Below are 261,823 nucleotides of genomic sequence, written 5' to 3'. Positions count from 1 at the left end.
AGCGTTGACCGACCCACTGTGTGACAGGAGCCTTGTAACTCTCCCTGATGCTCTTTGCTGGGTCCAATACACTCAAGAACAACCTTTTCCCTGGCTCGGCATTTCTTCTGGTTGACAAGTCATCCTTGGCCTGCTTGGCTGCAGCTCACAGAAGAGCAAACCCTGCCCAGCACGGCCCCGCTGCCAGCACAGCCACCCCAGGCACCTCCTGGCGCTGCCAGGTCATTGTCACCAAGCTCCTTGCCTCGCTGCACAACCCACCTGCGGTTCAACCCACCAGCGTCGGCCCCGCTCTCGCTGTTTCTGTGCGGGATCCTCTCCGTGGTTGGCTCGCCAGCATCTCATCCTTTCTCAGAAGAGATAGAGCTCTCCTCCGCACCCGTTCCATTAATTTCTGCTGTATCAATGCCACGTCTATTGATGTCAGGAGTTTTTTTACAACATCACCAGTGCTGCTGCTCAAGACTGACAGCCGCATCAGGTTGCATTTGAGGCTTTGGGAGGAAGGGATGTACTATATCCTCACTTTCCTGGGCTCACTTGGGAACTGAGAGGTTGGGACCACATAGATGGAAGGCAAGAGGAACAGAGTATGTTCCAAAGCTCAGGACTATTTGCTGTACTCAGTAGTGGCCAAGACTCGCTTCCAGACTGAGAGGAGCGGGTTCCTGTGTTGGCAGCAGCAGGGGCGATGGCCGCGGTCACCCTTCGGCAGAGCACATAAAGAGCGAGCTGGCGCAGCACTTCCACAGCCCCATTCATTCCCTTGGAACTAACAGCAGTCAGTGGGCTGGAAATGCAGGACCTGAGCCTTCCCCAGCCTGGAAGAGCAGCTAACGCAACAGCAGCCCTTCTTTATTTACTCAGACCACGGGAAAATGGAAATTCATGATCAGATTCTCATAGTTCCCAGGTATGTGGCGGTCTGGGCATCCAGCCAGGGCAGCCATGTGCGTACGGAGGGGAAGGAGCTGTAACTCATCTTGCCCAGCTAACTCCTTTGAAAACCTGTCCTTAAATATCAGCTGGACTGAGCTGGCCAACTGATACACAACACTGAAAGACTTTGGTACATGATTAAAAGAGGGAAGAAGACGAGTAAAACCAGCAAGAACCCATCCTTTTGTAATTTTAAAACGAAAACCACTGACAGCTATAATCTGCAGGACTGCATAATCTGCGATTCTAGAGACATCAGGACTAAAACCAATTAATAAGTCCAAAGACAGACCAGGAACCTCTGACCTGGTGCACCAAAGGAAAAACCGAAGCTGTCTTTTCTTAACGGATCAGGATGTGGGTCAGAAGGCAGAACTTTGATGTTTCTCTCCCACCAGCAGTTGCTGTGCTCTCGGGGAAGCCACGAGCACGCAGCGCTGCAGCGGTACACAGCAGATCTGGACCCACAGAGGAGCTGGCATTTGCTTCAGAAGACAACTCTCCCACCGCTTTCTTAATCCCCACGCATGAGCTTTTGTGCTAGTGATGAAAGCCAAGGCAACAGCCCTTTTGTACCCGCACAGCTGTGCCAGGCTGCCGTCCAGCCTCTGCTCGGAGCTAAACATCACCCCACAGACCAGCCCACCAGCCGAGGCCTCCCCGGGCATTCCCTCCACGGGCCGCTGGGATCCGCCCGCGGTGCCCTCGAGGCAGAGCCCCACAGCAGCTCAGTTCTGCCCCACGGTACGTGCTGCTCCGAGCCTTGGTGCAAACAACACGGACGTCACAGACTGTTGTGGCTAATAAAGCCTGGTCTCTACAGGGAAAGTACTAGAAAAACCGGCACTATAAAACCCAATTACTGTGATTTTGTCTCAAACTCATTGATCTGCTTAGAGCCATTATTACAGACCAAAATCTCTTTTATTCCAGGCTAGTTTTCTTACGAGGGGATTGTTCTGAACAAGCCAGAATAGCAGAGTAGCAACTCCAAAATAACTACCCTTATAAACATCCCCAAGGAGACGAGCCTGGAAGCAGAGTGGAGGGGCCAGCCTTGAACTCTGTCCTGCCCAAAGCCAACACCAAAGGAAAGCACAAATTCCTTCACGCTGCCAGTGAATTCAAAGCCTTTTCCTGATCACAGCCAGGATTCCCTGGGATCAATGGAAACACTCGCAGTCCAGCCACACCAGGGACCCAGTTACCACAAGGCCAAAGACATCCCTGCTGTAAGGCATATTAAAAATTCTGCTCCATTTTGTAGTATGGATAAGACTTTTATCAGTCTTGAGGATGCAAGAGGAACTGTGATAATTTGTGATTTGCCCGAACCAAATCCTTTGCATTAGTAGCTGGTTTGTGCCTGCAGAGAGAACTCCCCACCAAAATTCTGCACTAAGCAGTGTCAGCCGCTACTCTGACTTCTGTTATCTTGACAGGACTTGTGTCATATCCCCAAAGATTTAGTGTAACAGAGACCCTGCATTTTAAAACTACATCAACTCTGCATTAAGATTACATGGTGAAACTTCCTCCTGCTAGAGGAACGCAGAAGTTACACTCCTTGTACTAGCTACAACTTGCTCAAATTGCTTAAACACTGTAGATTTAGGTTGCATTTAATAACCCAGAATGTAACTGAAAATTATATATTCACAACCTGAAAAGTTAATCTTATTACAAGCTACTACTTTGATATTACCTGACATTGTGCTAACACAGACTTTACATTTCAAGCAGCAGCTAAAACATAACTTATTGAATATGTTGATAACCAACCGGTGTATTTGTTCACTTAAGCTCTACAAAGGTTGGCTAAGGAAAACTGACACAGAGAAGACTGCAAAGAGGATTAATACGGGCATTCTGTCCGTGCTTCTATGCCTCACTCTTCACACGAAGGAGAAAAATCTAAGCTCCCAGATCGATACCTATCATTTTGCAATTTTAGAGGAATAAGAGGGAAACTTTTCTGCAATCTCTTGGAGGTGAACAAGCCATTTTTACACATACAAATGTCAGACTCATCGCAGAGTGCTGGCCGCGCTCAGAGCGGTACAGAACATTCCCCCTTCTCAGGAGCCCTGAGGGATGTTCACCCGCATGGCCCAGGCACCTGCCACCCAACCACTGGTGGATTTTCTGCAGGTCCTCTCAAAACACACAACAGATGCGTCTGTGAGTCCAGCTTGAAGCATCTAGGACTAGATCCTGGGATAATATACAGCTCACACGCTTTCCAAGGGACTAATAATGTGACGAATTACAAAGCCCATCAGGGAGAAGATATCTCTGCGCAGGAGGTGCTGGAAACACAGGAGCCTCCACTAACACTCCTGGCGTGCTTGGAGATGGAAGCACACAGAGCGAATGAACCTCCCCACACCACGTACCAGATATCCCGAGAGGGACAAACCGCAGCAGCTGATTGCAAGTGACAGGAAAGGGGAAAAGTACAAAGAGCAAACACTCAGAAGCCATGCATGGCAGACCTGGAGTGTCCCTGCCAGCCTCCTCTCCCGCACTGCCGTTGCAGTACATGGCGTGCAGCTCGATCTCCGTAGCTGGAAAGCCTTGGGCACACAGAGGGCACGATACGTGATCAGTAGCTGTAGGACTGCTCTCAGACACGGTCCTGCCGGTATCTTCATCTCCATCGGCCTAAGGAAGAAGAGAAAGAAATTAGCCAGACAGTTAATTGTGTTATTTCTATTTTTTTGCTGCGTGCAGAGCTTCACGCTGTTTGATAGCTACCCACCCTCTCATAGACTTCTTGTAAAGTTTTATTCTCCCTTCATCATGTACCAACCAGAAATAACACCACTGGCTGAGTAAACCGTGCAGCTCTAAACCAATTCTTCTTCCAAAGGCAACATGTCCTGCTGAATCACAGTTAAACCTCCCTGCATAGCCGTACACACCATTTAAGGCAAACATCACCTGTACTGCCGCAGAAAACCAGCAAAGCTTCCATTAATCAGGAAAGCTCAGAAGCGAAACTGATGGAAAATTCATGGGGCAAAGCAAGAGTTCAACACCTGACTTGTGCTCATCGGTTTCTGGACACGATCCGCGCTCCGCGGGCGGCGCTGTCTGGGAACAGCCTCCCCCACGACCAGGAGGCTGCTGAGCTCGGCGGGAGACCGAGAGATCCCCGGGGAGCTCCTCCTCTGAGAGGAGGCGGCTGGCGCATCAGAGGGGACGAAGATCAAGGAGAAAAGCAACACGGTTAAAAATCCACCTCACACAAATTACTAGAATCATAGAATCATTTCAGTTGAAAGACACCCTCAGGATTATCGAGTTCAACTATAACCTAACCCAACTCTAGCACAAAACCACGTCCCTAAGAACCTCGTCTGAACACCTTTTAAACCCCTCCAGGGATGGTGACTCCAGCACTGCCCTGGGCAGCCTGTTCAATGCCCCACAGCCCTTTCCATGAAGAATTTTTTCTAATATCCAATCTAAACCTCCCCTGGTGCAACTTGAGGCCATTTCCCCTTGTCTTATCACTTGCTACTGGGGTGAAGAGACCAACCCCCTCCATGCTCCAAGCTCCTTTCAGGCAGTTCAGAGATCAGAAGGTCTCCCCTCAGCTCCTGTTCTCCAGCTGAACCCCCAGGTCCCTCAGCCGCTCCATCACACTTGTGCTCAGCCCCTCACCAGCTCCGTCACCTCCTCTGCGCTCTCTCTAGTATTTCAATGTCCTTCTTACGATGCGAGGCCCAAAACTGAACACAGTATTCAAGGTGCAGCCTCACCAGTGCTGAGCACAGTGGCACAACCACTTCTCTAGTCCTGCTGGCCACACTATTTCTGATCCAAGCAGTGCCTTTTCGCCAGGGCAAAATGTCACAGCCCATGTTTGTTCTCTGGAAGCCACCAACACTTACTGACACCCTCTTTTTGCATTGGTTACACAGCTGCCAAGGTGCTCCACAGCCTGCTCCATACGCCGCTGATGTTCCTGAGATGCGGCAGACTGCTGCCATCTCACTCAGAACCACAGCTCTGCCTAGTCAGGCTTCTACAAGACTTCTCCACATTTAAGAAAGAAACTTTCCCCGTCTGCCCCCTGACAATGATTAAAAATAGCTATTTAAATATTAACGATGTAGAGAAACCTACAGGGAAATAACAGGAGCGTTTTCTGTTCTCAGGGCTAAGCAGTGACATGTAGACAGTACGCAGCAAAACTGCTGTCTGCTCCCCTCCACCAGTGTGATTGCAGGGAAGCGGTAATTGGGGTCAGCAGAGATGCTCAGTGCCACCGGAGCGCTTTGTCGTATTACTCAGTTTACTACTCGCTTTTCCAAATGAGGGTCTGATCCTGATTTTTACGTCCTGAAGGGAAGGAGGGTGCTTTGTTGGCTCAGAGGAGGTATGGAAAAAACTGCAAGACGTGGCCTTAAACTGTGAAACCAACTTGCAAACTGCATTTTTCCCAGACAATGGCTGTAAGGCTACGGCACTGACCCCCAGGAACGGCTCTGGCATTTCCAGGGAGGTTCTCTGCCCTGAATATCTGCGGAGGGGCTGACACAAACGTTTCTCCATCCCAACATGGGCTGTTGAAGCACGTCGCTTACAGCGTTAGCGCTCGTGCCCCGCTCTCACATCTCCCTGTCACTACATCTCGCCAAGTCCTCCCCGTGGGGCGTCACACAGAGGAGCCGTAAAAAACAAGACGTGTCAAATATGAATGATCAGATCAAATCTGCATTATCCTAGTCAGACAACACACACAAAAAACAGGATGGGAAAAGCAGCAGGCACTGCTCCTTCTAGCTGCCATTTTTACAGCAATCTTGCAAATTCTGCACAACCTGCCCGCCTACATTCGGTGCTAAATTACTAATTTTAAATGGAAATGCAACATTCTGTAACAAAGGACACCACAGTCCCAAAACGGCTTGTACAAAACCTTGCTGTAACAGCCTGGAAAACCTCAACTGCAGAACCAATCACCTCTGTCAGAGGCAGAGACTGCTGCCTCTCCTCTTCAGCAGAGGAAATTGCCTACAAGACGTGGTACTTGCAGCCAGCAGCCAGCCAAGAGCGATGCTGGAGGCTGAGCTCAACAACAAGACTCCTGTGTCCTGGCTCAGCATCTGCTCGCAACAATCCGGTCCCAGCGGTGTCCACGGGCTCCGCGCTCAGCGCTGACGTTTCTGCTGCCTTCCTGGAGGGCAGCAGGCTCCGGACCGGTACCTGCCGCCAACCATCATGTCATCGAACAACCCCTAGGAAGCCCCACCGTGCCGCCCCCAAACATGGGGCCGATCATCTTGGGCAGGGCTGTGAGACCTGGGGCACCCTCTGCAAAGCATGAGGGAGGGGGCAGCATCCTGGCCACAGCCAAAGGGGTCACAAACATGCTTTGGTGGTCATGGCTACCTGGCCGAGCACAGCACAGCACGGCCGCCTCTCCCCGCTGCAGCATCTAATTGACCGAGCAGCGCTTTGAGATACCTGCAGAACGAAAGGCAGATGAGAGGAGAAGCTGGCTTATTAAGAGGCCTGTGACAACGAGACATTGGAGCTGCAGACGCACTGTACAAGCTGCAGACTCCCAGAATGAGCTTTCCACAAATGAATTCTTTTGTCAAGAGCTGTACGAGTCTGTATTCGTGTACCCTGCCAGTGGAGTACTTGGCAATCCCTTTGATATCGCTCTCTAAATTAATAGACAAAGGGAGTTTTATCAGAAGCAGGCACTGGAGTCAGGTGTCGGTACAGTGACAGCTGCAAAGCAATTGCTGCACAGGTGTGACAACACGGGGAAAGGAGCTGCACAACAGCGCACATCTGCATCAGGAGGTAAGACAACGGCCCTGCCACTGACTCACTATTGCTGCACAGAAATCAAGATTTCCAGGCTCAGGTCACTCTCCTTGGACTACAAACCACCACCAGCTCTCAACGCCTCAAGGTCATCTTTATCCCAGTCCAGTCGCTGGGTGAACCTCTCCTCTTGGAGATGGCCTGTGGAGAATAAACACCGCTGTAACAGGGGACAGCATGTCAGGACACGAGTGACTGAGGTTTCCAGGATGCCCCTCACAGCTCCTGGGGTCTCTGCATCGCTGCCCATCACAGCACGACACCCATGAGCACGGGCAGGTGACAGCGCTGCCGGCCACGCTGCCAGCATCCTCCAGCACCGCAGTGTGCCTGGTATATGAAAGAACAAGCTGGAATTGATAACAACTCTCCAGCTACGGGACTGAAAGGCTCCAGAAGCAGCTGCACGCAGTGCCCAGCCAAAAGGGACCGGAGTTATGAAGCAGGGGAGAAAAGCAAAGAGGGAACTGATGGTGAGGATCCAAACAGCAGACGCCCAGGTACCAGCAGCCCCAGGGGCAACGCTGGCACAGCCCAGCGGAGCCAAGGACAAGAAGGCAGGAGTGGCGACAGGACCCTTTCCCAGCTTCAGGCTCTTTTACCTGCACAGGCGCCTCTCTGCAAAGTTCTTCACTCTCCACCTCGACAGCTTCCAGCGGGCTCGGCTGGGTCTCTGCAGAGAAACACCTCCACGTCAGCTCGGGTTTGCAGCGCCCCAACTATCTCCTCACTTCTCGACGTGATTTACCCTATTTCTTAACAGCGTTTTCACAGTTTCAAAATGATTTGTGTTTTTTGTTGGGTTTTATTTTTTTAGACTTGCCACAAATGTTATCAGAGAATGTGCAATAACACAGCTGGATGAGGGGTTAAAAGTCACAGCAAGGTGGTGTGACGACAAAGCCACCGCAGCTTTGCAGCTTCATGGGGAGTGAGACTAGACACAGGGAATGACACTTGCTGGGCCAGAGACAAAGCAAGAATAGAGCTCTCCCTCGCGTCAAGACAAACAGAGCTCCCGCTCTGTCGTCTGCCTCACGGTCTCACCTTCTCTAGACCTTCACGTCTTCCTTAGCAACAAAATATGCCTCCAAGCAGCACCATGACCTCTCTCTCTACAGCTGCTCGTGAATGGGAGCAGCCTCTTCCTTAATTTTCTCACTTAAAACCCTGGACTGGAAAATCTCAAACATGGTAGGAGAGACCAAGGAAGAAAAACTCGTTGGTCCCTGACATATTTAACTAATGTATTTCAGCTCTCATGCTTTACACAAATATTGACACTGAAAAACCTGAAAATTTCTTGATTGCATTGAAGAGACCACTCCTGATGCCTTCTTTTGAGCGGTCCCTCCATACCAATGTACATCCTGGTGTCTCTGCAGCAGCAAGTCCCCAGTAATCACGGAACTGTCTTAGAGGAAATGGGTCCAAAACCAGGGAATCACACTAAATTACCCAGATAATTTTAGCCCTGACAAACAGAACTAGGAAATACATCTCATTTTGTTCAAATAACTTGAAAAATCTCTTCTCTGAATTAAATTTTAAGTGTGTAACTTCCAGTGCAAAACTCAGAAGATTCTCAAGTGCCTCTTACCTGGGCAAACAGAGATCTCTTCTTCAGCAGAGGTTTCTGTGGCAATATCTGGGCTCCTTTTATTGCCAAGTGGGGTCAACACGGAGAGGCTGTTCAAAAATATAAATATAATATAAATCTCCAATCCAATAAGTGTCACAGCACACACCCGCCTGTCTCAGTTCAGAAGAGCAGACAATGCCATAATTTCCAAGCGGTCAATATGTGATTGCCAGAAATGACTGAGATAACAGCGAAATATGGGTACAAAATGCTGTCCTAAGCAAAAACCCCAAAGGGAACATTTTTTTCTTCTAGAGGCCCTTGACTAAAAGGCACGAAGGGTGACTATGTCACATCAGGGGAGCAAAAACACCCGCTTGCAACTGTGGGACTCCCCTGATTCTTTCAGAGAGTTATGCGGATATCAGCACTGTGCTTCCTTCTGTGTGGGGAAGGAAATCCTCAGAGGGGAAAGACACAGACCTGCTTTATCCCACATTACCCTCCCGCTCCTCACACCGCTAATTTTCTCCCCTATGGCTGTGCTTGGCACCAGAAGCAGCACGGACGCAACACCAGGCGAGGGGTCCCTGCGGCACAGTCCAAACAGCATCAGCACGGCTGTTCCTCCACGCAGCACCGGGAATCGCTCCTCTCGTTCCCAGCTTCGGAATCCTCCAGGCTTTTTCCTCCCCCCACGCCGCAGAGTGTCTTTGGGAAACAGGCAGGCATTGCTGAGCAAGTCTGGCACCCATGCTGACACGCTCCGCGCTTTGCGTGGCTCTCTGATTAGTCTGATCAAGTATGCAAGAACACACTTTAAAAACATGAATCCCCACACTGACAAACGGAAGATTTATTAAGCTCAGCCACAGGCCTTAGAGAGGAGAGAACAGCCACTGCTGATTTATGATAAATAACAAAATTCTGATAGGAAATCACAAGTGGCTTTTCTCTCTAAATAAAGCATCTCAAAGCATTTGTTATGAATCCAGGCTGAGCGTGTTTTACTCTGTGTCTAACATCAGGGCTCGCTTCAAAAGGACTCACAAAAAACAACTTGCTATGACATTTATAAAATGGGCTAATCAATTTGAAGTCAAACCACATTTCTTGCTACACCAACTATCTCCCGGTAACAAAGCCTATAATCATTTATTAAAACCCCAATCTACCGTGCTCCGCACAAAGCGTAAAACAATCAAGCAGAGCGCCCCGCAGAAAGCAAAGCAGCTTCTTCTCGCTGCTGCCGCTTCCCAAACCGCTCCACCACCTCCAGGCGGCCCTGAGCCGCGTTTTCCCATCGAGCGCCGCTCGGACCGGCCGGCCAGGGTGCCCGGTTGTACCCGAGCGAGGACGGCGCTCGGCAAATTACCAGGAGCCAGATGGCAACACTTTATGTGCACAGAACTGCGAAGAACACGGTCATTTCTTGCCTTGCTGCAGATGTTCCAGCTGCTCAAGGAGGGGCCGCAGCATCCGGGTAAGTCCTGGCCCCGAGGGGACACCAGGAGCTCCTGGGTGGCTTGGGGAATGTCCCAAACTAACCCCATCAGCTGCACCAGAGGAAAGAGGTTCTGCTCTTTTCATATTCAGCCCTGGCCTCTTCTGCCTTAAGCAGGCGAGAGGCCAGCGCTGCAGAGCGCACACCTCGGTGCCTCTACACAGGCACTGAAAATTTCTTGATTGCATTGAAGAGACCACTCCTGATGCCTTCTTTTGAGCGGTCCCTCCATACCAATGTACATCCTGGTGTCTCTACACAGGCACAGGAGCTCAGCCCTCAGCTGCCACAGGCTCATCAGGTTCCTCCTGCTCCCCAGGGCCAACTTTACGCTTGTTAGAAAGGTGCAAGAGGGATTTTCATACTCTGCACATTGATATTAACTGCTCAGGCCAAATGCTGTTAGATCACAGGAAAGCTGGCAGTTTTGTTCCAAAGCAGGTTTGAATTATAAAACCCAGCAAATTAAAAACATGACACTATCTGCCCTCTCTTGTAACTTGCTCCTTGAATCCTCTCCCATTTGCCCTTCTTCTCCAAGAGCCTTTGCTGCAGAATTGCCTCCCACAGGAAGAAGAATAAAAAGCAAAAGAGGAATAGGCTTAAATCTGAAGAAAATCATGTTGACTTGTCCCACACCTGTCATCTGCTGAAGCAGCTTTTCTGGAGCACTGCACTCTATCTTTGGCTGATAGGCAGTGCCGTCTGGCTTCCTCCTCCCCTCTTTCCTCTTCAGCAGTAAGACAAGAACATAAAAATACACACAGAAACGCAGTAAACCCTCCACCGTGCTGCCTCTGTGCCTTCCCAGGCAGATCACATGAAGACACAGCTATAACTCACCTTCAGCTCACCCACCCACCTCCACAGCTTAACTGCACCATGTCACACACCCGCAGAGGGCAAGGATCGAGTCCTTCGACTTGTACTCGGATGCACCTTGTTTGTTTTATAAAGCAGCAAGAGTAACTGATCTCTGCTCCCCAGCTGCATCCCACCTCCCTCCCACGCTGCTCCAAAGCTGTGTGTTTCCAGGGACACCCAAGAGCAGCGGCTGCAGACCAGCCTGTTCAGCAAGCCCTAAATGCCCCGGGGAGAGTGGAACAGCACAGGTCACCAGAGCGAGCCCGTGGGCCCCACAGTTTGATATGATATCACCCTCCTCACCTCTGGGCAATTTGCATGGGCTCCTCGTCTTCAGGCGCATCCTCGGCAGGCAGCACCTGGGAGGCCTGGAAAGGAAAATTCTGATGTTATATAAAACAACATACACAGCTCGCCAGGATTTGCTGGGTCATCACATTCTGTCCATGGCACTGCATCCAAGCTGTTATGTGTTTTTTTCTGTAAATGGTTAAGTAGCCATCCTGAACTAGTCAGTTTATTGCGTCCACCTCTCACGTTGGTGTTGCGGTAACGCCCGGCAGTGCTTTGGGCTCCCTTGCTGCACAGACACGTTCCAGTCCAGTCCGTGCCCATCCATTCACACTAGCCTTGTCCACCCCCTTCCACACCCTCTGCCTGTTCCTGGTGTCCACTCTAATACACTTGCAAGCAGCAGCCAAACTCTTCTCCATCTCCATTCGTGCTGAGCTAAACTATCCAAGGTTTTCAGTGTCCCCTCGCACTGCCCCAAGCACCCAGCAGCCCTCACCTCCTCCGGTTTAAAACCTCTTTGCCTGGGCAGGGACGACTTGATCAATGGGTACAGCTGATGTTCGACCATGAGAAGCACTTTCCTGAAATTTCCTATAGATAAGATCTGTTGCATTTTTCCTGACTGGGAAATCTGCCATCTCATCAAAGAGAGGGAACAGATTAACCCGCACAATCTACAGCTGGTAAATCTGTGTGCATTTTAGACCATTTCTCTTTTAGCTCTACAACTCCACTTATTCTTTCCTTTAAAATCTGTTCAAAAGCCTTATGCACCGCCAAGGTCAGGCTAACATGCCAGTCATTACCCAGATCCCTTTCTTCTTCGGTGTACACGTTACACTTGCCATTCTCTAATCAGGTGGAATTACAACGGTTTATTAGCAGACCTTGCTGCCAGGCCCGCGATTTCTCATGCTAGTTCTCAAAGAAATCCAAGGGGTTTTCCTCCCCCTTTCCTTGAGTCTATTAAACTCTCCAAGTTTGATTTCCATCATAGGTTTCAACTTTGATCAGCTCCACTCCTAGATGGTTGATGTACTTCCCCAGCAAGCCCCGAAACAAAACCTCCTGTCACATTTCCCTAAAGTGACTCCAACCCCCAAATATCGACTTGTCTACACTGTTCTGTATTTCTTCACAAGCTAACTCATCGTTAACATAAAATACCACACCTCCTCCTTTACTTTTATTTCTCTTTCTCCTGAACTGTGCCTATCTTAACAATGCATCTGCCCTGCTCACAAATACTGGGCCAAGTTTCTGTTTTCCCTAGTACATATGCTACATGGTATTACATCAATTCAGGTCACCAGACTCCAGCTCTCCAGAACTGGGTGTTTTCCTTCTGAATCCTTTAAAGACCAAGAATCCCCTAACCTTATTTTCAAGATTATGAAGGAATTGATTCTATTAGCACTGAAGTTTGTTAGTGCAGGTTCACGGGTGACGAGATCTCCTGACAACCGGGATTTGCTCCACGCAAACACCCCTGGGCTGCGAGCACAGCCACAGCCATCAGCCACGGCTGAAGGTCCCAGGAGCGGGTTTCACCACGGGGTCCCTCCAGCACAGCATCTGCACCTTCGTTTCATGGGTACAAGGCATGAGGCTTTTCCAAGCACAGCTTTGAGTCCCCGTGGGTGGTTACCGGCCTCAGCACAGCCTAAAAATCTCCCACCGCCCCCATCAGCAAAGCAGCACCGGTGGCACTGGGGGGACACAGGGCAGCACAGGCAGCCGGCGTCTTGGGGCGATGCAGCACGTCAGGGCACGACTGCTCCAGGCCCCTTTGTCACTGCCGGTGGAATTGCATTTGATAGAAGGAAAAAAAAATGGAGACGAGGCACGAGCAAACATCAAACATATCGATCTTGCAAGTAAATCACCTTTGCTGGCCTCAGCGTGCGGCTGCACAGAGGCGAGAGGAGGGAGCCACCGCTCCAGCTGGGAGCGATAAGGCAGATGAAAGGGCATTTAGAAATCATTTTCTCTCAAGTAAATAAAAGACTGGCAAATTTTGGGCCGGGGTTGAAAATTTTAAGTGGGCTCCCCCTCCCCCTTTCTTGTTTTTTCACCCGAAAAATATCAGAAAGACCAGATCTACGTGCACGTTATGGCTTTTGAGAAAGCTCTCGTGGTCAGGATGAGCACATTACAAGCTCCCACTCAGCACCACTAAAACCTCTTTTCTCCCCAAGAATTAATTAGGTATTAGCATTAAATGGATAACATAAAAAAAAAAAACACCATAATTTTCAATACTGATTAAAAGTTCACACCCTTCCCAGCTGCCGTAGCTTTCCAAGGGCTTTAGTGTACACGTCCATAGACCTGCAGCCACCCCAGTCTTCCAGATTAATGACACCTCCATTTCCAAAGGAAAAGACACAGAAGAATAAAAGCAGTTTGCTTTTAAGAACCTTTCAGGTCTTTTGTATCTATCGTAATGAAATCAAAAAGGGCACAAGTCGGTTTCTTTCCTCCGCAGGTCACCTCTAAGGCTTGTTTAAATCTGTATCTGCTAAGCCCAAGCCAAAGCACTGTCATGGAAAGTCACATTTCAGCACAGGCTGCTCTGCACTTTTTCTGCAACCAGAAAATGCAGACATGACGTTTTTCCTAAGTGTTCAATATTACAAGACAGAATATAAATATCACAAAACAAGTTAAGCATCTTTCTAACACCAGGGTAAATGATCAAATACACTTGAAAACAGGAACAACAGAGCCAAGGCTTCAGCCATAGAGAAGATAAAGTTATACAATGATCCGGGAGTGAAGTCATTATGAAAAATGAGGGTTGGAAAAGGCTGACACAAACCTAAAATACAGCAGTAATAAATACTTCATCTGACTAGCAATCTGTTTAAACTTAGCAATGACAGAAAGCTGCCTTCCGCTCCAGCGAGAGCGCCCTGACGGAGACAGAGGCTGACACCTAGTGTCTAGCAGACCCCACGAGCAACCAGAGAGAAAGTGTCCAACCACCAGCACAAGGACGATGAGATGAGCACGGCTGCGATGACAGATCACCCCGGGTGGGCAGGAGATGCCTGCGAGCACAGAGAGCCTCCCCAGACACAACCGCAGGACCACAGGGAAAAGAGGTGAAGCACATACGGATGTAAACGAGCACACAGGTGTGCAAGGGAGAGGCTGCGCTGCAAGGACAAAAGGCACATTTCTGTCTGCGCAGGAAAACGCAGAGCTCCCCACATGGCCACAGGGTTGTAAGCGGGTTTGTCAGAGCTGGTGGTGGTCGGCATCATCTCTGTGCTCGCTACTCTGACGCCTGGCCAGGCTACACCCTCTTCAGAAGGACAAGTCAGCTGGAAGCCTTTTATCTCAGTGGTGCATTAATGGACGACTGCCAGGCTGCACAGCAGCCCCTGTTATTTGTGAGCTGGGTACCAGCCTGTACTGTTTTCCTCTCCCTTTCACAGTCAGCTGTGTGGCTAGAGGAGGAAGTCGCTAAATTTAACAGGGGAACATAAACAGCAGTGCCTGCTTTGTAGAAGGGACCAAACCCCAAAATGGACTGGAGAGCAGGACTGCTCAACCTCTGCTCAGTGGTGGAGCTCTTACCTGGCAGTAGCTGGTGGTCGGTTCATCGTCAGAAGTGGAGTTCTTCTCTTCGTCCATGCTGTGCCCTGGACTCTCTGCCTCCCTCCTCTTTAAAGGGAGGAGCCAGGCGACGCTCTCAGACTCCTTCTGCCCATCTGGGTCTCCATCTTCTGTATCATCAGCAACCCCGTTCTCCCTGCTTATCTGCTCTCCTTTCACAAGCTCGTTTGTGCTCAAGGAAGAACTGGGCACAACCGGGTTACCAAACTCCTTCTTATGCAACAGCTGCCTCTGAGCCTGCTTCAGGCTCTTCTGGTAAACCTCCAGCTGACACAAGATGACTTTGGTGTACTGGTTGGGGTCCACCCCTTTGGGGCAGAAGGGGATGCCCCAATAATAGTGCACTGTGTCCCTCACCTCCTCTGGCTTGTGCTTGTCCTCTGTCGCATTCAGCACGCAAAGCTCAGGGGTGCTTTTGGGCACCTGGTTCTGCTCTGCTTGCTTTGTGGAAACACAGGCTTTGTGCCCAGGCTGCGAGGGGTGTTCAGTACCTGCTCCTCCACCGCTCCTCCTGGGGCTGCCACACCATTCCGTGGTCCAGCTCTTCCAGAGCGCGGCTGAGCTCCCGGCACTGGATTCTCTCGCAGAACGGCCGGTGCAGGGCAGGGGCTGCTCTTTTGGTTCCTGGCCGGTTGCTTCGGAAGAGCTGGAGGGGCTTGTGAACAGTCTCCGAGGTGTCAGTCGCCAGGAGCCTGAAGTCGCCCTGCCAAAGGTGGGACTCAAAGAGATCAGGTCCTCTCCCAGGGTGCTGGGTAACATGTTACTAGAATCACTTTTTGCTGGTGAGGAAGGCTTTTCACTTGACCTTGTCAGAGGCTGGCCCTTCCCCGGAGACACGATTATGCTGGATACTAGTGAGCTTTCAACGATTTCCTGGCTCAACCTCTTCAACACTACCAGAGGGCTCCGGGCGACATCCGTCTGTCCGTTCCCATCAGCTCTGGCACTCTCTGAGTGGGAGCTGCACTGGGAGGGAGGGGTGTCAGGGCAAACCGCCAGACTCCCCAGGATGTCAGAGCCTTCTTTCTCGGTGGGCTGGCTTCGGCCTCGCACGCCCAGCACTTCTGCAGACAACTGAGGGGTTGCATCAGAGGACTCCGAGGGTTGACAGCTCTGAAAAACAAAAGGTTGATTCTCCGAGAGGTGTATTCTCCATCAGCAGAGCATACCAAGGGCTCCTCCAGCACGCTGGCAGCTGTCACCTGGACTGCAGGCCTCACCCCCGATCAGAACTGTGTGCCCCAAAAGAGGGGACAGCTGAGGTTAGATTTGTACGCCTCACTCACTAGGAATGGTACAGAACAACTACTCTGCAACCACTGTTGTTCCAGCTCACACTGGAAATAGACAGACACCCTGTAAAACCTTCTTCTGTGCAGTTTGGCAAAGCAAGCACGGAAAGCAACGTTGCTGAAGAACCCTAGTAAGCCTCTTCACAGAAGCGCACTTACACTAAGGCTCTCAGCAATGGCCTTCCTCAAGAGCTCCTCCTCCTCTTCTTCCTGACAGTTCACTTGTCTGGCTTCTTGCTCACTCATTTTCAGGGCCAGTGCAAACTGTTCCTCTTCAGTCATGTCTGCAGCACAAGAAAAAGAAAAACATCAACTCACAGCTGCAAGTGTATGTAAACACCCAATATATACATCCAATAGGGAGCACAAGTGTGGTGAGGAGCAGTTGAGGGAACTGGGGCTGTTCAGCCTGGAGAACAGGAGCTGAGGGGAGACCTGATCACTGTCTGCAACTGCCTGAAAGGAGCTTGGAGCATGGAGGGGTTTGGTCTCTTCTCCTGAGTAGCAAGTGATAGGACAAGAGGAAATGGCCTCAAGTTGCACCAGGGGAGGTTTAGATCAGATATTAGGAAAAAATTCTTCCCGGAAAGGGCTGTGAGACATTGAACAGGCTGCCCAGGGCAGTGCTGGAGTCACCATCCCTGGAGGGGTTTAAAAGGCGTTTAGATGAGGTTCTTGGGGACATTGGTTAGTGCTGGAGTGAGGTTATGGTTGGACTCGAAGATCCTGAGGGTCTCTTTCAGCTGAAATGGTTCTATGTGGGGAGAGATGTCCAAGGGTCTCACCTCCCCAGGAGGAATTCAGAGCAAAACATCCAAACCCCGGCTTTCCTGAAAAGGCGTCACCAAAACCAGAGTAGGCAACGCTGAATTTAAAATGTCACCCAAGCCAGGAACTTCAGTTTGGGTTTCTACAGCAATCTAAACCCCGACTCCCTGGGTATACAACAACAACGGGACGTCTTTGTTGCCCTCATTATTTTATAAAGCATGTTCATTTTTATATCGGGCAGGCTCAGCAGCAAAGCAGCACAAAGAACACATCTTTAATACACAGTTTTACTAGCCAAATAGCACATCTTGCCTTCTGACACGCAGGTACCGGCAATGCCACAGGACACCTACCCAGGAGCAAAAGAGCTCCGTGTTTTTCACCCTGATTCGCAGGTGGAAAGCTCTGTGGAGGATAATGTTACTTGCTGGGTGGTATTACGGAGGATCTTTCACATGCACACATCCCCCTTCTGCTCACATCACCACCCCGCTGCATCACCAACTCAGTCATGCATGGGAAACAGGTTTCCTACAGTTGTAACTGCTATTTCAGCAGAAAATTTCTTCCTGAAATATTCCTCACTCGGAGCAAACTAAAAGCCAAAGCTGGCGCTTTAGAAACAAAGCACTTTGTTATTTTAGAAAACATTTATTTACTTAGACCCAACCCAACACTTTCACTATTCTTCAAATATACAGCGCCTGCAGAATGGAGGGCGGCTTGGAAAACAACTCAACAGCACTCTCAGGAGCTGGAAAAAACCATCATCTCACTCGAAACAAATTGACAGATTTCCTTCAAAACCCGCCGCCCCCTCCAGGCAGAATCCTGCACGCGCCATCTCATGCATGAACCAAAAGGTTCACTCTCTGATGGGCCAGAAGAGCTTTAAGAGACGCGATTTGAACAAGAAGGCCGCCCAAGCACGAAACATGCCTGCGCTGCAGCCGGCTTCCAGACAGACGATTCCCTCCATACAGACGCATTCAGAAGTCACGGTCTCCCATTTTCTAACCTGTTCTCATCCTACTGGCTGCCACCAAAACACAGCAGTGCAGCATCCCCCAAAGGGGCCTGGGACGGCTTCAGTCTTAGCACGGGCTGTGCATCATGGCAGGAATGCAAGAGGAGCATCCGCACCGCAGAGCACCCGCACCGCAGAGCATCCGCACCAGGAGCGCCCGCACCAGGAGCGCCCGCACCGCGGAGCGCCCGCACCGCGGAGCGCCCGCACCCGGAGCGCCCGCACCCGGAGCGCCCGCACCGCGGAGCATCCACACCAGGAGCGCCCGCACCGCGGAGCACCCGCACCAGGAGCGCCCGCACCGCGGAGCACCCGCACCAGGAGCGCCCGCACCGCGGAGCATCCACACCAGGAGCGCCCGCACCGCGGTGCATCCACACCAGGAGCACCCGCACCGCGGAGCACCCGCACCGCGGAGCACCCGCACCAGGAGCACCCGCACCAGGAGCACCCGCACCGCGGAGCGCCCGCACCGCGGAGCGCCCGCACCAGGAGCGCCCGCACCAGGAGCGCCCGCACCAGGAGCGCCCGCACCGCGGAGCATCCACACCAGGAGCGCCCGCACCGTGGAGCACCCGCACCGCGGAGCATCCGCACCAGGAGCACCCGCACCGCGGAGCACCCGCACCGCGGAGCACCCGCACTGCGGCAGCCCAATTGTGCCCTTCCCCAGCTCACGGCAGGATTTCCCCCCACCAGCAGGATCTGAAGCACTTTTGTTCCGTTCTGATCACCAGACGAGGATTCCTTTACTCGGCAGACTGCAGCGCTCTCGGGCTCACGGGGATCTTTTGTCCTTGCACAAAGTCACGCTGTGATGTTACAGCCGGGAGGGACCAGGCAGAAAAAAACAAACCAAAAAGGCATCCTTTAATGGAGATCACACAACAGCCCAGCTCCCGTCCCAAAGAGCAGTAATACACAGCATTTCCACAACACCAAACACCTCCCAAGCATTCAGCATTGATCTGTTTCCCTGCCCAAACCATCACAGGAATCAGGCCAGATCCTGCAAACTCTGACATGTGCAGGAAAACCAGCGCACGCGATCAGGGCCCCACAACACCAGACTTTCCACGTGCTCGAGCTAAAACGAGGGTGTGAGTGTTCACCAGTTCAGGCTATCAACAGCCACGAAGCTTAATAAAAAGCAACATTTTTTGGCAAGTTACTACTGCACATTTTGTTTTCTTCTCCCTCCCTGGCACAGCAATTTCCCCTCTGGGAACAGGGAACGTGCCAGACAAATGCTGCCTCTGGCAAAGAAACCGGCGACAAACAAAATGCACTTAGTGCCCGTTCCAGTTGAGTAGGTGCTCCAGAGACGAGGAAATCTCGAGTTTAAATCCACCTGGCATTACGGTGGGGAGAGCAAAGAGCAGCTCTGCTCACGCCTTCCCGGAGACCTGACCTGCTTTAAGCTGAGCGGTATTTCATGCTCCACATCTGATCATTTCTCAGCACCGGGTGTTTTCCTGAACTCGCTGTTGATTGCACCGGTCATAATTAAGTCAGGGCCTTAGCCCCTGACTGGTATGTGCAAACACATCTCGGGGTGCTCCGGGCAGCCCAGCTGAGCTGCGCTCAGTCCAGCAGGAACGACCCCGCTCCGTCCGGACAGACAGACACCAGGTGAGCTGCGCTCAGTCCAGCAGGAACGACCCCGCTCCGTCCGGACAGACGGACACCAGGTGAGCTGCGCTCAGTCCAGCAGGAACGACCCCGCTCCGTCCGGACAGACGGACACCAGGTGAGCTGCGCTCAGTCCAGCAGGAACGACCCCGCTCCATCCAGACAGACGGACACCAGGTGAGCTGCGCTCAGTCCAGCGGGAACGACCCCTCTCCGTCCGGACAGACGGACACCAGGTGAGCTGCGCTCAGTCCAGCAGGAACGACCCCGCTCCATCCAGACAGACGGACACGGCGACGCTCAGCTGGGAATTCTGCACCTCCCACTCCAAAATGCCCCCTCCAGCATCCACCCCAACCCAGTGCGGAGCTCCCCGGGAACGGGGCATCCCAGACACCCCCAGATGGGAACCAGGGGTCAGGGAGAAAATGTTTTTAAGACATCAGCCCTAAACAAATTAAACCGTTTCAGAGCCTTTTAAAATGCTAATACAGCAATTTGCTAAGCGATTTATGTCCGGTTTTGACATTTGCAAAGTGAATTAGATGCAAAACCCCACTAGTTGTAGTTCTAACACTTACTAATAAGAGATTTACTCAAAAATAATGGAAATGCGGGATCTCAGTATTTCCACATATCCAAAGTGCAATTACAGTAAAAACATTCAAATGTGCTTTAAAGCGCTGAGTTCCCCTGAAAGAAGAGTGAGAGACTTCTTTAGGTTTTGTATTTCCATTTATCCTGTCAGGATGAAACGTCACAGATATATTTTAGTTATGGCTTTAGGTTAAAATGAATAAAACCATAACAAAGCAAAAATGGGAGGATACGCTTTATAACCAGAGTCTGCAAATATCTGAAATTTTCCAGTTTTGAGGAGAAAGAACTTGCTTTACCCAGAAGCACCGAATCTTTATAAAAGACCAATTTGCCTTGCAATTCAAAGAATTTATTTAAAGACGCTGAGAAAAAAATAATTACTACTTCAAATCTTAATTTGCCCAAAAGCAAACACCAAAAATCTAATTATAGCTTCCCATAAATGAGAGAACAAACCCAGCATCACACGGGCTTAAACAAGCGACCGTTCTCCGACCGAGCGGTGCTGGGCACCCCCAGCCTGCGCCTCGAGGACACAGATGTGCGCACAAAAAATAAATGCAGCTTTTGCCCCAGGAAGAGAAAAACTATTATGAAGAATTTCAATATGTAGAAACACAGCAAAGCTCTGTTATACAGGAGCTATGGAGCCGGCCCTGTCTCCTGCGGATTTTCTGGAGCACAGTGAACACCCGTCATGTAGCACCAGCTCCAGAAACCCAGCGCATGGTGCAACGAGGACATCCGACTTCAGCAAGTCCCTGTTCTTAGCGCCATATGGTTGGGCACATTTTAACAGCATCTCTGAGTGGGGGTTCAGCTTTTATTTGGTGTTCTGTTTCTTTTGGGAGAAAAAGAAGAAGAATACAAGCTCTTTCCCCATCTCTGACTTTGCTATCTTACTTGTTCGACACAGGACACGCACAGTGGGTTTCAGCTCCCACAACGAGCCAGGCTGTTTCATGCTATGCCCTTAGGCCTCTATTAAAAACAATTTAATTCACACGAGCCCTCTGAGGACTGACAAGCCCAACCGCTGCTGCTGGCGGAGCACTTTTGTGCTCCATTTTGTTCAGTTATTGCTTTGGGTTTTGCAGAAGACAACGTCTCTCTCATTCTAAAACATTCTGAACTTCACGTGCTGGACAGACAGCTGTCCTGCAGAGCTGCCCAGTCGCTGGGACACATGGACAAGCCTGGCCATGCTCAGCGGTCCCTTCTGCTCGTCCATCCCCAGCGTTCAGAAGTGCTGTTTGCAGAACACAAGCAGGAACATCCCAGCCTGTTCCCTTTAGCATCTCTTTATAGACCTGCTGTCCACGTATACATTTAATTTCTTATTAAAGCTGCTGCTCCTGACCCCTCCACAACCTCCCGTGATAAAAACTTCTAGGAGTGAAGCATTACTTTCCTTTGCCTGTTTTAAACTTATCTCCTGCCATCTCCACCCTGGCTGTAGGCGCTGGTAAACAAGAGCTCAGCGTTCAGCTGAGGCGCTGCCTGCCTGACATGGCCCTTGACCCCACCTTCCTCTCCTAAGGGAGCAGCCCCAGGCTTCCCCACCGCTCCTCAGAAAGCAGCTGCTCCATCCCCTCCACGGCTTGGGTTGCCCTTCTCCAGATATCCCCTAACTCCACGTCCTTGAGACGCACACGGCGCTGTTGCTGCGGGTGCACCAAGGCTTTATATAACAGCAAAATGACGTTAACATAATTTCTTGTTCTTAACACCCTTCCTTATGATGCCCAACATTCCTGGCTCCGGCGGCTGCCCCCGCGCTACGAGCCGATGATTTCAGGGAACTGTCAGCTGCGACTCAGATCTTTCCTGAGCTGCGACTGCCGGGTCAGAGCGTCACGACGTTTCAGGGAAAGACAGCAGCAGAGGGGCTGGAGCAGAAAAGCAGTTTGTGACTGACAGCGCTTTCAGATCAGCTTCAACCGACTTTGAAACCCGCTGAGGTACCGACACCCTCGCACACTTATTTTGGAAGTGCGCTAGTCTGCGCACACGGTGCCTGGGAAGCAAACAAGTGATGGCCTGCCTGTTCAGAAAGGCAGATTTTACCCCTGAGAAGGGTTTTTTCCAAGAGCCACATCACAGCCCTTCTGCAAGGGAAAATAATCTCTCACACAGACAGCAGAAGCTGCTCGCCACCAGTCTCCTTCCCAGCCCCACACCCGGGACCTACGTGCAATTTTCCTTTTAGCAGTGAACTTGGTTCTATCCAGCTGCTGTTTTGTTCTCTTCTTTTGCAATCCACTCTCTTCCTTTGACTCCTGCTGTAATGGAAGAAAAACATAGTGAGTGCATACAATATGTAAGAAATACCACCAGCCCCCTTCCCCCACTATGCAGACACAAACACTGGTTCAAAACCCAGCTTCTATTTGTGTGAAATTTGAATTTCAAACATAATTCAAACACATTCTGTAACTATTAAAAGCTGTGTGATAAGCATAACGAGCAAAAAGAGTTACAGACTGACATAAACAGAGAAGTAGGAGAGACAATAGACTTCATGCCAGTCACCACCATGCTCTGCACCTGCTGCCCATGATTTTGCAGAGAATTTGCTTGGCCTTGCTGAAGCATCGGTATTTGTAAGCATTCAAACCAGAAAAACAAACCCTTTTCATAGCTGAAGGTTGCACATCTGTAAACCAGGACTGTTTCCTGCCACGCTGCTTCTTGCACCCAGACAATTTCAGGTGACCAAAACCAGAATCCTGCCCCTTTTTGGGGGCCCACGCTAATGCACCCCAAGGGCGGGAGAGCCAGCTGCATTTACTGCTGGTGCTATTCTCTCATATTGTCACAAGTGTTTTATTTTTGATGCTTGAATACTTCAGAAATTTGTCATCTCCGAGGCCTCCCGGAATAACACCCGCACAAACAACCTAAGTGCTCGCTGCTTTAAGCACACCGCCTGCAACAAGAATGGTCTCAGGCTTAATTGGCACACATTTATGCAAGCTGCTGTCCTAACGGCTTAAGCGAGGGCGCACACATTACCGAAGGCTGGCACTGGACCCCTTCCAATTTGTCTTTCTAAGTCAGGTGGGATTAGAATCAAGCTCGGTGTTTCAGGCCGAGCCCCACGCCTGGCCGGGACGGGGCTCCCCACGGCTCCGCCGCAGCCGCTGTTGGTTTTGCTGTCCCCGATCCTCGTGGCAACCACCCCACAGCACCCCCTGTGCCAGGAAAGGCTTCGAGGTGGGGTATGTGGCTTGGGCTACTTCAATGCAAACAGATACACCGCTTATTTTCAAGAGTAATCAATTCCTGCTGTCTCTTGCCCGTGTTTCTGAGCCCGTGTTATCCCTTGGACTGTAGCTCTATGCTGAGTTTTGTTCGAGGCACCTCCAGCTTCAGTGTTATCTGTAGATTTTATTAATGTCTATACACCACTTGCTCCCTCTTACAGATCATTAATGAGGATGTTAAAACACACACAGACCTAATATTGATCCTCTTGGCCTCAGCTTTACATCTCCCCCAAATGAGCCTCTCCTCTGTTCATCACCAGCTTTTGCTGACAGTCTTTTAGCAGGATTTCAATCCAGGAATGTTACTATCTAGACCCAATTGAATTATTTATCCAACTAAGATTTTGCAAGATGTACGATTAAGTGGTTTCCTGAAACCCTAATACATTGACGCTTTTACATGCCCTAATACCTGCACCATTCCTCACTTCCAGCGATTTAAGAACCAGCTCACAAGGCAGCAATCACGCTTGGCAAGTCCACGCACACACTCATGCTACCACCTGAGGGTTTTTCCTTTGACTGACTCCTTCCCTTCCCCACCCAGCCTGGTTTTGGTACCTCGTTTCTAAGATCTGCCGCTGTGTCTCCAAAAGGCTCCTTCACAGCCAGACCCTCTCTTGCTAGGAGACAGATGACAGGCTCTCGCTCAGCAGGTGAAATCCCCTCTCTTCACAGGCCCTGGCATGTCGCTCTTTTCCTCAGTTTTCCGTAAGCCACAGGTTCTGATGCTCTGAACCGCCCTGCCTTGGTCCATGGGACACCGTGGGCAGCTCACGCCTAAGGGAGTGGGGACCGGTCTGTGGGGTCACACCAGGATCACACGCCAGAGGAGGTTACGCAACAGCTCTCCCCAAAGCCCTGTCTAAATTCTAAACCTACTCCAGTTTAAGACAGGGGCAATTTAATCCTAGCAGGCTCTGTAAATCCCCGGCTCTTCTCTCTAGGCATCAATCTTCCCCTCATCACTCTCGCACTTGCCGGAAGGTCAGCCCTGACACGCTCATCTGCAGCTCTGTTCCAGGGCACGGCTGTGATTTATGAGCACACCAAACTTTCCACGGCTGCCAGGGCCTGCACGGTGCAGAGACACACTGGGGACACGCACCACGGGACAGGACGGGGCTCAAACGCCCCCGGGGTTCAGCCGGGATCGGTGGGCCCGGTTCCACCGCGCAGCCCAGTACAGGCCTCGGCTCCTCGCGCTGGGTCCTGAAAAATCTCGACATTTACAACACTGGCAGGAGCAAAATTATTGCAGGACACGTGTTGTACGAACCTCATACATTTGAGAAAGATGTTTAAATTGCTCGGCAGCGTTCTACTGAACAGCCACGGTACAGCGAACCGCTGAAGCAAATCCAATTAATCCTGATGGGCCAAAATATACACACACATCTCAATTCCAAGAATTCTTAAATCTTCTTTATTTTTAAACCCAGAAAATAAAACATACCTTTTAATTAGGATTTATGGCTGTTTGTACCTCTGCTGGGAGAAAGCCCCGCAGGCCCCAGAGCGTTCTGCATAAATGCAGGCGAGGATGGTGGAAACAGAAGGGCCGAGCAAATTCAGAGAAGACAACAGGGCTTGCTCTTTCTGACCCAACCTTTTAATGCTCATCTGTCTACAAGGATAATAGGAACTCAGGGGGCCACTCAACCAACTGCCTTTCTAATAAGATCACTAGTCCAAAAATAATCTTAATCAATTAAAATATTCCCATACTGCAGCCAATACTCTTAGTTACAAGGTCATCTCCAACACACAACTTCCAAGGGAAAACAATTATTATAGCGGAGGCGAGGTGGGAACTGCGCACCTCTGCTCAGCGCCAGCCTGGAGAGCGTCTCTCCTCCTTTGCCGTCAATTTAAAGCATAATGGCCAGAAGGAATCCAAATTCGCTTCCTGTGTGTCAGGCTCTGCAGTTTAATTTATGATGCTCTCTTATGAGCAATTTCACTGTCAGCATTGTACACAGATCAAGAAAAAAGACAGGTTTCCGAAGTTCCCTACATGTTTAGTGGAAGGCAGCCACTATTCTTCCCTGGGTTTTTAACCTGTTTGGTTTCACCAGACAGCAGGAAATCAAATTCTCGTTTTAAAAATGCTTTTGCACGTACCTAAGAGAACCTGACTCTGCCAGCAAAAACAGATACAGCTCCACTCGCTTCTAAAAGCCTGTAAATGGAAGGCAGTGGCCAGCCTCCCACAGCCCCGCTGCCTCGAACCCACAGCATAAACCACAGAAATCAGCTTCTGCTGGCTCAGGGAAGGAAAGGCTGCAGAAGGATGTCTCCACAGCTAACAGTGCAGGCTGCAAAGTCTAAAGGTCTGGGTAATTTTACTGCTCAATAGCAGTTGGGACCATCTAACAATAGGGCACAGCCAAACACCACACGTCCTGCATGGGAAATAGGCAGATGAAAACCAGACTAATTTATTTTTAAAAGCTAATTAGAAGTTGGAAGTGCCACGTTTGGCTCCAGCCAAGGCTGCTGCTGAAATTAATATCACACTCTACTTTATTAGTCTTCGACTTCAGTTCAGAATCTGTTTCAGCTCTGCTCTGTCTTTCAGCTCATTAGAACAAACCTGCTGGAAGCGGAGACTTGAACAAGGAGACACGATGGGGCTCGTGCCAGACGTGTAGTTCCCAGCTCACGGGAAGGAGGCCCCTGGAGAGAAAAGGGCTTTTACCGGGCTGCGAGGAGCCTGGATTTGCACCAACCTGATTTCCGAGGAGCGAAGGCAGCAGAGCCGCCTGGGGAGCAGCCTCACACGCGTTCTCCTCGGGGACTGGAGGCACCGGGTCCCTCGGCACCGCAGCAGAGCCCGTGGGGACAGCGGGTGCCGCAGGAACGCTCCCGGGCGGCTCTGCTTTGCTTGGACGGTCAGCGGTGCGGGGTGGGCGCTGCCACCCTGGCTGTGACGCTTCCAGTGCCACCATCTCCACGGTAAGATGTCGCTCAGGCCACGCCTGGTCCCAAAACAAAGCGCCCGCTGCCATGGTTGATGGAGAACAGGAAAGGGTAGTGGGCGGGTATTCCAGCCGAGGCCCGAACACGCCTCCCTCCTTCTACCAAAACCAGCATCTGACCTGGAACATCAACAGGCGCTGCCATTTACTGCGAGTGGCTCCAAGCACAGGAACACTCAAGCAAAGGGATGTTCCACACTGAAGGGAAGACAGGTCCTGGATGCCACACAGGAACAGATGGCACTGTCACCCTGGAGCCTTGTCCCGGTCCCCAAGGGCTGCCAGAGCTGATGAGTCCGGCAGAAAGAGTCTGTGAGACTTTAGCCAAACTCTATGAGCGGAGGCAGGTACCCTGGGACCACCCAAAGGATCCACCCAGGAAAAACTGAGCCTTCCAAAAGGTCTCAGAGCGGATCAGCAGTGTTTCGGGATCAACTGCAGGTCAGTCAGATGGCTCAGGATAATTGCTGGGCTGTGCTCCGTGTCCGTGCCGGGCCAGCACTCCTGCTGGGTGACTGTCAACCCTCAGACACGGCTTCAGAAAACCTCAGGGGGGTCAGAGAGTCTTTATCAACAGCCTAATTCAAACAGGAGGCTTATGAGACAGACCAGAAGCTGCTGTGCTTGGAGAGAGCTTTTATGGGCACTACTTGAAATATTGTGTATATGTGGATGATCACCCGCTCCTGGTGAGGGCAACCAGTTCCCTGCAGAATTTCAACAGTGGGGGGAGAGAGGAACCATTCTGCTTGTTTGTCCTGTCTGTGTTTCAGAGACACAGTCTGCACAAAGCAGGACATCTCCTCTTGCTTCCACAGAGCCAGAGACGTTGTTCTTATTCTGTCTGACCCTTCCCAAAAAAAGAGAAGTGTTTCCTGAATCCAGGATTATATATAGCAGAGATCAGGGAGCCTCACGTCCTTCTGATGCAGCTCTGCAGATGCCACAGCACAGAAAGCAAAGAAAAGAAAATTTGGCAAAATAACATGGATGAGCTTGATAATCCAGCACGACTGAAAAATTCCTGGGAGAGGCAGCCTGCCAAAGATCATCAAAAGTGAGAAGCTGGAGGCTTTCCAGGTGCAGCTGCTACAAGATCTGCTGGTCTGGAAGCAGAACTGGGGACTTGTTCTATAGATACCTGCCAAGAGACTGCCAAGGAAGAAAGCCATCGAATCAATGATGCCCAAATTGTCCTTGTAGCTTTTGATTCATAAGGAACCATGTCCTAACAGATGCAAGATTAATTGAGAATGTATTGTTCTCTAAAATTGCTATTGATCTGAGCTTCCCACACCTCTTCTTGAACACATAACGAGGTCTTACTAGAGCAAGAACAACAGTTACAAGGTTTGAAATTGAAATTCAACTTGATGTACACTGAAGAGCTGAGACAGTTACACAAACGAGACAGTTATTTTTTTTTGAGATCCCAAGCAAATCACATTTTTGGGTTTGATTTTGCAGAAAACAACACGACAAGAGACTGTGGCGCTGGATCTGGAAGCTGATGACTCACAGAAAGAGACTGAACTGAATAAATCCACTCACTCAACTGACTGAACTGTTGTCACTTAAACAGAACCTAATTGGCTCTTTAACGGCCTCTCTGAGCATATCCTTTTCTGTAATATGACCGATTATGCCATCAGAATTTATTGTTTATAGACAAACTTGCAGAACAGTCAGGGAGCCTAACCTTTTTATAGATGTGTTTTAGGAGACGTTTGTTTCCTCTTTTTCAGATACGTGCACATTGAGATGAATAATTGCAGACAATAACAGGTCCTGATCTTTTATGTACTGCAGCAGCTCTTACAGCCGCTGATTTCTTTTTTCCTTATAGGTTTCACAATAAAGGCCAGTGATGCAGCAGACATCTGAAGTTAACTTAGCATATTGCAGATCTAAGGGTTTAACCCCGCTGAACTATTACTGCCATATGTTCCATTCCTTTCAGGGAATTTCCCAATGGGAAAGAACTCAGACAATGTGAAGAAAAAACATCCAATATCATTTGCCCTACAGCTTCCTACTGTTTATTTCTAGTGCTTTTCCCCTCCTCACATGATAATCACCTTATTGTAGAGAAGCATGCTGCAGATGTGGGAGCGAAAGGGACTTGATTTAAGATCTACAGCTTGAGAGTGAACTGAAATGCTTTTGAAAATGGTGGAATTACAAAAAGCAGCTTAGGATCCCCAATCACCAGCCAGACAGAGCAAAGCCTCAACAGTCATACATCAAAAATTGATCCTAATAATTTCCTCTCGTGTACCTCGCCAAGCTGAGGACAGATTCTCCGGGCTCTGGGTTTCCCCCAGGGACTCATCCCAAAGCCAGCGTAACACACACAGGCATTTCAACCTCTTAGGATAAAGCTGATGTTTGTAAGACGATGCAAGGGATCACTGATCTGAGCCTTCATGTCTTAGCCAGGCAAACGCACATCGCGGTTCACCTTTACACCCTATGGAAGTGGGTGAAAAACTCAGGTTTCTGTAATTCAGGATCAGTTTACCAGACACCAGCTGCGTCTGAGCTACTCGCAAGCCTGTGTTCTGAATCATTTCCTTATCTATTTGCGCATAATACAGAATCATGTTTCTATGGTTTAGCTGGAAATCAATCAAACAAAAATTATGAAAAAAAAGATTTGTAAAGGGATTGAGGAAAGGTTACTTTTAAATTACGTTTCAAATTCAGTTCTGAGAGGATTTGGTTATCAAATCCCAGACTCATAACTCACCCTCACGAAGCACACCATTCATTTCCTAATCAAATAGGATTTGATTCACCTCATTTATAAGAAAGGGAACAGCACGATACCCTCTGCGCACAGCCCGGGATGCTCAGGCACCATCCTGCAACAGCACAGCCCAGCCCGGGCCTGACCACTGACCTCTCCATCGCTGTCAGATATGACGATAAACGCATCCACAAAGCTGCGCTTCTTCTTGCCATTGGCCGCGTTCCTCTTCTCTTCCTCCTCATCCTGATCCCGAGAGTCCAGGCCCTCTGAGGGCTTCTTCTTCCTCGGCATCCTTCACGCTGAAACAGAGGGAAAGATTAAAAGCCATTTGTTTCCTTCTGATTTAGATTTCCCCTAACAGCCATCCTTTTTTTTTTTTCTTTCTATTTTTAGGCAAAACACCGCAGGCATTAGAACCTTATTACAAAGCATGGTGAACTTAGCGTTACTGGGAGCCACATGTACTAGTCACCACTCATCTAGTTAAGAATACTTTATTATAGCTGATCACTAAAAAGGGATTTCAGGGGAACAGCAACACAGACCAAAGCCGCTCTGAATGCCCTTGCCCCAAAGCAATGAGGCTTTCCTCCGGCTTCTCGGGGAAAAGCGCCTCAGCAAACCACTCCAAAGCACCACAGGGGGTCTCCCACCCTCCAACACACCCCCCAACTTCCCCTCCTCAGCCCCACACACCATCCCTGTCCTGGTGCAGAGCAAAGCAGGCTGAGCCCTGCGCGCCGGAACAAGAAGCCGCTGCGGCATGGCCATGTGTCAGCTTTCGGATTCAACAAAACAAGGGGAAAGGCACATTCCTCAAAGGACACTGGTTTGCTCCCAGCACAGCAGCCCCACGTAAGGCTGCACCGGCACTGTGAAAAGGGAAAACGCAGGCGGCAGCAGCAGAGGGGCTGGAAACAAAACAATAGGTTTATCTGGCAGCCGGGATTTCTCAATGAGCATCAGGCTCCGGAAGCCCTCAGCGCAGCCGTGCCCAAACCACTCGTGTTAAAGTAGGCACTTGATGAGCAGGGAGGAACCTGCTGAGCGTTGTTAGTGCAAACCTGAGTGCTCGATGAACGGCCCGATCGAGGGCAGGTGCCCACACAATGCGAGATGGTGCTTCAGCATCTCGTCTCCTTGCCAGCCCCCAGACTGCTGGATAGGGACGAGCAGCCGGCGCTGGCTGCTTGCATCAAAAAGGGCTCAGACGAGAGGATCAGGAAGAGATTTCGGTGAACGAGAGCTGCAGGATGGCACACAGAGTTCAACCACCCTTTCCTGCCATGTTCACTGTCCTGCAAATAACTCGACAATGCCACTCGGTGCTTCCTGCACTGTGGTCTAAAAGCCTCACAAAGCAGGCTGAGCACCGTCAGCTCTACGGTACAATTAAACACATGCAGAGCAGTTAAGCAACAAACCCCTCATTAAACACCAGAGAGGGGCAGAGCTGGAAACGCAAGTTAAGTTGGCTGGTTCCCAGACCACTGTCCTTCCACAGGACCATTCTGCCTTCGAGACCACTGAAATAGCTCAAATGTGCTGCTTAGATCTAAAATAGGAGTAAGAGAAGACACAAAAAAGACCCTGCATGACCCAATACAAAGCCAAACCCTCCTCTGAAACACCACGAAATTGCAAACAGCCGCTATGTGTAGAAATGCTAAGGAGCAAGAAGTTCAAAACCCCCATCAGCGCTAGAACAGCAGCGCGCTGCTCCATCTACAGTCCGAGGCAGCAGGTGAGGCTGAGAGAGGAACCGCGTGCCCCGTATCCACAGCCTTCAGGAGCTTCTCTGCCTCCCTTCCTCTGCAAACACATGCACACACATGCCTGGAGACAAAAGATTATTATCCTGGTGAGTCACGACGTGCACGGAAGGTTTGCAGAGCCCTCTGAAGACAGAACATTGCACAAATGGCATGCACGGCTCCAGCAGCAATCGCAACCGCCGCCGCAGTCCGCAAATGTCTGTCTGTTTAGGAAGGGGCAATAAAAACAAGCGCTGCTTTTCTAAAAGCGGCAGCTCTTGCAAAACAAAGCTGTTGCGCTCCAGCTGTGCTGAACTCAGCTCCTGTTGGAATATCCTCGCTATACGTTCTCCATTTTTTATCTTTTGCTCCAAATGGCCTCTTTACCCTCCATCCAGAGAGATGAGCCAGGCAGCTCACCCCCAGCTGCCAAGAGGTGCCCCCACGAAGGGGTGGGAACACCCCCTTATCGGAAGAAAAACACACAGACAGGAATTTTAGCAACGGGGAGCAGCACTGGAGAGACCTCCAGGACACCAACCTGCACAAGGTCACCCTGGTTTTGGAGAGACAGCCTGTAGGTTTTACCACCAAAACAAATGCAAACAGCAACAAGCGACTGCCACGCTGTACTTGCTGGGTTTTTAACTCACGCTGGTATCACCAGCTCGCCTCTGACTCTGCGACACATCTTCTGCTTGATGCACTGTGCTAAATAAGAGATCACTGAGAAATATCAGCTGGAGTTATGATGAGTCACCTACCTCCAACATTTAAAGGGAAGGAAAAAAAAGAAGATGTAAGAGATGTAACCACACAACTCCCACAACGCTCCTGAAAATGAAGGGACTTGTGGCAGAGAGAGTCTCTGTAAATGTAACTAAGGGAACAAGACAAGTGAGAGATCACTCGTAGCTGTGCTAGTCTGAGGCTGTGAGTAGGAGAGAGCGGTAATGGCTTTTATTAGACAAGCTGGTGCAGCTGAAGGAAGAAAACAAGCCCCAGAGCAACCCCCCCTTCCCCTGCACGCAGGAACTTAAGCACAGAAGCTGCACTTTGCTTTTAGTGCTCCTGAAAAGGACACTTGCTGGTACCTGAGGTGACGATACCTGCGTTCAGGCTCAGCGAAAATGGCTAAAGACTGAATTATCTATAACTACCTCCACAGTTTGGCTCACACACCCATTTTCCAGTTATCCAGGGTTTTTTTTCCAACTCTGAATTTAAGAGAATTCCTTTGTAAACGCTCTGACAGCAAAGGTGACCTCCCGACAAGGGACTCGCACACGCCACGCTCCTCCAGTAACATTTTTAGGGATATCCTTGAAGATCCCCAACTTGTGATTATTTGTCATTTTCCCTCTCATCTATCATTTTGATGAATCAGAAAGCAATTACCGACAGAATAATTCTAAATCTTGACACTGCAGCTACAGACCTGCCAAGCTGTGACAGCTTGAAAAATGCTTGAAAACGAAGCCAAAAAAATGAATGACTCTCATCCCCGGATGAGTTTCTGAGCGGTTTGAGACACAGGCTGTCACTTTGTAAACAACTCCCCCCCGCCTCGGGAAGAAGAGGCGCGATGCAGCTCGGCGCTCAGGAGGCTCAGCCCCACACGAAACACCACCCGCAGACCCTCGCCGGACCCGGCACGCGGGGCACAGCTGCTGCTCCGCGACCCACAGGACGCGAGGGCTCACGGTGCCGCGGGAGGAGAGGAATTGTTCACGGGATCCATCCGTTTATAGAGCTGGATCTTCACAAGGCCACAGAGGCCAAGCTCGCCCAAGTTCATCTGCAAACCCCATGAACTGCTCCGCTTCCCTCTGCCCCGGCACGTCCCGCACGCAGCGGCTCTCCCCGCGCCACCCCCTCCCCAGCACCTGCCTGAGGGTCTCCCGTCCCCCTCCCAACCCGCTGCCCTTGGGTACGGGGGCTGTGCAGGGAGACAAGGATGGGGTCAGGGCTACCCAAAAACTGTCACCCTGGGGAGGATGCTCGGGGGGAGTCCCTGGTGGGATCGGGGTGGGCACAAGAGGAAGGAGACCAGCCTGGGGTAAATCAAGGGGCGCGTCTGGGGTCAGCCCAGGAGGAGGAGATGGAGCCAGCGCTGCTGGGGGAACCTCGAGCGGCAGAAGCCCCCCAGGGCGCAGCTGGGGAGATGGGGCCAGGGCAAAGCTCAGGCTTGGGGGCGGTTTTGGGGTCCCCTCCACAGACAGCCCTGGGAGAGGAGCAGCAGGGTGGGCCCAGGGAAGAGGCACAGCCCCGGGGAGCCGGTACCAGGGTCCCCTCCAGGGCAAGGGACTGGGGTACAGAACCGAGGGGAGCGATCCGGGTGTCCCTTCCACCCGGGGGGCAGCGCTGGGGCCGCTCCCCGGGTCGCCCGGGGCGGAGGCCCGTGGGCATCCCTGGGGAGTCAGCCCCGGGGAACGGGCCCGGGGGTGGGTCCCGGGATCCCCCCGCGGGAAGAGGTGGCCCCGGGCCGGAAGGGTTCGGCGCCCGGCCCCGGGAGCCCCACGGCGGATGGGCCCCGGGCGAGCCCCAGGGCCGCGGCCCGGCGCTGTGCGGCAGGCCCCGCGCGGCACAGGTACTCACCGGGCCCGGGCCTCCCGCGGGCCGGCGCCGCGCCCCGCCCCGCCGGGCCGCCCCGTTGCGCGGCGACAGGCGGCGGCGCCGCAGCCTCCCCGCCGCGCCGGTCCCGGTCGGCGGGTCTCGCACCCGCAATCAAGTTGGCGGCGGAGGCCTCATTGCCCTCACCCAAGATGGCGGCGGCGGCTTCGCGGCGCGTCACGTGGCCGGCGTGGTGGTGAAGCGGGCGGCGCCATGTTGCGGGCGGGCGGCGGGCCCGGCCCCGGGAGGTCTGCGGGCCCCGACGTCTTGTGCTGAGATGCGGCGGGAGGTGCTGGCGCTGTCGCCATTTTCTCAGAGCGGTGCCGGACGCTGCGGGGAGGGCAGCGGGCGCCAGTTTCCCAGGAGGACGCGATAGCGGGGGGCTAGTGCCTTCAGCTGCAGCCTCCCTGCCTCAGAAGTTACCGCTGCGCTTAGCGCTGTCACCGCAGCAACCGCTGTGCCGTTTGAACGCCCACAAAACCCAGGCTCCGCGAGGCAGGCAGCGACCACGCTCAACCAGGCCCTGAGGAGCGGCCGACCCCCGCCGCTCTGCCCACAACCAACATGGCCGCCGCCGCCGCCTCCCACGTGAGGGCGCGCGGCGCTCTCGCGGGAGGCCGCCCCGCCGTTGCTAGGACGCAGGGGGGCGCGCGGGCGGCTCTCGCGAGAGCGGCGGGGGCGGGGCGGGGCTGGCGGCCATGGCGGACGGGGCCGGTAGCAACGGGGACGCCGCGGGGCTGCCGGTGGGCAAGGAGGCGGGTGAGGAGCCGGGGGCGGCGGGGCGAGGAGGCGGGTGAGGAGCCGGGGGCTGCGGGGGCGGGGTGGGGAGATGCGGCGCGGCCCCGCTGACCCCCGGTTGTCCCCCCCCCGCAGTGGCCCGTCTGATCCGGGAGAACGGGCACATCTTCACCGAGGCGCAGTGCAAGGTGTGCAGCGCGCTGCTCATCTCCGAGTCCCAGCGGCTGGCGCACTACCAGGTAGGGAGCGGGAGCCGCCGCCGCCGGGCGCCCGGAGCGGCAGGGGCTGAGCGGGGCCGGGCGGGTCTCTCTCTGCTTTCCCCAGAGCAAGAAACACGCCAACAAGGTGCGGCGGTACCTGTCCATCCACGGCGGAGACGAGCTCGCCCACGGCAAGCGGATGAGGCTGGACGCCAAGCAGGTGAGAGCGAAAGAGCCCTTGGGGCCAAAATCCCGCACAGCGGGTCCTGCTGGGCTGGAGGTCGTTGTATGGCCTGGGTGCCGTGGTGAATAAACGAAGAAATCGCTGTCGGAAGGGGCGTTGTGGGAGCTGGAGAGCGCGATGGCGGGTGTGCTGCCAGGCCTTGTCGCGGCCAGCGCAGTTCCTGCTGCCCTCGCCATTTAAATGGCCTCTGTGAGTATGTCTTCTCCATTTAAACAAGCGCAAGGTGCCTTTTGTTGATAGTCGTGCTTGAAAGGACAGGGGGAGGTGAACAGGAACGACAGCTTGTCTGGAATATCATTGAATAACTGTTGCTGTCACAGAAAGCGGTTGGGTTGACCATCTACTGTAGGGTTGTCAAACTCATTTTCACCAGGGGCCACATCAGCCTCGCGGTTGCCTTCAAAGGGCCGAATGTAATGTTAGGACTGTATAAATGTAGGAGTAGTTACAGTCCTAACATTACATTCGGCCCTTTGATGGCAACCGCGAGGCTGATGTAGCCCCCCATGAAAATTAGTTTGACACCTCTGGTCTACCAGAATTCTCGTTCAAGGACAATCCTTTTTAACTTATCTAGGTTTCCTTGGCGGGTAGCAAGAGCCTGCTGGTCAGTGAAGGCACCACGTTCCACTTGGCCATCTGTCTGCCCAGTGACTCATTTGGGAAACAGATTCTACTTTTCTGATTACTTCAGCTTTAATCCCCAACTCTCCAGCATTTGTGGCGGGGGGAGGAGATAGAGGCAGTTGCCTTTGCACAGGGCTTGGAAATGACGGCTGCCGCCTGCTCCACCGGCGTCGTGTTGCAGATGACCCGGCTGATATCGATGTTCGTGCTGCTCAGTTCACACCTTGCAGAGGAAGAGGCTGCCTGTTCCAATTCTGGCAGCCACTCGTTTAACCTTGTCCTTAACCCACACAGCCCAGGGCTGCCCCTCCGCCTGGAGCCCTTCACTAACAGATTAAAAAGAGTAATCTGGTGCAAGAACACGCTCCAGCGAAGGACAGGATGACGCTGCATCGTCCTGCCCAGTCACGTTTCTTCAACATAACACCCAAATGTCTCCGATTTCCTTGTTTTCTCAGACCCCCAAGCCTTAGTGTTTCTTCTTATCTCAAGAAGGTTGGACGAGGTGACTTGCAGAGGTCCCTCCCAGCCTCGGCCACTCTGCGATTCTGTGTGCACAGGACAGCAAGCAGGAAGGCAGCAGTGGGGAAGACAGGAGCAAGTGTTGTCCCATCTGCAACATGACCTTTTCCTCTCCGGCCGTGGCAACGTCCCACTACTTGGGCAAGACTCACGCCAAGAACATGAAGCAGCAGTCCCCCAAAGTAGAAGGTATGACCACAGCACCTCCGTGTTCTACCAAGGGGTGGTACAAGCCAAACAAAAAGTTTAGATGTGTCATTGGACCACAAGTTTAAGCTCTTGTGAGGATGTGTGCAGTCTTTTCAGTGAAAGAGGGGAAGCCAGCAGCGCATCTCGAGATGTGGCCGCTCCCAGCAGCCTGCTTGGTGGGCTGGCGTTGACAAAAAGTTGTGTGTGTTTTTGTTTTGCTTTGTTTGGGAAAAACGCAGCTTGCAGCAGCATTGTACCCATTGCTGTGTGCTGGGACCAGGAGGGCGCTACTCTTCAGGCAGTGTGATGTTAAGCTGTAGAAATGCCTGTGACAGGATACGATGCTCGCTAAAAGCTTGCAGGGGCTGAAGTGACTGGTGAAACTCTGATGTGGCGAATTCATCAGGGCTACACAACTACAAAGATATAACCTCTGAGGTTCAGGAGCTTGCAAGCTGCAGATAGATGGGGTCTGGGACAGTACAGCTGGGAAGCATCAAGATGTGCTTGTCCCGACCTTATGCTTTTCCTGTGGCACCTGCTGTCGGCTGCTCTCATGGTGGGACACAGTCCAGGACAGACCTCGGATCTGAGCCGCTGCAGCTGCCTCTGTGTCTGTCCCTTTGCAAGCAGGTGGAGAGACATACTGTCTGTCCAGGGCGGGTGGGGGCAGCCGAGAGCCTGGGGTGCTGTAGCTGGTCAGGAGAGAGGGAACACGCAGCCTTTGAGTGCACTTGAGCGTGGCAGCTTGTGCCGGCTTCTTCCAGGCAGAAACTGCCCATCCCACGGGGTCTTCACAGCTTTGCCAGGTTGTGTCTGCACAGCAAAGGCACCTCTGGGGTCAGGGTGGCCCATGGGTTGTTTTTGTTCTTTGAAGCCCTTGCTTTTGGGTACAAGAAGAGCCTCCAGGAAGGGGTGGATGTCTGCATGAGCGCTCCGGTGCGGAGCTTCTGTTTGGGTGTGCGAGGAGCTCTCTGGTGCTCAGAAGGTTCCTTGCTGTCCTCTTTGGTACCCGTAGCGAGATGGTGCAGGTTTCTCCATCAGACAGGAGCTGCTTCTCTGTGTGGATCCACTCCATTGGACCTTGTCCCGTTCATGCTATTTCTCAGGCACAACTTGTCGTGACTTCAGTTCGGGGTCAAGTGCTTACAGAAACCCACGCAGCAAAGGGGGGCTCACCTTCCACCTGCCTCTCACCTTCCACCTGCCTCCCTCTTGCTTCTCCCGGGTGATGGCAATAGCAGTGGAAGCTCCTTCCTGTCCCACGTTTCTTGAATACAGCCATGGGGAATTTTTAACTCCTCTAAGGAGAAACAAGCAAATCTGGGTGTTTTTTTAACCGTGAAAGTTTTTATGGCCTACTCTGACTTGTCTTACCGCACGCCTTACAATTCTGCAGCGTAAAGGGAAGAGGTAGGAGCAGTTTGGATTTATCTAGACATCTCACATTCTGTCTAGGGTTTGGGTTTTAGATGTAGTAGATTGGGGTTTTTTTCAATGTGGATTTTGGGGAAATGACTGGTTTTTACCTCTGAGTCCTGTGACTGACCAGGAGTTTGGAATCACCTTACAGAAGCGGTGCCTCCACAGAAACATCCTGCTACCCTCCCCACCTCTACCGTGTCTTCTAACGAAGAGAACAAGGACATTACTGACCCGGACAAGTTCTGTAGCCTCTGCCATGCCACTTTCAATAACCCCCTTATGGCAAAACAGCATTATGTAGGCAAGAAGCACAGAAAGCAGGAGACGAAACACAAGCTGATGGCACACTATGGCCGAACCCCCGATGCACCAGCATCGTCCTTCATGGGTGAGTTCTCAACAGGCAGGCTAATAAATAAATAGCTGAAGAGCAGGGTGGGAGAGCGATGGTATGTGTGTGGCAGGTCTTGGGATGAGAGTCCGTGCGGAGGGAGCGGGGGAGAACTGCTCGTGATGGGGATCTTGATTACACACTATAACAATGATTTGGTTGATTTTGTAACCCCTGGCAGCACGAGAGGTTTCAGACCGCCGCTAATGGTGACAAGCTTTGGGTTGTGTTTTGCCGTGTTGTCTAACCGGGGACGTGTCCTTTTTACTCTCTGTGCTGGTAATCCAGGGATTTTGGCCAGTACTGTTTCTAGCTAGGTGGATTGCATCCAAAATGGAAAGATAAAAGTGGTGTTTGATGCTTAAAAAAATGCATTTGGAGAGGACTAGCCAAAGATGGAAGAAATAGGTTTAACTGCACCTGCTGCTTCAAAGCACATGAAAGCCGGAGAGATTTCTCCCCAAATGCCTCTCTGCCTCTGTGTGGGCACTGCCATCTGATGAACTAATGCATCTCCCTGGAGCAAACACAAATGTGGGGAAAAAAAAGAGAAAAAAGCTATTAAGGAGAAACTTTAGGCAGACAGTTAAAACTCATTTGGTTTATGATCTGCTGCTCGTGAGCGCTTCTACGATATGAAAGCCCTTGAAGTCTGGTGACAGCATTAGGAGCTCACAGTAAACTCCCCTGTTGCTCCCAACAGCCTTCTGTTGGACCGGCAAGCCTAGTGCCTGCTGGATGCTTGAGGCAAATAATAAGCAGACAAATCATCTTAAAATCTTCTTCAAGGGCTTCTTTCTCTGTCATAAAAGCCCACACAAGCAGAAGATTAATCATTCTAATTCTTTGCAGGCCACCTTTAGATACCGGTAGCACTTGTGAGAAATGAGACTCAATTTTCCAAGTGATATTCTCTCCCACGTTGCGTGGTCATGTGGGAGACGAGAAGGTGCTTGGTATCCAGCGTTACCCATCTGCTCTTTACCTAATTAGTGGGGCCTGATGAATGGTTCCACTTAGCGTGACTCAGGCGCTGGCAGTGGCAGGAGCCACTGGGTGGCAGCGCCCTTGCCTGTGACCGGAACATCTCCATGAAGCCCGGCAGACCCGCGATGCCTATGGCCACATCTCCACGGCACCTGAGCCGCTCAGGTGCGGTTTCGGAGCCTGGGCTGTAATCGAGCTGCTCAGATGTGGTGGGCAGCAGTCAGGGGTGTTTTCTCTCTCTGCCCACCTCTGCCTGCTGACAGCCAGGCTCGGCCCTAGATTTCTCTGCGGGCATGTGTCTGTCAGCGGGTGAAGGTGTGTTCTTTGCAGCACATCGAGGTGTTTGTCTGCTTGAAGGTCGTCTATGAACTGCCGGTTTGGGGTGCAGGAGTGCAGTTTGGGCAACTTTGTGCTCACACCTATTGGGTGGGTTTGCAACAGAGAGATCTTGAGCTCGGGCACGCAGAGAGGCAGACCCGAGGGCTCTAACTGCTCTTCCAGCCTTTCCCACCTGGGTCCAGCTCTGCTTTGCGACTTGAATGACCCACTAGAGTCTGAGATCTCTCTGAGTGGGGCGCAAAATCTCTGCTACAAGGTGTGCAGTGATTGCGCTGCTCTGCACCCCTGGGGGAGCCTCCTCTTTCACCTTAAGGGAATGTTTGTGCCACCCCCAGGCAGAGCCCTTCCCCGGGGAGCCAGGATGCAGGAGCGCTTCATGTCTTGAGGGCACCGGCCAGGATTTTCCCCCGTTAGACACTCCTGTGCTGAGCTGAGCTGAGCTGAGCTGAGCTGAGCTGAGCTGTGCTGAGCTGAGCTGAGCTGTGCTGAGCTGAGCTGTGCTGCCCTGCTTGCCTGTTCTGTATCTGTGGCCTCCTGAGCTTGCATTCCAGCTGGAGTTGTCACGTTACACAAAACCATTGATCTGTCCAGCACAACTGTTGTTGGGAACTTTTTTTTCTGCAGTTAGCTGATGTGCTGACTGTAACCAAACTGCATGAGGATAAAGCTTAATGTTCTCAGTTGGCACCTCAGCAGGGCTTAGCAGAATGCTGCATTGTGGAACTGGACGTTGTGTGTAATCTCCTCTGGCTTTTTTTTTAAATTGAAACAGTTTAAGCTTACAAATTAAGTATCTCCCTCGTTTTCTGTCATGAGATGTACAGATCTGGTGAAGTGGGAATTTGGGAGAGAAATGGATCCCTAATGCTGAGACACTTACTGTGCCTGATATTGTGAACTGTTTATCAGAAACGTGTCTTCGTTTTTATAGATAAACAAACCCGCGTTCTGACCAGGAAAGCTTCTCTGGCTTGGCGGTTCCGGCAGTGACTGGCCATACAGTGCGAGTCTGTGACCTCCCCACCTGGTCAGGCTGTTGACTTGCTGTTTGTCTTTGTTCAGCAGTTGTTTAACACCTCCAGCGATTGATTATCTCACTTGTTTCTACCTCAGGCACCAAGCGTTGGCTGTGTGTGCTAATGCTGGTGTCTGTTTCAGCCGGGAAGGGATACCCCTGCAGCACGTGTAACATCGTGCTCAACTCCATAGAGCAGTACCAAGCTCACATCAGCGGCTTCAAACACAAGAATCAGTAAGTAATCCTCTTGTCTAAGTATCTTCAGCCTCGCTGATCAAATCAATGGCTTAACTATAACTGAAAATGCAGTTTGGAATGCGGTTTGCAGCTGACTTGCACAAACCTTGCTGTTCTGCCTGTAAAGCCGTGCTGTTTGTCCTGCAGCCAGGTCACCTCGTCAGCTCCCTCTGCAGACCCCTCTGGCTGCTGCGGGGCTGCGCGGGCCCTGCGCCTGCTTTTGCTTCTTGGCTCGTTGTGGACCTTTGCAGTGAGGGCATCCAACCTGACACCCTTTAAACACCATTTCTCTAACAACTGAGGTTTTAATTTAATTAAAGACTGGCTCAGGGGAGATCTGCTTGCCATTCTAATCTCGCTTGGGGTTGCTTGTCTTAAAATTCGGCACGTAGTCAGCACACTTCAGAAACCTAGACTATAGTCCTGAACTTGCTTTTACAGCTGGTGAGTTAAATAACGGCATCCCCTGCGTATATTATTAATCTGAAAAATTTAGGCTACCAGATGATTAATACCACAAATACTTGTTCTGGACACTGTCAAAGTTCAGATCTCTCATTTCAAAGCCTTCACTAAAAGCAGCTCGCTAACGAGGCTGGGTTGGTTGGCAAGGTTCTTACAAGGAAGAGGCATTAGGAAACCCTACCTGAAGAGAGGACAGACTTCTAGCCAAATTTCCCAGAGAGAACAAGACAAGAACTGAGATCTCTTGTTGTCTGTCCGTGGAACAACAGCCCTATGGTCCTTTGGCTCTCTGGAGTACTTGCTGGAAAGACACGTGCTCCATCCCGCATCCTAGGAAAGTTTCAGCCATTGAGCAGCACCACCAGATCAGTGAATAGCGAGTGTCCTGATCTGGAACGATAACACTGAGGATGTTCCCAACACGTGCACATTGATGTTCCCTTTAAGGACATGGATGTTGTCCTGAGTTCTTGCAACCACACAAGTCCCTTTCAGCTGCTTCTGGATTCAACCACTGCATCGTGTCCTGGGCCAGCTTCTGCAGCCTGCAGAGAGCCAGGAGACTTGCTTTGTAATGAAAGCTCTTTAACAGTCCTTGAGCTCTGCAACAGCTAATTCTGCTAAAGGTGCCTGTTTACACACACGCATGGAGGGCTAGGATGCTCTTGGAAGCTTTTTTGGCAAGTTGTTGCCTTGGCTACAGGAGGCTGTTGCTCCACTGACAGCCCTGCCTGCTGAGCCGTGGTTGCAGCTGGCACATTGCAGAGCACTTCTGACTTTTTGTTTCTCTTCTCTTCCTCTTGCTCCCTTCAACATCCAGGATGCCAGGAGCAGTGCCGGTTGTTGGACCGTTCCCACCACAACAGTATGTCCGGGAAGAGTCAACTGCCCCAGGAGGCTACAGTTATTTCAGCCAAGACTTCTAGAGCAAGTTGCAGCACTGTTCTTGGCGTTGTTGGTGACCCAAGAACACACATCCTTTGCCAGCCCACAATGGTTTCATTATCCCTCTGGATAAGCAAAGCCCTACCCTCCTGTATGCACCCGTTGAGCAGAACGGGGACTGAATCTGTCAGAAAAAGGATCCAGCTGGAAGAGACTTGCTAGACAGCAAATACTTCACTCCCTTAGAGTAGTTTTCATTGTGTAATTGCTTCCTGTGAAGGTGGGTGCAGTGTGAGAGGAAGTGTGTATCTGGTATAAGGAGGGTTTGGCAACAGGCTGGTAGCAGCCACCTCCTCCCTCACCAGAGCCAAGAATGGATTCCTGCAGCCGGAGGGCCAGCACCCCGTGGTCAGAGGCGGCTTTTGCTGGAGGAGAGCTCCTAGAGCATAGTGAGTGGTGCTTGTGCAGCATGGACAGGACATGGTGCAGGCTGCCTGGCTTTGGACAAGCCTAAAATAGGAAATAACCAGCGTAGCATCTCTTTCTGCGCCTCCTCCGGTCAGGTTTGTGTGCAGAATTTCATAAGCCACCGGTTGCCGTCGGAATCTTTCATGGTACTGCAGCTGTCAGCTCTGGAGCTGGGTTGTTTGGGTCTGTCTGATAAGTAGGTACAAGTTCTGGTGTGCAAAGTGCTGCTGGTGGAAGCAGAGGGCTGTGAGAGGGGTCAGAGCCTCTGGCTCCCCTCAGCCCTCTGTTCTGAGGATTTCCACATGGAAGGAAGTGACTGTTTAGCCTGGTTTCCTATGGAAACAGGTGTACGCGATCATTCACCGTGTGTGTCTTTACCCCTTGTGACTTAAACCCATCTCAGCCAAACTTGGCGGCGGTGGAAATCTCCAAGATCTGAGTGCAATCAGCAGAGGAAGGTAGAGCAGGGTGAGTCCATCTCTAATTCTGTCGGGGTGTGCGTGGAAGTGTAGTGTTTTCCCTGCTGCCACCAAAATACTCTGGGAAAGGAGGGTTTTAAGGAAAAAGGGAATAAATCTAGATGCAGCAGAAAACTGTAATATGACTTGGTCAAATTGTTAGCTGACTGAAAAGCTACAAATCCTTTGGAAACCTGCCTTTGTTAGTCCTCCGTTAGACACTACTTGCCCAACCCGTTAGTCCTTCATCAGACACTGCTTGCCCAGCTCATCCCTTCTAAGTTCTTGCACATTTGTGCCATCCTGGAAAAGGCATGTTCTATATTTCAAAGCCAGAAATTAAGACTGATGGTCTCTTCCTGGTGCTAATGTACTAGGTCTGTCAGAAAAGGCCCCAGAAGGAAGGGCAGGCATCTGAGACTGCTGTGTGTTTTGGCCAAGTTCTTTAGATGTTTTGCCTTAAGCTAAGGCTGTGTTTGTTCCCTGCTAACCCACCGCAAGAGCCATGTGCGCTGGGCTGGCCTCGTGCTCAGCACCAGTGCTCCGAGTCAGCACCCCACGGCTTTGTCCCAGCGTCGGTGCCTCTGTGGAGCTCAGACTTTGCTAGTGCGTGGCAAACATCCTGCTGGTTTTCTTCTGTGGGACAGAAGGATGTGGATGTGGCCCCTCCAAGGGCTTCCATGGCCGGTGGGGCTCTGTGGGGCTGGCAGGAGCGTGGGTGATGGCTGCGGGCACGCCGCGCTGCCAGGGTGGGCTTAGCCAGGCTCGTGCCTCCTGTTGCTTGGCCACAGCAGCTGCTGGAGGGCGGTCTGGGGCCCTTGAGTCCCAGCGATGTGTGCCAGGGCAGCAGCTGATGCCTTTGTGGGGCTGAGAGCCGGGCTTGAGAGGCGCTTCCAAAATGTGGTGTGCGCGCTGGTCAGGTTAAGCAAGGAGAGAGAGAGCTCGCTGCTGATCTCGGTGCTTGGAGCGAGTGCCTTCCCTTCCCCACTCCCGGCCGTGGATGATCTTTGTTTTTCTTCACCCTGCACAGAATCTACCATCTTCTCTTAGGACAGGCTCCTGCTGGTCTGGGTTTGCCTTCCTAATGTTTTCCCGTCTTGCTTCACTGACAAGGTCTGACCTTAGTCTCCTGCTGCAGAGGGAGTCCTTTTAAACCCCGCAAGCTGATCAATGGGCAGAAAATTGCGATGAACGGAAGGAAGCATTGTGTGCCTGGTCGCCCTGGATGGCCTCCAACTCCAGTCTCCGCTGCTTGGCTCTCGTCCTGCTGTACCAGGGCAGGTGCCCGCTAGATGTGCTGTGCATTGACACCACGAGGGATCCATTTCCAGCACTGCCCAGTCTGGTGTGTCACTCCTGCCTGTGTACTGACCGTTTTGCCTTCCCCTGTACACAGTGTTTATGTATCTCCTGTTAACCTAAGGTGAAGCTCTCCAAATAGAGTGTTTATTACTACTTTTGGGTGCTGTCTCTCTACTAGAGCCCTTCCTGGGATTTTACCGTACTTCAAAGCAGAGAACAGGATGCAGACACCTTTGAAATATTTGGGAGGGGCAGGAGGCTTGTGTTCCCATGTGTCCTCCTCGAGGCTTTGCGCTCATCCCGCAGCACCCTGAGGTCCAGACAAAGGTGGTAAGTGCCTCCTTCTGTGCTGCTCTGGCAAGTCGGTGTGGCCTTGGGCACAGCACAGTCACCCGGGAGAGGACGGGACAGTCTGGGCTGAGAGACCGCTGGCACTTCTACAAGCTGTTGTGCAGCTTGTGCCAAAACCATCCACGACTGCCCCAGGACGCCGGGCTGTTCCCTGGCACTGCTGTGGCGGCGCAGGAGCAGCGTCACGGCAGTTGTGCTCCACTGCTGTCCGGTCGAGGGCAGCTCGGTCCCTGGCGTGGGCTCAGGTGCCTGGGACCAGCCGTCCTGCACCTCAGCGGGCAGAGCTGCAGCAGAGCGCAGGGGATCAGTGTCCCCAGAGCAGTACAGGGCCTGTGCTGTCACCAAGGGTGGCACCGCTGGTGGCACTGCCATCGCCGTTCTGGGAAGGACAGGCTGTGTCTGCTCCCACAGAGCGTGGCTCTGCTGGGGCACCGTGCCTGCCGCTGCCACCCTGTGTCCCTCGCTGACCCCTCCCATCCCCACAGCAGGGCTGTGGCGTGTCTGGCAGCTCCTGGCCCTTCCGTGGGTGCAGGTGCTCCCTGAGTCAGGTACAGGGGAGGAGGTGGCAGCTGCAGGGCTGCCCGTGCCTGGCACGTCCCGTTCCCCAGCGGCAGGACGGCTGGCAGCAGCAGTGCTGGGACAGCCACAACCCCGTGGCCCTGCCAGCCATGCCGGGGGCGCAGTGGGCTGGCAGGCACGGCACAGGGCACGGATCCACCATCAGCCACGTCCCCCACGGAAGCCCCGCTGTGCCCCCATGCCACAGCCAGCCACGTGGAGCCTGTGGTCTGAGGAACCGGCTGCTCCTCTGGCAGCATGTATGGCTGGGCCCCGCGTCCCCGCCTCGACTCGGGGGAACGCAGCCCTGGCCGCAGCCCCAACCGCTGGCATCCCTTGCGGCCCCGCTGGCTCCAGCAAGTAAATCAGGTGCAGATGTGGAGGCAAGGCTGGGTGCCTGCTTGCGATTAGGAGCTGGGAGCATCGGGGTGGCCCTGTTTCTGCCTTGCAGCCTCCTGCTGCGGCCACACTGCTGCGGGAGGAGCCCCCAGTGCCTCGTGGGGGACAGGGCTCATGGGCAAAGCTCCTTGTTTGGCTCCCAGATGGGCACCATGGTGCCCAGCCCAGCAGATGGTGTGTGCCATGTCCCCAGGGGAAGTGGTGCATGTCCTGGCCCCACGCACCCTGTTCCCTATGCCGGCTGCAGCCCCAGTTCTGCCCAGCATGGGGACAGCAGGACTGCAGCAGGGATGGGACACAGTGCTGCCTGCCTGGTGCTGCTGGGCTCAGCCCTTGGTACCTGAATCTGTGGGTGCTCCCGTGCCACACTGAGGCCTGGCCGAAGTCTGGGGCCCCAGTCCCACAGCCCCCACGCTGGGCCCCGCGTTCTCAGCTCCCCAGAGGGAGCAGCAGGTTCATGTTTGCCAAGTTCCGCCTGGTTAAACCTTAACCAGGCCAGGTTGCTCCATCAGTCCCTCCCTGCTGGAGATAAGGATGGGCTGGCAAGACCGGGTCCTGGTGAGGAGTGCTGCCCAGCTGGGACTCAGCCCCAGTGGAGCATCCAGCCTGGGCTGCCTGTCCCTCCGGCTCTGCCCCTCCTGCCTCAACAGGTCCCCGCTGACATGAGGGCACGAGGGTCATGGCTGGGGCTGGAAACTGCCACATGTCAAGGCCAGTGGGGATGGACAGAGCTAGGAGCCCTTGTCCTGGGGCAGGGCAGGACCCTTGAGCTCCAGGGCTGCCCTGCTCCCTTGCTTCAGGGGGGTTCACATCACCCTGGCACGTGGGGTGAGCTTGCTCGGCCTCAGTCTCCCAGACTCTATGTGCATACGGGGTACAGGGAGATGAAGAGCCTGTGCCCCAAACAACAGCCGTTCAGGGGAAGCCAAGAGAAACTTCCAGGAGGAAAGAGCCCCTCGGGCTCCGGCCCCCCCAGGAGCCACGGTGCCGCGTGCGCTCATGCTGGCCGCAGGTGCCACCGCAGCGGGAGCGGCGGCGAGCGCTGGGGCCAGGCACAAGGGGCGGCTGTGTTCCCGCAGCCCCGGCTGCCTTCCAAGAGCAATATTGTTGGCACCAGGCAGGCTCCCTGCACCGGCAGCGCATACACGGGCCTTTCATGAGGGGAGTGGGGATGATTTACTGCCTGGGGGAAGGGGCAGGGGTGGGAGGATGGAGCCCCGGCGTGCCGGCCCCGGTGCCCAGCCCCTCATCTGTGCTGGCTGCCGCAAGGCCCCGCACACAAGAGTGAGGCCAAGAGTCTGGGGGGGAAGTCAAGTCTCCTCGGTTGGGCATGGGGCAGAGCGGGTTCCCCTCTGTGCCCCATCTGCACCATGCCTGCCCCCTCACTGCCCCATCTACAGAGCCCTGGGGATGTGCTCCCTCCCTGGGCGTCCTGCTGTATCTCAGCTCCCACCATCTGTCACTCAGTGGTCAGGGGACGCGTGTCCCTCGCTGTGCTGTGGCTGATGGGAGTAGCTCAGGGGTTGAGGGGGACAGGAGCAGCAAAGGAGGGTGCTGGGGCGGGGGTGCACCTGCAGCACGGGGCACCAGCACTGGCACAATCCCCCCTTGTTAAGCTGCTGGTGTGGCAGGGGCCGTGGCGGTGCTGCCGGCAGCGGGCAGCAGGCGCTGGGGCTCTGCTGCTGTGAAGGGCTTTTTGTTTGCCATCAGTTGCTGTTATAAATCAAGCCAGGCAGCCCGACCCCCGGCCCAGCGCTGCCCCACGGCGGGGAGGGGACGGGGTCCCAGCCATCCATAGCCCAGCCCCACCGTGCCCCAGCCTGTGCCCAGCATTGCCCTGGCCCGGCAGGGATGCTCGGTGTGACACAGGGCAAGGTGCCAGCACCGGTCCTCTTGCCCCGCTCCCACCGGCACCGCATCCAGCAATGGGGGACCAGGCTGGGATATGGGAGGGATCTCTGTGCCTATCCCAGACTGTGGCTCCCAGGGGTTCCCCCAGTGTTCCCAGCGCTGGGAATGACCCCTTCTCTCTGTTTTTAATTTGGTTTTGGTTCGAATTGAGCTGAACCCAACATTTTTCTGTGCTTCCGGCTCGCTGCGGGCTCTGCAGGGGCGGCTGCTGCCCCGTGAAATTGATGTTCTCGTACGCTTCACGCGCCGGCAGGAATGAACAGCTGCCGGGGCTGCCGGCCCTGGGGACTGCTCCACGCGTCCCTGTGCCCCAGTGGGGTCCAGCGCCACGGGGGGGCCAGCACCCCAGGTGGGGAGCAGCATGGGGTGGATGGCGCTATGGGAGATCGTAGCACCAAACAGCCCTTGCAGTGAAACCATGTCACACTGGAAGTTGCTGGTTTCACATGCCAGAGTAGCGTGGACGAACCTGTGGTGGTATGGTGGTGTGGGTGGGTGACAGTGACAGAGGTGGGGTGGGGCGTGACAGTGAGAACCACACACCACTCACATGACCATGGGCAAAGCTGAATGTGGAGCTCACCATGGCCCCAGCAGGTCTTGCTGGAAAGCAGAAAGAGGGCAAAGCAGCCAGGGATGCAGCAAGGGAAAGCAGCTCTGGGGCCAGATCCTGACCGTGTGTTCGGGGGCCCATTTTCCTGTCTTACTGGCAGCAGAATGCCCAGGGGAACGTGTTCCTGGGGACCGTGCCATTTTGGAGGGTCTGCGACCCAGCTTCCTCCAGTGCCCAGAAGTCCCATGTGGGCAGGCGGGCAACAGGGCGTGGGTATGGGGGGATCTGCCCACCCTAGCTCAACCAGCAGCTTGGGGAAAGTGAAGGCGAAGTGTTTATGGGTCAGACTGAGGCCACTCCAGCCGTGGCTCTTGGCCTCGTGCTGTTTTACGACACTCCGTTATGGGCTCCTAATGAGGGTCACAGCCACTTTATGGCACCCTCAGCGATAACGCCGCAACTAATTGCAGCACAATTAGTGAGTGGGCTGCCAGGCTGCCGGGCACCCAGCAATGCGCAGCACCTGGCCCCGGCCAGGGCCACCCGTCGGGGTGGGTTCCGCTGCCGTGGAGCCCTCGGCATCTGCGGGGCCGGGCTGTGTCCCTGCTCCCGGCAATCGGGGTGCCACGGGGGAAAGGGGAGGCTGAGGTGGCCTTGTTCCCCTGCCCGCTGTGCTACTCCCGGCGTGGGGACCCAACATGTGGGGTCTGCCTCTGGGGCGGTGGAGGGGAGCAGCCCCGGGAGGGATGCTGCGGTGGCAGAGCCGTGCCGGGGGGGTCCAAGGGCCGCCCTCCGCTGCTGGCGGGCGCCAGGGGGGCGGTGATATCTCCCCCCGCCCCCGGCCCAGCTCAGCGGCGAGTCGGTTTGCAAAGGAGCCGGCGGAGCGGGGCCGGTTGCAGGAGCCGCGGCTCGGGGCCGGTCCCCTCCCAACTCCCCCCGAGGGCTCCGGGCGGGGCGGGCGGCGCCGCTGTAACCCGAGCGCGCCCCTACAAAGTGCCCGCGCCCGGCGCGGCGGCGGCAGAGCGGGACCGGAGCGAGCCGGGAGCCGTCCCAGCCCTGCCCATCATGGGGCCGCCGTGCGGGGCGCGGCAGCGCTGAGCCCGCCGGCCCTCGGACTTTGCCCGGGCCCTCGCCGCGCTGCGCGGGCGGCTCCTCCGAGGGACCCCGTCACCACCGGTAACGCCGCCACCCGCGACCCTCACTCTCGGGAGACCCCTTCCCTCGGGACCCACCGAGGACCCCTTCCCTCGGGACCCTCACTCCGGGACCCCCCAGCCCCTGCAGCCCCCCGTGCCCGGTTAACCTCTCCCAGCGCTCTGGCCCCGCTGCGGCTGGCTGGAAGGGTCGGGTTCACTGCATCCAACCGGAGTCCCCCCACCAGTGCGCCACCCTGAGCCATCGAGGGATTTGAGGGCTGGAAGGGGTTTCACCTTGCCCAGGGCTCGCCGTGCTCTGCCTCCTCTCCATGCACACCCATTCTCGGCGTGCCCTGGGGACTCTGCACCTCTGCTCCATGGCACCCCAGGGACCAGCCTCCTGCTCCCTGCCGGCGGGTCCCTGCCTGGCCCGGGCAGCGCGTGTCAGGGCGCTGCCTGCCCGGCTCTGCTCATCCCGGCTCTGCCTGTCCCGCAGGGTCGGGGCCACCGCGCCGCAGGGGCCTGGAAGATGCGGCCGCTCTTGCAGGTCCTGGCGGGGCTGCTGCTGGTAGCTGCTGCCCAGGGCAGGGCGCTGGAGCCAGGTACGGCTGCTGGGGGGCAAAAGAGGGCTTGGGGGAGGCGGGATGGGGGTCCTGCTTTCTGAATGCAGAAGGGAGCTCCTGGTGCTGGGGGTGCCAGGTGCTCCCCCTGGGCACGCAGACCCACAACTCTGACTGTGGGGCTGGGCTGGTGGGAGCTGGGACCACCCATCCAGCTGGGGCATGGCATGGGTGGTCAACATCTCCATCACCGAGCGAGGAGGCGTGGAGGCTGGAAGGAGCAGGGTGGCTCCAGACAGGCTGTCCCTGTGCTATGGGGGCTCAGCTCAGTTGGTGGACACGTGCGGCAGAGAGGGATTGGAGTGAACGCCGTGGGCTGCAGTGGTTGTGTGTGGCTCACTGGCGAGGGCAAACACCTTAGAGGAGGTGCAGGCAGTCCATGCCTCTTGGTGGTGTGTACAGGAGAAGAACATGTCCTGGGAGAGCAGAGGCCTGGAGACTCCACATCCCCCCTGTGATAGCTACACAGAGGGCGGGGGATGCAGGTGTGTCAGCCCAGTCCCCTGCAAACAGGCAGCTGGGCTGTGGTGGGTATTGCTGAGCTGGTGGTTGGGTGTTGCTGCCCTCCATGTGCACATGCCTATTGCTGGTCTACAGCAGCCAGGGCCAGCCAGGGCTGGGTGTTCCAGCCATGCTTGGGGCACATGGAGTTTGGAGAACGGGTGGCCAGGAGGATTTGGAGCCCTCATTCTGTGCTGTGTTCGGCAAAGCAGGACAGGCTCAGGCACCCTGTACTGGTGTGAGTGGCCTCTGCAGAAGGCCAGTGGCATGTGTGGCCTTGGGCAGGGACACACTGCTGGGGAAGCTGTGTCCCTGCACCCAGGAGCAGAGTCCGGCCCTTGCCCGCCTCTGGGGTGGCAGAGCTGGGCACTGGGCCCAACTGTGCCATGTGCTCTCCACACCAGGGCAGGCGTGTGGCAGGGTCCTGCTGCCGGGGTGGGATGAGTACTGGGGGGGTGCTCATGGCATCTCTCCAGAGCTATTTGAGAGCCCGTTGCTGGAGTCAGAAGAGGAACATCTCCTGCTGGACCCAGGCAATACATTGCAGCTGTACTGTGATGCCAACCAGAGTGGTGCCAGCGTGGTCTGGTACAAGGAGTCCCGGCTGCTCGTCCCAGGGGGTCGCATCCACCTCCGACAGAGCCTGCTGGAGATCTCGGAGGTCGCCTATGAGGACTCAGGGCTTTATGTGTGCCGGGCACGAGGGACCGGGGAGATCCTGCGCAATTTCACCATCTCTGTTGTGGGTAGGAGCCCTGGCAGCACCCAGCATCTCCCTGGGGCAGCAAGGCACCTGCTGCCCACCCACCCAGCCCTGCGGGCACGGATGTTCCCTGTCAACCTGCCTTCCCTTGCAGACTCGCTGGCATCGGGTGATGATGATGAAGACAGTGATGGGGACAGTCCCCACGGAGACCGCAACGAGGAGCCCGTCTACAGGCACAGAGGTCAGTGCTGCCCCAGGCAGGACGGGCAGCTGGGGCAGGTCCGGGAGCGCGGGGCATCGCTGCCTCCTGCCCGCAGCGTGAGCGGCTGGGAGCAGCTCCGGCAACCCCCGTGCTGACCCTTGGCCCCCTCCCACTGCATGTCCCATGTCTCCCCAGCACCGTACTGGACTCACCCACACCGGATGGACAAGAAGCTGTACGCGGTCCCCGCAGGGAACACGGTGAAGTTTCGCTGCCCGGCCTCAGGCAGCCCCAGCCCCAGCATCCGCTGGTTCAAGAATGGGCGCGAGTTCCGGGGGGAGCACCGCATTGGGGGCATCCGGGTAAGGGTCAGGGTCCCCCGTTGCAACCTCTCCTCATGAGAGCCAGCTCCCTCGTCACACCTCGCGTCTTTGCCATCCTCCTCTGCAGCTCCGGCACCAGCACTGGAGCCTGGTGATGGAGAGCGTGGTGCCCTCAGACCGCGGCAACTACACCTGCCTGGTGGAGAACAGGTTTGGCAGCATCCACTACAGCTACCTCCTGGATGTGCTGGGTGAGGGCTCCTCGACATGGTGCTTCTCTGGTCTCCCTGTTCTTCCTGTTCTTGGCAGAGGGGTCAGGGTCACGGGAAAGGGGGCAGAGGAGCCTCTGTTCGTGTCGTCTCCACTGGCACAGCCTGCGTGTCCTCACCCAAGGGTGGTGGGAATGGAGATCAGGCTGTGGTTGCACTGGTCAGCTCTAGAGTCAGGGAAGGGCTTTCCATAGCTTCTCAGTGGGCAGAGAGGGAGGGAGGAAGGAGCCCTTGCTCTGGGCCACTGTGTTGGTGACACTGCTCTGGTCTCTTCTGTGCAGAGAGGTCCCCGCACAGACCCATCTTGCAGGCTGGGCTGCCCGCCAACACCACAGCGCTGGTGGGCAGCGACGTGGAGTTCTTCTGCAAGGTCTACAGTGATGCCCAGCCCCACATCCAGTGGCTGAAGCACATCGAGGTGAATGGCAGCAGCTACGGTCCAGATGGCGTGCCCTACGTGCAAGTGCTGAAGGTAATGGGCTGGAAGCACCCAGGTCACAGATGTCCACCCCAAAGTGGTGACGGGGGTGCACAAAGTCCCCCGAGAAGGAGGGGTGCTCACCATTCGTCCCTCTCCCTGGCAGACTGCAGACATCAACAGCTCTGAGGTGGAGGTGCTGTACCTGCGTAATGTCTCTGTGGAGGATGCTGGCGAGTACACCTGCCTGGCGGGGAACTCCATCGGCCTCTCCTACCAGTCTGCCTGGCTCACTGTGCTGCCGGGTAGGGGTGGGGTCCTGGGGTGGGAGCTGGGACCCCGGCACACATGGACCATGGCTCAGGCCGACTCATTCGCTCCCTCCAGAAGAGGAGCTGGTGCGGGAAGCTGAAGCTCCTGAGGCCAAGTACATGGACATCATCATCTACACCTCGGGCTCGCTGGCCGTTGCCATGGCCATCATCATTGTAGTGCTGTGCCGGATGCAGACTCAGTCGAGCAAGCAGCCCCTGGAGCCCATGGCGGTCCACAAGCTCTCTAAATTCCCACTCATCCGACAGGTGAGTGCCGAGCTGGAGCCCTGGGGGCGTGGGGGAACCTTGGTGACTTACTGGCTCCATGAGTGCCACCTGCACCTGTTACACCTTGTGCACTGCCTCCTGCAGCCCCCTCGCCCTGTTGCTCTGAGTGAGGGTCTCTCTGCAGCACCGTTGGGTCTGTGTTTAGCCCCAGAGCACAGAATGGGATGGTTGAGGTGTCTTGGGATCTCTCCGCAGTTCTCCCTGGACTCCAGCTCCTCTGGGAAGTCCAGCACGTCTCTGATGCGTGTCACCCGTCTCTCCTCCAGCTGTGCCCCCATGCTGGCTGGGGTTATGGAGCTGGACCTGCCCCTTGATGCCAAGTGGGAGTTCCCCCGAGACAAGTACGGTGACACGGGGCAGGGCTGGGGCTGGGGGCTGCTCTCTCCAGCCTCTCTGGGGACGGCAGCATGTGGGTGCCGGATGGGGAGGTGTCCGGCCATCACTGGACACCTCAGCACCCACTGTACCCTGGGGCACTGGGACTCGGCTCAGACGGAGGGAGCAGCTGTGCTGCCTCTGCCCCTCTGGGTCTGGCCGTGCGGTGACAGGCAGCAGGGCTGTCCCTGCAGTCCCTCACGGTTCTGCCCATCCCTGCCAGGCTGGTGCTGGGCAAGCCCCTGGGGGAAGGCTGCTTTGGCCAGGTGGTGCGGGCGGAGGCTTATGGCATCGACAGAGACCGGCCAGACAGAGCCGTCACCGTGGCTGTCAAAATGCTGAAAGGTAGGAGCTCCCCTACCAGTGTCCCAGGCACAGAGGTGGCATCAGTGCCAGGCTGCGGTGCTGCCTCGGCTGGCACGGTGAAATGGCCCTCCGTCCCCAGACAATGCCACCGACAAGGACCTGGCTGACCTTGTATCCGAGATGGAGATGATGAAGCTCATGGACAAGCACAAAAACATCATCAACCTCCTGGGAGTCTGCACGCAGGATGGTGAGGGGGTTGTGCAGGCAGGGCATGGGCATGGAGTGGGAACAGGGGATGGGGACAGTGGGACTCTGGGCTGGGACAGGGCAGGGGCTGAGCAGAGTGTATGCCCTTCCCAGGGCCACTGTATGTGATCGTGGAGTTTGCTGCGAAGGGCAACCTGCGGGAGTATCTCCGTGCCCGCCGCCCCCCGACACCCGACTACACTTTCGACATTGTGGCGATGCCCGAGGAGCAGCTGTCCTTCAAAGACCTGGTCTCCTGTGTCTACCAGGTGGCCCGTGGCATGGAGTACCTGGAGTCCAAACGGGTAGGGCTGGCACAGCCTGACCCACATCCTGGGTGTCCCCCCGTCACTGCAGGCAGTACGGTGTGGGGGTGGCCCTGCTGCTGCCGGGGGGTGTGCCGGAGGGTGGCTCTGGATGTGGGGAGGGGACACACGGTGCTGGAGCCGCCATCTCACACCCCCTGCGGGCGATGCTCCCCCGGCAGTGCATCCACCGTGACCTGGCTGCCCGCAACGTGCTGGTCACAGCAGAGAACGTGATGAAGATTGCTGACTTTGGCTTGGCCAGGGACGTCCATGACATTGACTACTATAAGAAAACCAGCAATGTGAGTGGGGGGGGCCTGGGAGAGGGGTGAAGGGGGAATAGGGACCCCCAAGCAGGGCTGAGCAGGGGATTTGTTCCCATAGGGTCGCCTGCCAGTGAAGTGGATGGCACCTGAGGCGCTGTTTGACCGTGTCTACACCCACCAGAGCGATGTGTGAGTCCTGGGGCTGCTGGAGGCTGAGGGTGCTGCCAGGTGTGGGATGAGGATGCCATCAGGCGTGGGACAAGGCAGCGTCAGGGGGTTATGCATGAACTAGAGGGTGTCCATGAGCAGGACAGGGGTACACCATGGGGACAGCAGCAGCAGGGCACATCTTCCCCAGGGGTGATGACACCCGCTCCCATCCCTGCTCCCGCGGCACCTCAGGGTGTGTTTGGGCGAGTTGTGGCCCTGCCTGCCCAGGGAGGGTTCTAGGACACGACTGACCCGCCTTTGCCACGTGTGATCCCAGGTGGTCCTTCGGGATCCTGATGTGGGAGATCTTCACGCTGGGGGGCTCCCCCTACCCCGGCATCCCTGTCGAGGAGCTCTTCAAGCTGCTGAAGGAGGGGCACCGCATGGACCGGCCGTCCAACTGCACCCACGAGCTGTGAGTACCGGCCACGCGATTGGGCAGGGGCCATGGGAAGACCCCGCTAACACCCCCTCGCCCCCAGGTACATGCTGATGAGGGAGTGCTGGCACGCTGTGCCCTCGCAGCGCCCAACCTTCAAGCAGCTTGTAGAGGGGCTGGACAAGATCTTGGTGGCCGTCTCGGAGGAGGTGAGTGGTGGGGGGTCTGGTGGGTCCTGGGGCAGGTGGCACTGGTGCTGATGGTACCCAGTGCTGATGTCACCATCTCTCTGCAGTACCTGGACCTCTCCATGCCCTTTGAACAGTATTCGCCCTCCTGCGAGGACACCGCCAGCTCCTGCTCCTCCGACGACTCCGTCTTCACCCATGACCCGCTGCCTCCTCACCTCTTCTACCCCAGCGTGAGAACTTAATGGTGGTCAGGGAAGGGTGATGCCGTGGCCGCCTCCGCTCCCACGGCGAGCAGGTCTGGGTTCCCGCGGGTTCTCTGCTTTGCCCGGTGCGAGCAGTGGGCGGGCAGGGCCCCGAGCCGCAGTGCCAGGGCAGGATGTCCCTCTCTCCAGGCTCTGTTTCAGCACTGAGCCTTCAGTCGTGGTGGAAACCTGCCTGGAATCACAGGGCAGTGGGAGCCAGAGCCTTTCTGGGGTGGGCACAACCTGAGGTGCCCATGGCATCGCCCAGAGAGCCGGGCTTTGGCCAGTGCTTCAGTGGAAGCATCTCTAGGTGGGAGCCCTGCTGCCTGCCAGGCTCCCCGCTGCCTCTGTACATAGCCATAGAGATGAATATTTATGTACATGAAATATCGACCTGATAAATTATTTTTTTTGAATAGACCCTGGTGCAGTTCCTGGGCTGCTCCTGTGGGGTGAATGGCCCAGCCAAGCTGGGAAGGTGGGTCGGGACCTGCCTCCTTTCTCCCTGTCTCCTCGCCCCAGCCAGTGCGGGGGCCTGGGAGTGCTCCCGGGTGACACGGAGGCAGTGCCACAGGTGCAGGAAGCGATGTCCCCGCTCCCGCGCCTCCAGGCCCGCTCCAGCACAAAGCACTCCTGCATCTGTTCCCCATTAGCCACTGCTGCGCTAAGCCACCGTGAACTCCGCTACCAGCATCGCCCTGAAACCGATCCCCCAACTGCCGCAGGCTCCCAGGCTGGGAAAGTGCTCTGGGGCCCAACCCCGCATGCTGGGGACCCCCCGCAGCCCCCCTGCCTGGGCCGGCCCTGGGACACCAGATAAAAGTGAGTTACAGGCTCTGTGCTGCCTTCCCAGCGCCCCAGCACCCCTGGGAGCATGGGTTGGGGGGCTCGAGCCCCAGGCCTTGCTCTGCAGTGCCTGCATCGCCCCCCTTTGCTCCACAGTGCCTGGCTCTGCTGGGAGCATGGGCAAGGGAGCTGCAGCTGTCTTGCCCCCTCCTGCCTGCCCACTCTCTGGGTCTAGGGTTTCATCAAGGGCTGGGTTTTGCCGGCCGTTAGCCCTGGGATCTTATTTCTTCCTCCAGCTCCCAGCTGCACTTGCAGCCCCCAGCCTGGAAACCAGCTCTCAGGCACAGCCCGCCCCAAACTGGCTCAAGAAGTGGGGGGCTGGTGGGTGCCAGGGGGCAGGACCTGGGCCCGGGTCTATGGGAATGGGGGGTCCCTCAGTCTTGCCTGCTGCTGTGATGGCGCTGGGGTCCAGGCGCTCGCGGGATGCAGCTCGCAGCTGCCCTTGTGCAGGGGGGCTCAGCTCAGCTGTGGGTTGCGTGTGCGTTGCGTGTGCTGGGGAGCATGGCGGTTTGCAGAGCCACCCTGGGGTCCCCTCCTCATCACGGCCCCTCGCAGGGCTACTGGGGGCATGCTCACAGCCTCCATACCCAGCCCTGCTCTCCGCTCTGCCATGGCGGGCAGAAGCAGACAAAGACAGCCCACTAGCAGGTGTGAAACCTGCCTGTCCCGGCAGCCTGCCTGCCCGGGAAGGATCCCAGCTGTCCGCTAATGTGCCAGAACCAATGCATTTTGCACAGCCCTGAATGGGGCATTCACACGCCGGAGGGCAAACTGCCCAGGCTGCCCACAGGGGCTGCCCAGCTACCGGCCCTGAGCAGGGGTAAACATGAATGGGTGTGTGGGGAGGGGCTTAAGCCCCTGGGGGCCGTGCCCACCTTGTCCTCACCTCACTCCCGGCTGGGTTCTCCATGCTGGGGGCAGGCGGTGCCCCGTGCCTGATGTGCTTTGCATGGCTCTTGCTTGCTGGGCACTGTCCTTGGAAAACAGGACTACAGCCAATTTCAAAGGGTGAGGTGAAGGTGGGTTTGTTAGTCCTTAATGCCAGGTTGGTGGGACACAAGGGTACATGGAGAGCAAGGACCTGCCACCCCCTGCCACAGCCTCACTTTGTCCCTGCTTGTTTAGTATTGGTACAAGCAGTGCCTCGTCCCTACAGTCCAACCCTTACCAGCTCAGCCCAGCAATGCTTTTAGGATCCTGATGGTGCCCAGCACTGTGCCCACCTACCTGCCCCATCACAGGGGCCTGGTCCTCAGCCCATCCCTGGGCACCTGGGCAGCCTCCAGAGCTGCAGCAGCGGGTGCCAGCTGGCTGTGCTGGAGCCGGCTCTGCTGGGCACAGGGCGGCCGGGGCCACGGCTGGGCAGGGAGGCAGCCCAGGGCGTGCCACAGCCCCACGACAACTGGAAGCAGTTTATTGTTTAACATTCCTGGTATTTTCTGTCAGGGCTGAACCAATTGTCCTTAATCCGCCAGGCTCTGCTGGCCAAACAAGTGTGGCTGAGCCACTGGCATCCTGTCCCCACAAACAGGCCCCTTTTGTGAGGGGGATTTAGCGTGTAGCCCAGTAAATCCCACTGGTTTCCTGAGACAGCGTTCCCACACACCCTCCCCCCCTTTTTTCCCCCCTCCACTTGCCTGCCCCTCGGGACCTGACATCGCTCCCCGGCCCACGGGCACCCTGCCTGCCCCAGCCCTGGGGACAGGGACCCGCTGCCCACCTGGGGGCTGGGTGTCCCCCTCTGGCTGGGGTCCCTCTTAGATGTCTCTGGGATGTGTTGCGTGGGTCCCTGTGGGACATAAATGGGGCTGAGGAGCTTCCCAACCACCGCCCTGTGCTGCTGGTCCTGGGGGAGGATGCTGTGCCTTGGGGGGATGCTGAGTTGTGGGAGAGATGCTATAGTCGTTAAGGGGATTCTGAGTCCTGGGGGATGACAAAATGCCCCAGGGGCCAGGACACGGCTGGTTCCTAGTTCCAGCTCCCCGGATGTGGGAGACGCCTTCTAGACGCCTTTGCTTAACGACTCTGTTGTGGGGCCCGGAGCTGCTTTTGTCTTTTTCTCCCCAAGAGAAAAGCAACCAGATTTTATCTCCGGGGAGAATCTTTGGCTTTTGTGAGATGCAGAAAGCCTCTACCCCCGGGCAGGGAGGGATGAGGCTGAGGGTGCTGAAAGGCACCAGGTTCCTGCCTCTCCCACCTGGCACTGCCCCTCTGCCAGCTCCTGCCTGTTGTAACCCGTGTCCTACGGCCTGTGTGCCATGTCCTTGTCCCATGCTTGTGCGCCATGTGGACCACCGGTGCTCAGGCAGCGAAGGAGAAAGAAGAGCCCCCATGGGCCAGGGCAGGGAAAAGGTGCCCTGTTCTTCCTCTCCCACAGGGGAATCAAAACACCAGCAGTTCCCGCATCTCTGGACGCTGCACACACACACAGATGTAGGCACACACGCAACCTGTCCCCCCTCCCACGTCTGCACACACAATCCCATCCATGCACAGGCCCCTGCACACACACCCTCCCGTGCACACACGCACACTTGCACCACACTGGACGCGCACACCAGCACCCCTCTGCACACACACCTCAGCCTCCCCCACGCACAGAAACACTCTCACCCATGCACCCACCCCCCAGCCATGCACACACACTACAATCCACGCACAACCCCCAAGCACGCACATACGCAACCCCCGCGCACCCCTTCCACACACACCGCACCCCATGCACATGTACAGCACCCCCTGCTCCCTGCATCCCCATTCGCACACGTACGGCCGCGCACATCCAGCACACCCCCTTCAAACACACAGCCCGGCTCTCTCGCACCGGGCCCGTCAGCGGGCGGCGGGGCCAGCCGGGCTGCGAGCCCCATCTCCTGGCCAGCGGGAGCAGCTCTGCGTAGGGCGGGCAGAAACGGGACCGGACGGGCAGCCCCCCCCGCGCTGCACACCCGCGGCTTTTCGGCTGGTGACAGTGAGCTTTGCGGCAGGACAGCCGTGGGACTGAGTTGGAGAGATGACAAGCTCGGCTGGGAAAAATGGTCTGCGGCATGCGGATGGATCCTGGCTTCACTGTCCATCCCATCGCCCTCACAGATGGATGGTGCTGGGAGTGGGGCAGGGCAGGGGGATTCAGACTGCAGAGCTGTGCCATGTCCAAATGTGGTGGATCCTGCTCGTACCCACTCCGGGTGACAGGGACCAGCATGGGGAGGGCATGTGGGCATGGGAGCCTGGCAAACCTGGCTCTGCCTTGGGCAGATGGAATGAAGTTCAGAGAAAGCTCAGCCTTACTGCCCACTTGGTCTTCTGTACACCCCTTTGCGCTGGGGGGGGCAGCATGTCTGCCTGAAGGCTGGGGGAGCAGGGAAGTCCCTGAAAGCAGCTGTAGCGCCCAACCAGACAACCTGGTCCCTCGGGGACTATCCACATGCTGCACGTGGCTGCTGGGGTGACAGGACCCCAGTCAGCACCAGCCGAGCGACAGCGCAGGGGCTCAGCAGAGATGACTCCTGTCCTCCACAGCTCATGGCAGGGGTCCTGCCCACTGCCCACTCTCCTTGTGCGTCCCAGGGCTGCTCCTGCCCTGCCTGTCCTTGGGGCTGCCCCCTGAGATTTTGGGGGACCATGTGAGTGGCAGGGAGGCTACGGGGTGGGGGATGTAGAAGGCCAGAGTCACCCCAGCACAGGGAGCAGATCCTGTGAAAGGCACACTGGCTCAGTGAGGAAAAAAACAGGGCTGCTTCTGCAGGCAGATGTGGGCAACCCTGCCTGCTTGCAAGCACCGAGCTGCGGGCACGGAGCTGCCGGTGCTGCTGCCGCAGAGCCAGGCTGAGCCCCGCTGGCTGCCCTGGCTCTCCACCGCTCCATCCCCTGGGGTTTCAAGCCCCGCAAGCCTCTTCCCTGGGGAAAGGGGCCCCCAGCAAACCCTCTGGGCAGGATGCTCTCCTCTCCTCTCCTCCTCTGCTTCCTTCCTCTCCCCAAGCCGGGCCAGCCCTCCCCCTGACCGCCGCAGCTCCTTAACCCTTTCGCCCACGCTCCCAGCCGAGCGTCAGCCCCATGGCCATGGCTCTCAGCCACCCTCTCCAACACTTGGTGCAGGGCCCCGGTGATGCTCCCTGCCCATACACCCCATGGGTCCCCCCTGCCCTCCCACATCTCTGCAGCACCTAAATGTCTGCTGGGGGTTGCAGAGCTGTGGCCAGGAGCAGCTCACAAGTGAGCCCAGCCTGCCCATGGCTCCCGTGGGACCTGCGTGGGCTACAGCTTCCTCTGTGCTGGGGTCTGGGGCTCCCCACCAGCTGGCTGTGACCCCCCCATCTGCCATGGGGAGAGTGAGCAGGAGCCCCCAGTGCGGGATTGTGCTCATTCTCCATCGCTGCAGCAGTGGGGAGCAGCTGTGGCGGGAGATGGAGCTACACATCAGATGAGGGGGAATGGGGAAATAGGGCTGCTCCAATGGGGGGACCGTGCCAGACTGTGAATGGGGACTGGGGCCTCCAGAGGGAGCCCGCAGTGCCGTGCGGCTCCATGGCCGCTGGCCTGAACGGCTCCGGAGGCGCCCGCCACGCTCCGGGAAGCAGGCTGGAGCAGGAGGGCGAGCCCGGCTGTGGGGCGGGGGTGCTTGCAGGTGAAGCCCAGCAGCAGGGAGGCCACCCCGTGAGGCTGCCGGCTGCCCACGCTCCCCGCCAGAGCCCACAGGCAAAACCCTGTGCGGCAGCGGCATGGCCAGCCCACACTGCCCGCCGTGCGGCACATCCGGGCGGGAGAGTGGCGGCGGACGGGCTGCCATTTTTCTGCTCCTGTGCCGGAAGAGAGGGGCCAGAGAAGGGACCTTCCCGTGAGCCCTGGCCACGGCGCAGGGAGAGGTGACACAGCAGACAGGGACTGCACCTGGGGGCGTCTCACCACCCGCACCCCACTCCTCCCAACACCAGTGACCACACAGCTGCGGGGAGCAATGATGGGATCACTGTGGGGCTCCACTGGGCACCGCCAGCAGGGCTGTGCCAGAGAGGCAGTGGGATGGGGACATGCCTAGGGGTGCCCCAAGCCCCCTGGGGACCACCACCCAAGTGTTACAGGCCCTGCCCGCCAGTGTCCCATGGGGCTATGCTGTGCCATGTGCCCATGAGCAAAGGGTTCAGCCCCTGGCAGGTGGCACCCAGGTGGCACAGGGCCAGGCATGGGGCCAGTGCCCAGGCTGGGATGTGCCCCACTGGCACCCCTGCCTCTCTCTGCTCTGCCAGCATAATGGGGCAAATCAGCAGAGTGAGGGCAGTTGATGACAGTCAAGGCCAGGCTGGGGATGGTCCTAAACCTCTCTCCAGGTCAGCCCTCACTCACTGGATCTTGAGCACCAGGCTGTGGGGAGACATTGGGTGCTCCCAGCCTTCACAGGGCCCTACCCCTTCCAGGGGGTTATAAATAAACCATGAGCTCTATTTTGGGAACGTGGCAGAAACGTGTGTGGCAGGTTGCTCCAAAGAGAAAGGAGAAAAGTTGGCTGCTGGGCCCCGCCCGGGTGTGGCCGCTGCAGCCGAAGTTGCCCCCGGGGAGATGGGCTGTGCCAGATGTATTTCCCCTTTCGGGAGCAAAGGGGGTGACCCCAGCCATGCCGGGTGCTGCCCCATCTCTGCACGTGGATCCAAGGTCTCGGTGCTGAGCTCATCCAGCACCAGGCACACTGCAGTTCCAGCTCTCATGTGTCACCACAGCACGTGGGCACCGGGCACAATGGCCTGTGGTGGGTCGCGTACCGCTGACCGAGCCCCAGGCTGGGATCTTGGAGGTACAAACAAGTCAAGAGCAAAACCTTTGACCATGGCACTTCCTGCCAAGTTACCCCACCCTCCGTGGGTGCATTGGAACGGTGCCAGACTGAACGTGGCGGCAGTTTCTCCACGGTGGTAGCGTGGCAGCATGGGGACAACAGGTTGGGGACCTCAGTGTGGCCCATCTGGGGCAAGTGCTGGAGAGAAATGGTTGTGCCATTGCCGGATGCTGGCAGGGCAGGAGGAAACACAGGTGCAGGGCCAAAGGGGCAGCAGGGAAAGCCACAAGCCCCTGGAGGAGCTGCCAACATGCACAGGCAGGGAGCAGGCAGGGCACGGGGTGAGACGCCCTGCTGAGGTGCGAACCTGCAGCCGCTCCAGGATGCTGTTTTTGGTGGGCGAAGGCTGCGCCCCAGCGGGGCGGCAAGGGCTGGGCAGCGGGTGCTGCCTGGATGTGCAGAGAAGCTGCTGCCCGGAGCGCGGCACCAGTACGGCCGGGGGTTCCCGCACGGCCCGGCCGGGGGGAAACAAAGGGCAGCGGCGGGCGGGGGGAGCGGGTCCTCCCGGGCAGCGCAGCGCCGAAGCCCCGCGGCAGCACCCAGCTCCCCGCCCGGCACCCCGGGGGGCGGCCGGGCCCTGCCCCCCGCGCGGTCCGGGCAGCACCGCCCCGGTGCCACATCCCTGCGCTGCCCCGGTCGCTGCCCCCCGCCCGGCCGCTCCCGCCCCGTGCCTGCCCAGCCGTGCCGGTGCGGCGGCGGCGTGGCGCGGCGCCCGGACCCGCGCGGCTGGCGGCAGAGACCCCGGCCCCCATCTGGAGGTAGCGACGGAGCCGCCGCCCGCCGCAGGGCCGCCGGCCGGCCGAGGAGGGGTAGCGGAGCGCCGATGGCGGCCCGACCCGGGGGAGCAGGCGGGCTCGGGGCCGACTGCGCGTCGCTCGGCAGCGGGAGGGCGGGCGGGAGCGCGGCGCTCGCTGTCCGGGAGCGGCGGAGCCCGGCGAGGACAGCCAGGCCGCGGGCACCCGGGCGCCGCTCCCCGGCGGGCGAGGCTCGGCACGGCGGGCCTCGGGGAGGGCGACGGCCCGGCTCGCCGGTGCGCGGGTGGGCGGCGGGGGAGCGCGGCCGGGACGCCGGGCTCGGCCCGCGGGGCGCGGCGGACAATGGCAGGGGGTGACCAAAGCCCGGCGGGGGCGGGCGGCGGCCCGCGGCTCCCGCCGCGCTGGCTGCCCGCAGGGACTGGGACCGGGGCCGGGGCCGAGGCGGGGCGGGCGGCTCACACTGCCGGGCAGGAGCCGCCGCCCGCCGGGTGCCCCGCCGGGGCGCAGGGCCCGGCCGACTCCATTTTGTTGGCGCCCGCTCCGCCGGCACTCGCAGGCCCGCGGCCTGACCACCGGCCCCGCGCCCGACGAGGCGGAGCGGAGGGGCAGCTGCCGGCCGGGGCGCCCGGGACCGCAGGTGAGGCGCGGCTGGGCCGCCCCGTCCCGCCCCGTCCTGTCCCGGCGGGGCTGCCCGGTGCCACCCGCCGACGCCTAAGATGGAGGCGCGGCCGGTGGGCCCGAGGGCGCGGGGCCGCGCTGGCCGGGCTGCCATGTGCGCCGGGCGGGCCGAGCCGGGCCGCGGGCGGGGAGCGGGGCCGCAGCGGGGCAGGCCGGGCCGCGGGGCGGCCGCTGGCGGCATCGGGCGCGCCGAGGGGGGGCAGCACTGAGCGGCCCCTCCCCCACCCCCCTGGGTTGGCGGCGCGCGGGGGGGGGGGGCGCCCGCCGGGGGGCGAGGGGGGTGAAGGGGGGGGCGGCGCGGGCGCGCGCTGATTGGCCGCCGCTGAACCCCCAAGAGCGGGCGCGGGGGCGCGCGCGCAGGCGCGGGGCGCGCGCCGGCGGGATGGCGGCGGCGGGCGCGCGCATGCGGGGGAGGGAGGAGGGAGGCGGCGGAGCGGCGCTGGTGGGGCCTGCCCGAGCCGGGTCGGCGCGTCTCGTTCTCGGCCCGCACCGGGTGCAGGCGGCGAGCCGGCCGCGGCGGCCGCAGGTGAGCGGCGCCCCGCGGGGCGACGGCGGCACCCGGCGAGGCGGGCGGACCCGAGGCGAGGCAGGCCGGGCCGGGTGACGGGCCGCGGCCTGGGCCTAGCGCGGCGACGGCGGGGCCGGCGAAGCGGAGCGGGCCCCCGGGCGCGGCTGCCATTTTGCGGCGGCGGCCGGGCTGACCCCATTGTGCTGTGCCCGCAGGTGGATGCCCGCGGCCTGGCATGGAGCAGGCCTGCGAAGTGAGCCGCCGCAGCTGCCTCGTCCCGTTCGGTACCTCACTGGCGGCCGCTGAGGCCAAGGGCGGCCCTTTCGGCGAGGGCCGCGGCCCCGAGCCGCCGGCCATGCAACTGGCCGCCGCCAAGCCTGTCTACGGCCAGGACCCCTCGTCTTGCTACATCCCGCTGCGCCGGCTGCAGGACTTGGCCTCCATGATCAACGCCGAGTACCTCGGCGGCGCCGCCGACGGCGCTGAGGCCCTGCCCGACCCCGACTCGCCGCCCCCCCGCCTCGCCGCACTGCAGGACCCGGCGGCCGGCGCCGACGGACCCGGCCTGGCTGCCGACGCGCCCCGCGGGGCCCTGGCCTTCCCCCTGCTCCTGCGGGACGGCGGGGAGGAGGCTGCGGAGGAGGACGGCGCCGAGACGCCGGAGGAGGAGGACGACGACGACGACGACGACGAAGAAGAAGAGGAGGAGGAGGAGGAAGAGGAGGAGGTGGTTGTAGTGGAGGAGGACGGGGAGGAGGAGGTGGCCGAGCCCGGCTCGCGGAGCCGCGGCCGCCCCGGGCCGCAGCAGGGCCCGAGCAGCCCGCAGCCACCGTGCCTGCAGCCGGCCGAGCCGGTGCTGACAACGGTGCTGGACGGCGGCCCCGGGGACAAGCCGGAGCCCGCGGCCCTCAAGCTCGTAAGCACCGGCGGGGCGCGGGAGGGGAGGCGGGTGGCCGCGGCCGCTGCCATTTTGCGGCGGAGGCCGGCGGGGCCGGGCCGGGCGCCCTCGCAGCCGGCACCCTCGAGGGCGGGCAGCCATCTTGCCGAGGGGACCCTGCCGGGGCGCGGGCAGCCTGCCGGGCCGGCGCCGCGGGCTGTCAGCGGCTCTGCCGCGCACCTGTGCCCGGCGCGGCCGTGCTCGCCCTGCTGCCGCTTTCCCTGCGGAGTGAGCCGCACCATCCCTTCACCCGAGGAGAGGGGGTCGCTGCCAAGTTCCGTGGAGTTTTTTCCCAATTACAAGGGGTTTTCTAGGAGGTGAGGAGGGCAGGAGGAGAGCTCTCCCCTCCAGCATTAACGCTGTCAGACGGCTCTTTGTCTGGCCTGGCTTGAGGTAGACAAGCTGTGAGACTTTGGCAATGGCCAGGGAGGGGCCGTGTCACGGCTTGACAGACCTTCATGGACGGGAAACCTTGCTCGGTACTCAGGCTGACATCTTTTTCTTTCTGATTTCTCTCTACATCCCAAAATTCCTTCAGTTCATTTTCTGATATGGTTAATAAGACGCAAAACTGTTTGAACTTTTGGAGTTCTGAAAGGAGTTAAATGCATTCAACTTTTGTATCTAACATGCTTTCAAATGCAAGTATAATTGCGGTTGGTGTTGAGTGTAGCTTTTTATTTGTAGATATATATGTCTATTTCCTGCAGTTCTTCAGTATTTCTTTTGTAAATTTCTTAAGCATGCTTTTGAAAGCTTCAGGTTCCTTACTGGCAGATACTCTGAGTTTTAAGTATGACTTGATGCGGGGTGTGAAAATTAACTCGTGGCAGTGCTGACACTGAACCATCTCGCTCTCTTTAATTCCAGTGTAGCCGCCCGTGCCGGACAGACAGATGCTACTGGTGCATGCAGCACCTGGGGAGAAACGCTTGCCTTCCAACTGTGTTCATTTGGGAACACGCTGTGTTCCTGCTGTGCGTGCTGGGAGATGGGGAGCGCTTGTCACAGAGTGCCCACGGAAGGGCTGACTTCAGGAAGATACCGACAGCAGCTTAATTTGTTTGTGGCACAGTTTAGGCTCAGCTCTGGTGGCTCCGGGTCTGCAGATCCCCTCGAGTGTTCCGTGGGAAGAATCTGTCTCCTTGCGGAGACTCTGCTTTTAGTCTTTGCAGGTTGGAGGCTACTGTTGGTCTGAGGTTTGTGCGTATGCTTAGCTTTGTTTTGCAGAGCAAAGCAGGGATCTCTTAGACATGTGCTCAGTGATGCGGTTGTGGGAGGGTCTCACGTTGTAAACAGAAGCCGGCAGAGGTACTTTCACAACACTTGCCTCTGCTATCAGTGGTTTACAATGTGCTCCACACAACTGCAGCTTGTAGGGTGACAAAAGTGTCATAGTGATTGAGCCTGTTATTTGAATATGCAACGAGGGGTTGACTTTTCAGTAAAACTGCCTTGGTGTCTGCTGTAATTTGACATTAACCTCGCTGAATTGGCCTGGTGACTTAAAAGCATAGTTGCATTCAGTAAAAAAAATACAAAGAAGAAAAGCCTTTTTTTAAATACAGCTTGGGATCCTTCTCTCCTTGAGTCTTGCATTATTCTTTTAATAAGTGCACATTGTTTGAATGGTCCTTCTTTTTAGCCCTGCTGCTTGTGGGATGGAAAGAGAGGGATATTTCTCCATATCACTGAGAGTTAAAAGCTTTCAGTTGCTGAACATGACACAGTAGCTAGAAATAACCAGGTTTGTCTCTCATATTGTGTATTCATGTAGGCATTTAATTCTAGTTTAATTTGGTTTTAGGTAACTGGAATTAACCCTTTTTTTGAGAGAGAGCCTGCTGAAACTTAAAAAAACACCCCAAAACAACAACCATAAACTCCAGGGAGTTTTGTACTGATCTTTTTAGGGTGACATGTCATAGCTGGGCTTTTCTTTCGGATAATCCCTTTTACCTAGTTTGATGATGGGGCTCCTCCACCTTACAGTGGGACTGTCTCAGAGCTTTTATTCTTTAAGCTCACAGCTTTGAGCGTGCCCACTGATGCTCAAAGATCCTCTTTCGCCAAGAAGAAAGTGTGTGTGTGTCTCAGACTTCTGTGTCTGCCCCTTGCAAGCTTTGCATTTTTCACCAGATCACTGCGATTTTGAAAAGGCTGATTTCCAAAATGTGGAGAGCGCTTCCAGCAGAAGGGTCAGCATTTGGTTTAGTCTTTAGTGGGATGCAAAGTCCAGCATTTAAGTAATGCCTCTGGGCAGGTGAGGTGGCGGCAGGTATTGTTTTGCAGGGGATTTGTGAATAGCCCTGGCATCCGCTGCACCAGACGGGGGGGAGAGGATGCTCAGGTAGCAATTCAGTTGTAAAGAGGGATGTGCATATTCTGAAGTGAAGTTATTTTAAGTGTTGAGTTAATCTTAGCAAAGGTTGACTGGAGTTATCCATGTCCCCAGAAGCTACTGCCAGATTTTGTGTTTGAAGAGAAGGAAATTACAGCAGAGGTTGTTGGGTCTTGTTTCTGCTCCACAAGTGAGGATGTAGTGACTGCTGGCAGCTTCCCTGTGCGCATGGAATTAGTGTTGGGTTATCACCATTTAAATTTAAAATGGATGTTTCTGTGTTGTGTTTGGTTTTCTTGTTTTAATTTATGGGGCTTTTTCTTTACCACCTTGACTCGAGCTTGTCTGTAGTACTTTCCTCGCCTTTGTAAGTCATAGAGGTCCTAGACAACATCGTGTGGAGCTGGAGGGAGAATTTGGCCCAGGCTGCAGCGCCGAGGAGGGCACGGGCCGCCACACAAGGTCTGAGCGCCGTAGGTCTGTCTTGAACTAGTTTACTTATGAATTGGAGCAGGTGGGCTTGTTTCTGACAGAACTCTCATGCTGAAGTTTTGCTTTTTAATCTAACTTTTGTTGCCGCATTACTTGGATTTTGCTTTGCCAGTTTGTTGATTTATTTCTTTTTAATTGCTACCCTCAAATTATGTTAGAGTAGTTTGGTTTGCAGGGTCGAGCTCTCAGAAGCAGAGTGTTCTTGCCTTCGAGTACGTGTGTGCCCCTCTTGGTACGTGTGCAGTTCTGGGTTACGCGGTCACAAGCTGTTTTTTCCACAGGACCCTGATGGCTTCAGGCTGTGGGGTGTGCAGAGCTTGCTGAGGCACTCACTTAGCGGTGCTTTTCGTTCTTCTCGTGCTGTTTCCTCGTTTTCCAGCTCCACGCTGCAGGGGTGTGATGTTCGGGTAATGGCAGCAAGGAAATGAGGTACAGGGAAATCCAGAGCCAGATCTTTCATCACTAAGGATGGCTGCTTCCAGTGGCTGGATGTAGGAAATGAATAGGGCACGTGTGTAGGGCTGCTGGAAGGTTTCTGCTTTACCAGAACCACACCATATGCACTGTGTTGAAAGTACCGAGGGCCAGCAAAGTCCACTCTTTAAGCCTAGAATTAATCCGTGATGAACTTCAGAGTTGTGTTGCATCCTGCTGCTGTGGGGGGAGTACTCTTGTTAAAAAGTGTTTGTCTCCCTGTATGAGAGTTACTCTGGTTCTTCATTTATTAACTGACATGTTTAGTGCCATTTCTCTCTTGGCTATAAATAAAGAAACCAATGCCACGTGATAATTGCTACTCCTTTAAGCATTTCTGAGTCTCCTACTACAGACTGTCGATTTGAAGTGTAACCAGCTACTGGTAATGTTATATCCCCGAGACACAGTAGGCATGGCAGTGGTTTGTTTGAACATGGAACATATATTTCCTTGGTCAGTTGACATCTTCCTGGTGAGGAGATTAATTCCCCTGGCTGTCAGTGCCTCCTGCAGGCACAGTCTCCCTGTACGCGCACCTGGTTAGAACAGGCTCTCGCTGTTCTGCTGTCCCTGCACGGCCCATGTTCCACACAGCCCTCTCTGCCACTGAGATTTATGCTGTTTGGAAGACCTTGTTTTTTCTCAGAAAAGAGCACATAGCTGGATCCCGCCTGACCACGCGATTTGGTGGCGTCCACCTGTGCTGAAGCGCGTTCATGTCTCAAGCAGATCTAAACTTACCCACAAAGGACTTCAGCCATGGTGGGCATCCAGAAAGGGTATTTTCCACGTTTGGGGGACTGTCCTGGTCTGTGTTACTGCTCAATCATAAATTTTTGTGGTCCTTAGTGTCTTTGGTGCTTTGTTGATGTGATAGCGCTGCATCACCTCCTCGTCGTGGCGGTGCGAGCGGGTGGGTGTTCCGATGCTGTGGCGGCAGGACAGTGTGCCCAGGGTGTGAGGAGCAGCTCGCTTTGGGTCACAGCTGTTTTTTTTAACAGTCTATAGGATCCAGAGCTCTCCTGCGCGGCGGAAATATTGGAAATATTTATTTTAGCATTTGGCTATGATTGCTCTTAATCTTCTTCTTTCATTTGTATTTGTTCTCTAATCTAGTATTGCTGATTAGGTATGAAATATCTGTGTATCTGATGTTACAGGAAGACCTGTGGTTTCTCTCGTAAATATAGATGTTTTGGGTATCTGTCATGTGGAGTCAAACTTGAGTGATCGATGCCTTCGCAGTTCACGGGGGGCCACATAGCTCTTTGAAGCTGAACACGTCTGTGTGCAAATAGCAAAACCAGAGGTATTTTATTGCAGATTGGACAGTCTCAAAGGTGAGCTTTTGCTGAATATAATGGCAGAAACCTCTATGTAATTTCTGCTTTCTGTATTTAAAATTTTTAAAAGAAGTTTGGGTGAGAGAGACTTTGTTGAAGCAACGTCCTGGTTCATGTACTGTCCACAGTCTTTAATACTTCACGGCTCTAGTTCAGGTTGTTGCCAGAGGAGTGTAGACTTCACTCAGCTATTCAGCAGGCAGGTTGTGCTCTGTACGGGTGGCATAATTAACACATGGCCTGCTGCAGCTGCAGGAAGGAATGGCCAACGGTACCAACAACATCAGCTCCTACAGGTGCTTTTTTAGGATGTGTGCTGCCTCTCAAGGCCTGTGACCTCCGCTAACCATCTTTGTATTTGCTTGCTGCCGATTTCTCTTGGAAAAGTGCATCTCCCAGAACCTGAGCCTTAATTTTTTTCGAACAAATCTTGTGTTGTTGAGGGTACAGTGATTGTAGTTCTGCTGTTACAGCTGCTTCTTAGCCCTTGCTAAAATCAACCGTAGTGGCTCGGTTTGGCGCGGTTGTGTTTGACTTCAGGGCAATGTAGTTGTGTTTTGCATGAAGTCACAGCTCTGGTTGCCTCTTGTAGTTCGGCAGCTTCTCCTTGCACCCCATTCCCAGGAGTGGCGTTAAACTGTGTGCTGTGTAACAACTATTAGTGGGTTTTCTTTAATATCCCTATGTTAACTAAACAAATCTGTAGCTCACTGAAGAGGTGTCAACTCTGGATACAATTAACAAGCTACTTGAGCCCCAAGGAAAAAAAGTGGTATTTTCTGAGTTATAATTAAGACAGTGTTTCTTAAAAAGATATTCTTAACTCAAAAATCAGTATTATGGGTGATGATCAACTTTCAGCCCGGCTGTTTAGAATATACTTTTGTTTTTCTTGCCTGTGACCGACAGCTTCATGTATATAGTAATTTGGATTATTTTTTACAGTTATTTGCTCGGGCATTTAGAAAGGCACAGGGAATAGAAATACCTGAAGAAAGAAACTCAATCCTAGCGGGGGAGGTTTGTCCTGGGAGTTAAAAAAAGCCCCAAACAAGTTAATGCCATTTTTCATACTAGAAAAATATGACCTATGTTTTGTTCTGTCTGCCCAGAGCCATCAGTACTGTGCAATGCGGTCTTCGCTCAGTAAAATAGGAGTTAAATCCCTTATGGTGGTTAAGGCATTGCCAGAATTTCCAAGTTAATGGGTAGAAAAGGTCTGTAAGAGAGTCTGCTTTGAATTAGAGTAGCAGTTTTCAGCCTCTATTGATTTGTGGACTCCTAAACACTTCCCAGGTGCAGACTTTTGTCTAGTGAATTTAGACCTATCAACAATAGCCTTGCTTGCTTTCATATAATTTCATGGCATCAGAGTATTTTTTTTGCAGACTGCTGAGTTACAGAACGTGTTGCAAATGTGAGTTCAGCGTCCGACCTTTGTGGATTTTTGAGTCAAACTTAGCGATGCTTCTGTGCTGCTGCAGGAGTGGTGCAAGAAGGCTCGGGAAAAGTTGCAGTTTGCTTTGCTGAAATAGTTCCTGCAAGTTTAAATGTTGCTTCTCTTTTGGGTGTGGTGGCGTGGGTGAGGTGTTGGGGTTAAGGTCAGGCGGCAAGGTGTGGAACATCAAAGCAATGGTTTGGTGCTGGTGTTGTGGGACAGGACGATGACCAGCGCAATTAATGGTTTAGCCTGTGGGGGAGTGAGTCCAGTGTGGGTGGCATGTCCTGTGCTTTTTAGGTTTGGGGATTTCTGAGCATAGTCTTTACAGTTGTTTTGGGGGATGATAGGATGATAGGAGCCTCCCTTCTCAGTTCGCGAGGTTTGTCGGTAGTGCTGGAGCCGTGGTGCTGAGGGGGTGTTACTGGAGACACATGTGGGGCACAGGTGTGTGGTTGGGGTCCCTCAGGAACATGTCACACTCCTTCTAGCAGGTGACTGCAGAACGGGAGCTGAGCGGTGGCATGAAGGAGTTTGGTGTGGCTGCAGAGCTCTGGTGCAGACTGGGAAGTGGAGAGTTGGGCATCCCACCGGCTTGGTTCTGGCTGGGAGCTCGGGTGTTCCTTGGGCTGACCTGGGCGAGTGCTCCTGACCGCAGTGCCCAGGAGAGGGGAAGGTGAAGATGCTGCTGTGTTGGACCTGGAGGGCGATGCCCCAGCAGGTGCTGGCTGAAGTTCTCCGTTGTTACACCAGAACTCTGGTGTTGGTGTGGCAGCTCACTGTACCTTTGCAGCAGTGATTAAATGTGCGACAGAGATAAAGATGGACTCGGTACGCATCCATCTCACGTGTGTCCAAAAGCACTGATGAAGCCAGGAGGGATTTTGGCACGCATGCTTTGCCTCTATTGAAGGATGGAAAAGCACTTGTGAAAATTGATGTGCTGACTTTCTGTGATTGTTGTGAATATTGCATCAAGATCTATTTCACTTGCATGTTTGGGAGAACGTCAGAAAGAAATCGAGGGAGAAGTCCTTGTGTGTCTTCTCTATTTCCCAGCCCTTGTGAGGGCCGGTGGGCCTGGCCAGGCACCTTCAGTGCTGTTTGTAGCACGGCCCAAGAGACAGTTTTGTATGAAGTTGACCTGCTCGGCTTGTTGCCTGGTGTCGTTGTGGCTTGGGCAGTGATGAAGCTACACAAGCCACAAATGAATGGCTTGTCCGGCAGCCAGCGGCATCCACAGCTTTGTTTGTGTGGGTGTTTGGTAGGAAACTTGTTCTGGGGGTTGTATTCAGGATCTGGCGTGCTGCTGGGGGTGGCCTGTTCACGCTGCTGGGGCCTTCAGAAAACAAATGTTATACGTAATAAAATAGCGGTGTAGCTAGTATTAACTTTCAGACGCTCATCGGAACTAACACACTGGGGGCTTGTTTTTAATTTTCAAACACAGAGAATTTGATTTTTGTGTATGAGAAACCAGAAGTGTTGAGGTGGGCAGAGCAATCCATCACAGTGGCGCATGCTGGCCGGAGGACGGGGTGTCTCTTGGTTTGGTATTTTTTAGGAAAAAGTGAATGGAGAATTCCTTGCACAAAGATACCTCAGCACACTGGAACAGTTTGTTTGGAAATATAAAGGAGCACAAAAGTAAGGCTGAAAAGGGAGCAGACCTGATGACCTGGTTTTAGTTTGGGATTTTTGCTAGTTCTCTGACATATTTGTCAATTTTTCTTTGTGAGACTTTGCAAAGTTCTGGTAGTGCCTTCAGTTCCTCTGTTGCTTGAAACAATTAAATCTGTATTAAGGAGAACTTGGTTTATCATTTAAAATGTTTGCAGATAACCAGCGTGGGAGTCTTTCCTCTGCTTCAGGCAGTGGTTTGGAATCATCTGTGTGTGTGTGTCTCTGGATTTCTCTCCACCGGGGACAGGGGTGAGATGGGACCGCTCCTCTCCCACCATTGCTGTCGGGTGCATTTCTGGTTAGTGGGGTGAAGTGCCGAATCTGTATGTCACACTGCTGTCCTGCCCAGTCTGTAAGGAAAAGGATCTTGGTTAACCAGTTATCTCTGTGTCTGAGGCTTGGTGGTGTCTCCTCAGTATGTTCTTTAAAATCTGTACATTTATAACTTCTGAACTTGACAGAAGTGCTTTGGGATGTATGAATTATTTTTTATCGGCTCTCTTTATTTTAACCTTTATAGTAGTTCTTGCCTATGTAGTGCCCTTTGCATTTGTAGGCTGCCACAGTCTGGAAAAGAGATAAAAAATACTCCTAAAAACCAGCCAAAGACAACAAATACCCACAAGCATGCAGATAACAGAAGTTTGGCTTGTATCATAACCTCCGCTGTAGTTTTTGCTAGTGAATATTTAATTAGCGAGTATTTAACACCTCAGCGTGATAACGGTCCCAGATAAGAGGCAATATCCTTTTTTCAGAAGCCTGTTTGCTTTTGGCTGCCGTGCTGCAGCCAGAGGACCGGGGCGGTGGGGACGCAGGAGCGGTGGGGGCACTGAGCATGTCCTCAGTGTGCAGCGCTTGGCTTTGCGTTGGACTTGGCGCTTGCCGTGAAGTGCCGGTGTGGTGATAGTTCACCGGTGTGGTGATAGTTCTGGTGATGGTTTCGGCAGACAGACCCTGCAGGTGTTGTGGTTTGAGTGGTTTCTTTACATAATTACTCCAGCTGGGTTTAGCCCGGTCCCGTGCAGGGCTTTGTTTACTCTGTGAGCACTGCTGCTCAGCCTGCACCAGAGCCCGTTCAGCATCGCAGCCTCTCTCCATAAAGGCTTAAAGCTCGGGGGCTTTGTAATGGTACTTTGTACCGAGAAAACTTTGATTGATAGCCTCTTCTTGCTCGGCTTCAAATGCCTCTTAAGCTATGAAGTAGATATAATTTAATTTTATTTTAATTTTTTTTTTCAACCAATTTGGTTTTGATTTCAGAAAAGCTTCTTTAAAATAAGAATCTTTGCTAATGAGAATTTATTTTTTTGCTTTTATCACAAGCAGTTATTAGTTTCAGTTCTTGACTTTGCTTCAGCATTGTTCTTAATCTCATCTTCATTTTATCTTGCCATGCAACATTCACAAGCAGAGATTATGTCCCAATTCCTGCCTTTTTTCCCTCTATCCATATTTGTTCATTTCTCAGTGCATGAAATAATGAAGAGTGGATCACTTGGACTTCTTTACACCTTCCCATCATAAGAGCAGGACAGTGGTAGGAGTTGGACTTTTACCCAGTGGACTCGGGACAGAGGGATAAGCCTGAGCTCAGAGGGCTGAACTTGGAGCTGCTTTTCTTTGTCTTCAACTGAAGTTAACTCAATGACGTTGAACTTCAGCTGGAGTGAAGCCCCATGTCGTGAAAACTTTAGGGATAGCTTTAGCTATGCCCTTTCTGGCAAATTCTGGGAGAGCTTTTAACGGAGAGAATTTGCCTCAGTTGCTGTCCCTCCTTTGCGAGGGCAGAGGGTGAGTCACCGGGCTGGGTGATGGTGAAATGGCCTGAGCTGGGAGCATCAAGGCACAGCACACCATGACCCAGCCGTGTGCCTGGTTGTGGAGGTGCTGCCCATAGCGGGGTGTTTGGCCCAGGCTCGTCCAGCTGCCTTCAAATATAATTTCTCCCTCAAGTTTATTTTGTTAGATTTATTGTTTTTTTTCTCCTGGTAAAAAGAGCTGTTGATGGTCAGCCCTATGGGTGGGGTGGTGGCTTGTAGGAATTAGGTGAACTCCTTGTCATCTCATTCTGTTCAGGAAAACACTAATATCATTGAACTTTATGGAAAAAAGGTGATGCTGAGGAACACAGCGGACTGACCCTCACGAGGCTTCCAGTTGTAACTGATAAGAAGTAGATAACGGGAACAGCTTGTTTGCAGTCCTGGGGTAGTCAGGCTGCGGGGAGGAGCACCAGAGCTGCCGCCTCAGGAAGGAGCGGCTTTGTAGAGAGCGCTGGAGGCTTTTGCGGTGGAGCTGCTGCTGCCCCGGCGCTGCTGTGTGCGCAGGCTCGTGTGCGGGGTGTGACGGACCTGGCAGCTGCCAGTGCGGTGAGATCTGCTCAGAGATAGCCCGGCATCTGCTGCAGGGCCCTATCTGCTGCTCTTAGTGTCATTGTTTATACTGTATTGTCTAATTATCGTTCGGATGTGGCTGCCTCCTTTTATTTTCTTCCTTGGCTTTGATTCTGTCCACTTCGTGCCTGAAACAGGCTTGGCAGGATCTTCCGTTATTCTCCGGGGTCAATGGCTTCCTTCTTGCTTTTCTGCGTCCTTCTTGCACACGATCTCTCTCACTGCCCCAGCCTTTCTCCCAAAGCAAGTTCTGTCCCTTGCTGCGTTGAATGATGTCATGTTTGTAAGTCAGGAATAAATTATAACAGGGCTATTTTCACCAAGTGTTTCTGTGGTGGCTTTCAAAAGCAGGTCTGAATTTGAAGTGTGCAGGGCTACGATGGCTGCAGGTCAGTGCTTGTGCTCTGCACAGCCTGACTCTTTGGGTACACGATGTTGAAAATGCTGCCCTGCGACAATGTCACCTGGCTGGTCAGGCTGTTGTGGCACACAGGGTGTCTGTGCCGTGCCGTGCTGTGCTGGAGGTGACAGTGCTGCTCTGGTTGTGACACAGGTGACCGGCACTGCAGGACAGGTGGACCCCGTGGCCATCAGTGTGCTGTGTGTTTGTGGGCTTGTGCTTTGTGCCACCTCTTCCAGCAAGATCAGTGGGTTGAACAGCAGCTGCAAGTGACACAGCCAAGAGTGCTTACTGGATAACTGTTATTTTTGTAACTTTTAAACAATCTGGTTATTTTAAAGGGAAGAAGATTGAGAGACAGTCGAGGACTGACAGTATGCGCACAATAATAAAATCACTTAGAAGTATAAGCTTTCTTTGCTTGATTGATGATCTTAAAGGTCTGTTTCACATTTGCCTGTGATGAGAATTTCTGGAGGGCAGAGATACTGCTTGTGTGGTTGTTTTGTGTATGGGAACGCCTGCTTCCTCATGAAATACCCAGTCAGTGCTCAGTCAGTGCAGTTCACTTAGTGAATTGCAAAAGGTGTGTTTGGCATAGTGCAAACTCAGAGGTGTTTGGCAAGGTAGAAGTGTTTGTGTAACCCTTCTGCTGAACCTCGGCTGGTGACCCCTTCCTCAGTGACAAGTGGTCATTTGGGATCTCGTATTGGTGAAGAAGACTTGATTAAAGACATCTACAAGTTACATTTTTGTTCTTTTCAAAAGTAGTGCAGAGTAATCTGAAATACTGCGTATCACCTCCAGTTTAGCTTGTCCTGTCTGAGCAGCAAATTAATGCCAAACAGTTGATAACAGAGTAGGCGGTGCTGACTCTCTGACGATACAAAACCCGAGGGAGCTCTGTCCTCCCTCCCTCACCAACCCAGGCTCCTGCCCGCTTTGAATTTCATCGTTGTGTTTCCACTGGAGTCACAACATGGTACTGAACTGGTATGCAGTGGCTCATAAGTTTTGTTGTTATTAAAACACTTGATCATTTCTGTGCTCTGTAGGCAAACACTCGCTGCTCTGACCATATGTAGGGATTACATCTGAAGTTGGTTGTGTTTAAAAAACCATGGGCTTTCCCTCACTCACCGAAAAGTCGTCATTACTGCAGGGCTCCATTTTTGGCCATCGAGATATATTAGCAATTTGGTCTTGGCATAGTAAACGTTAATTGTAAAAAGAATGAAATTTGTTTTATTCCGACCCAAGAAATAAATGCTTTGGGGGCTGTAATTCTGGCATCACACAGCAGAGTATAAAGGAAGAGGCTTGCTGTACCTGGAAATAACTGCTGCTTGCACTCCTGATAGTTGTGGGTTGGTATTTTGTGTTACAAATTTTAAAAGCGCCTAGCAGACTTCTTTGTTTGTTTTCTGTGGTCATGTGTAGGTGTCTCTAGCCAGGTGGTGGGATTTAGGGAGAGTAGAGAGGAAAATCCTTGCTCAGGGCTCTTCCTTGGGAATGGGAACCGAGCTGCCTCTTGGACCCACTGGTGGGGCCAACATCTGAGTGCTGGGGTGGAGGTAGCAAACTGGGAAGGAATGAGAATACAGAAGGAGCGATAACTGTTTAAGTATTGTCTGAAGAGTTTCTTGAAAGCCACATTTTCATCAGGTGCCTGTGTGGGGTATTAGGGGGTGACAGAGAGTTGATGTAAATGCGGACTTGCCTCTGAGCGGGGTTGTGGGTGTCCCTCAGGTTGGATCAGCACGAATGGCTTTGGCAAATCTCCAGCGCAGTTTTACTGCTCCATCCAGCTGCCTGTGCTCAGGTTACAGTTGTCAGCAGGTTGCACATACATTGTGTGTGTACTGGGCACCACATTGGAGATCACTGGTTATGATATACATGTGCACTTTAAAGCCTAGGGTTGAAAAATGTGTAAAATATTTGAGGCAAAAGTCACGTTTAGAAGAACACAAGATGAAAGTAGACCAAAAGAATAAGTTTTTTGCATCTGAAAGCGCATCTGCGTTTTAAAAGCCACGAGCAAAGGCAGCACCTCTGGGTCCCGTGCTCACGGATGAGTATTTTTGTTCCAGAAAGGGTGTTTGTGGGGGTGGAGGCTGCAGCGGCACAGCGAGGGGCTGCGCCCGCTGCTGCTTCACGTGCCCGCCCTGAGCTCCTGCCCAGCCCTAAGTTGTTGTGTGGCTTTTGATTGAGTGAGAAGAATTCCAGCAATGTCATCTGTAGCATCATTACCTGCTTTTTTTCATGTAACAGAGAACTTCATTCTTTTGGACTTTCTTTAACCACCTGAAGAAAACCCATTAAACTCAACCTGAAGTAGAATACACCTTTTATTAGAGAGGTCTGTTATGTTTTAGTTGCTGGGATGTTGAGCTGTGAATTGCAAGAGCCGTGCGGCAGGAATGGTGGTGAGCAGGACGGAGAAGCGAAGCGGGAAGGCGCGTAGTTGTGCTGTGACAGATTTAATGAGGAGCAGATCGCTGATTCTGGTCGGCAAAAATACCCGCAGCGCTTCTTAGAGTTCATAAAGCGTTGAACCCACCTGAGACGTGTTGGCTGGTGCTGGTGAGCAGGCAGGACACCCCGCGGTGGGCACGGGGACTCGTGTGGCTGTGCAAACCTGTTGTACCCCGTCTTGGCTTAATTAGTTGCGACGCCAGCGAGCTCCTGAGTTTGCTGAGCTGGTGCCGCGTCCAGCCGGAAGGTGAGCTGGGCAAACGGGCTCTGCGCCCCGCTCCTCCACAGCGAGACACAAATGGCATTAAGCAGTGTCAGGTTTTTGTGTGGTGGAGGATTTTGGCATTCTCGAGGTCGCTGCGCAGCCCTGGGAAGCAGAGTGGGTTTGGGTGACTCCTGTAGAGCTGATAACGTGTGCGTGGGTTTTGGAGACAGGCAGAGTCTGTGTGTCCGTCTGTCCTAGAGGGAGGATGACTGCTATTGTGCTCCCTTTTTCCTGCTCCGCAGTTTTGGGGCAGAGCAATGGCACTTCTGCTCATCTAAATTAAAAGCTTCTGATTATACCTGCCTCTGGTTACAAATACTTTGGTTTAAAATAGTTCATAGTGAAGTTTTTCCCTGGGCACATCTGAGAAGCGGGGAAATTATTAGCTTGTACATACCAACTTTGTTTTGTTTTTAATTGATAAACACTTGATTTGCTGTTCTCATCACTTCCTTCCAGTCAGAAGTATTTCATTGTCTCTCACTACTACTTTTTTTCCCTGCATGATGCAACCTTTGAAATGAACAAATTGGTGTTACTGAAATACTGGGGCTTTGTAGCGACTCCAAATATTTACCTGTTCAAATGCGTGAAATCCGAGCGCAGTCGTTTACCAGAGGTCATGGTCTTTACTAAAAAGAAGGTGTAAGAGCCACTAAATAAAATCAGGACTTGCTTTTTGATGTAAGTGTCTCTGGTGGCCAGATGGCATCTGGGGAGGCAAATACCTTTAAAAGCATCTGGAGCTTTAGTGATTTCTTGTGTTCTGGTTTCTCCCCAAAGATCCAAGCCAAGAAGAAACCTACTCCAGTGAAGTATGAAGTTGGGGATCTTGTTTGGGCCAAGTTCAACAGACGCCCATGGTGGCCATGCACGATTTGTCATGACCCAGTGCTGGACTGTCACTCAAAAATGAAAGGTACTGTATCTACTCAGACCACAAAGAGGAGGTGTTGTATATGGCAGGGTGCTGCAGTTTGTCATTAATGTACAAAAAAACCAAAGCATTTTTGGCCCTTGAAAGGTATGAAGAAATAGGCTCTTCTGTGGAAGACTTGGATCTGTAAAGTTAGGCCTAGATCAAGGAGATGACAGGAGGAAGATGGGACTGAGACTGATGGAAGTGGCACGTGTTGGACTCGGAGGCTTTTCGCAGATTATAGGAAGGATGAGTAGGTGGGCTGAGCACAGGGCAGCGCAGAAGGCAGAGCAGCCTCTCGTAAAAGATCTGCAGAGAAAAAGGAGGTGGATCAGGGAGGGGAGGACAAGGGTGAGCGAGCAGAGCTGGGAAACCTGGAGCGTGTGGGGACGTGGAAAGTTGGCCAGGCTGGGAGAGAGGGAGGATGGGAGACTCCGAAAAGCGGGGAGTGGGGTCGTGCGGTGGAGCTCCGAGTGCCTGAAGGTGTGCTGGGAACGTGCGAGAGGTGACTGCGGCTTTGGTCTTGTTTGGCACAGGGAGGCAAGGGGCTGTTTCTGGGGAAATTACGGAAAAACCTGGAGATGGGGCCATGTATGTGGAAGTGTGTGAGGGGAAGAGCTGGGGGAAGGGAGGCAGGGAAGTGTCGGTGAGTGATGGAGAGAACAGAGGGGAAGTGATTTTTTTGAAATTGCAGCTCATTTTGAATGAGCTGTCACTGCTGCCGTGTGGACACTGCCACGAGTGGAAGGCGTATTTATTCTTGGTTTTCCCTTCTGATTCTTTTTGTCCTGTGGGCAACTGGAAACCCCTTGAAATGGTGCCGTCTGCCACTGGCAGCTCTGTAGGCTGGTGAGGTTGCCGCTCACCCATGTGTTTCTCTCCAGTTTTTGTGGCCAAAGCACCAAGTGACGTTTTTTTAGAGTGGCCATAGCTCAGAGCCCTCTGCTATTTTCTCTAGAGACATGTGTCTCTTCTCCTACATTTGTGTTCACGTCATCCCCAAGTCTGGGTGCTATACTATAGTCTCCTTACTTGCCGTTTTTCCACCTTCATCCTTTGGGAAGCATCCATCCTGATTCTAGATAATACTGGATGTGCTGTTTTAAATAGTCCCTTTTGAACTCTCAAATTCCTGTCAAAGATGTTGCTGGAAAATACGCTAGACATATATTTTCTCTCCCTGCATCTCCCTCCGTGAAATTTTGCACAGTATTTAATGCATATAGCTGTCCAGTAATGCCCTCTTAGAAGAACGATTTCTAATAAAGGAATTCTGCAGGGAGGAAACATGCTATTAACAAATTCCAGCAAGGTCTGACCTCCAGCTCCATGACAGAATCTCCCGTCATGTTTTACCTGTGTTCAAATGGCATTTTCCAGTTGTGGCTGTGTGGAATCTGCTCATCTCCCCGATGCCAAGGTGGCAGAGCGGCTGGTTCTGAACTCCGGTGCTTTTGGGCAGGGGCAGCAGCCGGGCTCTGTGCCCTCTGCAGGAAGCACAATCCTCCTGTCTCGGCTCTCCCGTTGCCAGGGGAACGAGCCCTTCAGAACAAGGCAGGTCGCTTCAAATTCATCACTTGTGCAGAAAGCTCTTCTCCTAGATTTGAGATGTGGTGTTTTGTTTAAAGCAGTTTGCTTTTTCTCAGCAAGATTTTTGGAGCTGGAAGCTGGAGGCTCAGTGGCTTTAGTCCAGTGCTGTGAACGGGAAGGAATGAGTCCGTCATCTTTGCCCTTGGTCTGATGTTGCCCTGGGTGTCATTTGTCATCCTCTGCGTAGCCTGGGTTGGAATCTCTATGTCACAGTGCTGAATGCTGGGCTGTGCTGGCGCTCCTGGAAGAGGCAGCACAAACCAAACAGGCTGCAAAGTCTGGGCTGTGTGTGCAGAGGGTGAAGGTGTCCCAGGAGAACATGAAGCACGCTGCAGCCGAGTGCAGGGACAAGTTTCTATCCCTTGTTCAGGCCTTGTTTGCTCTGTTGTAATGCTTGTAACCTGTCCTTTTTCACCAGCACACCCAGTACCGGGTCAGTTCTTAACCGCACCGTGTCTGTTCACCGTTCTCGCATAGAAAACACTTTAGAAAAAATCTTTGATTGCATCCATATGATTGAGTTTCTCCTCTTGCTCTGCACCTTTGTGCCCAAAGTATGGAGATACTCATTGTGACTAACATTTTGTCGTTTTGCACCTGGTCTTTGTAGAGTGTGTGTACTTATGTGTGTACTTATTTAAATACTTTTCTTAATGTTTTATGTCCTGAATAAGAGTTTGTTTGAGAACAAAGCATTGAACAAGATGGGATGTATCATAGTGGGGGAGGTTCCACCTGTATGAGTAAATCCTGTCCAGAAAGATGTCATTTCTGGGTGTTGACAGCACACTGCTGCCTTTGCCCAACAGGCAAGGGGACTGGACTGTTTAATCATTAATCAGAGAGCAGCAAAAAAGAAATGTCCTGCGTAGGATGTTGTGTCTCCCAAAGAAAAAAATAAAAGAGATATTTCTGCAATTTTTTGCGGCCAAACTGCAGTCTTTGCTCTAGGGAGATGACCCATCTTAGACCTGTTAATCAAGTGTTTGTAAGAAAATAAATTAGACAGTAGCAACACAGAGATCAAAGGGGTCTCTCTTAGTTCTGAGTAGGAATCCCCAGAACTGAGAATGTTACTAAGCAAAAAGTAGTTGAAAATTAATTGGCAAACTGTTACTGATTTCTGTGATTCTTTTTGTGTGATTCTGTTAAATTTCTCAAAATAGTTTCCAATCGGAGACCTTACCGAGAGTACTATGTGGATGCCTTAGGAGAACCTTCGGAGAAAACCTGGGTTGCTGGGAAAGCTATTGTCCTCTTTGAAGGAAGACATCAGTTTGAAGAGCTGCCTGTGCTCCGGAGGAGAGGAAAGCAAAAGGAAAAAGGCTACAAACATAAGGTGAAAGATCTGTTTTCTCTACGTATTTGATCCTTTAAATCTGCACAGTACAAAGTGTTCCTTTATCCTGGAATTGCACTTTGACAGCTTTCTTCTGTGGCAGCGACTGCAGCAGCACAGCCAGGGAAGCGGTTTGTTGCATCCTTACAACAGCGCGGTTTATAAGCTGCCAGGAGTTTCTGGGCTCTCTTTCGTGTCGGGGCGTGAGCTGCTGCTGTTCTTGACCTGGACAGTTCTGAGAGGCAGGAGAGCCCGGCCTCTGGCGCTGTGAGGTCCGTTCAGCGCGCAGCCCCCTCCTGACTGCTACCAGCGCTCCCGCATGGCTCCCTGTGCTCTCTGGCAGCCTCTTTTGGCCCATCGGAAGCAGAGGTGGGGTTGCACGCTTCGCTAGATCGCTGGCTGAGATAAAGCAGCGGGTATTTTAGCTCTGCTTCAGTAATTCTCTTCACAGAAAGCTGTTAGGACTTAGAATTTCACTTGGGAAACACTTTGTCAGTGAACCTGTGGGAATGAGTTTTGTGGCTCATCACATCATCTCTGTTTCCAAATGTAACAGCTCAGAGCAGTTGTAGCCAGTATATGGACCGTGCCCCAGGGCTCTGCTCTCCTTCTTCTGAAAGGTGACGGGAGAAATTAACATTTTAGAAATGCTGAAGAGACCACTGCATTACTGTGAGAGAGCAGATAGTCACACTGGGCAACGGTGTCTGATTTCTGTTTTTTCCCAGGAGGTTTATTAGCACTCACATACTTAACTTATTTAATCTGATGGTTTTGCACTTACATAAGTTAAGTACATAACTGCTCTTGCAGATGCGAGTTGCCAGGTGTAATACCCTCATTTGGTTTTCTTTTTCCAAGGGCGTGTTTGGTATCTTCTCTAAAGACTTGTCTCCTTGTGTTCCCAGCCCATAACAACTAGTTATATGCTCCCACGTAACTTTCCTGGTCGTAGAAGTGCTGCATGGCTGGAGGTTCATCCCATATGGAAATGGCAGTGCTGGTGTGGCTGCACTAGAGGGAATTGAATGATTGTTGCTCACATAAATGTCCGGGTTTGCATCCATGGAAGCCAAGATCTGACACAAAGCTGAGAGTTTTTGGCTGGTTTGCTGTTAGGCTCCATGAAACTTCTTAATCTGCTGAGATTTTGTTGGTGTGGGGTCTTATGAGAGGAAAAGTGTCAGAAATCTGAGTTGTTCCTTCTGTCTTGGAATAGATTTTGATTTTAGAAGCAGTTGTGAAACCTTTGATTTGTTGTTGTGCAGCCAAAAACTACACAGGCAGATAAGAAACAAGTTTCTTGCTGGTTTTAGATGTTAGCAGAAGTTCCTGTCCGGTATGAAGAGGGCTCTTTGTTTTATGCTAAAGGTGCAGAGTTAAAGCTGGGAGACTTCTCAGTAATAGCTGTCTTGGATTTGATAGGGTACATTTCAGATGTGTGTGTATATCTCATGTTTGTGCAAAGGTGAGTTGATGGAAAGGGAACATTGAATCGTGCTCTGAGTTCCAGGCATGCAGGAAGAATCATGAACGAGCAAAGCAAACACGACTGCTCAAATATTTTGAGGCAAATCATGTTGCATTTGCCTTAAGAGGCCTGTTGGCTGTTCCTTTGTGTTTTTGTGCCAGGGATCCATACTATATGTATTGCCCTTTATGTTCAGGCTTTGCTGGAATGCCAGGACATGTGGTTCCTGGGAGACCTGTGCTTGCTGGGACCTTTTTGCTCTTTTGGGAATGCACAGGGGTCTTTATTAGGCTCAGTGTGCGTGTGGGTTACTTAACCAGGAGCAATATTTTCTGTGTCCGTTATGCACAGTCTCTGGGAATCAATGTGATTGTCTTAAAGACACAAGATGCAGGTTTTTCACTCTGTTCTGTGCCTGGTGCACCTCAGTCTCACTTTTACCTTGTTGATTACTCACTCATATTTTTTTTTTCCTCCTTTTTTTTTTATTTCTCCTCCAACTTCAAGGTTCCACAAAGATTTCTGGCTAAATGGGAAGTCAGTGTTGGGCAGGCAGAAGACATTCTTCTCGGGGGGCCAGAGGATCAGAAGTGCAGCCAGAACTGCAGCGAGCTGGACAGTGAGAGGGAAGCGCAGGCGGAATACTACACCAACGGCCCTGGAGCAGAACGGGACAGGCAGCTGAACGGCTGTTTTAAATCCTTGGCGTTTGACTCCAGACACCCGGCCAGTGGAAAAGGAAAATTGCACATGAAGCCACATCTGAAAAAAAGCTCTGACAGCAGAAAAAGGACTAGAGTAAAAAAGAGTGGCGTAAGAGTGGAAGGATCCAGGGGAGAAATCCAAGGAAAAATGACGGAGAGCATAGTTAGAAACATGATTGTTGGAGACCTTCCAGACAAACACGCATCTCATGAACTTCGCCGGATTGCCAACAGCCTAACAGTGTCTGGGAGCACCAGGGAAAACCATTTGCTTTCCTCCTTTGGAGAAAGACGTTTTGAGAAGACACCTTTGAAACCAGACTATGAGAATCGTAAAAGTGATGCTCTGAAGAATGCTCTCCAAGGAGACTTGTTTTCCAGTGCATCTTTGGAGAGAGAGAAGAGCTCCCTGGGCATTTTGTGCAGTTCCAAATTACAAATACACTATTCTGCATCTGATGCTGGTATTGAGAAAAAGCAAACTGAATCAGATTCATCCTTGTCCCTCTCAGATGGTGGGAACAGTGATGTAGATACCATGGACCAAAGTTCAGAGAGAGCTTCTAGTGCTCTTGAAGTTAGTGATTCTTCAGATAAAGTGGAGAAGGAATTTCCTATGACGTCAAGTGGAAACATTAAGCTTTCCATGTATCTTTCTCAGAAGAGCAACAGAAGGGCCAGGAAGAAGTCGTACAGAGACTGCAAACCTCTGGGAGGTTCGGTGACCAGCAGACGTGATGGTGGATTTGCGGATGGGGAGCTTGAAGTAGGCTTCTCTGATGCTGAGATGTCATTGACGGCGCTTGAGTGCTCTTCAGATGTGAGAAATGACAATCTTTCCCTAGCAAACAAGCACACTACTCCCCAAAGCGTTTCCAAGGACAGCTCCTGGCCTGCTGTTGTAAATCAAGCAATCTTAAAACCGAAAAGCATGAAATTGCCCCGAATCGGGAGTATAAAATGCAAACATAAAGAAAAAGTTGCTGGGTCGGAGCCTTCTCTTGCAGAAGAGGAGGGTGACGTGAATCGCTGCTCTTCTGATACCAAAGGTTTCTCTGGCCTTCAGAGAGATTCTCTGCAGAGAAGCGGAAAAGCTGATGGTCAGAAACTGTTAAACAACGTGCACGAGAAGCCCAGGGATTCTGCTGAAATCGAAACTGCTGTGGTGAAACACGTCTTGTCAGAGCTGAAGGAGCTGTCGTACCGGTCCATGGGTGACGATGCTGGTGACTCTGGTGCTCCAAAGGCCACAGTACCTTTGCTTTTCTCTTCTGCCTCTGGTCACGGTCGTTTGCCTATTGAGCCAGATTACAAGTTCAGCACCTTGTTAATGATGTTGAAGGACATGCATGACAGTAAGACAAAAGAGCAGCAACTGATGACTGGTCAAAATATAGTCCCGTTTCGAAATACCAGCACAGCTGACGGTTCTGGAAGCAATTCTGCGAGCGGTCTCAAGTCCTTGTCTGTTGTAGGTCCCCCATATAAAATAGAAAGAAATGGAGATTGTGTCCAGGAAACAGTAAACCCAAACTCCGCTCTAAGCAACTCCTCATTTTCACGCAATCCTCCAACCAAGTTGACGGGGATTGGTACTAGTAAAAGGGAGCCCGCGAGTACTGCTGTTTCTGGGACAAATGGCACAAATTGCGTGCCCAAACGCAACTGTTCAAAATCTAAGCAGTCATCAAAGCTTGGAGATAAAAAAGTTTCAAACAGAAAGGACTTAAAACCAGGAGGGCCAAGTAAGTTGCTAAGTCGGTTATCCAGAGATTCAGGAGAACATGCATTCCGCGTGCACGGTTCGGTTACCAGGCCTCTAGGTAATGAAGCAGAAGATACTGAGAGGAAAGAGTCTGTTGATTTAACAGAACATTCAACTGATGAAGACTCTGCCTGTTTATCTGATGACAATTTAGATCGTATTGGAAGGAGCCCTGAAGCTGGTAGAAATATTGAGAGCTGCACTTCTGCTGCAAATGGGGAGAGTCCAGACTTGGATTCAGAGGCAAATAGTGAGAGCTCTCTTGGTGATGAGTCTAATGATATAAATCACGTAGCACCCAAAAAGCGATGGCAGCGTTTTAACCAAAGCAGTGCTAGATCTAATAAGCACATCAGTAGATCTAGGGAACAAGGAAACTTGGAGAGTGCCTTTGGCCTGAATTCTCGTGTCTTTTCACTGAAGGGAAAAGAGTGCTTGGGACGTAGGCATTCCCCTCATTCAAAGGTGCTTGAGGGAGACCTGACAGGTCAGGACTATGAGAATCGTTTAGACTTAGTTGAGAAGCGTTTGAATGTATGTGGTAAGCCAAACAACAGTGTGATGGACTCAGAAACAGAGCTTGGCAACTTTGCTCCCCAGTCTGAATTCTCTGCACAAGGTAAGGGAGCTGGACTTGCGCCAGAGCGTGTATTTGTATCCATTTTATACTTTTTGCATTTAAAGCATAAGTTACGGAACTTGAGGCTGTTTGACAACACAGAGATGTACATGTGTGCGCTGAAGAAAGCATGATGTGTTGGTTTGGGGTTCTCTGTAAGCCCGGAGAACAAAGGCAGCGCAGCAAATACGGGATTTTGCTTAGCTTTTTGGTCAGAAGGTTGAAATACATTGCAAATGATTAGTTCCTCCACAGTGAAAGGTAAATTAACATCCTTCAGGGCTGTGGGTTTTTGTTTTCTTTAAAAGAAACCCAACTTGTTCCCTCATAACGTGTTCCTTAGAGCCATGTGCTGGCTGTTGGCTGGACAGATCAGTGCTACAAAGTTGTGGGAAACTGAGCCTCAATGGCTGCTCTTCTTTACTTTTTTTCCTAGAACTGTTTGACATAAGAGTCTGTCTTTGGTTTGTTCCATAGCATTTCATCAAGACAGCGTATCGGCTGGGGTTTTTTGGCATTTTAGTGTGGAAGTTTATTAGCTGCTAATAACAAATTGGGGAACCTCACGGATTTCCGAGGTCTGTCCCACTGGGATGGGGACGTTGGTAAAGGCAAAAAAAAATGGGTGTGCATGGAGAGAATAGGTCCAGCAGAACCGTGTTCAGCTCACACCACCCTCAGGCTTCTGCAAAGAATCTGGGGAAGTAAACCTTTATGAAAACAACAAAGTGAAATTTGTACATAGATTTTGCCAAACTAAATTGCTCTCATCTATTTGCAGTATCATAAATTAATATAACTTGATAGAACTTTGAACCTGGGTGCGTTTTGTCACTTACGTGTTCCCTCGGTGCACATTTTGGTGTGTGTGTTTTGCTATTAGTGGTTGCTGGAGGTTGCCTGCACCGCTGTTTCAGCGTGGAAAAAGGCTTAGTGGTTGTAGGACCTGCCCAAGGCAGGTCACAGCAGGCACAGAAAACGAGCCCGTAGGGTGTAACACATGGGGTAAGAGTTCTAGTTTGAAATCATGACAAGCTTCATCATTCAGTGCCTCACCTGGCTGTGGCTGCGTGCTTTTGGGACATAATCCCGGACGGAGCAGGCGAGGGGCTGTGCCGGGGCTGTCGCAGGAGCGTCCCAGCCCGCCGGACGGAGTGAGTTCTGTTGGCACTGACACGCAGCCAAATTCTCGTGGCTTCATGATGGTTTTGCAGTTGAAGCATCCCTGTAATGTCGCTGCATGAGATGGAGATGCAAATCTACAGAGAGAGACAGAGCTGCTGGGAGGTGGTGGTGTTGGGGAGAACCAGCAGAGGAGGGCAGCAGGTCCTGGGCGCGGTGACATCGAGGAGAGCAGCACAGAGGGACAAAGCGAGGGCCTGGCTTTGCTTGTAGAAGTGACAGGTCAGCAACCGCAGTGTAATCTAATTCCCCTGCCCTAAATAGCGCGTGAGCCTGGAAGCAGAGCTGGACCTTGTCTAGGCCTGTGTGCCCCAGGAGGCCCCGGAGCTGCTGCTGGTGGTGAGTTAATCTCCAATGCCAAGAAAAGCCCATTTGTAGAAACCAGTCTTCCTTTTCTATCAGCCAGGGCCAGTTCTGTAGAAAGTAGAGAGCATGATGCTGTAAGCCAGACTAACAGCAGCTTCCAGAAGAGGAGTGTTTTCTCCTTGCCAAAGCTTTGACAAGAGGTGGCTGATCCTCATCCGCAGCAGAGTATCGTGTGGGAGATCACAACAGATCGCAGTCACGACCACGTGGTTTTCGCTGCAAACTTTGAGGTGCAGTTTAGAGCAAATAAGGCAGAAGTTAATACTGGTGGAATTTGCTGACATAAAACATTTTTATAAATAATAGTTTCGTCAGGTACGTGATTTGCCAGTGCCAATCACACCGCGTTTCGGATTCTTGTACAGGATTTGCTTTGGGGAAAATAACGCGGTTAAGCCAGCCCTCCTGGCACAGCGCTGCGCTCCGCTCGGGCTCTAAATAGCTGCCCAGTGAGGATACTCCTCTTATAATTGCTTATGTACTGAAATGTGTATTTCACCCAGACACCTGTGCAGAGCGCTAATAGAGGCTGAAAATAGCTGTGTTTGAGAAAGTTGTTCCTTCTCTTTAGGCCAAGTTTGGCGTTTTCATGCATGTTTAACCACAAAGCCACAATAAAGTGTAGCGATCTTGTCCAACATCCCTGTTCTGAAGTGTTGCGCTGGAATGCTTTGTTATAAAATGTTTCCGTTTTAAAGAAGAAAAAGCCACCTCCTACACGTGAAAAGAAGCAAAGAGAATATTTACTGTTTGTTCCTAAAATTCCAAGAGACTGCAGATGTTTTCATGACTAGGAGAAATCTTCTGACAATATTATTTAATAATTTTGAAAACTAACGAAGGGGAAAAGTCAAAGGTACTCTGGGAAGTGAGAAAAAGGCAATAAACTTCCATTGTCTTGCTTTTGCGGCTTGCAAACGTAGAGCATCAGGGCTCTTTTTTGGAGCTTGCCATGCGGTGTGAGGTAGTACAGCACGAGTGCGTAGGTTTGGATCGAGGAAATACCTGTTACTGGGTTTCCTTTGCGATGGCGCAGCCTTGTGCAAACAGACAGCTGAGCCACGAAGAGCTTGCGGTCACTGGCCGGGGCTGTTTGCTCCCCGATCTCATTGTGGAATCTATTGTCAGGAAGCAGAGGCAATAAAAGCGCTTGCAGGAGCAGATGGGGAATACAAGGCTCCTGTAGTATACACAGAAATAAGCCAGGGAGGAGGGGAAGGGAAGGAGTTAGGCTTAAGTGTTACTAGTAAAACTAGTAACTGTGCCGCTTGATGGGAAAACAGCATTTCCACGTGCCCCTGCACTAAAACTGAAAGCGTTTAACAGCAAAACTAGCAATGATGAGTCCAAACTGCGACTAGAGTTAGGTTTTAGTAAAAGTACTGTAGTTTGTCTAGGGAGACATTGGGTGAAATTCCAGGAGCCTCTTAGTCAAGATATCCAATGTGTTTTGATTTCTTACCTGAACCGGTTGAAGTCCCCTGGGTCGTTCAAAACCCCACCTACCATGTCAGGATTGTGGAAAATAGGAAGCTCAAAAGTCATAAGGCTGTATCAAAGAGAAAGAAGTATCAGGTCTCTTCCCACATGGAACCTCTGGAAGAGGAGGCAGGAACAAGTATTATCTGCAGATCATGAGGAGAGTCTTGGCTTGTGATCAACTCAGAAACACAGTCTTGAAGCTGCTTTCCTTTTTCTTAGTACATGCAGAGAGGAAACGCCTTAGAAAGCCAAGTAAACGGCTTCTGGAATATGCAGAAGAATATGATCACTTATTTGCACCCAAGAAAAAATCAAGGAAGGGCCAGGAGCAATTGCAAAAGGTGGGTGAAGGCTGACGTGATCGTCGTGGTTATTACTCTGGGCTCTGCTCTGTGTGCTTGTGGTGCGTTCTTGCTGTCTGGAGTGCCGTGCAGGATGAACGTTTTCACCACCATATTCTGCTGTGCTAGGTGAATTCTGTGGTGAGGTCTGAGTTTGAAGATCTTCCTGCACAATGCAGTCCTGACAGAGATACCCAGCGGGGGCCGAGTCCTTTGGTTTCAACTCCATCTTCAACCAAAGAGTCCCCTCCCATCCTCGAAGCAGAGTGCTCCTTCTCAGAACTAGGATCTCATTCTGCTGATCCCACTGATAGACTTCTAGAAGGACCTTCAGACTTTCCAGAGCTGGTGCTGTCTTCCTCAGATGTTTCTGAAGTTTCTGCTTCTCCAGATGCAGACGAGAGATTCCTGAAATCAGGTAAGCGAGAGGTTGTGTCATTCTGCTCCTGTAAGTCAATATGTCAGAAGTTCAGCGGAAATTGTTGCTTCGGTCAGAGCGAAAAGGTCAGTAGCTATTGATCTGTTAGTTTGTTATAGCTTTGCTTCGTTCAGTGACCATTACTGGTGCTGGGAAGGGAGAAAGGGCAGGTGCAGTGGGTGAACTGATGAGCTGGATGATCGCACGCTTTTAGCTTTCTGTAGAGTACAATGGTCCTCCTTAGGTCCTGGCACAGAACACCCCTTTGTCCAAATGAAGAAAGTCACAACTCCTTCCCTTGAGTCCTTGCCATCTGTGCTTGCAAACAGCAGCTTTCCTTTAGCTTGAAGGTCTCTTTCGGCTGTTAAAACCCTGGAGATGAATGTTCTGTGCTGAGGGTGACAGGCAAAGTCTAATCCACGCAGCTCGTAGGGTGGCCTTTTGCTCTGCTCGTGAGCTCGGGGAGTTGTAGCACAGAAATCCGTCTAGGAAAACGTTTTTCTTAGAGGTTCTAAGGATTTATAGAAATTGTCAGAGACGTGTCTTAGCAGCAGGCGAGGGCCTTGGCTTTCAGTAAGGCGTGGGACACAAAGAGGAGTGCGGTCCGATGGGTTTTTCCCCTTTCCAACATGCTGTCTTCTTTGCAGTATGTTCATTCTCTGGTGGCATCTAGAGACATGTCCAGAGTAAAAGCCCTGGTGTTCTGGCTGTGCTGACTTGGCAGGAACACTGTTCCTGTTCTAGAGGGGCCTGTGGTCAAAAAAATTAAACCAAGCAGGCCAAGAGGTATGGTCAGTGGGAGGTCAGGTAGGCTGTTATGGTTGAGGGCAGAGGGATTGCCTTTGGGTGTCAGATAGGAATGGAAAGTTAGAGCGAATTAAAGGAGGAAAAATGGGGGATGCGAGCCTGAGGTTGGAGATGCAGGCGAACAGTACAGGCTGCAGCAGCTGGGGCGAGCGTCCGTCTGCAGAGCCCACGTAGCTCTGCCCGCTGCCGAGGAAATTCACCTGTGGCTGAAGCACGCGGAGCCGGAGCCGTGGGCAGGGACTTGGTGTGGGGACAACGCCAGGTTGTCCCTCCGTGAGGTGTCTGTGCATAAATGGTGTGTGCAGAGGTGCCACGGAGGACACAGCCAAGGCTGATAAGCGAGCAGATGCACAGGGCAGGACGGGTAGCGAGCTGTTTCTGCCCAGTGTCTCGCACTCATTTTTTGGTGATCCTTTTAAGTTTATGTTATTGCCACAATTAGTGTGGATAAGCCCAGGTCTAATGACTTGTTGCCTCTTGAGTGCCAGCAAAAGGCTTGAGCAGGAAACAGTGCAGGTCACAGCTGCTTTGTTTGGAGTGTCTTTCCCAGGTGGTTTTCGCCTGTGCTGTGCGCAGCATGGACGCTGCTCTGAGTGGCGTGGGAGTGGAGGCAGGACTGTATTTTTCAATGATGGGACTGACTCAGGCCAGGTCCAAATGGTTGGGAGATTATGGTCTGAATCACGCTGCCACGGTGTGTTACCTGCCAGCATTGACTTCATAGTCTCTCTTCTGCGGGTGGATTTTTGTGTTGCACGTTGAGCTATGTCTGAAGGACAAGGCAGACTGGGGTCTGTTGTGGAAGTTGTGCAGAAACAGGTGATTGACATCTCTGCCCAAGGAGCTTGTGACCCCAAAGACAGGGTGAAGCACATTTTTGATCTCTTGGCTGATATTTGCTTAATGGTCTTGGCCTGGTGGAAGAAAACCCTTGTTTATCTGATGTGAAGAGTTTCATTGCAGGGAACTTTGAAAGCAAGCGTCAAAGGAAGCCCACGAAAAAGCTCCTGGAATCCAATGATTTGGACACTGCCTTTATGCCAAAGAAGGAGGAGTGGACTCCCCCAAAGAAGGTACTTTCCTTCCAGTGCTTTTAATAACCAGATAGAAAATTAGTCTAGACAGCAAACTCTGCTGAATGAGACATGGTGCTGTGTCTTTTTGTTGGCTGTGGCCCCGGAGCAAAGGTCCACCTTTCCCAAAGGTGCTGCTTGCCGTGTTACGATGAAGAAACCTGCTGAATACAAATGTGTTCCCAACCCCTCCCCACTTGTAATGGGGATTGGGTAATTTCGGTTGTAAAATCTCCTGTCTTCATTGATTTATATGGAAAAAGAGTCATCTGGATGCTGGCTGGGAAGGTTTGAGTGGAAATGTCCTGCGCAGAGGCTTTCTGTCACTGTTTTGTTGCAGTGTAGCTTGGGCTTGAACTTAAAGCTTTGTCTTTTTCCATCAGCTTTCTTCTGAGCAGTGTTTCCTTTATTACCTTCCCAAGTGAGCTGCTGAATGGTATGTAAGTGCAGAGCTTGTAGCAGGACAGAGGCTTGAGTTTTATCACACGTAGCTTACAGCGCTTGGTGCAGATTTTTAAAGAAAACGCTGCTCTTCTCCGCTAAATACTTGATATCCAGTGGCACAGTTGGGAAAAAAGCAACTTGTAGAGAATTATTTTGGGTGGTGTACCTGCACGAGACTCGTTGCCACTGTTTCTGAGCTTGATTAATAACAGTTTTCCTGCTTTCTTTTTCCTCTGTGTGTGGCACAGTCTTAATACAGTTATCATGGTTGCAGTAATGCAGAGGCCAGTGTATTTCATTATTAAGCTCCATAAAAGTGTAAAGTCAGAAGAGAGTCTCTCTTCCCAGCACCTTATAGGGTGTTAGCAGCCTTTTTGGGAGAGCTCAGGCGCAGCAGATGATGCTGCTGAGCACAAGACGCAGCAGACTCAGCATTCCTCCCTGCGCAGAGGCTGACTGACTGTTCCATGTGGGATCTGTCACACACACAAAACAAATGTTTTCCTGCAAAGTCACTAATCGCTGGCGAATTAATGACCTGAACTGTAAGATAGACATTGCAGTCTTTTGTGAAGTCTCTGAGTGGCTGAGGAACGTGCATCTCTGATTTGCATCTGGTGACCTGACTGTTGTGTATTTGCAGAACGCTGGCCCCTCAGAGAGCGACAACTCCGAGCTCTACTCGCCAACCCACTTCTCGGACCTGGGGGAAGGTGAGCGAGGGCAGGGCTGTGGGGATGGGCTGGTCACGGGTGGGTGGGTTTCTGTGTGTGTCCGGGGCTTTCAGAGGGCTCTTGCCTCAGCTGAGGCAGTGGCAGAAGAAACAGGTATGGAGATTGTTGGGCCAAGGTGCTGTCATGTCTTTTGTTTCCCTATGGAAGGTGGAGATGGTGAGCTCTTACTTCCATGGGATATTCTTACCTGTAAACTGGGTGCTTGAGGGACACTTGTCAGCCCGGGTCTTTACCAATACGCTGTTGTTCGCCTGACGACAACGCTGTGACCAGGCTTAGTGGTGTCTGCCCTGTCCCACGGGCAGTTGTGCAGTTGCATTGTGCTCCCCCCCATCTGCCTTTGTGCCACGTTGGTATCAACATGAGGAAGTTTTAGTTGCAGTGCGGTGGGAGAGGGTGTAGTTATCAGCATTTGATCAGCAACATAAGCTTTGTGTTGGAAGCATTTCTCTTCTGCTGGGGGCGTGTCTTGGGGAGAGTCAGTAATGTTGTTCAGCAGCCTAACAAAAGCAGCTTAAACCAGTGTGAATCGGTGGTCCCCTCGTGGCTGCAGGACAGGGGGCTGGCTGCCTGCAGGCTGGTGTTGCCCCAGCCCTTATGCCCTCAAAGACAGTAGGACCCAGCCTGAAACTCTTAGAAAAGGTGTAGAGCTTGCTGCTGGCACCTGTAGCAAGGGAATTATTTCTGCATTTTCCTTGAGTGGTCTTTCTGTTGCATCCCAGCTTCTGAAAAGCTCTTGGAGAAGCAGCGGAAGCGGAAGAGACAGCGCCATGCCTCTGCAATGCATTCCAAGAAGGAGAGAAATGAGGAGGGGCTGGGGGAGACCCCACACTCTGAGGTACTGTTGGGTCTTCCTGTGTGCTGTCATCCCTGTAACCTGTCTGCCACTTCCCAGGGCGTTGGCAGAGCCGAGGCCTGGTCATCTCTGGCTGTCTGGCCTGTCAGTTGGGATTCTGTCCCACTGATGTAGCTGCATGAGCTGGGGTTCAAGCTGAAGATACCACCTTGTTTTAGTAGCTGTTTTGTGATGACTGCTTAACTTAGGCTCAGTTTTTAAGCTTCTACTCAGCTAACTCTCCAGAAGAGAGGCTGTTCTGATCTGATGGAATTGAGTTTTGCCTGGCACCTTGCTTTGCACCTCAGAAGGTCGAACTGCTGTAAAAGATCTCTGGTGGTGGTGGGAGTCTTGCCCTTTTTTGCACCAGTATAAAGCACAAACACTAGACTGTGGACTTCAAGCCCTTCTTCCACTTGCCCCTGCACGGCAGGGTCAGCTAAGAACCATGTTGGAGGGCATGGGGGGACTGTCTGTGACTGCTCACAGGAGCCTCTGATTACATTCTGCCATCCAGCGGAGCTGGCATACAAATATCTCTGACAAGCACATTTTGCCTTTTAGGAATGAGCCAGGTATCACCAAGTGTAGGGGAAGCAAGACTTTTCCTGGGAGAGGCTGGACACCTGGGCCTCTCACCATCGCCTCCCACTTCCAGTGGCCCAGATTCAGCAGCAGGCTGTTCTGTCAGGATAGTCAGTATGTATTTCAGGAGCCAATTATAGACATATATTGTTATATTTGTTGTTGTTATACAGCTTCCAGGAGAGCACAAACGTCACAGCACTCGTCTGAGCAGTGCCAGCCACCCTGCTGCTACTGCTTTTTGAAAAGGTTATTTCTGCTGGGGATGATAAAGCGGGGTAATACTCCTGTGCTGCTGTTAGTGCTCTTTCTAAAGTGTGCTCATCTGGAATCATGTTTCAAAGAAGCCTGTACAAATACGTTTGTCCATGATGGGGGGTAGTTAACGCGGTCTGCAGTGAGGCACCTACTAAAGCATTGGCTCAGCTCTGAGCCAGCAGATTCTCTGTGAATGTTTCATGGGGAAGAAAAGAGGGGGCAGGTCAGAGCAGCAACGTAGTTAGGCCGTGACTCTGAATCCTGCACCCGCTGTTGACTGCAAATGAAGCCCAAGGAGTCTTAACTACCTCCAGCCTTAGACATCTGTGTTGGGAACCTGAAGTTGGGTATGGTAAACCATGCCAAAAAAAGCCCAAAATAAACAAAAAAAACCCCATGCTGATGCTTGGCACCTTTTGCCAGCATCCATTTCTCTGTGATTGTATCTCTTGAGTTGCTGTGGTGAGTGTTCGCCCCTTGGCTTAGGTGAGTGTGTGGGTACTGGTGAGTATTAGTGGGCTGTGGAGATGCAATAGAGCTTTCCTGTGGAATTTGGACAACCCATGTCCCTAAGTGACTTTCCACATACCAGGCAAGGAACCCCACTTTGTTGTGAACAGTGCTGGAAGAAATAGTCTGATACAGCACAGTGGAGCCTTGGACCCAGCTGCTTGCAGAGGAAAGCTCGTCTGCCTGGGCTGAACTAAGCAGCTTTCTCTGTCTTTGCCTGTCCATGGAGCCAGGAGTGCAAGTTCGCAGCGTCAGGGCAGCAAGAGACTGAGAGAAGGGGATGGAAAATGCTGTTGAAATGGTTGTCAAGGTTGTGAGCCAAGGTCAGGCTGTGCCAAAGAACAGGCCAGGCTTTTGAGGCTGTGCCAGATCCAGCAGCAGAGATAGCTCTGGAGGAAGACCCGAGATGGGAGAGCTGCCCTCTCTAGGAGGTACGTGGTTTTGCAGGGCTTGTGCTGGGTAGGGGAAGGAGGGGGAACAGCACAGCAGTTTGTTTTGAGTGCTGGCCTTGGACAGACATCTACTCCTCACCTTTCACAGAGTGCAGGTGTCTGGCCTTACCCATCCTGCCTGGCTTTGATGTTCCCTTCCCTGTGCAGTTCTGGGAGCGTTGATTAAAATAAGGCCAAGATCCTGGCATGTGAAACGTGCAGATTTGCCAGCTGTTTGCAGAACCAAATGGGCCTGGTTTAGGCTGAAAGAGTGGGGCGAGAGCATGCTGTGCCACGCTGGGCGGTGTGGGCCCAGTTGTTAAAGCAGCATTGCTGCTTGCAGATGCTTTCAGATCTGACCAGAGAGTTGCTGGTTAACCCGCTGTGACTCCTAGGTGTATTTTACGTTCCCATTCCAATAACATGTGAAACACGGCTGTCAAGGTTCAAAACAAGGAGTCCTGGCAGCCGTAGTAGAAAGCGGCCTGAAGGATGGGAAGACCCAAGCCAGTTCTAAATCACTTATAACTCTGTAGCAAGTCTGATTATGCCCACCCTGTTCCAAAACACCATCTTGAAACCTTAGCTGAAGCAGGAAGGTGGTGCCACTGAGCACAGGGGACGGGTTGGGTGTTCACCAGCACCCTGCCCCTCCTGACAGGGACCTTGGTGACCATGAGGGGGGCCGAGCTCACTTTGTAACACTGGGCCCCACTGTAAGCAGAAGCTGTAGCTGATATCTGCCCATACCAGTAGCTGATTAACTCTGCTCTTGTTCTCGGTTACAGTGACCTCTGCAAGCCTGAGGTCACTGCTGAGCTGAGCAGACAAGGGAGAACCTGTGTAGGAGGACCTGAGCTGTACCCAGTCCTTGGAGCACTGGTTGCTGCTGCTGCTCCTGGAGTGTTCCGGGAGCCAAAGCAAGTGTTTTGGACAGAGGGCTGCCTTGCAGCAGACTGTAATTCCTAGCAGAAATACTAGCAAGAGTGTCATAGCTCTTAGCTTGATAAAATGCTATTGCATATAAAGGCAAAGGTGGCTGTCGTGTTGTAGATGGACATTTTACCAACACCACAGAGATCTTTCCCTTCCCTCTGCCAGGCTGTGTGGTAGGATGGCAGCAGCTTACGTGCCCCTTATCAGTATTCCCACAGGCTGCATCGCTGCCAGCTTTCCAGTGGGATGCTGATGACAGTCTGTAAGTCTGTACGCTGTGTGGTATGTTGGACTGGCAGTAGTCTGTAGCTGGGACTCTGATCTTCTTTGTGCTCAATAAAGAAAATTTATACCATCCATCTTTGTATTGTGTGCTGTAATGTGCTGTCAGTGCACCTCTGCATCATTGCTCTGCAGAACTCACATGGCTTTAAAGTGTTCTCAGAGAAAAGTGTACTGCTGCATTTAGGGAATCAAAAAGAACCAACAACCAGAGGAAGCACTATTATCTGATCTGAATGCTAGCTCCAGGTTCTGCCAGCTTTAAACTTTAGGAGATGTTTATGTCCTTGTTTTGCCCATATTAATAATGTGTTCAGAGGGCTTTCAGTTCAGTTTACAAGCTTTAGTAGCACCACAGCTCCCATACAGAAGGTGGTGCAAAGCTCCCTCTCCCGATCGTTAGCTGGACACCCAGCACGGAGCAGGGCTGAAGGGGTGGGAGTGGTGCCTGCTGCTCCTGCCAGTGCTCCGAGTCCCTCACAGGGTCTTTCGGGTGAACAGTTTGTGTCTGGACACGCACTGGGTGTGGGGCGTTGACCCAAGAAGAAGCGGGGAGCTGCACACCGAGACCACTCAGTTCACTGCAGTGAGCCAGGATGTTAAAAAATAGGGTCTGGAGTGGCAGCTGGTGCTGGTGAGGCCACTGCGGTGTTGCCCGGGCTGTCCCCAAAGGCCTGGAGTCTGTCAGGGTGGCGTTCCCTGTCCTGGCAAAAGTAAAGGCAGTGCTGCCCTGTGCAGCTGCAGGACAGGAATATCTTGTGGTAGAAACAAGCGTCTCTAGGATACCTGCTGCTCTCCTTCCCTCTTACAGTGTCTGGGCTGGTCCCATGGACACGTCACCAGGTGTCCTTCCACCTTGGGGAGCCCTGTGACAGGATCCCTGACTGATCCCTGAGGGTGCGGTTGGGTCTTCACCATTGGAACCCCTCTCCTCGGCAGGATGCTCTTTCAGCAGTAGATGTTACGGTCGGTGCTGCAATGCTCGTACAGGACAGATGCTCATGAAGGACTCTGCCCTGGCAGGATGGTGTAAATGCCCTGCTGCGCTGTTCTCTTTGGCGCTGGCCAGCTCGTTCTTACCAGCACAGCCCTCGGGTACCTATGTGTCTGCATTTTACGTGAGCTAGAACAAGCTGAGACAAGTGTGGGGAGAAGTCTGGTTTGCTGGGTGGAAACTGCAATAAAGATAATTTGAAGTGTTTTGTTTGCATTTCCAGGGCAAGCAGACATTAGCATGTAGGATGCTTCAGGCTATTCCAACCTACCTGGTTTGTTTGTATGCAGGGCATTACCTTCTTCAGAGAGAGGTTGTGCACAGGAAAATAATTATGTTGAGCATGTATTTTTTTAATGATGTAGTAAACTCTTTCCTTGTGAGTCTTTTGGTGGAACTGCATGGGGGATGTTCTCTCTGGGGTGGGTGACATGCACCGACCAAGTGCCAAACTTGTTACGTGCTCAATTTGTATTTTCCAAGTCAGGACAAGGAACTACTGACAGTGCTGATTATGGATTTCTTTTTAAAGGGGGAGACATCGGTTCATGGGACTGCTGCAAGCCCCAAAGAGGGTAATGAAGAGGGGTCAGAGAACGACCACGGAGTGCCTTCGTCCAAAAAGATGCAGGGGGAGCGTGGAGGAGGAGCAGCTCTCAAGGAGAATGTGTGTCAGGTAGTGTCCGTGAAGAAATCTCTCTGAAACTTTACCACTGTAAAGTGTGTTTGTGTAAGTTCCAGGACATGCTGGTGCTACAGATAAGCCCAGGTAGCCTCAAGGTGCTTATTGTGGAATTAACCAGCTTTTTGTGCTCTGAATTGAGCCTTTCCTCTGCGATTGCCTCTCCTCCTGCTAAAGTTCACAGATGGTAGTAAGACGTAACAGACGTAGGATTCACTTTAGCAGATGTGTGGTAGCAGGGACTGGATGGTGAATGGCAGCAGCGATGCACAAATTACCTGAATGAACTGACACAAGGAGAATGTAGCACTTTTCCACAGGGGGTCTGTGCTGGCAGCCCTGGCCAGCACGTGAATTGTTGCTGCCTTGGATGAGTTGGGGATGCTCAGAGCTGCCATTGTGCTTCTTTCCCCACAGATCTGCGAGAAGCCGGGGGAATTGCTGCTGTGTGAGGCGCAGTGCTGTGGTGCTTTCCACCTGCAGTGCCTTGGGCTCTCCGAGATGCCAAAGGGCAAGTTCATCTGCAACGAGTGTTCCACAGGTACAGCAGCTTTTGTGAGTGCGGAAGGATGGGCACTTGCTACGCGCTTACCTGGTGCTTCCTTTGCTGGAGTGATGTGCCCACAGTAGGGCTGCCACATAGCTCTTAGTCTTCTGATTATTAGTCTGATTGTTAAAGTGACTTACTAATTAACTGGTCTTACTGTTAATTCAGGCGTGTGGGGTGTGAAGAAGTGAATGTCCAGGATCTGGTGGGAAGGAGAAGGGGAAATTCTTATCTGAGACTAAAGAGAGGGCTGGAAAGGAGGGAATGTCTAAGCAGGAATGTTGACTCTTGGTTTTCTACTTACTTTTCCCTGACCTGGAGTCACAACTATAGTATTTTTTTCCATGTGGGGTTTTTTTGCCGCTGCAGACGGACACAGCCTGCTGCAGAGACCTGTGCTTTGGGACGGGTACAGCAGGTTGCGAAGCTGTGCCGTGCTAACACGCAGGCTGGTGGAAGCATCAAGTCTTCATTTATGTGACCGGTGTTCCGTCTGCTGCTCTTTCTCCAGGGGTCCATACCTGCTTTGTGTGCAAGAGCTGCGGGGAAGATGTCAAACGGTGCTTGCTGCCCCTCTGTGGGAAGTATTACCACGAAGCGTGCATACAAAAGTATCCACCCACGGTCATGCAGAACAAGGGCTTCCGATGCTCCCTGCACATCTGCATGACTTGTCATGCTGCTAACCCAGCAAACATCTCTGCATCTAAAGGTACCGAAATCTTCTAGAGGGGTCTAGGGGATGCAGTTAGAAGCTTTTTCTTTGTTCCACGTCCACTGTGCAGTTAGCTGGTCCACTAGTTCCTCATGTTGATGTTCTGTCCTTGCCACGGCGCTCGCTGTAGGGTTTGCGGAGGAACAGCCTCTCTCAGGAGTGCAAGGGGGTGTCTGTGTGCTGCTCACCAGCACTCCTGATGGTCAGACACGGCAGCTCAAATGTTCTCGTCTGCCCAGACACTCGGATGCCTGCACGTCCAGCAGTGCCACATGCCTCTCTGGGTTTTTGAATAAGTCTGGAGCTATATGGACACTCATGTTTTTCTTATGTACTTTTTTTCACCCTGCCAGCGCTGCAGACAGTGCCTGCGTAGCAGCACTGGCTACCAAGGCAACGGCACAGAGAGCAGCGTAGTAAAAACTGTGATATTGGTCTAATTGTCCTGTTTTTGTAATGCAAATTCTTGACTTGTAGTAGTGACACCCTTGGGTTGAGCCTCTCAGGGAAACATTGTTTGAGCTGTTGTTGGCAATACCTTGACCTTTATCTCACGTGATTAAACTTAAAACTTCTATGTGATTGCCCTGTACATTTGCTTCTAAAGCTGCCTTTCTTTAAATTCGCAGTATCTTAGGATGAGTGGCAATAAGACCAGCTCTATTTTTATCCTCACGGTCTGTGTTAAAGTTGTCTTTTTTTCCCCCACATATCAGTATTTGGTGTGGAAGAGAACATTGAGACCCACAGCCCACAGCTGACCGCTTCCCCACCGAACGTTTGCATTGTGTTCCTCTGGCTGCTGGTTCTCAGTGGTCAAATTTACCACTTCCCCCCCACCTCTTCTCCCTGTTCATAGTCTCCTGTGAGGAACTGAAAACAGGCTCGAGAAACCTTGGGTAAATTAGGCCTGTAGGCAATTCAGAATTCTCCCTTCTGGAATTTCAGGTTAAAAATCTGATAAAGTGGAGAGGCAAGTGCTGATGTTTTCAGAAGCTGCACGGATTGGTTTCATTGTGCACAGCTAAGCACTTGGAACACCCCCTATGTAATTACTGTCTGAGTTGATTACTAATTATTTGTGTATGATAGGAAGCAGTCCCGGGCTGTGAACTCTTGAGCTGTTTCTGCATAGCATGCAGGGTGTTTTTCACCTCTAAATAATGCAATTGTGTATATATTATATACAAATATGTATTTTTAAAATATATTAAAATATGTATAATTTGGTAGGAATCTAGTGAGTTTGTCATGGATGGTCCATTTCCCTTTCTGAAGATCACCTGTAGTTGCTTGTTTTGAGCTTAAGTTTCAGTAGAGACTAGTGTTGGGAGGAAAGAAAATCTCAGCCTCCTTTAGAGGTTCACTGTGTTCCCAACGTGTTCTGGTGCCAGGTCGCTTGATGCGCTGTGTGCGATGTCCGGTTGCATACCACTCCAACGACTTCTGCCTTGCCGCCGGCTCCGTGGTCCTCGCCTCCAACAGTATCATCTGCCCCAACCACTTCACTGCGCGAAGGGGCTGCCGCAACCACGAGCACGTCAATGTCAGCTGGTGCTTTGTCTGCTCAGAAGGTGAGACAAGCTGTTCTGGGTCCCCTGTCACCGAGTGATGCACTGACGAGAAGTCACTAGAGCAGGCAGAAGCTTTGCTAGTCCAGAGTGCGCTAGTGAGAACTAAAACAAGTTGCCTTCCTGTGCAGCCCATTGAAGTCCAGCTTCAGGCTTGGACTTCTGGATCCTTAGAAGGGTTCTTCTTGCAGCGTGAATAGGGCACAGCTTTTGAAAAGGGTTTGCACAAGAGCATCATGCCTGATTCTCTGCTGTATCTGTCTGGGAATGTGGAGTTCAGGGCTCGTGTGCAGTGACTCTGATAATTCCTCCTCCTTTTCTTTGCAGGGGGCAGCCTTTTATGCTGCGAGTCGTGCCCGGCTGCATTTCACCGTGAGTGTCTAAACATTGAGATGCCAGAGGGAAGCTGGTATTGTAATGATTGCAAGGCAGGCAAAAAACCACACTACAAAGAAGTAGTCTGGGTGAAAGTTGGGCGCTACAGGTAGGTGAAGGTAGAACAGACTTGTCCCCATCCCTTCTTCATGCAGTGCTCATGGCGACTGAGGTGAGAAGCTGCTCCTCTCTGCAGGGTACAGTGCAGCAGTCTCTGGCTTTTTTGCATGCATTTAGCGGCTGGTAAAGTGCGTGTTTCCATCTCCAGTAGCCTCTTGTCTCCCCACCAGCCTTGCTGGTAGCCCTCACGCACTTTTTCCCCGTGTCTCCACACAGTAGCATGCTTCTGAGGTGGTTGTCAGTGAGGAAGCTAGAGGTTTCATCTGCCTTTCCCTGTGTTGCAGGTGGTGGCCAGCTGAGATTTGCCATCCTAGGACAATTCCTGTCAACATCCAGAAAATGAAACATGACATCGGCGAGTTCCCCGTGCTGTTCTTCGGCTCCAAGGATTACCTGTGGACACATCAGGCCCGTGTGTTCCCTTACATGGAAGGTGATGTCAGCAGCAAAGACAAGATGGGGAAGGGCGTGGATGGCATATACAAGAAAGGTAACTTGTCTGCGTCCAGGGAGGTACATGTTCTTCTTCTGTTCATTCCCGTGTGGAGAAGTAGCATTCTTGTAACAGGAAGATGTCATCTTAGAGCTAAAGTGCAATTAAATTTGTGAAATGAGCTGCTACTTATCTATCATCCAGCACACCCAGAGTATTTGTTGGTCTGACTCCCAGAGTGGGAGAAGGGTGTGCAGATCTTGAATGCTTCTCCAACTCTGACATAGCCACTCTAAATCTGAGTGAGCTGCTGCTTTGTTGGTATCTGTATATAAAAATGCACTTGAGAGTTGTGAGTGCAGCTGCCTGACACCTCTGCCCAAAAGCAAGCAAAGCCAGCTGACAGTTTGGATGCTTCCTCCCCCATGGGCAGATCCCGCACTGCAACTGCTGCTCTACTGCATTGGCCTTTCCTTCACACTCCTCTGGTGAACCTCGGCCTCTGAAGGACGTGGCCGGGGAGCGTTGTGGGTTGAACTGTCAGCACTGGGTGGACGCTGGCAGCCCAGCTTCGTGTGGGCAGAGGGAGTTCCTCGTAACACAACCTATTCTCTCATTTAGCTCTTCAGGAAGCTGCAGTAAGATTTGAAGAGTTGAAGGCACAGAAAGAACTGAGACAGCTTCAGGAAGACAAAAAGAATGACAAGAAACCTCCTCCCTACAAACACATCAAGGTGAGGGCAGGTGGGGGGGGACAGGTGTGGAAGTCTTGAGCTGTCGGTGCAGGTGATTTACAGGCTTCAGGGTGGAATGGCCAAAGCTGCTTATGTCCATCCATCCTGGCCTTCTAAGGAGATCAGCACATCGGGGTCCGTCCCAAGGAGCACCACAAAATACACTTGGGCTCCTTCATCACATCGGGGTTGTGGCTCACCCAAGCATGGCCCTGCTTTGGAGCTGGTTTTGTACTGGGAGAGCTGGGCACCCTGGTTGCTTGGAGCAGCCGTGCAAGAGCCAGCAAAGGCACTTCTGTCTGTCCGGTGGCAGAACAACCTAATCCTGTGAGTCTTGTCACTCCAAACGAGGTGATGAGCTCACAGACTGAATAAGAGCTGGGAAGCAGCAGAGGAGAACACAAGAGTGAGAAGGAAGTTCGGAGGTGGGAGGCAGTACTGTAAGAGGGAGGCTGTGTTGAAGAGATTACTCAGGGTTTTCTGCAGGGTTTGCCTTTAAACGGTGGAGGAGGATCAGGACTAGGCCAGCCTTGGGCAGGCTGCCAGCGCCGAAACTTTGCTCTGTGGTGGGACTGGATACATTGTGTGGGGTCTGAAATAGTTTTGCTAAATGATCCCCTCCTTTCGTGTTCTGGAAGAGGAAGGGGAGACAATGGTGTTGCTCACCCAGGCAAAGAACAGCGAGGAGCTTTTCTTCAGTGTCTGTCTCAAAGTCCTGACTCTCTGTTAGCCGCATTCCAGCGTTGGCTGCCGTAACCAAAACCAAAGGACCCTGTTCGTGCCACAGACACTCCAGTTGCGTCTCCACCTGGTGCTGCACTCTACTTCCTTCCGGAGCAATTTTTAGAGGGCTCCCTGGCCTGACTCTGAGCTCCTCTTTGGGCCTTCCAACCCCAGCCTTGTCTGGTTTTTCTTTCATTTACAGTTGGGTAGAGAGCAAACTGCTTGTGGTCTGGTGTGTAGGTGTGCTCTCTGTACTGTCACAGGCAGGCCAGCCTGGTTTTCACAGGGACAGCCAAGAGCACAAACAGCTGGAAGGTAACAGAATCAAAACTCAGGGCTGTAAGGAAAAGGTTATAACTGTGTACCTCTTGAAACTGTGTGCCCAGAAGTAAATATGTGCCTGTCCTTGTGTCCTTCTGCCCCTCGCTGTAACCAGCTGGCACTACAGCCTGTCAGACTGTAGGCAGGGTCTGAGCATAGCGGTGACTGTCAGGATAACTTGTTGTCTTTCTTGTGCATCCAAGGTGAACCGGCCGGTGGGTAAGGTGCAGATCTTCACTGCAGACCTGTCCGAGATACCGCGTTGCAACTGCAAACCAACAGATGAAAACCCGTGCGGCCTGGACTCGGAATGCATCAATCGCATGTTGCTTTATGAATGCCACCCCATGGTCTGCCCTGCTGGGGAGCGCTGCCAGAACCAGTGCTTCTCCAAGCGCCAGTATCCCGAGGTTCAGATTTTCCGCACGCTGGCACGAGGCTGGGGCTTGCAAGCCAAAACAGACATCAGAAAGGTACATACTCTTGTTTCTGCGTGTGATTTTCTGTTGCCGCTTCCCTCTTGCTCAGTGTTGGTTTCAATAGATCAGAAAAACTACTGTCTTCCATAATTTGAAGACGACTTCTTGCCATAGAATGCCATTTAGGAAAGAAGTGGATGAATTTGACTTTCCAATCCTGACAAGAATGTTTTGGCTCAGCTAACCAAGAAAATGGTTTGCATGTTGGTGTCCCACAGGGTAAGAAAGATCATTGCTCCATCTGTCTGCTCATATGGACAATGGGCTTTATGAGTACACCACAACACTGGCCCAAAAACAGTGCTCAGGATTTCCAGACAGGGAGCAGTGATTATACCTCTCCCCCATTCTTGAATAGCCAGACTTTTCCAGCATGAGAATCTTCATCCGAAACGGAAACCAGGGCTTGGCTCTTATAAAAGGGTAGCGTCTTGGAAATGGCTCCTATTGCTGCTGAAACTGGTGTCTCCAGCTAGAACACTTGTATATATTTTTTTACATCTAGAGAACAGTAGTTCTGTGGACACACGTGTGCTGAATAACAGTAAAGCAAAGAGAACCCCAAATCTAAGAAAGGGTGAAGTGGAAGAGTACAGTTAGCATAGTAGGAGAAGAATGTTTGAAAAAGGAATGGGGACAATGGGGGAGGGCTTATCTTTCTGCTGTCCTTTCGATAGCAGGATGAAAAAGTGTGAGTCTGTCCTGTTGAGGCTTTACTTTGTGCTATGATGTAGGTTAAAGGATCTCTCTTGCCATTCCACACGCCTGTGGCGTTTCACTTTCAGCAGGCAGACTGGAAACAGCAAAACCCAGTTATTTCTGGAGGCACCTGGCAGCCCCAGAGGAGCAGAGCTGGGGATCCCTCTGCCGGGTGCAGCGCAGTCTCTGCTGCACTTTGCTGCAGGGAACTCCGTGGATTTGCTGCAGGAGCAGGTGCCGTAGGTGCATCAGCTGCTCCCTGGGGCTGGTCCCCAAAGGGTATTGTTTCCAGCTGCAGCACTGTTCTGCTGTGCTTTGAGCTTCTTGTGGTTTACTTTTATGCTGTCCAGGAATGTTAATTCTTTCCATAGCACAAAGAACAATCTGATAGCTGTTGTTGCTTTATTTAATTGATTTCAAGTTATTCGTTGAGTGTGTGAAACGGAGGAATGATTCAGGGCTCTTGGATTATAGGTCAGGCTTGTTGCAGTAGCAGAAGGGAAGATGTTTATGAAGAGATTTCCACAAAGGAAACGGGAACTGAGTTTTAGCACGAAGGTGGGTGTCCCTCAGTCCTGGAGGGAGCTTGTCTTACCGGTTTGTTGTTTTCTCTCTGACAGGGTGAATTCGTTAATGAGTATGTTGGGGAGCTAATTGATGAAGAGGAGTGCAGAGCCCGAATCCGCTATGCTCAGGAGCATGACATCACCAATTTCTACATGTTGACACTGGATAAGGTATGTGGAAGGAATTTCTCTTGCCAGGTTCCTAGGCAGAATTAAAATGATTGCAAAGAAGGCACGATAAGGGGTTTTCTCCAGCAAGTAAAGAGGTGATAAGAATTGCTCATGAGCTGGTCTGCATTTCCACTACAGAAAAGACTAAAAGAATCAACATGCAGTAGAGAAGTTTGTTTGATATCAGGATTAGGAGGAAACTCTGAACCGACCACTGGAGATGGTTCAGAAGAGGTGAGGCAGTTGTCGGAGCGCAGTAGTACTGCACTCGATCGTAGATGCTGTTTCAGCATAACGAGGTGAATTTGTAACCTCGGGACCCTTCCCAGAGCCGAACCGTGGAGTGTCCAGAGCTGGGCTGCTGCGTGCCAGAGGAGGCACCAGTCCTCAGGTGTACAAGTTTTGGGCACAGTGAGACCCTCCTAAGTTCAGATCCCAGGTCTTGCTGATCTAAGTAAAACGTTGGAGTTTGTTATCCCGCAGACTCCTCAGTGGTCCTGGAGGCCGGGTTGTTGGTGTGAGCTCCTGACTTTCAGAGGTGAGTAGTTTTGTCAGCAGCTTTCCACACTCTGTCACTCAACCTTGGAAAGATTAGAAGGAAACCATGAAAACGGGTATGGGAAGAAGCTGTTGAGTGTCGGACAGGATAACAATGGCACTGCTTTCTGGGTCTCCCCTCTTCTTGCTGGAAATTCTCAATGAGCGTATCTTGTTCTCCTTGTCTGGCTGAGTGGGAGCTGGGACAAAACTGAGTGTTAATATCTCCCTCGTTATTACAAACCCAGATCTCAGTTGCAGCCGCCCTCTTCTCTCTGACTCAGTCTAACAAACAGTAGTGTGCTGCACAGGAGTGTACCTCACACATGACATACTGTTCCTGTTTTCCTTCTATACATTGACGTACAAGAAGTAGGAACTGGTGTTTTGCTTTTAAGCAGAAGTCAGGGTCCGGAGCCTCAAGTGCTGCCGTGGCAGCGTGCTGGTGTGGTGGCTGTCCAGCGCTGCCACCGCAGGGAGAACTTCACGGAAAGCAGCGGTAGCGCTTTCCTGGCTGTTCAGGAGCCTGTGGGTCTTTGTAGAGGAAGATGATGGTGCACAGGAGACTATTGCTGTGTGACTTGCCAAGTGCTGACCAGAGACATCAGCCTGTGGAACCTGGTTGGGTGTGGGTTGATTGTCCAGGCGACCCTGCAACACCTGCCACTTGTATTTGGTTAAAACACGTGTACGTACTCAGGTGCGTTGCAGACATAATCAGATGCCTTGCTTGTGCTTTTCACTCCTGATTAATGCTTTCCTGGCACACTGGTACCTGGGCTGCAACAGCTTGAGCAGGAAATGACAGTTGATTAAATGTGTTTTTCTGTTTTCTTTTCTTGTTGTTGTTTTGCAATTCCAGGATCGAATCATTGATGCTGGACCAAAGGGCAATTACGCTCGATTCATGAACCATTGCTGCCAGCCAAACTGTGAGACTCAGAAGTGGTGTGTGAATGGCGATACTCGGGTTGGGCTCTTCGCACTTGTGAATATCAAAGCTGGTAAGGAGCCCCGCTCTGTCGGTGCCGCAGGTGCAGGTGTGGGAGCCTTTCTGTAAGGAAGGAGGATGGCTTGTAGCTCCATGGGAAGATACTTCGTTTTTGTTTTCTTATAGGCAGACTTGACACCAGTACTGACACAATGAAACACATACATCCGTGGTAAAAATGGAGGTTCATAGTTCTAATTTACAGGGTCAAGAAGTGGAACTAAGTCCACTACAGCTTGGGGGTGAATGCTCCTTTTGGCTGTAGGATGTGGTAGGAGTGTGGGGTTGTGCTGAATTTCCAATCCACAGGGTCTGTGGGGAGATGAATAGTTGGAATCCTTGTGCAGCCGGTTGTTCATGTTCGTATCTTTCACAAGTGCTTTTCCTCAGCACTCAGACGTTCTGCCCCATCGGTCATTACAACTTGCTTGGTTTTGTTCTGCTTCTGTGCCAGGGACTGAGCTGACTTTCAACTACAATCTGGAGTGTTTGGGAAACGGAAAGACCGTTTGTAAATGTGGTGCCCCAAATTGCAGCGGCTTCCTAGGAGTGCGGCCAAAGGTATGATGCTTCCTTTAAGCTTTTGTTCTTCCAAATGGCCTCTTTGCATAGATGTGTATCATTTGATGTGGAGATCTTAGGAAGACTAATCCCATCTGGTTTCAGTGTGACCATGAGAACACTGCTTGAAATGAGTTGAATATGCAAGTTTTCATTCTGAGGGAGCAGATCTTTGACCTCAATTATTAGGGTTTGTATAAACAACGACAGGATTTTACACCAAAAGTGTTAATAATTTTTTTTTCAGAATTTTCTGCTTATTATCACAGCAGTTTCCACTGCACTAGAGCAGCAAAGGGCAGGCATGGGCAAGACTTCCATCGGATAACCAATAAACCACAGCTCAGCTCATTTCCCAAAGTAAAGGCTGTAGTAAGCATGCAAACTCACATTCCTTCAGCCTGGAGTTGTTTCAGAGCCACAAGGCCTCTGCATCACCATCTTTGCTGCAATAAGAAAGTTCCTATTCTTCCTTATTTTAGTTAAGCGACTGAAGTTTACACGTCAGGCGCGAATAATAAATTTGCTGTATCTCTAGTAGAAAAATCACTAGCTTTTTGAACTCACTGACTTCTGAAAGCTTTGTTTTGTAACTGGAATTGTTGCAGCAAAAGGAGTTTATTTCAATTACCTCCTTGTGTGAGCTGGTTCTCGTTGGGAAAAGGAGAATAACAGGAGCTGTTGGCCAAGTTCCCAGCTGTCACCAGCTAAATCTGTGTCTCAGCTGTTGGGTTTTGTTTCAAGAGCTTCACCAAATCAGTCTGTAATCCCTTTGCTCTGGCATGTGGGGACTGGTGGCTGACTTACCCGTAGTTAAGGGTTAAAAGCTCCAGCACCACAGTTGTTAAGCCCTGTCAATATATAATAAAGGGAAGGTTTTTTGACTCCTCCGGAGAGCTTAGTTCAGCAGAAAGAATTAACTTATCATAGGAAAACAAATGTCTTTGGAAGTTGACAGATGAGGTGAATTACACATCTGGTGTATTTAGTTCATTTTTGGGTTGAGATGTAGAGTTCAATTGATTTTGTGCTGCTCCTGTGTTATACGTGGCTTGAGTGTCGTTTTTTGGCCAGAAATTGCAGGTTGCATGATGGAAATCAGAGAAAGGTGCCCTTTAGTTGGCATTGATGTTCTGTTGTGATGCCTGAGGCGACTCATTCCATCTTGATGAGGTGGGATAAGAAACAACACCCAAGGAAACAGTACCTTGGTTTTTTTCGGTTGTGTTTGTTCATGTTGGTTGGTTGGGGTTTTTGTTTGGTTGTTTTTATTATTATTTTTTTTACCTTTTTTTCCTAAATTAGTCACATAGTAGATGCATTTTTAAGCTTCCTGAAGATACAGCAAGACAAAACTTGGCTGATTATACTCAAGTTCACTCTTAAAAGTGACCTTTCTGACTGGGAATCACTTAGTCCAGCTGTTAGACCTGGCTTAGACATTCAAATTAGCTGTGAAAGGTTTTTCTTACTGTCTTTGTAATTAGATGGCCAAGGTACTAGACACTGAGAATAGGTGGAATAGCTTAGATGGAGTGATTTCCCTGCTTGCATTCTCAGTGATAAGAGAGGCCAGACTTGTCCCCATTGTCAAGGGGGATGATGGCATGAAAACAAATATCCACATGTGAAGGGGAAGGAAACAATCAAGAAATGAAACTCCCTGGAGGCAGGACAGCTGGGTAACCATGGCTACATGATGGTAGATCTGGAGGCAGAGGTTTTAAATGTTTTAAATGTGGCTTTGTTTTTAATCTTGATAGGAGAGGAGCGCTCTGAGGACCTGGCTGGGGAGGGGGGAGGCAGCCTTGGAGGAAACCTTGGGCCAAAGAGAGCGCTTAAACCATTTAGATGCGGATCTTGGGATCAGTTGTGTTTATGTCCTTACTGCTTGTGACACAGCTGTTGGGAGCACAGCGATTGAACTGTACTGGTGACACATCTCTGGTGTCACCGGTGCTGGAGAAGGAGAGGTGGGAGCAATCGCAAGGGAATAACTGGTTATAACTGGGGAGCGGCTGGAGATCAGTCGTGGGGTACATCAGAGTGTACACCTGGAGGGTAACAGCAGAAACAAATCCACGGGGATTTGGTCATCGATGGTCTCTCGTGGTGGAGAAGGAGCTTTTGTGCAGGACTGAGCTGCTGTGGCGACGTGGCTGTGAGAAAAGGCAAATGCGGGCAGTGCTTTGGGAGGGATTTCCCATTTTTTTGGAGAAGTGTTGATGCCACTGTACATGGCTTGTGAGGCATCGTATGAAGTAAAGTGTATGATTTCTGTAACTTGTGTTTTGGAGAAATAAACTCATTAGAGGCAGCGAAAAGCCATTGGGAAGTGTGGAGGTGCAGACTGTGAAAGCGTTTGGTTTGTGAAAAGGAGAGTGTGTCCTGGTGGTAACTTCAGGGAGAGAAAAACCCGCAGAACGAGATCAATGTCGACACAAACCCCCCAAATAGCTCTGAAAACCAATCACAAATAAATTCAGACTGAATATATAGAGGGGGTGAGGAACATCAAAAAGTGCAGGAAGGCCTGGGGGAGCCCACTTGTGAGAGTCACACATGCAAGGAGACCCAGCTGCTGTGACCGAGGACCTGAAGAGGCAGTGGGAGGTGGCACAAGCTCAGCGACAGCAGACGGCCCCCGCTCCTCCTTCTGCTCTTGCTAATTGTATGTATCGCATTTCTAACCAGGCTTTGGTACAGAGCTCCCAGGCTCTTTCAAAAAAAATTGATATGAAGAAGTAAACTTAGCAGAGTCAATTGTACTGTTAAGCAGCATTCTTTATTTGATCAGTGCTGGGGAGCAGTGGGGATCATCCCCCATAAGTGCTCCAAAGACTGGATCATCTGGCGTTACTTATATTCACATAATTATTACATATGCATTACAGTTTTTGAAAATTTGATGTACAATACATCTATAATTGATGATATTAGTTGTAATTGTTTAGTTTCTTAAATACAATACATAATTATTAGTTAAATATAAACTAAGCACTCTGCTTCTAAACAGTGTATCCCTTAATCTTCTGTCTCTCTTGTCCTGCAGAAGGATCTGAAACTTTTAAAATATCCCTTCATTTTGCAGGTAGTCAGAAAGCATTTATCCCATGTCAATTAGCTACTGATGTGTGTCTTCTGTAACTTAATCACAGTAGACATGAATTTGGCAACTTCTCTTCGAAATGAGAACTGTTTGCTGCAGTAAATTGTTTGGGAAATACTCAGAAGCTACATGCTACGTACATTTCAGGTGTGGCTGGCAGTGGGATTTTTATTTGCAGGTTTGCAGTTACCTCCAGCGTAGCAGAAGCGAACAGACAAGCAGGGGCAGAGACCTGCGCTGACTGGTGTTATTTCACCCGCAGAGCCAGCCCAGCCTCACCGAGGAGAAGTCCAAGAAGCTCAAGAGACGGCCGCAGATGAAGCGCAGGTCGCAGGCAGAGGTGATGAAGGAACGAGAGGACGAGTGTTTCAGCTGCGGGGATGGAGGGCAGCTGGTTTCTTGCAAGAAGCCGGGCTGCCCCAAGGTTTACCACGCCGACTGCCTCAACCTGACCAAGAGACCCGCAGGTCAGTGCCCCGCGCGGCCGCGCTCAGCTCGGAGCACGGCGCTGGCTCGAGGTGTCCCAGGCGCTGCTCGCCGCGTCGCACTCGCTTCATAGCGTCTTAAAATGCAGAAGAATCTCTCTCGCTTGAACAGACTCTGTGGCACAACCCTGGTTTGCACCCCACTGTGACTGTGAAAAGATGGTTTGCTGAAGGGGGAGCTGGTCCTTGCCTGAGGAGCGGAGCTTGGGATCCGACCCCATCTGTGGAGCATCCCAGCGATAGCTGAGGTGTTGGTTCCTCAGCCTGGCCGCTTCCCCAAAGTTAAACACAACTGAGTGAATTGATAGGAGTTGAGAAAAACGTGTTAGATGTGTGAATAGAATTCATAGTTAAGGAAAAGAATGATTTCAAAGCATATTCTAGTTTGTCTGGAAATGAGGACAGAAGGTTGACATAAAAATAAAAAATATTCAAAAAGTATTTCTTATTAAGTGCAGAGAAAGAAATGGGCTCCCTGTACAAGTGATGAACTAGTTCATTAGTAGCTCAGTGAGTGTAAAGTTATATCCATTAGAGGAAAATATTGAAGTTGCATTTAAAACTCTTTAAGGAGCTGGTTGGGGGGAGTGTTTCCTCTGTTGTTTCAAGTTGTTTTGGTTACTGAAGTTGTTCCTGGGACCTTTAATGATTGTTCGGGTTTAACCAGTGCTCAGAAAGGCACGAAGTCTGACCTGAGTCTTGGTAGGCCAGTTATCCCCACATCTGCCAGGCCGGGAGGGTGGAAAAGCTGATGCTGGCATCAAGTGCCTAAAGAATTAAATGGCAAAAACATAAACCATAATAGATGGCAAGTTTTTAGGTAGAATAACTCATCAAACCTAATTAAGGGGTTTTTGCCAAGATGATAAATTTGGTTAATGAAAGCAACTGCATTGAAGTAATTTGTTTAGGGGGCTGTAAATATTTTGATTTAATGCTCTAAGCGTTGTCAAAATCAGGAATGCTCTGGGCAGTATTTTCTGAACACGTGGGGCGGGCTCAGCAGCGTGAAGCAGGCGGTCTGCGGAACCTGCGGCTGCCGGAGTCACCGCGACGGAGCCACAGGCGGCCTAGAGGGACCGGTAGCTTGGTTTATAGATGGGAGAAATTATGAGGGGGTGTGTGTGTTAAGTTTTGGGGAGAATTGTGTTTATGCAGAAGAGCTTGGATTGCTTGTTGCACAAGCGCTGTAACAGAGCAGTGTGAAAGCTGAGGGGGACTCGGCTCGTTTGTACAGAAACATCCTGGGTCGGGGTGAGGGAGTCCCGGATATCATCTTTCTGTTCATTTTTATGTGTTTAGGCAGGGAGCTCTAACATCCCAGCAGCTTTTCCTGTGCTTGGAAATCTCCAATAAAGGAGAATCCAGCATTTAGCCTGTTCCCCTGCTTCCCATTTGAAAAGTTTTGTCTTGAACAGAGACTTGCCCACTCTCTGATACCATTTTTTATACACTGGGAGACTGTTATCTCCTTAGTCCTTTTCCGGCTTAAACACAAGCTCTCCTTGCAGCTCTTATTTTCTAATATTATTACTCTTGGTCCGCTCTGGACTGTGTCCCACCCGCCTATGCATTTTTTTAAACTGTGGTAACAAGAGGATTTTAAACAGCATTGCAGCCGAGGCCTTGCCAACGCTGGCGGAACAGAATAATTGCTTCGTGTTTTACATAAAATATCTCAGGAAATGAGAATCACTTATATTTATGTGATGTTTGTGGTTTGCCTTGTCATCCTTGAGTCCTCTTGTCTTGATCCTGTTCACGTATTTAGTTTATTTCTTCCTCCTGCCGTCGTGCTTTGTTCTGATATTTATTTCATTGCACCTTGTTGGTGAAAGAGCATCAGTCCAGTTTAAATCCTGAGCCTGTCTAACCAGATTTCTGCAGTTCCTTACGGCCTCACTGTTATCTACCCATTTTTGTAAGGGTATTTGCTGTTCTGCTTCTAGAAACTGGAACTAAAGTACGCACTAAAACAGACTCCTGAAGGACATTGTCGGAAGTGCCCCCTCAGTTTGCCATTAATAGCAGTTTTCTATGAATTTTCAGCCAGTTGTAGCCATTTTACCATTTTTGCGCGTAGGTGGTTATTTTCCTTGCCCGCTCTTTACAGTTATCATACAGGACGTGAAAGGTTCAGCACTTTTTACTTCAGATGTTTCTTCTGCCATGGGCATCGCTGGAGTAATTGGAATTTCCTGCTTGTTTGCATGTCGCTAATTGTGTGATTGCTTCCGAGAGCTCCTCGGGGCTGTCTCTGGAGAGGCTGCTTATTCATTAGGTCTTTTATCCTGTCAAAGACCATTAGAGTGGTTTGATAGGATTTATCCTTCCTGCAACCCTACTGGCAGGTTTTGACTTCCTTTAGTTTTCCATGCTTATAAATGACCTCTTACAATAATTGTCCCAGAGCCCTCGCAGTGGCCGAAGTGAGTGTTGGGTGTTGCAGCTTTGGCTGGGGGGAGCCTGGGGCCGAACCACTCAGATCAGCTACAAGTGAAAATTAAAAAAGGGGGTCTCTGAACTGTAATGGTTTTGTTTTGTTGTGGTTCTTCATGATGATGTTGATGCTGGTGGTGAATAGATTGGACGTGGATGCAGAGCTCCTCAAGGAACAGCCTGCCTTTGTGATAAGCAGTATTTTTTTATCATGGCCATACACAGAGGTTAAAGAAGATGCCTTTAGTACAAAGACAACAGAAACTTGTTCCCTTGTGATCACTGCCCTCTCACTTCTTCTTTCTGATAAACAGGAAGGGAGGTTGTTGGCCCAGAGTTAACAAAGACTTAGATGAACCTGACGCATCTACTTTAAAAGACCATTTGGTGTGTTATACACAGATATTGCTACTGTCATCTGTGGGAATCGGAGCCGCGGGGGCGTGCAAGCTGGGGGTGTCTGCGCCTCTCTGGGTGCCCTGTCAGTGTTGTGGTGGAGCCGGATGGGCGTTTGGCCTGACCTGCCCTGCCGTGGCTTATCATTGCTCTTATTGCTTCCAGGGATGCAAGTACCTGTTAACTGCCCATGGAGCCTGGGAGCTGTGGCAGAAACTGAGGATGACATGTAGAATTGTATGGGAGTATTACAGGGGTGTTCCCCTTGTCTCTTCCCGGTGTACCCCTCCTAAGGCCTGTCTTTTCTCCTGTGTCTGTGCTGCAGGAAAATGGGAGTGCCCGTGGCATCAGTGTGATATGTGTGGTAAGGAAGCAGCTTCCTTCTGCGAGATGTGCCCCAGGTCCTTCTGCAAGCAGCACCGGGAAGGCATGCTCTTCATCTCCAAGCTGGATGGACGTTTAAGCTGCACAGAGCATGATCCCTGCGGGCCTAACCCTCTGGAGCCAGGAGAAATCCGTGAGTATGTGCCTCCCATAGAAGCCCTGGCTAATGACGAGGACACGCAGCCACCGGAGCAGCTCCCTGCAGACACAGACCTGAGCGTTCAGCCTCTGGACAGCCCACCTCAGTCTGTGGCCCTCAGAGTGCAATCACCAGAAAAGCCCCCCGCCACCCTAGCACTGAGGCTGCCGCCGTCAGACAAGCCCACCACCACCCTGGCCCTGCGGCTGCAGCCCTCAAACAAGCCCCCCACCACCCTGGCCCTCAAGCTGCCTCCACCAGATAAACCACCTGCCACCCTGGCACTGAGACTGCCACCGTCAAATAAACCCCCCACTACCTTGTCACTGAGGCTGAAGCCATCCAACAAACCCCCCACCACCCTCTCGCTCCGGCTGCAGCCTTCAGACAAACCTCCCACCACCCTGTCGCTCCGCCTGCAGCCGTCGGACAAGCCCCAGGCTGCCCTGTCCCTGAGGCTGCAGCCAGAGAAGCAGCAACCCATCATCGTAGCGCTGAGGCCTCAGCAGCCCGACAAACCTCCCACCAACGCGGTGCTGTGGCCGCTGGACGAGTCCTCCGGTGACGCCTCGCAGTCTGACCTGCCGAGCAAATCTCCTCCGGGAACTCCACAGTCGTCGGATGAGTCGCTTGTCACCGCTGCTGCCCTGCAGCTCCAGCTGTCGGACGAGCCTCCTGCTGCCGCCGAGGTTTTGGAGTTATCGGACGAGTCTCTCCTTGACACCGGGAGCCAGCACCCCGAGCTGCTGGAGGAGTTCCCAGAGAAATGCCTGCATCCTCAGCTGTCGGACAGACTTCTCAGCGTGGCAGGGACCCTGCAGTCCCAGCTGGTGGATGAGCCTCCTGCGACCGATCAGCCTGAGCCTCTGGACAAAGCTCCTGCCCAGAGTCCGCAGCCTCAGTCTGTGGAAAAGGCTCCCGGCTTCATGGTGCCGCAGGTCCCAGCATCAGAGGTGGCTCCCGGTGCTGGGGTCCTGTGGCCTCTGCCCATTGGAAAAGTCCCCAGCTCCCCGGTCTCACGGATCCTGCCTATAGAGAAGGCTCCTCTATCGGCTGTGCCCTGGCCCCCACCTCCAGAGAAGGCTTCCTTCTCCGGGGCAGTGCGGGTCCCCGCTGTGGAGAAGGCTCCCAGCTCCGGGCCGCCCCGTCCCCTGCCTCTGGAGAAGGCTCCTGGCTCCCGGTCACCACACATCCTGCCCACGGAGAAGCCTCTCGGCTCAGGGGCCCTCCGCATCCCACTCACACAGAAAGCGCTGGCCCCTGGGGTGCTGCGACCGCTGCCTCCGGAGAAGGCTGCCGACTCCGTGGCCCTGCGGGTCCTGCCTTCAGAGAAGGCTCTTGGCTCCGGGGTGGCCCGGCCTCAGCTCTTGGAGAGGCCACTCACTCTTACAGCTCCGTGGCCTCAGGCGTCGGACAAGCTGGCAGCTGCCGTGGCTCCTCGGCCTCAAGCCTTGGACAAACCTCCGGCTGCGTCAGCACTGAGGCTGTTGCTGTCAGAGAAGGCGCTGCGGCCTGTCGACCAGAACGCTCAGCCGAAGGAAAGAGGAGCCCCCGGTGTGGAGCTGAGTCCCCAGCAGAAAGAGAGGACCATGTTAGCTGGGGAGCAAATCTCTTGGTCTGCTGGGAAGGCAGTGATGCATGTCGGACAGGTACCTTGGCCTACAGAGAAACTACAGACACATGAGCAAACCCACTGGCCCACGGCAAAAGCGCTGACCCCTGCAGAGCAGTCTCCCCGGATAGCAGAGAAACTACCAGAGCCGACCCTTCAGCCTGGCTGGGAAGTGGCCTCAGCCCCCGCAGAGCAAACCCCTTGGACATCAGAGCGATTGCGTGCGTTTGAGCAGACCCCTCGGCCAGCCAGGGAAGCGCCGGTGCCCCCGGAGCAGGTGCAGTGGCTTGTCACAAACCTTCAGACAATTGACCAGATTTCTTGGCTGAGTGGAAAAGCAAAGACTCCTCGGGGCCAGGACCCTTTGCCTGAACAAAACACAGCGCTGGCCTGTAACCAGGATTCTGTCTGTCATGAGTTGGCCGACTCAGAGCCAAAGTGAGGTTGGTGAATATGGGAGACAGGTTTCAGTCTTTTAATGTTTAGGGAGGGGGTCTTTTTTTTGTTTCTTTTTTATTCACTCCCCTGAGCCCAGCCCCTGACCCGTGCACATCCCATCCGTATTCTCTCATGACGTGAGCAAGGACATTCACAGTCTTGAGTGTGGCCCAGCCGAAGGGAGAGAGCATCTGTGACCTTTTCCTCTTCCTTTTACAAATGGTAAAGCTGAAATAAAGAGTCCACTCTGGGTAAAAAAAAATCTCCAATTCCATTGGAATAGTCACATTACTGATCCAGCATGTTCGAGCTTCAGGTCTGTAGGCGGGTTCCCCGGTACAGCCAGGGGCCTCGCTCTCGTTACCGTGTTTAGAGGGAGCAGATCTGTCAGGCTGCCCAGGACCAGAGGTGTTCCAGGGATCGGGCGCTGAGCAGTCAGTGTGTGCCCTTGGACTCTGTGGAAGAGGGAAGGGGTTTATCTGTCGTCTGCCCTGGCCTCTGTCCCTGTAGGGTGTTGCTTTTCGAGGTTGGTCCATACGTTCGCTGGGACACGCGGCGTGTGTGGGTCACCGAAGGACAGGTATTGTCTCTAGCGGAGCTGGGAGAGAAGCTCAGTGCAGTTTTCTCCAGCAACAGGCAATATCCATTCAGGCTCCTTTGTACAAAACTGCAGGTGGCCAGGCCTGAGAAACAGGGAAGCTGGAGGAGGTCAGGGAAAGGAGAGGTCTTGGAAGAAGCCTCTGGCTGTTTTGTCATCCTTGTGTCTTAATCCTTTAGCACAGTACATGCAGTGTCTCCTGCGTTTGAAAACGTTGTGACCTGTAAAGCAGCAATAGCAGAGCAGGGCAGAGTGGCGTTTCCTCGAGGTGCTGAGCACCGTCCCAGCAGGGTGCGGGTGCTCCCTTTCAAATTTCCATCCAGTCTCTTCTTGACTTGTGTCGTCACCAGGAGCCAGCAGACTGAGCGGTCCTTTCTCCCCTCAGACGTGTTCAGGACGTGTTCACACTGCGCCTGCTCTTCCTGGCAGCGGGCGCACCGCTGAGCTGCAAACGGAGCCCGTCCCGGTCACCGCGCAGCGCAGAGGCGAGGGTGCCGTGGCTGGATCGGGACCCATCTCGACGGCTTCCCCTTGGGTAGCTTCTGGCTTAACTCTTCTGCAACCAAAGGAGACTTGAATTAACTGGACTGTATTGGTGTGCATGTGTGTGCGCGCGTGTGTCCTTCCAACTGAATAGTAGTTCTCACACTGGAACACGGTGGGCTCCAGCACCTGGCTGGCTTTCTTGTTTCCTCTTCTCCCTTTTCCAGTTGAGGAGATGCTGAGTACCTGGTGGGTGTCAGGCTGGCGTCCAGACTAGACCTGCTGAAAGCGTTGAGGCACAAGTTCACTTGGCTGCGGTGTTTGCAGGGCAAACAGTAGAGTCCCAGGGACCTGCGGAGTGTCTGGCGGCCACCGGCACCCTCGCAGGCGGGAGGAGGACGGGCACCCCGCGATGGGGACCGTGTCCTGCCAAGGACACGCTGCTGACCAGCGCCGTCCCGCTCTCCCAGCGCGTTACCTCTGCGGCTCCTGAGCTCTGCCAGTCCGGGCACCGCAGCCTCGGGTCTTTGTTCCTGTCACCAGAGCCTTGCGCAGCCCCGTGTGTCCTTCTCCTTCTGTACAGGTCCCTGCAGGAACAGGAGCACGTGGCTCCGGGCCGACCCTCTCCTGCGATTCGGGAGCACGTCCTTGTTCCCGCCTGGCTTGCAAATGCCGCTGCTCCCAGAGCAGGCGGTCGGGAGCTTTGCAGTGTTCTATGGAGGGAGGCAGACGCTTGTACTGACACAAATCCCCATCCGTTCTCCTTTCCTGACAACGTCCTGCTGTACAGGCTGGGTGTGCTGGGCACGAGGGGACGTCACCAGTGCTGTGGTGCATCTCTTCTTTAGTCCGAATCATTTCAGATCCTCTGTAGAATAGCTAGTGACGTCAAAAAGCTTTATGGCTTATGGAAACTTACCGTGTGATGTTTTTTTCCGGGAAGACTGGCAGGTTGGTTCCTGCTTGCTGCTGAAACTGGGAAAATGCAAGCAGCTTGTGTTTCTGCGTGACTCCTGCACAAAGGGAATCAGGACAACTCCTCAGAGCCATTGAGAGAGAAGATAATCTAAGGGCATTCATTAACTTTTTTAAACAAAATTTTAAAATGGTAATGAGGTTCAGTATATTGAGTATTTATCATGTGTGAGAAGGAAAATAAATCTTGAATTTACATTTATAGGCCTTCCCATGAGCTGGACTTAGTCATGTAGATTGTGTAAGTAGGGTTGCCTCGGTGCCAGCCGCCCAGCCAGCTACAGCTGTAACCAGAGTATCCGCACTGCTCTGTCCACCTCCGCTTCGCGTTGTCACGTGTTAACTTAGCTACTTGTTTCATGAAAAATAAACTGTGAATATTTTTGGTGCAGGCTTTTTTAAATCTGTAAAATGGAGAAGTTCTCAATGGATTCTCGTAAGTGCAGGTTTGAAAAATCATTTATATAAATCGTGCTCATGTAACAGGGTGTGAGGTTCACAGCAGCACCTCCCACGCAGCAGGCTCTTACCCTAAAGCTTCTTTTGAACAGTGAACGTGGATTTTAACCGTTGCATGGCATTGCAAACCCACAGCCTTATTCCTTGCGTCTGACCGTACCCCACCTCTTTTCTTGTCTCCTTTCACGCCTTTTCCACAAGGATCCGGGTTTCTGGCTCTCGACCTCCCAGCTGGAAAGTTGACTTCAGTGTAGCTGGGAGGCTGCTCGGTGAAGTTGGTGTTTGGAAATGCAACTGAAGGTAGAAGCCAGTGAGCTGCTCATCCCTCCTCACCCTCGTTGGGCCCCTGGGCAATGCTCTGTCAGATCAGGACGGCATTTCAGGCATTCGTGGGGCTTGCAGGGGAACAGGGGTGCTGGGGGAGTGGCTGTGCTGGGTCACCTCAGCGGGGCCTGGCCGGGTGTGGAGACGGGTCCTGGCAGCCCTGTCCTGCCCAACCCGCCATTGCCAGCAGCGGGAGTAAGCAAGCTATATTATTATCATATGCCTGCCTTCGTCAGCAGGGAGAAATGGGAAGCAGCTCCAGGCAACACAGCCCGGTAGAAAGGAAATACGGGCTTTCCAGCACTTGAGGAGACCGTGGCTGCTGGTGGCAGCTGCTGGTGTTGCCTTGGAGGAGAAGAGGGAGATGCCTGTACGGACCGAGTCGGGTTCTTCTTCTGCAGTTCATTGCTGTCTTTGGAGTTCTGCCAGTTTGAATCACGGGTGTTTTTAACGTAGAGGAAGGCGGCAGGTGACAAACCCCTGGCAGATGGTTCCTGCGGGAGAGAGGCTGTGCAGCTCTGCTCCTTGCGCCGCGCTGGGGCCGGCGAGGGGCGCGCGTGGCTCTGCCGGGGCCGAGGCCACCGTGCGCTGCTGTGCTGGAGGGATCTGACCCCTTGGCCACCAGCAGTCTCAGGTCAGGTGTCATTGCACACAAGGTGGGAAGGAGGCGACTCTTGTGTTGATTCGCTGTTGTGAGAGTTGTAGAAGCAGCATCAGGGGGGTGATGATTTCTGCTCAGAGCCATGTCCCTTTCCCTGCTGTCCTTGGGAGGCTCACGGGAACTTCCCAGGGTCACGAGCCCGCTCCCACTTGTAGGAATGGATCCCCCTTCCCAGTTCCGAAAGGGATGAAGGATTTGCTCCCATACAAACGCTTCACGGGGCCGGAGGGGAGCGGGCACTGTCCTGCGTGGCTCGTCCCGTCAGCACCACTTGCTGGGCTGGTGCCCACTGGCAAATCCAGCCAAAAAGCAACCGCTTTAAGGGGTAATCCCATACTGCGCATCTTCAGATACTTAACTAGCTGATAGTAGCTTGCTTTATTGCTCTTCTTGAGTTAAAACTTTTCCTATTTAACAAAAAAAACCCCACAAGAACCAGATTCACTTCAATGCACAAAGTGTCCGGGTGGTACTGTGGGAGTATGTGTTACAATTCAGGGTTAAACCCCCCCAGCCACAGGCTTCGCTTTGAAGGTGTGACTTAGTGAAATGCAGGAGATGAGAGAGATGTTTGAAGGACAGTAACATACCAAGGTGAGATAATATGGATTTAGGGTGCTAGAAGAGCTTCAGCTCCACAGAACAAGGAAGAAAAAGAAAAACAAATCAACCGCAACCCTGACGCACGTCGGCAGCGGTTTGAGCTGAGTGTGCTGCGCCGATCCTGCCCGGGGACTGAGAAACCTCAGACCTTCAACACCTTCTGTTTATATTTTAATTTCAGCCTTAACTTTGGATTTTGCTTGATGTTTGGAGTAACTGTAATTGTAACCTGCTTGTAATGTGCTTTGCCCTAAAATTAACTGATGAGGCTTTTCAGGCTTTGCCAGCCAGTGAGTGTTAATGCAAAGTGGCAAACCGTGCAGCTACTCTGAGAGTACAGAGGGGGCCGGCGAGGGCTCACACCGTGTTTGATCCCCCAGGCTTTGTCTGTGCTAATGAATCCCCTGTGACAGTGGTGATGCTGGTGGCAGCGTTAGCAGCCAGAGGCGCGCGGCTGGGCTGCCGGGGCTGGGAGCTGGGATGCTGGAGCGTGGGGACAGCTCTGCCGCTTGCCTGGCTTCATCAGAGTCCCGCCGGCGCGGTGGCAGTGCCCTCGCCTAGCAGGAGGTGGGAAAAGGACAACATTTCTGCTGCGGATCCTCCAAAAGCGACCTCAGCCAAGTCCGGTGCGGGGGGACAGCGTGTGTGAGCTTGGGCTGGAGAAGTGGTGGTGATGGACAGTCCCTACAGCACTGAATCTACCTCCTAGGGAAATCTGAGAAATGGGTGTTGCTATGTCCTATTTCAAGGTAAAGTTTTAACCAGTTTGCCCTTGGCGAAGCACTTGGGCTATTGTGGTGCTATTGTAACCGTTGGCAGCTTAGCACAGTAGGGCTGGAGGGATGGAGGTTTGCTCGCCGGTGAGTCCGTCCCTGGTAGCTGGGGCTGGGCTTCGGCGTGCGGGCTGAGCAGGACGAGGCGTGACTCAGTTCCTTCGGTTTATGATGGTTTCGAGACCCAAACCAGCGTGCCAGTGGGCCCCGGGAGCGAGTGGAGCCACGTGAAGCAAGGCAGGCGTCCGCTAACTGCATGTTCTTTGTGTCCGTTTGGTACTGAGCTGGTTTCAGTTTTTGGTTTTGTTTTGTTGGGTTTTTTTGTGTTTTGTTTTGGGTTTTGTTTTTTTTTTCCCCTGATGTTTCCAAGTTGTTGACTTCGAGGAACTGGGTTTTGTGAATTTTTTTAGACACTGGGAACTTGTGAAAAGGAAAAGCAGCAGCACCGGGAGGCTCAAGGTGGCTGGAGCTGAGGGTGGCCCCGGCCGTGCTGGGTGGGAGGATGTCAGGGGTGCTGCCGCGGGCAGGCAGGAGCAGCTCTCCTTTAGGCAGCGGCGTTCCTGGCCCTGCTCAGCTCTGGTACCATCTCCAGCGCCCCGTGACGCACCCGATGTGTCGGATACCGCGCCTGGCGTCGAGTGTCCCCTGCCGCCCTCCGGTGCCACGTGCTCTTGGCTGGGATCCTGCTGCCAGCTGGGCTGGGGGCCCCGGGGCGGGGGTGCAGGAGGCATCGCTGCGCTCAAGCAGCGGCACAAGCTGTGCTGAAGCCACGAGCAGGTTTGCTTGGAGCGGGGAAGCCTCGGTGTGAGCAGCCCCACGCTGGGGGGAGCCCCCGTGGGGTCCCATCCCGTGGGCTCGGCCAGAGGGGAGCGGGCAGGAGTTGGGGTGCTGGGGCCATCCTGAGCAAACGCTGCGTGGGGGACGCGTGGGCGCTTGGCCCTGGCCAGGACTCCTCTGTCGGTTCTAAGCGGGGATGCCAGAGCAGGTGGGAGAAACCTACATATTTCCAGCATGTATATTATTTTTAGAAGAGGGAGAGGGGAGAGTCTTGGACCATTGATTACTTTCATTTTGCTCCCCTTAGACTGTTGGCTGTGTATGTGAAACTTATAATGAAAAGAGGGTTGCCCTGCCCAGGTGCTCCCAGAACATGTACTGTAATTCTTTGTATATAGATGAAAAATTACTGTAAAGTAAAGTTTAACTTTACTCTTGATGTCCTCTTGTGGTTTGTCTCACCAAGGTGGGGGGGGGCGACAGCCTCACACAGCTCAGACCACAATGCGTTTTATTTACATTGTACACCTTAAGAGAAGATGCTTAAACAAAGCTGTGAAGAGTCAGGCAGCATCTTCGAGAGAATAAGTTAACGGCCGTTGCTGGGCCACAGCAGTGACTCGGGCAGCAGCTCCTCTGAGCACCGGGAGGCGGGGAGAGGGTCCCGGGGTGACAAGCCCACGGCTCCTGGCGCTGTGCGGAGCCTCTGCCGCCCCGCACGCCGGAGCAGAGCAGTCCGCGGGGCTGCGTGCCGGGACGGGCCCGTACAGCTAAAACACAGCAGGTAAAAATCCAGAGGAGTGGTGCACGCCGGCTGCCCGGCCGGGAGCAGCAGTTCCCTTTTGGCAGGAGGTCTCAGTGGTGGCAGCAGCTGTAGAAATAGGCGCCGCTCCGCTGGCCCAGGTCAATGCCCTTCTCCTCTGGAAGAGAGCAGGGGCAGGCAGCTGCTGGCAGCCCACAGCTCCATGCCACGCGGAGCCCAAAAGCTGCAGGTCCCTTGGAAGGGGTTTGGTGTCCCCCCAGAGCAGCGGCGGGGCTCACGGCTACGGCACGGCCCAGCGCTGGAGGCACAGCTGGGCTGAGCGTGCCCGGGCAGGCGCAGGGCTGAGCGCCGGTGCCGCAGCCGGCGAGGCTCCTGCCTGCCCGAGTGCCAGGGCCACCCACAGCCCCGCCAGGGCGGGCTGGCCAAGCTGAGCCTGGCCCGAGCAGCACAGGGACACCGCGATGGGGCCCAGTCTCTGCAGGACAACCCCCCAACACGGACCTGCGGCAGCCCCAGCGAGCTGGGGGGCGAGGAAGGGCCCTGCCAGACGCACAGTGCTCATCCTCTCCACAGCACGTGCACCCCCCGGCGTGGGAAAGGACGGGTCCTGCTCCCTCACCTGTCATCACCTGGAAGGCGGTGAAGTGCACGTAGTCCTCGGCTACCTTCTGGAACAGCTCGTCTGGGGGAGGGCGGGCAGGGTGGGTGTGAGTAGCCCCAGCGCTAGGCAGAGCACCCCCAGCCCTGCCCAGGCACGATCAGCAGCACGGAGGCTACTCACCCACACTCTGGCCGGTCTTACTGGAGGTCTCGAAGAGCTCTGCCTTGATCTCTGCAACGAGGGCTGGGGTTGGCACGGGGGGCAGGACACAGCCCCACAGGCTTGGCTCCCCCCTGAGCCCCCCCTGGGGCACGGCTGGTGACGGCGAGCTGGCGGGGGCCCAGGGCAGGCTCCGCGCTGTCCCCTCGGCCCAGCTGGCCACATGCCTGCCCGTGTCAGGACACGCTGTGCCCAGGCAGGTCCCTGGCAGAGCCCGCGCCTCAGCGTGCAGGGAGCCAGGCTGTGGATCCAGGGCCGAGGCAGAGCCCCTCGTGCTCCCCAGGCACACGTGGATGCTGCAGCTCCATATTCCCCAGGCCCCCCCCCTGCCTGGAGCTGCGGGAGCCCGGGAAGGGCCAGCACTGCCCAGCCCCAGCATCCTGGTCCCGCGCAGTGCCCAGACGTACCATCGGCATAGTCCTGCACGTCGTGGAAGTCGACCCCGCGCTTCCTCCTGTCCTCCTCCAGCAGGTCGCTCTTGGTGCCACACAGGTAGATCCGGCAGCCCTGGGGCAGGCAGAGGGGCAGAAGGGATGTGCCCGCAGGCCCAGCCCCACCACCGGCTCCCGTTCCCCTCCGGTGAGGCTCCGCAGCCCCCCCGTACCCCCAGCCCGGCCGTTACCTCCTCGCAGTTCTGCAGCTCGTTCACCCAGAACTTGGCTCGCTGGAAACTGCTGCTGTCGGTGAGATCTGAGGGAGAAGGGTAAGATCTGTCCCCTCCCCCGCCTGCCGACCCCCCCGCTGCAGCACCCGGCCCGCCGGCCCCGTCCCCGCCCGGAGCCCTCCCGGCCGCCGGCCCCGTCCTCACCGTAGCAGACCACGGCGGCCCGCGCCCCGCGGTAGTAGATGCGGCTCATGGCCTCGTAGCGCTCCGAGCCGGCCGTGTCCTGGGGGGACAGGGGAGCGCTCAGCAGGTGCGGGGTGACCGGGGATGGCACAACCCCTGGCCCCGTGCTTACCCAGATCCCCAGGGTCACCGCCTGGTCCCCCACCGATATCACCTTGGCCACGAAGGCGGCCCCGATCGTCTGGAAGACAAGGAGGAGGAGCGGTGGGGATCGGCCCGGGGACGCGGCGGGATCCTGCTCGGAGGTGCGGGGGCATGTGGCCTGGGAACGCGGGGGAACGGTCCCGGAGACACGGGGCAGCCCGGGGGGGGACAGGACACGAGGGGGCCATCCCGGGGGCACGAGCGGAGCGCGGGGGGCACCGTCCTGGGCACATGGAGGGGCGAGCCTGGGAGCACGGGGGAGCGCACCCCGCGGGCGGCCCGTCCGGCGGCAGGGCCGGGGCCGGTGCCGGTGCCGGGGCCGGCGCGGTCACTCACGTTCTGGTAGGGCCCGGGCCGGAAGCGGCGGTGCGCGCAGCGCTCCACCAGGCTGCTCTTGCCCACGCCCTCCTGCCCCAGCAGCACCACCTTGGCGTCCACCCGCCGCCCGCTCATCCTCGCGCCGCCGCGGGGCGGGGCCGCGACCGGGCGGGGCGGGGCCGGCGCGGCGGGAGCGGGGGCGGGGCCAGAGGCGGAAGTGCGCGGCGGGGCGAGGCGGAAGTGCGCGGCGGGGCGGAGGCGGCGGGCAGAGGCCGCATGGCGGCCGCCCAGCAGGCGCGGGCCGGAGCGGGCGCGGCGGCGCGGCCCTGAGCGGCGGCCCATGGGGAAGTACTGCGCCAGCCTGGGCGTCCTCAAGGGGCCCTGGGACCAGGTGTTCGCCGCCTTCTGGCAGCGCTACCCCAACCCCTACAGGTGCGTCGGGGCCTGCCCCCCCCCCCATCCCCCGGGACCTTCCCGCGGCCCTCCGCCCTCCTTCCCCTTCCCCGGCGCTCACCCCGCACCCTCTCCCCAGCAGACCCCGCGGGATGGTGCCCTTCCCGCCGCCAGCCCTTTCCCGGTGCCCGCGGGGCCGGGCCCTCTGCTCACTCCCTCCAGAGCCTTTGGGGTGGCTGCTCCGCACCGGCCGTTCCCGGGGGGCAGCTGATTCCCCCTCTCCCTTAAATCCACAGCTTTTTTCTCCCTGCCCCCACGCAGAGCCTGGCGGTTCCCAGCGCCGCGAAGGGGGTTTAGCTGGGAGCAGGATCTGATGTTTTCTTCCCCCACCCCGTTCTAGCAAACATGTCCTGACTGAAGACATAGTGCACCGGGAGGTGACGGCGGACCACAAGCTGCTCTCCCGGCGGCTCCTGACCAAGACCAACCGTATGCCTCGCTGGGCAGAGCACTTCTTCCCAGCCAACGTCGCCCACTCCGTCTACATCCTGGAGGACTCTATTGTGGACCCCAAGAACCGAACCATGACCACGTTCACCTGGAACATCAACCATGCACGTCTCATGGTAGGTGCCTGTGTGTGGGTGCGCGGCGGGGGCCGCAGGCTCCGGGCAGTGTCCACAGCCGGGCTGTGCCTTGTGCAGAGGGTGGAGGAGCGCTGCGTGTACCAGGTGAACCCGGAAAACAGCAACTGGACCGAGGTCAAGCGGGAAGCCTGGGTTTCTTCCAGCCTGTTTGGCGTCTCACGGGCTGTCCAGGTGAGTGCTGCCAGCTGCCCCAGCAGTGCTGTGTACAGTCTCTTGGGAGGAGCCTTAAAACTGTTGCTCCCCCCTGTTCTACCCCTTCCCTGTGCTGGTTTTTCTACCATTTCCCCCCATCTTCGTGAGGTCAGGAGCACCCAGAACCATCACTGCTGGTGGGCATGAGCCTACCGTGTGTTTGGGACTGGTCAAGCAGAGACAAAGGCCTGGGGGCCGTGTGTGATCAGGGGGTTGGGCTTGCACCTTCACTGATTTTTCCCTTGCAGGAGTTTGGTCTGGCCAGGTTCAAAAGCAATGTGACCAAGAGCACCAAGGGATTTGAATACGTGTTAGCAAGAATGCAAGGTGAGCAGCTGAGGGCAGGCTGGGGCTGATTGATGGGAACGGGTCTCCTGGATTTACAGGTCACACTGGGAACACTCCAGTCCACAGGGAGGTCATGGCTGCTTGAACTAATCACACTGCGAAATCTTCATCCCTCGCCTTTGCTCAGGCGTCCTGGCGCAGCCAGCTCATCCTGAGCAGCACAGCCAGGCAGCACTTACAGGACGGGAACACAGGCAGGAAGGGGACATAACGTGGCAGCAGCCACATGCCTGCAGTTCCCCTTCCTGCTGCGCCCTGACGCGGGCGGGCCAGGAGCGCCAGGCTCGGCTGCCCCCTGCGTGGGGAAATCACCCCCAGCCCGAGGGGATGGGGCTGATCCAGTTTGCGTCAGCCAAGACTCCTGTGCTGGGGCAGGGCGGGGACCTGCTGGGGCTGGGTTAACAGCTTCCATGTTACAGGAGAAGCTCCGTCCAAAACACTGGTGGAGACAGCCAAGGAAGCAACCGAGAAAGCCAAGGAAACAGCTCTGGCTGCTACTGAGAAAGCCAAGGACTTGGCGAGCAAGGCGGCCACCAAGAAGAAGCAGTATGTGTGAGGGGCCAGGCACCGGCTGCGCCAGAACAGATAGGAGCCTCCTTGGGTTTTACATTTTTAAAGAAACTGTACAAGTCTGACAATCAGCTGCTGTTCGACCCTTTCTGAGATGTAATTATCATTAAATAATCTACTCCCAACTCTGATTTGGCTGGGGCTGGCCCGGAGCAGAGCCCAGTGCTGCCCTCTGCTGCCAGGGTTTTGGGCTTGCAGGCAAGACACAGGTGTGGGTTTCACTAAGTGCCTTTACTAGAATAGTGTTGGGTATGTACAACAGAGCCGGGGCGGGGGGCGTGAAGGCAGGTTGCTTAATGCACTCGTTTCCCCTTCCTGGCTCACCGTGGCAGCAGAGCCTTCCTGGAGCTGTGTCCGCTGGGGCTGTGCTGCCCCACGCCCACGCCAGGCGGCCCCTGGCCCCCAGCCTGCCCCAGGGGAGGTGGGAGGGTGTCCCCACGACAGCCGGCCCTTCTCCCGGTGGGTGCCATGGTGTTGTGCCAGCCCAGCGTGCCCAGCGCTGTGGCCAGCACCACTCAGCAGTCCAGCTGCAGGGGGCGAAGCTGTGCGCTTGCCCCTGCCCGTGGCACCTGCCCCAGGCAGCCGTGATGAGCCCAGCGGAGGAGGCTGCGTTCTGGGCGGCGGGCAGGGAGGAAGCAGACAGAGCAGGGCGGGCTGCGTGTGCTGTCAGGACGTGGGGCTGCGGGGGCTGGAGTAGCTGTGGTCCCTCCCGGTTCCAAAGCCAGGCAGCAGGTCCCCTCCGAACACCACACTGTCCACCTCTATCTCAACATCCTCTGGGCAGTGGGGGAAGCCGGGTCAAGCCCTGGCAGCTTCACCTTCCCTACCCACCCACTCACAGGCCACTCACCTCCCTCGGAGGGCTCCGAGAGCTGGGACGAGTCCAGGCTGTCAGCCCGCGCTCGTTCCCCACTGGCGGGTGAGAGCAGCCACTCCAGCCGCCGACGCAAGCTCCGCTGCTGATTACGCAGCCGATCCTTGGCCTTCCGGGCTCTCAGCTCCTGCTCCTCCAGCCTCTGCGGGGATCCAGGGGGCCATAAGCAGGGTCCCAAGCTGGACAGCCCTGTTGCCACTCAGGGCACTCCAGCTGGGGCCAGTGCCAGGGCCACCCTCTCACCTGGATGTGAAGCCGGGCTCGGTGCAAGAGGTTCAGCGTGGAGGGACGGGCCGGCCCTGCCGGCACCTGCTGCTTCAGCCGCTCCAGGCAACACCGGAGCTGGGCTCTCCTGTGGCCGGAGGGGAGAGGGACGACACGGCGGTCAGCCCCGCGAGACCATGGGCACGGCCACCCCCTGTCCCGCCGCTCCCGAGTACCTGTGCTTCTCCAGCGCGTTGTGCACCGACCTGCGGGAGAGCCCCCGGGGATCAGAACCGGCGCTACCGGCGGCCGCCAGCCCCCTCCTCCCCAGCCCCGCCGCTCACCTGACGCTGCCCACGGCCCGGCGGGACCGCGCGGGGCACAGCGAGGCGTAACCGTGCTCGGCCTCGGCCAGGCCCGGCGGGTACCGGGGAGCGGCCGCCCCGCACTCCCGCCGCTCCAGGAACTCGGCCGCCTGCAGCAGCACCTGGATGCTGGTGGCCGCCGGCTCCATGGCTGCGGGCGGCGGGCCGAGCTGCGCGCCCATTGGCTGCCGGGCGCCCCGCGGCGCTGACGTCAGCGCGGCGGGGAAACAAATTCGGGCGGGAAAGCGCGTGCTTCAAATTTGAATCGGCGGGAGGGACGCGGCGGGACACGCCCCCTGCCTCTCCGCCCCGCCCCCTGCCGCTCGGCCCCGCCCCCTGCCGCTCGGCGCTCGGCCCCCGCCCCCGCGCGGCGCGCCCGCGGTTGTCGATGCGCGTCTGTGTGTGCGCTGTCACGCCTGGGTGCGGTCACGCGTGTGCGTCCACAAACAGTGCTCTCCCCCACTGCCATTCACCCACTCGGGACACCCGCTGCCCCCACCCCCTCGCCCACCTGCCCCGGCGCACACCCCCTCCCGCATCCACGGGTGTCCGTGGGCCGGCTGCCTCCCCCACCAGCCCCTCCCGAAATTGCCGCTCCCAGCGCCGCAGGTCCGGGCCAGGCGGGTTTAGCCGTTTATTAACATCGACCGGTGGGGAGGGGGGGGACCGCCGGGCCCCACGGGCGAGGGCCAGCTCCGGGCACGGCCCCGCGGCACCCGCCGTCATGTGAGGGCTGTTTGTGCCGTCGCGGGCCAGGCCGGGGGGAGACTCTGCCCCGGGCCCAAGAGCAGCCAAAGTTCACCTGAAAAAAACCCACCACGAAGCACATTTCCCGCGGGGGGGCAGACGGCACGTGGCTCTCCAGGAGCGGGGCACGGCCCCAGTGACCGGGTGAGGCGACCCCGCGCCCACCGCAGCCCCGGCCACGCCAGCGTGGGGCACGGGCTGCTGCCGTGCGTGAAGTGCTGCTGCCACGAGTGGGGGGTCCTGCCGCCAAGCCCACGCAGCCCCCGCAAGGGGGTCATGGTGCTGTGGAGCCGCTCAGCAGCTCTGGAGCGGCCACTGTCCCCCGCGGTCTGTGGCCTCCTACAGATGCAGATCTGGCACGGCGGTCCCTCACTGGCTCCGGGTGCGCCGAGGCACGGGCGAGAGGTGCGCGGTGTAGCAATGCGTGCAGACACGCACAGGTTTCGGCTGGCCATAGTGCGGCAGTGCCGTGGCGTGCGGTGAGCAGCGGGCACAGAAGATCTGCCAGCAGAGAGCCAGAGCGGGTCTGAGCGGAGCCGGGTCCCCGGGGACCCCGTGCCCCCCAGCCCAGCGCTCTCCTACCTTCCCGCAGCTGCGGCAGTGGTGCCTGCGGCGCAGCAGGGTGAAGGGCGAGCGGCAGGCAGAGCACCGACTGCACATGCTGTCCGGCACCCACTCGGGCAGGCGGCAGGCACCTGCTGGGCAAAAGGCATCGGTAAAAGCCACAGGGGTCCCCCATCACTATCCTGGCTCCTGAAATGTCCCCATCCCCTCAGCTGAACCCCAGGAGCAGCCCTAGGCCAGCACCCTGCTCTGATGCTGTGGCACCCTGGGCACCCCAGGCAGCCTTTTACCTGTCCTCTGGAGCCCGGCAGCCTCTGCGGGGCTGGAGCAGAGGGGACAGTCGGCCACCCGAGAAGCATCTACCAGGTGTGGGTCACCATCCTCTTCCTCTGCAGGGACAGAGGCTGTTGATGCTCCAGCCAAACCAGGGCTGAACTCAGCCCCACAGCAAATACCTCCACGGGCAAGGCTTGGGGCATGACCAGGCAGCTGTCAGACACCCTGGCTGAGCATCATCCCCACGCCTGGTCCATGCCTCATCTTGCCAGGGATGGGTGATGGGCAGGACAGAGAGAAGCCATGCCCCGTGCCCCATGTCCCCAGGGATCACTCACGTCTGGCACCCGGCTCCTCCAAGGGCTCTGCCTGCGAGGCGACGATCTTGAAGACAGTTTTTAAGATGCTCCGCAGGTCACTGGCAAAGTTGGTCTGGAGCTGATCGGCCACCCCTGTGCCGGGAGGGTGGGGGTCAGGGTGCTGGGGGGGTCAGGGTGCTGCAGGGGGTGGCAAGGGAGTCACTCACCTGAGATGCAGACGAAGAGGGTGTGCAGCATGTCCTTGGTGCTGCTGTAGCGGGAGCGCAGGTCCAAGCAGTGGGCAGCCGGGGTGGCATTGAGCCCTGGGCTGCTCCCAGGGGACTGGGGGCTGCACGGGGAGGAGGTGAATGTTACCCCAGAGGTGGCACAAAAAGTCCCTGTGGCAGCGGGCAGGATCTGCCAGCCCAGCCCCGCTCCCCCCGATACACACCCCCAGCGCCGGGCTGTGCCCGGGTCGTCCACCGTGCTGGAGGGTCCCAGTTGTGCTGTGCAGGTGGGGGGCAGTGGGGGGGCATAGGGCACCTCCAGGAGGCCCCAGTGAGCAGGGGGGTCCATGGCTGCCCCCCAAGCTGGGGGAGTGGCCAGGACACAGGGATCCTCTGACTCAGCTGTGCACAGGCTCCTCTCCAGCAGGCAGAGCTCCTCCATCGACAGCACCTGCAGCAGGTCCCTAGGGCAAGGGGGTGGTGTCAGCCCCACGTCACAGCCCCACTGCTGCTCCACGGCTGCTCTTGTGGGTGCCCGTTGCCCCAGGCGCAAACCTGATCTTCTTTAAGAGGTTGTAAAAGGGGCTGAAGACCTGGGACATCTGCTCAGGGCTCTGCTCCAGGCTGAGGGGACCATCAGGGTAGATGAGGAGGCCGCTGCAAGGGGACAGAGTCCGGCTCATGTCAGGGGTCTGCTCCCCCCACAGCCCAGAACCCTGGCTCCCCAGAGAGGGGAAGGGGCTGGTACAGGGTGGGAAGCACCCAGCTGCCCCCCAGGGCCCAGCACCCACCTGATAATGGCCAGGCGAGGGATGGTGAACATCAGCAGTGGTTCGTAGCCATCGATCATCTCCTGGGTCAGGTAGCCCAGGCGCAAGGCTCTGGGGAGGACACAGAGCGGGGCTGAGCCCCAGGACGCTGCCCCATTCACGGGGCTGGGGTCCCTGCTGACCCCCTGCCCAGCACACAGTGCTCCTCACCTCTCCACCGTCTCACAGAAGAGCACAATGATCTCCTGCTGTCTGTAGATCTCCTCAGGAGACTTCACCGACACCAGGGAGGACACATAGCTGGGAAGTCAGGGGGACTGTGAGGCTCCTTCAGCCCTGGCACAGGTCCCTCACCCCAGCAGCCCAAACCTGGCCCCCACCTCAGCTCAAACTCTGCGAAGAGCCAGTCGAACTGGATGAGCACAGCCCGGACGGGCTCTGGGTAGGAGCCGGGCTGGCTCAGGCTCTGCTCCCGCAGCACCGTCCGCACCAGTTCCAGACTGCACAGCAGGTTTCTGGCCTGGGCCCGCAGCTGCGCCCCGTCCATCTCCTCCACCTCCAGGAAGGTCCCGGCCAGGAGACACTGCAGGGACCAGTGGCCATCAGGAGCCAGCACCCAGGGCAGCCCCTGCCCCCAGGATCAGCCACGGCAGGATGTGCCATCCTGCCTGGTGCCCATCACCCCCAGCCTGGGGGAGCTGGACCCCACTGCTCGCCCCAGGGGCAGCATCCCTGGCTCACCTCAGCAGCAAACAGCATATGGTTCCCCAGGTTGTCCACCAAGAGCTCCTCAGGGAACTTGACCAGGTAGTCCCGGCTGTGCCGCTGTGTGGGGATGCACTCCTCCATGATCTGCTCCAGCACGGCCAGCAGGTGAGCCTGGGGAGGGCAGGGACATCACCCGCAGCTCCTCGGGGACACTGAAGTCACACTGGAGCCCAGGCTGCCCCTGTACCTGGCTGAGGTGGAGCTGGTTGAGGAGCACCAGGTACTGCTGTGGGTCCAGCTCGGCATTTAGCCCGTTGATCTCAGCCACCACCCGTGTCACTCTCTCATCAGCAAAGAAGAACTGGGAGAGCAGGCGGGGGTCGGAGCGCTGCGGGGAGAGTGAAGGAGTGATGGCAGGAGCACCCTGCGGCTCTGGGTGCCAGCCCAAGGAGACCCCAAATCTCCAATGCCCCAGCCAGGCTGGTTAGGGGCTGCTGGGATTTGCTCCCCTGCTGCCAGTCCCCCCTCAACCACCCACTCAGGAAGTTATGTGGGAACCCCACGGTGGTTCTGGCTTGGCCAAGCTGTGCTGGGTGCCAAGCACAGGCAAGGAAGCAGGCAGGCATCAGCCGAGCCCTCCCAGGGAGTGCCGCCATCCCCACCCAGCCGTGCCTCAGTTTCCCCAGGGGCAGAGCAGGATGAACAAGCTCGGCTGCATCCTGGCAGCGTGGGCACGGATCCGTGTGCGCCCGTAAACACCAGCTCAGGTGAAAGGTCCGCGGGGAGCCCCCGGCGGGGACCGGGCAGCCCGGAGGGACGTTCCTCGCCCCGTCTGTCCCCCATACGCCCGAGAGGCCAGAGGGACGGAGGGGACCCGGGGGAATCTCCTCGCCCCGAGAGCGGGCGGCGCCCAGACGGGCGCAGAGCTGCCCGCTGCTGCCCGCTGCTGCTCGCACCCGCCGCACCCCCGGGGCCGGACGCCGCCTTCTCCTCCCGCACCGCCCCGGGGGGCCTCCGCCGCCCCTCCTGCGCCCGCTGCCGGCGGAGTCCCCGGGCAGCCGTCACGGGGCGGGGGGCGGCCCCGGCGCGACCCCGCGCTCTCACCTTGGGCCGGCGCAGCCAGCGGCGGAGGGCGGCGGGCAGCATGGCGCTCCCCAAGCTCTGCCGCCGCCCGGCTCCCCGCGCCCGCCGCTCACCGACGGGGCGGGCCGGCACCTGGCACCGCCCGGGGGCGGACCGGGACTGTGTCCGCCCAGCCCGGGCACCGGGACGACCCGGCGGACCGGCCCCCGCCCCGCCAGGCCCAAGGCGAGACCCGGGGATTTCCCGCTGCTGGGTACCGGGAGGCGGCCGCCACTCGACGGACCGGCTCCCCGTGGCCAGGCGGGCGAGAGTGGCTCACCGTGGGGCGGGCAGGGTGCCCCCACGGCTGCCCCGGCTCCCCCTCCCCGTTGCCACACCTCAGCCTCTGTTTCTGGCTCCAGTTCCCGACTGCCCCCCCCAGACTCCCAGCTCTCTCAGTTCCCTGTCTCTTCCCTCCCAGCTGCCCTCTCCCTGCAGCCCCCACAGCCCAGCCAGTGCCTTCTGGGGACAGGGACACCCCAGAGATCCAACCCTGCAGCACCCCTAGCCTAGAGCATCCCCGGAATGGCAGGGGGCATTGGGGGGAGGCACCTGCAGGCACCTGCCTAGTCTCCGCAGCATGGGGTGCGGAGCAGGGTGCTGCAGAGGGATGGGGGCAAAGCGGCCCCTTGGCAGATCAGAAGGGGCTGAGGGGCTCAGTAGAGGTCCCAGGGGGTGCTCAGGGCGCTGGGCACAGCAAACTGTCTCAGCCACGCTGGAGGAGGCAGCTGCCACAGGATGTGGGTGTCGATAATTCAGGTGGCTGAAAGCCTAATGGGGTGGATTCACAGGTAAAAAATCCAGCAAGGACGTTTAAATAAACACTTCCTCGTGTTGAGGAAGTCTCTGACTCATGATGGCCCCACAGCACAAAGGCTAAGCTGGCTGGGTCTGGGTGCAGGGCTGCCCAGATGCTGGGGCTCTGTGTATCCCCATGGGCTCCAGCTCTGATTTTGGCCAGGCACCACATCCTGCTGGCTGTGGCTGGCGGTCCCAGTGTGCACAGTGAGCCCAGAGCAACCCTGTATAGGTTACAGTATCACAGTGTGTTTGGGATTGGAAGGGACCTCAAAAGCTCATCCAGTCCAATCCCCCCATGGAGCAGGAACACCCAGGTGAGGTTGCACAGGAACATGTCCAGGTGGGTTTTGAATGTCTCCAGGGAAGGAGACTCCACAACCCCCCTGGGCAGCCTGTTCCAGTGTCTGTCACCCTCACTGAGAAGGAGTTTTTTCTCAAATTTGAGTGGAACCTCTTGTGTTCCAGCTTGATCCCATTACCCCTTGTCCTATCATTGTTTGCCACCGAGAAGAGCCTGGCTCCATCCTCATGGCACTCACCCTTTATATATTTATAAACATTAATGAGGTCCCCCCTTAGTCTCCTCTTCTCCAAACTAAAGAGACCCAGCTCCCTCAGCCTTTCTTCATAAGGGAGGTGCTCTACTCCCTTCATCATCTTCGTTGCCCCGCGCTGGACTCTCTCCAGCAGTGCCCTGCCTGTCCCACAGCCGCTGTCAGCGCTGCCCACGGCATTTTGGGGGGCACAGTGGGCTTTTTCCTTGGTGACCGAGAGCAGGGGGCTCCACGTGTCCCTGTGTCACCAGCACCACGCTCTGTTCCGCCACAGGAGGGCAGCTCCAGTGACAGGAGGTGTTGTATGGAGTGAGGTCTGGCCTCATGTAGACCAAAGCTGTGCTGGGTGGTTTTGGAGTGACACATGGCCCTCAGCTGTGCTGCAGGGTGACACTGAGGCTGGCAGGGACGTGGGGGGCTGAGCTGGCCCTTAGTTCTCCGCAGGGGGCGCCCTGGGGCTGTGGGAGCTGGTGGGACTGCGCGGAGGATCAGCAGAACCCCACGGGCAGCTCGGGACCGGGCAGCAGCAGGAAGGCCGGGATGGGGAGAAGCGGGATGGGGAGAGCGCGGAGCCGCGGGTCGTGACGGCGCCACTACCTCCCCCCCGCCAGGTGGCGCGCTGTGGCGCGGTTCTGCCCTCTCCCAAAATGGCGGCGATGGCTTCACCTCTCTGGGCCTTCCCTCCTCCCTCCTTCCCCCCGGGCAGGGGCCGGACGGGCCGCGCCGCCATATTGGCTGTTGTCCTGGCTGCGGCGGGCGGCGGGCCGCGCTCGCCATGACTCGCAGGCGGAACAAGGCGGCGGCAGCAGCGACGGTGGCGGGTGTCTCCGGGCCTCGCCGTGAGAGGGTGACGGGTTCCGACGCTGGGCCTCCTCCCCCTCCTCCGCCACCGCCGCCCCCACCGGAACCGCCCGCCCCGCCTGAGGTGGCGGCAGGAGCGGGCGGCAACGGGGAGCCCGGCAGAGCCTCCGCTCAGGTACCTGCGGCGGGGACGCTGGCTCTGAGGGGGCTTCAGCCGGTGCGGGGCTGGACTGGGCCCGGGGGGGCTGGAGGCTGAACCGCGGCTGGAGGCCCTGCCCAGCCCCGCTCCGAGCTCGGAGCATCCCTGGGCACCCCCGGTGCCCCCGCGTCCCTCTCCCGGATTTGGAGGCTCCGCCGCACCCTCGGGGGCGGTGATGGGTGTGCCGAGGTGGGGGGACACCCGCGCCGAGGGGAGCGGGAGCTGAAGCCCCAGCACTGTCCCGCGGGGCTTGGCTGCCTTGGGGCTCTGGGAGCCGCGTTTGGCGATATCGCGGGGCTGGTTTGGGCTCGGTGGCGGCGCGGGCCGGGCGGCCCTTGGCACCCTTGGCTGCAGGTGGGGAGCGGCTGCGGGCTGGGGTGTGTGGAGCTGCAGCGGCGCCGCGGTGGGTGGCTGGGGCGCTGGGCTCCCGCTGCAGTGTGGAGCCCAGCGGCTGCAGCCGGTGTCTCCCAGCAGTTCAGGGAAGCTCGACTCAGCCTTTGCTGGGGAGGGTGAATCGACCAGCGAGCCTGGCTCCCACCATCGCCTGCTGCTCCCCCTTGGCAGCACCAGCAGCTCCCCGTGGCGTGAGAGCCCAGGGTTCTCCCGGCTCCGGGGTCTGTGCACCCCTTGTCCCATCCCTGCATGCAGGGACATCTTGTCAGTCTGCCCAGGGGACTCATGCGCGCTCCGGGGGGCAGAGCCCCGGGCTAAGGGACAGGTGCGCTCACCCAGGTGGCACAGCATGCGTTGGGGCTGTTCCCACAGCTTCTTCTCGCGGGAGGGTCCAGCCCTACTGCAGTCCATGGCAGGTGGCTCGAGCATCTGCCAAACGGGCTCCCGCGCCTCTGGCTGCCTGACGCCCCTTGCCATGCCCGGCTGCTGCCGCCCGCCCCGGGTTGCGGGTGGGCAGATGCGCTGGGTGTGTTGGGGAGAGCCGTCCTGTCACCCGCTGCGTGCAGCAGTGGCCACATCTGCCGCTGTTGAGACACAGGGTGGCCTGGGAGCCGCCTCCTCCCCGTGCCCGGGTGGGCAGGAGGGCTGTGCCTCCCCTCTGCTCTCCTTGGCCTCTGACCTTTGCTTCACCTTGAGCCTGGGAGACGCCATCTGTTTCGCAGCAGCAGTTCAATGTGCGGCTCATTGTCGCGGGGCCCTGCCGCGGCACAGACAATGGGGGCCCCCTCGCCTGCGCCACGCTGGGCTCGTCACGGCTGTCAGGGCTCCGGCGAGCCTGTGGGCTGTGGCCCCGGCTCCTGCCGCAGCGCCCGGCGGGAAACCCCAGCCTGGCTGCCCCATGTGGGGAGAGCGCGGGGCAGTGCTGGGGACTGCACCCCACCCCACAGGGCTGCGCCGCTGGCTGCACCGAACAAAGAGGCTGGTGGGAGGGCCTGGGGCTCTCGGGTAACGTCGAGGGTGGTCTGTGATGGTTGAAGAGGGGGCGGTTGTGGTTGCCAGACCCCCCTCTTTGTATCCCTGCAAGGTGATTTCTGTAGGTCTTGCTTTGCCATGCACGTCCCCTTGGTCCTGCCGTACCAGAAGTGAAAGTGGGAGTTGCTGGTGGCCACCCAGCCTTGCTTGGTGGCGGGGCTGTCTCTTTAGCATGGTGTGGTCTTCCCAAAGGTCCAAAATGCGTGCAGTTGGCATGTGGCAGGCTGGCAGCAGCTGGGCAGCCTGAGGCCGCTCTCCTCCGGTGGGAGGAGGTTCAGTCCCCCTGCAGCTTACAAGAAATTCTCTCATTTGGTGTCAGCATCCTGAGGTCTCATTTGCTGCCGTGTCCGCCCTGCACCTGCGCTGACCTGCGGCCCTGCCGTGTGTCAGCCGACGTCTGGGGTGACTCGTGGTCTGTGTGTCCTTCTGCAGGTGCTGCCCACCGCCAACCAGTCAGTTCAGACATGCTGCCTGCTCTGTCACCGGGAGCGCAAGGACTGGGGAGGGCCATCCCACAATGGGCTGGTTTCCCCGGGCGAGAGGCTGCCACCAGACTTCGTGCCAACGCTCGTGCAGAACCTCCTGGGAGAAATGCCGCTGTGGATCTGCCAAAGCTGCCGGAAGAGCGTGGAGGAGGAAGAGCGGCGGGCGGTGCAGGAGCAGGCCCTGGCGGTAAGCGGTTATAGGGCTGGGGTTGGAAAGGCCGGGACTGTAGCTCCCAGGACCATGGCGCTGATCACCCTGCGGCACTGGCTGGATGTGCGGGTCCCCGCCTCGCTCGGAGCCGAGTGCCTTGGACATCCCAGCCCTGCTGCTCCCTGCAGCCACGCTGGCCTCCCTGGGCTGCTGCTGCCTCCGTGGGGAAGTGCTGCAGTGAGGCAGCGTGTGGCACCGTGGAGGCTTGTCAAAGCCACCAGCCCTGCTCTGCTGTGCATTGTGCACTGTGTCACCCCAGCCCTAGGGCTGCTCCCCACCCTCACACCGGGTCTCCCTGGAACGTGTGTGGAGCTTGGGGGCAGAGCAGCTCCCTCCTGCTTGGCTTTATTACACTGTGGCCTGGTTTGAGTGGGACTAGGGCATGGCTCAGCCATGCTGGCTTGGCCCTGGGAGCCCAGCTGTGTCGCTGTTGGACAGAGGGGCTGTTTGCTGTCCCTGAGATGGTGACAGGAGCGGTCCCCATATGCTGAGCCCCTGCCTCAGGGCCTCAGAGGGGGCCTTGGTGCCAGTGCCATGAGGCCAAGGACCTCCCGCTTCCCCTCTCGCCCTGCTGCTGCTTCACTCTGTGTTTTCCTTGCCAGGTTTCGTTATCCCACACATCCTGCAAGTCACAGTCTTGTGGGGGTGGCTCCCACTCCCCTTCCTCCTCCTCCTCCTCTTCTTCCTCCTCGTGTCATGGGAACTCAGGGGACTGGGACCCCAGCTCTTTCTTGTCTGCTCACAAGCTCTCGGGCCTCTGGAACTCGCAGCACACCAATGGGGCAGCGCAGGGCAGCCCCCTTGGGGCCCCCTCTGCTGCACTAGGTGAGTTGAAGCCGGCTGTGGGGTTGGGCAGAGCTTTCTGCCCACTCCTTGGCTTGGGCAGTTTCCTTGTGGGCACCCATCTGGTAACAGGGGTGGGCAGGCTGGGCCTCTGCCAGTGCCAGCACGACGCCTGGGACTCTGCAAAGGCCGAGGGTGCAGGGGGCCGGCCCTAGCTCCCCTTTCCTTCCAGGTGACAAGCACCCGGGCCTCGCTCTCCCTCCAGAGTGCGCCAGCCAGACGCCTGCTGTGGCGCCGGGGCTCAAGGCCTGTCCCTACAGCCACGCAGCCTCCCCCGCCTCCAGCAGCGCTGCCCCGGGCTCGCCTCTGCCTACCTCACTCGACTTCTGCAAGACGCTGCCGAAGCAGTTCAAAACCATGTGCCGGAGGGCCACCCCGCCAGGTGCGTGCCCAGGGGCAGGGCTGGCTGTGTCCTCCCGGCCTGCAGCTCCATGCAGCCCACGCTGCCCCAGCGCCTTTTCCCTTGCTCTGCTCTTCCCAGTTCTTGTGGGGAGACATGGTGCTGCTGAGGCCCCTTGTGAGCAGGGGTGGCTTCTAGCCCAAGTGTCCTGCTGCCTGGGGGGGCAGGGTTTGTCTCACAGAGAAGTGGCCTGTGCAGAGGTGGTGGGTGGCCCTGAGCCCAGTCCTGGCCAATGTGGGACAGCCAGTGTCTGACTGTCTCTGCTCCTGCCCCTCTGCAGGTGAGGCCTTCCACTCCTCGGAGCATCATCAGCACTCGGACCTCACTGCTCCTCCTAACAGTCCCACTGGCCTCCCCTCCCAGCTGCCGGCGCTGATCCCCTCCAAGCAGACGCCTGCCCATCCGGGGCCCTTCAGCTCCCCACCCCACGTCCCACAGGCTGCGCTCTTCCCCATGCCCAGTGCGCAGGCAGCAGCCCCGAAGCCGGCGTCCGAGTCCCCTCCCACCGGCACGATTTCTCACAGCCTGGGGTCGTGTAAGAGCCCTCACCTACCCCCTGCCAACGTGCCGCTGCTGAAGATGCCACCTCCGCTGTCGGGCTGTGCTCACCCCTGCAACGGGCACTGCAGCACGTCGCTCATCCCTTCTCCCTCTGCCCACCAGCTGCCCAGCTCGAACAGGTGAGTAGAGGAGCCCGTGCCCGTGTCCAGCCTCTCTCCTCGCTGGGCAGTGCTGCCCTTTCTCCCACCCGTGCCCACGGATGCGCTTTTCCCTGTGGAGGGACTGGCTGCCCTGACGTGGTGGTGTGGGGAGCTGCTGTCTGTGTGGGCCAGTTCTGCTGCTGCAGACCCCTGGTCTCTGAGGGTCAAGCTCTTTCTCTCCCCACATGTCTTCTCCCTGCGGTTCTCCTGTAGTAACTGTGGTGCAGAAGAGACTGTGCTTGCTCCTTCTCCAGCTAAAAGACCCAAAGGAGCCGCCCGGTCAACCTGCTGTTGGCCAACAGGACTTTTGTCAGTGAGACCCATCAGGCAGCTGTGGCACTGAGCAAAGGTCCTTGGAAGATGAAGCCTGTGGATTTGTGGTTCTGCTCTCCTGCTCCTCCGGCCCTTTCTGGGCTGCCTGTGCCCTGGAAGAGAGCATGCTGAGTCGCGGGTGCTGGTCCCTCTCTGCTGATTAGTGCTCCCTGTGGAGGGCGAGCCGGGTTCTGAGCTGGAGCTCGAGGAATGGTGCTGTGGGCCCTGCCCGGGGCTCCCTGGCTCTGAGCTGGGGGTCTGTGCCTGCGGGAGCCGGGCCTGCCTGCGCGCGGGGCTGTCTGGCAGCTGCATGCGGTTCAGCGTTCCTGGGCTACCTGCCGCCCCCAGTGAGTACCGGTCCCTGCCCTGGAATCAGCTGGTGGCCTGGCAGGGGGACGCTGCTTTCTGGGGCTCTGGTGCGCCAGCCTCCTGCCTGCCAGAGGCCCTGGGGGGCGAGGAGCAACAGATGTCTTGTGCCGTGGGCTCCTCTGGCATCTTCCCTGCAGGAGGAGGATGCAGGGAAGGGGGTTTGTCTGTGAATCCTTCTGCTTGGGCATGAGCTGCCCGGGGCGGGGTGTTCCTACACATATAGTGTGGGGCAATTTTTGAGACCACCGGGCTCCTGCTCACCTCTTGCCCTTCTCCCCTTCTCCTCAGGGACCCCTCTTGCAAAGGGCACAAATTTCCCAACGGTACCAGCTGCCACCCGCCGCAGCCGTGCGAGGCAGACGAGGGGCTCGGGGAGGACGAGGACAGCAGCTCGGAGCGCAGTTCCTGCACCTCCTCCTCCACCAACCAGAAAGATGGGAAGTTCTGCGACTGCTGCTACTGTGAGTTCTTCGGCCACAATGCGGTGAGTGAGAGGCTGGTCTGCAGCCACCCCTGGTCCTTGTGCTCCACGGTGAGACGTTACATGGTCTGTGTGCTGAGAACGCAGAGGTGGGCACGTCGGCCAGGGCTGTTTCCTGCCGCCATGTGCGTCCCTCCTTCATTTCCCTCTTGCCTGCTGGTCCCCTTGTTCCCTTCTTGCAGCCGCCTGCCCAGCTCTGGGGCTTGGCACAGCTGGCCAAATCCTGCCGCTTGGTGCTGGAAAAGAGTTCAGTGGAGGCTGTGCCAACTTGTCTTGCTGAGACCTTGGGGCAGGGAGCAGTTGGGGGAGGTTGGTGGGGGACTAGTGGGTTGTGCTGGCTTTGTGTGCCGCCTGCCCTGACAGCACTGCCCCCCGCAGCCCCCGGCCGCTCCCACGAGCCGCAACTACGCTGAGATCCGGGAGAAGCTGCGTTCGCGCCTCACCAAGAGGAAAGAGGAGCTGCCGCAGAAACTAGGGCACAACAGTGGCTCGGGAGAGCCTGCTGTGGACCACCGCAACGTGGACGAACTGCTGGACTACATCAACAGCACGGAGCCCAAGCCCCTGAACAGTGCCAAAGCGGCCAAGCGGGCACGGCACAAGCAGAAGAAGAAGGTGAGGCTGGGCGGGGGGGAAGCGCTGCCCGGGCACAGGCTGCAGGAGAGAGGTTAGGGGAAGACTGTGCAGGGCTTTGCCTCATCTCCCTTACATCCATTTTGTGTCCTGAACGCTCCGTCCTTTGTTGTCCCTTTCCTCTGAAGTGGCAGCAGTGCCTGGCTCCATGCAAGGCTTCCCCTGTGCCCCCAAAGGCCAGGCCAGCCCGGCCTTCCCCGGTGCTTTGGGCTGCGCTGTCCTACCTGCTCTGACAAATGCCACGCATCTGTGGCAAGGAGAAGTGATGCCGTGACGGCTTCTGCCAATGCCTTGTGCCCTGAGCAGTGTCTGGTGTGCAGTGTGGTGGCTTTTGTGGTGCCCAGAGGGGACACACAACAGCTCAGGCACTGTGGAAGATGCGGGGTGGCTGTGTTGAGCACCAACCCCTGGGTTTGCTCTCTGGCAAAGCTGGTGCATGGCAAGCCAGCCCCGTGGGCTCCTCACGTGACACCGCGGCTCTGGCCACCCACCCTTCATGGCACCTGTGTTGCAGGAGAAGGAGAAAGCCCAGCTGGAGGCGGAGGCCCAGAAGCGGGCAGAGCGTGTCCCTGCAGCCAGCCAGGCCAGGGAGCCGCCTGAGGAGAAGCTGCTGGAGTGGCCGGAGCTGGAGCTGGAGCAGGTGAACAGCTTCCTCAGCAGCCGGCTGCAGGAGATCAAGAACACCATCAAGGACTCCATCCGGGCCAGCTTCAGCGTCTATGACCTCAACCTGGATGTCAACGACTTCCCCAAGAAGGCAGCTGTCCTGGAGCAGAAGAACCTGCTCTCTCACCTCAACGGCTCCTCCGACTTGCAGGACATAGACCTGGCCTTGGCCCCGCTGAGCCTGGGCCCCGCCAAGAGCCAGGCGCTGCTGCGGGGCGAGCCAGGCCCCCGATGGGGCGAGGGCCACGGGGAGCCACCGCCAGCCCCGGCAGCCGAGAACGGCGTGGTGAAGCGCCTGAGCGCTGTGCCCAGCCTCTCCCGCGTGATCTGGGTGCAGTCCAAGGCTGCGGACTCTGCCGCCGACAGCAGCGGGCTGAGCCTGGAGCCCAAGGAGGGGCCGCAGCACAAGGGGCCGGAGCCGCCAGAGCCAGTGCCTGCGGGGAGCCGGCAGCGGAAGAACAAGCGGCAGAGTGGGCAGGCGAAGAAAGGGGAGGGAGCTGCTGCGGCTCCTGGGGGCCAAGCCCGGCTGGAGAGCCCTGGGGCGAAGGGGCAGGTGCTGGGAACCAAACACCCTTCCAAGGCCAGCGCCGCAGAGCCGCAGCGGGCGGGTGGCTGTGCCGAGCCAGGGGAGAGCAGCAAGGGGCAGCAGGGGGGCAGTGGCGGCCGGACAGAGAAGGAGAGAAGCAGCGAGTGGAAAGGCCGGAGGGGAGAGGGCAAAGCGGAGCTGCTGGAGCTGGCGCAGCAGCCACCTGCCCCCCCTGCCCTGGGGGGCTCCCCCCAGCCCAAGGGCAAGAGCAGGAAGAGCCGGAACAAGGTGGAGAAATCCAATACCTCAATTGGTGAGTGAGTGCCGGGAGCGCTGTGCTGCACTACCCTGCTCTCAGTGGCCCTTTCTCTTTGATTCTCTGCCCATCGCTTCCCCACCCTGTCCCCACTGCCCTGCCCGCCCCCTGCCCCTCCGGCAGCGCTGACCTCTGCTCTCTTCTCCGCCAGATGACGTGTTCCTGCCCAAGGACCTGGACGGGGCCGAGATGGATGAGACTGACAGAGAAGTGGAGTATTTCAAGAGGTGAGTGGGGGCCGTGGGGAGCTGAGTGCTGCCTGGGGAGGGCAAGGGGCTGGTGCTGACCGGGACTCTCCTCTCCCTGTCAGGTTCTGCCTGGACTCAGCCAAGCAGACGCGGCAGAAGCTTGAGGTGAACTGGACCAACTTCACCCTGAAGAAAACCACTTCCAGCGCAGCCCAGTGAGGTGCGGGGGGGGCCACCCCCCACCCACGGCCGCTCGCCTCTCCTCACTGTGCCCCCGCCTCGCCTCGGTGGGGTCTCCTGCTCTGCGGGGACCCCGGTGCTCTCCTGCCCCGCGGGGACCCCCGGGGCTCCCCCGTCCTCCTGCCCCTGCCCGCGGGGTGACCCCGGCCGTCCTGTCCGCCTCCCCGCAGGCGCCCGGCCCCCTTTGCCGCGGGGAAGGACCGTGCTGGACCCAATAAAGAACTTTTTAATTTTTTATTTTATTTAAACCCCGTTGTCTGCTGCTTTCTGCCGCGCCCGCCGCGGGGAGGGGAGAGGGCAGCGCCGTGCGCCTTCTGCGGAGGTTTGGCCGCCGAAGCGACCCGTCGGGCTCTCCCTCTGCTCCCGCGCGGTGCGGGCGTGGCGCCGCGTTGCTGGGCAACGGCCCCAGTCCTTCAGCCGTCACTTCCGGCGCGCGGGATTTACATCCGGCGCGGCGCGGCGGTTGCGCGGAGACGGTGCCATGGAGGCCACGGCCGAGCGGAAGGTGCGGCCGGTCCGAGTCCGATCCGGGTCCGGTCCGATCCGGGTCCGATCCGGTCCGGGTCCGGTCCCGCCGGTTCTGGGGTCCGGGCAGCGCCGGTGCCGCTCCGGCCTCACCTCGCGTCTCCCCACAGAGGCAGCGGGAGGAGGCGGCGGAGACGTCCGACCTGTCCGGGGAGGACGATGACGACTACGTGCCCTACGTGCCCGTCAAGCAGCGCAGGCAGCAGATGGTAACGGGGGAACGGGGCCCGGCGCCGCCGAGAGGGCGCTCCGAGCGGCCCTCCCGCCGCCGCTCGCTCCACCTCGGCCCGCTCCCTTCCAGCTGCAGAAGCTGCTGCAGATGCGGCGGAAGGTGGTGTCGGAGGAGGAGCAGCGGGACAGCGGCAGCGAGCAGCGGGGTGACGAGGACGACATCCCCCTGGGGCCGCAGTCCAACATCAGCCTCCTGGACCAGCACCAGCACCTCAAGGAGAAGGCGGAAGGTGGGAGAGCGGTGGGTGGCCAGGCCGGGCAGCTTTTGGGAGCCACCGAAACCTCTTCACTGTTTCCCTGACTCTCTGCAGCTCGGAAGGAGTCGGCCAAGGAGAAGCAGCTGAAGGAGGAAGAGAAGATCCTGGAGAGCGTGGCAGAGGGACGGGGTGAGCGCTGGACCCTCCCTAGCGCCGGGCAGCAGCAGCAGCGTCACCCGCCTCCTGACCTGATGGGCTTTGTTCTTGCAGCTTTGATGTCGGTGAAGGAGATGGCCAAGGGCATCACCTACGATGATCCCATTAAAACCAGGTGCGATTCACAGTACAGAGGTTATTTTTCTGAAAACATCGCTTCCTTGTGACTGAGAACTAGAAACCATGCGGCCCAATGGGAGGAGTGCTGGCTTCTCTCTTGCTTCACTGCCGGGCTTCTTACTGCTGTATATAAATTTGAAGGCTGTTGAGCTGCCTTAGATGTTATTTTATATGTAGTTAAGATTTGCTAGAGTGCGTTTATGTTAAACTTGAATACTTGAGATGGATCTTTAGACCTTGGTGGTGACTAACTTAGAGGAAGAGACTGAGTGAGCCCACAGAGCCAGTGCTGCTTGAGGCAGCGTCAGAGAAATGACCGAGATGCACGCAAAAGATTTTGGCGTGTTCCATCCCCAGCCTGTTCTGAGCTGCGAGCTTGGGACTTCTTACTGAAACTCTGGGGAAATGTTTGATGTGTGGAACTGGTGTGGATCTGTTCTTGTGCTCACACCAAGAAGCCTCTCAGGGTTCCCTTTTTTCCCAGGTGGGTTATTTGAGCCTGACAGGGGTTTCCCTGGGCCTCCATAGAGGCTGCTGGCTCTGGAGCCTGAGCCTCATCCCGCACCCCAACCTTTCTCTGTTGCCTTTGCAGCTGGACAGCACCTCGTTACATCCTGGCCATGTCGGAGGCGCGGCATGATCGCGTGCGCAAGAAGTACCACATCCTGGTGGAGGGGGAAGGAATCCCGCCCCCCATCAAGAGCTTCAAGGAGATGAAGTTCCCGGCGGGTGCGTTGGGAGGGGAGCCTGGCCGGGTGGGGGGAAGAATCCTCCCGGGAAACACGTGTCAGCGAGCGAAGCTGTTGGGTCTTTGGCGCTCAGTTTTGGCGGGGTCACAGCTCAAACTAACAGTGGTGGCTGTGTCACCCGGCTGCTGGCCCAAGGGACGTTTGTCACTGATGGAAGAGCTGCTGCTGGGACCTGAGTTAGAGGGGAATTTGGGGAAAACTTCAGGTTGTGAACAGACGTGTCCCTTGTTTCCTGACAGCCATCCTGAGGGGCCTGAAAAAAAAAGGGATTCAGCAGCCAACGCCCATCCAGATCCAGGGCATTCCCACCATGTGAGTGCTCTGTGCCCGTCCTGGAGCGGGGGGTGGGTTCTTCCTACCGCACACCCCATGCTGTGAGCCGGGCGCTCTGCCCTGGTGACAGACGTGCCCTGTCACCTCACTCAGCCCAGGAGGTCGGAGTAATTCTGTGATGCTCTTCCTCACCACTGGCCCCGTTTCTCCACCAGCCTCTCGGGAAGGGACATGATTGGCATCGCGTTCACTGGTTCTGGGAAGACCTTGGTGTTTACCCTCCCGGTGATCATGTTCTGCATGGAGCAGGAAAAGAGGCTGCCGTTCTCCAAGCGAGAGGGACCCTATGGACTCATCATCTGTCCCTCAGTGAGTGCTGGGGGCACGGTGGTGTACAGGAGGACACTTATTGCTGTTTGGTGGCAATTATGGATCCTCCCTGCAGGGACACGTAGGAATGAGTAAGTTTTGTCTCTGCAGCGGGAGCTGGCCCGGCAGACCCACGGCATCATCGAGTATTACTGTCGCCTGCTGCAGGAGGACGGGCTGCCCCCGCTGCGCTGCGCCCTCTGCATCGGGGGCATGTCTGTCAAGGAGCAGATGGAGACCATCAAACAGTGAGACCTTGGATGGGGTTGTGGGGCTGGAGCTGTGCAGCTCTGTTTTCTGGCTGGGGACTGAGGGGTGGCACCCTGGCTGGGTGGCTTTGGGAAGGTGCCAAGTGGGAGTTACCTTCCCTATGTGTGGGAAGCCAAGGACCTTCTCTCGTCCCCCAGTGGTGTGCACATGATGGTGGCAACTCCTGGCCGCCTGATGGACCTGCTGCAGAAGAAGATGGTGAGCCTGGACATCTGCCGCTACTTGGCCTTGGATGAGGCCGACAGAATGATTGATATGGGCTTTGAGGGGGATATCCGTACCATCTTCTCCTATTTCAAGGTACTGAGCTGGCACAACACGAGCACCTTGACGCTCAATCCCTGTACCCACCTGGTTCAGTGAATGCTCAATCCTCGCCCACACTGTGTTCCCTGTGCAGGGCCAGCGGCAGACCCTCCTCTTCAGTGCCACGATGCCCAAGAAGATCCAGAACTTTGCCAAGAGTGCCCTGGTGAAGCCCATTACCATTAACGTTGGGCGAGCAGGTGCTGCCAGCCTGGACGTCGTGCAGGTGAGGTGGTTGGGATCTCCCTCACGCCTGTGTGGGAGGCCAGCACTGCACAGGAGGGCCCTTGATGCCTCCTGTGTTAGGGAGCTGGGGTGCCTGGCCCTCCTTCCCCAGGGGTTAAGGGCTACCGAGCAATGGCAGTTTCTCTGCTGCCTGCCTGACTCATCTCTGTGCTTGTTCCTAGGAAGTGGAGTACGTGAAGGAGGAGGCGAAGATGGTGTACCTCCTCGAGTGCCTGCAGAAGACCCCACCACCTGTGAGTAGCGTGCTCTGGCAGCACCGCAGCCCCGCAGCACAGGTGGAGCTGGCAGTGGGGACACGGTGTGACGCTGCAGGGCTCTGCTGTGGGTGCGCTGGGCGTGTGAGCAAGCCGTGCTGCGTGTACAAGCGGGTCCTGCGCCAGAGCTGTTGTGTGCTCTGCTCAGTGAGCGGGAGTGGGTTTCCTGGGGGTTTGTGCTGGTGCCAGCGTGCAGAAAGGCGGCTCTTCCATGGTGTCCGTGCTGCGGCAGGTGCTGATCTTTGCAGAGAAGAAGGCAGATGTCGATGCAATCCACGAGTACCTGCTGCTCAAGGGTGTGGAAGCTGTGGCCATCCACGGAGGAAAAGGTCAGTGAGGGTGTCAGGAAGCCCCTGGCCATGATGTGGCCCTGCCTGACCCTGCTCCTGCTGGGCTGGCACGCGGCACAGGAGGTCTTGGCGTGCAGCAGTTTGTGATGGTGTGAGGAAGGGCTGTGGCAGGGTCAGGAGTGAACACCACATTGTATGTGGCAGATATAAACATAGCACAGCTCCCCATGGACCCAGAGGTCCCTCTGCCCCTTTATTTGGGGAAAGGCTGCACAGGCCCTCTCGCTGGGGGAGCCCTGGTTGAGCGGTGCTTGGCTCTGAGGCCACTAGGTTGTTGCGGTAGGTGGGACTGAGAGCTCTGCCTTTGCTGATTTTCTTTACTGGGCCTTTGCAGATCAGGAGGAGCGGACAAAAGCCATCGAGGCCTTCCGGGATGGGAAGAAGGATGTCCTGGTTGCCACTGACGTTGCTTCCAAGGGCCTGGACTTCCCAGCCATCCAGCACGTCATCAACTACGACATGCCGGAGGAGATTGAGAACTACGGTGGGGACTGGGCTCTGTGGGGGACCCATGAGGGCCTGTTGGGGGGCGTGCAGAGGCCAGCAAGGCTCTGAGCTTGTCTCTGCCGCGGCTGCGGGCAGAGACAGTCTGTCACATTGCATTTGTCCAGGCCTAATCCTGTCTGTTTCTCCACAGTTCACCGTATCGGGCGTACGGGCCGTTCAGGCAACACTGGCATTGCCACCACCTTCATCAACAAGGCCTGTGGTGAGAAACAGCGTGGGGCTGGGGGCTGCCTGGGGGGGCTGAGGCTGCGGGAGGCAGCTGGGTGGTGGGGCTGCCTCTGCCTTTGCGTGAGGGGTGATCCTGAGCGAGCAGGGACGAGTGGTGATGGCCCACGGAAGGCAGATGGTGGTGTGGGGCAGTGCCCCTGCCGGGGCTGTGTCTGACCCATGTCTCTGCCCCCAGACGAGTCTGTGCTGATGGACCTGAAGGCCCTGCTCCTGGAGGCCAAGCAGAAGGTGCCGCCTGTGCTCCAGGTGCTGCACTGCGGGGATGAGACCATGCTGGACATCGGAGGTGAGAGACCTGGGCTGGCACAGGGTCCTCCCGCAGGACTGTTGAGATACCTGCGTTGCGGACAGGACCCCCAGCTCTTGTTGCGGTTCCTCTTCTATGAGGACAGGCTGAGGGAGTTGGGGTTGTTCAGCCTGGAGAAGAGAAGGCTCTGGGCAGAAGATTTTGTGGCCATTAGTACTTAAGAGTGGCCGATAAGAGAGAAGGGAACAGACTTTTTAGCAGGGCTTGTTGCGACAAGGGGTGATGGTTTTAACTTAAAGATTCAGCCTAGACATGAAAAATCTTTTACAACAAGGGTGATGAGAGCCTGGCCCAGGTTGGCCAGAGAGGTGGTGGATGAACCATCCATGGAGACATCCCAGACCAGGCTGGATTGGGCTCTGAGCAACCTGAGCTGGTGAAGATGTCCCTGCTCATGGCAGGGGGGCACTGGGGGAGCTGGGAAGGTCCTTTGCAACCCAGAGTGATTCCTGTGCGGGCAGCCTGGTGCTGTGGCGGTGGGGGTAGATGCTGGCATAGCCCCTCTGTTTCTGGGGTGGGGGGCTGCTCTCTTGGCAGGGCACGGCTCCCCCTGACCTCATCCCTCCCGTTGCAGGCGAGCGCGGCTGTGCCTTCTGCGGTGGCCTGGGCCATCGCATCACCGACTGCCCCAAGCTGGAGGCGATGCAGACCAAGCAAGTCAGCAACATCGGCCGCAAGGACTACCTGGCCCACAGCTCCATGGACTTTTAGCCTGGGGCACGTGCTGCCCAGCACTCCCCCGGCGCGGTCCTGGGTTCCCTGTCAGCCGGAGCAGCGCCACAGCTGCTCTCGCCTTTCCCAAGCCCAGGGGCCCGTCCTGCACTACTGTGGCCCCTTCTCCAAGCATTTGGTCACCGAGGCTGTTGCCAGCCCAGTCTGACAAAGCTCCTGCCCTGGGAGGAAATGTGTGGAGCTGCTGCAACAGCCCCTTACATCAGCGGTGTGTTGGGCAAGCAGGTAGCGGTGCCCAAGGAGGGGAGGAAGCCCTAGGTGGGGCGGGTGGGCTGTTGCCGGCTGCCTGTTGCCCCTTCCTGTCCCCTGCAGTGGCGTGGCTTGGGTTTTAATGCTGCTGCCCCCCAAAACCTCTCTATTTCTGTGGGACTGTCCCCATTACCTGGTTTTGTGCCTCCTCAGCTGTTCCCATATCCCCCAAACACGCTCTGATGCAGCGGAGCGAGGCCGAGTCGGGTGGTACCCTTGGCGCTTCCTGCGCTCTGCCTGCGTGTGTTCTGCCCCACTGCCCCTCTGTGAGGAGGAGGGCGGACAGATGGGCATGTCCCGTGGCCCAGGCTCTGCCCCTCATCCCACACACCGAAAAGGGGAAGTTGCTGAGAAGGAAGTCTGCCCCGTGCGCTTGCTTCAGCTGCAGCAGTCACATTTTCTCTGCTGCTGGTGGCGTGAGTCCCTGATCCTTGCGCTGGCTGCCAGAGCAGCGCTGGGTACATGGAGAGACCGGTGAAGGATGGGATCCTCTATGTGCAGCACTGCAAATTTGGAAAGGTAAAGGGTGGATTTGGGGCTGGGCACAGGGCTTGCCCTCTTTTTCTTGATCCCACGCTGGGCCCTTGGCAGCCTGGGACGGGGGGACTGCACCAGACTCCTCGGAGCTGCCCCAGGAGCGGGGCTCTCTGCGCAGGGAGGGGACTCGTCCATGCAGGCACCTGCTGGGGCTCACCCCTGCGTGCGGGGTCCCTCTTCTCGATTGGTCTCACCGTGCAGTTTGCAATGAAACAATAAACGCGTGTTAACGAGACACAGCTCCAGCATGTGTGTGGGAGTGGGGCAGCACGTGGGACACGGCTTTGTGACCTGGGGGACCAGCGCAGTCCACAGGGCACCCATCACGGCTTAGCCTGCTGCCCTGGGCCCTCAGGGTGGGCACCAAGTGCTGCAGCCCTCTGACCACGGTGTGGGTGACACAATGGGGGTCCCTGCAGGGTCGAGACAGCTCTGGGGAGCTGTCAGCCAGGTGCTGGCCCTGTCAGCACACTGGCCATGCCTTAGCAGCATCCCCTCTGCTGCATCAGGGTGGCCATGCCCCTGGGGGGTCTCAGTGAATGTACTGGGATACAATCGCACTCCCACCTCCCCACCAAGCAAGAGCCAAGTCCCAGAGCCAAACTGGGCAAGCCATGCACGCATGGGGCCAGTGCCCGGTGTGTAGGAGGCAGGCAGGATGGCGAGGGTGGGTATTTTGGGTGCCTGGTTTCTGCAGGGCGGAGGTTCTGCTGTGCTTGTGAGGTGCGCAGGGGCACGCGCCCCCTCTATCCCATGACGGGCTGGGAAGCTGCTGGTGCTGCAGAGCCTCCCCTGGGAGGAAATGGGCTGTGAGCTGCAGGGCCTGGCTGTGCTTGACAGATGTGAGTGAGGCTGCCAGCAGGAGCCTCAGCAGCTTAAAATGGCTTTAATTTGCATCAGGGTCTGTCCTGAGAACAGCGCAGGAGCTCAGCTGCAGCAGCAGCAGGCCAGCACTTGCAGCGGGGAACAAAGAGCAGGACCTGGTGCTTAGCAAGCTGGGAGCGTGACTCACCCAGTGGGCCAGGCCGAGCTCACTCAGGGAAAGGCTCCCCCTTGCCCCGGCTTTGGGACAGCGCTGCCCCGCAGCTCTGGGGCTCTGCGCTTGACCCGGCTCCCTGTGGCCTCCCACGGTGCTCTGCAGGTGCAGGCTGGGACACCCCCCTGCCTCCTCCTGCCCCACACAGCTCTTCCTGAGCGCTGTCAGCCCCACGTGGAGGGCAGCACTGCGAGGACACAGCAGGCAGCTCTTTGCTGACCTTTTTTTCCCTGCCTGTGCCCTTGCCGTGCCTCAGAGGTCCTGGAGGAAGATGCGAGCCCAGCTCTTTGCCGCCAGCCCCTCCGGTGTGGCCCGCATGGAGAAGTTTGATGTGAGGGATGACGGCACAGCGCTGGACAAGACCTCCCTGCGGCGGTGCACCCGCCGGGTGATCCGCCTCTCCGACTGCATCTCTGTGGGCCCAGCAGGCACTGAGAGCTGCCCCAAAGCCACCGCTGCCTTCTACCTCACCACCACAGAGAAGAGCTACGTGCTGGCAGCTGAGCGGCGGGATGAGTGGATCACACAGCTCTGCCAGCTGGCCTTCCAGGTACCGTGGGGTTCAGCATTGGCAGGACCCCTTGTGCTGCTCCTGGCTCGGGTGAGCTGGGGTGCTCCGGGGTGAGTGGGCAGGCAGGGGGGCTTGTGCTCCCCCAGGCTCCACTCACATTCCTCTGTTTCAGGGTGCAAAGGAGACTGCGCAGAGCAGCGCCAGGGCCCAGCCCAGCCCCACTGTCCCCATGGAGGAGAACTCCCTCTACGCATCCTGGCAGGGCTGTATGTGCAGGGGCGGTGGATGGGGCAGTGGTGGGTTCTGGCTCAGTGCTGCAGTGCTGACCCTCACCTTGCTCTGCTCCCACAGTGACCGAATTTCCAGTGATGGTGGTCCGGACAGACGCGTCCGACCGCTGCAGCCTGCACGGGCACTACCTGCTCTCAGCCCTTCCGCAGAGACTGACACTGAAGGACCCGCAGTCCCACCAACCCCTGCTCACCTGGCCCTACGCCTTCCTCCGCAAGTTCGGCCAGGATCAGGTGGGTGCCCCACTCCCTCCCTGGGGCTGCTGCCTGCCCTGGGTAGGTGCCAGCCCCTCACCCTGCCATCTGAACCCACAGGCCATCTTCTCCTTCGAGGCTGGACGCCGCAGCGACTCCGGTGAGGGCACCTTCACCTTCAGCACCCCACGGGCCCTGGAGCTTTGCCGGGCTGTGGCTGCCGCCATCGCCTGCCAGCAGCAGGGCAAGGATGCCCCAGACCTCCAGCTCTTTTGCACCCCAGATGCCCAGCTCACTGCACAGGGCCCTGAATCCCAGCCCTGGGGCCCCGGGGCTGAGGAATGCCAGCCCAGCCCACCCCTGGCGGGGGCACAGCCTGCCTCCCATCCCCCCACCAGCCTCCTCCACTTCCCCACCCCAGAGCCAGAAGCCCCAGGCCCCATCGTTTACGCCTCTATTGCCCGGGGCCAGCAGCCCCTCTGTGGGCCAGGGCAGCCGGGCCCTAGTGAGCCCTGGGCCGGGGGGAAACTGCTCCCTGAGCATCTCTACGAGAACATCTTCACAGCGGAGCCACGTCCTGCAGGGGCAGAGGAGGAAGAGGAGGAAGGGCAGTGGGAGCTGGGGTGCCGGCAAGCCCCTGAGGGCCACAGCAACGAGGTGGGCCCCCTCTATGACAACCGGGCTGCCCTGGCACAGCTGCCGCGGGGCAGCCCCCAGCCCCCCGAACAGGGCTGGAGCCGAGGGGGGCAGGAGGCGCTACCGGGGCGCCCTGGGCACAAACCCCAGAGCAACCTCCGGGCCAAGCTGGTGCGGCTGCTTAGCCGGGAGACCCCTAGCCCGCAGGACTGGGCCTGAGGCCGAGCTGGGCGCCGTTCGCTGGTGTGGTGCCGTGAATAAACAGCCTGGGACTGAGTCGGCTCTGCCGCTGCTGCGGGGGTGGCCGGGGGTCGGTGTCGGGGCTGAGCATGGGCAGCTCACCCCTCCCCGCCAGGGGGCGCCGCCGTGCCAGCCCCGGCAGGCAGGCGCACGCAGTGATTGGCCGAGCCGTCCGCTGGCTCCGCCCCCCTCGATCCTATATAAGGCCGGGCCGGGGCTGGCGGAGGCGGTGCCCGAGTTCGAGTCCCACGTCCACCGCGATCTGCTCCGCTCCCCGCCGAGGCGCCGCCCGCTCGGCCCCGCTCCGCCGGGGGCTCGGCCGGCCGCGGGTGAGTGAGTGAATGCGGGAGGGCCTGGCTGGGGTCTCCGTCCCCGCCCGGGGGGGGGAGTGGGGGCACAGGGGGCATTAGGGTTGGGGCCTGGGTCTGAGGGAAGGCGGTTGGTCGGGGCGGAGCGGAGCGGGGTCTCCGTGGGGCAGGTTTGAGCCTAAGGCCGGTGATGCCATGGGGTAATGCCGGGAGCCCCATGGGGCAGGGCCGGTGTCCCCGAGCCCAGGGAAGGGAAGCTGTGTAGGGCGGCATGGGGAGAGGAGGCTGTGGGGGTTCCCGTGGGGCAGGATGAGGAGTGGGGCTGGGGCTGTCCCGTCAGGCGGGCTCTGCTGGGGACCCCCAGCCCCGCGGAGACTGCCCGCCCCTCCCGGCCGCCTCGGTCCCGGCGCCTCGCTGGGGCTTGCGCGGCTGCCGGGCGCCGGGAATGCCTGACACGCAGCTTCCCCCGGCCCTCCCGAGCGGGGAACGGGCTGGTGTCGTCTTACACGCCTTATATAGCCCGCACCGGCCCGGGGAGAGCGGGGGCACGCTGGCCGCCGGCCCTGCAGCCTCTGCCGCGTCGCGACTGGGAACCCGCTGTCCTTAGTCGGGGGTGCAGAGGATACTGGGCCCCCGAAACTGGCCCTGTCCCCTGCCTGGCAGCGGCAGGAGGAAGGTCCTGGGGGGCTTTAGAGGGACCCGGGAGCTCCTTCCAGGTGAGGGTTGGCCCATCTGCCCAGAGCCTTGGCCGACTGACAGCTGTCAGCAGCCCTGGCGGGCACCAGAGCACCGGGATTCCCTCCCTGCCGAAGCCCTGCTCTGTGTGCGGAGATGGGCTCGCTCCCAGCTAGCATCTGCTCGGCCGGCTGCCGGAGTGCCAGCCTGGCTGCTCTGCCAGGTGCCTCGGGTGGCATCATGCAGTTCCTGCATGGTTGCTGCTAATTCACCTGGGAAAAATGCTTCTGGTTCCCATCCCGAACCTGCTCCTGCTTTTCTGTGGTCTGAAATGGTCTCAGCTTTCAACAGCATGATTTTTTGGGCTCCTGCAAGGGAAAGAACATCCTGGTTTTGGGAGAGGGAGAGCAGAGCCCACAAGCTGTGGGTGGCAGTGGGGCTGTGCCTGGCTCCCTGGTGCCAAGCAGTGTTAGCCTGGGCTCCTCTGCTCTGACGCTGCTGGAGGAGATGCTGATGGATTTGGGGTGCGTCTCTAACCACAGTGTAGGATGGTCAGGGTGGAGCTAGTGCTGGAAATGTCACCTGTCTCCTCCTGCCCCATCCTGCTAGGCACTGGGCCCCCTCCTCGCCTGTTCTCCCTGCATTGTTTCCATGTACCCTAATGCCAGGATCACACCCTCTTCCCTTGCAGAGATGGGTGATATGGAGTCCTACAAGGTGATGCTGAATGGGCCGGCACCCTGGGGCTTCAGACTGCAGGGAGGGAAGGATTTCAGCATGCCGCTCTCCATCTCCAGGGTAAGAGAAGCTGAGACCAACAACACCCATCCTTCTCCCACCTCCGCAAGTGGGAGCTACCATGACTGCGTCTGTGTGGCTGAGGCAGAGCTGTATGGGGGATATGGATGAGCTGGGGCCCCAGGAGCGCTGCATCCTGCCCCGTCTGGCTCTTGGAGCCTTATCAGCTGCGGTCTGGCACGGGGGTGTTCCGGGCAGGGGACCGCAGATGAAAAATGCTGCACAGCCTCTGCAGAGTCATTCTGGCTGCTTTGGGGGCAGGGGAGGCCCCTTCCGGAGCATGCCCGCTGTAGGGGGAGGGGAGCTGCTCTCACCATCTCCGAGTGGCGGGTCTGGCTTCCCAGTCTGCACCACAACACCGGGCTCAGCTTCCCAGGACCTGACTTGTGCCCTCCTGCCTTCTCTCCTGCTGTGTGGCTCCCGACGCCACAGTTGAGCTGGCCCTGGAACGGGCAGGGAGGGGAGGAAGCCTGCGCTGCTGCCTGCAGTGCTGCCTGCATTGGGATGTGGCTCTCTCCACAAAACCAGCTCATTTCTTCAGTGTAAGCAAGAGCCATTTGTGCTGCTGGCTGCTTGTGGCTGAGGCACCTGGTGTGAGCTGTGCTGGGTGTGATGCTTGCTCAGTCAGAGTCTGGCCCTTGGGCACGTCTGGGTCCCTGTCCCTGGGCAGCCTGGTCCCACGGGTGGGTGCTGGCTGTGGCTCTGGCCACACAATTGCCTTATAAGCCTTGGAATGCAATTGCATTGCCTGTGCTGCTGACGCTCGGGCAGCTGGCACAGAGACCGCTTCTTGAAGGAAGGCTTTGCTTGTGGCACCAAGTGCTGCGTGGGGTCCTGCCCCCGGCACGAGCCCGGCACTGTGTGTCTGTCCGGGAAGGTGCGGGTCTCCGCAGCACCCCAGTGTGGAGCAGGGACCCCGAGGGCACTGTGCAAGGCTGGAGTCGCCAGCGCCGCTGCCCCAGGGCCTGCTGATCTCTGCCGAGCACACAGAGACGGCTTCATCGAGTTTATTCTCTAAAAAATGTTTCTCTTGGCTGCAAGCCAGTGCTTAACAAAGGGTCTGGTCGGATGGAGGAGCCTCCCAGGGCCTAGGGCAGGGGCCTTGTGTAGGCTGTGCGAGGAGCCCAGCACTGTCCTCGGGGCTTGGGCAACACTGCTGTCCTGGGCAGGGCAGGCAGGAGCAGCGAGGACATTCCCAGGGGATGCAGCTGGCATTGAGGGGCTCTCTAATAGGCTGGGGTGTGCAGCAGCCTGGTGTGTGCTTTGTTTCTTGGCTGTGTCCATCGCCATGACACTGCTGGCCAGCTGTGAGACCACTCCAGATCAGTGGTCATGCAGAAGAGGTGCCGCCCTGGTCCTCTGCGCACACACCTCCTGTGGCAAGGGGCTCTGCTTGGGATCCTGACACCTCGGCCAGGTGGGGTGTGAGACCAAGAGCCTGAGCTGCTTGTGGTGGAGCTGGGGTAAGGGCTGGTGTCTGGGGAGCTGGATGCTGGGTGGTGCATCCTGGCGTCTGCCAACTGGGGTGCTGCGGGTGGGAAGGTGCTGGGGGATGCTGCCTGAGCCCTTGTTCAGGCACCTGACTCCCCTCCGTGCTGGGTGACTGTCTGGGGCGTCCAAGCCCTGGGCAGGGGCAGCTGGTGGGCACCTCGCTGGGTGCGGTGACGGAGGCGCAGGGAACAAAGAGCTGGCTGGGCGGAGAGGGGAGGAAGGAAGCCTTGGTTAGCGGGGCTGGGTGGGAAGCAGGAGGCCTGGCACTGCTGTGGCTCCCGGCACCTGCCGAAGGGGTTTCCTGGCATGCTGGTGCGGAGGGGGAAGGACAGCACAGCTGGGCTGGGTGCGGTGGTGTGACGCAGCCTGCTGTGCTCCCCCCTTCCCAGGCAGCCGGGTGAAAGCTTCTCCCAGCTCCCGCTCCTGCCTCCAAACCCACACAGCCGCCCTGCGCCTTCCCCAGTCCTCCAGGGCAGCAAGCCGGGGCTTGCAGCAGCATGGCCAGCAGCTGGCCGGCGCCACTTGCTGCCCAGGGCACCCTCCCATGCCGGGCAGGAAGACTGGGTGCTGGGCAGCATGGGGACACCAAAGGGGGTACCTGTGTCCTCCTGGGAATAGCAGCGAGATGCAGGTGGAGATGGGGTTCATCCAGCCCGGGTGTGGGGTTTGGCCTCGCGTGGAGGGCTGGCGCTGGCGTGGGGGCGCATGGCTGTGGGGCGAGCCGGGCCCTGCGCGCGGGTGAGGAGGAGCCAGGGCTCAGCGGCAGGGATTTTTCAGCCCTCTGATGGTGCTGGGAATCTGGCTCACTCCTTTTATGTTCATGTCGAACAGGACTTGAGGAAATACTTGGTCTGGGTCCAAACGCCTCAAGTTCTTCCATGCTGAAGGAGCAGGAATGGCTGCAGTCTGCCCACGTCTGTCTGTCTGTCAGTGCCTGGGAGCTGCGTGTGGTGCTTGGGACCTTCATCTGTGCATCCCCGGCGGGAGGGGAGGGCAGCCTCTGCTTGCTGGCACAGGGCTGACGTGGAGCCGTGCTGGGGGCAAGATGCGTCTCCAGCACCGTGGCCGGGCAGGGGAGCCCGTGGCCGTGCTCCTGGCTGCCCCGGCGGGGCGAGGGCTGGGGCGGCGTGGGTGGGGGCGGGTGCCTCCCTGCCCCGGGGGGATCCTGCTCCTCTGCGGGGATGAGGTAACGTCTGTGCCTGCTGACACCGCAAGGGGAAGGGTTTGGGAGCGGGGGTGGCTGGGGGAGTGCTCAGGGATGCCCCCCCTGCACACCCCAGGCTAAGGGCTGGAAATGCCTGTGGTTCTCAGCGAGACCTGGGCTGCCCAACAGCCCTGACTCACCCCAGGGCTGTGGGGACGGCTCCGAGGGGTGGCCGGGCCTCCTGCCGAGGCTGAGCCAGCGCCTCCTCGGCTGTTTGACATCGACAAGGCCCCGGTGTGCTGGTGGGGACTGCAGCCGTGCCAGAGGGCAGGGGCTGGGCAGCGCTGAGCCCGCTGCTGCTCCCAGCTAATGAGCTGGGAAACCCAGGGTGACCCGTGGGTCCCCACCTCCCCCTGGGTCAGGCCTGTGTGTGTGTGTGTCCTGTGCCAGGCTGGGCCTTGCATGAAGGGCCCTGGGCTCTGGCAGACCCCTGCCCTTGTGGGGATGAGGACGTCCCTCCGCTCCCACGTTGCCGCTCGGCCAGCCCGGCTCTCCCTGACTCTGTCTGTCCTGCAGCTGACGCCGGGCGGGAAGGCGGCCCAGGCCGGCGTGGGAGTGGGTGATTGGGTGCTGTACATCGACGGGGAGAACACCAGCTCCATGACGCACATCGAGGCCCAGAACAGGATCCGCGCCTGCGGGGACAGGCTCTGCCTCACCCTGAGCAGGTAAGGTTCAGGGGTCCTGCAAACCTGGGGTTGGAGCAGAGCCAGGGCCCTCTGCCCAGGGCCATCTCCTTGCTCGGAGTCTTGCAGCCCCTGGCTGGGTCCAAGGGCTCTGCTTGGCTGGATGAGGCTTAGCCTGGCTGCCGGCTCTCACCTGTGAGCCACGAGGCAGTGCCAGCCGGCCATGGCTCCACTCGGGCAGGTGCTGCATCCCTGGGCTACCAGCGTCTCGGTGGTGGCTGGACCAGTCCCAGCACCTGCCCGGCTCTCTCCTCTCTTGCAGAGCCCAGAACCACCTGGGGAAGCCGCAGAAGGTACGTGTCGCTCCTGGCGCTGCAGCAGCAGCTCAGCCTTGTCTCAGGGGAGGGGAATCTCTGAGTGTAAACGGGCAAACAGACTTTGTTCCTGGGGCCCACAGGTTTCTGGGGGAGTGGGGTGTGTTTGGAGGGCTGGAAAACTCCCTGCTGGAGGAGCAGCTCTGACCTCCAGCACTGCAGGGGATCGGAGGGAGCAGGGTCTGCCAGCGGGTGGCCGGGCCCCGGCCGCAGCCTGTCTGTGTCCCACCGGTGCTGGGTGTGGGCAGGGGTGCAGAGGGGCTGATGCGGGGGGGAGGCTGAGCAGCTGCAGCACAGCCTGGGGCCCCGTGTTTGCCGGTGCTGGGAGTGCCCTGGCACAGGGAGGCAGGGCTGGGCCCAGTGACTGGTGGCTCCTGACCAGAAGCCACCTGCATGTGTTCAGCTTTGTACCGCGGGATAGTTGCGATCAGCGCGTATGCATGCACTGCCCTGCCGTGGGCAGCAGTGAGCGTCTGGGGTACTGAGTAATCCTGCAACAACCCTGGGGCCGGGCTTGTGACCTACTGTTGCTGGGCTGGGTGCCCTACAGAGAGGTGCCAGCCTGGCAGAGCCCGGTGTTCGAGGTGCATGTGCTGTCCAGCTTTCCTACCTGGCTGCCTGCTGCGCTGCCCCTTGCATGCTGCTTGACATGTGAGCCCGTGTCTGTGTGTTTTGTCTTGCTCAGGACTCACTCCCCTGCTCTGAACCCCTGAAATATAACTTCGCTCCCAGCACTGCCCTCAACAAAACAGCTCGGCCCTTCGGGGCCAGCTCACCTCCGAATCTACGGCCCGGGCTGGTGACGAAACCCGTGACGTACGCACCCCTGGTGCCTACCTGCACCCCCCAGCACAATGGGTATGTTGCTGTCCGTCCTGCTCCCTGAGGATCAGGGGAGCCCCACTGCCTGGCCCTGCTGCGCCCTGCATGCCAGGCACCCATGGGTGGGAGTGGGTGACAGTGCCCATGCTGGGGTCCCCTGATGGCTGGTGCTGAGGTAGCACAACAGGACTGTCATGTGGGGACACACGGTCACGCACATGCTGGTCCCTTGCCTGGGGATGTGTCAGCCTGTGGGGAGCCCTGTGGGGCATGGCACGGCGGTCATAGCAGGACACTCGCTGGCGTCTGTGGTGGCAGGGAGGCGGTGACTGCGTTGTGGCCGCCAGCCAGCACCTGTCCCACAGGTCCCCTGGCTGCCGGGCTGGGCCGGGCAGAGGGAAGCCCTGGAGCCCTGCACAGCACCGTCCTTGCCCTGCTCACGGGGAAGGAGCTCCCACCTCTGCAGGCCGCCCACCTGGCTGCTGCGTGTCGGTAGCCGCCAGTCCCTGCCTCTCCTGCCAGGAGCTGCTGCAGTGCCCCAGCACTGGGTGGTGGGGAGGGGACACAGCCCTGGCTGCCCTGGGCACCCAGGGCTGTTCTGCGGGGCTGGGGGAGGCATGCTTTGGTCTGTCTGTGTATGCCCCTGCTGCCCAGTGTGCTCCCAGCCCTGGGCAAGCTGGCTGTGGGTCTCAGGGGCAGATGGACTGGTGCAGGCCATAGGAGAGCTCTAGAAACTTCTTGGTGCTGTGGGTCTAATTTCGCCTTCTTTTTTCTTTCTTTCTCTCCTCCCTTTCTCTTTCCTTCTCCCCTACAGGTGCTGAGCCTTGACAAGTCAGTAAGCCTTTTGCCTGTTCTCTCTATCCTCCCTGCATGCCTCTTCCCTGCTAATGCCCCCTTCTCGGGGCAGGGCCAGCCCAGGGACAGGCAGCACACCTGCTCTGCCTGCAGTAGTGGGTCAGTCCTGGCAGCAGCTGTCCCTGGCCTGACCGGGAGCACTGCCTGTCCTGCTGGGGCCCTGGAGTGTCTTCATGGGTGGTCACTTCCCTCCTCCCTGAGATGTGGCTCGGCTGGGCAAGGGCTGCCAGGCTGTGCCAGGTACCCTGCCTGGTGCCAGGCAGGTGGGTGTCACTGCCACTGACAACATAGGTGTTCACTGGGCTCTCATAATGTTTTAGTGCTGGTGATTTTTGACCTTATTCTTGCCCTATCCTGTCCCCTCCTGACCTCTTGGGACAGTCTCAAAATGCCGGAAATGGATGGTCAGGCCTTAATGGGCCCTTTCTACATAGAGGAAGAGTATGGGCTGTGGGGAGTAAGGCAATATGTGGTATCTCAGGTACTGGTGTGCTGTGGGTTCTGTGCTTGAGCAGGTGTGGGGCAGTTCCCGGGAGGTGATGCTGTGGGGATCCGTCCGATTTGACAGGTGACTCTGTCACTCATAGGCAGCCTCCACAGCCACTGGCATCCCCCAGCACCCCCACGTATGACCCTGTGAAGTTGCAGCTGATAGAGGACGCTGTGGACTGGCAGCCCCGCATCGGGAGAACCCAGTCGCGCTCCTTCCACAAACTGGCCCGGCTGACGGGCACAGACAGCCGTAAGTTCCCGCAGGGCTCAGCGGTGCGTGGCTGCCTGGGAGTGCCCGGCTTTGCCAGGCCAGGTGGAGCTGGATGAAGGCCACGGTGCATTGTGGCACTGGAGTGTTGGTTTTGACCATGTGTGTCCCATCCTCGAGTGTCTGAGCTGTTGGGAGCTGATCGGGGCTGTGTGTGGGTCATGGTGGTGCCGCTGGACTGGGCCGTGCTCTGCCCCATGGCGGGCAAGGCTGAGTGTTGGGGCAGGAGGGCTGTGGGAAGAGAGGTTGATTTTTCCTTCCTTTCCTGTCCTGGCTGTGTCTTGGCCATGGTTGCCACAGACTGACTCTCTCTCCTCATTTCTTTCCTACTTTGCTCAGTGGAGGACCATGAGGATGAGCTTGTTTCAAAGCCCAGGTAAGGGGTGAGGGAGCAGCAGAAGCCACGGGGCTGCATGTCCTGGGCTCAGCCCATGAGACTGTTTTGCCCTTGCTGCTTGTGATGAGTCCAGGCAAGCTCTAAATCTTCTTGCTGTTTCTTCTCACCTCTCCTCCTCCTTCTCTGTCCTCCCTTTCTCTCTCTGTCCTGTCCCTGTCCCCAGAGCTGAGCTGTTGGTGCAGCCGCAGAGCCCGCCCTGCGCTCACCCCCTGATGGGCACGGCCAGCGCTCAGCACCTGCTCTGACCGTCACCTCGGGAGGGTCCTGCCCAGCCCCCGGCTGCCAGCCCGGCTGTCCCCAAATGGGGTGTCCCTGTGACAGATGTGCTGGGCAGGACGTGCTGGTCACCGCTGACACTGAGCTCGGGAGCGCAAGCTGCACCGTTGCTTCTTGAGCAAACGGGATGTGGAGGAGGCTGTGGGCACTGGCAACACCTTGCTGGGGGTGTTGGGAGGTGCTGGGCAGTGCCTGGACCTGGGGCACAATGTCCTGTGAGCCTGGTGTGGGGCTACAGGCGGCCGGGCAGAGCTGGGTGAGTGTCGCTGGCTTCTCTGTGGGGCTGGGGGTGTGTACAGGTGGGCTGTCTCAGCCATGGGTCACACACTTACTGTTGTGCCGCCAATTTTCTGACAATGCAGGGACACCTGTAGACCTTTCGGGGGCACAGTGGAGCAGTGGTGAGTGCCAGGGTCTGGCAAGGGAGTTGGTGTGTGTGACAGCACATTTGGAGTCACTGCCCTGCGCCGTGGTGCTGGGCAGGGGGCATGCAGGGTGCTGGCTGAGCACCTGCCCTCTGTCCCCCGCAGGCAGCCCTCGCAGCCGCCGGAGCCCCCCAGCACCCCCGTGTGCGACCCCGGGAAGCTGCGGCTGATGGAGGACGCTGTGGACTGGCAGCCCCGCACCGGGACCTCCCAGTCGCGCTCCTTCCGCAAACTGGCCCGGCTGACGGGCACAGACGGCAGTAAGTTCCCGCAGGGCTCAGCGCTGCGTGGCTGCCCGGGGCTGCCTGGCTTTGCTGGGCCGAGTGGAGCTGGATCAAGGCCGTGGTGCATTGTGGCACTGGAGTGTTAGTTTGGGCCGTGGTGTCCCGTCCTGGTGTGTCTGAGCCGTTGGGAGCTGCCCAGGGCTGTGTGTGGGTCGTGGTGGTGCTCCTGGGCCATTCTCTGCCTCATGGCCAGGCAGGGCTGAATTTTGGGCAGGAGGGCTGTGGGAGGAGAGGTCGGTTTTTCCTTCCTTTCCCTTTCCTTCCTCTCCATTCCTGCTTTCCATGGGCTTTGATTGCCAGAGACTGACTCTCTCTCCTCATTTCTTTCCTGCTTTGCTCAGTGGAGGACCATGAGGATGAGCTTGTTTCAAAGCCCAGGTAAGGGGTGTGGGAGCAGCAGGAGCCATGGGGCTGCATGTCCTGGGCTCAGCCCATGAGTCTGCTTTGCCCTCGCTGCTTGTGATGACTCCAGACCAGCTCTTTGTCCTGTTGCTGACTTTTCTGTCTCCTCCTCCTCTGTCCTCCCTTTCTCTCTCTGTCCTGTCCCTGTCCCCAGAGCTGAGCTGTTGGTGCAGCCGCAGAGCCCGCCCTGTGCTCACCCCCTGATGGGCACGGCCAGCGCTCAGCACCTGCTCTGACCGTCACCTCGGGAGGGTCCTGCCCAGCTCCCCACTGCCAGCCCGGCTGTCCCCAAATGGGGTGTCCCTGTGACAGATGTGCTGGGCAGGACCTGCTGGTCACCTCTGGCACTGAGCTCGGGAGCGCAAGCTGCACCGTTGCTTCTTGAGCAAACGGGATGTGGAGGAGGCTGTGGGCACTGGCAACACCTTGCTGGGGGTGTTGGGAGGTGCTGGGCAGTGCCTGGACCTGGGGCACAATGTCCTGTGAGCCTGGTGTGGGGCTACAGGCGGCCGGGCAGAGCTGGGTGAGTGTCGCTGGCTTCTCTGTGGGGCTGGGGGTGTGTACAGGTGGGCTGTCTCAGCCATGGGTCACACACTTACTGTTGTGCCGCCAATTTTCTGACAATGCAGGGACACCTGTAGACCTTTCGGGGGCACAGTGGAGCAGTGGTGAGTGCCAGGGTCTGGCAAGGGAGTTGGTGTGTGTGACAGCACATTTGGAGTCACTGCCCTGCGCCGTGGTGCTGGGCAGGGGGCATGCAGGGTGCTGGCTGAGCACCTGCCCTCTGTCCCCCGCAGGCAGCCCTCGCAGCCGCCGGAGCCCCCCAGCACCCCCGTGTGCGACCCCGGGAAGCTGCGGCTGATGGAGGACGCTGTGGACTGGCAGCCCCGCACCGGGACCTCCCAGTCGCGCTCCTTCCGCAAACTGGCCCGGCTGACGGGCACAGACGGCAGTAAGTTCCCGCAGGGCTCAGCGCTGCGTGGCTGCCCGGGGGTGCCTGGCTTTGCTGGGCCGAGTGGAGCTGGATCAAGGCCGTGGTGCATTGTGGCACTGGAGTGTTAGTTTGGGCCGTGGTGTCCCGTCCTGGTGTGTCTGAGCCGTTGGGAGCTGCCCAGGGCTGTGTGTGGGTCGTGGTGGTGCTCCTGGGCCATTCTCTGCCTCATGGCCAGGCAGGGCTGAATTTTGGGCAGGAGGGCTGTGGGAGGAGAGGTCGGTTTTTCCTTCCTTTCCCTTTCCTTCCTCTCCATTCCTGCTTTCCATGGGCTTTGATTGCCAGAGACTGACTCTCTCTCCTCATTTCTTTCCTGCTTTGCTCAGTGGAGGACCATGAGGATGAGCTTGTTTCAAAGCCCAGGTAAGGGGTGTGGGAGCAGCAGGAGCCATGGGGCTGCATGTCCTGGGCTCAGCCCATGAGTCTGCTTTGCCCTCGCTGCTTGTGATGACTCCAGACCAGCTCTTTGTCCTGTTGCTGACTTTTCTGTCTCCTCCTCCTCTGTCCTCCCTTTCTCTCTCTGTCCTGTCCTTGTCCCCAGAGCTGAGCTGTTGGTGCAGCCGCAGAGCCTGCCCTGTGCTCACCCCCTGATGGGCACGGCCAGCGCTCAGCACCTGCTCTGACCGTCACCTCGGGAGGGTCCTGCCCAGCTCCCCACTGCCAGCCCGGCTGTCCCCAAATGGGGTGTCCCTGTGACAGATGTGCTGGGCAGGACCTGCTGGTCACCTCTGGCACTGAGCTCGGGAGCGCAAGCTGCACTGTTGCTTCTTGAGCAAACGGGATGTGGAGGAGGCTGTGGGCACTGGCAACACCTTGCTGGGGGTGTTGGGAGGTGCTGGGCAGTGCCTGGACCTGGGGCACAATGTCCCGTGAGCGTGGTGTGGGGCTACAGGCGGCCGGGCAGAGCTGGGTGAGTGTCGCTGGCTTCTCTGTGGGGTGGGGGTGTGTACAGGTGGGCTGTCTCAGCCATGGGTCACACACTGACTTTTGCGCCGCTGTTTTTCCAACACCACAGGGATGTCCGTGGGTCAGTCGGGGGCACGGTGGAGCAATGGTGAGTGCCAGGGTCTGGCAAGGGAGTTGGTGTGTGTGATGGCACATTTGGAGTCGCTGCCCTGCGCCGTGGTGCTGGGCAGGGGGCATGCAGGGTGCTGGCTGAGCACCTGCCCTCTGTCCCCCGCAGGCAGCCCTCGCAGCCGCCGGAGCCCCCCAGCACCCCCGTGTGCGACCCCGGGAAGCTGCGGCTGATGGAGGACGCTGTGGACTGGCAGCCCCGCACCGGGACCTCCCAGTCGCGCTCCTTCCGCAAACTGGCCCGGCTGACGGGCACAGACGGCAGTAAGTTCCCGCAGGGCTCAGCGCTGCGTGGCTGCCCGGGGCTGCCCGGCTTTGCTGGGCCGAGTGGAGCTGGATCAAGGTCGTGATGCGTTGTGGCACTGGAGTGTTGGTTTTGGCTACGGTGTCCCATCCTGCTGTGGCTGTGCCATTGGGATCTGCCAGGGCTGTGTGTAGGTCATGGTGGTGCCACTGGGCTGGGCCATTCTCTGCCCCATGGCTGGGCAGGGCTGAGTTTTGGGGCAGGAGGGCAGCGGGAGAAGTGGTCTATGTTTGCTTCCTTTCCCTTTCCCTTCGTTCCTTTCCCATCCTGCTTCCCATGGGCCTTGGTTGCCACAGACTGACCCTGTCTCCTTGTTTCTCTCCTGCTTTGCTCAGTGGAGGATCATGAGGATGAGCTTGTTTCAAAGCCCAGGTAAGGGGTGAGGGAGCAGCAGGAGCCACGGGTCTGCATGTCCCGGGCTCAGCCCACGAGTTTCGTTTGCCCTCACTGCTTATGATGACTCCAGGCCAGCTCTTTGTCCTGTTGCTATTTTTTCTGTCTCCTCCTCCTCTGTCCTCCCTTTCTCTCTCTATCCTCTCCCTGTCCCCAGATCTGAACTGTTGGTGCAGACACAGGCCCAGTGATCTCTCAGCACCTGCTCTGACCGTCACCTCGGGAGGGTCCTGCCCAGCCCCCGGCTGCCAGCCCGGCTGTCCCCAAATGGGGTGTCCGTGTGACAGATGTGCTGGGCAGGACGTGCTGGTCACCGCTGACACTGAGCTCGGGAGCGCAAGCTGCACCGTTGCTTCTTGAGCAAACGGGATGTGGAGGAGGCTGTGGGCACTGGCAACACCTTGCTGGGGGTGTTGGGAGGTGCTGGGCAGTGCCTGGACCTGGGGCACAATGTCCCGTGAGCCTGGTGTGGGGCTACAGGCGGCCGGGCAGAGCTGGGTGAGTGTCGCTGGCTTCTCTGTGGGGTGGGGGTGTGTACAGGTGGGCTGTCTCAGCCATGGGTCACACACTGACTTTTGCGCCGCCGTTTTTCCAACACCACAGGGATGCCCGTGGGTCTGTCGGGGGCACGGTGGAGCAGTGGTGAGTGCCAGGGTCTGGCAAGGGAGTTGGTGTGTGTGATGGCACATTTGGAGTCACTGCCCTGCGCCGTGGTGCTGGGCAGGGTGCATGCAGGGTGCTGGCTGAGCACCTGCCCTCTGTCCCCCGCAGGCAGCCCTCGCAGCCGCCGGAGCCCCCCAGCACCCCCGTGTGCGACCCCGGGAAGCTGCGGCTGATGGAGGACGCTGTGGACTGGCAGCCCCGCACCGGGACCTCCCAGTCGCGCTCCTTCCGCAAACTGGCCCGGCTGACGGGCACAGACGGCAGTAAGTTCCCGCAGGGCTCAGCGCTGCGTGGCTGCCCGGGGGTGCCCGGCTTTGCTGGGCCGAGTGGAGCTGGATGAAGGCCGTGGTGCATTGTGGCACTGGAGTGTTAGTTTGGGCCGTGGTGTCCCGTCCTGGTGTGTCTGAGCCGTTGGGAGCTGCCCAGGGCTGTGTGTGGGTCATGGTGGTGCCGCAGGGCTGGTCAGTGCTCTGCCCCATGGCCAGGCAGGGCTGAGTTTTGGGCAGGAGGGCTGTGGGAGGAGAGGTCAGTTTTTCCTTCCTTTCCCTTTCCTTCCTCTCCATTCCTGCTTTCCGTGGGCTTTGATTGCCAGAGACTGACTCTCTCTCCTCATTTCTTTCCTGCTTTGCTCAGTGGAGGACCATGAGGATGAGCTTGTTTCAAAGCCCAGGTAAGGGGTGAGGGAGCAGCAGTAGCCACGTGGCTGCATGTCCCGGGCTCAGCCCATGAGTCTGCTTTGCCCTCGCTGCTTATGATGACTCCAGACCAGCTCTTTGTCCTGTTGTCCTCCCTTTCTCTCTCTGTCCTGTCCCTGTCCCCAGAGCTGAGCTGTTGGTGCAGCCGCAGAGCCCGCCCTGCGCTCACCCCCTGATGGGCACGGCCAGCGCTCAGCACCTGCTCTGACCGTCACCTCGGGAGGGTCCTGCCCAGCTCCCCACTGCCAGCCCGGCTGTCCCCAAATGGGGTGTCCCTGTGACAGATGTGCTGGGCAGGACCTGCTGGTCACCTCTGGCACTGAGCTCGGGAGCGCAAGCTGCACTGTTGCTTCTTGAGCAAACGGGATGTGGAGGAGGCTGTGGGCACTGGCAACACCTTGCTGGGGGTGTTGGGAGGTGCTGGGCAGTGCCTGGACCTGGGGCACAATGTCCCGTGAGCCTGGTGTGGGGCTACAGGCGGCCGGGCAGAGCTGGGTGAGTGTCGCTGGCTTCTCTGTGGGGTGGGGGTGTGTACAGGTGGGCTGTCTCAGCCATGGGTCACACACTGACTTTTGCGCCGCCGTTTTTCCAACACCACAGGGATGCCCGTGGGTCTGTCGGGGGCACGGTGGAGCAGTGGTGAGTGCCAGGGTCTGGCAAGGGAGTTGGTGTGTGTGACAGCACATTTGGAGTCACTGCCCTGCGCCGTGGTGCTGGGCAGGGTGCATGCAGGGTGCTGGCTGAGCACCTGCCCTCTGTCCCCCGCAGGCAGCCCTCGCAGCCGCCGGAGCCCCCCAGCACCCCCGTGTGCGACCCCGGGAAGCTGCGGCTGATGGAGGACGCTGTGGACTGGCAGCCCCGCACCGGGACCTCCCAGTCGCGCTCCTTCCGCAAACTGGCCCGGCTGACGGGCACAGACGGCAGTAAGTTCCCGCAGGGCTCAGCGCTGCGTGGCTGCCCGGGGGTGCCCGGCTTTGCTGGGCCGAGTGGAGCTGGATCAAGGCCGTGGTGCATTGTGGCACTGGAGTGTTAGTTTGGGCCGTGGTGTCCCGTCCTGGTGTGTCTGAGCCATTGGGAGCTGCCCAGGGCTGTGTGTGGGTCGTGGTGGTGCCGCAGGGCTGGTCCATGCTCTGTCCCATGGCCGGGCAGCGCTGAGTTTTGGGGCAGGTGGAGAGGTCGGTTTTTCCTTTTCCTTCCTGCTCTTTCTGCGTCTCAGTTGCTGCAAACGGACTGACTCTCTCTCCTCGTTTCTTTCCTGCTGCGCTCAGTGGAGGATCGTGATGATGTGTTTGTTAAAAAGCCCAGGTAAGCGGTGTGGGAGCAGCAGCAGGAGCCATGGGGCTGCACGTCCCAGGCAGGACTCTGGGCACTGCTGGCTCTGAGCTGGGGATGTCAAGCTGTGCTGTGGTTTCCTGGACAGAGCAGGAGGGGGCAGCTGGTGGCATTGGGAAAAGCTGGCTGTGGTTGTTGTGACATTTGGCAATACCTGCACATGGAATGTGATGCCCCGTGAGCCTGTTGTGGGGGTGTGGGGCGGCCAGGAAGACCTGGGTGAGTGTCACCGGCTTGTCCATGAGTGTCAGGCCCTGTGTGGAGGCAGCAAAGGGACCCAGGACTGGGGGGATCATTCTGTGCCCTATGCAGCCAGGCAGGATTGTGCACAGCTCCTCTTTTGCCTTCACCTCCCCATGATGCTTCCTGCCCTTGCACTGTGACCACTGGGTCCCATCTGTCTCTGCCCTATTTGCTCTGCCGCAGATAAATGCTCTGGTATTTGTAGCCGTCTCTTCCTCGCCTTTTCTGTGGAGAGGCACAGAGCCACCAGCTCTCCTTCCGTCCCTGTCCCTCTCTTGGGTGGGCCATGTGTCTCTGGCCCTGGCTTGCCCTGCCTGTTTCCACACCCGATGTGCCAGCAGCCTGCGGGTGGGCACAGCCCTTGCCCCTGCCAGGACCAGCCTGGCCCTGCCTACCTGGCAGGGATAGTAGAACCCTGCCTGTCCGGGCCCTGGGGTTTCCTCTGTGGGGTCAGGTCCAAGCCCCTCTGCACCCCAGTGGGGCTGGGGGCGACCATCATGTGAGCGGGCAGCCGGAGTCCCTGCTCAACCTGGAGCAGCGTAGAGCTGGGTATGGGGCCCTGGCAGCCCTGTGCTCCCTCCCGCCACTTCCCAGACCAATGCGATGGCTTCCAGAGACCCCTGGGTCACTGCGTCTCTGCAGAGCTGAAGGCACTTGGCTTGTTCCCCCACCACCAAACCAGCTACTGGCTGGGCACGGGAGCTTGGCCAGCTCCTGCCTGCTTGTCGGGTGGGGGAACCCTGCCTGTGCCCACAGACCCGCTGGGCAGAGGAATCGAGTGGGGCAGACTGGATTAACTGCTTGTTCTGTAGCCAGGTCTCCGTGCTTGACCAATCCCCAGGAGCAGCGATGAAGACTGAGCCGGGACTGGGTGAGTAAAGCATTTCCTCTGGGCTCAGGGGGTGAGGTGCAGGGATGCCAAGGGATGTTGCTTGCCCAGCCCAGGGTGCTGGGAGGGGGCTGCCAAGGGATCAGGTCCTGGAGACTTTCATGTGCATGCAGCCCCCAGGACCCCCACTGCCACCCCTGGCCCTGCCAGCCGCCCACCCTGGGCTGTGGACCCTTCGTTCGCTGAGCGCTACGCACCAGACAAGACGAGCACGGTGGTGAGCAAGCACAGCCAGCCAGCCACACCGACCCCCATGCAGAACCGCAGCTCCATCGTGCAGGCGGCGCAGCAGAGCCCCGAGGGGCCTGGACGCACACCCCTCTGCTACAAGTGCAACAAGGTCATCAGGTGAGCCCTGGCCACTGCTGCCACCACGCCAGTGTCCTGGGCTCCAGTGTGGCTGACGTGGCTCTGTCCTGCTGCAGGGGACGCTACCTTGTGGCTTTGGGACATTATTACCACCCCGAGGAGTTCATCTGCTGCCAGTGCAGGAAGGTGCTGGATGAGGGGGGCTTTTTCGAGGAGAAAGGCTCCATCTTCTGTCCCAAATGCTATGACACGCGCTATGCACCCAGCTGCGCCAAGTGCAAGAAGAAGATCACTGGGGTGAGTGTCCCTCTGCTTGCTCCACACCTCCTGTCCCTGTTTACCTGCTGGTCCACAGCTCTGTCCCTTCCCATCCTATTCTAATCCCCAGGGATCTCTTGCCCCTTTCTGCCCTGGGAGGAGGGAGTTCCCCATGGTCCAGGGCAGTCCTGCCCCTGGCTGACAGCAGTTCCCCTCCAGGAGGTGATGCATGCGCTGAAGATGACCTGGCACGTGCAGTGCTTCACCTGTGCTGCCTGCAAAACTCCCATCCGCAACCGTGCCTTCTACATGGAGGAGGGACAGCCCTACTGTGAGAGAGGTAGGACCTGATAGCCCCATGTGCCACCCTACGTGGCCCTGAGGGCACCAGGAACTGTTTGGGTTCAGCATGTGACCATGGGAGTGGGGGGCGAGTGGCCCAGTGATGTGGGACTCTTCCCAGGCCATGGGGAAGGCAGGGACCCCCCTCCTGTAGCCCAGAGCTCTCCATCCTGGTCCTCTCTGGCTGCTGGGTAGTGCCATCATTCCTGTGTTACCATGGTGATGATGGAGGATGTACATCAAAGGCGAGTGCTGCATCCTGGGAGATGAGGTTTGCCTCATCCCTGCGGCCTGGTGGCAACCACAGGGCACCCAGGGCAACCAGGGCACAGGCATCTCGTCCAGGTGTCTTGGGCATTGTCCCCCTGGGGCTGGCAGTGAGTTGTCCTCAGGCTGTCCCTGTGGGATCTTGGCTATGCTGCAGCCCAGCTCGCCTGAGACAAGGGGCTGCAGTGCTGGGGAATGCTGACCCGTGCTCTGCCTCTTCTTGCAGACTATGAGAAGATGTTTGGTACCAAGTGCCGTGGCTGCGACTTCAAGATTGATGCTGGGGACCGGTTCCTGGAGGCACTGGGGTTCAGCTGGCATGACACTTGTTTCGTCTGTGCGGTGAGCCCTGTGCCTTCTTCCCTGGCTTCTGGTGGTGCCGTGGCTCTCCCCAGCAGTCATTCCCTGCATGGGGTACACCATCAGCGCAGGGTCCCTGCTGCTATGAGGTTTTCCCCACTTGTCTCTATGCTGGTGGCTCGGGCCCCTGCTCTGAGCATGCTGCTCCTTGGCATCTGTGTGATGCTGGTGTTGAGCCCTGAGTTGTGCTGGGGGGACCTTGGGTCTGGCTCAGCCCCCCTGACCTGACCGCCTGCACTCTCCTCCCCAGATCTGCCAGACCAACCTGGAAGGGAAGACATTCTACTCCAAGAAGGACAAGCCGCTCTGCAAGAGCCACGCTTTCTCCCATGTGTGAGGGGCAGGAGTTCAGCTGTGCCCACGCATGCCCCTGGCCCTGCATGCTCCTTTCCCCCCACCTGCTGCCCCTAGGGAGCCAGGCTGGGCCTTCACCCCTTCCCCTTGCTCCTGCCTCTCTCGTTGCAGCTTCTGGCCTGGCTCCAGCCTGGGTGGCTTCTTCTGTGCCCACTAGCTGGCCCTAGGAGCCCTAGGGAAGGTCTCCTGCCCCCAAGCTGTGCAGCATGGTGGCTGCAGCTGTGCGGAGGCTGGAGTCGGGGAGGGTCAGTCACAGCAGGGCTGCTCCCTTGCTCGGCTGGGGCCCAGCTGCCTGGCAGCTCAGTGTCAGGGCAGGAATGCTCCTGACATGTCCATGAACATGTGTGGACCAGCCCCCCGGCCCCCTTCCAAACTCTCCCCCACCTTCCCCGCTGCCTGCTTACTGTGTGGGGCTGGAGACCCAGCCCTGCCCGCAGCAACCCCCCAGCCATCCTGCAGACTGCTATGGTGGCTTCCTACCCTGGCTGTGTGTCAGGTGAGGTCTGTGCCTTGTGTCCCCCCACCCACCCGGCCTGCTGCTCTTCTGGGGCTGGTGTACAGCAGCACCCCCAGCCCGCCCGTGCTGGGGAGCAGGGCAGCATGTGTTGATGGCCAGCCGGCCAGCAGGCTCCCGCGAGGCTTGGGAACAGCTTCCTACCAAAGAGCGCCTGCCCCCACCATCCCGGGCCTGTAAATTCCTCTCCCAAACCCACACTCTCCAGTCAGGCTGCTGCTGATGGAGCCACGGTGCTTTTAGTGCCTTTAATAAACACTTCTCTGCAAGTGCCGGCTGTGTCAAAGCCTGCGGTTTCGCCGAGCGAGGTGCGGCCAGCTGTGAAGGTCATGCTTGGCCCTTGCCCTACTCGCCCGTGGGGCCTGACTCAGCTCCTTCCAGCTTCCCAGGGGGAGTCTTTGCCTTGGATTTCTCCTCCTCTGCCTGTGTCAGCCTGGGCTGGACCCCTCATGTCAGCTGGGTCTCTCTTTGTAGCAGGCAGGACCACTAACAGGGGTGGTAATTAATCTGGGGAGCAAAGCTGCAGCAAGGGGAAATGGGACAAATACCTGATCCCAGAGGGGGGTCCCTGTTGACCCAGTGGTGTCCCCTTGTCCCTGCTGTGCCCTGGCCCCAAGTCCTGTGCAGAGGACAAGAAGTCATGGGGCATGTGTGGGCCACGTGCACCAGCTCTGGGCGCATTCTGGTGTAGAGCAGCCAAGCGTTTGCTCATGCGATGCAGCTGCTGTCCCAAAGGACGGGTGTGAGGCCGCGCCGGCACCTCCAGCTGGAATGGGCTCCAGGGCAGCGGGTGTGGGGAAGAGCCACTCCTCCTGCTCTGGCAGCTGGAACGGTCATTAATAATTGCAGCTCTTACTGCGATGAGCAATTGTAAGGAAAATTGTCTTGTCTACTGGAAGGTTCTGCCGGGGGCAGGAGCTGGCTGTGGGAAGCCAAATGCCTCCCAGCATCACCCAGAGCTGGCCTGTGGTGTGTTGCCCTGTCTCCCTGGTGCCAGCGCCGACGTGTAAAACCCCATGAAAGATGGAGAAGGGAAAGTGGGAATGGTGGAGGCAGGCCAGGGCTGGGACACACGCAGGCAATGGGGTGGTCACACCAAGGAGGAGCAGGACACGGCTGTGAAAAGGGGCAGAAACAGCCAGCACCTGTCTGGCAGGGCTGGCACAAGCAGGGGTGTGAAAAGTGCCCAAGCGTGAGTCCTGACTGCAGCCAAGGTCAAGGGAAAGTGAGGAGACTGCAGCCCCACGTGAGCGGCCACCAAGCCAGGCCTGTCTGAGCTGGGACAGCAACCCGTGAGGGGAGGGGAGGGCAGGGAAGGGGCAGGGGAAGGCAGCTGTGTGGGACGGAGCCTGCTGGGGTAGCACTGCTTGAGAACAGGTTGTGCCAGCTCAGCCCCGGGGTACTCGGACTTGGAGCGGGGCCAGGGCAGAGCTGCGGTGCCACAGCCAGCCTGCCTCTCCCCGAGGGAGAGCCGAGCATCTCCCCTGCGCTGCTGTGCGGCTCACAGCCACCGCGGGCTTGGCCCCTGCTGGTTGGTGCCCTGTTGCCTCTGGCCCCTACTGATGGGGCCTCTACCACCCACGGTGCCTCTGTGCTTTGCGAGAGCAGCTCTTGCCCACCAGCTCTGCACACCATGTGAGGAGTTTGTGCACAGGCAGCGGAAGGAGGGTCTCGGGTGGGCTGCGGAGGTGGAGCCTGGGGAGGGGCTGCGGCCGCCCCTCTCTGAGAACAAAGCCCGGCGGCGGCAGCGGGCTGGGGGCTCCCACCATGTCTGCGAGCGGGGTCCCACCGCATCCACCCCCAAAGACAGCTGAGCCGCTCGCGGGGTGCCTGCCACAGCCCCGGCCCCCTCGCTGGCCCCGGCAGCTGCTCCACAGCTGCTCACAAACCCTTGCAGGCTCTTCGGGCGGTTCCTGCCCTGGCCTGGCTGGGAAACGCTGGTGTGAGGAGGGTGTGCAGGCGTGGGGGAAACAGGCAGCACAGGCAGGGCCTGCAGCACCCTGTTCCACATCCCGCCGAGCTTGGGGGGGCTGCTCTGAAGGGCTTGGTTTGGGGAAGGGTCACAGCAGTATCAGCCCTGACCTGCGGGGATCAGCCCCTACACAGGGACCCCTCCGGCATGGGTCTGGTCCGGGATATGGGCAGGGTGGGGGTGGAGGAGGCAGGGTGGGGCAGGGCAATGCTGCCTGCCCTGGCAGGAGGATGTGGACCCAGCTGGGGGCCAGGCACATCCATGGAAGCCAGAAGCCCCCGCAGAGCCCTGTGCTTGTCAGGGCAAAAGCAACTTTGTGGGTTCACGCTGAAGCAAAAGATTCTGGAAAAGGTGCCATTGTGCACATCCTGGCAGGGTCCTGAGGGGACCAGGTGTTTGGGAGCAGGGGGCTGTGTCGGGCAGCAGCTGGGAGCAGCAGGGGTGGAGGGGCACAAAGGCAGCAAAGGGCTCCCCACAAAGGCTGTGCCCACCAACACCTTGCGCAGCAACGAGGGCACAGCTGGGTGTGTGGGGCAGAGCCCACAGTGCTGCGTCCTTGGAAAGGAAACCTCGGGGCACAGGGTCTCAGGGTGGAGGGCACCTGGGGGCGCAGGGTTCCTGGTGTGCCATGTCCCCGGGGTGGAGGGGATGCTGGAGCCGAGGAGGGTCTGGGTTGCAGAGGAGCACCCAGCGTTTCAGGTCCCCGGGATACAGGGTCCCCAGGCAGGGGTAGCGCAGGATGCAAGGGAGAGCCCATGGTGCAGGTTTCCGGGGTGCAGAGTCCCGGAGGGTGAGGATGGCCCCAGCTGCGGGGACAGAGCAGAGCCCGGGGTGCAGAATCTCGGGGGCAAGCCGTGTGGGGGGGCAGCCCGGGGCGGGGCGATGCTGCTCGCACCCCTGGGGTCCCGGTGCGGTGCCCCGCGGTGCAACCGGCAGGATGCCCCAGGGGCGCCCCGAGGGCGCGGCGGGGGCCGGGGCGGGGGCGGGGGCCGGGCTGGGGGGGGGCGGAGAGGGGGGGCCGCCGTTCGCGGCGCTAGGACCGGGCGCGGCGGCGGGCGGAGCCTCCCCGCCGCTCGCCCCTCCGCCCGGCCGCTGCGGCAGTGTCTCGGAGGCGGGCAGGCGGCCGGTCCCTCCGGTCCCCCCCGGCAGCATCCCGGCCCCGCCATGGCTGGCGTCGGCTTCGCGGCGCACCGCCTGGAGCTGCTCGCCTCCTACCAGGACGTGATCGGCGAGGACAGCCCCACCGACTGGTGAGCGCGCCCGCCGCCGCCCCTTTGTCCCCGCCGCCGCCGCCGCCCTTTGTGCACGGAGCCGCCCGGTAACATCGGCCGCGCCCCGCGCCGCGCCTCCCGCCGCCCCGGGCCCGCGGTGCCGGGAGCCCCGGCACACAAAGGCGAGCGGGGCGGCTGGGAGGGGGGGTGTGCTCGGCCCGCCGTCCCCGGTGTCCGCACCTGCCCGCCGCCGCCGCACCGGGCCGGGGCGCGGTCCCCGCTTTGTCTGCGCCGGGCCGGCACGTGCGAGCGCCGGGACCCACCGCCCCCGGCAGCCCCCGGAACGGCCCGACCCCCCGCCGGGCAGCGAGCGTGGGGAGCTGGGGGTCTGCGCACGGCGGGGAGGGCCCTGGGCTCCCCCGGTGCCGGGCCCGGCCCCGGGTCCCTCGCCATTGTCTGGAGCCGGAGCCGCGGGCAGGGGCGCCCGGGGGGGGATGGGACTGAGGCGTCCCGAGCCCGCCCCGCTCTCGGCCGGTCCCGGCGGTCCCCCGGCAGCGGGTGGCCCCTCTGCCCCGGCGGAGCGAGGTCTGAGGCCGCGGGAGTCTGGGCATCCCCCTTCGGCCCCCGCAGCATCCGGGGTGCCTCATCCCCGGGGGGTCGCGATGCGTCAGTCTGGGACCACCCTGCCGGGCTGGGGCTGCTGCGGGCTCCGGGCTGGGGGTGGTCTCCCCCGGCGGGAACCCCCGGGCTGCCCTGCCCTGTTTGCACCCCCCGGGCTGGGCACCCCCTGCTGCGGACACCGGGACCCGGCCGGATCCAGGCCCTGCTGCAGCCAGCACAGGAGCCCACAGGCAGCATCACCCCACTGCCACCCCGATTCTCCCAGCGCCCACCCGCATTTCCCAGCCCCACCCGGGCACCATGGGGCTGGCCGCGCCCGGGACCCCCTTTTTCCCCCCCCGGGTGCCTGTGCCATTCATAAGGGGGATGCTACCGGCACCCTGGGGTGCAGCTTGCTGGGCAGTGCTGGGTGCATGGTGCTCTCTGGTCAGGGTGCCTACGGTGCACCCAGCACCCTGCCGGCGTGCTCCCACCCCCAGCCAGGATGCATGCCGCTCACTATCCGGGTCCCTGATCTTGGGACAGGGCTGAGAGTCCCCTAGGCTGTGTGGGCCTGAGCAAGTCGTGGTCCCCGCCAGCCCTGGGTCTCTGGGGAGACCCGCGGTCCCACTGCCAGCCCAAGGGCACCGTGGGCGAACGCGGTGCGTGTTGCCAGCCAGGAGGCAGCTGTCAGCCCTGGGTACATCTCGCTTCCCGGCATCCGCTGCAAAGGAGCCCTCCCTGCCAAAGCTGCTGAGAGCAGCAGAAACGGTTCCCAGGAAGACAAGCACTGGGGCTGGACCCCCAGTACCTCCAGCACTGTGCCCCAGCTGGGCAGCATCCTTGGGACTGAGCTCACCCCATTGTCACCAGCTTCTCCATCTGATGGTCACCGGAGCACCCAGCACTCAGTGCAAGTGGGAGCAGCATCCCTGCTGCAGGGCCCAGTGCAGGACGAGGGGCGTTGCTGGGGGGCAGCATTGGGCAGGGGTGATGGGAACCATCCCCCTGCAGTGGTCCAGCATAGCTGAGCTAGGGGCTGTGAGGACACTGCTCTGAAGCTGGGTCCTGGGCTCTGGTGCTGGGGGATGCTGTGCTCTCACCCACCCGGGATCCCTGTGTTTAGTCTGGGATTCCCACCAGCTCCAGCCCCGTCCTGGAGGGTCCAAGCGTCCCCTCCCCCTGCAAGGCCCCGCGGAGGCTGCTGGGGCCTATTACTCGATTGGAAAGGAATTTGGTGCTTCTTTCTGAGCACGCTGCCGACTCCCTGGAGCTCCCAGCCACATTGGAAACACATGTGCCCGGGCTGGGGTGGATGGGCTGGGGCGATGCTCCACCTCAGCCATGGCATGGGGGACAGGCAGCTGTGGGTGCCCTGGGTGTTGGCACCCATGGGCTCTGGTGTGCCAGCTCTGGTGAGCAATGGGGCTGCACAAGGGCAGCAGGGCTGCTGTCCCTTTGGTGGGGTGATGCGGGATCCTTGCTGGAGTCCCCCCACCATGGGGATCCCTCCTTCCTGGGCTGCACGGGGCACCTCACCTGAGGGTGCCCCATGTGCCCAGAGCCAGGGGTTGGGAAGGGCCTGTATAGGGCAAGAGGAAAGGATTAAAGCCTGTGAAAAGGGGTAAGTGATGCATGATGCTTCACGTGTCGTGGCATGGCTGGTCCCTGCAGCCGGTGCTGTTAGGCTGTAGGTCTCTGGGGCACCCCTGGGGATGCTGCTGGCCCCAGTGTGGTGTCACTGGCCCAGGGACCAAAATTCTCCAGATCCTCCATCCCAGCAGGGGGTCAGACCATGCCGTTGGGCTGTGCTCGGGCCAGGCTCTGATTTCACAGTAGTGCCTGGGGTGATGGGACCCTTGCCAAGTTCTGGCTGCCCTGGGAGCACCCCGGGGTGCAGGCAGCAGCACCACGCTTGGGTGCCACCCTTCATGGCAGGGTCCTGGAGGGGAGAGCAGACAGTGCGTGCCCCCAGGCAGCGATGCCGTGGCTCTACTCTACTTGTTCCCTCCCTTCTGCAGTCAGCTGCACCCCACCCTGCAAGCGCCCAACCCCTGCCTGCCACGCTAGGCTCCCCCAAACTGCCGCTATCCTCCCATTCCTGGGAGGTCACAGCAGGTTCCCACAGACAGGGGCTGCATTTGCTGCCCTTCCCCAGCACAGGCGTCTCAGACGGCGCTTTGCAGCTGCTTTGCCAGCTCCATGGCTGGGAGCCGGCGCCAGCTGGGGCGGCCGATTAGCAGGATCGGGATGTGCGGATTAAAGTCAATCTTGTTGGTGCAATTATCTGCAACTCTATGCCAGGGGCTCAGGGGGCAGTAGGTGCTGTGGGGTAGAGGGAGGCCCCCACCATCTTAGGCACCTGCCTGCCTTCTCCTGTTTTTTCAGCTCCCAGGGTCCAGCCATAGCCTCAGGTTTTGGGGACTCTGTCCATAGGGGCCTCCCTGATTCCCATCCCCAAGCCCAGCCTCCATCTGGAAGCTGCAAGCTGGGGTGAGGACGGCTCAGCCCGGCACCGCAGGGATTTTGGTGCTCCAGCAAGCACCGCACGGGCACCGCCAGTTGAATGCCGATCGGCAGAGCCACCCGCCTGCTCCGGCGCAGGGAAGGTGGGGGGGGCCAGCACGGGCGGCCCCGGCTTTCTGGGCGCAGTGCGTGACGGTGGCAAGTTTGGGCGCCTGCCAGGCCCCGGCAGGTCCCCGCTGCCTGCCTGCCTCCCCCGCTCCCCTCTGCTAATCACCTCGTCATCGGGGTGAGCTACATCCCAGCTGGGATGGGGGGGTTGCCATGGCAACAGAGGATGCTGGTTGCCTAGCAACACCCATCCCCACGCCCACCCGCCCTGGACTGATTTGGCATGTGTCCTGCCCCCCCATAGCTGGCTGCCCGCCCCTGGGGAGGTGCAGGCTGGCGGGGGTCCCCATGAAGCCCCGGAGGGTTTTGCTGGAGCATGGCAGGAGCAAGAGGGGGTTTTCCATCCACTGGGAATGGTTTCTAAGGAACAGTCTCCATGACGGCCCCATCACACCCTGGCGGCACATTGATTTGCTGCTGCTGGTGCTCTGGCGTCCTCCCCCGGCCTGGTGCCTGCCGGGCCGGTTGCTCACGCAGCCGGGCATGTGAGTGGCTCTGAGTTCCCTGCTGGGCCGTGGGGTTGTCCCCAAAGCCAGTCAGTATCAGCGGGGTCGAGGGGGGACAGGGACAGGCGTGCAAGTTGCTGCAGGGCCACAGCAGCACAGAACAGCAGCCTGTGGTCTGTGGGCGGCATCGCCCAGCTGGTCCCTGTGCCCAAGTGACTTCTCTCTGTCCCCAACCTCCATGCTCCACAGCTGGCAGGGAGGTGAATATTCCCTACCTAAAGTCCTGGCAGCCTGGCCCTTTGTGGTGGTGATGGTCAAAGGGCTGGGGTGGCTGGGTCCCCCAGCTAGGGGACATCTGGCTGGCCCCCACAGGAGCTTCCCTGACCCCAGTGTTAGCAGGATGGGGTGGGGGTCCTGTCCCATGGTCCCCCAGCCATGGCTCCCCCACACTGTCTCCCCAGGGCCCTCTACACGTATGAGGATGGCTCCGATGACCTGAAGCTGGCAGCGTCAGGAGGTAAGGTCCTCTGTCCCTGCCGACAGCTTGGCTCTGACGGTGTTTTCCCTGGCACGATGCTGGGTGGATGTGGGCTGACGGTGCCATTCCAGGTGGAGGTTTGCTGGAGCTCTCTGGCCACTTTGAGATCCAGAAGGTGATGTACGGCTTCTGCAGCGTCAAGGACCCTCAGGCTGTGCTCCCTAAATATGTCCTCGTCAACTGGGTGCGTGGGGGGGGCCTATCCTGGGGGAGGCTGTGCCATGCCCACCGGGACTGCAGCGTTGGTGGGGACATGGCTGGGTATGGGGGAGGAGCGCGTGGTGGCTGGGGGGTGTGGGTGCCCCACAATCCTGCTGTCCTGTGGTGATCAGTGGGGTGGGGGTCACCCTGCCGCCTCTCCCTGGCTCAGCCCCTCCCTGGCTGCTGCAGGTGGGCGAGGACGTGCCAGACGCCCGCAAGTGTGCCTGTGCCAGCCACGTGGCCAAGATCGCCGAGTTCTTCCAGGTGGGTGACACGGGGAGGGGGATGATGCTGCTGCGGCACAGACCCCAGTCCCTGATGGCTGCTCGCCACCCTCCCCAGGGCGTGGATGTCATTGTCAATGCCAGTAGTGTGGAGGACATCGACCCAGGGGCCATCGGGCAGCGACTCTCCAACGGGCTAGCCCGAGTCTCCAGCCCGGTGCTGCACCGCCTGCGGCTGCGGGAGGATGAAAACGCTGAGCCCGTGGTAATGTCCCCATGTTAGCAGTGGTGATGGTGGCAGCCATAGGACATTCCTCCTGCCCAGGGCTCCTGTCTGCCACAGCCCATCACCCTGTGTGCTGCTTACCGTTATTCCCCCTTGCTGATCCCAGCCCCTCCGCCCCCCCCTGCCTCTTGTCCGTCCCAGGGCACCACTTACCAGAAAACTGACGCCACCGTGGAGATGAAGCGGCTCAATCGGGAGCAATTCTGGGAACAAGCCAAGGTGAGGTACAGGGGTGGGAGCAGCCCCTGGTCACTGAAGGAGAGGGATGAGCCACTGATGGGCTGATGAGCAGCTCTGTCCTTCATCCACCGCCCCAACAGAAAGAAGAGGAATTGCGTAAAGAGGAGGAACGGAAAAAGGCCCTGGATGCCCGGCTGCGGTTCGAGCAGGAGCGGATGGAGCAGGAACGGCTGGAGCAGGAGGAGCGGGAGCGGCGCTACCGGGAGCGGGAGGAGCAGATCGAGGAGCACAGGCATGGCGGGGACACGTCCCGCGGGATGCAGGAGGGTTGTGCACGTGCTGTGAGCGTCTGGGTGGGCGCGTGGGTGTTTGTCCCCACCGAGGATGGGGCAGGGCAGGGCTGGCGGGCAGGGGCTGGCAGCAGCCGGTGCCCAGCCTCTCCTCTGTGCTCCCATGGCAGGCGGAAGCAGCAGAGCATGGAGGCGGAGGAGGCCCGGCAGCGCCTGAAGGAGCAGTCCATCTTTGTGAGTGCTGTGGCGGGCGTGGGGCTGGGGTTGGAGCTGGAGCTGCCGCCTGGCACCACGGCCAGGGAAGGGCTTTTCCCAGCAGGGTTCTCGGGGTGAGGGGTGACGCCGCATCTCTTCCCAGGGAGATCAGCACGAGGAGGACGACAGGCAGCAGCTCAGGAAATCAGAGTCGGAGGTGGAGGTGAGTGTGGCGCTGGCTGTGCCTGGTGCTGGTCATAGAATCACAGAATCACAGGATGTCCTGAGTTGGAAGGGACCCACAAAGATCATCGTGTACAACTCCTGTTGCTGCACAGGACACCCCACAGTTCACACCATGTGTCTGAGGACATTGTCCAGTCTCTTCTTGAACACTGTCAGGTTGGGGCTGTGACACCTCCCTGGGGAGCCTGTTCAGTGTCCAGCACCCTCTGGGTGAAGAACCTTTTCCTAATGTCCAACCTGAATCTCTCCTGGCACATTTTCTGCCATCCCCTCGGATTCTGTCCTTGGTCACTAAAGAGAAGAGTTCGATGCGGGCTCCTCCCCTTGTGATGAAGCTGTAACCCCATGAGGTCTCTTTGTCTCCTTTTCTCCAGGTCCTTGCTCCCCAGCCAGCGGTGCCCACAGCTGGATGGGGACCCAGCTGGGGCAGTGCATGGAGCGTGGTCCCACAACCCCACACCACCAGGCCAGTGGGTCTCAGGCTCTTTGTTCCTACAGGAGGCTGCTGCCATCATCGCTCAGCGGCCTGACAACCCCCGGGAATTCTTCAAGCAGCAGGAGCGGGTGGCGTCGGGCAGCAGCGAGGCCGTCTCACCGGGCAGCCACAGGACAGGTGAGAGGCTAGGGGGACTGCGGGCACCGGGGGGGCACAGAGAGGCCGGGGGGGCTGCGGAGCAGGTGAGTGCAGGTGCCACCGGGGCTCCCACAGCTCAATGGGTCACAGCAGGATCTCGAGGGACCCGGGCTGTAATGTGGGGAAGTTGTGTCCCCTCTGTGGACACTGGGGGTGTTGGGGGGCATGAGGAAGGCAAGGGGTTGTCCTGCTCTGCTGTGCCACCGTCACTGCCACCACACCACACATGGCCCCTGCAGCCGGGGCAGCTTGGCAGGGACTGGATGCTGGGGGGATCTTCAGCAAGGGAGGTCATCCTGCTCCCTGCTGGCTGTTGTCTGCTCACCTGTCACGGCACTGTGCTGGCGGCTGGGGTGGCAGCGTGGTTGGTGTGGCTGAGATGGTAGCTGGGGGTCTGAGGTGGCCTGGGAAGGAAACTCTTCCCACAGGGGCAGCTGAAAGGGGCAGGAGAGCGTCGGGCAGCTGTGGGACACTTGCCGTGCTCCCAGCTCACGGCCCGTGGGGCACCCCTCATGCCCCATGGTGCGCTTGCCCCAGGATGCCCACTGCCAGGGTAGGTGCCTGTGGTGGTGTGGCCACCCCGCTTTTGGGTCGGGGTGATGCCAGCAGGTCCTTGGCTGTGGCAGTGGGGCTGTCCCTGGCCATGGGGAGGGGGTGGCCAGGCAGCGGATGTTCCGCAGGATGGCTGGGCTGCTTCACAGTCTGGTGTTCAGCCCTGGGACTCTCTTTGTGGCTCTAGGGCAGGGCTGGCTGTCCTGGTGGGCATCTTCAGCCATGGAGCTGTGCTGGGGATCATGCTGGGGAGCTGTGCCATGGGGCTGTGCCATGGGAGGGCCTGTGATGTGTGTTCTTGCTGGGGGTCATGCCATGGGCTGTGCCATGGGCTGTGCCGTGGGCTGTGCTGTGAGTTGTGCTGTGGGCTGTGTGTTGCGGCGAAGCTGTAGCATCGTGCCATGAGTTGTGCCGTGGGTTCATGCTGCGGGACCATGCTGTGCCTGAGCAAATAGTTGGCCCCATGGCTGTGTCCAGTTCTCTCTCCCCACCTGGCCAAGCAGCGCTGCCTCCCATCCTTCTGTCCTGCTGTCTTTCCATCCTCTTGTCCCACCATCCTCCTGCTCTCCTGTCAGTGCTGCCTCCCCTCCCTCCATCCTCCCATCCTGGTGCCCTGGTGCCCCGGCCCCGCTATGGCCGTGCTGAGCAGGGACTGACCCATCTCTTTGCTCTCTCTCTCTCCGTCCGTCTGTCTGTCTTTCTCTCAGCAGGTCGTCTGCACTGTCCTTTCATAAAGACAGCTGACAGTGGACCGCCTTCTTCCTCCTCCTCCTCCTCCCCCCCACGGACCCCCTTCCCCTATATCACCTGTCACCGCACCCCAAATCTCTCCTCTTTCTTCCCATGTAGGTAGCTGGGAGCCCCTGGGCACAGAGCTCCGGGGGGGCTGAGCCACAGGCATCCACCCCACAGCCCACCCAGCCCCACGGCACGCCGGGCCAGGGGGCGCGAGGACAGAGCTGCGGGACTGATGGTGGAGGCAGTGCCCTTTTCATGGGCACCCCAAGAGGGACGGGCACCCCAAGGGGGCTGCGTCCATGCCCACGGGCACCCTGCACGCCCAGCTGGGGCTGGCCCATGGTGTGCACTGTGGCCTGGGGTGGGGAGATGTGCAGACTGGATCTGTGGGACCGGTCGTGCCTGTGGTATGGGGAGGGGGCCAACAGGCAGGCTGTGCCCGTGGGGCAGATGTGAACAGGGCAGAGCTGCGCCTGGGGAGATGATGAAGATGCTGGTCTGCCTGTGGGATGGAGCAGGCTGCGCCCATGGGATGGGGGCACGGGGCAGACAGGGATGGGCTCTGCCTGTGGGGCAGAAGTGGACAGGGTGTACTGTGCCCTGGATTGCGCAGGACGGTGCTCACGGGGCACCACGGGATGGACGAGGCTGTGCCCAGGGTCATGTGGGGCTGTGCCCATGGAGCAGAAGGAGCCAGGCGGTGCCTGGGGCCGTGTGCGGTTGTGCCCCTTGGCTGACGGGTAGCGGGCACAATGCTGTGCCCGTGGAGGAGCGGCTGTGCCAGAGCCCAGCTGGTCAATGCATGGGCAGGGCCGGCGTGTGCTCTTTCGGCTGCAGGGCTGCCTATGCGGGGGCATGGTGGTTGCTGCACCCCTGGACCCCTCTGCCCTGCCACTGCAGGAGGGGATGATAAGGTGGCAGGTGCACTGTGGCGTACATTCGTCAGCTCGTGGCCGGGTTGGCACGGGACAGGAGCAGGGGCAGTGCTGGGGTGCTGGTGTACCCCAGTGTGGGCAGCCCCCCACACCACCTCCCTGTCTCCCTTGTCTGCAGGCAGCCACTCGGACGCGTACCGCAAGGCCTCGGCAGCGGGCTGCAGCCCCTGCGAGTCCAGCCCGGCCGCCACGCCGCTGGGTGAGCCGGGCACCCGCGCCTCGGGTGACGAGACGCCGGCAACGCCCAAAGGTGGGCGCAGGGCTGGCACTGCCTGCCCCTGCCTGGGGCTGCCCGGGCACGTCCCCATGGTCCCCTCCAGCACATCCCCCTGCTGCAGCCCCCGCGATGCCTCTGCGTCCCCCGCTGCGGTCCCCATGCTGCAGCCATGCCAGCCTTGCTTGCGTCGCTCGGTGCATCCATGCTGTCCGGTCTATGTGCTTTGGTGCGCTACCCGCCGACTCTGCTGTGTCCCCCCAGTGCATTCCCACCCTATCTGCTGCTTGTGCTGGTGCATCCTTGCTGTCTCTGCTGCACACCCACCCATGACCCCCCCCCCAATCTGCAGTGCATTGCCCCAGCCAGTGCACTTCTGCACTTGCCAGTTCATTCCCCCCCCCCCATCCATACATGCACCCCCATATCTGCAGCATCACCCCAGTGCCTCCCCCCCCCCCAGTCTTTGCTGCATCCCCCAATATGATTGTGCCCTATCTGCTCCTTTGCGCTGCATGTCCTTGCCAGTGTTGCTGGTTCCCTCCCTGCATCCCCCGTGCATCTCAGCTTTCCCTTCTGCCTCTCTCAGCGCTCCCCAACCCGTCCCTTCCACATCCCCCACGTCCCATGCCTCTCAGCCAAACACCACCCCCAGCCCCTGTCCCCAGGCAGGTCCCAGCCACCCACCCTCCCCAAGGGACTGCTTTGGTGCTTCCAACCCCCCCCACCACGTCCCCTTGGTCCCCTGGTGCCTGCCATCAGTGCCCTCACTGCCCACCCATCCCCACAGCATCTCCCCACTGAACCCAACCCGGAGGCCTGCCCACCCCAGCTGCAGCTCTGTCCCCACTGACTGTTATCCCCCCCTTGCAGACTCCCCCAGCCCCAGCACCCAGGAGACCGGGCCAGCCGCACCTGAGCAGCACTGGCCCTTCCCGGGACCCGAGGACAAGGCCACCGAGCCCCCTGGGGACGAGCCCGGCCACAGGCCGGCATGGACAGCGGGGGGTGACGCCTTGGGGGACCTGGTGACCCTGGAGCCCGCCGAGCCCTCCTCACTGCCCACAGCCACGGAATCCCAGCCCGGGGAGACCCCCAACCCTGAGAGCCTCATCGACCTGTGGCAGAGTGACGGGGCCACCCCGGCCACTGCCTGGCCCCTGCCCACCACCCCTGTCCCCGAGGGCCCCCCAGCCACGCTGCCCGACGAGGGGGCCCTGCTGAGCCTGGACGAGCTGCCTGAGCCCCCTGCCACCTTCTGTGACGCAGAACAGGAGGAGGAGGAGGTGGCCAGTGGGGGGGACCCTCAGCCCCGGGGGCTCGGCTGCCAGCGTGCCCCTGAGGAGGACACCCCCGGCCGAGAGACCCCCCCCATCACCAATGGGGAGATGGCCCCCAAGGACGGGACACCAGGTCGTGGGGAGCAGGTGAGCATCATGGAGGGGGTGGGAGGGTGAGAAGGGGGGGCGGGGGTGTGTCGGGGGGGTGACATGGTGGCGGGGTGGGGGTCCTGATCACCTGCACAACCCCCCTCCCAGGCCAGTGAGGGCTATTTCAGCCAGTCCCAGGAGGAGGAGGTGCCCCCTCCTGAAGAGCCATCGGCCAAAGCCCCCCAACCCATCTTCTACAACAAACCCCCAGGTGAGTGGGGACAGTGGAGGCGGGGTGTCTGTCCCTCCATGGGGCACCCCACACCACCCTGACACCCCTCCGCTTCCCCGTCCCCCAGAGATCGACATCACATGCTGGGACGCAGACCCCCTGCCCGAAGAGGAGGAGAGTTTCGGGGGGGGCCTGTAAGCACAGGTCCCTCTGCCGGCACAGGCAGCCCGCCCCGGCCGGCGCGGGGGGGCTGCAGCTGGGGGCCGGGCCCCCCTCTTACCCCACTGGGGCCCTGCAGGATGAGGCCTCTGGGTGGGGGCCGCCCCACTGTGCCCCCACCCCGGGGCACCTTTTACAGCCCCCCCCCCCCATCTCTTTTTTAAGTTGTTGGTAGGAGCCGTGTCAGCCCCCAAGTTCCCCCCCATTAGCAGTGCCCCCCCGCTGCCCCAGTGAGTGCCCGTTCGGCGCGGGGGCGGGGGTGCACACGCATCCCCTGTCTGGCTGTGGGATGAGGTCCTTGTTCTCTTCATGCCCCCAGGGAGCCCCCCAGTACTTTGCACGAGTCCAAAAAAAAAGGAATAATAATAATAATAACAATAATAAATGAATATGGCAATAAAAATGACCTGACCGAGGCGAGGCCGTGGCTGGCGGTGCCCCTCTCCCCCCCCCCTTCCAAATCCCGGCAGGGAGCTGGTGTGGGGCTTTTGCCCTCCCCCCCTCCTTCCTTGCCGGGAGCCCCCCCGCTCCCTGCTTGGCCCCCGCTTGGCCCCTCTCTCTCCCCCTTACAGCAACTGTTTTTGGAAAGCACAAGTTCTGTACCGGCAGTGTGCTCATGTCTGTTAATAAATAAAGCGACAAAGCGACTCCCATGGGGGCTGCAGCCTGCTGGGGTGGGGGGGCCAGGGAGTGCTGCTACCGTCACCCCTGGGGGGTTCTCATGATGCCAGCCTAGCAGGAGGCAAACCCGAGCCACAAACTTTTATTCTCAAACTGTAACAAACAAAAAATTTTAAGAAACAGAGCAGAGTCTGGGTCCCCAGCGCCCCCGGCCATGGGGGGGCCAGCAGGGGCCAGATGGGGAACCAGCCCCTTCCGTGCTGGCGGCGATGGCCCGCGCCGGGGCAGGCGTCCCCGAGGTGACACAGGCAACCCAACCACCCACCACTCTGGTGCTGGAGGGGCACCTGCGGCAAGGTCTGGGGGTCCCTGGGGCCGCCGTTAGACAGCGGTAGTCCTGCCGAAGAGGGGCATGGAGACGGGGAGGTGCCAGGGTCCTGGCTCGTAGGTGTCCCTGCTGCTGAGCTCTGAGTCCGTCCAGCTGGGAAACATGCGGGGGGAGCACTCTGCCTGCAGGTAGAGGTCCGGGCAGGCAGGGCTGGGGCTGGCCGAGCGGGGCAGGTGCAACGCCGAACCGTAACCGGCGTCCAGGAAAAGGGGTTTGTAGCTGGGGGGCTGCTCCTGCTTCTCCAGCCGCTCATGGCTCAGGAAGGGGGCATTGATTTTGCGGTAGAGCCCCCGTGTGTCCATCAGCACCTCACTGTACGGTGGGGGGGGCTCTGCCATCAGCAGTGCCTCCTCATAGCACGGCGGCTTTGACAGGTCTGACTCTGCAAGGCAAAGCCCCCCCCGGACCCCGCTGCCATCAGCACTGTGTCCCAGCTCTCGCACTGCACCCTCCCCGTAACAAGGGGGAGACGTGCACTCTGGGGATGCCAAGAGCCCCCCCAGCTCCTTACCATGCCGGCAGCTCCAGGGCCGGGGGGGCGGGATGTGGTGGGGGTGATGATGGTGGGGCTCGAGGCGCAGGCGGTGGGGAATGGCGATGCCGGGGGGGCTGCCCCCGTAACCCTCGTAGTGCAGCGGCTCCAGCTCCAGCGCGCGCAGGCTCTGCTCCCGCAGCCGCTCCTCCTGCTGCCGCTTCACCCGCCGCCGCAGGTAGCTGCAGAAGCAGCACAGCAGCACGATGAGCCCCCAGATGAGCCAGAAGCCCGCGAAGCAGGTGAGGAAGGTGTAGGTGCCCTGGGACATCACCATCTTGGCTGCCGGCCCTGCGGGGAGGCCCCTGCCTCTCCCTGCCCTCGGGGTGGGGGACGGGATGCTCAGGACGGCGGCAGGGCCAGGGCGGGAGCCGATGCTGTCAGGGCCGCCGAGGGCATCTCCTCAGGCCGTACCCGGCGGCGTCTCCTCCAGCTCGTGGGCGCCTGCCGTCAGGGGTCCATCCTCGCCATGGAGCCGGGGGGGCTGGAGCGGGTGGGTCAGGCCTGGGTGCGCTGGGTGGGTGGTGGGGCAGGGGGCTGGCAGGGTGGGCGACGGGGGAATGGGGCCGGCAGGGTCCTGCTGCCCATCGCTGGGAGGGGGCCCTGCAACGAGACAGACCCGAGTGTGAGCGCCATGGGGACCCGGCCGCCTGTTCCCATGGTGACTCGCTCCACATGCGCAGCGGTGCCCGCAGCCAGCGTGGAGCTATGTCCGGCCCCACGCGAGCCCCAGCTGTCGCCCCCACGGCTGCAAACCTGCACACCCCCCAGCACCCTGCCATGGTGCTGCCGGGTACCTCAGGATGGGGGACACATGCTGTGGGCCCTCAGCATCAATGCCCTCAAGGTCACGGGGCATCCACTGGCATCTCATCCTATCCACCCAGCGCACCCTGAATTGGCTGCAGAGCTCAGGCACCACAGCTCCTGTGCTGCCCAAAGTGGGGTGCCCCGGGGACGGCTGCCTGTGGCACGTGGTGCTTGTGGGAGCACATGCACTGTGGCCGTCACTGGCCTTGCGGTCACCAAGGAGGGTCAGGGGATGGTGGCACCTAACACAACGATGCAGGAGAGGGGTGGTTGGTGCCAATGGGAACTGTCACCTCTGCCAGGTCCCTGCCTTTAGGCAGGCTGACAGCTCGGTCACATCGAGCTGAGCACTGAACAGGGACAGCTTGTGCTGATGGAGGCTGTGCACATCAGGGAGCGGGGAGCAGCACCCATGGGTGATCGCAGGCAGGCACGTAAGCACCCATCAGGATGATTATTATCGTGGTGTGGGAGAGAACGGGCTTGCCATCAGGGAGCGGGACGAGCGCTGGAGCAGTGGCGGCTGAGGGCTGGGTGACCACAGAGGTGCCACCACTCCAACGTGCCTCCGCTGGGCAAAGGGTGAAGGGGCATGGGGTCCCCAGCCGCCCTGTGGGGCAGGGCCATGCAGCCAGCGAGGGAACCATGGCGGGGTCACCGTGTGCCAAGGGGTCTGGTGGGACAGCGGGAAGGGCAGTGGGGCCAGAGGGCCAAGCCCAGCCGGAAGGAAGGAGGGATGGGGAAGGAAGGCGCCTGGGAGCCCTGGCCACACTCTGGCGGGCAGCTGTGGGCAGCACAGGCTGCTCCATCACGCAGACAAAAGCGGAGGCAGAGGCAGCGTCGGGATGTGGGTCTTTGGGCAGGGGGTGCCCCAATCCTTCACGGCTGCCCAGCTAAGGCTAGTTTGGTGTGGCCACAGCTCGCCGGCCAAGGCTGCAACAGGCTCCCCGCCGGCAGCCTGGGTATCCCCAGGGGGACACCGTGCGGGAAGGGCCGTGGGTCGAGCACCGGAGTAACGGCCGGGGAGACACCGAGAACAGGGGCAGGGCGGGCTGGTGGTGCCTGGGGACCGGGGGCCTTTGCAGTTGGGGCGTGCGGGGGGAGCGGGGCTGCCGGAGCCGGGGACGTGCGGGCTGGGGGAGGCGCGGGGCCGAGCTGGGAGACACCCACGCCGGGCGGGGAGCGGATCGGCTGCTCGGCTGGGAGCAGCTTCGGAGCCGGGCCCTGCCGGTATCCTCGGGCCGCCCCGCTGCCCCGAGCCGGGCCCCGCTGCCCGCGTCGCATCCCCGCTCGGTGCCTCCGGCGGGAGGGGGACACCGCGGCGGGGACCTCCCCGCTCCCGGTGCCGGGCGCGGCTGCCCCCTCCTCCTCCTCCTCTTCCTCCCACCTCGGGTCGCGCGCCCGCCGGGGACAGACCGGAGGCACGCGCCCCGGTACGCGCCGCGCGCCTCCGCCCCGGCCCCCGCTTCCCGGTGGCGGCGGCCCCACGCGCCCCCGCCCCGCTGCCCCCGCTCCGCGCAACAGGCGGAGGCGCCGCGCCCGCTCCCTCCGCGGCTCCCGTTACCGGCGGCGGCGGCGCACGTGGCTCAGGCGGCGGGCGGCGGCTCCATAGGGCGGCGGCGGCGAGAAGCAGGGGGGAAGGGGGCCCGGTGCGCGGCGCCGCCGCCGCCTCCCGGCGCTGCCTTTGTCTCCGGTGAGCGCTCCCGCGCCGCCGCCGCGCACCGCCCCGCCCGGACTCCCGCCCCGCCGCTCCGCCCCGCCCTCGGCTCGGGGAGGGACCCGGAGCCGGCGGGCCCCCACACCCCCCTCCCCGGCACCCGCCGCTGAGCGGGGGCTACCGGCAGGGCCCCGCACGGGGTTAGGGGAGCGGGCACGGCCAAAGGAATTCCCCCTCCCCGGGGAACGGCCGCGGGATGCCGGTGGCGTGATGGCCGTGGCATCCCCGGGAGTGGCCGCGGGAGCCCCACGGGGTGGGGGCTGGGGATGCCGGGGGTCCGGGGCCCTGCGACACCCCATGGGGCAATGCCATGGGGTCCCCCATTCGGTGGCCATACACTTGCCAGGGGGTCGCTGTAGGGCGCCGGGGGGTGCCAGCCACCCACTGCCCCTGGTGCCAGCCACAGTGTCCTCAGGGGGTGACGGCCATGTGCTCCCCCAGGGTGATGACCTTAATGGCCCCTGCCACAGCCCTAGCCCAATGGGACACTGCAGTGAGACACGTGGCTGTGCCGGGCTGGGGTTCCAGCCTGGCCCGGAGGACAGCAGGGGTCAGAGGTGGCACTAGGTGACACAGCAGGCTGCCCTTGGGCCACCCCACTCCGGGGCTGCCCTTGCCCTGGTGCAGATCCCTCGCTGGCCTGGCCCAAGCGCTTCCCCCTCTGCACTAGGGCTCCCCCAGCCCTTTGCTGTTTGAGATGGCATCAGCTCTTTGCTGTACCTGGTGGTTATGGTCCCCATGGGAGACCCCCCCCGGGTGCCTTGGGACTGTGCCCAGCTCAGAGGCAAGAGCACCCGCTGTCCTTTCACTGCCCTGCTCTGTGCCAGGCCTGGAGGCCGGGGGGGTGACTGGGTGTGGGTGGCTGGCCGGGGTGACCCATGCCGTCCATGACCCCGCTGCCGCTTCCTCCCCGTGGGCAGGGCGGCGGGCGCCCACTGCAGCCGCACACACAGCGCATTGTTCTGCCGGAGCCCGGCCGGAAGGATTTCCTCCGTCCTGGCCAGGGGACCACCCAGGGATGCTGGGCACCAGCAACTTGCTCATGCCACGGCCGGGCAGAGCGGCTCTGGCAGCTGGCCGAGCCCTGTCACCTCGCTCAGCGCAGGGCCGTGGTGGCCACGTCTCCCCCGGACACCTCCTTGGCTCTGGCCCCAACTCACCTTGCTGGAACTCGTCTCCTATGACCGGACCTCACAGTGTGGCCGTGGCAGCCCGATGGTGCCGGCTCGATGGTTGCGGGGGTGCCCAAGCTGCACCCAAGGCGGGCAGGGGTCTGCGGCCATGCAGGGGAGTTTGGGTGCTCCCTCGGGGCACGGGTAGCGCAGAGGTGGTGGGCATGGCGAGGACCACGGGCATCGTCAGGCCAGGGCGAGGGCGAGCAGGGGGAGCCAGGCCTCCGGCCCCACCAGCACCGGGGGCCGGGAGCTGCCTTCCCCTTCCCCACAGCAGCGGGGGGAGGCAGGCGGGGGAGCGGTCCCTGAGCCACATGGTGGGCTGGAGGAGGAGCCGTTGCCCAGGCAACAACTAAGAGCATCCTTCACCCTTGAAAATCGTGTGCCCGTGCTGCCTCCACAGCCCCACGGCTCGGGGCAGGGCCCAGGACTCCCCAGCACCCCGAGTGCCCTCCTGGAGTTGCCCAGGCCCTGTTGTGTCCACATAACCCAGACCCTGTGGCTCCAGCTGTGCACCAGGACCCCTGTACCCAGATCCTGCTCCCCCACAGCAGGGACAGGAATGGGGAAGACGCATCCCACAAAAGCCAGGGCTGGGACACCACCGGGCAGGGGGGGAGCTGGGGGCGGGCAAAGCCCCTTCCACACCACACTCATGGCTTGGCCACAGGCTGCCCACAGAGCCACGCTGACCGTGTGACAGACACCACTGACATGTTGGTGACCCCAGGACCTCTGTGCCAAGGTGCCACAGCCCAGGCAGTGCTGGGAGGGTGACATGAGCACCCCTGGCTAGTGCGGTGGGAGCAGCAATCCCCGGGCGGTCCCCATCCCCCCGCCCTGCCTGTCTTCCTTCCACGGCTGCTGAAAATTCCTGGATTTTACCCCAAGATGCCCCCTCCGAGTGTGAGAACTCCTCCTCGCCTGCTCCCATAGCAACTGTTCCCTAGCTACCCAGCCACACTTGCTATTCTCATCCCTGTGCAGCTGTGTGCGGCCCCCCCAGCACTGCGCATGAGGCTGCCGACGCTGCTGCCGGCCCTGGACCCCAACCCCCCCTCCCGTCAGCCCTGAGCACGCTGCTCCCCCTTGGTGACTGTCCTGACCCTAACCCTGCTCACACTGCGTCCCCAAGTCAAGGGGCTGTCCCCTGGGCTAAGGGGGCAGCGCTCAGTGCCAGCACAAGGTTCACCTCTGCACAGCTCTCCCCCAAAGATGTGATTCACGGTGCCTGGAGGGCAGCAGGACTCTTCCCCCAGCCCCGCACACTCATGACACCCCAGAAGGGCAGATGGGAGTGGGGGAACATGCCCCAAAGGGGATCGCAGCAGACTTGAGCACCCCAACAGCACGAAGCCTTGTGCCTGTCATGCCCCTGCAGCGACTTAAACCAGCAGAAGCCACCAAGGGCCACCCGCAGTCCCTGGGGCTCAGCACCAGCAGAGCCACAGCAGTCCAGAAACAGGGTCCCTGCTTCTCCCCTCCTTACAGCCCCCAACCCTGGACAGCCTGGAGCAGGCTCCCCCCGGCGCTGCAGCAACGCAAGGCATGGCGAATCATACACTTAACAAAAGGTTAAAAATTTAAATACTCTCCAACTTTAGTGCAAGGCAAGCGAATGATACCACAGGTCCAAGTAGGTGCTCAGCCCCCCTCGGGTACTGGCTCAGAACGAGCACGAGGCAGCAGCACGCACACGTGCAGGCACACACGCGTGTGCGTACATACACATAGAATAGACGAGTTATTGCTCGGGACACAGCTGGGACAGGTGTGCACAAGAAGGGACAGGACAAGCAGGACAGAGAGGGGGGCTGAGCCCCACGCTGCTCCCCAGGGACACACAGGGTTCCAGCCCCTCCACTCCCACCCTTGGGCACAGGAGCACCTGTGGGGACACAGGCTGAGCTGGTGCAGACAGGACGGCCCCAGCCTCGCTCACGCTTGGGTCACAGCTCACAGCATGACCCTGGAATCCCTTTACCATGGCTTTGCTCCCCAAGAGCAAAGCTCCTTGTGACACCAAGCTAAGCCTGGGGACCGCAGCATCCCCAGATGGCTGGTCCAGAGCCGGTGGGACTGTGCCGGGGCCACCCCGTGCCACGCCGGGGATCAGACTGAACCTTCGGACCCAGCAGGTGCCATGGGCAGCCTGCCGGTGGGCTGGAGAGGGGGCCGGGACCAGCTCCCCAGAGCTGGCAGCATGTGCGAGACGAGGCAGGAGGAAGCAGGCTCCGGCAGACGGGGAAGCGGGGATGAGGCAGTGACGCTCTGCTGCCAGGATGCAATGGTAGACGCTTTGGCACAGCAGTTTCCTGTGCCTCAGGGCTGAGCAATGGACTCCGCTGGAGCCAGGGTCGCCTCAGCATGGCCAGAAAGGTCCAGGAAAGATGCTTTAGACACCTCAAGGCACAGAGGCCTCTGCCCAGGACTCCCTGGTACAAAGCTGGGACCGTCACTCCCCCCATAGGAGGACATTTGTGCCTGTGACAGGGTGGGGGCAGTGCAGGCCCCCACCTATAGATTCAAAACCAACATATGATATGTACAGACCAACGTATATAAATATACACCAACCCTGCAGTGCCACTTCGGCACTGTGGAATGTGTCAGCAGAGCTGCTCCAGCCTGGCCTCGGCCCACGCTGGCACAATCGCTCCCCCTCTCCCCGGGCCCGAGAGAGGAGCGGCAGCCGATGAGACAATCCCAAGCGGCAGATTTGGAAGGGTCCAGGTCTGTCCTGGGGACAAGGGCTTGCCCACGGCCAGAGACACCTTGGCCTGAGCTGTGTGCTGCTGCCAGCCCTGGAGCCGTCCTCACAGTCTTCAAATACAGATGAGTAAAGCTGTAAACAAATCCACCTTGTGGAGCCGCTGCTACTTTTGTCCTTCAGGTTGGCTGTTGTTCTGCTGGGCACCCGGAGAGGCAAAGGGGTCCCAGAGGCTGGAGAACAAGCTGTGCTCTACAGCCGGGTGGGCTCTTCGTCACTGTCGCTGCAGTTTCCACAACAGTCCTGAAGTCAGAAGGGCAAGGAGAGGGAGGAGGGAGAGAGGAGCACAGCAAGCAGAAGGTGAGCACGGTCACAAAACTCAGCCTGCAGCTGCTCTCTGGCAGGGAAGGGCCGGGCACCCCTTGGCCTGCGCATGAAGAGCTACATGGAGGCAAGGGGCTGGAGGGGACCCCCAGTTTGCAGAGGAACAATCAAACTGCATTTGGGGGTTCGGCTCTTGGCAGACAGACTGGTGAGCACACAGCTGACTGTCTCAGAAGCTGGGAAGGTGGGCTCCATGGACTACAGGCACCCAGCTCAGTGTCAGCACAGACCATCTGCTCCACTTGGGGCTCAGCCGGCTGCAGAAGCAGCTGAAGCCCTTTTTGCTGGACTGGGAGGGAGTCTGAGCACGGGGCAATGCCAAACCCTTCATGGTTTCTCAACCCTTCTGTGTGTCCTGGACACATGAAGAGAGGAATGAAGGGAACTTCCCACAGCCCCCTGGGAGCAGAGCTCCCAGCTGCAGCCGTGCAGGGGCAGCTTTGGCTCAAGCTGAGGACAAGGCCTCCCCCAGGAAGGCAGTAAGAGCAGGGAAGCGGGATTAGTGGCTCAGGGAGCAGTTAGAACAACAAGCAGCTTGTGCTCTGCTGGGGGAAGGGGTCAGACACTGAAGGACAACACTCCTCTTTCCCAGATCTTGTCATGTCCACGGGCCACCGGGTATTTCCCTGAGCAGAGCAGCCAGGAGAGACTGCTCACCTCTGGAAAGAGAAAACACGTGGCAAATCACAGCTCAACTCCTGCCACAGGCAGCTGCCCATCCGCTGGCAGGTCCTGCCTGCCTCGGGAAGGGCTGGGAATCCCAGCCCAGAGCTGGCCCTGACTCGGGCAGCCCACTGAACAGTGACACACAACTCAGAGCTCGTGGTGGAAGCCGGAGTCAGCACCGGGCAGCTGAGAGCGGGTCCAGAGCCAACCACACTTGAGTCCTGCAGCTGCCAGCAGCTGTTGGGAGGCAGCAGCCCAGACTTTGCCAGTCCTGGAAAGAAGGCAAAGACTGTTCTGGGCAGAGGAGACAGAAAGGCAGGCAAGCCCAGAGCAGCTGCAAAACGTTTCCGTTCTCCTCATCCCTCGAAAGCACTGCTCTCTCTGCCTGCTCAAGGTCTGTCAAAAATGCTCTGGGGAACTCAGGAGCCCGCACAGCCCATCCCAAGAGCCAGGTCTTCTTCAGGGATGGTATTATTCATGGAGGAAAGGAGCAGACTTGCTACTTCAGTGCCTTCAACAACACCCCTCTGCCTGTGTGATCGCAGCACATTTAGCTAGGACACTCCATCCCAGCCCCCTCGACTCCCCCAGCACAGGGAACACCAGCCAGGAGAGGGCTGGCTCCCTGCAGCCTTGCTTGGGTCCCCCTGAGAGCCCTGGGGTCCTGTGGCCCAGCACAGGAGGAGACTCTGCCTGCTGCCCCCTCGTGCCCGCCTCCCTGCCAGATTTGCCTGCTACAGGCAGGAGCGGGCTGACTGCTGCTAGAGGACTTGCTGGGCAAACACTCTTACCTGTCTGCTGAATAAGCGCTGGAGTAACCCTTTTTTGGGCTGTGGAGAAGGCTGCCCTTTCCAGTCCAGGTCTGGGGGCACTGTGCCATCTGTGCTAAAGACATTCAACTCCTTAAAACACTCCGTCTCGATCATCTGGAAGAGGGTAAAGATGGTTGCAGCAACTGCCACACAAAGCCCGTCACAGAGAGCTCAGCAGACTGCAAGAGCAGCAGGGACAGCACGAACCCTGCAGGACACTGCGCTCGGCCACGGTGGGCAAAAGCAGGAGCAAAGACCTGTCCTGCAAACCTACCTCGTTCTGCCAAGGAATGGGCACGCTTCCTGTAGCAAACTTCTGGTAGAAGTCATTGTCCGTGGGCTCCAGCTCCACTCCTTTCACTGTAGAGAACTGCTCAATGTCCAGAACATCCTTGCAGTAGATGGCCTGGGGCTAAACAGCACAAAGATTGCTCTAACACCAGGCTCCATGACGATGCCACCACCTCAAACAACTGTGGCTCGTGGCCAAGCTCAGGCCCCTTCTGCCTGCAGTCCAGAGCTTGCATGAGCCCCATTCTGCCAGGCTCCCAAAATGAGAGGGAAGGGGACGGGTGCCATCTCATCAGGTGAGCCACTCCAGGGTTCCTGCTTCCCTTGACAGCACCATTGGCTAAAGGGGCCAGGACACGGAACAGTCACTTACATCTGGCTTGAAGGGGGGGTCCAGCATGCCTGCTTCCAGCCTCCTGAAGTTGAGGTGCTTGAAGAGAGGGTGCTCCTTTACTTCCGTGGCCCCAGCTCCTCGGCACCCCAGGCGCTCCAGAGGGTCTTTGCACAGGAGCTGCAAACACAAAGGAAATCAGTGTCCCAGGTGGAGGGCACTTTGGGCAGGGCAGCCCTGAGGTCAGCCAGGCTCCTGCAGCGTCTCTATGGACAGCAGGGCCTGCCGGGCAGCTGGGGGGAGCAAGGAGCTAAGGCACTCTCGACCCTCCTGCGCTGCCTTATCAGAGACAAGGGACCCCAGCTGCCATCAGCACCTCTGCAGGGAGCAGCCTCAACGTTCTTCTGCTGTGTGTAAAGAGGTGGTGGGAGCAAAGGGACAGGGACACAATCATACCATGGTGCAGAGGGAACGGGCACAGGGCGAGAACTTCTCCGAGTACTCCTCCTGCACTTCCTTCACCAGCCGCTCCACCTCCTCCCGCTTGATCTTCTTCTTGCGCTGCTGGAAGGGGGACTGTCCCTCGATCATCTCGTACACCAGGCAGCCCAAAGCCCACCAGTCCGGGCTGAACGTGTAGCGCTCATTCTTCACCACCTCCGGAGCTACATAGGAGCAGGGGTGAGGGATGTGTGAGGGCAGGGAGAGCATGCGAGCAGTCAGAGACCAGTTTTTGATTAAATCAGGGCCACTTACCCATGTAGCCAACTGTCCCCACCCGGCCCTTGATCGTTTGGCCCTCCGGCACGTGTACAGCCAGCCCCAGGTCTGAGATACGGATGTGACCTGCAGAGGAGGGGGTGAGTTAGCACAACAAGGTCAAGGGACATTTGAAGCTGTTAAGAACACAGAGTAACCTCTTTCAAGCACAAGAAGAGAGGAGGACCCAGGCCCAGGGCTCCTCTTGACCTGCACTCACCGTGGTCATCCAGCAATATGTTCTCTGGCTTCAGGTCCCTAGGAAGGAAGAGACTTGATTAGCAAGAAGCCAGCTGTCAAAGCAAAGGACATGAGGAACAGTGACATCTCAAGAAGTCACAGATAAGCAGCAGAAGGATGCAATGCCCCTGCCTCTGGCACACAGATAATCTTCCCCTCACCCCTGCCCTGCAAACTCTCCCCTCCCAGGCAGAGCCCAGGCACCACAACCTTCACCCCTCCGTGAGGAAGCAGTGGGCGTGTGCCTGATTCCCTCCTTGCAGGTGCAGAACTCACTACAAGACAAGACGTGCAAAAGAGAAGGAGCAGAGGCTTCTTCTGCTCATCCTGTCCCAGGGCAGGGCACAGGGTATGACTAGAAGGGACCTTCTGCTCCATGTTCAGCCACATTATCCCTAACACGTTATCACACAACCCGCTGAGTACAGTCACACAATTAGCTTGTTCTCCTCCCGCCCAGCTCTCAGTCTGGAGGGTTTTGGGCAGCGTACCCTCCTTTGTTCTAGTGTCAATGCTGCCCAGCAAGTTAAGCACCCAAGTGCCTGCACCGAGGTGTTCCCGGTACAATCACATCCCGTTCCTGGTGATCCAGTGTGAAGAAACCAAGCTAAGCTTTCCCATGCTTTCTGTTCCTGATCTCCACTCACCCAGCTCTGTGCTGCTTTCAAGCCTGAGCTTGTTTTCTTGAGCAGACAGACCCGGCTGGGCTAGTAAGAGCAGCAGGAACCCTCTTGCTTCTGCAGCCTGTACAAGGTCTCCCAGCAGGGACACCAGGCAGTGCGTACCTGTACACTATTCTCTCCTGGTGCAAGTCCTCCAGCCCACAGCAGATCTCAGCAGCGTAGAAAGCTGCCCGGGGCTCCTCAAAGCCAGCTTCTCCCATGTGGTAGATATGGAACTTGAGGTCCCCTCCATTCATGAGGGTCAGCACTAGGCAGAGAGCATCTTTAGTTTCATATGCATAGGCTAAGCTCACCTGCAATTCAGGGCAGAAAGGCTGTTAGAAGACACAGCTGGAAGAGGGTGGTGCCCGCACTCTGACGGGCACTTTGTCACCCAAGCAGCCGCTCAAGGGCAGCAGGACTGGCCCTTTGCCAGCAGAGGAGGAACTGTGCAAACCCAGGGAGGATGTGGGAGTGCCCAACAGCCCCAGCACACCCCTGGCTCTTCTCATACACTATTTCCCTGAGCCAGCGCTGCTCCTCGCCAGGGCAAGCAGCACCCACCAGCAACCCCCAGGGCAGTTTCTGATGAACCCTCCACAAAGGGAGGTTTCAGGCTGTCCGCACGGCAGTGCAGGCAGGGAGCTCCCCACCACACAGCTCAGGGCTAGGTTTCTGCCCATTTGGCTTCCTGGAGACAGTTCTTGCTGCTTTCTTCTGCCCCAGAGGTACCAAGGTGCCTGTGAGACCAGATGGGTGTTTGGGCCTGACTTTGGGGACATTTACAGCATTTCATGGAGGCAGTAGGAGGTCCTGCCAGAGCCCGGCCTTGCAGGAGATTTGCAGCCACCAGGATCCTACCACATGGGCAGGACCTGCTTCCTCCTCTCCCCGCAGGGTGAGGAGCACAGAGGTGTTGGGCTGTCTGGTTGGAGGAAGTATCAACCATCACAGCAAAGTGAGAGCAATTCCTATGTACTTACTACAAACCTACTGTTCACTTTTTCCAGGATCTGTTTCTCATTCAGGGCCATAGCCTCTCCCTTCCGCTTTTTGATCCGTTTTTTCTCCAGCTTCTTGCAGGCGTACATCTTCCCCGTGGCACGCACTTGGCAGGCACAAACCTGGAACAGGGGGACAAGGCTCAGCACCGTCCTGCTGCCACTTCCGGGGGGGGCCTAGGTTCTGCTCTCAGAAAGAGGTACAAGAAGGCAGACGTCCCTGTCCCCACCTCACTCTGAGGTTAGCGAGAAACCTCTTGTCAAAGCAAGGACACAGAGAAGAGCGACATCTCCAGATGTCACAGATAAGCAGCAGAGGGCTGCGGTGTCCCTGCCACCTGTAGCAGCACCATGGCTGGTGCCTGGGAAGACAGAAGAACCACTCCAGCAACAGAAGGAAGCCTGACAGAGGCAGTTTTCAGAGCAGTTTCCCCTACCAGTCACCAGCAGCAGACCTGACTCTGCCCAGGCAGCGGCACACACCATGGGACACGTGTTACCTGCCCTATGCAACACCTCCCACAGCTCCAGCGCCTGGCAGGACGGGAGCTCCTGCCCCTCAAAAGGGAACTGGGAGCTCATGCAATGCCCACAGCATAGCAGTGTCCAGCGCAGCCCCCCCCAGCCAGCAGCACCTGCTCGTGCTGCCCTGATGGCCAACCCAGGTCTGCATCTGCCAGTGGGCAATGGTGGCTGCTTGGTACCCGAATGCAGAGGAAATGCTGGTCACTCACCTCCCCAAAACCGCCCTTGCCCAGCACACGGTACTGGCGGAAAGTGTTTTTGGTCACTGGCTGCCTGTGAGGCAAAGGAAACTGGAGTGAGATGGGAGAGAGCAGGGACTGAAGCCCAAACCACCCCTGTGTCCTGGCCTGCAAGACTGCAGCTTGCCCCAAAACCCCTGCTCAAGCCGACCTTGCTGCCGTGTGAGGCAAGCAAGGCTGGGGCTGCTGATGGTGCCAAGAAAGGACCTTGAAGGAGAACAAGAGCAGACAGAGGCCAGGCTCTTGGCTCTTGCTGTGGCCCAGCATGGGAAGGAGCCCGAGGAACCCTCAGGCAGCCCACACGAGCAGGGTGCAGGTCTCCCAGCGATGCCAGGGAGCGTTACCGTTCCAGCCATTTCCACTGCAGGAAGCGGTTGAAGTACAAGCTGTCGAGGTAGTCAGCAAAGGGAGCCACACTCAGGTAGTCATGGATAAGCCTAGGAGAGAGCAGAGCCAGCGAGGGTCCTGAGAGCTGATCACAGCTGTGGAAAAAGCCAGAGGTCCAAGGAAAGAGGAGGTGAGCAGCCCCGAGAGCCCGTTTACTTTGCTGTTCCCTCACCCAGCCTGGTGCTGAATCACCCATGTAGCCCTGGCCCAGAAAGCTCCCCCTCCAGGCTAAGCCTGATGCAAAAGGAAGGTGCACTGGAGGCACCGCTGTGACGAACACAGCACCCTGAGACTGGGCTGGCACTGCTAATCGTGGCCTCTCAACACCAGCCTGGGCTGTGGGACAAAAGGGGACAACGGGACTCTTTGCAATTTCCCCTCCGCTCAGAGGGCAAATGCGCACGCAAGGCTGTAATCAGCTGCTGAAAGCTGCTCGGAATGTTCAGCACCAGGCGCTGAGTTGTTCACTTTCAGGTGACTATCCAGCACAAAAGGCCACAGGGATCCTGCTCAAGAGAGCTAACTGCCTTGGAGAGCGGTGCCAGGGCTGCCCAGCAGAGTAAGGAGCCTTAGACACAGCGACTACACTGGAGACATGCATCAAGGAGAAGTGGATGGGCTCTTCCCTTTCCAAAGCTTGCCAAGAGCAGGCAGGGCCCAGCCCGGAGGCTCCGCATTCAGACAGTGACACCAGCTACCACACACAGAGCTAACGCTCCACAGAAGGCTGCAGCAAACCCATTGCCACAGCCCTGCACTTGATTAAGCAACGTGCTCCAGCTTCTGTTCAGGGAGGGGTGGAGGCTGTAAGCCCCGTTTACCTAACGGCTTCTGCTTCGCACCCGGAGCCAGGATCTCTGCGCTTCTGCCGCAGGAACAGAAGTGACCTGCAGCAACAGGCAGCGTAACCCAACCACAACGGCCACATCTGTGGCCAGCGGGAAAGGACAGCTGGCACCAGGTCTGCAGCTGTCGGCTCTGCTCTACGGGTGCCAACGAGATCCTGGCACACGACTCGGAACAGCAGGGCCAGATGCCGAGGTTTGCTGGAACGGGGCCTTCCCACATGGCAACCTCAGACCCACAGCAGACTGAGAGCAGTGACAGGGATTTCTGCAGCAGCCTGTGGCTCCCAGAGCCCACAGCAGCTCCTTGTGTTTGCTTTCCTGTAGCTGTGCTGCAAACTGTCAGCCCAAAACTCCCCAGACCTCAGCCCTAGCACCCGGGGATGAGGAGAGATGGCTGCAGCCTCTATGCCGTGCCGTGGTGCCACCTGAGGTCAGGCCCCAGCACTCCAACTTACTTAGTGGATTCCTTGAAGAGCTCCTTGGAAGGTTCCTGCTCCAGCCTCTCACAACAGGCATCTACCAGCTGCGAGGGGACTTCAGGCACATGGTCCTCACTCTGGGGACAAAGGGATAGAGTCAGACACAGAGAGCAGAGCTCAAGGGTCCTGACAGGGAGGAGTAGCCCACAGGAACAGCACACAGGTGCCCCTCTGCTTGAGGGCCAGTGGGAAAAGCAGCAATGGATGCTTGTGAGGTGGTGAGGTGGCTCTGTACTCTGCTCTCACCATCCTGCCCGGCACGTTTGCTGTGGCAGGACACGGGTAATGACAGCTGTCAGCTTTCCAACTGCTCTGCTGCTGCAGGCAGCAAACACAACCCTCTTACTCACATGTGGCTTCAAGTACTTTTCAATCAGGTGCTGCCCGCATTCCTTCCGCTTCTCATCTGGAGCCACTTCGTACCCTGCCTGCACAGAGCAAACAGCGTGAGGAGCAGGAACTGAGCCCTGCAACCAGGCAGCAGCTGCAGAGCAGCAACACCCTCTGCCCAAGGCTTCCCTGGATTTCCTGGAAAACCAGATCTCCGGCAAACAGCTCCCTAAGCAACGGCCCAACCCTGTCTTAGAGAAACTGCAACTCCCCCATTTTTCCTTCAGTAAAATCCTATGTGCCCAGAAGTACCTGGTCACAGTCACTCAGGGCCAACCGGTCCATGCCCAGGGCGCTGAGAACATCCTCACCTCCCCCAGTGAAGCCCAACGGGTTCTGTTCTTACCACGGCATCCAGGAACTTGATGCAGCGTGACAGCTCAGGTCGTGTCTCGCAGAACTGCCGAAAGAGCATGTGCCCGATGGGCTGCTTCTCGCACAGGCTGTGGTAGTCCCGCTCTGCAAAGGTGGAGAAGATCCCTCACTGCTGCAGCCCTGGCCCGTGTCTCCCACCAGCCCGAGACCCCCAGGAGAGGGAAATACACCCAACGGGGACAAGAGGCATGACCGAGCTTTTACATTCCACTGTGGAAGATCCTCTTCCTTGGAAGAGGTTTGAGCTGCTGTTCTGCACAGCCTGTCTCTCTTGTTTTTAGCAGGGACCTTGGTATCTCCTGCTTGCCTGGAGGCTCTCTCCTCAACCTCTCCCCGCAGAGATCGACTGGCTGCTCCAGACACACAACTTTCCTTGGAACAAGAGGAACACACTGAGCTCATTTTCAGGCAGGTCTTCCAGGCCAATAGTTGTTCTTATGACTCTTACAAACCACTCATATTCCCAAAGACCCTGCTAGAAGCAGCAGCATCAAAATGAGAAGCAGCTTTTCCAGAGATGCCCGTTAACGCTGCTCACAGCAATTAGACCCTCCACTCCATGGCACAGCCATTTGCTTGTACGCCAGCTCCAACTGCCCTCCGGAGCTTGGCTTCCCTGCCGATTCCTCCTACCCTCTCTGAAGTCTGGCAGCCCAGGCACAAACCCCTTTGACTACCCAGAGCACTTCCAGTCCTTTGCTTTCTTCCTTCCCTTCCACTCACAAGATGTTGTCTGATCACGAGCCAGAACAGAATTGTGTCACAGCTATTGCCACCAAGGGCTGCTGGGGTGCAGATGTGCGGCCATCCGCCCGCACGCAGGGGATGTTCCAGCGCTCCTGGGGCTGGGCACTGCCGGCTTCCCCTCCTCGCGCAGCAGTTTCTCCCGAGGAAGCTGCGGCTTCCTGAGGGTGCACGAGAGCGCGGAGACCGTGGGGCTGTGGTGGGGGAGGAGGCAGCCTCGCCAGCTCTGCTGCACAGGCCGGTTTCCTTGTGTCTGCAGGGGAAGGAGTTCCCTTCAGCTGGGAGCACCGCAGTTTGCTGAGGTGAGATCAGAAGCTTTCGGCCGCCCTCACCGCTGCCCAGGCCCACACGAGGGTGTTCCCTGCGGTCAGGGCACACAAAGCTTAATTCTGCAGTGGGCAACCAGCCCACCATGGCCGCAGGCCTGCCAAGCCTCTGGAAATGCCTTTCTAGCAGGCTGCGAGGGGAAAATGAAACCACTGCAGCCAAAGAGTGACCCGAGCATGAGGAATGGGGCCACCTTTACCGTGGAGAAGCTACGTGAGGCAGCTGTCACCTGGGCCAGCACCTCGTGAGAGATGGGGACATGGGCAGTGCCAGCCAGCTGCTGGGAGGGACCTGCCTCCCAAAGCATCAAACATCACTGTCCTGCACAGTGGGACAGCAGAGACAGACAGACCACAGCCACCGGCAGAGGGGCAGCACAACAGTGATGAAGTTCAGTGCTGGGAAACATGCCACGACCCCCACAGGAAGAGCGGCCGTGGGCAGAGGATGGACACCAGCTGAGGGAAATCCATGCTGGGGGCACACAAGTCTGAGAGGCAGAGAGAGGCCAAGATGGGAGCTCCAAGGAAAGCCCAGAGCTGTGTTCAGCCCTGAGAACTTGCTCCAGAAAAGCAGTTTGTAGCAAAACCAAGGTGAGAGTCTCCATCTGATCACATTTGGCTGCAAAACTGGCCCTGAGAAGTGGTGCATGGTGTGCACAGCAGCAAGGTGGTGGTGCACAGTGGGCACCAAGATGTTGTGAGCTTGCAGGTTAACATGTAGATGAAGGAGATTTGAGTTATTCCAAATGCTACTGTCCCCTGTGCCTTCAAATGGAATCACTCCTCTCCTTGGAGCTGCCAGGACCTGGAAAACCTGGGCAGGGCAGAACTGGGGACTGGAGCTGCAGAAACTTCCCAAACCCACTCAGCCCGGCGACACCTGCTCTGAAACAAGGCCAGTGCTGCTGTACTCTCCAGCTGGCAGCTGGATCTGGAGTGATAACTCAAACAAGCGCTCCCCTTCCCAAGAGCAGAGCGTTCCCACCCTCCATGCCCCAAAACAATTTCACATGATCTCAGGGCCCAGCCTGTTGCACAAACAACATTCAAACCACGAAGAATACAAAGTGCAGTATTGAAAAGACAGGCCAAGCCCTGCCCAGCTGTACCTCATCCATAGCACACAGCAAGAACCCAGTTTTGCCCGAGTAAAGCTGCTGTGTTAGTCTTAGAAGCTGAGGTTTGCAAAGCAGGGCTGAATCCCAGGCCAGGAGCCCAGAGGACATTAGCAGGCCCTTTATTTATGCAAAGGCACCCCAGAGTGATGCTCCAGAGCTCCGCGACACCAAGCAGACCTGTGTGCACAGAGAAGGTGGCATTATCTCTAGTGAAGCTCTTCACAGTCTAGAAAGTGTGCGGGTACATCAACAGGGATTATCTGGTGAGCATCACGCAGCTGTGACTTACCCACCTATTGTTTCTTCTCTACACCCTGAGCTCTGAGTGATCCTGGCCGGGTTTTGGCTGACACGCTCCCCATTATACGTCCCTGACCCTCATGGATTCAACCTCCTTCAGGTGTGCCCGGCTTTAGGGGGGCACAACACCCACCCACCCACCCCGCTCCGGAGCTCCCGCCCACCACCGCGTCTCACCGAGGGTTTGGCGAAGATCCTCGCAGAGGCTGATGTGGGGGAACTGCAGCATCTGGCGCCATTTCTTACTCTTGCCTTTCCGGTTTCCGCCACCACCTGCAGGGCACACAAAATCAGTACCACGAGTTATGAAGCAAGGCCGTCTGGTTGTAGCCTCACCTTGCCAGGAGCCGAGAGAGGAGACACCCTCTGTCCATTTACATGTGCAAGCCCGGGCAATGAAAACAAGACCGAAGTGGTACCGCCGCTTCCCGGCTGGTGGAACAAAAGCTTTGGAGTCTCTGACTGTCAAGGGAAGCGGATGGACCAAACCGCTCTGGCTGCTGAATGAAGTCCCAACCTAGAACATGAAGACCTTTCACCTGGACATCTGGGTTAGGTTGTATATAAGATGGGAGAATCAGGGCAGGAGAGCCTAAATCCACAGGTTACTCTGCTTGCACAAGTTTTTGGCTCCCAGGCCTGTCCTCAGGACCTCTGCATAACTAATCAACCCTCCAGGCCAAGCCTTGCTGGTGTGAAGCTCTTCCTGCTGTAGTAATGATGTTCATGCCACCTACTCATTCCAGACTGATTGCTTACTCCAGGGAGGGGCTCTCAGAGAGAGGACACGAGCTGGGAGACAGGGCTCTCATCCCTGCTCCACAGACAACTCACTGCATCGCCCCGGGCTTCTCACTTCAGTTTCCCATCTGTGAAGTGGGGACACTCCCACCCTTCTCCAGAGATAAGCCAGCCTCAGAAAGGCAAGATCCAAGAACCAGATAGCATTCCAGCTTCAGTGCTGGAGTAAATGCCCAGTGCTGTAGGACAGGGTGGGAAAGCTTCTAGATAGACCAAAAAATTTACATCATAGCAGGCACTAAGTACTGAAATACTGATTGCTGGGATCAGCCGCCCTCCAGAAATTGCCTTCCCCCACCCTGCACACACCTCCCTTTGGAAACACATTAAACCATCCTGTTGAGTTGGGCCAAAGGCTTTCTGAAGCCAGGGGGGGGTTGAACATCATTTATCAGCTCTTGAGAAACACTTTCATAACACTTTCCTCCAGTGCAGATGCAATTCAGCCCCTAATCCCAGACACAGTCCCTGGGCATACTGCTCCTGGTTGCGCAGGAGGCCTTGGTTGGACAGACGGGTGGGACGGGGCCACCGCAGCCGCCAGCCACAGGGCCAGCCCCAGGTCTCAGCCCCTGGCACGCTGTGGGTCGCTGTGCTCTGTCTGCGCTCCGTCTGCCCCGCAGCAGCAGCAGCTGGGCCGCACGATTGTACAAACGCAGGAAGGAAGTGACTCAAGGGTAAGCAGAGCTGGAAGAAACCAGCAGCACAGACACCTTGTCAGCCGCAGCTTGTGGCAACCAAGCGGACGGGGACAACAAAGTGAGGGCATGGGAGGACGTGTCGCCCTCACCCCCAGGAGCGCTCAGTGAAAGGCAGTTGTGCCCCACAGCACCCGGAGGACAAGGCCCAGCCGCTTGCGTTTCCTCAAGTTGTTTGCTTTGAAAGGTGGCTCCAGCGCCATCACGCAGGGCTCTCCCCCGCCCTCGCGGTGCCGCAGCAAACGGCCCGGCAGTGAACTCGTCTCCTGCGTGCCAACCTCCCACCCTCGTTCAGAGACCGGGAAAGGTGTGGGCCACCTCCACCCAGAGCTCATCACAGGGGAGCTTCAGGACTTGGTGACACCACCAAGCTGGCCTGTTGTCCCTCTGTCAGAGGCCAGCAGGGAAGGGGGACGATGGGGGAAGGATCCTTCACCTTCCCTGTGCTAAACCCTCCAGGAAGAGTTTGAAGGAAACACAGAGCGTGGTGACCTATAGCAGCAGCTGATGGTGGCTGTCAGCAATCCCCAAGGGTGATCCCATCCCTGCACCAGGAGGCTCCCAAAAAGGCTGGGCTGGAACAAAGCACCTGGTGCTGCCAGACCTGACCAGCAAAATGGCTCTGTTCTGTCACACTGGCTGCCAGAGCTTGCCCCAGTGGCCACCACGGCCACGGGTGGGGGAGACACGGCCAGGCAGCACAGACACCCCCCGCTCTCATGAGCCAGGAGCCCTGCAGCACAGGTGTGCCAGCGGATTGTACCTGCCCGTGCCCAAACTGCCCACCACCTGCTGAGGAGGAGGAGCACTGGGAAGCAGCACAGCAGCCTCTGATACCTCGCTCTGCCTCGGCCACCAAACTGCTCTGCCAACAGCACCACAGAAGCCGGTCTCCTGGTCCCTCGGTCTATGGGACGCAGGGCCTTGTAGCTTCAAGTCCCAAACGCCACTCTTTGGTTTTGTCTGGATTTGGTGTTGAACCAAACCTTGCCATTATGAACCGTAACATCATGGTCCACCACGGTACCTGTGCCTGAAGTATCAACACTAGGCTTGATTTTCAGGCAGCTCAGAAATGTTTCTGTCTGTGTAAATTTAATTTTGTTGCTCTTTGCTCCCACAAATCTAATCTCTAAAGCTCTTTAACTAGATTTCTGTGGACCCTGAGGCTCCAAAATGACTTGGTCTGGCCAGCTGAATGCCGTGGGCCAGGAGAGACTGTACTGCCCTGCCACTTTACATGATCTAATGAACTCCCTGATGCCTGGCTGAATCAGATCTTCTCTGCAAAGGACCAGGTTCCTGTGTGACAGATTTCCCAGCACGGCTCCTCTGTGCCTTCTGCACAGCCCCACTGCTGCCTGCATCCCCGTGGGATCCAGCCATGACCCGGCAAGCAGCAGGAGGTTTGTGGCCCCGCAGCAAAGCTCCTGGTGCTGAGCTGACCAGGGGCCGCGGCTGGCGTGAAGGTGGAGGAGAAGTGGTCACCACCGCAGTTTCGGATCAGCCCTTGTGTGGGAAGCAGCGGTTTATCAGCCTAAAATCAGCTTTTTTCTCCCAAGGCACCCAGGGCTGTTTTGTCCCCGCGCCAGAGGAGCAGGAGCAGCCGCTGGAAGGGGCAGGGCTGCGGGTGGGGGCAGGCGGGGCCGCAGCGCTGAGCCCGCGGAGAGGCGGCCCTGGGGGAGCACAGCCCCCCCGGAGCACACACAAGCACGGGGCGCTGAGCAGCCCCCGCCGGCCCGGAGCAGCGCCGGGACTTCGTTTAGAGCTCCGAGGCGGTCCCTGTGTCCAACCGGCGCCGTCACCTCCCGTTCCGCGCAGCGCCGCGGGCAGCGGAGGCCGCGACCCCTCGAGAGGGAGAGCCCGAGGCTGAGCCCCGGGGACAGACACCGCCGGAGCCCGCAGGCCGGGGGAGCGGACGCCGCTCTAGGAGGCGGCCCGGCGGGCTCACGGCTCAGGCCACCGGCCGGCCGGCACCTCCGGGGCGCTGGGCTCGCTCGGCGGCCGGGCTGCCCCAGCGCCGCCTCGGGCCTGCTGCCTCCCCGCCCCCCCCCCCCCCCAGCCCCGGGCACCGACGCCACCGCTCACCTTCGCGGGCCTTGAGGAGGACGGTGTTGGCGACGATGTTCTCCAGCTCCATGGGCCCGGGCGGCGCCGCCGGCTCCGCGCCGCTCCCCTCCGCTCGGCCCGCGCCCCACCGCCGCGCCGCGCCCCGCCCACCCGCGCGCAGCCCGCCAATGCCTGCCCATGCTCCTCCCGCGCCGCGTTCTCATTGGTCCAGCCCCCCAGGAAGCCTCGCCTCCTCCAGAGAGTCGATGCACTCCCGTTGGCTCCGCGGCGGGCGGGTGTGTGGGAGGGCGGGGCGGGGAGAGAGAAATACGCGTCATTCGGCGGCCATTGGCGAAGCCCTGCCGGGAAGAGGGAGCGGGTGCTTATTGGAGGATGAGGTGTCACTCAGGGAGCGCAGCCGCCGCTCCGGGAACCGATTGGACGAGCGCCAACGGCTCCCACCTCAGCGAGAGGCCCTCCTTCCGCGGCATCTGATTGGGTGTGGAGCTGCCACTCCGCTGCTGACTGGGTTGTGATAGGGGTGTTTGGTAGGGGGTGGGGCCGAGCGTTTGTTTATAAAGTAGAGCGGGAGGGGGGTTCCCTAGAGTGGGAGGGTTGAGCTGCTGCAGCCGTTGGGTGTCGCTGGGGGTTGGGGGGCGGGTAGGGAGCTGAGAGCCTTTTCGGAGTGTCCTGAGCTCCTCTGAAAAGCAGTTACATGTTTTGAGGGCCCCCTCTCTTTACAGCCCGGCCCTGTGTGTGCGTTGGCCTCAATAAAGGTCTCCCAGTGTCTACGTGCCTGGTGCTGGTCAGTCCCTGTGTTGCAGGGCAGGTGATGCAAGCTCTGGTGCTGCACCTGGTCACTGCTGCTGTGGAGGTTTGGGGGTTCCTCGTTGTGATTCAGCCTCATCCCTTGGCTGTGGGGGGTATCGTGCTGGCAGCCGCGTTCTGCTGGGACTGACCCCAGTGGCTGCTCGTTTGCCATTTCAAAGTTTGAGCTCCTTTTGCTGCTCCTGCAAGCTTCTTCCTTCCGTTGCTTTGCTCTAAAAGCCCCTTTTCCCCTGGTACTTCAGTTGGCAGCAGCTTTACCCCATCTGAAGACAAGCTGTGGCATGGGGACCTCTCCCTGCCTGCTCCCCAGCAAAGGAGTCATTGACTTCTCCACAGAGCTGTCCTCCTCAAGCACCCCTTGGTGGTTCCTTGGCCCTGCAGATGACCTGCCCAGCTCCCTGCTTCTCCTGAGTGTAAAACCGCTCTTTAACCTTCTTACCCCTTAGCCAGTTGTGCCTGCCCTGCTTTCTGCTCCTTCTGGCTTCCTGAAGCAGATGTCACCTCTGCCTTCTGACAGCTCCCGTCTCTTGCTCCAGCCCATGAGTGATGCCCTCTGCCTCCCCTCGGGTGTGAGGCTGGTGGTGGCCAGGACATGGAGGAGCATGTGGTGGTGGACGAGTCCCTCCGCTGGCCTCTGTTGATGTCAACCTGCTGGTGGGGACCAGCCTGGGCCCCTGAGTGCTGCTTGGCCAGGCCATGCTGGCGAGTAGGAGGGAAGAGGTTCATGTCCTCAAGCTGTAGCAAAGCCGATAATAGCACAAATTATTCCAAATGCTCATTGCCCGTGCAATCGGTACTGACTGATCTGCCATGCCCTGGAGATGAGGTGTTGCATCTTCTGGTGATGAACCCACAGCGATAATGAGGAGGAGGATGAGTTGCCTCAGAGGTGATCTCCCGTGTCACTCTGCCATGAGGCATGAGCTCACACCGTGAGCTTTCTTCTTTTAGAGCTGCTTTCCTTTGAAAGGTGGCACTTGCTTATTTTGAGCTTCAAAGGCGATGACTTTGTCTCCATGCATTTCCTTGCTTAACCCTTAGGTTGCCAGTTTTGGTTTGGTCCCAGCTGATGTTTTCCAGCACTGTTCCCACCACCGACAAGTGCCATCAGCCACAGGGTGCTGCCGGAGCAGCCCGAGCATCCAGAGGGGTCCTGGTGTTCCCAGCAGAGCTGCTGGCAGCCCAGGTGGTGCAACCAGTGCTCTGTTTTTAGCTCTGCGGAGGAGATGTGGCTGGAGAGGGAGGGGTTCTGAACCCAAGCCTATCAGGGGACTAATTCAAAATAATCTTGAGAAATTGAAGAAACAGCCTGAAAATGCAGGATGCAATTCCACGCAGACGAGCACAGGTGCTGCAGTTGGGCAGGAGTAATCAGTGCTCAGGGGGGAGCCGCTTTCCCAGCGGTACTGGGGTCACAGTGGCTCATGAGAAGAACAAGAATAAGGGTCACGCTGTGAAGGATTAAACAGACTTTTTGTACAAACTTGATGGATTAAACAGACTGTTTGTACAAACTTGGAAGGAAAGGGCGGCTGTGGAGAGATGGAGTGATCTTCTTAACCAGTCTTCTATAGGCAGGATGATATGCTGGATGGCAATGCAGTGGGAGACGCTTAGTGGGGAAGATCTCCCCAGAGCATCCCAGAACCTCAATAGTGCCTGGGGTGAAGGGGGCGACCAGGCGCTCCCAGACCCCACCCAGCCCTCGGGATGTGGTATTTTGGATGTCAGCCTGCAGATCCCTTTGGTGGCTCACATGTTGCCTCAATGCCAGCACAGAGAGTGTGTGATGGCAACTCCTTGCCCAAGCTGGGGGAACCTGCCCCTCCTGCCCTGCAGCATCCCGTGCACTCCTGCCTGGGAGAAGGGACAGTGCGTGGTCCCCTGGTCAGCCCCAGCGGTGCTGGGCAATGGTGAGGGCAGGGTGCAGGAGCCTGGGCACCATGGGGCCCTGGGGTGCTGCCCACAGGGCTGGTGCCCCTCGGGGACAGCTCCTGTCCCCCAGCTGAGCTGGCCTGGCCAAGTGTCCCTGGTTATTTTTAGTAGCAAAATGCTATTTAGTTGTGAAAAGGCAAAAGGCGGCTGCGGGAGGGGAAGCAGGGCGGCAGCGATAGGGCAGCTCCTTCCGCAGATGGTGCCAGCGTGGCTCCAACAGCCGGGGCCAGCTGCCTCCTGGGGGGTCAGCACTGGGCCCCCGTCCCAGCACGATCCCCACTGGGAGCCTCCACTGGTCCCAGAGCTCATGCCGTGAACCTCTGTGCATGAGGCCAGTGAGTGCAGGGGATGGCCCAGGGAACCTCGCCGCTGTGACTGTCCCCATCCCTTCCAGCCCCTTGGACCCCATGGCTCAGCTGTGCCCACCCCGGTGAGGCTGGCGTGGGCTGGCGGGGACCAGCGTTCCTTAGGCTCCAGCTCTCAGGCGCCGGAGGCTGTTTTTAGCTGAGTGAAAGTCCGATGTTTTGAGATTTTCTATTTTGAGCTGCAAAGCTGGAGAAGTGGAGCAGCCCCTGACCCCTGGGTGTCTGTGTGAAGCGGAGCTGGGAGCCGGGCAGGGCGGGTGTGGGGTGGCTGCTGCTCCCAGGAGGATGTGGCTGCCCCACAGGTCTTTGACCCACAGACCCACGGTTGTCCCCATGGCCCCTCACACCTCGGGCTGTGCTGGAGCCTGTTCCCATGTGTTCCCATCTCCCACGCTCTCCCAAGGGAGGACGGCCTTTCCAGCACCAGGATGTCATTCCTCCTTTCCCTCCTGCAGCAAGACCCTGGCAAAGCCCCTGAGCAGGATGTGGGATGTCCCACTGCACTCCTGTCTCACTATGGGGTATGTATGTGCCCCCACAGAGCCTCCATCGCATCGCACAGCTACATGCTCAGGGGCAGCCAGAGGGGACAGCCCTGGCAGTGGCACACAGGGCTCGGGCTGGGCTGCTGTGGTGGCACAACCAGCTCATCCCAGTGCTAGTGATGCTGCCACGTGGGGGGCTATTGTCCCCCCTCACAGAAGCTGTGGGTCCGTGGCTTGTGGCCATGGGCACACGGAGGAGTTGTGGTTCATGGCAGCAGGGTGGGCTGGCATTTACCAGAGCTGGTAATTTGTCACCACTGGTGGTGACAAATCCATGCTGCAAACGGGGGTGGGTGGGGGGACATGGGTGACGACAGGTGCCAGTGAGAGGCAGGTGCCAGCCCCAGGCACAGGCTTTGGCCATGTTTTATTCAGCCCCGCATTTCCAAAAGTACCTTGCGATGCACACTTGCACCACAGTCCGGGGTCTGCAGCAGGACTGGGCACTGCTGGTGGTGAGCAGGGCTGGGGCCACGTCTGTGGTGCCCCTGGTGTCCCTAGATGCAGTGCTGGCGGGGGACGGCGAGGAGCCGGCGAAATGCAGCGCGGAAGTCCCGGTTGAAGAGGGTGTAGATGAGGGGGTTGAGGCTGCTGTTGCAGTAGCCGATCCAGAAGAAGAAGCTGAAGAGGGGCTTGGAGACTTGGCAGCCCTCCCCACAGACAGCCCCCAGGCTGTAGGTGAAGAAGAAGGGGAACCAGCACAGCACGAAGGCACCCATCACCACGGCCAGCACGACGGTGAAGCGCCGCTCCCGCGCCCGCACCAGCCGCTGTCGGCACAGCAACACGCTCTGGTGCTGGCTCTGGCGCCGCCGGCCTGGCACCCCGACCCCCGGCCCCTTTGCTCCGGCAGGGTGCAGGGAGCGGGCAGCGAGGAGGGTGGCTGTCCGCCGAACCGTTAGGTGGTAGATGCGGCAGTAGACAGCAACCATGACGAGGCAGGGGGCGAAGAAGGAGGCGGCGCAGGAGGCCAGCACGTACCAGGTCTCCTGGCTCAGTTGGCACTCCTGGTCCCCTGGCTGTGCCCGCAGCAGCGGTGGCAGTGCCACCAGGGTCGCCGCCACCCAGACTGTCCCGATCATCCCTTTCACCCGTCCGGGGCTGCGGTGCAGGTTGAGCCGGGCTGCCCGGGTGACAGCCCAGTAGCGGTCGAGGCTGATGGCGCAGAGGTGGCCGATGGAAGCGGTGCAGAGCAGCACGTCCAGCGCAAGGTACAGGCTACACCACAGGCCGCCAAAATACCAGTAGCCCATCACCTCGTTGGCTAGTGAGAAGGGCAGGACGAGGATGGCCACCAGGATGTCCGCCAAGGCCAGGGACACCAGGAAGAGGTTCTGTGGAGCCCGTAGAGCCCGGCTGGTGGAAATGGCTGCCACCACCAGCGTGTTGCCCACCAGTGTGGCCAGCAGGATGGCCAGGGCGGCCAGCAGGATGAGCCCAGTGGCCGCTGGTGAGTGGGGGGCACTGCCGGTGCTGCTGCCGTTACTGGAAGCATTGGGGAGGGCACCAGCTGGCTCCATGCTGGCTCAGCCCCTCAGACGGACAAAGACCCATGAGGCTGCCCCCCACCACACACGCCCCACTCACCGTCCCACCGCTTCTCATGGCACAGCCTCGGCATCACCGAGCCCCTGGGCAATGTCCTGGCCACCACCACTCCCGTACTGACCCGGTCCAGCAGCAAGGTGGAGGTTGTCCTGGCCCGGTGGTCACCCGGCCAGGCATGTGGGGCAGCAGTGGTGCCGGCAGCCCCTGAGCGCTCCCACGGCAGCACGGCTGGCTCTGCTGGTCCCAGCCCAGGAGGCGGCAGGCGGGAAGGAGGGAGGGACGGGCTTATATCACTGGCAGGAGCCCAAACATCTGTGGGCAGTGGGAGAAGCAGTTATGGCCAACACTTAAAGGGCTCCTGCCAGGGTCACCATAGTGGGTGGTCTTCTGCTGTGACTGTTGGGGTATCCAGTGGGTTGGGCGCACTGCCTGGCCATGCTGAGTAGGGATCTCGCTGAGCCCCAGCCCAGCAGCACCACAGCACCTCGCCGGCAGCCCCGTGCTGTGCCCAGCTCACCAGCATGCTGAGCGGTGACACAGAGTGGTGTGACACTGACCCCATCCTGCCCGCTCAGCCGTCTGGGGATGAGGTGGGTGTAAGGTGCTGCCCATGGCATGCTGGTACAAGCTGGCTGCAAACCGCAGGTGCGGGGTTGGGCTGCAGGTGCAGGGTTTGGCTGCAGCATCGGCAGCGCGTACCTTCATGGCATGGGCAGTGTGTTTGGTGCATCCTCAGTGTCGGGCGCCCATACGGGCTGTGCAGGGGTAGTGTATGTACAAGGTGGGGTGAATGGTGGGTGTCTGGCACCTGTGTCTCTGATAAGGTTTGCAGAGGCAGGAACCTAAGAGGCACACACGCAGGGCGCAGGCGTTTGGCATTTATTAGACACCAGGTGAGCAGGGATGGTGGAAACAGGGCAGCCACGAGAGCGGTGGCCCAGGTGTCTGGCAGCGGCTAGAGCCGTGTGGCACTGTGCAGGGGTGGGCGAGGGGAGCCCACCCGGATGGCGGGGCCAGGCACCTCCTCGGGGTAGGAGAGCGCGGGGTTGCTCAGCCCCAGCCTGGCCTTGTCACAGGGAGGGCCCTCGCGTTCCTCCCAGCCCTCCGGGCCACGGCAGCGGTCTGTGCAGCACAGAGTGGCCCGGGTGATGAGCTGGTCGAGGGGCTGCAGTGAGTGCATCCAGGCGGGGAGGAAGTCCCAGGTCTGCAGCCATTTGGGCAGGTGGCCAGGGCTGCGTGCCTGCAGCGCGTTCACCAGCCCCACGAAGAAGAGGAGGCCGAGGAAGGGTGCACCCACCCCTACCAGCACTTGCCAGCCCGCCATAGAGATGCCAAAGATGATGGAGGGCAGCAGGAGGAAGCAGACAATGAGGTACAGCACGGCGAACCAGCGGTACTTGGCCGTGCGCTCGCCCAGCGCCTTGGCCATGCGGATAGGCAGGCGGGTGAAAGGCAGCGGGTACCACAGCAGGATGCCGGAGATGTTGAAGAAGAAGTGGCAGAGGGCAATCTGCAGGGACAGCATCGCCATCGGGTTTGGCACGTGGGCAGCCTCCTCCTTGCCCAGTGCCCCCCATGATTCCAGCCATGGCCCCCAGCTGTACCTGGAAGGAGCTGGCCAGCTTGTCCCCCGGGCTGGCCAAGGCAGCCAGGATGGCAGTGGTGGTGGTGCCGATGTTGGAGCCCAGGGTCAGCGGGTAGGCGCGCTCAATGCTGATCACCCCCAGGCCTGTGGGAGAGGGATCACATCTTGTCCCGTTACTCCTTGCCAGTGCCATCCCCACAGTCACCCAGGGAGACACATCTCCAAATGCCTCAGCACACCCAGAACATTGTGCGGGGGACCAGCACATGGCAGGGGACCAGGTTTGGCCAGGACTCACCAATCAGAGGTGTGATGGCAGAGGTGAAGACAGAGCTGCTCTGCACCACAAAGGTCATTCCAGCGCCCACCACCATGGCGAAGTACCCAGTGAGCCAGCTGAGGGGGTGTGGGAGGTCTGCCACGGCATGGCCGTGAGCATGGGCACAAACATGGACACAGACACGGACACGGACACATCAGCTGGGAGCAGCCTGGACCTCCTACATGGTGCTGGGGAGGGAGCTGTGGGACCAGGCTCTGGGTATGGGGTCAGGCTGTGGGTATAGGGCCAGCCTGGTGCCTGGGATGGCCGGGGAAGGAGGATGTGGATGCTAGGAGGCCATGACAGGCAGGAGCCAGGGCTCAGCGACAGGCAGGGGACATAGGGGCAGAAGCAGGAATAGGGGTTAGAGGCAGCCAGGAATTGGTCTGAGGGTGGCAGGTAGGAACGGGCTTGGGTGGCCGTGGGGCAGGCAGGTCCCATCCCACTCACCAGTGTTAATGACTTTCTGGATGGCTTTGGCCACCTGTCCCTTGAGCAGGGAGTTGAGGAGTTTGACCAGGAGGATGAGGCAGGTGCAGAGCACGATGAGGGACCCAGCCAGCAGCACCAGCCCCACGGCCAGGTCGGGCAGTGGTGTGTCGGTGAAGAGGTGCTCGCCTGCCCCACAGCATGGCTGGGTGAGGGGCTGGGGCTGGTCCGGCCCCGCTCGCAAACCAGCCCCCTAGCCCCACACCGGGGCCGCAGCCCCAACATCTCCCAGCCCTGCCCCATGTTGTGACTCCAGCCCCATGTCCAGCACCTCTGCATCCCACATTAAGCCACCCAGCCCTACCTGCAGCTTTCCAGCCCCCCGCAACCACTCACATTTCTGCCTGCTGACGTTGTGGAGGCTCCCGATGCCTTTAGTGCTGCAGTGGCCAAGGGCTGTGCAGTTTGGAGGCAGCCCAAACCCTATGGCAGCCATCTGCAAAGAGAGGGTGGGCTACAGCTGGCTCCACAGCACCCTTGGCCAGCCCCCTGCCCACCACCCACCCTCCGTGGGATTGTTTGGTGGCCCCAGCAGGATTACAAGCCACTCACCTGTGGGGGTGCGGGACCACACCAGACGCGGATGAGGCTCCGGTTGCGCAGGGTCTCATCTCCTGTTGCGATGCCCGTGATCACCGACTTGTCCAGCTGCAACAACACACACGTTGGAGAGGGCCCTTGAGGGCTGACTGCACCCCCAGCTTGGGGACATCTTTGCTGGGATGGGGACACTGCTGCCAGCCTGGGGACACTTGAACATGACCACCATCAAAGGGACATGAGTGCTGGGAACATCACCACCAGCACATGGACAGCAACGCTGGGGAACCATCACTAGCCTGGGGACACCACTGCCAGCCTAGAGAAACTTAGGCATGACCACCATCAAAGCGACACCAGCACTGGGGACATCAACACCAGCATGTGTGACCATCACCAGCCTGGGGACACCATGGCTGAGGAGACCTGGATGATGAGCTTGGTGAAGGGCTCTGTGATGATCTTCAGCAGGTCAGGGGCGTCCTTCCCGCTGCGGATGTTGAAGGTGGCCACGACCAGGTGGGTGACGCGGTGCAGGTACCCGCTCACCACCTCCAGTGGCAGCAGGACCAGCACTGACAGCCAGTTGAAGCAGTCGTGCACCGTGGCACCAGCGAAGGCCCTGTGTGGAGGGCCTGTTGGCATGGGGTGGTCCCTAGGGAGCAGCCCCCAACCCCCGTGTCCCGTCTGACTCTCACCGTTTGAACTCACTGCGGTCGCCAGCCTGCATGAGGGCCACAATGGTGTTGGTGACAGAGGTGCCGATGTTGGAGCCCATGATGATGGGGATGGCAGAGCGTACCTCCAGCACTGGGGACAAAGAGACCCACTAGCCCGCATGGTCCAGCCTGGGGTGATGTGATCCAGCCACCCCCTTGCCCAGGCTCAGGTCCTGGGGAGTCCCATGGACACACTCACATCCTGAGGAGACCATGCTAACAATGATGGAGGTGGAGGTGGAGGAGCTCTGCACCAGCACAGTCACCAGGATGCCCACCACCAGCCCAGCCACTGGGTTGGAGAGGATGGCATTGTCCTTGAAGATGTCCCCGGCCACCTTGCCTGCAAGACAGTGTGAGCAGCAGGGTGCTGGTGTAGTGGGTGCCACCAGCCATCCAGGTGCCCCCACCACCCTACCTCCAGCCAGCTGGAAGGCAGAGCTGAGCACGTCCAGGGAGCACACGAAGAGGTACAGGAACCCGAACATCAGGGGCACCTTGAGAAGGGAGACACAGATGGACTGGACCCTGGCCCAGAACCCCAGCTCTGTGCAAGACAAGAGAGAGTGTTAAACACCAGCCACGGCATGGCCCCAGGTCCCTGGGCTCCCACAGCCCTACACCATCCTCTTCTGCCCCTTGGTGGGACAAGGCTTGTGTCCCCAGTTGTGCCACCACTCCCTGGGTCCCCTTCATCTCCTCCTACACTTGAGCACTTTGTGCCAACCACCCATATTGCCTCTCACTCTCTCTGCAGCAACCTGGGGAGCTGAGGGTCTCCCTCACCAGCAGACACCCTGCCATGCTGGGTGTCCGGCTGGGGTGCCAGCACAAGAACTGGCACTGCAGGGCAGCGAGGAGGAATTGCTGCCAGTCCCAGGGGCAAAGCTGGGGCTCTCCTGGCACACCAAGGCACCCTCTGGGCACCTCTGGTAGGTCTCTGGGGTGCTCCTCAACCGGGGTTCTTTGTGCCCGCCACCCAGGGGGTCTCACCTGGCCTCTGCAGCTCCTCCAAGCCCAGACGGGGCCCCTGCCAGGGCAGCACATCCAGCTCATACCGCTCCCTGCTCTCGCCCAGGCGCCCAGGCGAGCCGGGGCAGGGGAAGCCGTGGTCAGGGCAAGGCACTGCCCCGACAGTGAAGGGGCAGGCATGGGCAGCCGGCAGCCGGTGCAGAGCTGGGGAGAGGGAGCACCCGCGTTACGGCCCCATCCTTGTGGGGACCACCCTGCGGAGCAGAGCCCGGTACTGCCTGGGCCATGGTCTGGCCAGCAGCAGAGCTGAGCCCAGCGCGTGGTGAGGAAGAGGAGGAGGAAGGCTGCGGGCACCTACCTTGGGGGCTGGGGCAGAAGGCGAACTGCGGCCCGTGCACCACCCTTCCACCCTGCACCAGGCAGCGGGGCAGGGCCGGGCTCTCCCTCCGGTAGGGCAGCATCGCTCCTGCTGAGGCTGAGCAGAGGCAGCGGTGTGTCACCACAGCAGTGCTGGCACCACCGAGGAGGACCATCCCATCACCGACTGGTCCCCTGGGCTACCAGCCACTACCACATCATCCCAGTGAGCTCCCACAAGGGCAGGCAGGGGACACGGGGAGGTGACCCCTCCTGCCCAGGGTCCCGCTCACCTTGGACTGGCCGGGCACTCAGGGCAGTGCCACATCCACATGCCACATCCACGCGTCCCTCCAGCGAAGTGGTCTGCAGGGCACCGTGGCCCTTTATATGCAGGCCAAGAGCAAAGTCTAAGGAGCCCCACGTTGCCCCTCACTGCTTGCTGCTCACCTCCTCCCCAGAAATTCCTGCAGTTAATGGGTAACCGCGTTGCATCCCGCGTCAGCCACAGCCGTGGGGCAGGATGCGGCACATGTCCCCGGGGTACCGTGCTGCCGCACACCCCGCCTTGGCTGCCCGAGGCTCCGCATCGCCCTGGGTGAGCAGCAGCCAGTGTGGTGGGGAGCAAAGCTGGGGCGGTGCTGGAGCAACCTCAGCTCCCTGTCACTTGGTGCTGGGTGCTTCACTCCCTGCACGAGATGAAGAGGAGGAGAAGACGTCAGTGCTGGTGTTGTTGGGTTGTCTCAGACTGGAGGTGAGGCTACACACACATCCACCATCCTCAGAGACACCCCAGCATCAGCTGCAAGGGGTCAAGCTCTGCCCAAACTACAGACTGTTGGCATTGCCAGGGCATTGACGGTGGGTTACGTCAGCACCGGTGCGGTCCCCATGTCCTGTCGCTGTTGGTGGTGGTGGCACACGGCCCGGCTCAGCTCATGCCAACAGCTCAGCACGGAGCAGCCGGCAGTGCTGCGAGGGCTGCGCGGGGCAGAGCCTGTGTCTTCCAGTACATGCTCTGCTAGGGCAGGCAGGAGCAGAGCGATACCAGCGTTGCCATCACCACCTCCTCGATGCCGTTTATCATTACCCGCTGTTTATGCACCTTCAGCCAAGTTTCCATCCACGCGCAAGGCACCCGGCCAGCTCGCCCCCACATCTGCCCTGGTGAGAGCCAGGGGCCAAAGGCCCCTCCAGCCCAGGCACCTGCAGGGAATGGGCACAGAGGGGCCACGTGGTTGCCACGTCCCTGTTCTTGGATCAGACACTCCCAGGACCCATCACCGTGGACAAACCAGCTGCAATTGTATATGGGGAGAGAATGGGAGATCCCTCAGGTACCCCAGAGTGGTCAAGGACAGCCTGGGGACATCCCTACCGCTGCTGGAGCATCACCAAGCCTCTGCAGAGTCACAAATCGCTGGACCTCAATGCCCAGGAGGTGCCACAGCAGGGGACATGTCCTGCCTCTACAGGGCCTGGGGACCCTTCTGGCCAGGGAGGGTGGCCAGTGGCACCTGCAGAGCCCCGTGCCCAGCTGCAGTGGGAGGAGGCTGGTGTCCGCGTTTGCCCCGTCCCCGGGGCTCTTGCCCAGCTGCCCCCACAATCATTAACCTGGTGAGGCCCTGGCAGCTCTGGCTGTCACTCATTGACAGTGTCGGGGCTGAAGTCCTTGGCCATGCCGGCCCTGCAGCTTCCCCTACATCATCATCAGTGCTCAGAAAACAAGTTCCTGGCACTGCCCTTTGCCGCCGGGCAGGGCGGCACCAGGGCCAGGGTTGGCTCCAGCTCTGCCCTGACCCCATGGGTCTCTGTGGGGTACAGCGGGGACTGGGGGGACATTGCTGCCAGGAAAAGCACCGTCTGGCCTTAGCAGCAGAGGAAGGAGAAGATGCATGTCCAGGCAATGCTCTTTATTTCCCCTGATTTCACACCACAGACGGGACTGAGCAACACCATGGAGACACAGAGGGGCTCTGACCTGGGCCATGGGGCTGCAGTCAGCTGTCCTGGGCCACCCCTCTGCCTCTGGCTGGGCAGTGGTGACAGAGCAGTGACCCAGGGAAGGGCCCCAGCACACACGGATGTTGGAGGGATCTCCTGGCTGCTATTGGGGAGCTGTCTCCATCATGGACGGAGTCTGAGACCTCTGGGGACATGGGGCTGCCCAGGAATGGGGACCTGCCAGGCACAAGGTTACTGCTCAGCACAGCTGCCAGCAGGGATGCCAGGCTGGGCACATGCTGGGTGCCCACACACCAGGCTGAAATGCTCAGCACCCAGCGGTGCTGCATTCCCTTGGCACCAGGGAGGGCTGTCCCCAGGGGCTGAGCACCCACGGCCCCAGACAGGCTGCAGCAGAGACCTACGAGGATCCACTCCTGTGGGTCACTTCAGCAGTCGCCCACACAGGACCTCCCTGCGGGGAGGGGGAAGGCTTCTTTGGCACGGCCTGCTGGCTCTGCCTCTGTCTGCTCGGGGCAGGAGCCACATACAGCTCCATGCCCTGCTCCACAATTGCGCTGAGCCTGGCAGGATCAGGCGCAGCCACACTCATGCAATGCAGATGGTAACAACTTGCCCAGGATGTATGCTGGCAGGGCCATGCTTACCCTTCCTGGGATGGGTAGACCCGCTCATCAACAACGGGGGAACCCCTGTTCCTGTGGGGTCAGGGACTGGATCTGTCCTTCCGCTCCGGACATGTGTTCTCCTGACCCTGCCTGCCCACAGCACCAGGGTTCAGGGCTCGGGCCTGCCTTGCCACCACACCCGCCCATGTCCTCTCTCTCTTGCACACCCTTTGGTTGGAAGGGTGCTTTCCCCACCTGAACAGTCTGCAGGGCCATGCCAGCAGGCAGGTGCACTGGGCAGGACAGTGCCAGGCATGCATGGGACGTTGCAAAGTGCTTTGCAACGGGGGTTCAAACTATCTACAGAACTCCCTTGATGTGCACCAGGATGCGACCCCATCGAGGGGCATGGCAGCTGCTCAACCACTCACAGCGACACGACACAACAGTTTGGGACAGGACGTGGACGAATCTGCGGTCCAGGCAGTGTCGGCAGTGCAGGGCAAGGGCCAGTCGGACCCCACGTTGAGCCCCGATATGGCCCGGGGGTACCACATGCCGGGTGCGGATGTGCAGCAGGACTCATCGGAGCTCATGGTCAACCGGAGGCTGGGCTGGCACAGGGTCTGAGGGCTGAGGACGGCCACTTCCCTCGGGGCCTGGGTGAGGGTCACGGGGCTGGTCCGACCCGTCACAGGCACTGTCGTCCTGCCCGGGGAGCTGGAGGAAGTCAGGCAGGACCAGGTCCTCCTTGGAGAGCAGCCCACGCTGGTCATTGGCCCGGCAGCTCTGGGCACGGTTCAGCAGCTCCACCAGGCCTGGGAGAAATGCAGGTCACACAGCTGAGCCTGGCACTCAGGCTCTAGTTCTAACACCTCAGCTGCCCTCGCCACCTGATGTGATCCTGAACGTGTCCCAGTCACAGCACCTGCAACTTCTCCCTGCTCCATGCCAGCACCCATGGGACCCTGCACCCCCCTTCAGCAAACTAGAGACCCCCAAATCCCTCATATCCCATCTGCAGCTTCATGGGACCCTGCATCCATCCCCAGTAGACTGGGGCTCCCACATCCCTCGCCCTGTGTTTTACCCCAGCCCTTCAGGTTTCAGACAGGCCAGGTCTCACCTTCCAGGTCATATGTGCGGCGGTTCAGGTTCATGGCAGCTGAAGACCGGGGCCGGGAGAAGGAGGAGGGCATCTCCCACAGTGTGTCCGACTCTGCTCCTGTTGGGCTGCCCTCCTGCAATAAGCAGCCCAGGCCTCAGCAACGCGGCAAGGAGGCAGCACTCCCCCAGCCCGTGTCCCCATCGCCCTCCCGCAGCCTGGCCCCTGCCTCGGCACCCGCTGCGCAGCCCCACGGCACGTGCCGGCACCACGGCAGAGCACACCTTCCCACAGGCCATGGCAGCAGCCATGGACATCTCCAACCAGGGAAGGTGGGATCTTGAGCTCACCTCGTTCTGGAGCAGGGAGGGGGCGGCTGCAGCCTCAGCACTCTCTGTCACTCGCATGTCTGCAAGGTAAGTGATGCTCAGCACCCCATGCCAGCACACCAGTTCTGTCCCCACCAGTGACAGGATGGAGCCCATCCCGGGGAGCAGGAGCCGTGACCAGCCGAAAGCAGCCAAGCCCTTTGAGCACTCTGGGCAGGGTGACACAGCCTGAGGGGGGACACGGCTGGAGGGCAGGACACTCTACCTGCTGGCGTTTCCAGGATGAGTTTCTGAGCAGCTACCGTGCTGACCAGCTTCTCCAGGTCCAGGGTGGCCGCCTCACCTTGCTGCAATAGGAAGAGCCAGCCGGTGTCACGCTTGCTGCAGCATGGCAAAGGTGGCCAGGTTGAGGACGTGTGAGCTCCCTGGCCAGACCAGGGGTCACAGGCTGCACCACACACAGCACACCCACCAGTGCCTCCTGGCCCATGGCACTGGTGACTCTCCACGAGCTCACAGGCTGCCCCTGATGTAGACCCACTGCTCCCCACCACTGCCGGCAGCCCCTGGTCCAACCCCCCCGCAGCATCCCGGCCGCAGGGGCTGGGGCCGTCCCGCCGAGGCGCAGGCTCACCCGCCGCAGCAGCGCCAGCTCCATGCGCACACCGTACTTCCCCAGCACGGGCTGCAGCGCTTCCCGGATGCGCTTGGTTGACTTCGCCGTGATGCGGATAGTCTTATTGAGGGAGGAGATTTCCAGCCTATGGAGGAGGAGATGAGGCTGTCTGAGGGCAACTATGGACAGGTAGGACAGAGCCGGGGTGTTTGGGGGGTTCAGTGTGGGGCACCGCGAGGAGGTCAGGGTGCTGTCTGTGATGTGGACCAGACACATGTGTGGGCAACAGTGTCAGCCCCGAAGCTCCCACTCACTCAAAGCTTATCCTGTTCTCCAGTTTCACCTCCTGGTCTGCCAACACGGAGCACTCCTGGTCCAGCACCAGCGCTTTCTGCAAAAGCCAAACCATCAGGAAAGAGCATGCCAGAGTGGCACGTTGTCCCTGCACAAGGCTGATCTGGCTGGCAGAAGCCCCCATTCCCCCTGCCTGCCCTACCTGCTCGTTCCCCACCAGGTAAACCTTGATGTCGGGGAGGCTGAAGCCACGTTTCTCACATATCCCTGCCAGCATGTCGCGGATGGAGTGGCCGGGCCGGACGGAGGCCAGCGAAGCCGTGCCGTCAGGCAGGTACACGCAGCAGTACTTCATGGGCTTGGCCGGCAGCTCTGCCTCGCTGCCCCCCAGGCTTTTCCGATGGCTCTGTGGGACAGATGTGGCAGGATGAGCCCAGCCAGTGGCAGCATGATGCCATGGGGCCGGCACAATGACAACTCACCTCCGTCCAGGGGCTGGCAGTCGTGCTGGCCGAGGACAGGAAGCCCAGGTCCAGGCTGGCGGAGGAGTTGAGTGAGCCCTGGGACTCCCGCCACAGCATGGCACTCCCACCGCCTTCTCCCCCCTCTAGGACAGACAGAGAGACAGTGGTGGGCACCGCAGGCACCTTTCGGGGGGGGCACGGCTCCTCTGGCCCGCTTGGCACAGCACGTACCTGCCCAGGAGGGCTCCCGCCGCTCGCCCTTCCTGAAGGACCGTCGGGGGCTGCGGTTGGCACTGCTGCCCGCGGTCTCCACACCCAGCGGCAGGGACTTGCCCAGCTTCAGCTTCGACTTCTGTGTGAACAGAGAAGAATCTCAGTGTGGGGACATCCAAGGCTGCCCTTTCCCTGGTCCCCGACTACTTGTCCATCCTCAGCCCAACACTGGGTTTGCTCCAAGCAGTGGCAAAGGGACCCAGCACCTTTTTCTCAGGCCAAGGGACAGGTCCCCGTGCCCCCCTTGCCACCCTGCTCACCTTGCTGAGGTCAGGTGGGGGGCTGCTGCTGCGGGAGTGGGGCCGCAGGTCGGGCAGGGGCTGCCCCTGGCTCTCTGCCCGCAGGCAGGCCTGGTAGAGCGGGGATTTCACAAAGCGCGTGTAGCTGTCAAACTTCATCAGGTTAAAGATCTGCGAAGGGAGGATGCGTGTGCTTAAGACCCCTGCCCGCCTCCAGCTCGGTCTGGCCGCTGCCCCGTGGCATGGGCCCAGGTGCCAGCAGCGATACTGGTGATGTGCAGGGTGGTTCTGCAGCCCCCATCCTGCGGGCAGGGTGGAACACAGGTGTTGCTCATACCTGGAGCTGCTGGACGCGAAACATGTCTGGGGAGGGGGTGGCCAGCATGTCCTCCCCAATCCAGGCCTGCTTGTCAATGTTCACGGGACTGACTGAGTGGCTGGAGAGGAATTCGTCATAGATTCGCCGTGCCTCCTGAGCCAGCTGGGGGAGTAAAGGGGTCAGGCTGAGGCCAGGAGCCCTCTCCTCACTCCTACCTTGTGGGGAGCCCCTGGCTCACCCCACGAAGACACTCGAGTCCTGAGGGACCAATTTTCCCCTGGGACAAGCTCGGTACCCGGGCTTCAGAACAGGCATTGGTGCCAGCCACCTCCACCCAGCACCAAGCTCTGGGTACAACACAGTGGTCTCTCCACAGAGGTACAGCCCGAGGTAGGAACTGTCCCCTCCAGCTGTGTGGCTCTGTCCCCATGATCCCCATGATCCTCTGCCCTTGGTCTCTTTTTTCCTCCCAGCAGCACTCTCCACCCTCCGGCCACCCTGGGCTGGAGAAGCACAACCCACTCCGGAGGGCAGGCAGTCCCGGCTGCGGCTTTTCAGATGCACATCACATCCATCTCCTTGTCCCTTCCACAAGAGCTCCCAGCCTGCTCAACATCCCGTTATGGGGGTTTGCTGGGACCCTGGGACACGCAGGCACGATGGCCACCTCCACCCACGTCCCTCCCAGGCTCAGCCGCACTGTGGCTGTGCGGAGGCTGGTACCTGTTGCGTGTCGCTGGCTGGGATCTGCTGGAAGCGCTCACATGCCTGCCAGAAGTAGACGTTTTCAGCGCTGAACTCTTTCTTGAGGAACTCCTGCGGGGCAGGGAGAGCTGCTGGCCCAGCTGGCACCATGGCTGAGGGACAGCTGGTTGCCAACAGTGGACATGAGTAGGGACCAAGGTCTGGGCTGCGGCACTCACAGTGAAGTAGGTGACAGCCACGCGGTCCTGCAGCAGCGTCTCGAAGGATTCGGCCCAGCTGACCACGGAACCCTGTGCGGAGCCGCAGGTGGCCGGTGGTCCTGGCAGGCTGTTCACGCTGTGATTGCTGCCACGGGCCCTGGAGGCATTTAACTCTGAGAGAGAAAAAGAGTCAGTTCTGGCTGCCTGGGTGTCCCCCAGCACCACCCCTGTTGCCAGCAGCCCCCTGTATCTGCAGGGAGCTCATCTCCCTGATCCTGATGCGAGCCAGCAAGGCCTCAGGAGGGAAGATGAGGAGCTGGTATCGCAGTGGCAACCTTGGTGGATCAAGCACCATGATGCCACATGAGGCTCCCAACCCTGAGGAAACTCTCCCTCCAGGAAACCCAAGGTGATTGTACATTCAAATGGAGTCCCTCCATAAAAAGATGGAAGTTCCCAGCGGCAACCCCAGCTTTAGAAATAGCTTGGGTGGTGAGCCCTGGGTGCAGAGGGTCATTTGCAAGAGAATATAAGGACATGGAAGCCAGGCTCTCCCAGCCTGCGGGAGCAGAACAGACAGGAGGCTGCTGCTTTGCCAAGGTCCTTGTCCTTCACCTCCTGTCCAAAACACAGGATAACCACACACACCCTGCATGTACAGGTGGGCACAGCAGCCCCTGGCACCCTGTGCTGGAAGGATCCTGCAGTGGGGCTGAGATGGTCAAATGGCACATCTGAGATATCCAGTGTACCATGAGACAGATGGACAGAGAGACAAACAAACTCTCAGGGAGCACGGGACTGGCTGGTACCCAGGTTCTGCTTGTGCCAGGAAGCCCCTTGGCCCCCGAGGGTCCCAGCTGAACGGCCAAAAGGGAGGGACCAGTACAATGGGACCATACAGGAGAGATGGAGGGGTCTGATGAGTCCCTGGCACAGGGCTCAGCCCTGCACCCGCCCACAGCACAGCCTGTGCTGACACAGGACCTGGCGCTCTGCTGGCTCCTTGCCCCTGGCTTTGGGCCTCCCCCTCCCCTGAGGATGATGCTGGCCTCCCGTCCCAGAGCAAAGAGCAGCCTTACCTCCATCTGACACAGCTGGGCCCTGCGGGGGTGGAGAGAAGAGAAGTGAGAAGGGGCACACAGCATTTGCCAGCTCGGTGGAGCAGCACCCGGGCAGGCGTCAGCGCCAGGGCAAGCCCGGTCCAAACCCAGGCGCATGGGACACAGGCTGCCAGCAACCACCACCCTGGCGTTAACTGCAACCAGAACAGCTGCCCCATGGGAGGGGCAGAATGCAGGGCTCCCAACCCGTAGGGCAGCAAGATGGGGGGTCACAAGAGGTGCACAGCTTTTCTCCCACCTCCCATGCATCTACTGCCCTGGGGCCAGAACAGCAATTGGGAAAGGGCAGCTGCTATCAGATGTAACCCTGCCACCCTGTCCGTGGAGGAGAGAAGCAGCCTCCTCAGCACAGGAAGAGGAGGGGAGGAGGGGAGGGAAGGAAGGACAACCACAGCCCTAGGCAGGCAAACTGCCTGCCCCCTCCTTCCTTGTGGCCTGGGGAGATGCCCAAAACACAGTGACCAGGTCCTGCCAGAGCTGCCAGCCCAGGGCACAGCAGGACAGGGTGCCCTGTACCATTCCCTGCGCTGCCCCAGGCACCTGCTGTGGGGATGTGGTACCCCAGGACACACAGCAAGAAGGGAGATGGGCAGAGCCTCTGCAGTCAAAGCCCAGCTAAGCACCAGCATGGCACTTCTTCTCATCACCTGCCTGGAGCCACACTGAAGTGGTGCCCTTCACCTGGCTGGCCAGTGCCCCCCACCCTGACAGCCCCACACACCCCAGCCTGCCCTGCACACCCCCGCCTGTCCCCATCCCAGCCCCACACACCTGAGCCCCACGACCCCACCCCTGCCTGTCCCTGCTACCCACCCCACATGCAGCTGCCATGCCCTTTATCTCAGCCCCGCACACCGCAGCCCTGCCTGCCCATCACCCCAGCACCACATACCCCTGTTTTGCCAGCTCCTTGCTCTTCCCCATCCATCCCTGCTGCCCACACCCACATAGCTCTGCCCCGCCTGCCACGACACACCAGCATTGCTGACTCTTGTTACCCCGTCCCCACACCCCAGTGCCGTGCATCCCCACATATCGCTGCCTCACCCTTCTAAGACCTCTGCCTGCTCATTACCCCAGCCCCACATGTCCCTGCCTGCCTGGTAACCAGCCTCATATACTGTTCCCTGCCCTAATATCCCTCTACATCTCTGCCTGCTTTGGATACCCAAGCCCCATACACCCCTGCCTGCCCTGTACCCAGCCCCTCTCCCCCTGCCTGCCTGTTCCCATGCCCCATACATCCCCCTGTCTGCTCGGTACCCAGCCCCACGCCCCCTGCCTGCCCGTTACCCGTTCCACACTCCCCGCCTGCCCACTCCCCGGCCCCGTCCAGCCCCTGCCTGCCCGGTACCCAGCCCCACACCCCCTTCCTGTCCGTACCCAGCCCCACGCCGTGCCGCCGGGCGGGGCCGCCCCGGGGGATGGGGACCGGTGCCCCGGGCCAGGCCGGGACTCACCATGCGGCCGTTGTGGACCAGCAGCAGCTTGGCCTTGCCCTGCATGCCTGGCACCGCCCGGCCCAGCGCGCTACCGGCGCGGCCCGCGGCCCCGCAGCATCCCCGGCCGGCGGCGCGGCGCGGCTCTCCCGGCCCGGCCCGGCGCTCCCCAGCACTACCGCTTTCGGCTGCCACAGGAAGTGTCGCCATGGGAACCGAGACCGCAGCGGGGGGAGCGGAGCCGCCCTCCCGCCCCGCGCCGCCGCCGCCACCGGCCCCGGCACCGCCCCGGTGGGCACCGACTCCAGCTCGGGGCCAGGAGGCGCCGAGGCTCCATCCCCGTCCTCATCCCCGACCCCACCCTATCTGCATCCCCATCCCTGTCTCCATCTGCATCTGTGGCCACATACCCATCTGCATCCCCGTCCCCTTCTCAAGCCCTGTCCTCACCCCTGACTCCATCCCCATCCGAATCCCCATCCCATCCCAGTTCCTATCCTCACCCACTCAGTCCCCATCACCAGCACGGCCTGTGCTGCTTCAGGCTCACCATCCCATCACCACCCTTCCCAGCAGCCTGGGCAGCACAAAGGGGCTCATCTCAAGCACCACATCACCCCAGGGAAGGGGATTGCAGAGGGGCATCAACATGCCAAACACGCCCCTCCACCAGCCTGGTGCCGCTTGCTCCGGTCACACCCGGCAAGGCACACAGCTGCCTCCCAGCCCCACGCCAAACAGTAGGTCAAGGTGGTCCCCAGGGCTGTGCTGCTGCTGCCTTAGTGCCTGGGAAGAGCTGCCTGTGCCACGGATGCCGGCAGAGCCTGGTGCAGAGGAGTGGTGGACGTGCAGCTTGGAGTCATCAAACTGATGCCTAAGCAGTTTTGCCCATCTCCTAGGCTGGGGTTCCATGTTGATCAGCAACCACAAACCAGTCATGGATATTTTAGGATATTTGTTAGGAAGTACAAGTAACTAACAGTTAGAGGATAAACCGCAGAGCACCATGGCAACCCACTCATAGAAATGCTAATAACTGGGACGTAAGGTGGGTGATTAACCTATCAAAAGCAGAACCCTAACATTAAGTTGGGTGCAGATCTATGCACAGAAAAATGAAGTGTTCCCACTGCGAACGTGCACAAAAGCAGTGCGGCATTAGCAGCCCTGGCAGGGTCTGTGGGCAGGGGGGAACAGAGGGTGGCCCCTGCTGCTGCCCCTCTGCCCCCGGTGGTGCCACAGAGCAGCAGTGGGGTGGTGGGTGATCCTGCTTCTCCCCTTCCCTTTGTCAAAGCATAGCTGTGCTGTTTGGCTTGGCTTTGCAACAGGAGTTATAAATAAAAATGTCTCACCAAGAGTGCGTGACTCACGGTCCTCACCACAAGGATAACCTCCCTGCTAGGAAACCTGATCCAAGGACTGAACTGCGGCATGCAAGAATCAAAGACATTGCTTAATTAATATATTTAATCCAAATGGTGAACAGGCTAGCCCCTTACCCCACATGGGCTGGGGTGGGCTACTGGGGAAGGTGCCTGTGCCCCTCTGGCCCCCTGTCCTGTGCCATCTCTGACCTCTGGCTGCAAACATCGCAGCCCTTGACCTGCTCCAGTGCCCGGTGGTTTCCCTCTGATGGCAGTGGGAGCTGTGGCAGCAGCTGACGTGGCCTCAAGCAGCTCCAGCCTCAGCATTACCTCCTGCCACTCTCTAAGGGGGCAGCTCGTGGGTGCTGGTGTTGCCTCACCCTGCTCAGAGCGGGTGTGACATGGGGATGTGCTGAGGCATCGTCGTTCCCCTCCTGGGAGGCCGTGTCAGCCCTGTGCACCCAGACACGGCCATACCTGTGGCCTGTTACTGCTGCCTGGACAGCACGCAGCGACCACCTCGGAGGCTGAGGCTGCAGTGCTTCCCCCGGGATCACACGCCGGTCGCACAGCTCCATCCCGCAGTGATGCCCGTGGTGCCTGGGTACCGCATCCTGTCACTGTGCCGCCATCCCCGAGACAGAGCCTGGCCCCGTGAGGAGAGGGACGTCCTGTGCCCCAGTGCCCCAGCCCAGCCGGACCTGGTTTATCCTGGGGGTAGGCGACGGCGGGGCGACAGCTGGCTGCGGGATTTGCCGAGGGCATTATTTAATGCTGTGGGTAAATGGAGAAACAGCAGCTAATTCTGGAGCCAGTAATCCTCTTCCTCCCCCAGCGACGGGTAGCGTGCCAGTCACGCAGCCACCAGTGAGCCCCGGGGACGAGCCCCCGGGCAGGTCTTCAGGTGTGCCTGAGCGACTGCCAGACCATGGGTGATGTGCAGAAGGTAAGCAGGGTCTGGTGACATCCTGCCTGTGCCAGGTGGGTGTGCTGGCACCAGCTCCTGGCGGCAGTGCTGGGTGAGCTGAAAGGGCAGGACCAGGGCTGTACCTTGGGCTTGTCCCCCCAGCATGCCCAGGAGCTGGCAGGGCTCCCAGGGTAAGGATGGCACACACTGGGGGGACCGAGGCTGGGTGGATTTGCTGTGGGGCCACCCCGAGCCTGGACACCTTTAGAGCCAAACCCCGGGCTTTTCTCAGGCTGTAGACACAGGGTACCCATGGCCAACAGGGCACCCAGCTCCCCACTCCAAAATGAGGGTGGTCTGTAGTGACCTGGCACCCCACAGGCCTCCCCCGGCACCCCACGTCCCCAGGGGCTGCTTTCCGTCATCCAGAAGCTGAAGGGTGCCCCAGAGCAGGAGCTCCGCATCGTCCTGCTGGGGCTGGACAACGCAGGGAAGACCACGCTGCTGAAATGCCTGGCGTCCGAGGAGGTCAGCACCATCACCCCCACCCAGGTAGGTGCCACTGGGGGACATGGGCGGCAGGAGGGTGGCAGGTTCTTCTCTCCCCTTGGGTGATACCAGAGTTTGCGTACCTGTGCAGGGCTTCAACATAAAGAGTGTCCATTCGCATGGCTTCAAGCTGAATGTCTGGGATATCGGGGGGCAGCGCTCCATCCGCCCATACTGGAGGAAGTATCTGGGCAGCACAGACCTGCTGGTGAGTGGGGTGGCTGCCTGCAGCCCCTTGTTGGGACCCAGTACCCCAGCGGAGCGCCGCAGCCCCTGCAGAAGGCAGATGGCTGCACAGGGGGGCGAGGAGGAGACACTGACTGTCCCTTTCCTCCCCACGGCAGATTTATGTCATTGACAGTGCAGACCAGAAGCGCTTTGAAGAGACGGGGCAGGTACGAGGGGTCTGGGATGGGGGGTGGCTGTGGGGTCTGAGGCAGCACCGCTGTTGGGGCTATGCTGTCCCAGAGGTACAAAGGGCTCGTGATGGGGGTCTCAGCACGCAGAGCCACCCCACCCCATGGCAGATCCATGCCCAGCAGCTCTCCCTGAGGTGGGTGTGATGCCTCAGGGGTACCTGACACAGGGGTGACGGCCCCTGGTGAGAGTGACCTCTCAGTCACCAGCCTCACACCCTTCTACCACCTCCCCAGGTGAGTGATATGACCAAGCAAAGGTTTACGAGTAGCAAATTAAGAGTCACAAACCTTGGGAATGAATCTGGAGAGGGGAAGGTGAGACTCTGAGCGCCAGTCTTGGCACTTGTACTGGCACCAGATTGTGGTGTGGCTGTGCCAGACAGCCCAAGGCTGACAGCAGCCTCCTGGAGCTGTCCTTTGCCCAAGGCTCTCAGTGCTGGGAGCTTTTCAGCCCTCAGGTAGCACCTCGTGGAGCTTCTGGGCTCTCTCCAGGGCAGATGGAGCTTCAGGGGTGCACATCTCTCCCTCTGGATGTTGAGACCTCACAGCTTCTTTGACTGCAATATAAGCACCAGAGAAAGGGGAGCAGTGCACTTTTTGGGGGAGCGAGATGCCCCAGCCTGCCCTGGGCAGCCCAGGCAAGAGCACAGAAGCTCTGGGGAGTTTGTCAGCAGTGGCTGGCGGCTCTGGGAGACGGTTCTCTCTTGGCAGGAGCTGGCAGAGCTCACTGAGGACGAGTCCCTCACAGGGGTCCCGCTGCTGGTGTTTGCCAACAAGCAGGATCTAGTGACTGCAGCATCCGCAGCCGAAATTGCAGAAGGGCTGAACCTCCACACCTACCGGGACCGGGAATGGCAGATCCAGGCCTGCTCAGCCTTGTCTGGGGAAGGAGTGCAGGTAGAGATGGGGGTCTGAGGGCTCTGCAGAGGCAGGAGAGGACCCAAGGACCTGCCACGCTCTTGAGGTTGTGCTTATGTCTCTCTCTTCCCTCCAGGATGGAATGAACTGGGTTTCCAGCCAGATCATGAACAGGAAGAAGTGAGAGCTGCAAAGTGCCAGACTGGACAGAGCTGCAGGTCCCTAAGCCATGGCCACCCTCCTCGGGTCCCTAAATCCCCCCGCAAAAGCCCAGCTGGGCCCTGGGCCTCAGACTGCCGTGCTCAAATGGGTTTCCTACCCAGTCTTTCACTCATCGGTTGGCTTCCCCTTCCCCTGGGCTCCTTGTACACCCCCAACGCTCCTGCAGCCCCTGTGCTGTGAGAGGGAAGCACGTGCCCACTGTGTTAAGGGCTTGTACACCTCCGTAACAAGAACCCACTCAGGACCGGTGCATCCCCACCACTGGCACACCCCGCAGAGGCTGCTGCAATGCACACGCTGTCCAGGGCACGCTGGGCACCCTCCCCAGCAGACACAGCACATACAGCCAAGTGGGTGGTGTGTGTTCCCTCTGCTCCTGTGGGATGTGACTGGTGCTGCCCAGGCCGTGGCAGCTGCCTCGGGAAGGGCTGGATTCGGTATCCTCTGCTGTCCAGAGGAGACCCCACATGTGCACACGATCTGGGACAAGCACGCAGACACAGACACAACATGGCCATACGGTCACCCATGGGGGTGTTTCATCTCCTGGTGACAGCCTTGGTTGCAGCCACGCTGTGTGTGTCACCGAGAGGCGCTGCTCCGGAGAGCCCCTGGGAAGCGCATTGTCCTGAACACACTGAGCCGGGGCTTCTGCTGCCCATCCCGAGGGCTGGAAGATGCAGCTCCCCGGCCCCCACAGCCAGCACGGCTGAGCACCTGCGCCACTGGGGATGGGTGGGAGGCCAGCTGCGGTGGGGCTGGGGCCTCCTGCAGCACCGGGCGCCGGCCTGCAGACCCTGAATAAAGCCGCGTGTGACCCCGCACCGCCTCAGCCGGTCCTTCCCGCGGTGCCGGGCCAGCGCTGCTCCCCGCTGCCCTGCGGCCCGACGAGGCCCGCGGGGCCCGGGCCGGGGCCGCTCCCCGGGCCTCCTTGCGTGCCGTTGCCATGGCGACGGGCCGCCGGAGCGGGTCACGTGCGCCGCGGGCGGCACGAGCCGTGCACGTGACCGGCACGAGGCTGGAGAGCGGACTACAGATCCCGGCGTGCCGTGCGCCACAGCGCGCCGCGCAGTGCACGCCGGGGGGCGCTCTGCCGCTCCTCCCGCCGCCCAGCTCCACCGAGCGGCGGGAGCCGCACACCTCCCTGGCCCCGCCCCCTTCTCCACCATAGGCGGGCGGGAGTGACACTCGCCCGCGGAGGCGGGAGTGCGGTGATGTGCTGGTTTCTGATTGGTGGCGCAGCAGCCGCTCCCGGGCGGGGCCGTGGGCGGGAGCGGCGCGCGTTCCCGGAAGCGGAGCATGGCGGCGGGTGCGGGCGGGCTGCTGGCGGCCGCGCTGCTGTTGGCGGTGGCCGGGCCGTGCCCGGCGCCCGCCGAGCTCACCGACGGCAACAGCGAGCACCTGAAGCGGGAGCACTCGCTGATGAAACCGTATCAAGGTGAGCGCGGCGCCGGGCGGGACGGGACGGGAGCCCCGCGGCGGCCCGGGCTGAGCCGCGCTCCCTCTTCCCCTTCACAGGCGCGGGCTCCGCCGCGATGCCGCTGTGGGACTTCCAGGGCAGCACCATGGTCACCAGCCAGTACGTCCGCCTGACGCCCGACGAGCGCAGCCGGGAGGGCTCCATCTGGAACCGTGTGGTGAGAGCCCGGGGGAGACCGGGAGGGGCCCGGGGCAGCCCCAGCGCCTCTCCCGGCTCTTGCCCTGACGCCGCTGGGCGGTCTCTCCACACAGCCCTGCTTCCTCAAGGACTGGGAGCTCCACGTCCACTTCAAGATCCACGGGGCTGGCAAGAAGAACCTGCACGGGGACGGGCTGGCCCTGTGGTACACGCAGGAGCGGCTGGTGCCAGGTACGGTGCACAACAGGGGCTGCCTAGCTGGGTTGAGGCCTCCTCAGCACTTGCATGTGCCCAGGGAGCTGCCCTTGCACTGACTGCCCTTGTCCTGGGAGGTTTCTCACCAGGGAGGGCGTTTGAGCTGCTCTCTGTCTGGTTTCAGTAGATCAGGATGACGTGCCCTGTGCGTTCTGCCGTGGGAACAGGTGCCCTCTGTCATGTGCCTGGCCGTGAACAGCTCTCGCAGCTCTCTTCAGTAGAAGTCTTTGAGCACAAATTCCTTCTGAGAGCGTTCTGTCCCCTGTGTTCTGTCCTGTTCCAGGTCCTGTCTTTGGCAGCAAGGACAACTTTCACGGACTGGCTATTTTCCTTGATACGTATCCCAACGATGAAGCAACAGAGGTGAGTGGTTCAGGGAGCTCGTTCATTGCCCAGGAGGCTGTTTCCTCACAGCTTTGTGTTCCAAGTGCTTCATGGCTGGACCAAGGAAAAGTCTATCCTAACGTGAGAGCGTGCTGCTCATCCTGTCACGGGAGCTGGTAACGGGAAGAGTTTGTATGTGCATTAACAGAGATAAGAACATCCACAGTCCGTCTTCTGCTGTTGTTGACTACACAGATGTTTCCAAGGCATTTCCCCTCAGGATGAGAGGGTGGCACAGAGCTGGTGTGAAATATGCACCACCTATTAAGTTAGAGGAATCCACCTCAAAGAATATTCATCCCGATTGTCATTTCTCTGGCTTCTCCATGCTTTGGTTGCTCATTCCATGTTGTTCCTGGCCATATTCTCTATTTCCAACCTGGGTGTCTCTAAAAGAGAAACTCTGGGGTGGCTTCTTACTCCAGAATTCCCTGTGGCCAAAATACAGATCAGTTTAAGGGCGGTTGGTCCTTCTCTCCTGCTTCTTGTTCGTGGATCTCATTACAGCACAATCAGAAAACAGCTGTGTTGGTGAGATCTGTTGCACCAAACCCGTGACACTTAAGTCATAAAGCACCTGGAAATGCCCCATCTCCCTCTTGCCTGATGCTCACTGGGAGGTGGATTTGTGCCTTGGGTTGGACTCTCCTGGTGTATGTAATCACCAGCTACAAAGCCCTGAGTGTATTTGTGCTGCTCATGTGAGATTTGTGCCCGTTCTGGGTCCTGTGCTCTGTTCTTACGCTTCTTGCCCTGTTGGGTGCTCACTCCGCACGTCTGGGGCTGTCTGGTTGCCCTGGCCACGTGGTACAGTGGGGGCTCGCGGGGGTCTCCATGCAGAAGGTCAGAAATGGCTGCTCTGCTTTAGCCAAAACAACCTCTCAGTTTATAATCAGTTTTATGTAAAAAGTGAGCCTTGATTTCGTTGTTCTGCCCTCCGTACCCCGCTGTGCGGCAAAGCCATGGCTCTGTTGCTGTGCCTGGCTGAGATCTGCTCTCGCTCAGGTTCCTGACCAGGCAGGGGAAGGTGGCTCTTGGTCTGCAGCTGGAAGGCTCCTGCAGACCGAAAGCCGCAGCGCTCTCCTCCCCGCAGCGCGTGTTCCCCTACATCTCCGCGATGGTGAACAATGGCTCCCTGACGTATGACCACAGCAAAGATGGGCGCTGGACGGAGCTGGCGGGGTGCACCGCCGACCTTCGGAACCAGAACCACGACACTTTCCTGGCAATTCGGTACTCCCGGGGCCGCCTGACGGTGAGACGCGGTGGACACCTTCTGCAGGGTCTCTTGCACGTTAGACAGGGCAGTGCTAAGGAGCAGGTGTTGCTGTGTCAGTAGGTGCCTAGAGATGGTTTTTGAGGCTTGACCACCTGCCTCTCCTGCACCTCTGGCTCCAGAAGAGCTGTGGGTGGGCAGGATGGCAGTGCGCGTTCTTGGTGTGACCCTCCTCTGGTCTTACAGGTGATGACGGACGTGGAAGACAAGAACGAGTGGAAGAACTGCATTGACATTGCAGGGGTGCAGCTGCCAACTGGCTACTTCTTCGGTGCCTCTGCCGGCACTGGAGATTTGTCTGGTGAGAGGGAGAGGGCTTTGCTTATGGGAATACCTGCAATTTGGGGCCTGGACTGTAACATTCTGGAGGCATTTGAGGGCTTCCTTCCCTGGAATTGTTCACCAGGCTGTTGAAACCCTCTTGCGTTGGGGCCTGTGGCTTGGGGGATGAGGCATCTGAGAGCTGAGGAACATCTCAAATCTCAGCTTTGTTCCCGGGGTGTGAGGTTGGTTTGAGAGGGAAGGAGACCTGTCAGAGCACATCTGGGGCTGTGTGGACATCTCTCGAGTCCCCTGACAGCGGTTTGGTTGTTTCCTAGACAATCACGACATTATCTCGATGAAGCTGTTCCAGCTCATGGTGGAGCATCCTCTAGAAGATGAGAGCGTTGACTGGACCAAGATTGAGCCTAGTGTCAGCCTCCTTAAATCACCCAAAGGTGAGCTCTGGCCTCAGAAACCTCTCTGGTGGAGGGCTGGCACGCTGGGGCCGGGCTCTTAAGACCAGTTGAAAGACGTCAGAGCTGCAAGACCTCGCAGGAGCCGAGGCTGGGTCAGTCTGTGCGACTGTTCTTGTCCTTGCAGACAATGTGGACGACCCAACGGGGAATTTCCGAAGCGGGCCTCTGACGGGCTGGAAGGTGTTCCTGCTCCTGCTCTGCGCGCTGCTGGGCATCATCGTCTGCGCCGTGGTGGGAGCTGTGGTCTTCCAGAAGCGCCAGGAGCGGAATAAGCGTTTCTACTAGCACAACGCCCGGGCCTGTGCCCAAACCCATTTTTTTCTATGGGGAGCTGTAAAAACTGTGGTTTCTAAAAGCTGTTTCTGAGAAATACCAGAAGTATTTTCTTATCTGTCTGTTTGGCTGTTGGACTGAGGGGGGTGATTCCCGCCGCAGAAGAGCCCCTTGCCCCCGGGCTGTGGTGCAAGGGGGGGGCCTGGAGGTCGCTCCCCTTGTTTTTCCAGCGCTCCCTCTGCTGGATGAGACCTGTGGCAGGGAGGGCGAGCGGCGGTGGCTGTGAATGTTGGGGGCTGTGGGGCATTAAAGGACTGACACCAGCTGTGGCTCTGGCTCTGTCTGGGCTGGGAAAAGGGGGGTAGGAAGCTGGGGGGGCTGCAGTGTGGAGCAGCTCGGGGAGGCCTTGGGTGTTGGTCTCTTCTGCCAAGTAGTAAGGGATAGGATCAGAGGAAATGGCCTCAATATTAGGAAAACATTCTTCCTGGAAAGGGCTGTGGGGCATTGAACAGGCTGCCCAGGGCAGTGCTGGAGTCACCATCCCTGATGATGGCATTTAGATGAGGTTCTCAGGGACACGGGTTGGTGCTGGAGTCAGGTTATGGTTGGACTCGATCATCCTGGGGGTGTCTTCCATAATTCTTGGGTGGTGTCCCAGGAGGGTCGCTGGGCGGGGGTCGATCCCTGTGGGGTCCCAGAGGGTTCGGCGGGGGTTTGTTCCGCGGAGGCTCCGGGGCAGACACCCAGGGAGGGGGGAATGTCCCGGAGGGTTCGTTGCAGTGCCCGAGCGGGGGACACTCCGGCCGGCGGCGGCGGGGAAGCGTGTCCCCGCAATCCGGGCCCGCCCCCGGCCCGCCCCGCCGGGCGGAAGGGAGCGGCGCGGAACGGCGGGGCCGGGCCGTGTTTCCGGGCGGGGGGAAGCGGCGGGGGCGCAGCCAGCGTGTCCCGCCGCGGGCCGGTGCGGGGCCGGCCGGGCGCCATGGGCCCTGCCCGCCGCAGGGCTGCGCTCCGCCTGCGCGGCGGCGGGTGAGCGGGGGCGCGGGCGGCGGGCGGGCGGAGGGTCCCGGGGCGGGGGGGTCCCCGGCGGCCGCTGACCCCACGTTGTGCCCCAGGTCCCCGCTGCTCCTGGGGCTGCTCCCCGGCCGCTTCTCCGTCTTCCCGCTGTTCTTCCTGGCGCTGCTCCTGGGCTTCGCCTCCCTGCTCTGGCTCCAGCTCAGCTGCTCGGGCGAGGGGCCGGTGGCCGGCGGGGCGCAGAGCCCGGGGGTTCCCCGCCAGCCCTGCCCGCCCCCGGCCCCGCTCCCGCCGCCGGAGGACGAGCCGTCGTGGGGTCCCCATCGCCTGGCGCTGCTCGTCCCGTTCCGGGAGCGCTTCGAGGAGCTGCTGGCCTTCGTGCCCTACATGCACCGCTTCCTCAGCAAGAAGAGGATCCGCCATCACATCTTCATCCTCAACCAGGTGGATCATTTCAGGTAGCGTCTCCCCTCGCTGCAGCGAAGCCCAAAAGGGAGCGAGGGGGCCCTTCTCCAAAACTTTGTGCCCACCAAACGGGTCTCCCGCTTGTCTCCGGTGAAGTATAGGATCTGACCAACACGGAGGTGTGATGCTCTCCCTAAATTTACTCACTCTAGAGCTTCTAGAAGGACAAAATGGTATTTTGTTTCTGTCTTCCTAAGGGAGAAGAGCATTATCTTCCCTAGATCTTTCAGCTTTCTCCTAAACATATGGGGATGTCAAAATCCAGAGAAATACCGTGGGGTGTTTGGAAACGCAGTTGTTCCCCCCGGCTCGCTGTCGGGTACCTGCGTACAGCCCCGGCGGGGCCGGCCGGGACTTGCCGTAGCCCCTTGGGGTCCACAGTGGCCAAACCCCCATGTGTCACCATCGGGCTCAGCGTGTCCTGCCCGCGCGGGGAGAAGCAGGGGTGCATTTTGGGACAGGCAGCCCTTGCGCTGCGGAGCCAGGGAACGCTGTGTCTGTGCGTCCCCATTTGGGGACTGGTTGAACATTCTGAGTCCGTGGTCCCACGGCAGGTTTAACAGGGCATCTCTGATCAACGTGGGCTTCCTGGAGAGCGGCAACGACACCGACTACATCGCGATGCACGACGTCGATCTCCTGCCCCTCAATGAGCAGCTGGACTACAGCTTCCCGGAGGCTGGGCCCTTCCATGTGGCGTCCCCGGAGCTGCACCCGCTCTACCACTATAAGACCTACGTGGGCGGCATCCTGCTGCTCACCAAGCAGCACTATGAGCTGGTGAGCACGAGGGTGGGACATCCCAGCCAGTTTGGGGTAGGGGCTGTGATGCTGTCAGGGTGAACAGTCGTACATTTTGCACTCCGTGCTTGGGAAGGAGGGAAAGGAGTCAAAATGGTTTGGGGACAGGAGAGGGGAGGTTGCGCTGGTGCTCAGGGCTTGTGATGCTGGTGCCTGCTCCTCTGCGGTGTGGGGAGTTGTGCCGGATGGGACCTCGGTGATACGGTGCCCCTCTCATTTCAGTGCAATGGCATGTCCAACCGCTTCTGGGGCTGGGGACGGGAGGACGATGAGTTTTATCGACGTATCAAAGGAGCTGGTCTCCAGGTAAGGGGTGCTCTGTGGCCTCCTAGGCTGAAATTGCCCTTCTCCATGTCTCCCCACTTGGTCCCCAGCTGTAGCTGCCCAGGTCAGGACCAGGGACGGCAGCTCTTCTGCACTCCCCACTCCAGTAGCAGGTGCAGTGGGTACGGACAAGTTTTCCAGTAGCTTCACAGAACTTTTGCTCTTCTAGGTTCGCCGTCCCTCTGGAATCACAACTGGATATGAGACTTTCCAGCACCTGCACGACCCAGCTTGGAGGAAAAGAGACCAGAAGCGCATTGCTGCACAGAAGCAGGTGAGACCTCAGTGTGGTCAAGGGAGACCACAGGAGATGCGGGCTGTGATCACCACGTGTGCTCTGAGCCCTCCTTGCTCATATCCTTCCCTACCAGCTCTGCGCTCCCTCCCCGGGCTCTGGCTGCTTCCCCCTCTGCTGGAAGCCAGCGTGGGCTGAATGGTCTTTCTTTTCTTCAGGAACAGTTTAAGGTGGATCGGGAAGGAGGTCTGAACAACGTGCGGTACCGAATCGAGTCACGGACAGCCCTGAGTGTGGCAGGAGCCCCCTGCACCGTCCTTAATATCTTGCTGGACTGTGATACAGATGAGACCCCTTGGTGCACGTTTGGCTGAGCCCATACCCCGTGCACCAGTCGTGTGCGCTGTGCTTGTGCCAAGATGCCGGGGCTGCCGCCGGGCTGCTTGGAGCAGGCAGGATTTTTGCAGCAGCCTGAGCATGGCGGTGCTGGTGAGATACAGAGGAACAGAAAAGGCTGAGAACCAGCCTTTGCTGGGACAGACAGAAGAGGCTGAGAGTGGGACTCAGTGGCGTCACTGCGGACGCTGGTGCTGCCTCCTGGGGCAGGTGCAGGAGAGTTTTCCTGCTCTGGACATGGCTGAGCTGCCACTCAGCTCAGAGGACAATAAAGAACTGTCAGGGCACCTGTGAGCTGTGAATGCCCTGGGCCATGCGCGCCACTCCTTTTTCCTGCTCCCTTCACCTCGCTGGCTCCAGCACACCCTTTTCTGGCTTGGCCTCAGCCACACTTTGCCTGGAGAGGTGATCTGCTCTAGTTTGGAGGTCAAGCCGGTCTGAAATGGGCTTCAAGCGAGATGGTGCCTGTGTTTCAGCTGCCAGGTACCCCCAGGGCTGTGTTGTGATTGCTTCATTGCAGGAAGCAGTTGTGATCAAGCTGTGCCCCAAGCCCCAGCGTCTGCAGCTTTGCTGGATGTCAGCGGCTGAGGTAGCTCAGGACTTCTCTGTGGAGTAAGGAGGAGAGTTCTGGCTGAGCTGCCCCCTTTCCTGCTCGCCTTCTGTGGCGTGTGCTGCCTCAGCCTTTTTTCAGGGGATGTTGGAGAACCTGATAATCCCCCCAGCAGTGCTGGTTCTGTGTGAGGTATCCTGGGAAGGACTGGCTGCTGGCGTGGGTGAAGTGCAGGAATCAGGATGGTTGCCACTAACCTACCCGAGCTGAGGAGAACAAGGGCTTCCCTGGGAGAGGCAGGGGCAGGGACGCTCCCCTCGAGGTGGGAGCAGGAGGGTCTGGGATGATGATCTGTGTGGGGTAAGGCTGCAGGTCTCACCCCTCACTGTAGCTGCCCAGCCCTGCCTCACCAATGGGCCAGTTTCTCCCATGACGAGGACCTGGGCTGCCCCTTCCAGCAGTGTGGGGGGGTATTTAGTTTTGGAGTGTGTCACAGTGCTGGCCCCCGCTGCTGGTGGGGCCTGTGAGGGCTCTGCTCTGGGCTCAGGTCCTGCACTGTGGATGTGGCCTGGGTGAGTGAACGGCTCAGGGAGGGTGCCCAGGCAAAAGGCTGTGTTGGCCATGGGGTGCTGGAGAGCAGGAGGGGGCCAGGCGGCTGCACCCTGCAAACCCCAGGAGCCCAGCCTGTGTGGTGACCTGGGGGCAAGAACAGCCCATGGGAGGCAGCAGAAGCACTTGGCACTGCTGGGAGAGTGCCCTGGGCCAGGAGATGCGAGGAGGAGGAGAACGTCCTCCTCTGGCTGCTGGGAACGTGCCTGGGTTGCTCTGCAGGGCCAGATCCACGAGCTGGGGAAGAAGGGAGGGCTCGGCAGGTGAGGAAGGGCCCTGGAGGCTGCCAGTTTGGGTTGGGTAGAAATCAGCCACACCAGCACCTTTTGCTGGGAGGTGGGGTGTGTAGAGCTGGGCAGGGGGGCCACACGTCCTGCTGGGGTCCTGGCTGTCAAGCCCGGGCGGGAGCAGTGGCTGTGGAGCAGCGCCTGGTCTGTGCCTGCTTGTGCTGGCAGTGAACAGGCACAGGATGCTGCTGCTCACCCTGATCTGCTGAGGGGTGGCAGAGTCACCCAGACTCTCAAGGGAGACCCCTGCCAGCACTGGGCTCCTTTCCTCCATCAGCGTGTGGCCTGGCTGCCCGCTCAGGCTGCTGGGTGGAAGGGTGCTGTGCCGCTCCAGAGTGGAGGGTGCCGGGTGTGGGACTGCACTGCACTGCTCTGGGGTCCTGGAGTGTGTTTTGGGTGCTGCTGGCTCCTCAAGCTGGGCAGACCCAGCCAAGTAGCCCGTTCCCCTCTGCTCAGCCCCGTCACCAGCGTTGGCACCGAGCCCTCTGCATTTCCTGAGCCCCTTCTGTCATCGTCCTCCTCCCTGGTGCTTCATGGGGTGGTTGCTTTGCTGGGTGCCTGCAGATGTCCCCCGACTGAAGCTGTCACGATCCCGGGAAGCCAAGTCACCCTGGTGACATGGCAGCTCCGGGGAGGAGCGCTGGGATGAGGGAAGAAAAAGCATCGGAGCCAAGTGTGGGGGTCGTGTACAGTGTAAGGGCAGCAGGATGGAGCATCGGCAGAGATCAGGCGCTGTCTGCTCTCCGTGAGGAGTCTGGAGCTCTGCAGACTGGGGTGCGAGGGGCTGCCTCTGGTGGGGTGGTGGTGCAGGGCAGCGAGGATCAGGCTGTGCTGCTTTGCACCCTCGGAGGCACAGGCAGGCCCAGCGTGGGCTCCTCCCCAGCTCGCGGCCTCGTCGGCTCCCCAGGGTTGTAAGAAACTATTATCTTGCCAATATAACAGGCTCAGGCGGGGTCTCTCGGCAAAGCATATTTTATTAATGATTTTGCAAGACTGAGTGTTCTAAGGGAGGCACACCGAACACGGCAAAAGCCCCTGTTTATATTCCCCCTAATCCCAGCCGCAAATTCCCTCCTGTTCCCCACTGGTTGGGTACTCCGGGGTTTACAGCCTACCTGACACTTCCCAGATGTCCTGCCTCAGTTTACCTCTCTCACTACTCCAATTCTAATGACTCCCTCTCCCTATTTATTTATTTCCATTTAATGTATGGTTTCTTGGCTCTCTGGCTACTGCCTTCCCCCCTAACTTAACCTTTAACCACAGAAACCGGTTTGCATTAGTACATTTCCGTGATTAGCGCAAAGAGGCTTTGTTTTACATTTAAGGTCTGATAGTGGGTATCTTGGTCTTGATGTGCTGGGTCAGGTTTCAGATTTACGGTTGCAAAAGCAACATTCTTCCTTTAATAGCTCCTTACAGGGTGATGTGGGGACCTGCTGCCCAAGAGCTCCCAATGGCCTCTCCAGCCTCACAGCAGCACTGGTGTCTGGCATTAAGAGTGCAGGCAAGCTCGGACACACGGTGCGCTGCTCCGGAGGTGTTCCTGGGACCCGTCATGTCCCTCACTGTGGTCAGCTGGAAGGAGATGTTGGCCCAGCAGCCCCGCTCTTGTCTCTCCATCGTGCAGGTTTTGGGATCGGCCACCTGGACACCAGCTGCTTACTGGTGCCTGAACCGCAGCCAGGCATGGTGGAGGCAGATCAAAGTATTTCTCTGAGCCCGTTCAAAATAGATGACACAGTTTCGAGCAGGTTTCACAAAGATGTAGATGTGCAGAAACAGAGAGCATATGTGCACCTCGCACTTTGCTCGGTGCTGAAGGCTCCTCTCCCGCTGCCTGGCAGCTATTTCTCAGCTCTGCTTGCAGCCCCCTCATCCTCCAGTTGCTTTTGTGGAAGAGGCGCCGTGCTGGAGACCTGGCTTTCCTTTTATAGCCCTGAATGTGACTCGGAGGTCGCTCAGCTCCGTTTCCCCCCACGCACTTCATTATTAGCAATGGCCCAGCGGGAGGGAATGAGGTTTTTCCCCATCACCTTTCTGCAGATGGAGAACACCCTGCCTGCTGTCCCGGGAGCCCTGTGGAGCCGAGCCGGAGGCCTCCTGGTGTTCCTGTGCTCTTCGCAACCCTGAGGAGGGGGTCAGGATGCTTGGAGGCAGAGAGAGCCTGTGGAGACCCAGCCCTGCCCCTCTGCGACGTGTTCTCTGGTGCCCAAATTGCTGTCAGCAAGGCCATGTGGGGGCTGCTGCGGGCATGGCAATCGGCTCTTTTTTATTGCTGAGTTGTTTTGAACCAGGTAGTGCTGGGAGCAGTTTGCTGGCAGCCACATGAAGTTACTGTAGTGTCAGGGGGATCAGGGGGCTGAGGGGAGCAGAGAGGTTGAGGGCTTGGGAAAAGCCTCTGGGGAGCTGGAGCATCTCTGCCCAGGGAACGTCCCTGGCTGGTGGCACATCCCAGGGGAGCTGCCATCCCGTGGAGATGTGCCTGGGGGAGCAGTGAAGCCGTGGTGGCAGGAAACGGGGCAGACGGGAAGGAGGGGTGCGGCTGTGACCAGCACCCGTTGCAGTCAGCCCGGCATCGTTGTGACCTGCCCGGACCAAGGCTGTGGTGGGATGTCGTTCCTGCCTGTAACCACGGGCGTGTGTTTGTCCTTCTAGCAGCAGGATGGGGCATTGCAGATGCATTTGCAGTACTGGTAGGATGGGAAATAGCAGCGTTGTGAAGTGTCCCCCTATTCAGAGGCTGCGTGTGCTGCTGCTCCAGCGTGCAGCTGGGCGGTGGAAAGGAGCTGCGGGGAACAGGGAGGCCGGGATGGAGGGAACGGTTGCGTGCCTTGGCGCCGCACCGAGGAGAATGTTCACATGTGAGCCTGGTGAACAGGGACTGGGGACAGTGTGTGTGTGTGGGTGAGCACTGGCAGCACAGCTTGAGGACTCTGGTGTGCGGCGGGGGGAGCTGGCAACGAGCAGGGCCCCAGTGTGCGAGCACACAGGATGCGTGTGTCCCCAAAGCCAGGCTGGGGACAGTGCGGGTGTGATTGTTCCCCAGGGAGTGATGGGTGCTGTGCGTGGGCTGCCGTGGGGACGGAGCAAGGCTGCTACAGGTGTCTCAGTCCCTGAGGCGGCTGGGACACTGGGTGACCAAGTTTCCCCCCCCCACCGCCTATGCCAGCATCCCCAAGTTGAGCACGCTGTAGGGGTGGTGAGTGACAAAACCGGCTCCCAGCCAGGACATGGCAGGGCTGATTCAGAGGGATGAAATGTGTCGTGTCCCACCAGCTCCAGGCCAGGGGGCTGGGTCGGGTGGCAGCCCCGCAGGGCTATTCCTTGCCCCCCATGCACGCTGCAGCCCGTGGGGCAAGCAGCACTGCTCAAGCACCTGCGGCAGCTCCTGCGCACCCGTGGGTGCTGGGGTGGGGGGAGACGGGACCGTCCTGCAAGAGGAGGCTGCAAAGAGCGTCCCACGGAGCCGAGACCCCTCTGCCCTCCGCGGGGGCTTGGTGCGGTAAACGAGGCTGAGAAAAACGCTTCTCCCGCGGCGGCCTAGGCCGTGCCCGCCGTGGGCGATACGGCCTCCTCCTATCGGCCCCCGCCACGGTGAGGGGCGCCTGGAGCCGCTGCCAGTCCCGGGGCTGCAGCCGAGGGGTTCGCGGGGTCTCCCCGCGCCGGGCGTTGCGCAAGGGGCGGCCGGCCCGCCCCGGGCACCGCCCCGGGCACCGCCCCGCCCGCCGGTGGGCACGGCCGGGCCTGCCCCCTCCTCCTCCTCCTCCTCCCGCCCCTCCGCCGCCCGCCTCCGCGCCGCGATTTGCCGGTGCCGGCTCCGCCCGTTGCCCGCGCGGCCCCGGCCGAGGGGCGCGTTCAAACACGGCGAGGGAAGGAGCGGGGAGAGGAGCCGAGCGGGACCGCAGCGCCGCCGGCATGGTGAGTGCGGGCCCAGGGCGCTCCCGGGGCGCTCCCGTGAGCCCCCCCGCGGTGCGCTCCGGTTCGCGTCCCGGTTCGCCTCGATGCGCCTCCCGGGGAACCCCGATGCGCCCCCGCGGGGCGTCTGCCGGTGCCCCCCCCCCTCCCCCGGTGCTCTCCGCCGCGCGGCGCTTTGTCCCGGGCTGCGGCGCGCTCTGCCCGGGCCGGCCCCGCGGACCGACCTTCCCCTCCGCCTCCTCCGTGCCGGAAATTCCGGCCGGGATCGGCGGGGGCGCGCGGGGGGGGCTGCGAGGAGGAGGGTGCGGGTTCCCCGCAGCCCCGCGGGTTCTCGTCCGGAGCGGGTGGGAAAGGGTTTGTGGCCGCGTCCTGCCCGGGCAGGGCTCGGCGGGGGCACGGCTGGGGCTGGGACCGGAGCTCATCCGCCACTCCGGGAAGGAGCCGGGCGGGAAGGAGCCAGGCTGGCCAGACCGGTGTTTTGCCGCCTGGGGGGTGACACCCTTCCCGCCGCAGGCAGGACACCTTCGGGTTCCCCCGGCGCTTCCCAAACCTCCCACAACCTGACCTACTTCCTCGGCCGACTGTGCCGGGAGGAGCCACTGCGGGGCTCGGCCGAGCTGCTCCCGAGGATGCCCCAGTGCCGGGGGCTGGATGCGGTGAGCTTCCCCCCACGGGGACATCCATGTCCCTCATCCCAGCGCACAACTGGTAGCACCACAGGCAGCCCAGATCCTCCCAAAGGATCCATCCCTGCTGCCCTTCGTGTGGTGCCGATACCTGGAGCAGGTGCTGGGCTCGCAGAGGGAGGTGACAGCGCAGGCCGGGAGCTGTCAGACAGGTTTGTGCGTGGCAGCAATTAAAAGCGGGGTGTTTGTTTACCTGGTGCGTGGTGCTGAGAACCAGGACAGCTTCCTGGGTGTAACCCGGCGCAGGAGCCCTCGGCAGGGCTGGGAGCCACGGCGGGGGGTCTGCCTGGCCCCTGCCACGTCCCCTCCGCCAGGGCTGCCCGCAGAGGGCTGCGAGCACCATCATTTCCCCCCTGGGGAGCCAGAGCTGAGCTTGAAGGCATTTTCCCGTCCTTCCTCCCCAGCCACCTGCGCAGGAAGCTGCATTGTCCTGTGTGCATCCTGCCCCTTCCCACGATCTCTGGCCACGGGGTCTTTCACACGCACGTAGCAGCTGAGCTGTGGCCGCCTCATCCCTGCCCAGTGTTGGGCTGGGAGCACCTGCAGATGCAGCAGGGCCATGGGGAGTGTTTGGGAATTTGCCCTGCATGGGGCAGGAGCCCGTGCTGGGCGGAAAGAGTCCCCGTGGGGCAGGAGAGATGCTCATCTCCTGCGAACCCGAGGGAGGCTGAGCCAATGACCCAGGACTGTGCATCCCCAGCATAATTTTGGGGAGGGCTCTGGAGTGTGTCTGGACGGTGGGGTCCTGGCGGGGTGGCTCGGTGCCACCAGGCCGGGCTGGCACCCAGCCCAGGCAGGTGCTGCCGGCTCCTGAACTCGCCCGCCTGGCTGGGCGGCAGGTGCCTGTTTTGGTGTCGGCCCCGGCCCCGGGCGGGAGGTGGGGTTGGGTGTGGGAGGGAGGCGCTCTGCCGTGGGGGGGGCGGCAGCGGGGAGCCCCCGCCCCGCTGTGGCTTGCCCGGTGCTGTGCTGTGCCCGGTGCCCTGCTCGCTTGGCTCCCGGGTCCCCCGGGGACCTGGCAGGTCCCTCCCAGCACCAAGAACCCATGTTGGTCCCTGGGGCCAGCTGGGAAAGGGGGTGCCTGGGGGCTCAAAGTCCCAGCTGCCTGGCATTGCTGACTTTGTCTCTCCTCCAGCAGTGCTGGTACCGGGCTTTTCTCTAATTCTCCATGGCAGCAGCACAGGGTCCTGTGACCTGTGAGCCTGACACCCGCGTTCTTGGCACCTACCTCTCCTCGGAGTCCGTCGGTGTTGTTGGCAGCATGGGCAGCGTGGGCAGCCTGGTGGAGAAGCAGGATCTGTCCCCCCTGGAGCTGCGGGCCCCGCTGGGGGGCTCGCGGGGGCTTCGGCAGCCCGATGGCTTGCTGCGGAAGGGGCCGAGCCAGCGGGAGCTCTTCAGCTACCTGCACGGGGCCAAGAAGGAGACGCGGTTGGAGCGGAAGCACCAGACATCGGGCGCCTGCTACAAGCGGGACTATGAGAGTGACCGTGAGAACCGGTCCCCTGAGCGCTGCTCCCGCGAGCATCACCGTGGGGCCGACTTCTCCAAGAGCTCCCTTCCTGAGAGGGGCCGCTTCGACAAGGTGAGGTGGCTGTGGGTGCCATGCTGGGCCCTGAAATACATCCGAGAGGGGATGGGGCTGGAGGAGAATGGTCCATGCCCAGGGTGGGATATGGGGATTTGGGGATGTCTGAGGATATGGGGCTGGGAATGAGTGGGCTCTCCCTGGCTTGGGGCCCCTGTGTGTGCTGGTGGGGGCTATTGGGCTCATCCTGACCCCACTCTTGTTTTTCAGTGCCGTATCAGGCCCTCAGCCTTCAAGGCAGTAGCCGGGAAGGGGCTGGTCTCCATGCAGGGCTTGTCCTCGTCCAAGGGGCAGAAGCTGTCCAAGAGCAACGGGAGCCTGCACACGCTGCTGTCGCAGAGCAGCACTGCGGCCTCCCAGCAGGGCCCAGTCCGCACTCACCTGCTCCATGCCATCAGTCTGGATGAGGCCTCTGACTCCAGCCACAACTCCATCCAGAGCTTCCCTTCCTATGGCTCCCGCCTCAAGCCTGCCCAGAGCCAGTTCAGCGCCTCCATGGGCCACATCAACCACATCGGGGGCTCCTTGGACAGGGTGTCTCGAAGCCCCAGGGACCCCTTGGCCCCCGAGAAGGCACCCCTGTCCTGCAAAAGCATGGCCACGCTGAGCCGGCTGCAGAGCCCCGGGGAGCCCCCGCCACCCTACGAGTTCACCTACTCGCTGGAGGACGCGGTGAAGCAGCTGGAGGACCGGCTGCATGAGACGGGAGGAGAGCTGCGGCAGCTCAAGAGGAGCCTTAGTGAGACTGAAGACCCTTTCACACAGGTGAGCCGTGGAGATGGGGCTGTGCTGGGTGTGGGGCCATGGTGCCTGTGGGGAGGGAGCTGTGAAGGAGCCCGTGTCCTGCCATGGTGGGTGATGGGCTGGGAATGTCTAAGCATGGGAGGACCCAACATCACAGGACCTTCTGGGATCCCTCCCTGGGGCTGCCCTGCCCAGGTGCACGCTGTGGACCCTCACCAGCGTCTGCCTGTGCTGGCAGGTGTTTGAGGACAAGCAGCGGCTGTGGCTGGATGAGCTGGAGGATCTGAAGCAGATGTACATGGCCAGGCTGCAGCAGGTGACACAGCAGGCACAGCGTGGGCAGCGGGCGCTGCAGCTGCAGCTCTACAAGGCGCAGCAGGAGAAGAAGCGGCTGCAGGAGGAGCTGAGCATGCAGCAGTGCCAGTGTGAGGAGGCCAAGCTCCGGCAGTCCCAGGGCGAGCGCGTCAGCCCCAAGCTGGAAGAGACCAAGTGGGAGGTGAGTCCCCGTCCTGCTCTCTCTGTTGCCACCCTCCTGGCTGTGGAGCCAGGACGGGGGCAGCGGTTCCCTGCTCTAGTGTCACTTGTGGCCACAGGACAGAGGGGATGAGCCAGACGTGATGCTCATGGTCTCTCAGGGATGCTGTGGTGACAACCTGGGGTGATGCCACCCCTGGAGTGCTGCTCCTCTAACCGTCACCCCTTGTCCGTGTACCGCAGGTGTGCCAGAAGGCAGCGGAGATCTCTTTGCTGAAGCAGCAGCTCCGGGACACCCAGGAGGAGATGGCTCAGAAGCTGGGGGAGATCTTCAGCCTGAAGACACAGCTACGGGAGGCCAAGGCAGAGGTCCAGGCCAGGGACTCCCAGCTGGCACAACTGGCAGACTCTCTCCAGAGACCCCCAGAGCCTGGCACCTCGCTGCCGCTGGGCGATGACCCCATGCCGGTGTGCCAGGACTTCCCTGGCTGCGAAACTGATGATTCCAAGTGCCGCGGCCTTCACAGCGACACGGCGGAACCCCTGGAGCGGCAGGTGGAGTGGCTGTGGGCAGAGCTGTTGCGGGAGCGGCGCCAGGGCCAGCTGCAGGCTGTGAACTTTGAGCTGGAGAGGAAAACCTGGCAGGAGGAGAAGGAGAAGGTGCTGCGGTACCAGCGGGAGCTCCAGGCCAGCTACATGGAGATGTACCACCGGAGCCAGGCGCTGGAGCGGGAGCTGCGGCAGCTGCGGTCAGAGCCCAGGGACGTCGGGGCTGACACGCCGTGGATCGAACGGGTGGAGTCCTCCAAGATCTGAGTGGCAGGATGCCTGCGGGACTGTGAAGGGGGAAGGTCTCTTGCTGCTGCAATGGGACGATCTCAGGGTCTGCACAAGGACCGGCCGCTCAGCGCTGCCCTGGGGCGAAGGACTGATTGCGACAAGGGAGCTTTTCCTTCTTGCAGCACTTCGGGCCCTTCGGGGGGGAGTCTCTGGAGACGGAGGGGCCACCTGTGCCAGGGTGGGGGGGTCTTGCATGTGCCCCGTGCTCTGAGTGCAGGAGCGTTTGCCCTGTGAGACATTCCCTGTCCCTCCTGTTCTGCTGCTCCATTCCCTACAACCCAGTAACTTCGTGTCTTGCTAAGGGGAGGCTCAAGCTCCATCCCCAGCCCCGCTGGCTGCAGTGGCCACCCTGCCCGTGCGGTGCCTGGAGCTGGCGGGGTGGCGGTGCCCTGTGCCTGCGCTGGTGGAGGCACGGGAGGAAAGGCAGGCAGGTGCTGGTGCTGCTGGGAGGGGGACAGCTGCCCCAACGCCTCTGCTCTGGTTTTCCATGGCAGCAGCATCGTGGCCGCTCTGTAACGGAGGGTGGTTAATGCAGCTTCCCTGAGGGACCCCGGAGCTGAGAGGGGTGACTTGTGCAAGGAGGGATGGGACCCAGGTGCTCTGCCATGCTGGAGGCCTTTGGGGAGGGGAAGGAGGACTGGGCTGGGGTGTCCCCACGCGGGGTGACGGGCCGCTGAGCCGGGCCGGTGCTGCGGGAAGCCAGGGCGAGCAGCGCTGCGCGGAGCCCCGCGCCGGGACCGCGCCCGGCCCCACTCCGCTCGCCTTCCCTGCAATAAACCCGGATTTCATTCTTCGGCCTCTGCTTCCTCCGGCGCGGCGCGGGGTCCGGGGTTTTCAGCCGCGCCAAGTGCGGGGAGGCGGCCCGGGGCTGGCAGAAAAACCCGTCGGGACATCGCAGCAGCTGAGTCACGGCACGGCCGGGCCCGGTCCGACCGGCCGGTCCCCGCGGGGGCGGCTGAAGAGCCCGGGGCGGCGCCGAGGGACAGGCCTCACCCTCCCCCCCCCCCCCCAATGGTTTAACCTGGCCAAATCGCTCCCCCTTCGGCCGCGAAATGGTTTACTCCTCCCCCCGTCCCCGGGCGGGCCGGTGCGCGAGCGCCCCCTGTCGGCGCGGCGGCCCCGCACACGCGCCCAGCCGGTTGCGATCGGGTCCCCGCCACTCGCCGGTACCACGTCCTACAAACACCGCAAACACCTTTATTCACAGCGCTCAGCGCCCCCACGGACAGCGGGGGCACATCCCCGCCCACCCCGGGGTCCCCACAAACGGGGGACACATCCCCGCCCCACCCCACAGTCCATTCACAGCGGCAGAGGCAGAGCCGCCACCTCCTCCAGACACTCATCGTAGCTCTCCTGATACTCCTCGTGGGGCTTGATCATGATCACGCAGGTCGGGCGCTTTGAGCCGGCTGCAGCTCCCAGGTCCTGCGGGAACAGTGTGAGGTCATGAGGGAGGCTGGAGGCACAGGGTCCCCCCGAGGGGAGGCCTGACTGGCCAACACGCTCCATGCCCCACTCCAACACAGCGAAGACATCTCCAACAGTCCCTCAACCCTCCAGACTCGTGCTGGGTTTAAGAGCCCTTTTCCCAGCTTGCCTCCTACACCCTGCACTGGCACCTGTACTCCTGCCCTAGCGCAGGGAGCCACAGCCTATCCGAAAGACACAGACCCCCCCAGCTTCCAGTCTACCAACAACCAACACCGCACCTTGGCCGGTGTCTCGTTTCCGCAAGCAGCCAAGCCCCAGCTCAGATCTAAGGTGGGAAAATTCACTCTGGTTGTGTCCCAGAAATCTCCCATCCCCAAATGCTGCAGGGACTTAACCGGGGGAAAAGATGCTGTGGTGCCACAGTGAAACACTCCTGCATCCGCACCGTGACTGCTTGTCCCTGCTGCGCCCCGGCCCCCGCGAGGCACCGGGTGCTTTACCCAGGCACCAGGTCTGTGTCTTTCTGGGGCTGCCCACCGGGCTCCCTCTCGCTGCAGCTGGATCCTCCCGGCGGTGCAGCCCCAGCCCCTCACCGATTTGGAAGGGACGTATGCGTAGGGGAGGCTCCTGTCCTCGCACATGATGGGGATGTGGCAGTACACATCGATAGGCAGCGTGTCGCCGGCCAGCACCGTGATCCTGCGGGGAAAGTCCGTGTCAGCGGCCGGGCCGAGACGGGCCACGGCGGGGCAGCGGGGCTGGGGCAGCGCTTACCCCTTCTCGCCCTTGTTGATGAACTTCTGGACCTCCTTCACACCGCGACGGATCTGTTTGTGCTTGGCCGCTGCAAGAGAAACACACCGTGAGGGGGCTGCGCCGCCGCGGCCCGGTCCCCGCCATGCCCCGGTCCCCGCCATGCCCCGGTCCCCGCCATGCCCCGGTCCCCGCCAAACCTTTCCTGATGCACTTGTAGAGCTTGCGCGTCAGCTTGCGGGAGGCGAGCGGCTGGGCGATGGGGTTCAGGAAGTCGAGCTGCTCCCGGTACGATCGCTCGGGGGTTCCCTCCGCATCGGCCGCCTCCGGCTGCTTCTCCCGCGCCATGGCCCCGCCGCCCCGCGCCGCCGCTTCCGGGGCACGCGCTGACCGGTAGGTGTCACTCAGGGCCATCAGCCAATCGGCAACCCTGCCAGGCGCTGCCCGCCCACCGCGCCAGCCAATAGCAAGCGGCGTCTTCCCGCCCCCGCGGGCTTCAGGTCTCTCCCGCACCTCTCCCTCTTCCCCTCACCTCTCCCTCTTCCCCTCACCGGCCGCGGGTCGCGGTGTCAAACACGCGGGGACAGGATTTCAACATGGGCCTTTACTGGGTGCTGCCAGCAATGGCCCAGCCGGTGGGAGAGGCCGGGCCCCCCTCACGGCCTGAGGCGGCTCGGACGGGTAACGCTCAACTCAGTGCAAACCGCAACACAGCAACAGTGCGAACGGACCGAAGGCTTTGGACAACACAGCATTCCCACAGCACCCCGCGGACGGCCAGGCACCTTCCAGCCCTGCTTCGTGCCAGCTGCTCACAATGATGAGTTTCTCCCTTTTTTTGTGTGTGTCCCAGGCAATCTTTTCTCACTGCAGGGCTACACTGCTGCTTTTCCCCATGAGAAAGGAGGTTTCTTTCCTGGTGCTCCTCCTAGAAACCACTTTGCCCCTCGTCCCGCCGCCCTGGCAGGTGCACTGGGGGATAACTAGGTCTGCTGCAGGCCACAGTGCAGTGGCAGCACATCCAAGCCCCAGGAGACCTCTTGAACTAGGGAGACAACACTGCGCCAACACAAACAGGGCTCCGACGTGGCTTGTTACCTTCTCCCCCACCCCAGCTGGTCCCTTGGGCACAGGAGGGCTTCAGCCAACATCTGCAGCTGCTGCAGGACCTCTCGCTGCATCTCCATGGCCATGCGGTACACGTGGTGGTCGCAGCTGTTGTACATCATTGCATTCTGGAACATGAGCATGAGGTCGCGCTGGAACTGGATCATGGACTGAATGTGTCCCTTTGACAATCTTCTCTTTATGCTGGTTAAATCCATGGGTCTACAAAAGATAGAAAGAAGGAGAATTAAATTGCAACCCACAGCCAGGTATTCTTCAGGCTCTGCATGAACGCGCTTGTTCTCATTTCAGCCTGGCCCTGAAAGCACAGCTACTTTCAATCAATTTTATTGCTCAGGACAAAAAGGGGGAGCAAGAAATGTTTTTCTTCTAAGTCAGACAAAAGTAAGTTTAGCCAATGCGACACCTGCTATCCAATCAACTTGGGAGGTCATTAGCAGTCACCTCTAAAAAAAAAATTGATGTTGAGCTCCAGCACAAGGCAAGCAGAGCGATTCCAGTAATTAGTCTTCATGAAGTCAGGCTAGGTCTTAGTGGAGAAAGAAAAGTTACTAAAATAGGTATCTATTATAATACCTTAAAATCAAATGGTGCCACTAGCAAAAATAGCAGTGCTGAGAAGAGGAACATGATGGAGAATAAATATTACTTCCCTTATTTTGACAGAATGAGAAAATGAATGGCTGCAGACAGGACAGCTGTGACTAGAATAGAATATGAGTCAGCTCTGAAAAATACCCTTAATCTCTCTGGGAAATATTCTTATGACCCACTTCTCCACTGAGAATAAAACATCTGGGGAACAAGCAGTGGATGAGGAGAGGGTATCGACCGAGGCACCGTGGGGAGAGGAGGTGGTTGAGCTGCAGAAGCTGAATCCCCTGCTCACAGCTGCATGGATCCTGCCTGGAGCATGTCAGCCATGCAATGACGGCAAAGCTTCCAGGTTCTAACCACCTGGAAGGGAGTTTTAATAGAAAAAAATCAGTGGGAGATGCTGGCAACAGCCAGACTCTGGAAAAGGAGGAAGGAAACCATCCCACTCACCCTTTGGAAACCAGAGGAGATGGAAAAAAACAGAGAGGAATCAAGTAGTGAGTGCATCCTCCCCAAACTCACCTCTTCACCACATCCCTGTATCCAGGGGCTTGTTTCTCTGACACTGCCTTCAGGAACGGGCCGCTGTATCTACAGGGACAAGCACGAAGAATAACCGCTGTCTGCCTCTCCACCTCAGACAACATCCCAACATCCCAGTGCTTGCTTCTCCCTACTTGCCCTGATGGCCACAGCCAGCTGTGCCAGCTGTGTAGGGAGCAACATTCAGGCTCTTGCCATATGAAGCAGAAGAAATAAATCTGCAGTGTTCTCTCCAGCTTTGCAGCATCCGGCTGTTCCTGCTGCAAAGGCAGCCAGAAGCAAAGCCACGGAGAGACAAGGCAGCTTGAGATGGCTGTTGTGGAGGGGGGACAAGGGCTGGTGACACAGGAATTTGAGGTCAGGGTGATGCGTTCAGGAGCCACATCAATCCTACCCTTTGCCCCCACCTACCTGTGGCTGGCTATCATCTTCCAGATGGACAACAGAGTCCTTTTGAAGAGCAATCGCTGCAGGGGGTTTTCCCAGCTCAGCTGCACCCTGTGGAGGGAAGACATCGCCACATCATCACACTTGAGACAACGTAGGAGGTGGCAATTCTGCAAGCACCCACCACATCCAGGTGGATGAAGCTCAGAGACCCTTCGCTGTAGCTGTGCAAAGCCTCTCAGAGTGAGATGGTAGGAGCGTTCTGCGTCTGAATGTGCAACTGGATGTCCAGAATGCAGGAAGATGCAGGTAGAAACAAGATATGAGCTGAGCAGCTCTAAAAGGCAGGATCAAATTGCACAGAAAAGCTCATGCTACTCTGAAGTTCAAACTTTACCGAGGTGGTTTTTATTCAGTTTTCCATCCCAATAAACCACCGTATTCCTTTGAAAGGCAGCCCAGGCGATCACACACATGGCAGAACCTGCATGGGACTGACGCCTGCACCTGCCTAAAGGGGGTTGGTGATGCCTCGCTTGGGAGCTGGACCGGATGCTGCCTGACAAAGTGTGATGCTCAGCTTACGCAAGGCCCAGCTGCCTTGAGAAAACATGCATTTTCTATTTAATCTCTTCTTTAATCTCTGCTCTTCTCACTTCAGCTTAGGTTCAATGCCCAAAAATGCTGGCAGACCCACAGAGACAGCACAAGTTACCTCCTGCCCTCCTGTTCTCCTCTCACTTTCCCGGAGGTGACCAGTGCCACACACTTGTTCTCACGTAAGATGGAAAACAACTGTGTTCTGCTGCATCTGCACGAGAGCAGACCGAACTACTTACAGCTGCGTGTTGACAGGGCTCATGGAGTCCTGCACGGGGGCTGCAGAGGTGCTGCCGCTGTCATTCTGATCCTGGGCCTGACTGCTCATCTCTTGTGGTTGCACCTCACCTAAAGCTTGTTCTCCAGGTGTCTCTTGAGTTTTGTCCTGAAGAGCACAGAGGGAAAGGGAGATATGGCTAAAATGGCAGCTTATCACCTGAATTATTTATCTACAAGGCCACTTGCAGCGCATTCCCTCCCTGTGTGCAGTCTCAACTGGGAACTAGCTCACTCTGTTATTCTGGAGGATGATGTTTGACCCTGTTCAGACCTTCACTGTGCCGTCCAGCGCTCCAGTGAAAGCTGGGTCTGATCTCCTCGATCAGAGCTGCCTCTGGCTAATACAAACACTGCGGAGCTGACTGGTGCCTGGTGTTGTGTCTGTCTGCTTTTCTGGGAAGAGTCATGGATGTGAGAGGGCAATGGGGAGCTGAGGTAAGACTGCCTCAGGCTTGTTAAAGCTCAAAACACAGATAAGAGGATCCTCTAGAGTGCAACAAGGTTGTTTCCTCACAACCTCCTACATGAATATGACAGAGAACAGACTCAGCCAGGAAGGAGAGCGGTGCTGTTGGTGCAGTGATTTGCCAATAAAAGGCAGAGAGTGCAGGGAGCGGGGCTCTTTGGAGTCTAGAAGTGGGATTATGTGCAGGGGCAGCTGAGAATTCCTCAACAGCTCTGAAGCGTGGAGCAGACTCCTCAGGAAGAAAGTGGACGCTGTGCTGCGTTTGGCTGTGATCACTGGGAGAACTGCGCGGGAACTGCTGGGAATAACACCGTCCTGGCTGAACAGGTGAAATGCGAGAACCCTGAAAGTAATTTCTACCTCCACTGTCTACATTTGCAAGGGAACAAATATGAGTGTGGAACTGAGAAAATGGTGCTGTTCTTCTCCCGCGATGTCACCTGTCCCAGCAACACCTGGCAGGCTGGTGGGAGATCCCAGTCTCCCTAGTCACAGGACTGGTGCAAACCCAGGCTAGACAGTGCTGGCTTCAAGACATGACAGTCTCCAGGGGCAGATGGTTATTGCTGTCACAGCCACGTGGGCCTGAAACCAGCCAAGCTGTCTGCTGCGTAACACAGCAATTAGAACAAGGCAAGTATTCCAGTCTTGCCTCCAACCTGAGAGCAGACTGCCAGCTCTCATGAGTCACCTCTACACCGCCAAAGAGCAATGCCTCCAACTCACATCTGAGGGTTTGATCTGTAACAAGCTTCCTGTTCATGAAAATACATTTCCATACATAAAAACCCCATCCTTCCCTTCATACATTGCTTTTGCATTTCCCCCCTTGCTGTCTTCTCCTCTGTGTCCCCCATCTCCCCACTCAAAACCTGGGACTTCCCCATCTCTTCTAGAGATTATTTCCGTCACTGTCTCTTGTGTCTCATCCAGGACAGAGGCTCTCTTAGGACCAGCTCTCCCCTACCTCTCTTCCTGGGAAGTGTTCTTTCTCATCTTCTGCCAGGACACATAGTGGACTTTCCTCTGCTCCCGAGACTGCTGTCCCTGTGGTGTTTTCCTGGCCCTTGACATCTTCCCCATCATTTTGCTTCCCTGAGCCACAATAAACCCACCGAGTTTGTACTGACTCTGTGCTGCTAATGCGGAGAGGTTCCAACATCTGGGTTACCTGCAACAGAGATTTATTGCTTCAAATTGTGATGGCAAATGCAAGAAGAAATAAGCAGCACAGATGCTATTTTTGCTTTCACTCATGAAAGCCTTTCCATTTTTAGGAATCCTCGCAAAATCTTCTGATTATTAAAGTGTCAGTTCACTGACATCGCTGTGCTTCAGGCTGAGCTGTGTTTTGGCAAAGCTGCTGCCTGGTTGCTGTGTCAGCTTAAAATAAGAGGAAAGGCTCGGCTTGGAACAGGGAGCAAGTGAACACAGGGCACCCACTCCTTCCCCAGACGGGATGGTGGAGGCCCTGAAAACCCTCATGTTTCAGGAGGACCTGAACTACGCCACCCACCCTCCTGTCATCCAAACAGCTCTACCTCTGAGAAGAACTGGAGAAGACTGTCATCTTCACGTGGCGTCTCTGCCTTTTGGTAGTCTTCACCATCATCCTCCCAGAGAGGCTCACTGAAGTCCAGCTCGCAGTCCGCCTCTCGGCTGCTCTCCTCTAGCTTCCCCATGGCCACTTCTTCAGTATTCCTCCAGCTCCCCACGTCCAGATCCAGGCTTGAATCCCAGCTGAGGTGAGACTGGAAGTCGCTGTTCCTCTCTGACTCGCTGGTGGACTCTGTCTCAGACTCCCACCAGGCCCAGGCACGGCCCATCTGCAAACAAACATAGAGAGACAGCGATTTCTTTGTGCCCTGATCCAGAACCGCAAAGCTCAGCTCATTTCCTGACACCCTCGGAGAGCCAAAGCAAGGGAAGGGCTCTGAAGCGAGCAGCCTACGCCTGAGTCCACGCTTTGCAGCACGTGGCAGAGCTGTAGCTCTGCAACACTAACTGCCGTCAGAGCAACTGAATTTCAGGTCTTCTGGTGGTTCCGCTGTGCTGTGCTGTCCCCTGCCCATGAGTCCACGGGTCACTGTGCTCGGGGGATGCTGAGCTGGTTCAGAGCGTGTGGCTTTGCTGGATGCTACAGGTTTAAGGTGCCAAAGGCATCCAGCAGCAAGCTCAAACCAAGTCATCCACTCGTGAGCTGCTGACAGGTGTGAACAACTAGTGACAGCAAGGACGACACACTGCAGTTCCCTCTGCTGCCCCTTGAGAACTTTTAAAACTGGAAATAACTTACTACAAACCCTACAGACGCTTTGTTTTCAAAGTGACGGATGTGATTTAGCTGAATGGTGGTATCTTGTGTACCTGATCCAGAACGACAACCACACAGTCACACACTCATGGGACAGTTCTAGACATTTCAGAAAATAAAAGTTTGCATTCTCTTAAGAAGGAAGAAACCATTCATTTAATCTCTGTTTTGTTAGTCCATGCCTGTCTTTTAATGCACGAGTCCTGTATGATTTCTCTAAGTCTGGGGAACTGCTTGCAGAGTCACAGTAACAACAGTAAAAGCTGTTAGAAAAATCTGTATCTTGCCACTGAACTCAGCTGCCTGGACGCTGTACCTATGGAGAATTGTATGCATTAATTAGCAGTGTCTTTTGAGTTTTCATTTAATTATGTGCAACCTATTTTTCCAGAATTTTGAACAAGCGCATTTCTCACAGATTTCCTTTTGCATTCTCAGGACTGCCAGCGCAGCTACAAATACAGCTTACAGTGCATAACGGGGAGAAATAAGGAATCCGTTGGGTTTGGGATGAGAGAACTTGCTTGTTTATTTTATGAACTTAAAAGCTGAGCTAGGCTGTCCTTCTGGAGCCTCTTTCAAAGTGAACTTCAGCAGAAGCAGATAAAATTTGATGAGGTAAGAGATAACATTACCTGCTCTCAGCTTCCAGCTAGAGGAGTTGGACAAACTGTGATTTCATCTGCAGATGAACCCCACGCCTAAAGCGCTTCCTGCACCATCAGCAGAGCTGGCCGGACACGCAGAACCAGCCACCTCAGCTCAGCTGAAGAACAGAAAAGCTTTAGCCTAAGGTAATCCAAGTGTTTTAAAAATCAGGAAGCCCAGGGAACTTGGGCAAAAGCGTCAATTAAAAAGATCTGCGGCCTTATGTTGAGTTTTACTAAATCATGGAAGACTCAAGATGCCAGAGAGCAGAACAGCAGCATTAGTGCAAGACAAGCGAAATGAGTGAAATAATTACAGGCTGCTTAGTTCCACGCTAATTCTGTGCAAAAAATAAGGGACAAAATGATAGACTTCAACTTTTAATTAAAAACTGCCTGACAGTTCTTAATTATGTTGCCTACATAAGTCGCCAGCAAGGAATCATTATCAAATTGGAAACTTTTAGTTCGCTTTGCAGAGATCAGACACTGTACCACCCTCACTGAGATGAGGAAAAGCTGTTGGAAATAAAAAAGACAGCCTTTAAAAGGAACTTATATGTCAAAACAAGAAAAATGATAAAAGCCTGAGCTCTAGTAAATGAAATGTTGAATCCAGAATAAAGTAGGAAAAAAAAAAAAGAACAAAAAAAGAACAATTTGCTAAAGACATAAAAGCAAATAACAACAACAAACCTCATCAGAGCTGCCAGATGATCAGTGGGGTGACGCACGATCAGTGCCAAACATCTCGGCGGAAAATTAGGCCAGTTGGAAAAACCAAATTAATCATCATTATCAGCAGTTGCCACAGAGGAGATCACACCAGACTTTCTCTTGGGATGGGTCTGAGAGACGGTTTCTAATTAAAATGTCAACAGGGGAGGTTTTAGAACAATTTGAGGGACGGCGTAAACCTTAGAGCCTGGTGGGATTCACTCGGGAGTCCTAAAGAAGCTTAAGTATAACATGAGCAAAGCAATGCTCTGCGACCTGTCATTTCAATTAGCACAAGAAAAACAGAACAATGTGATTGTTGAATTTGTATGTAAAAGGGCAGAGCCTGAGCTCTGCGCTTAGGCAGATTAGAACAAAGTATTAGGAAAAACAGAATTAGCCAGAGCACGAGATGATGAACTGGGAAAGAGGCAGTGGGGCTCTGGAGAGAAAATCATGCCTTAGATTTTTAAAGACCTTACAAATCACTAAAGGCTATTAAAATGTCATGGGACAACAGAAAAGGCTCTTTGAGGGGAAACTACCTGGTTAAGAGAAGCAACTGAGGGTAGGAACACAGAGCAACACTTTCCACAACGAAAGCAAGTTACTGGTGGGCGCGATAAAGGTTTTATCATGTGCTGTAACTTTTGTGTGTTGAAAAACTGTTAAGTTTTTCAACACAAAGACGGGACAAAGGTGTTACAGGGGAGACGGAGCCAGATTCTTCTCAGCGTCCAACAGCGATGAGGGAGGGTAAGCACTGAGGTTATCCAGAGGTGTTAGGGAATCTCCATCCTTGGAGATGTTCAAAACTTGACAAGACTGAGCAGCCTGAGCTACCTTGAGCAGCAGGTTGGACGAGATGAACGTGCAGTCGTCCTTTCCAGCTTAGAATTATATAGTGGTTTGTGTTGGAAGGGACCTTTGAAGCTCCCCCAGGACCAGCCCTGCCATGAGCTCAGGTTGCTCAGAGCCCCGTCCAGCCTGGCCTGGGATGTCTCCAGGGATGCTTCATCTACCACCTCTCTGGCCAACCTGGGCCAGGCTCTCACCACCCTCAGGGGCAACAATTTCTTCTTTGTACCTAGTCTAAATCCACCCTCTTTTAGTTTAGAACCATTACCCCCTGTCCTATTGCTACAGGCCCTACTAAAAAGTTTAACCCAAAATTGAATTATTCCATAAAATACATGAAAGCCAAATAAACCTGTAACTTTTTGTGCTATGGAATGAAGAATCTGTAATCTTTGGAAACCGAAAACATAAACATTCAAATCAGAAATTTGTTCCCAGTTTTAGGAGTAAAGGACAATTAACCAGTAAGCAAACCACAGGATTCTACATTTCTAGCACCAGTAAAGTGAGTCCTGGTGGAAATGCGCCTCAGCTCTACACGAAACTCAACACAGCAACAAAAAACTTGTGAAAAATCAAGAGCTCTCAATAGGTAACATTCCTCTGGTCTTAAATCGCAGTGACTCAGTTTCCTGCAGCTTGTGTGTCAGAAACCTGCACCCTGTACATGCTGCTCAAAGTGTAAACCACTCCCAGCTGCTGCAAGCATCAGGAAGGATATATATATATATATATATATACACACACATATATATACTCCCCCCCACCCCCAGAA

The 261,823-nt window shown here is 58.1% G+C and overlaps 24 protein-coding genes across 73 annotated transcripts in view; 13 read left to right on the top strand and 11 right to left on the bottom strand.

The window, feature by feature from the left end:
- The window catches only part of UIMC1 (ubiquitin interaction motif containing 1), a 40,098-nt gene extending 6,467 nt beyond the window's left edge, over window positions 1-33,631 (bottom strand). For 3 of the 11 annotated variants that reach the window (XR_010466105.1, XR_010466103.1, XR_010466106.1), the window contains exons 1-9: window positions 29,132-29,242; window positions 25,981-26,349; window positions 22,171-22,261; window positions 16,109-16,233; window positions 14,619-15,770; window positions 11,043-11,107; window positions 8,390-8,478; window positions 7,392-7,462; window positions 3,435-3,603 (exon numbers count right to left, since the gene is read on the bottom strand). Coding sequence is in view for 7 of the 11 variants with exons in the window: in XM_065029597.1 (XP_064885669.1) it covers window positions 3,435-3,603; window positions 7,392-7,462; window positions 8,390-8,478; window positions 11,043-11,107; window positions 14,619-15,770; window positions 16,109-16,233; window positions 22,171-22,261; window positions 25,981-26,259 (2,041 nt within the window). In the remaining 4 variants the exon portion in view is untranslated. Of the gene's footprint in view, window positions 1-3,434; window positions 3,604-7,391; window positions 7,463-8,389; window positions 8,479-11,042; window positions 11,108-14,618; window positions 15,771-16,108; window positions 16,234-22,170; window positions 22,262-25,844; window positions 25,928-25,980; window positions 26,350-29,131; window positions 29,281-33,333 lie in introns of those variants that run through there. The other 8 variants (XR_010466104.1, XM_065029595.1, XM_065029593.1 and 5 more) reach the window with 7 other exon arrangements.
- An 82-nt stretch (window positions 33,632-33,713) lies between these two features.
- Window positions 33,714-43,996, top strand: ZNF346 (zinc finger protein 346). 6 transcript variants are annotated; one of them, XM_065029612.1, is made up of 7 exons: window positions 33,714-34,141; window positions 34,222-34,325; window positions 34,411-34,506; window positions 35,718-35,868; window positions 37,421-37,681; window positions 40,169-40,262; window positions 41,551-43,996. In XM_065029612.1, exons 1-7 carry the CDS (start codon window positions 33,913-33,915, stop codon window positions 41,654-41,656), a joined length of 1,041 nt encoding a protein of 346 aa, XP_064885684.1. In that variant the 5' UTR covers window positions 33,714-33,912; the 3' UTR covers window positions 41,657-43,996. The 6 variants fall into 6 exon arrangements, with proteins under 6 accessions (XP_064885684.1, XP_064885686.1, XP_064885685.1 ...); XM_065029613.1 differs by having other exon boundaries at window positions 33,898-34,141; window positions 37,442-37,681; XM_065029616.1 differs by having other exon boundaries at window positions 33,958-34,107.
- Window positions 43,997-48,649: 4,653 nt separating this feature from the next.
- On the top strand, window positions 48,650-55,338 carry FGFR4 (fibroblast growth factor receptor 4). Its single transcript, XM_065029599.1, has 18 exons — window positions 48,650-48,791; window positions 49,248-49,353; window positions 50,349-50,618; window positions 50,730-50,819; window positions 50,976-51,142; window positions 51,231-51,354; window positions 51,654-51,844; window positions 51,957-52,095; window positions 52,178-52,371; window positions 52,588-52,733; window positions 52,991-53,112; window positions 53,213-53,323; window positions 53,437-53,627; window positions 53,810-53,932; window positions 54,015-54,085; window positions 54,384-54,521; window positions 54,589-54,694; window positions 54,781-55,338. Exons 2-18 carry the CDS (start codon window positions 49,281-49,283, stop codon window positions 54,916-54,918), a joined length of 2,394 nt encoding a protein of 797 aa, XP_064885671.1. The 5' UTR covers window positions 48,650-48,791; window positions 49,248-49,280; the 3' UTR covers window positions 54,919-55,338.
- A 6,887-nt stretch (window positions 55,339-62,225) lies between these two features.
- On the top strand, window positions 62,226-123,189 carry NSD1 (nuclear receptor binding SET domain protein 1). 7 transcript variants are annotated; one of them, XM_065029565.1, is made up of 24 exons: window positions 62,677-62,986; window positions 63,751-64,262; window positions 78,569-78,704; window positions 81,461-81,633; window positions 83,612-86,192; window positions 89,442-89,563; window positions 89,693-89,981; window positions 91,752-91,861; window positions 92,949-93,018; window positions 93,762-93,877; window positions 98,403-98,546; window positions 98,970-99,093; window positions 99,611-99,811; window positions 101,209-101,388; window positions 101,713-101,869; window positions 102,165-102,370; window positions 102,935-103,047; window positions 104,295-104,564; window positions 105,890-106,006; window positions 107,406-107,547; window positions 107,989-108,095; window positions 111,467-111,671; window positions 114,850-115,041; window positions 115,470-123,189. In XM_065029565.1, the coding sequence occupies exons 1-24, from the start codon at window positions 62,692-62,694 to the stop codon at window positions 115,610-115,612; spliced, it is 6,705 nt and encodes a 2,234-aa protein (XP_064885637.1). In that variant the 5' UTR covers window positions 62,677-62,691; the 3' UTR covers window positions 115,613-123,189. The 7 variants fall into 7 exon arrangements, with proteins under 7 accessions (XP_064885634.1, XP_064885637.1, XP_064885630.1 ...); XM_065029558.1 differs by having other exon boundaries at window positions 63,751-64,451; window positions 114,850-117,102; window positions 118,081-123,189; XM_065029562.1 differs by lacking the exon at window positions 62,677-62,986 and adding an exon at window positions 62,226-62,352 and having other exon boundaries at window positions 63,751-64,451; window positions 114,850-123,189.
- Window positions 123,190-123,244: 55 nt separating this feature from the next.
- On the bottom strand, window positions 123,245-125,833 carry RAB24 (RAB24, member RAS oncogene family). Of its 2 annotated transcripts, XM_065029618.1 has the most exons (8): window positions 125,661-125,832; window positions 125,293-125,361; window positions 125,142-125,220; window positions 124,956-125,023; window positions 124,741-124,840; window positions 124,295-124,345; window positions 124,133-124,195; window positions 123,245-123,670 (listed from the first exon to the last, which is right to left on the bottom strand). In XM_065029618.1, the coding sequence occupies exons 1-8, from the start codon at window positions 125,775-125,777 to the stop codon at window positions 123,606-123,608; spliced, it is 612 nt and encodes a 203-aa protein (XP_064885690.1). In that variant the 5' UTR covers window positions 125,778-125,832; the 3' UTR covers window positions 123,245-123,605. The 2 variants fall into 2 exon arrangements, with proteins under 2 accessions (XP_064885690.1, XP_064885691.1); XM_065029619.1 differs by lacking the exon at window positions 125,293-125,361 and having other exon boundaries at window positions 125,661-125,833.
- An 11-nt stretch (window positions 125,834-125,844) lies between these two features.
- Window positions 125,845-127,917, top strand: PRELID1 (PRELI domain containing 1). Its single transcript, XM_065029620.1, has 5 exons — window positions 125,845-126,074; window positions 126,436-126,661; window positions 126,740-126,853; window positions 127,123-127,201; window positions 127,642-127,917. The coding sequence occupies exons 1-5, from the start codon at window positions 125,983-125,985 to the stop codon at window positions 127,776-127,778; spliced, it is 648 nt and encodes a 215-aa protein (XP_064885692.1). The 5' UTR covers window positions 125,845-125,982; the 3' UTR covers window positions 127,779-127,917.
- An 87-nt stretch (window positions 127,918-128,004) lies between these two features.
- Window positions 128,005-129,433, bottom strand: MXD3 (MAX dimerization protein 3). 2 transcript variants are annotated; one of them, XM_065029621.1, is made up of 5 exons: window positions 129,215-129,432; window positions 129,107-129,136; window positions 128,910-129,018; window positions 128,643-128,808; window positions 128,005-128,568 (listed from the first exon to the last, which is right to left on the bottom strand). In XM_065029621.1, the coding sequence occupies exons 1-5, from the start codon at window positions 129,415-129,417 to the stop codon at window positions 128,459-128,461; spliced, it is 618 nt and encodes a 205-aa protein (XP_064885693.1). In that variant the 5' UTR covers window positions 129,418-129,432; the 3' UTR covers window positions 128,005-128,458. The 2 variants fall into 2 exon arrangements, with proteins under 2 accessions (XP_064885693.1, XP_064885694.1); XM_065029622.1 differs by lacking the exon at window positions 129,107-129,136 and having other exon boundaries at window positions 129,215-129,433.
- A 412-nt stretch (window positions 129,434-129,845) lies between these two features.
- LOC102084523 (lateral signaling target protein 2 homolog) lies at window positions 129,846-134,090 on the bottom strand. Of its 2 annotated transcripts, none has more exons than XM_065029607.1 (13): window positions 133,931-134,090; window positions 133,074-133,214; window positions 132,860-132,997; window positions 132,499-132,701; window positions 132,329-132,418; window positions 132,140-132,229; window positions 131,904-132,005; window positions 131,573-131,812; window positions 131,349-131,470; window positions 131,161-131,274; window positions 130,837-130,935; window positions 130,565-130,680; window positions 129,846-130,483 (listed from the first exon to the last, which is right to left on the bottom strand). In XM_065029607.1, exons 1-13 carry the CDS (start codon window positions 133,970-133,972, stop codon window positions 130,352-130,354), a joined length of 1,629 nt encoding a protein of 542 aa, XP_064885679.1. In that variant the 5' UTR covers window positions 133,973-134,090; the 3' UTR covers window positions 129,846-130,351. The 2 variants fall into 2 exon arrangements, with proteins under 2 accessions (XP_064885679.1, XP_064885680.1); XM_065029608.1 differs by having other exon boundaries at window positions 130,565-130,677.
- Window positions 134,091-135,935: 1,845 nt separating this feature from the next.
- Window positions 135,936-144,347, top strand: FAM193B (family with sequence similarity 193 member B). The gene is given in 11 exon segments (XM_065029569.1): window positions 135,936-136,002; window positions 136,005-136,279; window positions 138,161-138,400; window positions 139,027-139,249; window positions 139,440-139,649; window positions 139,948-140,347; window positions 141,338-141,533; window positions 141,909-142,145; window positions 142,678-143,668; window positions 143,823-143,898; window positions 143,982-144,347. Coding segments are annotated over 11 exon segments (2,997 nt in total). The 5' UTR covers window positions 135,936-135,950; the 3' UTR covers window positions 144,079-144,347.
- Window positions 144,348-144,449: 102 nt separating this feature from the next.
- Window positions 144,450-151,000, top strand: DDX41 (DEAD-box helicase 41). Its single transcript, XM_065029600.1, has 17 exons — window positions 144,450-144,604; window positions 144,735-144,833; window positions 144,926-145,085; window positions 145,167-145,241; window positions 145,323-145,383; window positions 145,981-146,117; window positions 146,377-146,449; window positions 146,626-146,779; window positions 146,891-147,027; window positions 147,187-147,349; window positions 147,450-147,581; window positions 147,763-147,834; window positions 148,088-148,184; window positions 148,540-148,689; window positions 148,843-148,914; window positions 149,116-149,226; window positions 149,822-151,000. The coding sequence occupies exons 1-17, from the start codon at window positions 144,581-144,583 to the stop codon at window positions 149,956-149,958; spliced, it is 1,854 nt and encodes a 617-aa protein (XP_064885672.1). The 5' UTR covers window positions 144,450-144,580; the 3' UTR covers window positions 149,959-151,000.
- On the top strand, window positions 150,593-153,710 carry DOK3 (docking protein 3). 2 transcript variants are annotated; one of them, XM_005503328.4, is made up of 5 exons: window positions 150,593-150,747; window positions 152,058-152,351; window positions 152,485-152,578; window positions 152,664-152,836; window positions 152,918-153,710. In XM_005503328.4, exons 1-5 carry the CDS (start codon window positions 150,691-150,693, stop codon window positions 153,650-153,652), a joined length of 1,353 nt encoding a protein of 450 aa, XP_005503385.2. In that variant the 5' UTR covers window positions 150,593-150,690; the 3' UTR covers window positions 153,653-153,710. The 2 variants fall into 2 exon arrangements, with proteins under 2 accessions (XP_005503385.2, XP_064885681.1); XM_065029609.1 differs by having other exon boundaries at window positions 150,609-150,747; window positions 152,099-152,351.
- A 158-nt stretch (window positions 153,711-153,868) lies between these two features.
- On the top strand, window positions 153,869-172,631 carry PDLIM7 (PDZ and LIM domain 7). 12 transcript variants are annotated; one of them, XM_065029578.1, is made up of 28 exons: window positions 153,869-154,002; window positions 155,348-155,454; window positions 158,666-158,817; window positions 159,098-159,128; window positions 160,786-160,802; window positions 161,414-161,568; window positions 161,926-161,962; window positions 162,622-162,660; window positions 162,790-162,944; window positions 163,310-163,346; window positions 164,000-164,038; window positions 164,168-164,322; window positions 164,688-164,724; window positions 165,377-165,415; window positions 165,545-165,699; window positions 166,075-166,111; window positions 166,736-166,774; window positions 166,904-167,058; window positions 167,429-167,465; window positions 168,091-168,129; window positions 168,259-168,413; window positions 168,759-168,795; window positions 169,878-169,936; window positions 170,068-170,302; window positions 170,380-170,560; window positions 170,741-170,861; window positions 171,357-171,472; window positions 171,741-172,631. In XM_065029578.1, the coding sequence occupies exons 2-28, from the start codon at window positions 155,350-155,352 to the stop codon at window positions 171,825-171,827; spliced, it is 2,451 nt and encodes an 816-aa protein (XP_064885650.1). In that variant the 5' UTR covers window positions 153,869-154,002; window positions 155,348-155,349; the 3' UTR covers window positions 171,828-172,631. The 12 variants fall into 12 exon arrangements, with proteins under 12 accessions (XP_064885650.1, XP_064885648.1, XP_064885653.1 ...); XM_065029576.1 differs by lacking the exon at window positions 160,786-160,802 and adding an exon at window positions 159,835-160,007; XM_065029581.1 differs by lacking the exons at window positions 160,786-160,802; window positions 171,357-171,472; window positions 171,741-172,631 and adding an exon at window positions 159,835-160,007 and having other exon boundaries at window positions 170,652-170,791.
- Window positions 172,632-175,355: 2,724 nt separating this feature from the next.
- On the top strand, window positions 175,356-186,928 carry DBN1 (drebrin 1). Of its 4 annotated transcripts, none has more exons than XM_065029571.1 (15): window positions 175,372-175,580; window positions 179,683-179,738; window positions 179,831-179,943; window positions 180,150-180,224; window positions 180,303-180,449; window positions 180,612-180,689; window positions 180,791-180,942; window positions 181,111-181,174; window positions 181,299-181,358; window positions 181,880-181,994; window positions 183,278-183,412; window positions 184,359-184,490; window positions 185,328-185,881; window positions 185,993-186,095; window positions 186,184-186,928. In XM_065029571.1, exons 1-15 carry the CDS (start codon window positions 175,495-175,497, stop codon window positions 186,252-186,254), a joined length of 1,941 nt encoding a protein of 646 aa, XP_064885643.1. In that variant the 5' UTR covers window positions 175,372-175,494; the 3' UTR covers window positions 186,255-186,928. The 4 variants fall into 4 exon arrangements, with proteins under 4 accessions (XP_064885644.1, XP_064885643.1, XP_064885642.1 ...); XM_065029570.1 differs by having other exon boundaries at window positions 183,275-183,412; XM_065029572.1 differs by lacking the exon at window positions 183,278-183,412 and having other exon boundaries at window positions 175,356-175,580.
- A 95-nt stretch (window positions 186,929-187,023) lies between these two features.
- PRR7 (proline rich 7, synaptic) lies at window positions 187,024-191,892 on the bottom strand. Of its 3 annotated transcripts, none has more exons than XM_065029611.1 (4): window positions 191,504-191,892; window positions 188,231-188,419; window positions 187,796-187,998; window positions 187,024-187,666 (listed from the first exon to the last, which is right to left on the bottom strand). In XM_065029611.1, the coding sequence occupies exons 1-4, from the start codon at window positions 191,875-191,877 to the stop codon at window positions 187,278-187,280; spliced, it is 1,155 nt and encodes a 384-aa protein (XP_064885683.1). In that variant the 5' UTR covers window positions 191,878-191,892; the 3' UTR covers window positions 187,024-187,277. The 3 variants fall into 3 exon arrangements, with proteins under 3 accessions (XP_064885683.1, XP_064885682.1, XP_005503656.3); XM_065029610.1 differs by lacking the exon at window positions 191,504-191,892 and adding an exon at window positions 190,191-191,096; XM_005503599.3 differs by lacking the exon at window positions 191,504-191,892 and having other exon boundaries at window positions 187,796-188,373.
- A 1,198-nt stretch (window positions 191,893-193,090) lies between these two features.
- Window positions 193,091-208,845, bottom strand: GRK6 (G protein-coupled receptor kinase 6). 6 transcript variants are annotated; one of them, XM_065029603.1, is made up of 16 exons: window positions 208,693-208,845; window positions 205,283-205,378; window positions 202,586-202,698; window positions 202,200-202,277; window positions 201,826-201,926; window positions 200,480-200,617; window positions 200,106-200,169; window positions 199,354-199,494; window positions 198,494-198,684; window positions 197,689-197,726; window positions 197,466-197,555; window positions 197,166-197,374; window positions 196,752-196,889; window positions 196,362-196,499; window positions 196,067-196,201; window positions 193,091-195,268 (listed from the first exon to the last, which is right to left on the bottom strand). In XM_065029603.1, the coding sequence occupies exons 1-16, from the start codon at window positions 208,742-208,744 to the stop codon at window positions 195,263-195,265; spliced, it is 1,728 nt and encodes a 575-aa protein (XP_064885675.1). In that variant the 5' UTR covers window positions 208,745-208,845; the 3' UTR covers window positions 193,091-195,262. The 6 variants fall into 6 exon arrangements, with proteins under 6 accessions (XP_064885675.1, XP_064885673.1, XP_064885676.1 ...); XM_065029601.1 differs by having other exon boundaries at window positions 193,091-194,528; XM_065029604.1 differs by having other exon boundaries at window positions 193,091-194,528; window positions 198,494-198,638; window positions 199,365-199,494.
- A 3,830-nt stretch (window positions 208,846-212,675) lies between these two features.
- On the bottom strand, window positions 212,676-214,425 carry LOC102083610 (alpha-2Db adrenergic receptor-like). Its single transcript, XM_021288854.2, has one exon. The coding sequence runs from the start codon at window positions 213,844-213,846 to the stop codon at window positions 212,824-212,826; it is 1,023 nt and encodes a 340-aa protein (XP_021144529.2). The 5' UTR covers window positions 213,847-214,425; the 3' UTR covers window positions 212,676-212,823.
- Window positions 214,426-214,737: 312 nt separating this feature from the next.
- Window positions 214,738-219,999, bottom strand: SLC34A1 (solute carrier family 34 member 1). Its single transcript, XM_013367263.3, has 13 exons — window positions 219,152-219,999; window positions 218,860-218,976; window positions 218,523-218,705; window positions 217,948-218,076; window positions 217,729-217,872; window positions 217,509-217,620; window positions 217,237-217,432; window positions 216,823-216,918; window positions 216,607-216,706; window positions 216,232-216,399; window positions 215,758-215,874; window positions 215,479-215,603; window positions 214,738-215,384 (listed from the first exon to the last, which is right to left on the bottom strand). Exons 2-13 carry the CDS (start codon window positions 218,960-218,962, stop codon window positions 214,830-214,832), a joined length of 2,028 nt encoding a protein of 675 aa, XP_013222717.2. The 5' UTR covers window positions 218,963-218,976; window positions 219,152-219,999; the 3' UTR covers window positions 214,738-214,829.
- A 757-nt stretch (window positions 220,000-220,756) lies between these two features.
- Window positions 220,757-228,763, bottom strand: RGS14 (regulator of G protein signaling 14). Its single transcript, XM_065029557.1, has 15 exons — window positions 228,560-228,763; window positions 227,058-227,079; window positions 225,994-226,148; window positions 225,794-225,886; window positions 225,089-225,232; window positions 224,773-224,922; window positions 224,471-224,591; window positions 224,258-224,382; window positions 223,978-224,181; window positions 223,796-223,872; window positions 223,500-223,626; window positions 223,131-223,212; window positions 222,887-222,945; window positions 222,558-222,672; window positions 220,757-222,249 (listed from the first exon to the last, which is right to left on the bottom strand). Exons 1-15 carry the CDS (start codon window positions 228,746-228,748, stop codon window positions 222,014-222,016), a joined length of 1,899 nt encoding a protein of 632 aa, XP_064885629.1. The 5' UTR covers window positions 228,749-228,763; the 3' UTR covers window positions 220,757-222,013.
- Window positions 228,764-230,453: 1,690 nt separating this feature from the next.
- On the top strand, window positions 230,454-232,927 carry LOC102083964 (ADP-ribosylation factor-like protein 3). The gene is made up of 6 exons (XM_065029307.1): window positions 230,454-230,848; window positions 231,191-231,361; window positions 231,450-231,566; window positions 231,703-231,753; window positions 232,489-232,674; window positions 232,772-232,927. The coding sequence occupies exons 1-6, from the start codon at window positions 230,831-230,833 to the stop codon at window positions 232,817-232,819; spliced, it is 591 nt and encodes a 196-aa protein (XP_064885379.1). The 5' UTR covers window positions 230,454-230,830; the 3' UTR covers window positions 232,820-232,927.
- A 1,186-nt stretch (window positions 232,928-234,113) lies between these two features.
- On the top strand, window positions 234,114-237,726 carry LMAN2 (lectin, mannose binding 2). The gene is made up of 8 exons (XM_065029553.1): window positions 234,114-234,295; window positions 234,376-234,494; window positions 234,589-234,706; window positions 235,014-235,093; window positions 236,208-236,369; window positions 236,577-236,691; window positions 236,990-237,109; window positions 237,255-237,726. Exons 1-8 carry the CDS (start codon window positions 234,157-234,159, stop codon window positions 237,413-237,415), a joined length of 1,014 nt encoding a protein of 337 aa, XP_064885625.1. The 5' UTR covers window positions 234,114-234,156; the 3' UTR covers window positions 237,416-237,726.
- Window positions 237,727-238,145: 419 nt separating this feature from the next.
- B4GALT7 (beta-1,4-galactosyltransferase 7) lies at window positions 238,146-240,922 on the top strand. The gene is made up of 6 exons (XM_065029551.1): window positions 238,146-238,429; window positions 238,516-238,872; window positions 239,434-239,659; window positions 239,903-239,986; window positions 240,174-240,278; window positions 240,458-240,922. The coding sequence occupies exons 1-6, from the start codon at window positions 238,161-238,163 to the stop codon at window positions 240,611-240,613; spliced, it is 1,197 nt and encodes a 398-aa protein (XP_064885623.1). The 5' UTR covers window positions 238,146-238,160; the 3' UTR covers window positions 240,614-240,922.
- A 4,940-nt stretch (window positions 240,923-245,862) lies between these two features.
- On the top strand, window positions 245,863-250,556 carry N4BP3 (NEDD4 binding protein 3). Of its 4 annotated transcripts, none has more exons than XM_065029546.1 (5): window positions 245,863-246,002; window positions 247,821-248,264; window positions 248,478-249,032; window positions 249,250-249,507; window positions 249,729-250,556. In XM_065029546.1, the coding sequence occupies exons 2-5, from the start codon at window positions 247,851-247,853 to the stop codon at window positions 250,299-250,301; spliced, it is 1,800 nt and encodes a 599-aa protein (XP_064885618.1). In that variant the 5' UTR covers window positions 245,863-246,002; window positions 247,821-247,850; the 3' UTR covers window positions 250,302-250,556. The 4 variants fall into 4 exon arrangements, with proteins under 4 accessions (XP_064885618.1, XP_064885619.1, XP_064885622.1 ...); XM_065029547.1 differs by having other exon boundaries at window positions 245,868-246,002; window positions 247,818-248,264; XM_065029550.1 differs by having other exon boundaries at window positions 245,879-246,002; window positions 247,858-248,264; window positions 249,729-250,481.
- Window positions 250,557-251,502: 946 nt separating this feature from the next.
- On the bottom strand, window positions 251,503-252,919 carry NHP2 (NHP2 ribonucleoprotein). Its single transcript, XM_021288852.2, has 4 exons — window positions 252,713-252,919; window positions 252,534-252,603; window positions 252,353-252,458; window positions 251,503-251,753 (listed from the first exon to the last, which is right to left on the bottom strand). Exons 1-4 carry the CDS (start codon window positions 252,858-252,860, stop codon window positions 251,628-251,630), a joined length of 450 nt encoding a protein of 149 aa, XP_021144527.2. The 5' UTR covers window positions 252,861-252,919; the 3' UTR covers window positions 251,503-251,627.
- A 458-nt stretch (window positions 252,920-253,377) lies between these two features.
- LOC102098343 (bromodomain-containing protein 8) lies at window positions 253,378-260,310 on the bottom strand. The gene is made up of 7 exons (XM_065029552.1): window positions 260,170-260,310; window positions 258,054-258,338; window positions 257,480-257,683; window positions 256,007-256,152; window positions 255,192-255,278; window positions 254,760-254,828; window positions 253,378-253,841 (listed from the first exon to the last, which is right to left on the bottom strand). Exons 2-7 carry the CDS (start codon window positions 258,336-258,338, stop codon window positions 253,607-253,609), a joined length of 1,026 nt encoding a protein of 341 aa, XP_064885624.1. The 5' UTR covers window positions 260,170-260,310; the 3' UTR covers window positions 253,378-253,606.
- Window positions 260,311-261,823: the final 1,513 nt, after the last annotated feature.

The sequence above is a fragment of the Columba livia genome, chromosome 14 (assembly GCF_036013475.1).
Source record: "Columba livia isolate bColLiv1 breed racing homer chromosome 14, bColLiv1.pat.W.v2, whole genome shotgun sequence".
Lineage (NCBI taxonomy): Eukaryota > Metazoa > Chordata > Aves > Columbiformes > Columbidae > Columba > Columba livia.
The sequence above is the reverse complement of the archived record's forward strand: the minus strand, read 5'-3'. Positions and strand labels throughout refer to the sequence as shown.

Excerpts from the sequence above, each read along its gene's own strand:
- ZNF346 (XM_065029612.1), top strand. The coding sequence starts at position 33,913 with ATGGCCGCCGCCGCCGCCTCCCACGTGAGGGCGCGCGGCGCTCTCGCG. Across the intron at positions 34,142-34,221 it reads GCGGCGGGGCGAGGAGGCGG|TGGCCCGTCTGATCCGGGAG; the intron begins GTGAGGAGCCGG and ends CCCCCCCCGCAG. Across the intron at positions 40,263-41,550 it reads GGCTTCAAACACAAGAATCA|GATGCCAGGAGCAGTGCCGG; the intron begins GTAAGTAATCCT and ends TTCAACATCCAG.
- FGFR4 (XM_065029599.1), top strand. The coding sequence starts at position 49,281 with ATGCGGCCGCTCTTGCAGGTCCTGGCGGGGCTGCTGCTGGTAGCTGCT. Across the intron at positions 52,734-52,990 it reads TGGGAGTTCCCCCGAGACAA|GCTGGTGCTGGGCAAGCCCC; the intron begins GTACGGTGACAC and ends CATCCCTGCCAG. Across the intron at positions 54,695-54,780 it reads TGGTGGCCGTCTCGGAGGAG|TACCTGGACCTCTCCATGCC; the intron begins GTGAGTGGTGGG and ends ATCTCTCTGCAG.
- NSD1 (XM_065029558.1), top strand. The coding sequence starts at position 62,692 with ATGGCAGGGGGTGACCAAAGCCCGGCGGGGGCGGGCGGCGGCCCGCGG. Across the intron at positions 101,389-101,712 it reads GTGCTTTGTCTGCTCAGAAG|GGGGCAGCCTTTTATGCTGC; the intron begins GTGAGACAAGCT and ends TTTTCTTTGCAG. Across the intron at positions 101,870-102,164 it reads GTGAAAGTTGGGCGCTACAG|GTGGTGGCCAGCTGAGATTT; the intron begins GTAGGTGAAGGT and ends CCTGTGTTGCAG.
- RAB24 (XM_065029618.1), bottom strand. The coding sequence starts at position 125,777 with ATGAGCGGGCGGCGGGTGGACGCCAAGGTGGTGCTGCTGGGGCAGGAG. Across the intron at positions 125,362-125,660 it reads GGCCCGGGCCCTACCAGAAC|ACGATCGGGGCCGCCTTCGT; the intron begins GTGAGTGACCGC and ends CTTGTCTTCCAG. Across the intron at positions 125,221-125,292 it reads CGGTGACCCTGGGGATCTGG|GACACGGCCGGCTCGGAGCG; the intron begins GTAAGCACGGGG and ends CTGTCCCCCCAG.
- PRELID1 (XM_065029620.1), top strand. The coding sequence starts at position 125,983 with ATGGGGAAGTACTGCGCCAGCCTGGGCGTCCTCAAGGGGCCCTGGGAC. Across the intron at positions 126,075-126,435 it reads CGCTACCCCAACCCCTACAG|CAAACATGTCCTGACTGAAG; the intron begins GTGCGTCGGGGC and ends ACCCCGTTCTAG. Across the intron at positions 126,662-126,739 it reads TCAACCATGCACGTCTCATG|AGGGTGGAGGAGCGCTGCGT; the intron begins GTAGGTGCCTGT and ends TGCCTTGTGCAG.
- MXD3 (XM_065029621.1), bottom strand. The coding sequence starts at position 129,417 with ATGGGCGCGCAGCTCGGCCCGCCGCCCGCAGCCATGGAGCCGGCGGCC. Across the intron at positions 129,137-129,214 it reads CGGGCCGTGGGCAGCGTCAG|GTCGGTGCACAACGCGCTGG; the intron begins GTGAGCGGCGGG and ends GCTCTCCCGCAG. Across the intron at positions 128,569-128,642 it reads CTCGGAGCCCTCCGAGGGAG|AGGATGTTGAGATAGAGGTG; the intron begins GTGAGTGGCCTG and ends CCCACTGCCCAG.
- LOC102084523 (XM_065029607.1), bottom strand. The coding sequence starts at position 133,972 with ATGCTGCCCGCCGCCCTCCGCCGCTGGCTGCGCCGGCCCAAG. Across the intron at positions 131,471-131,572 it reads GGCACAGCCCGGCGCTGGGG|CCCCCAGTCCCCTGGGAGCA; the intron begins GTGTGTATCGGG and ends CTCCCCGTGCAG. Across the intron at positions 130,936-131,160 it reads GGAGGAGCCGGGTGCCAGAC|AGGAAGAGGATGGTGACCCA; the intron begins GTGAGTGATCCC and ends CTGTCCCTGCAG.
- DDX41 (XM_065029600.1), top strand. The coding sequence starts at position 144,581 with ATGGAGGCCACGGCCGAGCGGAAG. Across the intron at positions 144,605-144,734 it reads AGGCCACGGCCGAGCGGAAG|AGGCAGCGGGAGGAGGCGGC; the intron begins GTGCGGCCGGTC and ends GTCTCCCCACAG. Across the intron at positions 145,242-145,322 it reads GAGCGTGGCAGAGGGACGGG|CTTTGATGTCGGTGAAGGAG; the intron begins GTGAGCGCTGGA and ends TTGTTCTTGCAG.
- DOK3 (XM_005503328.4), top strand. The coding sequence starts at position 150,691 with ATGGAGAGACCGGTGAAGGATGGGATCCTCTATGTGCAGCACTGCAAA. Across the intron at positions 152,352-152,484 it reads TCTGCCAGCTGGCCTTCCAG|GGTGCAAAGGAGACTGCGCA; the intron begins GTACCGTGGGGT and ends CCTCTGTTTCAG. Across the intron at positions 152,579-152,663 it reads CTACGCATCCTGGCAGGGCT|TGACCGAATTTCCAGTGATG; the intron begins GTATGTGCAGGG and ends CTGCTCCCACAG.
- PDLIM7 (XM_065029576.1), top strand. The coding sequence starts at position 155,350 with ATGGGTGATATGGAGTCCTACAAGGTGATGCTGAATGGGCCGGCACCC. Across the intron at positions 165,700-166,074 it reads GCTGACGGGCACAGACGGCA|TGGAGGATCATGAGGATGAG; the intron begins GTAAGTTCCCGC and ends TGCTTTGCTCAG. Across the intron at positions 170,862-171,356 it reads ACAGCCCTACTGTGAGAGAG|ACTATGAGAAGATGTTTGGT; the intron begins GTAGGACCTGAT and ends CTCTTCTTGCAG.
- DBN1 (XM_065029570.1), top strand. The coding sequence starts at position 175,495 with ATGGCTGGCGTCGGCTTCGCGGCGCACCGCCTGGAGCTGCTCGCCTCC. Across the intron at positions 179,944-180,149 it reads AATATGTCCTCGTCAACTGG|GTGGGCGAGGACGTGCCAGA; the intron begins GTGCGTGGGGGG and ends TGGCTGCTGCAG. Across the intron at positions 180,690-180,790 it reads AATTCTGGGAACAAGCCAAG|AAAGAAGAGGAATTGCGTAA; the intron begins GTGAGGTACAGG and ends CCGCCCCAACAG.
- PRR7 (XM_065029610.1), bottom strand. The coding sequence starts at position 190,678 with ATGGCCACCGAATGGGGGACCCCATGGCATTGCCCCATGGGGTGTCGC. Across the intron at positions 188,420-190,190 it reads CACGTGCGCCGCCGCCGCCG|GGCCCCCTCCCAGCGATGGG; the intron begins GTAACGGGAGCC and ends GTCTCGTTGCAG. Across the intron at positions 187,667-187,795 it reads GCCCTGGAGCTGCCGGCATG|AGTCAGACCTGTCAAAGCCG; the intron begins GTAAGGAGCTGG and ends TTTGCCTTGCAG.
- GRK6 (XM_065029601.1), bottom strand. The coding sequence starts at position 208,744 with ATGGAGCTGGAGAACATCGTCGCCAACACCGTCCTCCTCAAGGCCCGC. Across the intron at positions 197,375-197,465 it reads GGGGACAGTTGGCTACATGG|CTCCGGAGGTGGTGAAGAAT; the intron begins GTAAGTGGCCCT and ends GCTCCTATGTAG. Across the intron at positions 196,500-196,751 it reads ACCCCCCCTTCAAGCCAGAT|CCCCAGGCCATCTACTGCAA; the intron begins GTAAGTGACTGT and ends TGTGCTGTTTAG.
- LOC102083610 (XM_021288854.2), bottom strand. The coding sequence starts at position 213,846 with ATGGAGCCAGCTGGTGCCCTCCCCAATGCTTCCAGTAACGGCAGCAGC.
- SLC34A1 (XM_013367263.3), bottom strand. The coding sequence starts at position 218,962 with ATGCTGCCCTACCGGAGGGAGAGCCCGGCCCTGCCCCGCTGCCTGGTG. Across the intron at positions 216,919-217,236 it reads TCACCAAGCTCATCATCCAG|CTGGACAAGTCGGTGATCAC; the intron begins GTCTCCTCAGCC and ends GTGTTGTTGCAG. Across the intron at positions 215,875-216,231 it reads CCAGAAAGTCATTAACACTG|ACCTCCCACACCCCCTCAGC; the intron begins GTGAGTGGGATG and ends ATGCCGTGGCAG.
- RGS14 (XM_065029557.1), bottom strand. The coding sequence starts at position 228,748 with ATGGCGACACTTCCTGTGGCAGCCGAAAGCGGTAGTGCTGGGGAGCGC. Across the intron at positions 226,149-227,057 it reads CCCAGCTGTGTCAGATGGAG|AGTTAAATGCCTCCAGGGCC; the intron begins GTAAGGCTGCTC and ends TTTCTCTCTCAG. Across the intron at positions 222,250-222,557 it reads CCGCACATATGACCTGGAAG|GCCTGGTGGAGCTGCTGAAC; the intron begins GTGAGACCTGGC and ends CATTTCTCCCAG.
- LOC102083964 (XM_065029307.1), top strand. Across the intron at positions 231,362-231,449 it reads GCACCATCACCCCCACCCAG|GGCTTCAACATAAAGAGTGT; the intron begins GTAGGTGCCACT and ends GTACCTGTGCAG. Across the intron at positions 231,567-231,702 it reads TGGGCAGCACAGACCTGCTG|ATTTATGTCATTGACAGTGC; the intron begins GTGAGTGGGGTG and ends TCCCCACGGCAG.
- LMAN2 (XM_065029553.1), top strand. The coding sequence starts at position 234,157 with ATGGCGGCGGGTGCGGGCGGGCTGCTGGCGGCCGCGCTGCTGTTGGCG. Across the intron at positions 234,296-234,375 it reads GCTGATGAAACCGTATCAAG|GCGCGGGCTCCGCCGCGATG; the intron begins GTGAGCGCGGCG and ends TCCCCTTCACAG. Across the intron at positions 236,692-236,989 it reads CGGCACTGGAGATTTGTCTG|ACAATCACGACATTATCTCG; the intron begins GTGAGAGGGAGA and ends GTTGTTTCCTAG.
- B4GALT7 (XM_065029551.1), top strand. The coding sequence starts at position 238,161 with ATGTCCCGGAGGGTTCGTTGCAGTGCCCGAGCGGGGGACACTCCGGCC. Across the intron at positions 239,987-240,173 it reads TCAAAGGAGCTGGTCTCCAG|GTTCGCCGTCCCTCTGGAAT; the intron begins GTAAGGGGTGCT and ends TTGCTCTTCTAG. Across the intron at positions 240,279-240,457 it reads GCATTGCTGCACAGAAGCAG|GAACAGTTTAAGGTGGATCG; the intron begins GTGAGACCTCAG and ends TCTTTTCTTCAG.
- N4BP3 (XM_065029546.1), top strand. The coding sequence starts at position 247,851 with ATGGCAGCAGCACAGGGTCCTGTGACCTGTGAGCCTGACACCCGCGTT. Across the intron at positions 248,265-248,477 it reads AGAGGGGCCGCTTCGACAAG|TGCCGTATCAGGCCCTCAGC; the intron begins GTGAGGTGGCTG and ends CTTGTTTTTCAG. Across the intron at positions 249,508-249,728 it reads TGGAAGAGACCAAGTGGGAG|GTGTGCCAGAAGGCAGCGGA; the intron begins GTGAGTCCCCGT and ends CGTGTACCGCAG.
- NHP2 (XM_021288852.2), bottom strand. The coding sequence starts at position 252,860 with ATGGCGCGGGAGAAGCAGCCGGAGGCGGCCGATGCGGAGGGAACCCCC. Across the intron at positions 252,604-252,712 it reads CTACAAGTGCATCAGGAAAG|CGGCCAAGCACAAACAGATC; the intron begins GTTTGGCGGGGA and ends TTTCTCTTGCAG. Across the intron at positions 251,754-252,352 it reads CATACGTCCCTTCCAAATCG|GACCTGGGAGCTGCAGCCGG; the intron begins GTGAGGGGCTGG and ends CTGTTCCCGCAG.
- LOC102098343 (XM_065029552.1), bottom strand. The coding sequence starts at position 258,338 with ATGGGCCGTGCCTGGGCCTGGTGGGAGTCTGAGACAGAGTCCACCAGC. Across the intron at positions 256,153-257,479 it reads AACACTTCCCAGGAAGAGAG|GACAAAACTCAAGAGACACC; the intron begins GTAGGGGAGAGC and ends TGTGCTCTTCAG. Across the intron at positions 253,842-254,759 it reads TACAGGGATGTGGTGAAGAG|ACCCATGGATTTAACCAGCA; the intron begins GTGAGTTTGGGG and ends TATCTTTTGTAG.